The sequence below is a fragment of the Erpetoichthys calabaricus genome, chromosome 12, assembly GCF_900747795.2.
Source record: "Erpetoichthys calabaricus chromosome 12, fErpCal1.3, whole genome shotgun sequence".
Classification (NCBI taxonomy): Eukaryota; Metazoa; Chordata; class Cladistia; order Polypteriformes; family Polypteridae; genus Erpetoichthys; species Erpetoichthys calabaricus.
Genome location: NC_041405.2, coordinates 149126036 through 149369828, shown reverse-complemented (window position 1 = coordinate 149369828; position 243793 = coordinate 149126036). Strand labels below are relative to the sequence as shown.

The 243793-nt window shown below is 41.2% G+C and overlaps 4 protein-coding genes across 4 annotated transcripts; 1 reads left to right on the top strand and 3 right to left on the bottom strand.

Annotated features, from left to right (window-relative positions):
• Nucleotides 1-485: 485 nt before the first annotated feature.
• Nucleotides 486-50582, bottom strand: cib3 (calcium and integrin binding family member 3). Its single transcript, XM_028814705.2, has 6 exons — nucleotides 50286-50582; nucleotides 39803-39837; nucleotides 35800-35911; nucleotides 24860-25007; nucleotides 7591-7786; nucleotides 486-1094 (listed from the first exon to the last, which is right to left on the bottom strand). Exons 1-6 carry the CDS (start codon nucleotides 50334-50336, stop codon nucleotides 1073-1075), a joined length of 564 nt encoding a protein of 187 aa, XP_028670538.2. The 5' UTR covers nucleotides 50337-50582; the 3' UTR covers nucleotides 486-1072.
• Nucleotides 50583-70691: 20109 nt separating this feature from the next.
• tax1bp3 (Tax1 (human T-cell leukemia virus type I) binding protein 3) lies at nucleotides 70692-91067 on the top strand. Its single transcript, XM_028816550.2, has 4 exons — nucleotides 70692-70851; nucleotides 80610-80729; nucleotides 86154-86231; nucleotides 89802-91067. Exons 1-4 carry the CDS (start codon nucleotides 70813-70815, stop codon nucleotides 89937-89939), a joined length of 375 nt encoding a protein of 124 aa, XP_028672383.1. The 5' UTR covers nucleotides 70692-70812; the 3' UTR covers nucleotides 89940-91067.
• A 10082-nt stretch (nucleotides 91068-101149) lies between these two features.
• LOC127529870 (uncharacterized) lies at nucleotides 101150-165509 on the bottom strand. The gene is made up of 2 exons (XM_051935018.1): nucleotides 164129-165509; nucleotides 101150-102041 (listed from the first exon to the last, which is right to left on the bottom strand). The coding sequence occupies exon 1, from the start codon at nucleotides 165267-165269 to the stop codon at nucleotides 164163-164165; it is 1107 nt and encodes a 368-aa protein (XP_051790978.1). The 5' UTR covers nucleotides 165270-165509; the 3' UTR covers nucleotides 101150-102041; nucleotides 164129-164162.
• On the bottom strand, nucleotides 105948-154167 carry ctns (cystinosin, lysosomal cystine transporter). The gene is made up of 11 exons (XM_051935017.1): nucleotides 154132-154167; nucleotides 152354-152484; nucleotides 144436-144514; nucleotides 141699-141783; nucleotides 130247-130350; nucleotides 126838-126975; nucleotides 126661-126760; nucleotides 121371-121494; nucleotides 117424-117590; nucleotides 109741-109858; nucleotides 105948-109648 (listed from the first exon to the last, which is right to left on the bottom strand). The coding sequence occupies exons 2-11, from the start codon at nucleotides 152412-152414 to the stop codon at nucleotides 109512-109514; spliced, it is 1113 nt and encodes a 370-aa protein (XP_051790977.1). The 5' UTR covers nucleotides 152415-152484; nucleotides 154132-154167; the 3' UTR covers nucleotides 105948-109511.
• Nucleotides 165510-243793: the final 78284 nt, after the last annotated feature.

Here is a 243793-nt window from a genome sequence, read left to right as displayed (position 1 = left end):
AATATCCGTAACAGAATTAATAATATCAGCTAACGGTAGAATATATAAGAGAAGAAGGGTAGGCTCAAGGACAGAAACCTGAGGCACCCCACAAAGCAGTGAAGTACTGCCTGACGTGAACTCACCCAACATAAACTGAAAAACTCCTATCAACTAAATAGGATGAAAAACTGAGCCAGTGATACCTACAGAGTGGGATAACCGATCTAAAAGGATTTTATGGTCAACAGTATGAAAAGCTGAAGTAAGATCAAGCAATACTAACACAGAGCACCTGCCATCGCCTGCAGCCATTAGTAGTTTATTTTTAATAACAACGGCTGTGAAACCACAACAGGAACAAAAAAAACAACCTCAGAGAATCAAGATCTCGGTTTTACGTCTCATCTGAAAAAGTTTATTGAATCATCAAGACAATTTTTTGAAAAAAGAAAACCAATAAAACCATCGCCTGAACGTTTCATCTGCTGATTCCCGGTATAAGAGGAGTCCAGGCCGCCTGTAAATGAACGTTTTCTTTGATTGGTCGTCAGATTCACTTTCATATTAAACTTTTTTCACTTAGGCCAAACCTAAAGGAGACCATGCGGGTGTGAAAGATAGGCGTAGCCAGTGGGTTTGATTTCATGTTTTAACCCCCCAGAGAAGTATATCTTCTGACAGTTCCAACTGGTTGATCACAGATGGAGTTATGATTCAGGTACTTTCTCGTCGACCCTGAAATTAATTCCTGGCTGCACCACTGGTGCCAAATATCCAAGTCTCAGCTTTAAGATACAAGCAACGCCCATTTTGAAAAAGCCAATGCTGAACTTGGGGGGGCTGCTTTTAATTTTCGGTTTCTTTCTGATGCTTTAACTGCGGACACACAAATCCCTTCAACTCTGATCCTGTCACCTCCTTGTGAAGTCCCAGCATGGGCGCCCGAGATGACAGAAGAATTTGCAAGACTCGATGGTTTCAGTCACTCGCCCAGTCCCCAGGTTGATGTTCTCCAGTTAGAGCAAGTCCAACCTTGGTCTATTGATGTCATAAAGAACTTTGAAATGAGTCCATCATCGAGTTGGGAAGCTTAGATTCTGATGTGGAATGTGCTGCGTTTGAAGGGGAAGACAAAAGCAGTGCACATTAATTATTTTTAATGTAATGTCCATTTACAGCATTTATCTTTCATGTTGATCCATTCGTGGTTGAATGGCCACTTGTTACAGAGCACAGTGAAAGGCACTATACACAATAAAGATGGGGTAGACTTTTTAAAATGTTTTATGGTGCACACTCGTAAAAGCACTATTTAAAATAAGCAAATTTAAATATTAATCAATCAACTTTAATGCAATTGTCAGATTTAGTAGTATGCTATAATCAATTATACCCGATATCAACACTGTTATTGAAAGGCTTAATGCCAACCAGTCACTCATCTTCCAAACTCACTTATCCACAGCAGGATCTCAGCAAACATAGTGCATAAGTCAGGAAAGACCCCCCGGGGAAGAACGCCAGTCCATTACAGGGTGACCACTCAGAAACGCACACATCTGGGGCCCACATCTGTCCGCCAAACCTACTTGTCCTTGGACTGTAGGAGGAAACTGGAGACCACCAAAAGGAAATCCACATGGAGTTGGAGAGAACATGGAAACTCCACACAGAGATCACCCGGGACATGAACCCTGGATACTTTGTCATGAGGCAACAGCACTACGTTCTATCTATCTATCTATCTATCTATCTATCTATCTATCTATCTATCTATCTATCTATCTATCTATCTATCTATCTATCTATCTATCTATCTATCTATCTATCTATCTATCTATCTATCTATCTATCTATCTATCTATCTACGTACAACTGCGCCACCATGCCAATCAATCAGCTAAGCCTCTGTTAAAGAAGTTATAGAAAATGAATGATCAGTTAACCAGTCATCCATTTTAAGACCATCTTATTGAGTTCAGGGAATGTATGGAGATGGCGCTATGCCAGTGGCACTGAGCACAAGGTAACAACCAACCTTGAATAGGACAATAGTTATCCTAACTTGCATGTATTTAGGCCATGACAAGAAAATCCACACATGAAGGAGCCAGGAACCTGGGACCCTGGAGCAGTGAGGGGCTCACTATTGTGTCACTGTGAAGGGTTTCAATCAATCAATCGATATGCAATATACTGTCAAGGATGGCAGGGTGTGGGGTTGTTCTTCTGTCCAAGACTTGAAGGAGGCTACAGTCCTGGTGGAAGGTTAAAAGGAATTAAAAGCTGCCTGAGGAGCCGAGCTGGACAGTTGGTCCTCACTGCCTTTCAGGAGACTGAATCTGTGCTCTGGCCAGAGAAAGCCACATGTCTCTCAAATGGTTTAGAGACGACCATAACCACATACTGGTCAACTGGGCAGTGACACCTGAGACCACCCTGTAAAAGGACATCCGGCCACACAGTGAGTCAAGTGAGGCTAGAGTCGTGTGAGACCCCCTTTTATTTTACACTGGGCCTGTGTGTGTTTTTTTTTTTGTTTTGAAAATCTTGATGAGCCCTCACTTCACTTCGCGACATGCAATTTCAATGTGTCTGTACATATATATCTTTATGCTGTATCTTCTTCTTTCGGCTGCTCCAGTTAGGGGTCGCCACAGCAGATCATCATATTCCATATCTTTCCGTCCTCGTCATCTTGCTCTGTCACATCCATCACCTGCATGTCCTCTGCCACAACATCCATAAACCTTCTCTTAGGCCTTCCTCTCTTCCCCTTACCTGGCAGCTCTATCCTTAGCATCCTTCTCCCAATACTCCCAGTATCTCTCCTCTGCACATGTCCAAACCAACGCAATCTCACCTTTCTGACTTTGTCTCCCAACCATCCCACCTGAGCTGACCCTCCAATGTCCTCATTTCTAATCCTGTCCATCCTCATCACACCCAATGCAAATCTTAGCATCTTTAACTCTGCCACCTCCAGCTCTGTCTCCTGCTTTCTGGTCAGTGCCACTGTCTCCACCCCATATAACATAGCTGGTCTCACTACTGTCCTGTAGACCTTCCCTTTCACTCTTGCTGATACCCGTCTGTCACAAATCACTCCTGACACTCTTCTCCACCCATTCCACCCTGCCTGCACTCTCTTTTTCACCTCTCTTCCACAATCCCCATTACTCTGTACTGCTGATCCCAAGTATTTAAACTCATCCACCTTTGCCAACTCTACTCCCACATCCACACCATTCCACTGACCTCCCTCTCATTCACACACATGTATTCTGTCTTGGTAGTCCTACTGACCTTCATTCCTCTCCTCTCTACAGCAGTTCTCCACCTCTCCAGGGTCTCCTCAACTTGCTCCCTACTCTTGCTACAGATCACAATGTCATCAGCAAACATCATAGTCCACGGGGACTCCTGTCTAATCTCGTCTGTCAACCTGTCCATCACCATTACAAATAAGAAAGGGCTCAGAGTGGATCCCTGATGTAATCCCACCTCTACGTTGAATGCATCACTCCTACTGAGACCTCACCACTGTCACACTTCCCTCGTACATATCCTGTACAACTCTTACATACTTCTCTGCCACTCCCGACTTCCCCATACAATACCACACTCTGTCATATGCTTTCTCCAGGTCCACAAAGACACAATGCAACTCCTTCCGGCCTTCTCTAAACTTCTCCATCAACATCCTCAGAGAAAACATTTCTTGACATGAAATCATCCTGCTGCTCACTAATCATCATATATATAGTCATACATGTGAGTCTGAGGACCACCATCCGAGCTTGTCAAAGGTAAGCCATACCCCATGGCTGAAAGGATAACACAGTGGGTGACTGCGTAATATTGGCTGAGCATTCCCCTGTACAATGATATGGATACCCAAAGGGCAGCCTGGGAGTTGTGGTCCCATTGGGTTGCCCTGTCAGGCTCTGTGGGGACCACCCCGGGCAGTTGTTGGTTATTGACTACACCAGGATCAGTGTGGTCCTGCCCAGGCTGGAAGTGCTTCCTGGAGATGGTTAATTGAGCACCGGACAAACTACCGAGTCGGGTGTTAAAAGAAAGTCGCGCTGGTCCAGCAATCATTGTGCGCAAGGCAGGAACAATCCTGGACGGGGCGCCAGCTCATCACAGGGTGAATATGAGCACACATGTACAGTAGGGTCAATTTAGCATCACAAAATCACACATCCTGCATTGCCTTTGGAAGGAAACTGAAGCACACCAAGTAAACCCACCAGGAAAACATGCAAACTCCAGGAAGGGAACACCTGGGACATGACGTCCTTACTGTGAGGCAGCAGTGCTACTGCCACGCCACTGTGACCCCACATGTTTTAATGCATGCTTTAATACATTTCATCATGAAAATGATATCAAGTATTTATCGTAGAACTCAAAATGTTCAGAGAGCTGTAATATCATGGAGTTAGCGTATTTTGTGTGGTGATCGCTGACTGTGGCTTCTCTCAGTGCAAGAGGAAGTCGGTTTAAGAAGCACATTACCGCGATTACCACCTGTGTCGAGGAACACATAGCATATGAAGCATTTAAGTTATGATGGGATTTGATAAAGTCTAGTAAATTAAACATTGATTTTAAGATGAAGTTTATGATGTTCTACTTTAATGACAAAATATACCACATGATTAAAATGGAAATTTCAAGATTAAATCCAAAATGTCACCTTTAATCACGACATAAATGACAAATTTAAAGTGTAAATGTCGAGAATAAAGTCAACATTTCGACTTTAATCCCAACATAGATTTTTTTTCTTCACTGTGTCCCTATTTTTTTCTTTTCTTCTTAATGGCCCTTCCGTAACACAAGCAATGCAAGTTAATGTTAAGCGATCAGAAAACCTGTGTGCTATGTAGATTGGCCCGGTATGAGGGAGTGTGACTTGTTATGGACCTTTGCTCGATTCCAGGGTTTGTTTCTGCCTTGCAATCAATACTACTGAGGTAGCCACAGCCCAAAGGTTGTGTTAAGCAGTTGTTGGCGGATTTAAATAATAATAACTAGAAAATTTACAATTTTCAATATTTGGGGAGGCATGGTGGTGCTGAGTAAGGAGACCAGGGTTCACATCTTGAGTCTTCTCTGTATGGGCTTTGCATGTTCTCCCCGTGTCTCCCACTGTCCAAAGACATACAGCTTAAGTGACTCGACTAAATTGGCCCACGTGTGTGTGTTTGGTGTGTGTGTGTGATCGCCCTGCGGTAGACTGGCGCCCTGTCCAGTTTGTTCCTGTCTTGTAATCAATGCTGCTGGGGTAGCCTCTGGCCTCTTGCATCCCAGAAATTGTATTAAGTATGCTAAATAAATGCATATTTGGAATCAATAGTACTAACTCCAAAAATTAAAAATGATGGGCAGCCTGAACAGCAAACAGAAGTGACCAGTGGCTGCGGTTCACCACTGATGAGTGGTCTCTTGTCTCATAGCTGACCAGTACTATGCTGTGTAACAGGTAACCTTTATGTAACATTTTTATTCTATTAAGCCTTTCATTTAAATTGTCTTTTGTCTAACATTTTCATAGACTCTTCTTATCTTTAGTAAGTAAACTCTTAGCTGGCCCCTGATCTTCGGATTAAGTAGCAGGAACCTCTTTATGTAACGTAACACAGGATGATCCAACGTCCCATACTGTATATGGACTTAGTCATATTAGATTAACATGCTATCAGCTATGTGCTAACTCTGCTACAGTCTACTATAAAACTAGGCTTCCCAACCTGGGATGGGTGCCCACACCCCCAGGGGGTGCAAGACAGCATTTCAGGAGGTGCAACAAAGAGGAAGACTCTGTTGCGCTCCACAGAAATCGAGGGAGGTGTATTGTCCAACTTTATTGTGGTGCAGTTGTTGTCTTGCAGTGTGCCATCCTTTGTAGGGCATTTATTAGTTAGTGCTCCTGTTTTATGATATGAAAAGATTCGAGCATTGCGTGCGCAGTGGTCACCTGTGAATGAGCCACAGAATGGTTCTTGTGGGTTCCTTGAGTTTGTAAAGGTGAATAACTTTTTTTAAGAGAATGGAATTTATACCTTAATGATCTGCAGAAAGTAGTATTGATTTCTGTGTAAGCCCTGATTGTGAAATGTCACTGTTTTTTTGGGGTTTGATTGACATCTTTGCCAGTTAAGGGGGACTGAATTGAATGCAACACCTGCTGTTTACACTCACTCAGCCCATCTCTATTGCTAGCAGTCCATGGCAGGAGCAAAGCAAATTTTAATTGTGCTGCACATCTGTTTTTGAACTGCAGTGAAGTTATTATTGGGGGACAAAGCTTATCAACTTTGTTTTATTGTTTAGTGAGAGAGTGGCACATGTTGCTTCACAGGGGTCTACAATCCCCCAAATCCCTCGATTGTTCTCGCAGTGCTTGTGGCTTCGTGGGATACCCCAACCCCTGTATTGTCAATCACGTGTTTAAGTTTCACAGGGGAAGCATTTACAAGAGGCTGTGGTGGGCAGCTGGGTCCCATGCCTGGCCGGGACGCCCCTTCTACATATGTTCCGGGGGAGCAACCATGGGCATCTCAGTACCTCCCCCGGGATGCTTGGTGGCAGCCTCCCTGGCTGATAATGGTGCCTCAGTTTCCCATAGGGCTCCATGGGAGATGGAGTTCTACACAGCCCTGTTGGGTTCTGGGGTGGCCGCCAGGGGGTGCTGCATGGGTCCCTGAGCCGGCCTGGACAACTCCACAGCCCCGCCTGGAAGTGCAATCGGAAACAGGTGATTAAGCAACTGGAGCACTTCCGGGTGGGCTATTAAAAGGGCCAGCAACCACCACTCAGGAGCCAGAATCAGGAGGAAGAGGACAAGGTTGCCAGAGATGAGTGGTGGTGCCAAACGGGAGTGTTGTGGTTTATTTGAAGTGCTAATTTGCACTGTGTTGTGCCTGCGGGGTTCACGGGGAAGACGTGCTCCACAGGTGAAGAAAAATAAAAGTCCTTTGTGTTTTTACACGTGTCTCTGTCTGAGTCTGTGCCGGGTCGGGCGCTATACAGCGTCCAGTCTCACAAGGCTTATAAAGGACAATTGCTCAAATTACATTTCCATTTTATGCACTGAGTTTAAAGCATATTTTTTTGAGTTCAGTCTATTCACCCACTACACTGTATGCGGTTCAATTTGTGGTTCAAAAATTAAAAATTAGACTTCTTCAACTTCAAATGTGATTATTACGTTTGTAGGGGATGCAAACATAAGTCAAATATTTTCTGGTGGCACAGGGCACAGAAGAGGATGGGAACCACTGGTTTAATGGAATTGTCTAAGCAAAGATTAGTAGCATAAGACTGGTGTGAAGTGTGCGCCAAAGATGTCTTTGTTGAATAAATTTCTTACTCTCCTATATTTCTCGAGTCTACAGAACCTTGTATTAACAGAGTGTCGGAGTTTGTCAAGATTTTGCCCGGACAGCTGTCCCCTCTGCAGAGTCTACCCCCTGTTTCATGGCATGGTCCTGGCCTGAACATTACACAGATAAGAAAATGACTACAATTGCAACTTTCTTTGTCCATCAGGACATTCTGTGAAACTGAAATTGTCTTCTCCCTTTGTACTCTCACCTGAGGAAGTCTGGTGCTCGCACAATCATATGCCGGAAGTCCTCCAGAGACAGCCTGCCGTCGTTATCAAGGTCGGCCTCATCGATTACTTTGTCACACACCAGCCGCACCTCTTCGGGGGTCAGTTCATTACGGGTCAGCTTGTTCAGCGTCTTCTCCAGATCTGACTTACATATGTAGTCGTCATTATTGAAATCTGGCAGACGGAGGGAGGAGAGCAGCATTAGTCTTGACTTTAGGCAATATGGAAACCTCACAGGAGAATCTGTTTAATAGCACAAAGGTCACAAACGTCACGGTACTGCGGTCACAAATTGGTGGTGGACTGAAGTCGAGGGGTTACTCAGCAACCATATTCTTTAGCTTGTGAAGATCATCTATATATATAAAATCCCTGTGTGCGTCCAGGTGTCCGTGTGTGGGTGTCTTCTGGTGAAGTGCGCATGCGCGGGGCAGGTGCTATGCGCGATATTACTGTCAGAGAAAGTTAGAGGCGTTTTACGGAAATACAAACCAGTATTACTGCGAGAGGAAATTAAAGGTACACAATACTGTGATGCATATTACAGCCACATACAAGCCAGTATTACTGTCAGAGGAGATTAAAGGCATATTACCGACGCGCACGCCTGTATTACCGCCAGAGAAAATGAAAGGTATATTACGGACGTACAAGCCAGCGGACGTACAAGATGGTATCCTTCAATAAGGGCGCGCACAAAAAGGCGAGCCTCAAAAGGACGACCTCAATTGGGCGCGTAAATAAAGATCTGCACCTGTTGCTCTTCTTCCAGAGCCATTTGAACTAAATTATCTACGCGCCCTTATTAAATAGAGCCGTACAAGACAGTATTACTGTCACAGAAAATTGAAGACACACAATACACGGCGGCAGCCCACGAAGAACGGTCAGCTCAGCAAGTAAACATCAACAAAAGAAAGGCTGAAAGAAAGAAAAATACGACCAACAAAAAGAATGAGGTCAAAGTCCCCTGCCATTTAATATAGACTGTTCCTACTAATGTTTATGCACTACTGTTCTAGCGCCCGTTATTGTAACGGGCTAAATGACTAGTTAGGTAATAAACTTCATTTAAGGCAGCAATGAGTAATGTCAGTCCTGGAGGGCTTAGAATAAAAGAATTTATTTATGAAAATGTCAAAAGAGTAAAAAAGCAGAAAACCAAACAAGATCTAACAAAAACAGGAATCCAAAATGAACCAATCAACAGTCACCCCAACAAATGGAAAATAACCCACTTTGCCCATCTGAAGTAGCCAATACACACATACTGTATGTCACACTGCCCTCTTGTGGCTCCTGCATGCCCACACTCAATTTCAACTTACTGTTTGCACAGAGTGGGTTACTCTGTACATTCTCAGAGCATTTGTCAAATCTATATCTCCAGAGCAGCAAAATACTAAATCATACAACATTAGCATAAATGCATACCCAAATTGCAATTTAATTCTGTTTAATTACGATGAACAAATCATGGATATATAAGGGGAGAAGAGTTGAACACATTTTTGTGATAATTTTGTTTGGGTTGGCTGTACAACTTTCCCTGAGCACATATGAAAATTTGGTGTGTCTGTGGTCACAGCAGTCAATCAGTCAGTTACTCTTGTGTTTTCTAGGGGTAAACACGGCCACTCCATTCTCCATTTGTACCAAAGAAGAGCAGCGAGCAGTGATTCATTTATTTTTTCTATGAAATGAAGGTTCCCCGGGGCCAAAATTCTCATTGGGTTATCAGAACCGTCATATGGACTTGACCAATAGATTTAGGTTTAGGTTTAGGTTTCTTTATTTAGTCATGTTTACACAGGAAAACATGAAATGTGCCTTCTCAGTTGCATCTAATAACAGGTAACAGACAAAATGAAATAAAACAGACAAACAGAAATAAGAAAGGTTAAGGTAAGGCAGTTAGATAAAACATATTTATAATATGGTCATCAGTAATGGACAGGGATGGGCATCACACTACTTCATGATTAACATATGTCTGGCCATTTTTGGACTTCTCAATCCATTTGTAAAAACTGAATTTTGGCCCCTGGTGCACTTTGTTCTTCTTTTTCTTATTACAGTATCATGTAGCAGATCTGGTAGATACCTTTATCTAAGATGACTTACAGAGCAAGTTATAATACATACAAGACCGATTAGAAGGTACAAGAATCAAAAGCAACAGACAATATGATAAAAACAAGCAAGAGGGAGCCGCACTACTACTAAATGTTTATACCTGCAGCTTGACTATGACACAAATCAGCATCCATGTCAGTAAAACAGCAACTGTCCTGTAGAAGAGACTCTAAGCAGTTCCAGAATCTACATATACATATATAATATATAAAATCCAACGTCTGTCTGTCTGTATGTCTGTCCACTTTTCACGAGAGAACTTCTTAACGCAGGGGTCCTCAATCACGGTCCTGTAGGGCTGCAGTGGCTGCAGGTTTTCCTTCCAACTAATTTCCTAATTAGAAGATGACCCTTGCTGACAATGAAACTTGGGATTTAACTATTTGGTTTGTTAGTGCTTTCATTCATCCAAGTGAAATTTGAATTGCAGTTAGGAGATATAGCGGGTTGGATAATGGATGGATGGCTCCTTCCAGTTCCCCTCTCATTTATTTCTTAAACACTTTTTAACGCAGATTCTTCATGGTGCATACGCACAGGTTTAAAAGGAAACACATTATCTGGAGAGCTGCTGGTTTATTGGTTATCTGCATTTTATTATGAAATAATGCCTGGTTAAAAAAAAAAAACATGCAACAATTAAAACTTAAATGCAGCTGCTAAAAACTAAAATAGGCAATTAAAGGCGCCTTCAACACCATCCAACCTCTGCTCCTTAGGGACAAGCTGACAGAGATGGGAGTTGATTCATACCTGGTGGCATGGATCGTGGACTATCTTACAAACAGACCTCAGTATGTGCGTCTCGGGAATTGCAGATCTGACATTGTGGTCAGCAACACAGGAGCGCCGCAGGGGACTGTACTTTCTCCGGTCCTGTTCAGCCTATATACATCGGACTTCCAATATAACTCGGAGTCCTGCCACGTGCAAAAGTTCGCTGACAACACTGCTATCGTGGGCTGCATCAGGAGTGGGCAGGAGGAGGAGTATAGGAACCTAATCAAGGACTTTGTTAAATGGTGCGACTTAAACCACCTACAACTGAACACCAGCAAAACCAAGGAACTGGTGGTGGATTTTAGGAGACCCAGGCCCCTCATGGACCCCGTGATCATCAGAGGTGACTGTGTGCAGAGGGTGCAGACCTATAAATACCTAGGAGTGCAGCTGGACGATAAATTAGACTGGACTGCCAATACTGATTCTCTGTGCAAGAAAGGACAGAGCCGCCTGTACTTCCTTAGAAGACTGGCATCCTTCAACATCTGCAGTAAGATGCTGCAGATGTTCTATCAGATGGTTGTGGCGAGTGTCCTCTTCTACGCAGTGGTGTGCTGGGGAGGCAGCATTAAGAAGAAGGATGCCTCACGCCTGGACAAACTGGTGAGGAAGGCAGGCTCTATTGTTGGCATAGAGCTGGACGGTTTGACATCCGTAGCAGAGCAACGGGCACTCAGCAGGCTCCTATCAATTATGGAAAATCCACTACATCCATTAAACAGTGTCATCTCCAGACAGAGGAGCAGTTTCAGCGACAGACTGCTGTCACTGTTCTGCTCCACTGACAGACTGAGAAGATCATTCCTCCCCCAAACTATGCGACTCTTCAATTCCACCAGAGGGGGTAAACGTTGAACATTATTCAAGTTATTGTCTGTTTTTGGTTTTTTTTTTACCTGCATTTTTTATTAATCTTTAATTTAATATTTTTTGCTGCTGGAATATGTGAATTTCCCCCTGGGATTAATAAAGTATCTATCTATCTATCTATCTATCTATCTATCTATCTATCTATCTATCTATCTATCTATCTATCTATCTATCTATCTATCTATCTATCTATCTATCTATCTATCTATCTATCTATCTATCTATCTATCTAAAGGTTCAGAACTGTAATAGGCAAGATAACTAAGATTAAGCCCATTTACTTTAGTAGTAAATAAATGTGTTCTAATTAAGAAATTGTTTGAAGTGAAAACCTGCAGCCATTGCGGACCTCCAGGACTGTAATTGAGGACCTCTGATCTACAATTTAACTAACATTTTTCTTTGATGAATGAAAGTGCTAACAAATCATATAGTTAAATCCCAAGTTTCATTATCAGCAAGGACAGAGTTCTAATTAGGAAACTGGCTGGAATGAAAACCTGTAGCCACTGCGGCCCTCCAAGACTGTGTGAAGGACAGCCGGGTCCCATGCCCGGCAGGGATGCCCCTGCTGCATCTGTTCCGGGGGAGCCACCATGGGCAGCTCAGTACCTCCCCCGGGACGCTTGGTGGCAGCCTCCCTGGTGGACGATGATTCCTACAACCTGGCGCAAGGCTCCATGGGAGATGGAGTCCTCTACAGCCTGGTTGGTCGCTTGGATGGCTGCCAGGGGGAGCTGCATGGACTTTCCAGCCCAGCTGGTCGACTCGTCAGCCCCACCCGGAAGGTCAATTAGGATCAGGTAATCAAGCACCTGGAACGCTTCCGGGTGGGGTATAAAAAAAAGGCCAGCCACCACCACTCGAGAGAGCCAGAGTCGGGAGGAGGAGGACTAAGCCTGAGGAGGAGTGGTGGTGCTGAGGTGGATAGATAGAGAGTAATTGCGAGTGTATTTGGGCCTGTGGGACACTGGGAAGACGTGCCCCACGGCTGAAGAAATAATAAAAGAGTTTTTATTTAAGTACGTGCCTCTGCCTGAGTCTGTGCCGGGTCGGGAGCTATATAGCGCCTTTTACAACTGTGATTGAAGACCCCTGACTTAACGGATTTAGATTGGGTTTTTTGTCTATAATTTGTTTGAACATTCCTGTTGATTTTGCAACGTATCACAGTTTGCTTGCGGTACCGATTTATTCACGCGTATCCAACAGTGAGGCTGCGGGCCGAGGGGAGGGGGAAGCGGGTGGGGCCCTGGTGATTGGCAGAGATATCACGGCCACGTGCTTTTCTCCCCATGTGGAGGACGATCTCCCGTCAGAGCTGAACACAATCACAGTGCCAACGTTTGATGTTGGAGCGTACCCACCGTCTGCTTACCCAGAATTACATTTTTTTTTTTTAATGATTTTTAAAGTTTGTCCTGTTTCACTATTACGTGGGCAGAGCTGTGGAGAACAGCTAGTATTTAATAAAAAAGGTGTGTCATCAAAAATGAGGAAATTGGATTAAAGGTGAATAGGCAAAGGGAGTTTAGACCACAGCTTTGAAGCAACAACAGAGAAGTATTGTCCAATCTTGGTACATCTGACATCAGACAGAGACAGAACGGAGACTTATGGAGACATTGAGGAGAGACCAAAGATTGGAGACATTGAGGAGCAGAACCATTCAGAGAACTGTAGGTCAAGACAACAGCTTGCAGTGACAGGTAGCCAGTGGAGAGACCTAAGCAGTGGAGTGAAACGAGGAACAGATAAAACCAGTCAAATAGAGACATTCTAGACGAGCAGCTAAAGGAAAACCCAATGTTCTGTCAGCGAACTGGAAGATGAGCAAATACCAGGAGCTACATGTAAAAAAACAAAACAAAACAGAACAACAAAAAATATAAAGTGAAATGAAACCAAAGTCCAATCCGAGAGACAATAATCGTGGTTGAACTAGAGGGACAAAACCGAAAACATATGTGAGAAAAGAGGATAGAGAAACACTTCAGTAACTTCAGAGAGTTGGTATCCACAGATCAGCTGAGGATTTGCACTCATAGCCGTCCTTGTATCCCATTGTGTCGATTACACATGGGTCCTGACCTCAGACACCACACCCCTGGCAACGTTGGAAGCGACTTAATGATGGAAACAAACCTTTGAGGACCCAACATCACATCTAATCATGAAAGAGTTGCAAAAGTACAACCAAAAGAGAATCAGCGCCAGAACATGGAGTTGTGCTGCATAATTAGTGAGGAAGTGTTAAATTCTTAGACTATGATGAAGAAAGAAACAACAGGATTGGGGTGTTGAAGAAATATATTTGATGAATGAAAGTGTGGAGTCCTGCTGAGATTCCTGATTGTGACTGATGGTCAAAGGATGACATCTTCAAGGGCAATGCTTAGAGATATATACGAGGAAATACAAAATACAGTATCTGACTTTGAAAGGTTAAGTTTAAGGTGATGAGCATTCATCCATGATGAGATGGCAGAGACACAGCTGGAGATCTGGGCTGAAACCTGTGGGTTAGAAGTGAAAAATGAGCAAAGGATCTGTGTATCATCAACACTGAGGTGGAAGGAGAAGTAATAATATTACCTAAAGAACAAACGTAGAGAGAAATGAGAAGTGGACCCAACAATGATCCTTGAGGCACACCTGTGGAGAGTTTCTGTGGAGAAGACAAACAAGAGACGCAAAAGGATCGGTCAGAAAGGTGGGACTTGAACCGTTCCGAAGCAGAACTGCTGATCACATACTAATTGGGGGTAACGATGAGCAAGGAGTGGTAAACAGAATCAAAAGCTGATGAAAGGTCAAGAATAATAATAATAATAATACATTTTATTTATATAGCGCCTTTCCCATGCTCAGGGCACTTACAGAATATAAGAAAGAACGGCAGAGTATACAGTATATAGCATTGTACAAACCAGATAAATAAATAAAGAAGATTACGACAGTGAATTCAGAGAAAAAGCCTAACAGGCAACATAATTGATGGTCTCACACACACACACACGGGTTACATGAGCATCTTGACAGAGAAGTAAACTGAAAGAAGGGTAATAAAGTCAAGTAGAGCTAAAAGCCTTCCGGAACAGATGATGTTTGAGTTATTTTTAAAAAGATTTCATGGAGTCCACTGACCTGATTAATGTCAGTAGGTCATTCCCGAGTCTGGGCGCTATACAGCTGAAGGCCCTGCTGTCACCTATGGAGTGTAGATTAGTGAGGGGCACAACAAGATTGCCAGAATCAGAGGACCTTAGTGGGCAGACAGGCACATAGTGATGGAGAAGGTCACTGATGTAGTTTGGCGTGAGGTTATTTAAGGCTTTGTAGGTTATTAGTAGGATTTTATATTCGATTCTGTAAGACACAGAGAGCCAGTGAAGACGGAGCAGGATGAGTGTGATGTGCTCGCTGCTGCTGGTTCGAGTAAGGACTCTTGCAGCTGAGTTTTGAATAAGCTGGAGCTGTGATATAAGATTTGAAGGGGCACCTGCCAGTAGGGAATTACAATAATCGATGCGGGATGTGATAAAAGCATGAACAAGTTTTTCAGCATTAGAGAAGGAGAGGAAGGAGCGAACACGGGATATGTTACGGAGGTGAAAGTAAGAAAGTTTCTTAATGTGATTTATGTGGGTGGAATAAAAGAGGGAGGAATCAAAAATGACACCAGGACAATAAGGACATAGGAGAGGGAAGCCACTCAAGCAGATCTAAGAGAATGTGTGACGGAAAGCCGTGCAATCTCGGTAGAGTGACCCTTTTGGAACGCAAATTGGAGAGGATCTACAGTAGGAGATTGTTGTCAGAGAGATAAGAGGAGAGTTATTTGTGGAATGGCAGAAAGGAGATAGGACAGTAACTGGGTAATGGATTGAGAGAGGGTTTCTTGAGAATAGGCATCTTACGTGAGACTTCTTGACATCAATAGAAAAGATACCACAGGTTGTTGAGGGATTATAAAGAGAAGCGATGTAGGGAATCAAGAAAACAGAGGTGGACTAAAGAAGATGTGAAGGAAACCCAATGCACAGGCCGTGGGTCTTTGGGTTACAGAGCAGGTCAGAAACGTCTGAGTCGTTTACAGAGGAGGAACAGGAAAGAGTAGAACGACATAGAGGAGAGTCAGAGCATGTTTTCGGAGTCTTGAACTGTTTTTGGATGATACTGACTTTGTCCATGAAGTTGGAAGCTTCTGATCTTGTATTATCAATTGCATGTTGATCAGAGGTGCAGGTGGCAACTTCATTGTACCATAACTGTAAACTCAACCACTATAATAACAAGTAGAAGTAGTGCTGAGAATTAAGTCCTGGAAACACAGTTATGCAGAACCGTTACAGACTGGAGGCATTTTAGGATTATTCCCTGGATTAAAATTTATGTTGCATTACTTGACTGTACTGTTAAGGATAATAATTTCCTGTATTTTCTTCATAAATAATTAATATGACAACTTTCTTTGAACCATGACTAGCGCTCACCCCCGTAAAAGCCAGCTGGCCGGCCACTTTGAATGGCTGTCATCATGTTTTAATTAGAAAATATTGGGGAACTGACGAGCAGGATCGAGCCCCTGACACAATGGCCTCATAAATTATTCTTGAGCTGCCTTTCACTCGCCATTCTTTTCTTGAGGTCTCATTCAAAAGCTCGAGTATCTCCTAACTCTTTCTGGTTTTGTGCACAGGTGAGAGAAGGTGTGATGACACTCCGCATAATGCTCAGTTCATGTGGAGTCACTCAAAACTGGATGGCTGGAAGTGATGAAGTGAATTAAAAAATGGGAGAGGGGAAATAAAAATGAACTTCATGTGGTCCAAATAATTGTTATCTCTCTGAATTCATTGAGGTCACCCTTATTGTCAAAGGTTTTTAGATGTTATAATGTCATAGTCATTTGTCTGGACTTCATGTACTTACCATCACAGTCACATCTCTAGTTTTCATATGGTCACCATAACAGCTATCTGACCGAAATTCAAAAGATCATCATTATGGTAATGGGTTTGAACACTGTGAGGTCACCATAATGCCCATAGGTTTGGACATTATGATGTTACCACCTCATTTGGACATTAATGTGCTAACCATAACAGTTATATCCCTAGATTTATTTCATCATCACTGTAAGAGGCATGTACCTGGATTTCATTAGGTCAACATTATGGCTGTGGGAAGAAACTAAGTACACCATTACAGTCAAGGGTATGGACAACCTTATGGTTGTGAATTAGGAATTTATGAAGGCATCACCACAGTTGTGTGTCTAAACTTAATATGGTCACCATAACAGTCTTGTGCCTGGACTCTTTAAGATCCACATCATGGTTATGTGATGGATTTTATGAAATCACTATTGCCATCATATGTTTGGATTGCATGAAGTCACCATCACAGTCAAGAGTCTGTGCATCATGAGGTCACTATAATAATTACGGACTTAGACTTTACAAGGGCTGAAACTCAATCTGGTCTTGGGATTTCATAACTGTCAAATGTCTGTATTCCATGAGGTTACCATTATGGTTACAGATTTAAGGTCAACACCACATCTGTGTGTGTATACTGCATGTGATCACCCTCACAGTCATGTCTCTAGGTTTCATGAGGTTGCCATCACAGTCATGTGTCTGGACTCCTGGATATCACAATTATGGCAATGGTTTTGGAGTTTAAAAGGTCAGCAGCTTAATCTGGTCCCTGGATTTCATATGGTCACCATCACAATCAAATGTCTGCACTCCATGATGTCACTGTTATGGCTATGGTTTTAAATTTTATAAGGTCGGCATCTCATGTGCAGTGTCTGGAATTCATGTGGTCACCATCACGGTCAAATGCCTGCACTCCATGAGATCACTATTATGGTTATGGATTTGAGATCAGCACCACAGTTGTGTTTCTCGACTGCATATGGTCACCATCACAGTCAAGTCTCCAGAATTCATGTGGTTGCCATCTCAGTCATGTATGTGAACTTCTCTTCTTTTCTAGCATTGGTGTTTGACCTCACAAATGCTCTTTTGGCTGAATGGGCACAATTTCCCACAGATACACTTCAAAATCTGGTTGAAAGCCTTCCTAGAAGAGTGGAGGTGGTTATAAGAGGGACCAACTCCATGTTAATGTCAATGGTTTTGATATGGAATGTCCACCAAGCTTATTTAGATATGATGGTCAAGTGTCCACAGGCTTTTGGCCAAACAGTTTATTGTTATTTTTTGAATGTAAGAAATCTCAGCAGAGGAGAAAGTATGTGCTTCGCCAAAATGGGTACATGTGCCTAAAAATGGCATGTGTTTGGCACACAAAACAGTGTGAAATGCCCAGAAGATGAGATCTAACACCACTGGGTTTTGTCATATTGGGAAATGTGAGGCTTGACCCATGTAGAAATGGGAAGGGGGCTTGACTGACTACTTTCATTCATCTCTTTGTTGAACTTACTTAGTCTTGTGCTAGGTCATAGGTCTATTGTACTTATACAAACACTAAGTGACTAGTCAGCCCAGAGGTCCTTGACAGATACACTGACCCCCTGCAACATTGGGAAAACCACTGTGGAAAGAATTCTAGATATCTCGTAAATTGTTTGTCTCCAAAGGGATCACAGGAAGCACAAGGTGTTGTCCATACCCCATAAAAACTAGCAGACCGTCCATCCAGGATCAAAAGAGGGGACAGAAGATGAGAATGGACAGATGACATTGTGACACAACAGGGAGAGAAACTCTGCCTGAAGGTCATGTCACATTAGATGACCATTCCAAAGATTTTCAGTCATAGCTTTCATTTGAACAATCTAAGTGAGTCAGAGGCTGTGCGCTCCCATGAAGACCGGTTGCCTAGTGTGACATTCCCAGTGGCTCGCCCCAAAAATATCAAACAGGTCTGATGTTGTCACAGGGGTGTGCTTGTTCGCGTGTGCGAGAGCTGACAACCAGTGAATGCTCGTCCAGAAGTACAATGTACAATAAGGACAAGCGGGTGCTCTGGACGTCACAAACAGAAGGGAAGCTTGTCTGTCAGATGTCTTATGTGTTATATGCCACGACAGAATAGCAAAAAGAAAGAAAAAGGGTGTAGAGATAGTGGTTAAGCTCTCCATACCTGTTAACCTTTTGTATAGCAATGGCTCTGTCAGGCAGCACGCTATTGGCTGTTACAAAAAGGGACAAACAGGACAGTTCTGGAAAGTCTGAATGCAGTTGATAATTGTGAAACACTCAGTGATTTTTGGTTGTTTAAAGTGACACGGTCTGTCAGTGAGATCAGCAGCAGCGGTCGACGAGTCTCACATACCCAATGACTAGACACTACAGAATGTGACATCAGGCTGTAGAGAACTGTCTGGGCACTCCAATGTGGGGGGGCACGGCCACAGATACTTTTGTGGGTCACAAGAATAAACTTATTAGCCTAACCTACAACTAAAGCTTCATAAATAAATGGAATTTTTATGTTGGGTTTAAAAAGCAGGTCTTGAGTCCCAAATTGAAATTGTGCTTCTATTACGCCGTCCAGGTGTCACCCAAATCTTTACGTACACATTCAGCTTATGTGAAATGTACACACTGCACATGTCCTGTGAAACAATATCACATGGATCCTTGCACGTTTTTCCTGCTGATGCTATTCAATTTTCCAAAATTGTACAGCAGAATTTACTGTATTTTCTAAATATGGTGAAGGGCTACAGTGCAGAGGGGCTATGGCCTCATATACCATAGCATTTTCGGTTGGGATTTCGTCAACCTCCATTCAGAGACAAAAAACAATTCTTTTAACGTGTTGCATGATGCATCAAAACAGTGCAATGAGACCAAAGTGTTTGGCAGAAATCGAATCTGACTGGAATTGAAACAGAAATAAGAACAATAACTGCGGTGGGCTGGCGCCCTGCCCGGGGTTTGCGTCCTGCCTTGAGCCATGTGTTGGCTGGGATTAGCTCCAGCAGACCCTCGTGACCCTGTAGTTAGGATATAGCGGGTTGGATAATGGATGGATGGATAAGAACAATAAATGAACACAATTGGATTCAATGTGGTATTGGCTGTTTACACCAAAATCTGATCCATGTCAGATTAATGTAAAAATCGCATTCAGGTCACATCAGGGTGGTAATGTGAACACGGTCTTAGAGCACGGGTCTCCATTCTCATTCCCAGAGTGCTACTGTGGATGCAGCTTTTCATTCCAACCCTTTTCTTAATCAGTGACCAGTTTTTTGCTGCTAATTAACTTCTTTTCCCTTAATTTTAATTGACTTATTTTTTAAGATTCAGTCCTCTGAATTGCTTCATTTTTTCTTTTAAATGGCAATGTGCAAGATGGCCGGCAGCTCAGCCCAGCTGGGACGCCCCTGTAATGGAAGGATGGGGGAAGGCAGCGACTTTTGGATACTGCCTTCCCCAAAACGCTAGATGGCAACTCCCCTGGAGTTTAGCAGTGCCCCAGATTCCCAAATGGCATCCTGGGACTTGGAGTTTCAGTTTCTCAGCCCTGTTGGGTGGCGCCAGGGGTTGCTATGAAAGGACCTGGGGAGTTATGCATTCCCTTATAGCTTGGAAGTACTAGGAAGTCATGAGGATGGAAGCCTCAAAGTACTTCCGGGCTGATTAAAGACCTGAAATTCTCCATCTGACCCGGAAGTACTGGCAAGTCACGTGGGAGGAAGAACAGAAGCATTTCCGGGTCAAGGACTATTTAAAGAACTACTGAAGACCCAGCAGGTGAGCCAGAGTTGGGTGGAGGTGGACAAAGCTTGCTGGGAGGTGTGGAGGAGATATATATAGAGAAAATTATGACTATTATTATATTTACTTATGTTTATTGTGGCTGTGGTGCTTAGAGGCACTGAAAAGAAAGAAAAAGAAATTAAAAATCTTCTTAGTGTTTTTACCCTGTGTCCTGTGTGTTTGTTTGTTAGGGGTAAAGTGGCAACAGTGCCACCTAGCATCCACAGCACCCAAGCAGAAATGAGATATAATAATAATTCTTTGCATTTATATAGCACTCTTCTCACAGCACTCAGTAATTGCAGGTTAAGGGCCTTGCTCAAGGGCCCAACAGAGCAGAGTCCCTATTGGCATTTACGGGATTCGTACCGGCAACCTTTTGATTGCCAGTGCAGATCCCTAACCTTAGAGCCACCACTCCACCTATAAGAGATATGATGAAACCGAACAGATGACAAGCTAAGTTGAGACCTCGAACTCCAATCAATTTCACTCCATGCAGTTTCTTACTTGGAAGCCGATCTTGTTGTTAATTAAACCCGTTATTTAATTCCATGGTTTGTTGGTGTTCCACATTTCCAAAACTGTTGATATTCTTTTTTCTAAGACCACTGTCCAAATGCTTTATTGACCTGAGTAGACTGATATTTCTCAGTCCTTCCATTTTCTTTATTTTCAGATATTGAATGATGGACACAGGTTGCTGGCCATGTGGTGGCTCATTTTGTATCTCATGATGATTTGGCTGATAATTAAGGGGTCCAAGTCTTAAATAGCAAGTGAATTAAAATTAAGGCAAACAACTTAATCAACAGCAAGAACTGGTCACTAGTTAAGAAAAGGATTAGAATTAAAACCTGTGAAAGCCGCAGGACTGGAGCCGTAGAACCCTACCTTAGATATATATCCCCGGTACGCTGGTGTGCTGAGTACCATCTACTGCAGGGGTCACCAACTCCGGTCCTGAAGGACCACCGTGGCTGCAGGTTTTCATTCTAACCCTTTTTTTAATTGAGTGCCCTGTTTGTGCTGCTAATTAACTTCTTGTGAATTCACTGTAATTGAATTGCTTTTTTAAGATTTGTTCCCCTGAATGTCTTCATTGTTCCTCTGAATTGCTTCATTTCTTTCCTTATATGGCACCCAAACAGAAATGAAATGTGAAGTGAGTGAGCCAACAGAAGACCAACTAAGTCAGGGCCTCAAACTCCAACCAATTTCACTCCAACCAGTTGGTTAATTAGGCGCCGATTCTTGTCGTTAATTAAACCCGTTCTTTAATTCCATGGCTTGTTGCTGCTTTTATGGTGCATTAGCAGACATTTATGAAATTGTTGCTTTCTTCTTTTCTAAGAGCTCTGTTGAAATGTCTTGTGGACCTTAGCAGATCAACATTCCTTCATCGTTCTTTATTTTCAGATATTGTATGATGGACCCCAGTTGTTTTGGCTTATTTTATATCTCATTATTGTTTGGCCTCTAATTAAGGAAAAAGAAACAATTGAGAGGGTCTGGGTCTTCAAGAGCAAATCAATTAAAATGAATTCACAAGAAGTTAATTATAGGGCGGCACGGTGGCGCAGTGGGTAGCGCTGCTGCCTCGCAGTTGGGAGACCTGGGAACCCGGGTTCACTTCCCGGGCCCTCCCTGCGTGGAGTTTGCATGTTCTCCTCGTGTCTGCGTGGGTTTCCTCCGGGCGCTCTGGTTTCCTCCCACAGTCCAAAGACATGCTGGTTAGGTGGATTGGCGTTTCTAAATTGGCCCTAGTGTGTGCTTGGTGTGTTTGTGTGTGTCCTGTGGTGGGTTGGCACCCTGCCCAGGATTGATTCCTGCCTTGTGCCCTGTGTTGGCTGGGAAAATGGATGGATGGAAGAAGTTAATTAGCAGCAAAAACAGGTCACTCACTAAGGAAAGGGTTAGAATGAAAATCTGCAGCCACTGTGGCCCTCCAGGACTGGAGTTGGCGACCTCTGATCTAGTGGACAAAATATCACAGTCACATATTAAATTTTCCAACCCTCGTAATCCAATTCAGAGTCACATCTGGTTGGAACCACGTAGTCCCTTGCAGAGCCCACTCATACACCCACACACACTGGGCCAGTTTAGAATCACCAGTTAACCCAACCTGCACATCTTTGGTGAGTAGGAGAAAAAAACAGTAATCAGAGGAAAACCAAAAGTAGTGCCAAATGATAACACTGCCCTTTACTCGTCTAATCTGTCCATTTTTTGACCCCTTTGTCAAATTCAGGAATGCAGGGATCCATTGCTTATCTCAGCATTTCTCAACCTTTAAGTATTTGCAACCCGAGTTTTCATAATAATTTTAATCGCGCCACCCTAATGTTTTTTTGAAACCCTAATAAAATTTATTCCTATATTTTTTGCTGTCGATACACCGCTACAAGTTTAAAATTTTCCTACGAATAGCGAAATTACGCCACATATGGCAACATTCACGCCCCCTTTTTTGTTACTTCGCACCCCCCTTGGGGGGCTTGCCCCACAGTTTGAGAACCGCTGGCTTATCTTGTTGGCATCAGGCAAAAGTTGGACCCCAGTCCTGATACAAAGCATTCAGAACCCTTTGCTTTTTTTTACATTTTGTTAAGTTGCAGCCTTGTGCTAAAATTATTTATATTAATTTTTTCCTGCATCATACAACACTCAATACCCTAGAACGACAAGCAAAAACTGAATTATATGGATATGTGCAAATTTATTAAAAGTAAAAAAATGAATACCCCGTTGACACAAATACACAAAACCTTTGCAATGACACTTGATATCTGGGCGAGGTGCATCCCATTCTATTGACCATTGTTGAGATGTTTCTACACCTTGTTTGGAGTCCACCTGTGGTCAATTTAGTTGATTGGACTGATTAGGAAAGGCAAACAGCAGTCTGTAGAAGGTCCCACGGTGGAGCAAAAACCAACCTGTGAGGTGGAAGGAATGGCCTGCAGAGCTTAGAGACAGGATTGGGTCAAGACACAGATCTGGGGAAGGCTACAAAGAAATTTCTGCAGCACTGAAGTCTCCCAAGAGCACAGTGGCCTCCATAATTCCTAAATGGAAGTAGTTTGGTATCACCACAACTCTTCTTACAGATGGCTACCCAACCAAACTGAGCAATCCATGAAGAAAGACCATAGTAAGAGAGCTGATCCAAGAACCTGATGGTCACTCTGGCTGACCTCCAGAGAGCTTGTGAGGAAATGGAAAAAACTTCAGCCATCACTTCCACACTCTACCAAATCGGGCTTTTAACAAAAAGTGGCCAAACAAAAGCCTCTCTTCAATAATAGACACATGGAAGCCTGCTTGGAGTTTGCAAAAAGGCACCTAAAGGACTCTTAGACTATGAGAAACAAAATTCTCAGGTCTAATAAAACCAAGATGAGCATCACGTCTGGAGGAAACCAGGCACAGCTCATCACCTGCTCAAAACCATTCCAAAGGTGAAGTGTGGTGGTCACTGCATCAGGGACTGAGAGTCTAGTCAAGGTCGAGGAACAGCTAAATGAAGGAAAGAACAGAGAGAACCTCAATAAAAACCTGCTCTAGAGTGCTCTGGACCTCAGAATGGGCCAAAGGTTTACCTTTTAACAGGATGATAACCCTCAGTAAATAGAAAACACATCCCAGTGGAGGCTTAGGGACAAGTCGCCCAGCCAGGGCCCAGACTTGAACCCAATCGAACATCTCTGGATAGACCTGAAATTAGCTGCCCATTGATGGTCTCCATTTAACCTGACAGACCTTTGAGAGGATCTGCAAAGAAGAATGTCTGAAAAATCCCCAAAACCAGGAGTGTGAAGCTTGTAGTGTCAAACACCAAGAAGACTTCAGCTTCAGCTGAGTACTGAGTAAAGCGAGATTTCAGTTTTTTTATTTTAACTAAAATCTTGTTGTCACTTTGTCATAATGGAGTAGTGAGTGTTGCTTGATGAGTTAAAAAATGAATTTAAATGATTTTAACACAAGGTTGCAACATATGAAAAATGTGAAGAAAATGGAGGTCAGGTCAGGTTAGGTCAGGTCATGTAGGAAATGACCATCTATCCGCCACAGCCAAGTGTTACGTGGGCATCCCCTTGGCCTGGCCCAGACACTCGGGTCCTCAACAATGAGGATCCTGCATGTTGGATCACCCCCACTTGGTTTGCGTGGTCTGATTAATTTCTGAAGGCACTGTAAATATCCTTGCACCATTTTGCCAGCTCAATTGCTCCATCCATCATTTTGATAAGCCCACAAAATTCCAGCACAAGGTTTCCAGGCATCTAAGTGTGTATTGGCAGTGCCAAGTGCAAAGTAGAGTCTAATCTTGAATAGGATTCCAGTTCATCCCAGTGCACTCTTACAGGGAGGCTGACATGTGCTCATATTGGGGCACTTTTAAGTAAAACCATAGGACCATTTTGTCCATTAAACTTGTTTAGAAGGTTTCGAATAAATCTATCGCAGATATAACCTGCGGCTTAGACAACCAATGTCTTATCCGTTACACTACAGCTATGGGAATCTCCAGGATGTGGTGAACACTTTCACAAGTGTAAAGAGAACCTGAAATCTGTAAATCAGTAGGGAATGTGCCAGGATTTGCTCCCAGGTCTCTTGTTGTTATGGGGCAGTGGCACTAACCACAGTGCCACCCCCTTTCTTAAAGGAACTGATAGGATTTTGAACCGGTACTCACCATAAATTTTAAAAGCATAGTAAGCCTTGAGATCCCGGGGTGCCATTTCACTCAGCACTGAAAACATGTCAAGGAAGTCATCCAGGGTCATATTGCCTTCTCCGTCCTCTGAGAAGACCTCCGCTATCCTCTGCCGAAAAGGGTTGTCCTGCAATGAAATCCAAAAAGATATTCAGCATTCCAGACATGTAAAGGTGGATGCATTTCACTTTGTGCTTTGGAGGTTGGATCTTGGTATCTCTGCTTTTGTAATATCGTGGAACTCTGATCATCTGAAGCTTGGTGATTTCTCTCTATTATAAAAAATAAATCTTGGAAGGTTGGAAGGAGGCGAGACGTGATTTTCTCAGAGAGACACTTTCATGTCCCGCAAGACGAGTCTTTGTGCCAAGAGATTTAACCACGCCCGGGGCCGGAAATAAAAGACAAAGAGTAGATGGTAAAGTAGAACGTCATAAAGAATTCAAAAACGTTGGTGCGGTACACATGCAGAGCAGGTTAGAGATAATGGAAGTACGAAAATTCAAAAAGTCTCAAAAAAAGGATAGTAACGATCGCATTAACGCAAACAAACGGAAATTATTACTCTGTGAAATAATGGAACAGCGAATATATTTTTGGATTTAAACTTTAAGTCGGAGATGTGTAGATCGTATAATTCAGGAGTGTCGAACTCCAGGCCTGGAGGGCCGCAGTGGCTGCAGGTTTTCATTCTGCCCCTTTTCCTAATCAATGACCAGTTTTCACTGCTAATTAATTTCTTTTTCCTTCATTTTAATATCCCTTATTTTAAGGATTCAGTCCCCTGAATTTATTCCTTTCTTCATTAAATGGTAGCCAGAATGAAATGAAATGTGAAACAAGCTAACAGATGACCAGCTAAAGTCCAATTTCACTCCAATTAATCTTTTAGATTCTTGCTGTTAATTAAACCCGTTATTTAATTCAATGGCTTGTTGCTGCTCTCATTCTGCCACAGCAGACATTTCCAAAACTGTTAATTTTTCTAAGAACATCGTCAAAATGTTTTGATGACCGGAGCAATCAACCTTACCAAGACCATCACTTTTCTTTATTTTTAGATACTATGTTAAGGGCACAGGTAAGATGGTCATGAAGCGACTTGTTTTGTGTCTCATTATTGTTTGGCTGCTAATTAAGGAAAAGGAAACAACAAAGAGGCCTGAATCAAGTTAATTAAAACTAAGGCAAAAGATGTTAATTAGCAGCAAAAACTGGTCACTAATGAAAAAGATGGTTAGAATGAAAATCTGCAGCCACTGCGGCCCTCCAAGACTGGAGTTCGACACCTGTGGTATAATTCATGTTGCCATCAGGGAAAAAAAAGTAGTGTTTCTTCCCAATGAAGAGGTGTATCCACGAGAATTAAAAGATTTGTTGTTTGTTGAAAGTGAAATCCCGCGAGAGAAATCAATTCTCATTTGTGTGAATGCTATTGTCAGACACATTTCTTGTAGAGAGAAAGAAACGATATTCACTCACGGGCAGCTATACCTTGCATTGTCACAATGTAATTCCAAACATGGGATCAAAATTCAATGCGATATTGATGAAAAGGTAAAAGTGAAAATAGATCGAATATATGGACATAGGTGATGTGACAGAAGTGAGCCGCGTGAGATGCAGATCACGCGGCACGGCAGCAGCAGTAAGCCAGCAGCTGATCGAGCAAAGAGGAGGTCAAAAAAAACAACTGTATTTGTTTCCCATTGTATCACCGTCTAAGAGGGGTTGTCGGAGGAGCGACCGCGTCTCCTTGGGGTGCGTTCAGCCCCCCTCTTCACAACACGAGCGGCAGAGAGGTGGGGAGGGGGTGGTTTGATGAGCGAAGCCCCCTAGTCTGTTAATATTTTTAGTAAACAGACCTCAGATCTTATGAATATGTATATCCAATCTGTAAAGGGGAACAAACATGTTTTTATATCTTCTAACAGCAAAATTACTTTCATTTGGGAGCTTTGAAAATCTCAAATATCAACACAGCAGTTAGGGGGATTGGCCATATATGGCACAGGTGTTGATTCTTGGGATTCTGAGTTTTTCCATCATATTAATATTAGACCCACGGCATCACCAGCCTGATCTTTTCTAGATATTTACACGAAAATGGCTGTATTTCTTCAGACTGGATTCCTTTTATTCATTTATTTGTATTTTTTTATGCATTCATTCTGACAATCAAACACTGGTTTTGGGGTTTTTTGAGTCACTCGGTCTGATTCTGACATCCAATTGTGGTGATTCTCCTTTGTTTTGAAGGTTAATCATTTTTTGATCACCACCCACCTCTATTTTGGAGCTCCAGTTGTTAAGGCAAATGCACTCATTGTTAGGGTTGTGTCCTCAGAAGTCATGACATGACATGACAGGTTATTTTTCTTCCTGTTAAACCTGAGCATCTCTCAGGCTCAGAATTCTATGTAATAATGGTTAACCCTGAATGTCTTTCAAAATAAACCGTTAAGATCCAATGTATCTATACTAATAAAAGGCAAAGCCCTCACTGACTCACTCACTCACTGACTGACTGACTGACTGACTGACTGACTCACTCACTCACTCACTCATCACTAATTCTCCAACTTCCCGTGTAGGTGGAAGGCTGAAATTTGGCAGGCTCATTCCTTACAGCTTACTTACAAAAGTTAGGCAGGTTTCATTTCGAAATTCTACGCGTAATGGTCATAACTGGAACCTCTTTTTTGTCCATATACTGTAATGGATGAGGCGGAGTCACGTATCGCGTCATCACGCCTCCTACGTAATCACGTGAACTGAAAACAAGGAAGAGATTTACAGCACGACTCAAACGCGGGAACGAAGGTAAATGACGTTAATTGTTGAGTGTCTTTTAATACTATGTAAGCATACATATTAACACATGTGCAATTAAACATGTGCATTTACGGGGTGATTTCTCAGGCTTAAAAGCTCGCCTTTCATTAAAAAGGTAAATGCAAACTGTTTTCATTCTAAAATGCACAAACCACATTAGATTTCGGCCGTTAAATGCACAAAAATGTCGGTACACCAGATAAATAAGCGCAACATATTATCAGTTGTATTATATGCTTACAATACATATAGAAATGTGTTAATCGTTAACTAATAGTATGGGATGGTGTTTTTCGACTTAGCTACAGATGCCGATGGAGACCAGAACTGCTTTGGAAAAATATGAACGCCTTGGGGCCGATCTGGAAGAAGGTAGTACAGCGCCTTGATTTAAACGATTCCATGTCTTGGTGGGTTTGCGCAGCTTATTGTCAATATCTTTACACCTGTTTTTAAGACTTATTGACTGAAACGGGCTTTCATGAAAAAACTCAGGGCTTTGCTACAGGATACACCCTCCACAAGTTAAGGAAGTAAAAATAAAAGTATATATTTCTGTTTTATTTAAACCTTTTAAGTTTGTATGCATAGCCCCATTTGGCTGTTTTAGTTTTTTTTTTCTTTCTTCAGTAATATTTAATCTCCTTAAAGAAAGACAACATATGCATTTTACTTTTTTTTGTATCTCTTTAGTAATATTTTAGTGTAAAAGGATAACCAGTATTTAAACCTTTTATGTTACTTCATAAAGTTATTTTACACAATGTTGAAAAATTAATAAGAAAGCTACATATTTTGGCAGCTGCTGCTTTAATTTTCAATGAAATGAAAAAAAGCTCTCCAAGAGAAAACCTCAATGAAGAAGAAACAGTTTGCACTATCTAAAAAGGAGAAACCCTCATTTATAAAGGTTTGCTGCAGATGACTTAACTGAAAATAAATGAATAGTTCCTATGTGTATAATACATATTTATCTATTTGACTTATACCTTTATTCCAGCAACTTGCAACATCTGAGGTACAATTTGTTACATTACTTTTGTTTTTTGCAGCACAGGCAGGTGAAGTGACTTCCTCAGGGTCACACAGTGGTGTCAGTACCAGGATTTGAACTGACAAGCTCCGGGTTTGCTGAAATATTACTGAAGAAAGAAAAAAAACAAAAACGGGCAAATGGGGCTATGCATACAGATGTCCATCCATCCATTATCCAACCTGCTATATCCTAAATACAGGAGCCAATCCCTGCCAACACAGGGCACAAGGCAGGAAACAAACCCCGGGCAAGGTGCCAGCCCACCGCAGGGCGCACACACCCACACACACCCACACACCACGGACAATTTACAATCGCCAATGCACCTAACCTGCATGTCTTTGGACTGTGGGAGGAAACCGGAGTACCCGGAGGAAACCCAGACAGACACGGGGAGAACATTCAAACTCCACGCAGGGAAGCGAACCCGGGTCTCCTAACTGGCACCTTACACTGCGCCACCATACCGCCCGCATACAAACTTAAAAGGTTTAAATAAAACAGATATATATACCTTTATTTTTACTTCATTAACTTGTGGAGGGTGTATCCTGTAGCAAAGCCCTAAGTTTTTTCATGAAAGCCCCTTTCAGTCAATAAGCCTTAAAAACAGGTGTAAAGCTAAACTTGCAGCACCGCTATTCAATTACACTTGCCTAACGCCACTCCTAAGGGGAGATACTGTGGGATCTAGGCATCAGTCAAAGCATCAATCACAGGCCCGATTAGAAAGCGGGAAGCTGTGATTTGTCGTCTACCTCCCATGTAACAATCACAGCCCATGTTACAACGCACTATGTATGTATGTGTATATGTATATATGTATATGTGTGTGTGTATGTATGTGTGTATATGTATGCGTATATGTATATATATATGTATATATGTATATGTAGATATGTATATATATGTTGTCGCAGTAGAGGCTTTTGTCCACCTCTTGAACCCTCAGGTACCACTCCAAACACGATGTAAAAGTACAATTCTTGTTTATTGTACAATCACGTGCACAAAGCACCCTCCACTCCACACTCATAAACACAATTCTCACAATAATAAACCAATCCTCCTCGCCCAGACACTTCGCCACCCTACCTCCCAGCTCAGCTCAAATGTCTGGGCTCACCCAGAGTCCTTTTATAGCCCCCGACCCGGAAATGGTTCCTGGCCAAACCCCCAAGTCCTTATCCCTTCCGGGTCAGGGTAAACAGTCTTTCTTCAGCCCGGGAGCACATTGTTTCTTCCTGTCACGTGGTGATGACGTACTCCCGGGTTATAGGGCACGTAAGGGCCCACTAGCCCCCCTACAGTGACTCCTGGCGGCCCCCAAGGTATCCAGCAAGGCTGTGTAACAACACTACAAAGTCCTTGATGCCCTGCTGGAACTCGGGGCCCGAATATGCTGTCCGGAGGGCTCCTCCTAGCGGCCTGGGGGTGAGGGCCGGACTGGGAAGCCGGCAATCCTCCACAATGTATATATGTATATGTATATATATGTTTACATAACCTCTTTAACACACTACTTCTCCGCTGCGAAGCGCAGGTATTTTGCTAGTTGCATTAATAACCCTCAAATACAATATTCTGCTGCCATCTAATGGATGAAAAAATCATAAATATTTCTGTGCATTTTGCCACTCTATGGTAACACATCAATATTCATGAGTGGAGTGGAGCTTTCAAGCAAAACACAATGGCATGTAAATAAGAAACGCTGTAAAGTCCGTTTTAAAATAAGCTGAAACTGAACCATTAGTTGAATCAAGTGATAGCGATGTCATATCGTGAATCTGGCATCAGACCTTAACACAGACAATGAAACTGATGCATAAGGCACTGCACAAGCACACCACATTGCTTGGTGAATTCTCTGGCCTGAAGGTTCACTGTGGTGCAAGTTGATGCATGGCAAAAGGGCAAAATGATTGCGATCAAGTGGAAAAGACAAGATGTTAGCCTTCTAAGCGATATTCACAATGCAGCAACTGTCAATGTTCATGTCAGGGAACACTTCCAGCATCATTACACTGAGCACTGGAACGCCACAGGGCTGTGTGCTTAGTCCACTGCTGTCCACCCTGCTGACTCACCACGCACAACACCAACCACATCATCAAGTTTGCGGATGATACGACGGTGCTGGGACTGATAAGCAGGGATGATGAAACAGCATACAGAGATGAGGTGGAACGGCTGTCCGCATGGTGTGAAGACAACAATCTATCTCTCAATGTCGACAAGACAAAAGAGATAATCGTGGACTTCAGAAAATCACATCCTGCCCACATCCCACTCAGCATCACAGGTCTAGATGTGGAGACTGTTAGGAGTACCAAGTTCCTTGGTGTGCACATCACTAATCAAGAAAGCCCAGCAGAGACTACACTTCCTGAGGCGACTGAAGTGAGCAAGTCTTCCCCCTTCCATCCTCACCATGTTCTACAGAGACACCAGCTGCATCACTGTCTGGTATGGCAACTGCAACATATCCGACCGCAAGCACCTGCAAAGGATAGTGAAGACAGCAGAGAACATTATTGGGGTGCCTCTCCCTTCACTACAGGACATATTTTACAAACGCAGTGTCCGCAAGGCCTGCAGCATTGTGCAGGACCCCTTACACCCCTCACATGGACTTTACACACTTCTGCCATCCAAGAGAAGATACTGCAGCATCAAAGCCAGATCTGCCAGGCTGCAGGAGAGTTTTTAACCCCATGACGTCAGACTCCTCAACACCATGCTACCACCTGGGATCTTCCACACGTCCTCAACCACCTCTAGCAACAGAACTTTTATACATGCGAGCCACTGTCCTGTAAAGACAAGTGTGCAGGGAGACAAGAACTGAAAATCTCATACTGACCTTTAAGGATTTGACACTCTTGAGATCCTTCTGCTGTGAAACATTCTGACCTGTCATTGTTTACACATGTCTTAAACAACTATTAGCATACACTGATCATTTCTGTATTATCTATTATTTATTTATTATATTACATTTCTTACACATCAATATTGCTGCTACTTCTTTGTCTTGTCTTTACACAATTTCTTGTCTTGTTTGTGTTTTAATTTTAAATTTAAATTTTAACTCTATTTGTAATGTATTATTTGCACTTCATGTTGTTACACTGTGGACCCTGAGCTTCGCAATTTCTGTATACTTGTATATGGTTGAGATGACAATAAAGTTCACTTTGACTTTGACTAACACAAGGGCTGCGTCCATCGTGCGGATCAAGCACTGACATTGCACCCTCTAAAGCGCAAGCAACAGAAAAAATATTATAAGGAAAGTGTAAAAAAAAAATACACTTCTACTGTTATTGCGATCAAGTGGACAAGACAAGACGTTAGCCCCCCCTAAGCACTACATAAATTTATTGATTTCTGAAATACTGAGACAAATGATCTCAACTAGGAGAGGGAATAATACAATATCCTGGGCATTTGCCTTAAGGAATTCGTCTTGTGGACACTTCTCCCTGTGGCTGCTGGAAACGTATGTGAAGCTAACACATGTACATGCAAACAGAGTGCAGCGGGCAGGCGCAGACTACAAAATCCTTAAGTGTAACACAGTTAAGGGTTTACATGGTCAAATAGCACGGTTACTCGTGGAGAAAATCAACATCTGACCAAGAACTTGGTTTTCTCTAAGGGTTTACATAGAATAGAATTTGTTGTTCCCAACTAGCATTTCAGCCAAATTCACTCATGTTGTCTACATCTGACACTGCTGGACTTGTGAGACTGAAGAGTCAACAATTCAGATGTTCGTACGTGACTGTGTATGTTCAATTTCCGTTCAGGAGAGTGTTTTCTGGAAGTGGCTTACTTAACAATATTTTAGTCAACGGACATGCTTCTGAGCGTACAACTGGATGACTTGACATGTGGAATTATGCAATGTGAGCAACGTGAGATCGCTTCAAGGACATTTTTGATATCATTTGCTGTTTTAATGAAACAGCAGGACAAGTTTCTTTAGGTTCCCTTCAATGGAGCCATGACTGGCTTCAACTTAAAAGCCAACTGGTCATCCCTGGAGTTTCGTATGCACTTCCAATATCTGTCAAAAAACAATCGAGATGCGCATTTCGTTTCTCGCAACACCAATACCTTAAAGCGTCTAGCAACACTGTTCTTCTGTAATGGTCTTGATAGTTAAAATTCAGCACTTAACTGAGAGGAGACACGTTGGTCAACAGTAGCAATGCTTCATTTAGCTCTGGGTATAATCTCCTTTGAGCAAATGTGAGCACCAACTGTTAAACAGGACAGCATGTGAAAAGACACCAAAGCTACGTAGCACTGAATCGTCTTCTCCTGCTGCCTCAATGAAACAGCAGGACAAGTTTCTTTGGTTGGTCACCCTGGTCGCCTTTTCAGTCAGAAACTTTGTTATCTCCATACTGTATGAAACAATGAGATTATATATATTCTTTTTTGTCCATCTCTTCAAACTACAGCCACAGGGGATGCACAAACCAGTGTGTTTCTTCATGGGGAGGGTTACGTCAGGAAGGGCATCCGGTATAAAATTTTGCTAGATCAATATGCAGACAGCAATACAAATTTTCATATCGAATCGGTCGAGGCCCGGGTTAACAACGACCGCCACCAGTACTGTTAGCCAACAGGGTACTGGCGGAAGTTGGGCTAATGTTGGCCGAAGAAGGAAGAACATTAGAACACTAGAAGAGATCAGGCCATTCAGCCCAACAAAGCTCGTCAGTCTTATCCACTTATTTCTTCCAAAAAAACATCAAGTTGAGTTTTGAAAGTCCCTAAAGTCACCACACCACTTGGTCGCTTATTCCAAGTATCTATCGTTCTCTGTGTAAAGAAAAACTTCCTAATGTTTGTGCGACATTTACCCTTAAGAAGTTTCCAACTGTGTCCCCGTGTTCTTGATGAACTCATTTTAAAATAACAGTCTTGATCCACTGGACTAATTCCCTTCATAATTTTAAACACTTCAATCATGTCACCTCTTAATCTTCTTTTGCTTAAACTGTAATGGCTCAGCTCTCTTAATCTTTCCTCATAACTCATCCTCTGTAGCCCCATAATCAGCCCTGTTGCTCTTCTCTGGACCTTTTCTAGTGTTGTTATGTCCTTTTTGTAGCCTGGAGACCAAAACAGCACATAGGACTCCAGATGAGGCCTCACCAGTGTGTTATAAAGCCTGAGCAGAACCTCCTGTGACTTGTACTCCACACATCAAGGCGCTATATAACCTGACATTCTGTTAGCCTTCTTAATGGCTTCTGAACACTGTCGGGAAGTCAATAGCTTAGAGTCCACTATGACTCCTAAATCCTTCTCATAAGCTGGACTCTTGATTTTCTGACCTCCCATTGTGTATTCAAACCTAACATTTTTACTTCCTATGTGTAATTCTTTACATTTACTGACATTAAATTTCATCTGTCAGAAATTTGCCCAATCCTGTATGCTGTCCAAGTCCTTCTGTAATGATATAACGGATTCCAAATTATCTGTTAATCCACCTTTCTTGGTATCATCTGCAAACTTAACCAGCTTGTTACTTATATTCCTATCTAAATCATTTCAATTTATTAAAAATAGCAGCAGCCCCAGCACTGACCCCTGCTGGATACCACTCTTAACATCCGCCAGTTCTGATGAGGTTCCTCACACCATCATCCTCTGCTTCCTGTGTCTGAGCCAATCCTGCACCCGTCTAAAAACATCACCCTGAACTCCCACTTCTTTTAATTTGATGCCCAACCTCTCACGTGGCACCTTATCAAATGCTTTCTTAAAGTCCAGATAAATAATCTCATCTGCTCCACTTTGATCGTATCCTTTTGTTGCCTCCTCACAGAATTCCAGCACGTTAGCAAAACAGAAGAGGGGGGAGACGTGTCCAGAGGCAGAAGGACAGGAGGAAGGTAAAGAGAGTGGAACTGAGGGTTGGAACTTTGAATGTAATTAAGTAACATATTAAAGTAACATATAATAATATGTACGTAACATATAAAAGAATGTCATTTTTGGGTGGAGTATTCCTTTAAGAGTCGCCCCCACGTTATGTTATGTCATTTTCTAACCCACTTTGGCCTAAAGAAGGTTGTGTGGGGTGCTGGGGCCTATCTCAGCTAGTATAGGGCGCAAGGAAGGAAAAACCCTGAACAGGGCGTCAGCACATCGCAGGGACAAGACACACACATCAAACACACACACACAGAGCCAATCTAGTAATGCCAATCCACTTAACCTCCTTCTTTGGACTGTGGGAGGAAACCCACGCAGACATGGGGAGAACATGCAAAATCCATACATGGAGGACCCAAGATGTGAACCCTGGTCTCCTTCCTTCAAGGCAGCGGCACTACCACTGTGCCACCCACCCACACATTATGTTAAGGTATTATTATCAGTATTTGGGTTGTGGTGATCATTGTATATTATCAACTGGACACCTTTGAGGTGCTTGATCAAGCCAGAGAGGCGAGGCTGGAGGTCGCCCATTAGTGTTTGTCATTTGCTTTTGAAAATGAAGCACAGCATTTCTGCCATTCTTTTGGAGAGTGTTGCTTCTTTTCATGTCATCCACAGCCCTCCATTTGAGTATATTGAAGCTTAGCCTCAAATCCTATTTTTCTAAGTGATGCCAGTCTGGATAAACCTGAAGGCCTTTCTGAGTCCCCCACCCTGCTGTTTACAACCCACTCTATGGATGTCGATTTTGGATGCCCTGCTCTTCTCGGTCACTTGGTTCTGACCATTCTCATTTGTCAGGTCAGTCTGACAGCTGCTGAAACAGGACTAATCGGCGGACTTCAGATCTTCCATAACTAATGACTCCCATTATCCCCACGGAAAAAAGAAGCTCACAATCGAGAGCGCAGTGCCATTGTGTCTCAATTACTGCCTAATGGTCCCAATTTCTTATGATGCAGGGCTCATTCCAGTTAACAGGTATTAGCTTACTGGTAACCTCTCCAAGACTCCTGTCAATTAGTACCAGATGAATTATTGATAGGCTGGCATCAGCATCCTTGGCGGCATTTACCTTTAACTCGGGCATGCTGCCAATCAGCTCATATGGCAACTTCACATCTGGCTTACTGGTGTAGTCAAGTGGAACAAGCTGCGGTGCCAAGTCTCGGTATCTGTGGAAGAGCCTGAAATAAAAGACGTTGACTTTTATTATTTTATGGGGCTAACCCATCTAGCCAGCTAACCCAAATGTCCAAATCTTCTGCTTGTGAGCTTTTCACCTCTTCAAAATGAGATATCTTGTCACAATGACAAAAAAATGTGCAGGTGGTCTTTGGAATTGTATTAGTGTTCAACCCCACACAACTGGAACTAGGAATTGAATCCTCTTGGAACCAGCAACTGTGTCTGCCACACTCAAGGTGTCCATTGAGGTCACAGGTCACAAGTCAAGTTATTCAGCATTAATGCAAAAGGATGAAATGTCAGCTCTCGGCCGTAAAGAAAACTTATCAAGTGCTACTTTACTGCATTAGAATCCATTTTGATGGGGCAACCAGCAATGGGGCACACAGAATTCAACTGGATTTTAATTTACAGTGCATTCAGAAAGTATTGAGACCCCTTTCAATTTCTTGACACTTCATTGTATTTTAGGTTTCATTTTAAATGGATACATTTGCCCTTTTTGCCCACCTATCTACACTCAATAATTCAGAATGACAAAGTGGGCACATGTTTTCAGAAACATCTCCAAATTGATTAAAAATCAAAAACTGAAATCTCTCGATTACAGACATGTTCCCATTGCTGCAGCACTCCAAAGTCTGCTTGGATGTCTCCCAATTGGTTTAATTCTCCTTGAGATGTTTCAAGAACTTGATTGGAGGTCACCTGTGGTAAATTGAACTGACTGGATATCATTTAGAAAATCACACGTGTCCCTGTGTAATTTACACTGCATGTCAGAACAAAGTCAAGCCAGGAAGTCCAAGGAACCTCCGTGATTGAACTGTGGTGAGAGAAAGATCAGGGCAAGGGGATAAAATCATTTCTAAAGATTCAAGTGTTCCCAGAAGCTCAGTGGCCTAAGTAATTGTAAAATGGAAGAAGTCTGGGACCACCAGGATTATTCTTAGTGTTGGCCGTCTTGCGAAACTAAATAACAGAGGAGGAAGGGGTTTGGTCAGCGAGAAGAAGACCAAGAACTCAATGGTCAATCGAACAGAACTTCAGAAGTCCTCTACTGGGATGGGAAAACCTGTAAGAAGGATATCATCACTAAGGCAAAGCAGGGTGGTGGAGTCATCATGCTATGTGGGTGCTTCAAGGTGGAAGGGACAGGGAGACAGGCTACAATTGAGAGAAGGATGAATGCAGCAAAATACAGAAAAGTCGTTAAGGAAAAACCTGTACACCACCTCAGACTGGGGAGACGGTTCACCTTCCAGCATAAAAAATAAAAAAAATAAATAAAGCCAAGACAACACTGGAGTGGGTTCAGGACAGGTCTCTGGGTATCAAAGCCTAGACCCTCTCGAGCTCCGTTGGATTGGATGAGAGGCGTCAGTAAACTGTCATCTTCAGGTCTCTCCACAGATGTTCTATGGGGTTTAAGTCTAGGCTTTGATACCCAGAGACCATCTGTGGAGAGACCTGAAGATGACAGTTTACTGACGCCTCTCATCCAATCCCCATAGAACATCTGTGGAGAGACCTGAAGATGACAGTTTACTGATGCCTCTCATCCAATCCAACGGATTGCCCAAATCCAGGTGTGCAAAGCTTGTGGAGACTTACCAAGAAGACATGAAGCTGGAATTGCTTCCACAGGGGCCTCAGCAAAGTATGGAATGAAGGGTCTGAATACTTCTTGGAAGGACAAATTTCAGTTTTTGATTTTTCATAAATTTGCAAACTTTTACTAAAGCATGTTGTCACTTTGTCATTATAGGTCACAGACTGTAGAGTTATGGGGAAAATGGTGAATATATTCATTTAAAATGAGATCTCCAACACAATTAAATGTGCAAAAAAGGAAAGAAGTGTGGATACTGCAAGTCCACTGCAGCTTTTCAAATGTAACTAAAATACATTGGAAAAAGTGAAAGAAAAATTCAGCTATTATGGAGAGAATTGATTTACATGCATACTTACATTCTCAAACCTGCTTAGAGAGATAGATAGATAGATAGATAGATAGATAGATAGATAGATAGATAGATAGATAGATAGATAGATAGATAGATAGATAGATAGATAGATGTGAAAGACACTATATAATAGATAAATAGATATGAAAGGCACTATATAATAGATAGATAGATAGATAGATAGATAGATAGATAGATAGATAGATAGATAGATAGATAGATATGAAAGGCACTACTGTATTTAATAGATAGATAGATAGATAGATCAATGTGAAAGACACTATATAATAGATAGATAGATAGACAGACAGATAGATAGATAGATAGATAGATAGATAGATAGATAGATAGATAGATAGATAGATAGATAGATAGATGTGAAAGACACTATATAATAGATAGATAGATAGATAGATAGATAGATAGATAGATAGATAGATAGATAGATAGATAGATAGATAGATATGAAAGGCACTATATAATAGATAGATAGATAGATAGATAGATAGATAGATAGATAGATAGATAGATAGATAGATGTGAAAGGCACTATATAATAGATAGATAGATATGAAAGGCACTATATAATAGATAGATAGATAGATAGATAGATGTGAAAGGCACTATATAATAGATAAATAGATATGAAAGGCACTATATAATAGATAGATAGATAGATAGATATGAAAGGCACTATTTAATAGATAGATAGATAGATAGATAGATAGATAGATAGATAGATAGATAGATAGATAGATAGATAGATAGATGTGAAAGACGCTATATAATAGATAGATAGATAGATATGAAAGGCACTACTGTATTTAATAGATAGATAGATAGATAGATAGATAGATAGATAGATAGATAGATAGATAGATAGATAGATAGATAGATAGATAGATAGATAGATAGATAGATAGATAGTCACGGTAAGGTGCTATACAAGCGTCGTGTTTCTTAACTTCCTCCTTGCTCTGCCAGAACCCAAGCCAGCATGGGATGCCACACAGCCCACACACACATGACACACACATGCTGGGTCCATTTCGAGTTAGCAATGCACCAAATATGAATGTCTTTGAGGATTTGGTGGGAAAACACAGACACCTGGATTCAAACACTGCTGGATGATGGATCTGTGAAACAGCGGTGCTAATCAGTACCCTATTGATTTTACTAGAATTGCAATTGGCTTGACTGTTCCTAACCAATTAGTTTCGACTGAGACTGAGACCGAGACTGAGCACATTAGTTCGGTTCTGAACATTGCTGCTTCACTGATCCAGTGTCTTCACTTCAAACTATTTGCCCACTTGTTGCCTGTATGAAGTCTATACATATTCCCGGATTTCTCTGGTTTTCCGGTTTTACAACCAACCCACCAAAGACACACATCTTAGGTTAATTGGCAACTCTATATTGGCTCAGAGTGGGCACTCTAATGGACTGGTGCCTCATCCAGGGTTTGTTCATGAATAAATTAAAGCCCTGTTCCATCCGCCAGTGGTTAAGCGGCTCTGAGAATGTTATGTTCATTTAGAACAAATCGATTTTCTTCAAATGTTGAAATTTCCTCAGTTGTGTATAATACCACAATGGCAAACCTACTGCAGTAAGTTGAATTGACTCAATTCAGCTTTTCTGTACTGACTTGGCACCTAATCAGCACTGTCCAAAACAACAGTAAACTGCCATCAATTTGAAGCAATTCAAATATAACAAGCAATCCGAAAGTCGATCAGAATACATTTTATGATGAGTGGAATTGCATTTTAAAAATAGAAAAACTGTACTTAAATATCAGGTACAGGGGAAAAAAACAGGGAAGAATCTGTCATAATACACTGATGGCTGTGCACACATATGGCACATTATAAGCTTTAAAACAACACTACCCAGAAATGAGAAGAATTGACGTACCTTAGTATTTCTTTTCTAGTAAAAAAGGTGCAGTCCTAAAAAAAAAAATTTTTAAAATTAATTAATTTAAAAAAGACAACTTACAGAGATTATATGGGACAGCATGGCAGCAATTATCTGCATGGAGCTTCCTACAGGTTTTCTGGTTTCCTCACACATTATTATTATTATTCTTGTTCTTAACCTGACAGATGCCTTTATCCAATTAAAAACTGAACCATTGGAAAGTATGCAGTTAATAAGCAAAAGAAGCCATCATTTAAATGATTTATTGTGATTTCACATTTCATTGACTCGGTTAACTAATAACTCTTAACTGACTTTGAAGGAGTTATTGTGCCCTAATGGTGTCCCATCCAAAACTGGTTACTGCCATATGCCTTCAATGTCAGGTGTACCCAAACCCTCCATAATCTTGAACTAGAATATACAGGAATGAAAAATAAATTAATGTTTCACATGGAATCAGGAAACAAAATAACTGCGGAAAGATGCTAAAAGTGTAAAGCATTGTGTCATTAAACTCATGGGAAATTCCAAGTGAGAATGAATTTGAGATAGAATGAATACAATTGGGGCGGCACGATGGCGCAGTGGTAGCGCTGCTGCCTCGCAGTTAGAAGAACATCACAATGTGGTCAGAAGGGAGGACCCATGGTCTCTGATTTACATGCATACAAGTTGCACTGGGCACACATTTAACTGGGGCACTGGGAAAGTAAAATTCAGGGTCAATACTAAGAGTGCCAGAGAGCTGGCTGAATTGAAGCTCTCTAATGAAAACCCATGAACAGACACTTGGACTTGAACCCAGCATATGCAGGCTTAAAAAGAACAATATCCGAATTATAAAAAAAGACTTTATGCCCAATACACTCCTAACCCCACCTTACTAATCCATCCCTTACAACCCCCCCTTTTCCCACCCTTCACCCTCTATATATTGCCCTTGATTCCTGTACATCTAATCATTTTCCTCTGATGATGACACCTGACAGGTTGTTGAAAGCTTAGGAATAAAAAACTATTTTAAGATATGTGACTTATTTTCTCTCATTGTGGATCTCAATATACAGTATATATAGCATTCAGCCCCCCTGCTCACAAGGGAATTTACACATTAAATACAACAAAGCACAAAGAGAACACACACAGTAAATCATGAAAAACATTCATGAAAAACGGCAATGGATGAAATGTAATGATGAAAATAGATAGTCCAGAGATCCGCATGATGAATGGGAATGTAAAGATAGTCCTACCGCTAGTTCCTGAAATGGTGAAGATGGGTGAAAGGGTTCAGGAGCTCTCTTTTCTTTGCAGGATGGCCATGAATCCACTTACAGTCCTCATGTACACAGGCAGACAGTAGACAATCAAGACATCAACCATGAAACGAATAAATACAGGTAACCCAACAGAAGGCAGACAGACAGGAACTTGCAACAAAAATTACAAAAACTATTTTTTTTGCTTTTGGTCACCAGCCCCCTTTTTAAAAGATGTGCTGACATACTTTGACCCCAGCAACTCAAGGACCCTCAGCAGAAGACCAATCAGAGCCACTGCAGGGACTGCTGGGAGTTACAGTTTCAAATTCTATTGGCTACTTTCACCATCCCAAGCTGCGTTTTCCTCAACAGTTGCTTCCTGGTCTCTCTACAGAGCAGTATTGCAGTGATAAAAGCCATACAAATTGCGGAGGATATTTGCGGTTTCCGCTAACAATTATTAAATAAGTTCTAAGGAAAAATCCGTGAATGACTGAGGCCACGAGCTCTGAACCGCGACTTTGCAGGGGTCTACTGTATATATATATATATATATATATATATATATATATATATATATATATATATCCACCCATCTATCCATCCATTATTCGACCGGCTATATCCTAACTACAGGGTCACGGGGGTCTGCCGGAGCCAATCCCAGACAATACAGGGCGCAAGGCAGGAAACAAACCCTAGGCAGGGTGCCAGCCCACCACAATATATATATACACAGGGTGGCCCATATTTATGTATATGATTGAAAAGGCGTTATTGTCAGGAAACTACTAATGTTATTATCAAGTAACATAATAGAACATGAACATTAAGAACCTGCAGAATGATACACACTGAAGAAGAACCCAACTTTGAAAGGCATTTGCCACAAGAGCTGTGTTGGCATTGGTACGCACACTCCTGGGCCTACCTGCTCCCTTCGCTTGCAAAACAGTACCTCTGATGTCGAATTTTGCGTTTATTCTTGCAATGGTTAGCACACTAGGGCCACTGCCTCCAAACTCGACTGCTATCCTTCGTTTCATCACTGCATAGTTGTTTGTTGCGGAGTATAAATGCACACAATGTACACGCTGCTCTAGCGAATATCGATTCACTGCCATTCTGTATTCAAAAACAGCAGGGGCTGCCTGGTCCAGCACATCGTTACTCCCATTCTCAGGCTACACAGTGATGCCATTTTCGATACTTTTCGCACAGTATTTTAAATGCTACAGCCTGTGAACCGTCATATACATTAATTAATATGGGCCAACCTGTATATATATATATATATATATATATATATATATATATATATATATATATATATATATACATACAGTATATATATATATATATATATATATATATATATATATATATATATATATATATATATATATATATAGTGGTGGATTTAAAGAATAAAAAATTAAATATCATCTTAGTGCTTTTACCCTGTGTTTGTGTGTTTGCCTGTTGGGTTTAATGGGATGACAGTGACATCTAGAGTTCTTACAATATATATATATATATATATATATATATATATATATATATATATATATACATATATATATATATATATACATATATATATATATATATACATATATATATAAATACTAGGAGGCTTCGCCCCCTGCTCGCTTCGCTTGCCAACCCCGTGTTTGGTTTTCCAGATACACACTTTTAATATTTATTTTTTCTTTGAATTGTTGCTATTTCATTAGTTTCACTTTTATTTAAAAACTTCTTTAAAAACAATATTTGGAATCTTTAGAGTCCTAACATGCTGAATCTTTTAAATGAGGTCTGTGAGACATGTGTTTAATGACTTTGTACCATAATTCAGGATACAGTTAGGTCCATAAATATTTGGGCAGAGACAACTTTTGTCTAATTTTGGTTCTGTACATTACCACAATGAATTTTAAATGAAACAACTCAGATGCAGTTGAAGTGCAGACTTTCAGCTTTAATTCAGTGGGGTGAACAAAACGATTGCATAAAAATGTGAGGCAACTAAAGCATTTTATTAACACAATCCCTTCATTTCAGGGGCTCAAAAGTACTTGGACAATTGACTCAAAGGCTATTTCATGGACAGGTGTGGTCAAGTCCGTCGTTATGTTATTATCAATTAAGCAGATAAAAGGCCTGGAGTTGATTTGAGGTGTGGTGCTTGCATGTGGAAGATTTTGCTGTGAACAGACAACATGCGGTCAGAGGAGCTCTCCATGCAGGTGAAAGAAGTCATCCTTAAGCTGCGAAAACAGAAAAAACCCATCTGAGAAATTGGTACAATATTACGAGTGGCAAAATCTACAGTTTGGTACATCCTGAGAAAGAAAGCAAGCACTGGTGAACTCAGCAACGCAAAAAGACCTGGACGTCCACGGAAGACAACAGTGGTGGATGATCGCAGAATCATTTCCATGTTGAAGAGAAAGCACTTCACAACAGCCAAGCAAGTGAACAACACTCTCCAGGGGGTAGGTGTATCGATATCCAAGTCTACCATAAAGAGAAGACCGCATGAAAGTAAATACAGAGGGCGCACTGCAAGGTACAAGCTACTCATAAGCCTCAAGAATAGAAAGGCTAAATTGGACTTTGCTAAAGAACATCTAAAAAAGCCAGCACAGTTCTAGAAAAACATTCTTTGGACAGATGAAACCAAGATCAACCTCTACCAGAATGATGGCAAGAAAAATATATGAAGAAGCTCATTATCCAAAGCATACCACATCATCTGTAAAACACGGTGGAGGGAGGCAGTGTGATGGCTTGGGCGTGCATGGCTGCCAGCGGCACTGGGACACTAGTGTTTATTGATGATGTGACACAGGACAGAAGCAGCCAGGTGAATTCTGAGGTGTTTAGAGACATACTGTCTGCTCAAATCCAGCTAAATGCAGTCAAATTGATTGGGTGGCGTTTCATGATACAGATCGACAATGACCCAAAACATACAGCCAAAGCAACCCAGGAGTTTATTAAAGCAAAGAAGTAGAAAATTCTTGAATGGCCAAGTCAGTCACCTGATCTTAACCCAATTGAGCAGGCATTTCACTTGTTGAAGACTAAACTTCAGACAGAAAGGCCCACAAACAAACAGCAACTGAAAGCCGCTGCAGTAAAGGCCTGGCAGAGCATTAAAAAGGAGGAAACCCAGCATCTGGTGATGTCCAGGAGTTCAAGACTTCCAGCTGTCATTGCCAGCAAAGGGTTTTCAACCAAGTATTAGAAATGAACATTTGATTTCCAGTTATTTCATTTGTCCAATTACTTTTGAGCCCCTGAAATGAAGGGATTGTGTTAATAAAATGCTTTAGTTGCCTCACATTTTTATGCAATCGTTTTGTTCACCCCACTGAATTAAAGCTGAAAGTCTGCACTTCAACTGCATCTGAGTTGTTTCATTTAAAATTCATTGTGGTAATGTACAGAACCAAAATTAGAAAAAAGTTGTCTGTCCAAATATTTATGGACCTAACTGTAGGTTTCTCTGTTTGGAATTTCGGCACAGACAAAATGATCATCATCATCAGCAGTTAATTATTTTTTTTGCAAAGTAACCAATAAATGCATGTGAGGTAAACCTCGTTTTTGAAATTCTCTGACTTAAACTTCAAACCCTTACAGTATTTAAATACTTCTGACATATCACCTATGTCCATATATTCAATCTCCGAGTAATAATTTATCTTTTTTTGTGCTAATGTGATGTTTACTTTCTTTTTTTGACACTGTCGTTTTTTTCTGCTTTCATATTCTGTATCTTGCTCTGCATGTGTATCACGCCTACATTTGAGTCTTTTGAATTCCACTGTTTTCATTATCTCTAACCTGCTCTGCATGTGTTTGGCCCTTTTGTTTTTTAACCTCTTTATGACGTTTTACTTTGTTTTATACTCGTTGTCTTTTTTTTGTGACCTCGCTTTGTCCTGCTATTTTTTCACTTAAACCTGGCCCGTGATGATTATTTTCCCTTTTTTCGAGTAATAATTTCCTTTTGATTGTGCTAATGCGATCTTTACTATCTTTTTTTTGATACCGTAGCGACCTCCGCGTCCGGCTCAAAAAGAGAAGAAATAAAAAAAAACCAGACAGACGTAGTAAAGTCTCACAAAAGTTTTTCTTGAACAATCAAGATAAAGAACGGCAACTTCGTAACCCAAACACTCATCCAGCACCCTCTCCACCCCCTTTCCCCTTCCCGCCCCCCCCCCCCCACTTACCGCATCAATCAATACCCTGCTGTCAGTCTTCCGTGCTGTACTCCGCCTTTCCTCAATCGAACCTAGCAGTCACTCCAAAAAAAAAAAAGGCTTCAACTTGCCTGGGACGCTAAAATACTTTCGAATTTTACTGCTTTCATATTCTTTACCTTTCTCTGCATGTGTAGCGCGCCATCGTTTTTTTTTTTAAGCCTTTCGAGTTCCACTGCTTTCATAATCTCTAACCTGCTCTTCATGTGTATAGCGCCAACGTTTTTCAACATCTTTATGAAGTTCTACTTTGTCTTTTAGTTCTGAGCCCAATTGAATTTGCTTTTTTTTCAATTCCACTTGTTCCGGGATGATTATTACTTTCCTTATTTTCTGAATTTGCACCTTGATTATTCTTTTTTGCATTTTTTTCTCTCCAACGCTTGTGAGTCTTTTGTCCGTGCTGCTCTTTCTTCTTCGCTTAGTCGTCGACATTTTATCTATAACGTATTGTCCTTATACGCTTTATATGCGCTGAGAGCCCTGGATCTGTGTGTGCTCCAAGCCTTGACATGACTGAGTGTTTTGCTGCTTGTGGTCTTATTTGATATTGGTTTTAAGTAGGGCGTGTCTTGCAAGAATCTCATGTTCCACGTCCCCGCGAGATGGTCCTGGCACAAATTCACATGTTTAAGGTCCCCGTGAGACGCTCCGTGGCCATTCTCTTTTGTCTCGCGGGTCTTTTAAGTGTCTTCCGTGATCTTCACGTGAAGATCAAGTCTCATATCCCTATACTTTCTGTAGGATTTCTTTTTTATAATAGATATATATATATACAGTGGAACCTCGGTTCATGAACGTCTCGGTACACGTACAAATCGGTTTACGACCAAAAAGTTCACCAAACTTTTGCCTCGGTTCACAACCACACACTCCTCGGTATATGAACAAGCCAGTTTCCCTTTCGGTTTGTACACGTTCAGTCTCTCCCTGTGCATTTCCTGTGCAGCAAGCAAGAAAGAGAGAGCGAGAGAGCGCGACACACACACAGGCAGCGCAAGAGAGACAGAGCTGGACACATAAGGTAGGAAGGCAGTTAAAGAATGCACTGGGCTTGATTTTGTTTTCACTTCTGTTTACAGCAATCGGTTCGTAGCCTGCATTGTTGCAATGTTACTTTTCTTGGTGGTTTATTAAATTATGGATTTGTTCAAATGTTCATTTTTTTCCCCTGTGCTTAAAACTCATTAAAAAAAAGTGTTTTTAGCCAGCGGTTGGTAGCGCTATAGCGCAAACTATTGCAGTGTTAGTTTTCTCTGTTGTTCAAGGTTTTCTCAGTGTTATTCAATGTTTTTACATTTAGTTTACTATTATGCTGTGCATTCTATGGTTTAATTAACTATATTTGCTCTGAAAAAGTAAAAAAATATATATACATACAGTTCGTATGGTCTGGAATGGATTAATTGTATTTACATACAATCCTATGGGGGAAATTGCTCGGGTTACGACCAGAGTTTTGGAACAAATTATGGTCGTGAACCGAGGTTCCACTGTAATATATATATATATATGGTTGAAATAGTTTACTGTCAAATAATGCAAAGACTACGCGACACGTGTTTCGCCCTAATTCTGGGCTCATCAGGCATACACACTCTACTGCACTCCCTCTCGGGAATCGAACCTCGGACATCAGCGCCAGAGGCGATGCCCCTAACGTTGCGCCACGGCGTGTGGTTCGTTTATTTGACAGCATGTAGATCGGGATAATTACATTCACGGCATTCGTAGTCTTTGTCACAATCTGATTATATGGGTGGTTACCTAACATTCTATGATCTGCTTCTCACAACTGAGGGCACTGTGGCGGATGTTAGCAGACTTGCTGGCCAACCACAAGCGTTACCTGGTAGGTAACCACCCATATAATCAGATTGTGACACAGACTACGAATGCTGTGAATGTAATTACCCCGATCTACATGCTGTCAAATAAACGAACCACACGCCATGGCGCAACGTTAGGGGCATCGCCTCTGGCGCTGAGGTTCGATTCCCGAGAGGGGATGCAGTGAGTGTGTACGCCTGATGAGCCCAGAATTAGGGCGAAACACGTGTCGCGTACTCTTTGCATTATTTGACAGTAAACTATTTCAACCATTCTATGATCTGCTTCTCACAACTGAAGGCACTGTGGCGGATGTTAGCCGACTTGCTGACCAACCACAAGCATTACCTGGTAGGTAACCACCCATATAATCAGATTGTGACACAGACTACGAATGCCGTGAATATATATATATATATATATATATATATATATATATAAGGCGGCACGGTGGCACAGTGAGTAGCGCTGCTGCCTCGCAGTTGGGAGATCTGGGGACCTGGGTTCGCTTCCCGGGTCCTACCTGCGTGGAGTTTGCATGTTCTTCCCGTGTCTGTGTGGGTTTCCTCCGGGCGCTCCCGTTTCCTCCCACAGTCCAAAGACATGCAGGTTAGGTGGATTGGCGATTCTAAATTGGCCCTAGTGTGTGCTTGGTGTGTGGGTGTGTTTGTGTGTGTCCTGTGGTGGGTTGGCACCCTGCCCGGGATTGGTTCCTGCCTTGTGCCCTGTGTTGGCTGGGATTGGCTCCAGCAGACCCCCGTGACCCTGTGTTCGGATTCAGCGGGTTGGAAAATGGATGGCTGGATGGATATAAATATAGCATATACACTGCATATTCAGTATTTATATATATGTATATATTTGACTGAGTTTAAATACTTGGGATCAACACTACAGAGTAACGGGGATTGTGGAAGAGAGGTGAAAAAGAGAGTGCAGGCAGGGTGGAGTGTGTAGAGAAGAGTGTCAGGAGTGATTTGTGACAGACGGGTATCAGCAAGAGTGAAAGGGAAGGTCTACAGGACGGCAGTGAGACCAGCTATGTTATATGGCCTGGAGATGGTGGCACTGACCAGAAAGCAGGAGACAGAGCTGGAGGTGGCAGAGTTAAAGATGCTAAGATTTGCATTGGGTGTGACGAGGATGGACAGGATTAGAAATGAGGACATTAGAAGGTCAGCTCAGGTTGGGAGACAAAGTCAGAGAGGGGAGATTGTGTTGGTTTGGACATGTACAGAGGAGAGATACTGGGTATATTGGGAGAAGGATGCTATAGATAGAGCTGCCAGGCAAGGGGAAAAGAGGAAGGCCTAAGAGAAGATTCATGGATGTGGTGAGAGAGGACAGGAAGATATGGAAGAAGATGATCCGCTGTGGCAACCCCTAACAGAAGCAGCCAAAAGAAGAAGAAGATTCAGTATTTGTATCTGGGTTCTGTCCTTTTCAGGTTAAACCAGTTTTGTTACAATTAAAGGAAGTTTACTTACAGGTGAAAGCAGCTTTGCTGAAATTCAAATTAGCATCTTAAAGCAATAAGCAATGTCTATTATGAGTAAAGATAAGCGAAAAACCACTGCAGACAGAGTGCATTATCTGAACAGCGAAAGGCAAGACGAGAAAGAGAAAATGCAACAAAGCGTAGGAGGAGCACAAATGGCCCTGATGAAGAAGCTCACAGTAAACGTGAAACTGAAACAGACGCTCGTAATTTCAACATGCAAATGAGGCCTTGATGCCCAGAGGTGACTTGCCACCTGTTTATACAGATTTAACTTTGTTTTGTGAAGCCATCATTTTGAATGACTATTGACAAGTATCAAAGGCCAAGCTGAGATTAGTTTGGACATGGGCATCTACATATAGCTTTCTCACAAGTCAGAAAGGTGGGTGATGTGAACAGTAAGAACATTTTCTGCTTTTACGCTGTGCCTTTCATATTTATTTAACCATCCATGACATAGTGCCTTTCATATCTACCTACGACACCCACTTCATTTAATTTTTGGAACCTATCTAAGTAGTATCAGGTGGAAAGCAGGACCCAATTGTGCAGAGGATGCCAGTCCATTGTGGGGCACAAACCCACACAGAGCCAATGTAAAATCCCCCATTGATCTAATCTGCTTGTCTTTAGGATATGGGAGGAAATCACACAGAGACCCCTGGAGAACATGCAGATGACACACAGGCAGTGACTAGGCCAGTCTCTCCTATGTTAAGCCCCAATCACATATTACTGGACTTATCACAATGCAATTTTATAAAGAAATGACAAGTAATCATCCATTATCCAACCCGCTATATCCTAACTACAGGGTCATGGGGGTCTGCTGGAGCCAATCCCAGTCAACGCAGGGCGCCAGCCCATCACAGGGCACACACACACCAAGCACACACCAGGGACAATTTAGGATTGCCGATGCACCTAACCTGCATGTCTTTGGACTGTGGGAGGAAGCCCACGCAGACACGGGGAGAACATGCAAACTCCACACAGGGAGGACCCGGGAAGTGAACTCGGGTCTCCTTACTGCGAGGCAGCAGCACTACCATTGTGTCATCATGCCATTTAATCACCTTAATGTAAAAGAAGTATGAACAGTAAAGTCCAAAGAGATTTTCCTGTCAATATTTCCAAGTCCCATGTTGAACCGCATAGTTTAACATCAACAATGTGGCCTTGTGCATGCACGATTATTCTGAACAGATGACATTTTGTGTTCTTTAACTGTTATATTTGTGCATGAGAAGTACGCTATCAAAAAATGTAATTAAACCAAATATGTAACATTTCAACATGTAATTTAAAAGAGATCACTAAGCCATATGTGAACTTTTTATAAACCAAATACAACTCAAAAGCATTCCAGTTTAGGAAAGACGTCACAATGTGTGGATTTGAAAAATGAGGCAACCAGCTTGAGTCTGCCAAGTTTAAGGTCTGTTAGTATGTGCCAGTGACCTGTCGCCCGTGTGTTTGCAGAGATGCATTTCACTGGCATACTGATTAACTGACCAGGTTGGAATTTGATTTGCTGCCCCCCTCCTGTCCCGTTAAAAAACACCCTTATCCCCCCCACCAAAACCACCGCCAGTCCACTGTACCTGGTAGGCATCCAGCTGCTCCGCCGTGAACACAGTCTGCTTGTTTCCCATGTTGCCACGCCAGACCCTCCCTACTGCCAACCCCGAGGCTGTCGCACCTGCTTTATAAAACACCTCAGGGATATTTTCAGATATGAAATGCAGAAACAAAAGGCGCTCCTGACAGCAGGCAGATCAGGTGTCCACTGCCTTCCTCCGGCCTTTTCATTTCAGCATAATAATAGGAGCATTTCATCAATTCTTTGACCTGAATAGGCACCCCCTTCAGAATTAAAAAGGGGGGGGGGGGGGTAATTGGTTTGATTCAGACTCAGTGTGGGCCTGAAGAGTGCTTACTGGGATGTGACCGTCAGTCTCATTATACCGCCTTGTAGCGAGACGTTGTTACGGTTCCAGGATGTGTGCCTCATGTTTAATAGTGGAGTAAACTTACAATATAAATATATAGAACCAGTAACGACACACTGCACAATAACATGCAGTGAATACACTTGACTTATAGTTTTCCTCCTCTTTCTCTGTAGGTTTACCATTCATTTGCTCAGACATTGATGCACTTGCTGCTTCCTGAGCAGCTCCTCTTATCTCCACCCTAGCGGCCCGCTTCTTCTCTTCTTTCGCTGGCATCTTTTCAAGTTAAAACTGATTAAGTCAGTGTCTGTGTTACAATTACTTACTATGTTTTCTTTAATTTTTCACTTAAGCTGGCACTTAAGTCTTCAATCTGCCTCAAGAATGATTAAAGAAATGAAGAGGTAGGGAAAGTGACGGCGAAGGTGGAGAACGGCGCCCGTATGCATGCGCAGCACAGGCTGCCGAGAGTTGATTCTACAATAAAATGAAATAAAAATAAAAAGAGGAATAACCTTGGAGGTCAATCATCACCCCGAAAGTGGATAGTAGACATCACGTAGTCTATGTGTACCAAATTTTAGGTCAAACAGTCAAACGGTTTGCGAGCTACAGGTGATTTAAAATCCTGGACAGACAAACGGACAGCCATGGTAGCGTATTATAGAAGAAGATATTCAGTTTTACTTTATCCACTCATCCATTTTACATCTCACTTATCCAGCCCAGGGTTGTGGGGAGCTGATTCCTATCCTGGCAGCATGGCCTGAGCAAACTCTTTAACTGGTGCTGGGTCCATCAAAGCACAATGGAGTACCGGCAGTAAAAACCCATTCAGACATGAACACAACGTGCAAACTCCATAATAATAGCGACCAGGCGCAGATCTGAACCCACATGGCGGCAATGCTAACCAATGTAGTGCCCCAAGAGTAATCCAGCTTTTAAATAAAAAAATACTTTTTAAAAACCAGGCTTATATTAAGTTAAAAAGTGTACTAAAAAGTAAAAACTAAGTCTCTCATACATCACTCGTAAAATAAAAGCTTGGGCACTTTTTGAATGTTGATTGATGAAAAGCGCCCACGCTTTTATTTTACGAGTGATGTATGAGAGACTTAGTTTTTACTTTTTAGTACACTTTTTAACTTAATATAAGCCTGGTTTTTAAAAAGTTTTTTATATATATATTATTTTCAACTTTTTAGTCTTAGGTTTGTTTTAGTATAATTTTGTAATCAATATTTGAACACTTCCTTTAATATTTCTATCCGTTACTAGCGTCATCTTACATCGATCCCTCTCCCACTTGGACAGAGGCAGTGGTGCTATAAGAATTATGTTTCTAGACTTCTCTAGCGCCTTCAACACCATCCAACCTCTGCTCCTTAGGGACAAGCTGACAGAGATGAGAGTTGATTCATACCTGGTGGCATGGATCGTGGACTATCTTACAAACAGACCTCAGTATGTGCGTCATGAGAACTGCAGGTCTGACATTGTGGTCAGCAGCACAGGAGCGCCGCAGCGGACTGTACTTTCTCCGGTCCTGTTCAGCCTATATACATCGGACTTCCAATACAACTCGGAGTCCTGACACGTGCAAAAGTTCGCTGACGACACTGCTATTGTGGGCTGCATCAGGAGTGGGCAGGAGGAGGAGTATAGGAACCTAATCAAGGACTTTGTTAAATGGTGCGACTTAAACCACCTACACCTGAACACCAGCAAAACCAAGGAGCTGGTGGTGGATTTTAGGAGGCCCAGGCCTCTCATGGACCCCGTGATCATCAGAGGTGACTGTGTGCAGAGGGTGCAGACCTATAAATACCTGGGAGTGCAGCTGGATGATAAATTAGACTGGACTGCCAATACTGATGCTCTGTGTAAGAAAGGACAGAGCCGGCTATACTTCCTTAGAAGGCTGGCGTCCTTCAACATCTGCAATAAGATGCTGCAGATGTTCTATCAGATGGTTGTGGCGAGCGCCCTCTTCTATGCGGTGGTGTGCTGGGGAGGCAGCATTAAGAAGAAGGACGCCTCACGCCTGGACAAACTGGTGAGGAAGGCAGGCTCTATTGTTGGCATAGAGCTGGACAGTTTAACATCCGTGGCAGAGCGACGGGCGCTCAGCAGGCTCCTGTCAATCATGGAGAATCCACTGCATCCACTGAACAGGATCATCTCCAGACAGAGGAGCAGCTTCAGAGACAGACTGCTGTCACCGTCCTGCTCCACTAACAGACTGAGGAGATCATTCCTCCACCACACTATGCGACTCTTCAATTCCACCGGTAAATGTTAACATTATACAAAGTTATTGTCTGTTATACCTGCATTGTTATCTCTTTAATTTAATATTGTTTTTTGTATCAGGATTAATAAAGTATCTATCTATCTATCTATCTATCTATCTATCTATCTATCTATCTATCTATCTATCTATCTATCTATCTATCTATCTATCTATCTATCTATCTATCTATCTATCTATCTATCTATCTATCTATCTATCTATCTATCTATCTATCTGTGAAATCTTGAACTATTCTTCATATGAAAGTTTCATTTCTTAATTAACATGGATTCCTTGATCAATTAGTGAAACTGATTATTGATACATGTATTGTCATTGGAAGTGAGTAAGTGAGCAAAATTTCAAGTCATTTGGACAATAGGAAGTGGGTTAAATATCGATTACAAGATTTGTACCAGACAACAAACAGGTGAAGTTAATATAAGCGTGGTAAAACACACAGTGATCAAAGGTTGGGACCCAACTTTTCAAGAGCATGCCTACAAACAACAGAGCCCAACGTAAGTGTTGTAGGACTGTGATGTTTGCTGATGACATTGTGATTTGTAGCGAGAGTAGGAGCAGGTTGAGGAGACCCTGGTGAGGTTGAGATCTGCTGGCTCTGTTTATAGCCCACCTGGAAGTGCTCCAGGTGTTTGATGACCCATTTCCAGCTCCACTTCCGGGTGTGGTGGAAGAACCTCCCACGCGTGCTCAGGAACAACTACAGCACCCCCTGGCGGCACCCCCGGGTCCCAAGAGGGTTGTGGAGAACTCCATCTTCCATGGAACCATGCGGGAATCCGAGGCACCACTGCCACCCATGGGGGCTGCCATCTAGTGTCTCAGGGAAAGTATTGTTCTGTCCATACTTGCTCCCCCGGTCCCCTCAAGGAAGAGGTGTCCCGGCCGGATAAGGACCCCGGCCATCTATGACACTGTATAAATTCTCTGACTCCTCACAGCTTGTCCCAACAATCAGCAGCCATGGGCTCCTCTAAGCAGCTGCTCACAAAGCAGGAGAAAGTGAGAAGAAAATAGGAAAGTGTTTTCAGGTGGCTGTTTCCTCAGTTCATAATCAAGTCAAAGTCAGGTTGGGGAGCATGCACTGGTACAGAGCGTTGCTGCACCAACTACACGCCGAAACAACTCGGGGATCCTGGTTTGCAACCCCCCAGGCAGAGACACGGTCCAGTCCCACCCTCTGGAAATGACCCTCTATCTGCTGCAGCCAGGTGTTATGTGGTTTCCCCTTGGCCTGGTCCAGTCACTCGCATCCCCAACAATGAGGATCTTGTGATCTGGATCACCCTTGGGGAAATGTGCCACATGGCCATAAGTGCTGTAACTGACTGTCCCTCACAATGCAGGTAATGTGCCTCATTTGGGACTCCATGAGTAACACAAAGTCAAACCAGTGGTACCCAAGGATTTTCCAGAGAGACACAGTACCAAAGGATTCCAGTCTTCGTCTCAGGTCACTGGATAGCGTCCATGTCTCGCAACCATATAGCAAGACAGGAAGCATCAGGACTCTAAAGACTTGGATCTTTGTCCTTTTGCATAGATATCGGGATCACCATACACTCCTTTCCAACGACCTCATGACCCCCCATGCTCTCCCAATTTGTCTACTGACTTCATAGGAAGAGTCACCAGAAACATGAATGTCACTGCCGAGGTAAGTAAACCTCTCGATGAGGTCGACACTCTCAGACACACTGATGATGGCCATGCCCAAGAGGTCATTAAAGGCCTGGATCTTGGTTTTTACCAGGACACTTACAAGCCCAGACACTCAGACTCCTCACTCAGTTTTTCCAGACCCCCGATCAGACCCTCCATTGACTCCGCGAAGATCACAGCATTGTCAGCAAAGTCAAGATCAGTGAATTTCTCTGCACCAACAGATGCCCCACAACCACTGGACCCCAAGATCCTGCCCAACACCCAGGCCATACAAGCATTGAACAGGGTAGGAGCAAAAACAGACCCCTTACAAACCCCAGAATCAACTGGGAAAAACACAGAGGGTCTGCCTCCACTCTGCACAGCACTCAAAGTACTGGTGTAAAAGGCCGGCCATGATATCCAGCAACCGCGAGGGGATCCCACCGAACCCACAGGGCAGCTCGATCAACTGAGTCAAACGCTTTACGGAAATCGACAAAGGCTGCAAAGAAACTCTGCCGATATTCTCGTTTGCGCTCCATGGGAACCCTCAGTGCCAGGATGCGGTCGATGGTAGACTTCTTAGGCGTAAAACCAGACTGTTCCGGTCGCTGGTAGGTGAGTAAGTGGTCATAGATCCTCTTGAGGACAACCCTAACAAGGACCTTACCCGGCACTGAGAGCAGTGTTATCCCCTTGTAGTTGCCGCAATCCAGGCGATCACCCTTCCCTTTCCAGATAGGGACGACAAGTCCCGTTTACCAGTCAGTTGGGATGATGCCAGTCTCCCAAATGGAAGCAAAGATTGCTTGCAATGGCAGGAGGACAGCCTTACCACCAGCCTGGAGAAGTTCACCCCGGAGACCACAGATCCCTGCAGCCTGTCCTCCCCTCAGTTGGTTCACCACCTGTGCAATTGCAGTTAACAGGAAGCTAACAAGTTGAGGTCTGGAAGACCAAGAAAACTTTCTGAAAGAACTGCTAGTTGGACTGCTAAAAATGTAAATAAAAACCCTGTTTGACTGCAAAACAATGGCGTACGTAGCTCGAGTTCGTGACACTCGGGTTCGGGGCAGTGCTTCAGTTTGCCACCCTCCAACATATCCGAATATATTAACCGATTTAAATAGAAAACTAATATGACGTATAGGGAAAAATTAAGATAAATTTTGCATAGATTTATTCATATATAGGGAAACAGCAATAACTTTTCATATATAATTATTTATAAGCATCAACTAGACAAGAATATAGTATAGACGCACTGATAAGCCGTGTTCTAATTATTAGTTTAATATAATTATGCTGCGAAAACCAGAACCAGTGTAGTGTACAAGTCATAGGTGGGGATGTTTTCTGCGCAGAGCAAGAGCGCATTCGTATTGATAACAAAACTAAATTACAAATTGTAAATTAGTTGTTTATCTTCCTAGAAATTATTATTGGAGCAATGTTTATGTTTATTTTTGTTATTTCCTCATAAATTTCAACTGCTGTGTCTGATGCCATCACAGAAGGACAGTCTGAAAATGATTTTTGAAGCATTTGTGGATAAAAATCCGAGAATTTTGATTTTTTCATTCATGAGTGATATTTTTCCGAACCCTGCATCTTACACACGAATTGTACTGAGCCTTTTGGTCAATAATGTGACCCCTAAAAATATGCCGCCCATGGGTGGACCGCCCCCTCCGCCCGCCCCTAGCTACGCCACTGCTGCAAAAGACCTTCATGAAGTTTTAGCAGACTCTGGAGTGGTGGTCCACTGTCCTACTGCGCAGTGACACCTGAATAAATTTGACCTTCATGGTAGAGTCAGGAGAAGAAAACCTTTCCTGTGTCCTCACCACAAAATTCAGGGCCTGAATTTTGCAAATGAACATCTAAACAAGTCTGATGCATTCTGGAAACAAGTCCTGTGGCTTGATGAAGTCAAAATGGAACTTTTTGGTCCCAATGTGCAAAGGTGTGCTTGAAGAACAAAGGGGACAAAATTCCAGGAAAAGGAACGCGTCTCCAAGTATTAAGCATTGGGTGGATCAATCAGGCTTGTCTTGTCTTGTGTTGAGTTCAGTGCTGTGCATGAAGTAGTTCAAAAGAGCGCATTCACGTTTCTAAGAACGGTCAACTTAACGTAACGTCTTTGCAAGTGAAGAACTTTAATGTGAGCGAGTTCAGTTTTAGGTGGCATTTTCAATCGGGTTTAGGTCCACATTAAACGTTCTGCCTTACCCTGTAATGCAGGGGTGGAGCCGAATCCGAGTACAGTATTCGGATAAGCACAAATAGTCGATTTTTACAAATATTTATTTTGTACCAATTTTTTGCCATTTATTTTTATTCAGAAAAAATAACATAAAATCAAATCGGGACCATCTGTGACTGCCTTCTTGTGCTTAAGCTGCACCCCCGCTGACACGAGCATGAGGTGAAGCTCCACTTTCGCTTTCAGGAAAACGTTGGACTTCGCGAGGCCACTTGATATTTTTCCCCATTGGACATGCAATATGTGACGCGAATTTTGACCGGCAGTGTAAATCGGTTAGCTCACCTACATGCTGGTCCACAGTCACCGTTTGTGTCACATGGTTGGAAAAGCGGTCATTTATATGAATACTTGTATCTATTTAATTTCTTTTTTGACAGAGAGAATATTAGCATATATGGTTATAGGTGTTTGTTGCTGGGTAGAACTCAATAAAGTGTATTTAAATAAAAAAAGTCTTCATAATTATTGTATTTTATTCAAGAACACTGCAATAGCTTAAGATAAGGCATGCAAAATTGAAAAAAGTAAACTTGTGGGTCATTTATTCTCACTCCTTGAAAAATACAAAATGAACTGCACATGAACTGGTTCAAAACTGAAATGGTGAACTATGAACGTAAATTTATTCATTTTAATTTGTGTGAACTGAACTTTAAGCTATAGTTCTTGTGAGGTGTGAACTTGATTGTGTTGTGTTGTGTTACAGCCGGTGGCACAGGAAGCATGTCACTGGAAGAGGGAACAATGGATTCAAATCAATACTAGCAAATTCTGGAAGTAAACATCACACCATCTGTAAAAAGTTGAAGTTAAAAAGAGGATGGGGCCTACAAGAAGATAATGATCTGAAACACACCTCAAAATTTACAACGGAATACCTCAAGAGGCACAAGCTGACAGTTTTGCCACGGCCCTCATAGTCCCCCGACCTAAACATCATTGAAGATCTGTACAGAGATCTCAAAAGGGCAGTGCATGCAAGATGGCTCAAGAATCTTGCAGAATTAGATAGATAGATAGATAGATAGATAGATAGATAGATAGATAGATAGATAGATAGATAGATAGATAGATAGATAGATAGATAGATAGATAGATAGATAGATATTTTATTAATCCCAATGGGAAATTCACATTCTTCAGCAGCAGCATACTGATACAATAAATAATATTAAATTAAAGAATGATAATAATGCAGGTGAAAAACAGACAATAACTATGTATAATGTTAAATGTTAACGTTTACCCCCCTGGATGGAATTAAAGAGTCGCATAGTTTGGGGGAGGAACGATCTCCTCAATCTGTCAGTGGAGCAGGACGGTGACAGCAGTCTGTCGCTGAAGCTGCTCTTCTGTCTGGAGATGATACTGTTCAGTGGATGCAGTGGATTCTCCGTAATTGATAGGAGCCTGCTGAGCGTCCTTCACTCTGCCACAGATGTCAAACTGTCCAGCTCCATGCCAACAATAGAGCTTGCCTTCCTCACCAGTTTGTCCAGACGTGAGGCGTCTTTTTTCTTAATGCTGCCTCCCCAGCACACCACCGCGTAGAAGAGGGCGCTCGCCACAACTGTCTGATAGAACATCTGCAGCATCTTATTGCAGATGTTGAAGGATGCCAGCCTTCTAAGGTAGTATAGTCGGCTCTGTCCTTTCTTGCACAGCGCATCAGTATTGGCAGTCCAGTCTAATTTATCATCCAGCTGCACTCCCAGATATTTATAGGTCTGCACCATCTAGAAGCCTTTTGCAAGGACTAATGGGAGAAAAGAACTGAAAGACTCTAAAAAAAGTGTTTACAAGCTGTGATACTTGACAAAGGTGGGGGTCTTATTAAGTACTGACCATGTCGGGAGTGCAAACCTTTGCTTCAGGCCCTTTTCATTTTTTTGGTATTTTGTACCTGTGAGTGACAGAAATAAAATGTAATCTTGTTTAAAATATTAAAGAAATGTGTCCTTTTTTACTTTATGCCTTTTGGTGATCAGTTCACCTTCTTCTCTCTTAACTTTTCACATTTTAAGCAAGGGTGCCCAAACTCTTTTGCATGCCACAGTACAGTAGCACAGTAGTTTAAATGCTACAGCCTGTGAAACGTCATATACATAAATATGGGCCACCCTGTATATACAGTATATATATATATATATATATATATATACAGTATATTATATATATATGTTCACCAGTAGGGGACACAATTAATACCCAGCACAGTCACGGGTTGAAATAATGGATTTTTTTAATCCAACAAGAATCAAAATAATGAAATATAGCCCAAAAACCAAACAAACAATAAAGTTTTCTTCTCTCCTTCCACCCCTAGTTGAGTGTTACCCACTGCCTTCTGACTCTCAGAGATAAGACGTCAAGCTCCTTTTATACTGGGCCCGGAAGAGCTCCTAATGACCTGAAATGAGTTGTGGGGAACACTTCAGGATTGTTTGAGGACCAGGGTAATCCTCCCCCAACTCCATTGCCCATGAAGCCCTGCAGGTGTCCAAGCTGGGACACATTCTGCGGACCACTGCCACCTAATGTATAGGGGATAGAACTGCTCTTGGCCTCCAGCTTCTTCTTATCCATCCCCTGACACCTTCCGTCTTATCTCGAAGTCATGTCCTGTCTGTCATTTGGGGCACTCATTATATTTACACTTCCAGGTGCCTTATAAAAGGAGCAAGAGTCGGGAGGAAGAGCAACGAAGCCTGACCCAAGGAGTGAAGGAGGAGAAGGACAAGAGTAAAGGAAGAAATTTATTGTCTGTGCATTGTGCTGTGCTTGGACTGTGTTATACCCCGGGGGAACGGGGAAGGCTTTTCCTACAAGAGAAAAAGAAAATAAAAACTGGTGTGCCTTGAACTTGTGTCCTGCGCTTGTCTGAGTTGGGTTCAGCTGGCGCTGCCAGCCTGGTGGGCCACAATATATATATATATACGTATATATAAATTTGTGTTGGCTGGAATTGGCTCCAGCAGACCCCTGTGACCCTGTAGTTAGGATATAGCAGGCTGGATACTGGATGGAATGATATATATATATATATATATATACTAGCAAAATACCCGCGCTTCGCAGCGGAGAAGTAGTGTGTTAAAGAGGTTATGAAAAAGTAAAGGAAACATTTTAAAAATAACGTAACATGATTGTCAATTTAATTGTGTTGTCATTGTTATGAGTGTTGCTGTCATATATATATATATATATATATATATATATATATATATATATATAGATATATATATATATATATATATACACATATACACATATATTATATATATATACATACATATACACATATATTATATATATATATATATACATAAACACATATATTATATATATATACATAAACACATTATATATATATATATATATATACATAAACACATATATTATATATATATATATACATAAACACATTATATATATATATATATATATATATATATATATATATATATATATATATATATATATATATACTAGCAAAATACCCGCGCTTCGCAGCGGAGAAGTAGTGTGTTAAAGAGGTTATGAAAAAAAAAGGAAACAAACGACATTACCTCCTATTTTTTTTTTTACGATCTCTGAGATCTTGCTTTTTTCGGTTCAAGGCTTCATAAGCTCTTTTATGTTGTATGGTGTACTTATCCCAAACCATCATCTTTGAATGTTGCAAGACTTTCGCCTTGTATGTAGATCGGGGTAATTACATTCATTGCATTCCTAGTCTGAATCACAATGTGATTGTATGGGTGGTTACCTGGCACTGTAGGGTTGCCACCCGTCCTTTAAAATACGGAATCGTACCGTGTTTGAGAATGAAATTGCGCGTCCCGTTTTGAATCAATACTGGACGGGATTTATCCCGTATTTTTTTTATAATTTTTTTTTTAAAGCAGCGTCTCATGCAAATCATCCCACACGCATTTTATGAAGACGCCTCCTTTCCTACTTTTGATTGGGTACTACTTGATGTCATCGTTAGTTTGATTGGTCTTTTTAACTGTCCAGTGAGGAGGGCGTATCTTTTAAGTAGAGTCTGCAAAGTGTTGGCACTGAGATGTGGCGTCAGCGCCATAGTTGAAGCCCCTAACGTTGCGGTCAGCAAGTCGGCTAACATCCGCCATGTGCCGTCTTTCAGTTGCGAGAAGCAGATCATAGAATGGTTGAAACTGTTGCCCCTAACGTTGCGCCACGGCGTGTGGTTCGTTTATACCTCGTGTGTTCTCATTAAACTTTTATCTCGTGAATATGTTATTGCAATCCGCAGCGGGAGCGTTTCTATAAACTTAATTTAAAGTTACGTTTTACACCGTGCTTTGTTTCCCTTATGAACATGCTTGTATGCTTAACTCGCTCCGTTCTCAATTGTTTAATTAATTTTTTGCTCTTCGCTGTTTGCGGCTCTTCCTCCATTTCCCCCTACTTCGTTCTTTTATCTCGCGAATATGTTATTGCAATCCTTAACGGGAGCGTTTCAATAAACTGATTGAAAATAGTTTTGCATTTACCTTTTTAGTAAAAGGCGAGCTTTTAAGCCTGAGAAATCACCCCGTAAATGCACACGTTTAATTGCACATGTGTTAATATGTATGGTTACACAGTATTAAAAGACAGTCAAAAATTAACGTCATTTACCTTCGTTCCCGCGTGTGACTCGTGCTGTAAATCTCTTCCTTGTTTTTAGTTCACGTGATTACGTAGGAGGCGTGATGACGCGATACGTGACTCCGCCTCCTCCATTACAGTGTATGGACAAAAAATATGTTCCAGTTATGACCATTACGCTTTGAATTTCGAAATGAAACCTGCCTAACTTTTGTAAGTAAGCTGTAAGGAATGAGCCTGCCAAATTTCAGCCTTCCACCTACACGGGAAGTTGGAGAATTAGTGATGAGTGAGTCAGTGAGTGAGTGAGTGAGTCAGTGAGGGCTTTGCCTTTTATTAGTATAGATATATATATATATATATACAAGCTGCCCCCCGCTGCTCCGCCCATGCAGTAGTGAAACAGGACAAACTTTAAAAATCAATAATAATAATAATAATAATACATTTTATTTGTATAGTGCCTTTCCCATGCTCAAGACAGTTCACAGAGTTTAAAAGAGAACAGCAGACTACACACTATATAGCATTGTACAAACCAGATAAATAAATAAAGAAGAGTAAGATAGTAAATTCAGAGAAAAAGCCTAACAGACAACATAATTGATGGTCCAGCACACACACAGACACACGCACGCACACACACGCACACGCACACAGGTTACATGAGCACATTGACAAAGAAGGGTAATAAAGTCAAGTAGAGCTAAAAGCCTTCCTGAACAGATGAGTTTTAAGTTGTTTTTTAAAAGAATTCATGGAGTCAGCTGACCTGATTAATGTTGGTAGGTCATTCCAGAGTCTGGGCGCTATACAGCTGAAGACCCTGCTGTCACCCATGGAGTGTAGATTAGTGAGGGGCACAACAAGATTACCAGAATCAGAGGACCTTAGTGGGCGGACAGGCACATAGTGATGGAGAAGGAAACTGATTTAGTTTGGCGTGAGGTCGTTTAAGGCTTTGTATATTATTAGTAGGATTTTATATTCAATCCTGTAAGACACAGGGAGCCAGTGAAGACGGAGCAGGATGGGTGTGATGTGCTCACTGCTACCGGTCCGTGTAAGGACTCTTGCAGCTGAGTTTTGAATAAGCAGGAGCTGTGATAGAAGATTAGAAGGGGCACCTGCCAGCAGCGAGTTACAATAATCGATGCTGGATGTGATAAAAGCAGGGACAAGTTTCTCAGTGTTAGAAAAGGAGAGGAAGGAGCGAACACGGGATATGTGATGGAGGTGAAAGTAAGAAAGTTTCTTAATGTGACTTATGTGGGCAGAATAAGAGAGGGAGGAATCAAAAATGACACCAAGATTCTTTGCAGAAGAGGCAGGTCTGATGAGATCACCGCCAAGACGGACTGGGAAGGAGCTCATTTTATTAAGTTGCACTTTAGTCCCAATTTGCAGGAGTTCAGTTTTGTTGCAATTTAATTTTAAAGAGTTCTGCTCCATCCAGGTTTTAATTTCACTGAGGCAAGTTGTGAGCTGAGAAAGCTCTGATGAAGTTCCACTTTTAACATTGAAATAGAGTTGAGTATCATCTGCATAAAAATGATAACCCAGTCCATAGCTACAAATAATATGGCCAAGGGGAAGCATATAAATACAGAAGAGAAGAGGACCGAGGACAGAGCCCTGAGGGACTCCTTGTGTGACTGGCACTGAGCTGGACCTGCTGTTGCCAAGACTAACAAACTCTTGCCTATCCGTCAGATAGGACTTGAACCACTGGTGGGCAGTGCCAGAGATACCCAGCATGTTCTCCATTCTGGACAGTAGGATGTCATGTCTGACCTGAGTGTCAAATGCTGCACTGAGGTCTAATAGAATTAATATGTTGGTTTGTCCTGAGTCTGCTGCCATAAGCAGATCATTGGTTACTCGTAGCAGAGCAGTTTCACAGCTGTGCCGCGCCCTGAAACCAGACTGAAAGGGTTCCATCAGATTATTAGAGGTTAGGTAATTGGTGAGTTGGGAAGCTACAACACACTCAAGAACTTTTGACAGGAAAGGTAAGTGGGAAATAGGCCGGAAATTGTTAAGATTGTCAGCATCAATACCAGACTTTTTTAACATTGGGGTTACAGAAGCAATTTTAAAAGTGAGCGGCACAGAGCCAGTGTCAAGGGATGAGTTTATTATTGTTGTAACAGTCGGGATTATGGCATGAAGGCAGGATTTAAGAAGTGTGCTGGGGATGGGGTCCAGTACACAAGTAGTCGGCCTCATCTTACAAAGCAGGTGATTAACAAACGCAGATGTGACTGGTGAGAACTTAGAGAAGGAGCTGGATGGAGTGGGAAAACAGGGAGAGATATAAACAGATGATGTATTTATGTTAAAAAAATAGAAAAATGTAATTCTGGCCAAGCAGAAGGTAGGTACGCTCTCATGTCAAACGCTGCCGCTGTATATCTGATCGTGTTCAGCTCTGACAGGAGAGTGTCCCCTGCATGAGGAGAAAAGCACATGGCCGTGATATATCTAGCAATCAGCAGCTACCCTCTAAAACACATGTGGCTCTGATCTCTCTCTCAGAAAAACGTTAAATGTTAGTCCTTAACAATGTGTAGATGATAATGTCTGCTGAAAAAACAGGAATCGCTAGGTAAGCGGAGGCAAGGTACGCTCCAACACGTGGCGAGAGGTAGAGCGACTGAAACGGAGGCTGCCGTGTGAGTGAGGAGGGCATCGCCCCCCCTCCCCTCGGCGCACAGCCTCTCTCTCAGATTCGTGCAAATAAATCGGAACAGCAAGCGAAGTGTGATTCTTAGTGCGATGAGAGAAGCTGCAAAATCAACCAGAATGTTCAAGCAAATTACAGAAAAAGAACAGATCTAAATCCGTTAAGTGGTTCTCTCGTGAAAAGCAGACAGACATACAGACAGACAGATGTTGGATTTTATATATATAAACTTTTGGTCTAGTAAAAGCTGCAACCTGTAATGAACATACAGTGGACCCTTTACTTACGAACTCAATTCGTTCGCGAGGGCTGGTTGTAACTCAAGTTGGTTGTAAGTCAAAACTATTTTTCCCATAAGAAATAATGGAAATATCCATAATGCGTTCCGAACCTCTCACAGCAACACTTACTTAACCTTTTCATAATAAAAAAGGGTTGTATAATGTGCATAATTTACCAAAACACCAATAATTTTTCTAATGTACTAACCAAAAAGTTATAAAAAGTGTCTACCCTACCAGAAACAACAATTTCATACTGTACTCACCATTTAATTTGACATCTTTGGGCTGCAGGAAGGGAGGAGGAGGAGGAGAATGAAGTGGAAGGTGGTTATTGTTTGGAAGGAGTCTCCTTATACAAATCTTTTCTTTGTAAAATTGTCGAGATGGTGGATTTCGACATGCTGTACATATTAACGAGATCGGTCACATGAACGCCAATCTCATATTTCCACACAATTTCCTTCTTCGTTTTGATTGTGATCGCTTTCTTTACCTTCGTTACCTTCTCTTCCTTCCTTAGCAATTATCGAAAAAAATTATATAAATCACTGCACTGATCGAAATTACGTCAACAAACACATGTATCTGGGCTCCGACTGACGCTTATGAACGCTCTTGGCTGTTTGTTTACAATCACGCAAACGGATACACGTGACCGTATTCAGGTTGTAATGCAAGATGTTGGTCGTAAATCAAAACTAAAATTTTAGTCGTAAATCAAGTTGTTTGCATGTCAGGCTGGTCGTATATCAAGGGTCGACTGTATTCCCTTAAGTGTGCGCTCCCTGCTGGATGCACTCGGTTTAGTGAACAATCAGTGCTGTGGTTTACAGCTGTGCCACTAGAGGGCACACTGCCTGTTAAGTTTATACCCACCTTAATGAAAAGTCAAGTGTCTGTGTATCTGTGTGTCTATCTGGTTGCTACGTTTCTGTTATACAACAACAACAAAATCACACAAGGAATGCCTCAATGGGCTTTAACTGTTTTTTGACAGCCCCCCAGCCTTGACTCTCTAATATGACAGGAAGAACCCTCTCCCCCCAAAAAAAAACTTTTACAGAAAAATAGATGGAAGAAACCTTGGGAAGGGCAATTCAGAGAGAGACCCCCATCCAGGTAGGTTGGGTGTGCAAAGGGTGTCAAAAAGAGGGGTCAATACAATACACAAAACAGAACACAAATAATCCTGTTCACAGAGATCGATGGCCAGTCTATCATGGCCACTTCAGAAATACAACACAATGGTACAAATGACTTTGTTCTTACACAGTGCACCTCACCAGGTGCAGGCGCAGGCCTCCGCAACAACTCATCCATCCATCCATTTTCCAACCCGCTGAATCCGAACACAGGGTCACGGGGGTCTGCTGGAGCTAATCCCAGCCAACACAGGGCACAAGGCAGGAAACAATCCTGGGCAGGGTGCCAACCCACCGCAGGACACACACAAACACACCCACACACCAAGCACACACTAGGGCCAATTTAGAATCGCCAATCCACCTAACCTGCATGTCTTTGGACTGTGGGAGGAAACCGGAGCACCCGGAGGAAACCCACGCAGACACGGGGAGAACATGCAAACTCCACGCAGGGAGGACCCGGGAAGCGAACCCGGGTCCCCAGGTCTCCCAACTGCGAGGCAGCAGCGCTACCCACTGCGCCACCGTGCCACCCTCCGCAACAACTCCCAGGGCAAAATGGGAGAATAGATGATACCACTCACTAAATACAGAACTATCACGTATGAGGATACAGGTTTGTTCAAATACTTTGAAAAACAAAGTAAAAACTAATTAACTTAAATGAAAAGCAATAACGTCTGTCCATCATCTAATTGTAGAACCACAGCCAGATTGTAGACAAGGAGTCAGACAAGCAGACACAGTCAGAGTCCTGGAGACCTCGAACAACAAGCCCCTTACTGGGCTGGCCAATCTTCAGTGTCCTAATAGTAAACTCCCAAAGCTTCTCCTTAATTAGTCATGTATAAATGCTAATTGTGCCTTGTGCCCTGTGTTGGCTGGGATTGTCTCCAGCAGACCCCCGTGACCCTGGATGGATGGATGGATGGATAAATGCTAACTGGTTATTAGAAAAGCCTTTCTGCTGACACCTATTATTTTGTTCACTTGGGTTGCAAGGTCCTGGCATTCCAAAAGTTCAGTTCTGGGTTCAAACATGGCCTCAGTGAAATAGCTTTCTCAGGACATGTGTCAGTCTATTGTTTTTTTTTTTTTGTTTTTTTATAGAATGAAGGCTACTCCATGTGACAGACAAAGGTGTCTATTACTGTCTTGACAGAAGAGGGCAAAATGGATCTGATCAGGACAGAAAAACAGGGGAAGGCTGAGATGCACAACTGCGTAAGAGGAGAAGAACATCAGAATCTGTAGTTTGTAGCGGTGCTACTGGGGAATGAAACTTCAACTCCCAGCAGTCCCTGCAGTGGCTTGGATTGGTTGTCTGCTGAGGGTGCAGGGGCTGCTGAGGACTAGGAGGCTGGCGTGACATTTAAAAGGAGGCCAGTTCTACAAAGAGAAAAGTCTTTTTGTGACAGATGGGTATCAGCAAGAGTGAAAGGGAAGGTCTACAGGACGGTAGTGAGACCAGCTATGTTATATGGGCTGGAGACGGTGGCACTGACCAGAAAGCAGGAGACAGAGCTGGAGGTGGCAGAGTTAAAGATGCTAAGATTTGTATTGTGTGTGATGAGGATGGACACAATTAGAAAACAGTACATTAGAGCGTCAGCTCAGGTTGGACGGTTTGGAGACAAAGTCAGAGAGGCGAGATTGCATTGGCTTGGACATTTGCAGAGGAGAGATGCTGGGTATATTGGGAGAAGGATGCTAAGGATAGAGCTGCCAGTCAAGAGGAAGGCCTACGAGAAGGTTTATGGATGTGATGAGAAAGGACATGCAGGTGATGGGTGTAAAGGAGCAAGATGATGAGAACAGGAAGATATGGAAGAAGATGATCCGCTGTGGCAACCCCTAACGCGAGCAGCCAAAAGAAAAAGTTTCGTGTCTGGAGTTGCCTGTCTGTTTGCCTTCCCGTTTTGATGTGGATTCTCGTTTTGTCCTGGATCGTCTCCTGTTTTGGGGGTATGGAATGTCTGGTGTCTTCCTGCTGCATGAGGACTGTCTGAGGATTTGTTGTCATCCTGCGAATAAAGAAGCCCTCCTGATCTCATTCACACATCATCGTCTCATCGGGAAATACCGGTAGGACTGATCTTTACATTCATGTACAGCGTGCTGATCTCTGGACTACCTACCTCCATAATTTCATTTCATCAGTTGGCCATGGACTTCATAGTGTGTGGTTTTTGTTAGTGGTTTGTTATTGTTCAATTCGTGTTTATTGTATATCCCCATAAGTGGATCTGGGGTGGGATCATTCTAGTTGTATATATTTAATTTACTATTGTGTAAAAGATTCTTTAATTTTTCTGTTTCATTACCGGTTACTTTTTTGTCTCTGTGAGATAGTATGTGTGAGTCAGGCCAAGGCTGGGTGCGTTCCTGGGATCCCCACCTAAAAAATAAATAAATCCTCATTATATCGACGGTGTGAATCTTAGCTTGGTTTTTTAGTCCACTAGAAGTTTGAGAAACAAATGCCTTAGAGGTCCTCAGTTGACTTCTTCTTTAAATACACGATAAATACCAGTGTCATCTGCAACAGAGAAAAAGATGATTCTGGGATGCTGGCGTTAAAGTCAAAGTTGCAAAGAAAAAGGCCTATGTGAAACTGGCAAATAGGAAGGAAATGTTAAAATGGGCAAAAGAACGCAGGCATTGAACAGAAGATGACTGGAAAAGTGTATTAAGCGCAGCATCCTGGAGTCGTCTTGGCTATATTTTTATATCAAGTTACAGGTATGTGGATAATAAAATGTGTTAATGTCTATTAAAACATTAACATTTCTGGGTGACACCATACTTTCGAACGGTTGTTGGACAAAATGGTGCAGTGATAACGCTGCTGCCTTGCAGTAAGGAGACCAGGGTTAGTGCCCTGAGGTTGCCTGTGTGTACTTTGCATGTTCTCCCCGTGTCTCCATGGGTTTCCTCCCAAACTCCAAAGACATGCAGCTTAAGTGAACTGGTGACACTAAATTGGCCCTACAGGAAGTGCCTGTGTGTCAACCCTGTAAAGGTCTGGTGTCCTGCCCAGGTGTCCTGCCTAGGGATTGGTGTTCTGCCCAGGGATTGTTCCTGCCTTACACCTTATGCTTGCTGGGATAGGCTCCAGCCCCTGCAACCCTAGTCAGGACTAAGTGCTGGTTCCTTGATCATGGGAAAGGCACTATATAAATAAAATGTATTATTATTATTATTTAATGGAAGTTTAGGGTTCTTTACTGGGTGGTAGGGTTCCTCATAGAACTATTGCTTCAGATAGATAGATAGATAGATAGATAGATAGATAGATAGATAGATAGATAGATAGATAGATAGATAGATAGATACTTTATTAATCCCAAGGGGAAATTCACATACTCCAGCAGCAGCATACTGATGAAGAAACAATATTAAATTAAAGAATGATAAAAAAAAATGCAGGTAAAACAGACAATAACTTTGTATAATGTTAAAGTTTACCCCCCCCCCCCGATAGTTGAATTGAAGAGCTGCATATTGTGGGGGAGGAACAATCTCCTCAGTCTGTCAGTGGAGCAGGACAATGACTCAAGCAAAGCACCATTTCATTCTGGGAAGGGTTCTTTGCATATGAAGTGGGCAATTTGTGGTTTGAAAAACTTCCTAATATGCAGAATAATACTGAAGTCTTTAATGGGGTAGGCTACCAAGCAGGACATTATGCAGATTAAGAAAGCCAGAACATAGCCTGTGTTATTGTAAGCAGTGAGAATCCATTTTTAAATCATAACCTATTTGTATTTCACAAATTAATTACAATCTCTTCCTGGTTATTTACTGTATGGCGCCTGCTACAGGTCTAAATAAATAAAAGTTTTTTTTCTGGAACCTTCATGTGGATGGGTCTTTTGGAAACCAAAAATAGTTCCCCTATGGCATCACTCTGAAGAACAACCCTCGTACAGGGCCGTCTTAACGTATATGCACGATGGGCACTGCCCGGGGGCCCCAGGAGCATAGGGGCTCACAATGTTTCTGATTCCTATGTATTTTTCTGTCTTCCAATCAAAACAAGGGCCCCAGTGCACTACTTTGCTCAGGGGTCTGTGATGCTGTTAAGACGGCCCTGATTACCTTTATTATTAAGAGCGTGGGCTTAGAAACTGATATTTTTTATTAACTTTTAGAATAAGAATATAATTCTTTTTTCTGTTTACAAGCTGGAAGATTAAGTGATAGATAATACAGTCACATATGCTTTCCTTACTTATTAAATGTTGCGTACATAAATCTAAAGTTTAAAATGTTAAATCTTAAGTTGCATTTTTTGTATGGACATTAAAAAGCTAGAAACATCATAAGAAAAACTACAACAAAAAAATTGTGGTTGGTTCTCAGTTCTTTTCTTGAAAGTCTGTGGTGTTAATCTCTGAATCTCTCATTCATTTGTGTAACTGTTGACCCTGAATGTAAATTATTGCTTGACTTGTTTTTAATATTTGACTTCTATGTTAATAGAATATTTGTATTACTAATATATATTGAATGTTGCTACAATTTTTAAAAAGTGTCATAAGCATTGTATGCTTTTAATACGCTCCGCGAATAAAAATGTAAAGATTTTAATAAGAAGAAATATGAATAGCACGTACGGTACAAAGGTACAGTATACTGTATGTAGCACCAAGAATGTTTAAACTATAGTTTTCATTATATTTTAATATACACTTATTTTTAAAGTGAGTACTGTATTCGAATCATAGTGTTTGGCTAATTAAAGATTTATTTGTTTTCTATTGAAAGTAAAAACGGAGATTTCAAATTTAAAACAAATTAGAGAGTTCGCTTCTCGACACCCCTCAACTCGAAGTTTTTGAGACGCGCTGTTTGCGAATCTCCGTATTTGACATACACTGCCTCTGCACTCAAGAGTTTGGTAAAGTGAAATGTAAAATATATGTCGATATATAAGATCAAAGTTCACAAAAAAGAAAACAGTTACCTTTGTGTCAGGAGCCTAACAGATTTACATTAAGCTAAGAGTGCCGGCGCCACCGCCCGAGCAAGTCAGGACAATGGACCACGCCCTTCGCACTCATGAATAATTCATGAGAAGGGCTTATGAATAAACAAATCCAAGTCTTCAGGATTCCGTGAGCTAGCTTGGGCAGTGCGGCGCCGCCGTGTCCTCTGGTTGAGAAAGAGAACCGTGAAGAGGCGCGGCTCGGAGCGGACTACAGGATGGCTCATATCCCGGGACAGCCGGTCACGGCCGTAGTGGTAAGCCAGTTCGGTCGTGGCGGCATTGAGTGAGCTAGCGGACGTGTTGGTGTGTTCATTTACAGTCAGATTGTTACTTTTCACCTCGCAGGCCCCAAGGAAGCAGGGGCGTCGCCTGGAGAGGCAGTCGGATCAAACGATTAGGGAGGCCCGGCCGGTTGGCGAACGGTCTTTCATTGCTGCTTAACTTTTACTTTCTACCAAAACTTTTTTGTTCCTCTCCAACGAAGGCGATACATTCGTAATGAAAGTCTGTGGGTGGGTGTGTTGATGACTAAAACGTCATTCAAAGTTTTTAAAAGACGAAGAACGGTATGTAGAAGCTAAATACGCCGCACTAAAGGTACTAACAATTTCAAAGAACAGAAAAAAATGTCACGGAGCTGCCTGAATATGCAATTTGTTATTTATGGACGCGCAGATTTCTGCACCGCAGCGCTTCGCAGACGTGGTGTTTTCCCCCTCTGAGTCCTGTTTTGTGCAGACATATGCGCTGCGTGAATATTTAGTTTGGTTTCTTGAAGCTAGAATGTCACAATTTTAACGTGTTGTAAGTAAAGTTGTTGATCCCCACTTTGATACCAGGCTTATGTGATTTGTATGTGGAGTTTGCATATTCTTCCAGTGTTTGAACAATGGGTGTGATCCCACACAAGGCTAGGCAGTTAAATTGAGTTGCAGCCAAACCTAGTTTAGTGTGCCATTTTAACTCCCACGTTAAACTGCAGAAAGTGGCTTCAGCACCCCATGTGTATGTCCATTTCGTTACATGCTTGTACTGCACAAGGTTCATGAGGAACTGGTGCTTACTGGGTACGAAGTGCACACCAGTGTTGGTTAGGGTGCCAGTCTATCTCACGACACGTTCACACACATGCAGTCAAAGTGGGCTATTTTTTTTTTTAGAGTTTCCAGTTAACTTCAGATTTCAAACCACAATCTGAAGCTTGTAATTTGGCAGGTGGGTAGGCATTGTGGCAAAAGGTACCATAGTTTGCATCACCAGGCTAGAGATGCTGTGTTCAGTGTTTCCTCCATGTATTCTGCTGGAAATTAATGAGGTTGCAGGGTAAATGCATCTTTTTGTCAACTTCAGTAGCATTCGATCCAAATCTGACATTGTGTATCTGTGCAACATAAATGCCATGGTTGCTGTGATAGGTTCCAGGGTGCCATGGCCCTGAAGAAGTGAATGATTTGAGTTTAAGAATGTTGCTGGGATAGAAACCGGCCTGCTCACAACTTTATAATTGGACCCTGGCGTGGGGGTGAGGATTCAGTAAGTGGAAAGGGGTGAACTATGTACATAGTATGTACGCTATATTTCAATCAAATTGTCTAAATTTTAGTCCAATATATATATGAAGCCAATGTCTCATAACACAAATTCTACTTGTAGTCTGCATCCCATACGTATTTACATAAGTCAATACAGTAGTGTACGTCACACTTGCTGATCTTGTCGCCATGCCGTGTCAATTTACACGCTTGAAAATCGCTGGGTATGTCAGATTACGTGACTGAAGGCCGAGCAGCACTGTCATGCTTGCCCCTTTTTCTGGAAACCAATAGCATGCTACCTAATGGAACCAGTACTATATGAGGGGTTAACTGGTACAGCGAGTTTAGCTGCATTTTGGCCCTTTTTTTCCATCGTTGTGTAAAATGTGCAACATCAGACAGACAAGCTTCTCGTCTGTTAATTAGGTTGGATAAACTTTATTAATCCCATGGGGAAATTCTTTAGGACATCCTACCCCTGTGTTGCTTATTCCTCAATGCTGTGTTCTATGTATTGTACTTCCAGATGAGCCATCATTGGTTGTCTGTTCACATACACACCAGTATAACTTGTGGCCATTTTTATCAAGTGTCCCAGAGTATTAAAATGGTCCTAACTGGCTCAAAAATCTCAGAGTGAGGCAAATTTGGTCTCGCTGGTAATAGTAGGAGTAAAAGTGTTTTATCAAAATTTCCTAATTTTGGAAACTACTCCTAACTTCGCCAGGATTTAGGAGAGCTCATGAGCTGTCCGAACTCGCTAGGAGCTGCTAGAGATCGGCACTTATATCCTGGGAGAGGCTGAATGAGTTCATTGTTGTCTAGCGTTTCCAAAACATTCAAAGATATAGATTTGACAAAGATGGATTAACATTTATAACAAATCTTATATTTTGTCATGATTGCTCAATATACATGTAAAAGCCATGTTCTCTCAGCCAAAATGATCGTGTTGATAACATTATGTTTTTTGGCCACGGGGTAAAAAGGCAGCTTTGCAATCACAATGACTTGGGTATGTCACAATCCACCGTTTGTCAAGTATTGTGCCCCTCTTTGAAAGCTCTAGCGATTTGTGAGGTAGTAGGTAGATTTATACATTTTCCCCACCACTCCATGTGAGGTAATATTATTAAAGCCAGCTGCATCCAAGTGATCTCACAGGTTCAGCACACAGGTGGTCAGAGATGCAAACTGCATTGTAGTAGTCAGCATTTCACTCTGGGATAGATGTGTGATTGACAGCAAAATGTCAGACAGGTATGCTAAGTTCTGTATTTCGCGAACCTCTGGAACGTTCGCATTACACGTTTATAAGCCCGGGAATGTTCAAGAAGGCAGATGTAGTCTGTTGGGGCATTGGATTAATTGAGAGTCTCGCAGAAGATAAGCGGGATCACAAAGGGAGGCATGGCATACATCAGTAACAATTCAGGAATAGCTGTGACTAAAGTTTCCACTGTTTTCATTCATTCAGACACCGTTGCAAGGATAATTAGTAGAAAAATCAAATGGTTTTTACTCAAAATGCAGTATATTGGGAATTATTTGGGTAATCGCTAAATTGAAAGCCAATGGCAGCTTGGATATATGTACTGCTGGGACCTTCTAAATTGAAAGAGGCCTGTTGGATAGCATATGTTGTGGAAGAAACTTTTATCTGCAAACAAGTTAGTTACAGAATCCAGATGAGAATGCAGAACAATTGCTGATTTGTGCAAATGTCTTGGTCCATGGAGTGAAGTGTACTATTTAATTCATCTCCTTTTTCACTTATTACCATTACCTCATCCTCTTCATCACGTCATCTGACTCGTAATATGCAGAACTTTATCACCTCCTCCTCCAGTAGCTTCTGACTTGTGCCAATTCTCCCATTATTCTGAATGCCGATTCATTAAGAGGGGTGTTTAATGGATTCTCCCATTATTCTTTGCACTGCTTCATAGGAGAGGGGTGTATGGGCTTTCCCATCAGTTTATCCCCGCTTTAAAGAGGGGCGTTTGTTACTCATTTACCTCATTCTAACCTTGAGGAAAATTATGTTGGTGGCTTCTCTATGATGAAGCAGAGACCTAATGTGCTTAAGCTTTAAGTTACATTTAGTTTACCCTTGAATTACAGTCAATCCTTTTCATTATGTTTAACTAAGGGGCTTTGCTTGCCAACCTCCCCCGGCCAGTGCTACGTGCCAGCCACTTTGCGTCTCTGTCACTCACGTATGTGGATTTCACTTTCACCAAAAAACAAATCTTTTCATTCTCGCGGATACGCCTCTTCATTGGGAAGAAACACTGCTTTTCCCAGATGTCAACATGAATTAGACAATCTACAAGTCTCCGACTTAAAGTTTATATCCGAACAATATATTCAATCTCATCTTGCTGTTCTATTATTTCACCGAGTAATATTTTCCGTTTGTTTGTGTTCATGCGATCTTTAGTATTTTTTTTATTGAGACTTTCAAATTTTCGTACTTCCATTATCTCTAACCTGCTCTGCATGTGTATTGTGCCAACGTTTTTGAATTCTTTACGACGTTCTACTCTTTCTTTTATTTCCGGCTCCAGGTGTGGTTAAATCTCTTGGCACAAAGTCTCGTCTTGCGGGAAGTGAAAGTGTCTCTCTCTCTGAGAAAATCGCGTCTCGTCCCAGGCTAAAAAAGTCTCGTCTCATCCCAGGATTTTTTTATTATAATAGAGAGAGAATTCTTTCTGTTAGAGCTTTGTGTTTGTATATTATACCGTGTCTGCCAAATAATACAAAGAGTACACAACACACGTTTCGCCCTTATGGGGGCTTGTCAGGTATACTCACTTTTGCATCCACTTACAGGGATCGAACCTCGGATGACCGCGCCTGAGGCGAAACCTCTTGACGTTACGCCACAGCAGCTGCTTTACTTACTTGACAAGGTGAAGATCGGAGTATAACATTCTTAGGCCTGAGTCGCAATCTACACACTTGTAATACATTGTTAAAGATTATTATATATTAACTGAAAATCCCATATATGCAGAAGGGGGGTCATGGGTGATGTGGGCTTAAAGGAGCTCCATTCACAAATTAAATATTTTTTTGTTACTTACCACATGCAGTTTGCAGTGGTGGCTGAGAAATTTTTTTAGGTCACATTTTCATGGAGAAGTTACATGTTGAAGATTCAAACTCGGTGGAACCCTGTGGTTATCAGTTCTGGAGAACACAGACAATGTGAAAAAGTCAGGAGAAGAAAAAAAACAACCTTGCTAACTCGTATCCCACAATCCACATGTCTGTTATCCTTTGTATTGTCAAAACGTGTAAAATGTTTGTATTTTATGCTGAATTATTAACAGTTGCTTCCTGAAAACTGCATTTTGAATGTGAACAGGAGAGCTGTAATTCCCACAATGCTTTGCGTTTAACTAGTATCCACTGAACACCTCTCTGAATGAATCGACATTCAGAATAATGGGAGAATTGACACGAGTCAGAAACTATCGGAGGAGGTGATAAAGTTCTGCATTTTAATTACAATACATTTTATTTAATAGGCGCCTTTCTTAACACTCAGTCAACTTACAATGAAATTAAACAACAGTAATAAAATAAAAACAAAGAGAACGATAAATCAAAAAGCAATTCGTAACAAACAAACAAAGATAACTGGCAGTAACAGTGTATAATTCACAATTGGTATGCCAGTTTGAAAGAGGTTTTGAGGGCAGTTTTAAAATGTGTTAGTCTAGTGGACGGATACGAGAGGGAAGAGAATTCCCGAGTTGAGGAGCACTAAGAGAGACGCTCGAGCTCCTGTAGAACAGAGTTTGATGTGTGGTACAGAAAGTCGAGCTGCAGAGGAGGATCTGAGTGAGCGAGAGGAGTGTAGGTCTGTAGGAGATCAGTGAGGTTGTGGAGAGCTTTAAATATTAAGAGCGGTATTTAGTATTGTATTCGGTAGTAAACAGGGAGCCAGTGAAGTTGAGAGCGAATAGATGTAATATGTTCAGTGGATTTAGAACAGGTAACAAATGTGGCACTTGGTGCCATGGCCAACCTGCCAAGTTGTTTTGCCTGCCTAAGGAAAAGTCATCTCTGATGGAGGATCGCAGGAATCGTGGGAAAGAGGGGTCCTTTCATCGGATTGGCTGGCCCAGCACTGTTTCAGCCGTGGAATGGCCAAATGGGGGAGGCAGCTTGAAGGATGAGGTCTCCAGGACTCTACACAAATCCAAATCTTATTATGGGATATATCATCTACTGTTAAATTCTGCTCTGTACTTCTAAAATTTATATTTTTTATTTCTTACTATATTGAGAAATTGTTCTGTGTACTGTATTGTATTGTATTGACCCCCTTCTTTTGACACCCACTGCACGCCCAGCCTACCTGGAAAGGGGTCTCTCTTTGAACTGCCTTTCCCAAGGTTTCTTCTATTTTTCCCTACAAGGTTTTTTTGGGAGTTTTTCCTTGTCGTCTTAGAGAGTCAAGGCTGGGGGGCTGTCAAGAGGCAGGGCCTGTTAAAGCCCATTGCGACACTTCCTGTGTGATTTTGGGCTATACAAAAATAAACTGTATTGTATTTTATTGTATTGTAATTATCCTGGCAGCAGAATTTTGAATAAGTTGTAAGAGATGGATATGTTTTTGTGGGATGCCAGAGAGTCCGATGATCTGATGCTTAAGATGAGGTAATGGTGATAAAGTATAAAAGGAGATGAATTAAATAGTACACCTCACTCCATGGACTGGAGTATACAAGTCCTTTTGTGAAAGACCACTTGGACCCACTGCATTATGCCTATCGGAAAACAATTGCAGTAACTAAGTAGAGAATCTGAGATCCTTGGGTCACACTTGTGGGGTAGCGTCTGGAACAGATTACTAAGACATGGAGTTGAAACAGAAACTTTAACCTTTAAGACCCAGCTGGATGAGATACTGGGAGAGCTTGGCTATCGGCTAAACAAATGTATGTGTCTGATGAACTGGATGGTTTCTTCTCGTTTGTCAAGTTTCTTATATTCTAATATTGGAGGTTAAGCATTATGCTGGCCACCAGGACCCGATTTAGAATCGCCATTGTTTCTCACATGTGCACACATTGCTGCTAAAATTTGTACTTCTTTTTTTTCCCTATCGGCTATTTTGAGATGTGTAAGAAACTCGTTGTGTGTACATGTTTAATGTAATCGTGAACTAGAGCGAACAGGAGCCAGCGCCTTAGCAACCATCTGTATTTATGCACAACAGACTAGCTGTTCTGGGTGATGGTGCCTTATCTGTCTGAGAAGGTGAGAAGCGATCGAGTCATCTGCTGCCTTTGGCAGGAGGACCTACAGTTGGCAAAGTGCCCATTAATCAAAAGATGTGAATCTCTGTAACAAGCCAAATTAAATAATTACATTCGAATTTTTTTTATTTTTTTACTTTTTTTGTTACTTGTCCTAGTGTGCATGTAAACACAGAGAACTCCAGTTTCTGTATTGCATCTCGCCAAAAGAAGGGGCCTGAGTTGCCTTGAAACCTTGCATATTGTAATCTTTTTAGTTAGCCAATAAAAGGTGTCATTTTGCTTGACTTCTCGCTACATTCATAATGGCTAACACGGTACAACACCCTAGTACTACTTTATGCAGAAAAGAAAATGGTATAGAAAACAAGATGAACAGGATGTAGACATGCACTTGGAAAAACTAAGCATCCTTGTTAACTTTAAAATGTTTTATGCAATTCAGGCACAGCTGTTGTTGACCAGTTGTAAAAGACGTGTAAGTTCTAAATGGTTGGTGGTTGTGAGGCGGTCTCTGCCTTGAGGGGATATTGAAGGAATCCAGTCTGCCTGGAGTCAAACCAAAGGGTCTCAGCCTGTTCATCCATTTTCAGTACCTGTTGCATCTAAAGCCCCGACATGTTTTGCATACCATTTATAAAGTGGGTTATGAATATCCAATCGTTTGGGCACAAGGCAGAAACCAGCCTTTGGCATGGTGCCAGTTGGTCACAGGGCACACTCCTGTACACACTACACTTGAGACAATTTGGACTTGCCAGTTCAACAAATCTGCACATCTCTGGAATGTCGGCAAGAAATCTGCAAGCGAGCTCCACAAAGGCAGTGTCTGTTTCTGGTTTTGAACCCAGCACTCCGGATGCTGTGAGGTAACGGCATTAACCACTGTGCCACCTGTGTCCTGTATTGTGTTTGCAGTACTTCTCATTGGGCAGGGCACTTCGTAAACGACTACCTGTGTGTATATATACAAGAGAGAGGCTGAATGGTGGGAAAAGCTGCTGCTAATGTGGGAACGGAATTGTTGGCACTTGTCAAGTGTGTGTGTGTTTATTGTTTTTGAGGTTTACATTCTCAGTAAATCGCATAATGTTGCTCTGACATCACTAGGCGTGACCTGAACTTTAGGATGATGACAATAAACACTTGTGGGCTACCATTGACACGGCCTGAAAGATTAATGGTTGCTTTAGTGCCGGGGTTCTTAACCTGCAATGGGAATCGAGAAATGCCATGTTGGCTGCGTGTGGGCGGGACCGGTTTTGAAGAGGAGCCGCAGGCAGCGTGGAGAAGGGTTTGGAAGAGAACGAATAGCAATCGAGAAATACCGTGTCAGCTGTGTGTGGGCGGGACTGCTTTTGAACAGGATGCAGGACGAACCAGAAGAGATATATAATATGAGATGAATATTTCTGGGGAATGGGGTCCATAGCTTTCATCAGATTCTTAAAGGATTCCATGACTCAAAAAAGGTTAAGAATCCCTGCTTTAGTGACTACCTGGTACATGCTTAATATTCACATTTGCAGTTCCATTAAACTACTAAGTATGGTGTGTTTACTCTACAGACGTGGCTTGAGGTTGTGCTGAGGCAAGACGGTAAGAGTCGCCAGAGATGGGGAAACTTCAGATTACTTCCATTTGTAGGTTAAGAGAACTGGTCGATGTAAGCTGGATAATGGGAGATGAATATGGATGTAGTTCATTTTTAGTGACTGGTGGTTGATAAATGCCATACTGATCTTGGATCAGAGTTTCTTGAAGGTTTGACGGAGCCTATTTTGACAGCTGAATTTGGTGGAGCCACCTGGCCTGTGTAGGTGGATTAAAATTTTCCCCATTTCTAGTGATAGTGGAGTCATTGACTTCGGATTTCTTGTAAATGGCTTTAAAACCCTTTCTGATCCACAGCCAGAACAACCACCTCTGGTATAGTGTGTCTGCAGTTCTGAATGAAAGGCCAGTTTTTAAATAATCCATTTGGCGGTGTCAGTCTTGCTGGGCACGCAAGTGCAGCCACGGGGAGTTGATGAGGTAATTGGGGTGAGACGCACCCGCACGTGAGGGTGCGATCGTTCTCAATTGCTTAATCGGCTTCCATCCGTGTGAGATTGAGCTGTATGAGTACGGGCCGGCACAGAGAGAGAAAAGAGGTGGAAAAGAATGGAAGAGAGGAAAGGCTTGGCGAGTGAGAGTGTGGCATTGGGGCAATGTAAGGGAGTGGACGAGCCAGCCAGCTGAAAGAGAGAGGTCAGCGTGGTCAGAGGTCCCGTGTGGAGTGATGGATGGGTGCTCGAGGGATGGATAGCGCCCACTAACCATGTGTAGGAGTTGGTTTGATTGAGGTGGAGTCCTGCCTAGGGATCTGAGGGACGACTATGTGTGCGAGAAGGAAGATGGGAAGAAAACCGACCCCAATTGATCTGATGGAGGCAGCCAAGACAGGAGTCGGTAGTGAGAGGACTGCTGAAGTCTCTTCAGCTGAGAAAACCTTGGGTGAGCTGGAGAGATTGGGAAGGAGCTGTGTTTGGCTGGTGTGGCCCCAATGTCTTTGTTTTAGCCTTGTTTTAAATGTTTTGGATTTTTACCTTTTTATGGATGGATTATTAATTTATGGACACCTTGAGGCACTGCACTTTAATTGGACACTTTTTGGTTTTTAATAAAAACACTTTTGCACCTTTACACCATCCCCTTCCTCAGTGTGATTTATCTTCATTTACATTACCGATGGTGTTGGGTTGGACAGGCGCCCAATGTGGACGTGGGAGCATGGAGCAGGACCCGCACCGCTCACACCACCTTCATACTGATGATCTAGGAGAGCTGTTTTTTTTTTTTTTTGCATAATCTTGGGTGACCAATCAGGAAATGAGACGTTGTAATGAGCAGGATCCAAACGTGGAAGGGCCAGGTAATAAGCATTAGCCAATCTGAGCCCGATTAGAATCATTATTTTCAAAACTCTCCATTTTCACCCACCCACACTTCAGTGCTGAGCTGGCGGCCTTTTCAAAAAATATTTTCGGTGTTTAGAAATGCTGGAGTAGTGTGGATAAAAGGTTTTGAAGATGCTGTTCCAAAACATGCCTTAAAGTCATTAATTTTGTCATTTTTATATGGTTGTAAAAGGAATGTTGAAGAAAATGTTTTCTCATTTGCATATACAGAAGTTAACGTGTTTCATTTTTGTCTTCTTAGCAACGCATTGAAATTCATAAGTTACGCCATGGAGAAAATCTTATACTTGGATTTAGCATTGGCGGTGGAATTGATCAAGACCCAGGACAGAATCCATATACTGAAGATAAAACTGACAAGGTAAGGGTGTGCATGGACATTGCACTGTTTTAAAGGGTAGATGGATTTCATCTTCTTTGAGCAGATGGAGACCTCGTATGGTGTGGGAGAAAAAAGGCAGGAGGGGTTCTGGTGATCTGTGTGAAAGAGGAATGATATAAAAGTAAGAACACTTCAGTTTACAAGTAACATTTGGAGAATAGACTTGGGATAATTATTGGACTCCAAAAATCCAGGGGTCAGTTTTATCTACCTTCTCTTCGAGCACCCTGAACCAGTTTTTAAATACATTTTTCCCTCCTTCCACCACCACCTTCCAATGACCAGTCATGATATACCATCCCTGCTCCTACCTGTGATCAGCAGTAAGAGCTGTCCATAACTGATGACCAAGTGAGGAGACAACAGACACAGAAAAAGCCATGGAACTGGATGGAGTCAGTCCTTTAGTACACTGAGCCATGGAGTGCAGCTCTTCATCCACACCCGGAAGTGCTGCTGGAACAAGTACCTGGAGAAGTTCTGGGTGCCCTATAAAAGGAGCCAGCAGCCACTACTCAGAGAGCCAGAGTCGGGAGGAGGTGGATAAAGCTTGCCTGTGGAGGAGAAGAGATAAGAGAAGGAAGAAAAGTGCTTGGGGATTGTGTTATATTTGTGGGGAACGGGAAGACGTCTCCCACAAAGGGGGGGGAAAAAAGAAAAATAAAAACACTTGTGTGCCTTGAACTTGTGTCCTCACGCCCGTCTGTGTCGTGCCCACCTGGTGTCCCTACATTGATGGATTAAAGGCCACGAGTCCACGTGACCGTCATCATCAAGTCCTTCCATGAGAACCCTGAATACAATGAGGGCTGATCATTTATGTTAGGTAGAATGCCTAGAGGGAGGCTGGGTGGTCTCGTGGCCTGGAACCCCTGCAGATTTTATTTTTGGAGTTTTTTTTTTTTTTTTTGTTTGTTCTGTCCTCTCTGGCCATCGGACCTTACTTTTCTTCTATGTTAATTAGTGTTCTCTTATTTTAATTCTTACCTTGTCTTTTTTTTCTCTTTCTTCATTATGTAAAGCACTTTGAGCTACATTATTTGTATGAAAATGTGCTATAGAAATAAATGTTGTTGTTGTTGGCCACACTACATTTTTTTTATACCGAGTTACTTTTCAAAAAGCTCTTGCTAGTCCTCTAATGCAGGGTTTCTTAAACTTTTGTTTTTGAGCCGTAACCCAATCTTGGCCTTTTATAGTGAGTTTGAGACCCATTCCTTGTTGAATGCTTGGACGATCATCAGAGCGGGGTTCCCTTTGGAGAATTGTGGATGATCTTCAGATCGTTGTCGATTTGCTTAATCAGCACTCACTTTGGAAACCATCCGCACCCCATTACCATTAAATAGAAGAGTAACTCGCGGCCCAATGGCGGATATGTACGACCCATAGTTTAGGAAGCCCTGCTCTAATGGAACAACTCTATACATTTAGCATTTGTTTGCTCAGAGGTTGATGCGCTTGCTGCTTTGTGAGCAGCTCTTATTTTCTCCACTATAGCAGCCCTCTTCTTCCATCAGCATCTTTTGCATTAAAACTAAATTAAGTCCGTTTTTGTGTTGCAATTACTTTGTATGTTTTTCTTAATTTTTCACTTAAGCTGGCACTTAAGGCCGGGTTTATACTTCACGTGACGCATGCTGCAGCGGACGTTCCTGCTATGCAAGCATTGTAGTGTTTATACTTGCGCGCATACTTTACATAAATCTGGAGGAATCCACCAGGTGGCAGTGCAAGATATTATCACGGTGAGAACACAACACAGAGAAGCCGAACATGAATTGCCTAGAACACCCATTAAATTCTGATGACACCTTACCGCAATATCTCTAAAAAGAATGTTTAATGATTAAATCCATCAATCCAAGGATGTGTCCATTCCAGCAAGCTTTGGGCACGAGTGAGAAACAATCCCTGGATGAGGCATCAGCTCATCGCAAGGTGAATTACAAGCACACACATATAGTAGCGTCATTTTGGCGGCACCAGATCCCCAAATCTGCATATGTTTAGAAGGAAACTGGAGCACAGTGTGGAATCCAAGCAGAGAATACCAGCGACGTGACTCCCTGCGAGACAGTAGTGCTACCGCTCCACCACCGTGTCACCCCCATGTGTGCAATTATTAACAGTATTCATTATTTAAACGAAATTAACGATTTATCTGTAAAATGTAACTTACACACTTTAATGCATTTCATCATGAAAGTGATATCAAGTATAAATCTAAAGATTCTAAATGTGCAGAGAGTTAGAATATCAAACATTTAATGTGTTCTGTGTGGTGATCTATTGCTGCTTGCCGTAGCGATTTAAAAACTGTTTACGATGGTCTGCTTTAATGATGAAATGTCCACTTTAACCTCGTAGTTTACTTTGAGATTAAAGCCGAAATTTCCACTTTTAATGTTTTTTTCCTCAGTGGCTCAAATACAGTGCTGTACATTATTTCGCTGTTGTGAAGTTGCAAAAAAAAAAAAAAGACGACACAAAAGATAGTATGTGAGACTTTTAAAATGAATTGTGTCATTACAATTGGGGAATATGCGACGCTTAAATAGAAAAGCACCACGAATGCATCTGTATGTTGGCATTTTGCTTCACCACTTCGAACCATTCATCAAACATCGAAGCACACACATCGTTCCCCGTAGGATCTGCATAGAGGCTTTCCGCTATGTGTAGATAGTAAACAGACTTTTATAACACTGCGCCGCCGACTTTTTGCTGGAACTGCAACTTGCGCACGCGTCGCATTAATTTTTGATGACCTGCTCAGAGGACGCGTGAAATGAATGCTGGGAACCCGTGGCCGCCATGATGCGGGCGCGTACGCGTTCTGAGCGTGAAGTATAAACGAGCCATAAGTCTTCAATCTGCCTCAAGAATGATTTAAGTTATGAAGAGGTAGAGGAAGTGACGGCGAAGGTGGTAGGGATTGAAAACGGCGCCCATATGCATGCGCCACACAGCCGCCCTGCTGCACGCTGCCGAGAGTTGATTCTACAATAAAATCTGATAAAGAGGAATAAAAATCATCACCCTGAAAGCGGACAGTAGACGTCACATAGTATATGTGTACCAAATTTCAGGTCAATAGTTCAAACTGTTTGCGAGCTACAGGTGATTTAAAATCCTGGACAGACAAATGGATAGCCACGGTAGCGTATTACATAAGAAGATTCTGTAATCTCCAGTATGAAGAATTTTCTTATCTGTGCTGGGCTGCTAACATCACTTCAGATGGGACCAACTAAATTAGCACACAAGGTAAAAATGCAGGCTGAGTTACGGGATGTGCTCTCAACCCGCTGGAGGTCATTATGGAGGAGAGAATGAAGACAACCGAGTGCCATTATGAACAATGCTGCACATCCTTTTTCTGACACACTAACACTGGACTTTCAGTCAACAAATTATTCAGCAGATGTGTGTCAAGAAACGAGATTGGGGGGGGGGGGGGGTCTCACATTTGTTGTTGATCACTGGTATCAAAATCAGAGTTCGACAACTCAAGATTCCAATTCAGCAATAATCTGCGAAACGTCCACGGAGTATTTTGCTTTACGCAATCGCTTTAATCTCCTGCCAGATGTCGATGTCATTTTTGCCGTCGTTTGTGCCTTGCTACTCACACAAGCAACAGGGAATCGCGGTCAGACCAATGAAGCTAACTTTCCTTCTGGTAAAGAGAATCCAACTCCGACAGAATGGCGAGTTTTGTCACCGTTTACGGTTGATTACTACTGACAAAAGTCGACATCTGCCCGAGTTGTTAATGTTCACCCTGACGACCATTTAAATAAATTCCTTTTTACTGCATTCCCTCCACCCCAAGAACTTGGAACCAGACCAAAGGATAAATCAAAAACTGTAACTGGTAGAATTGACTAGATGTTAAAAGTTGCTTTGTGTCCCACCTCTTTCCTATTTACTGTGTGGTTGCCTACAGCAGGGAGAGCATGCACAATGAGGCGAAGAAAAGAGAGGCATCTTTAATAGCAACTGAAGAGCGCATGCTGTAGCCCACCACCCTCTAGCCACATAACCACAGTTCATGGACCTACCTGTCATGTAGCAGAAAATTCCAGTTGCATAGTATGGGCCGCTTGACCTTTCAGTGCTCCATGGAATACATAAAAATAGGCTGAAAATGAAATCTGCCAATTTTGGGATGCTATAATTTGTATTTTCCAAATTTTACATAAACATTCACATGTTTATAATTCATTATAAAAGAAGTTTACAAAAGTTAATGGAATTTAACATCTGTGTATAACCCCCATTTCCGTGCTGGGCATGACTGGGTTATGTGGGTCATGAGGACACCAGGCCTTGCAAGCAATTACATTAGGCTTGAGGTGAGGTCCCAATAGTCTTTGAAATTTAGTTTGTTTAAATTATAATGGTAATGGAGGTGGAAAAGTGTGCCTCCCCTTACAGCAGAGGGACCCAAGTATAACTATTTTAGAGGCACAAAGCTCCCCTTCTGTCTTCTTACAATTGAGGATGGAGAGAACAACACACACTTCCCTCTACCACTGATGAACTCTTAAGAGTGGGTGGCCTCCCCTGAATTCTTGTGTACCGCTTTTACAAAAGAGAGTTTGTCATGGTTGTGTTGGTAATCAAGCTTATTACTACTCGGTTGGTAGAGCGGCACAGTCGCACAATGGTAGTGCTGTTGCCTCACAGCAAGGAGACCAGGGGTTCACGTCCCAAGTCCTCCCCACACAGAGTTTTCACCTTCTCCCGTGTCTTTGTGGGATTTCTCCCACATTCCAAAGACACGTTTGGTGGATTGGAGATGCTAAATTGGCTCTGGCGTGTGTGTGTGAGTGCGCTGGAGTGTGATAGATAGGCTGGAGATTGCTCCTGCCTTGCACTTTATGCTTGCTGGGATAGGCTCTGGCCCCCTGTGACCCTGCTCAGGGTTAAGTGGGATTACAAAATGGTAGAATCATTAGTAGGGTGGCTTTGGTTCCAATTGCTAAATGTTTGTTTGTAGTGCTTTCTTTCATTAGAACTGACAGATTTATACTGAAATTTGACTTTTTTTTTTTTTTTTTTTTATAAGATATGATTTTTAGAATTTTTTAGGTAATTTATTTTTGCCAGGCATGTTATGAATATTTAATCTCACTTACTTGATGGCACCCTGTATTTAATGGTTACATTTATTTAGCCATTTATTTTCATAATCTGCATATTCCAGTACAAGGGAACAGCAACCCATGGTGGCAATACTGAGTGCAATTTAGGCACCAGTTTTAGCTGGCATGCGAGGCCATTACAGCTTTTAAATGTATTTAGTGCTAAACATCTGTGATATTAAATGTAATGACAGATAAGAGCTCATGGGTCATTCAAGTTAGATGTCTTGTAATTTTCTTTTTCTTTCAGGGTATTTATGTTACAAGAGTGACAGAAGGGGGACCTGCTGAGGTTGCAGGGCTCCTAGTGGGAGACAAAATAATGCAGGTAAAAATTTGGGAATCTTTTTATTGCCTTTTTTTTGTCTTATATTTAAGATACTTTGTCAAACCTCTCCTCCAGGGATCTATTCCGGAAAGCAGGATTAGTATAAAATCTAACTAAAGTAAATTGGTATTCATTGAAATTTATTTTATTTCAGAAAACCTGGATTTAGCCAAATCTGCATTTCTGGAACAGATTAAGTCATAATTACGTGATCAGGCCAAAGATGTGGATGACTCACCAAGTCCGCTTTTTTTTTTTTTTTTTAAAAGAACATTAGAACACTCTAGACGAGAGCAGGCCATTTAGTCCAACAAAGCTCGCCAGTCCTATCCACTTAATTCTTCTAAAAAAAAAAAGAACCATCAGGTCTAGGTTTGAAATCTATAATCCTACTGTCTACCACACTACTTGGTCATTTATTCCAAGTGTCTGTGGTCCTCTGTGTAAAGAGAAACTTCCTAATGTTTGTGTGAAATTTACCCTTCACAAGTTTCCAACTGTGTCCCCGTGTTCCTGATGAACTCATTTTAAAGTTACCGTCTCGATCCACTGGACTAATTCACTTCATAATTTTAAACACTTCAATCAGGTCACCTCTTAATGATCTTTTGCTTATACTGTAAAGGCTCGGCTCTTTTAATCTTTCCTCATAACTCATCCCTTGTAGACCTGAATCAGCCCTGTTGCTCTTCTCTGGACCTTTTCTAGTGGTGCTGTGTCCTTTTTTGTAGCCTGGAGACCCAAACTGCACAGAGGACTCCAGACGTGGCCTCACCAGTGAGCTATAAAGCTTCAGCTGATCCTCCTGTGACTTGTACTCCACACATCGAGGCGCTATATAACCTGACATTCTGTTAGACTTCTTAATGGCTTCTGAACACTGACTGGCATTTGATAGTGTTGAGTACACTACAATTCCCAAGGTCCTTCTCATAAGGAGGACTCTCGATTTTCAGACTGCCCATTGTGTATTCACACTTAACATTTTTACTTGTTAGGTGTAATACTTTACATTTACTGACATTAAACTTCTTCTGCCACAAATCCACCCAAGCCTGTAATGATTTACTGGATTCCAAATTATCTGCCTATACTGGGAGGTCCAGATCTAATTATGCAGATCCAGATTGTCTGGGAGACTTTGTTTTATGCGGGGACGATTCCAGTTCAGCACGAAGACTATTCTTCATGTCATCCATTCGCACACTTCTCGATAATCTGGGATTTTTCGGGTGATTTTCTATGTAATAGCGTAATGAAAATTGCATAATTAGATCTGGACCACCCTATATATATAATATATATATATATATATATAATATGCAGCAGCCCTAGCACGGACCCCTGTTGACCACCATTGTTAATATCAGCCAATTCTGATAACGTCCCTGACACTGTAACCCTCTTCTTCCTGTGTCTGAGCCAATTCTGTACCCATCTACAAACATTACCCTGACCTCCCACTTCTAACCCTAATTTGATGCCCAACTTCTTCTGTGGTACCTTATCAACTGCTTTCTGTCACTTTCTAAATGCTTCTTAGATCCGGCTCAGACTTTGCCTATTCCAGAAAGAAAGATCTGACAAAATCCAGCTCAGTTACTAGGGCAACCAATGCCCTGAAATTAACCTGCAAGTTTAACACAACTGATTTAACAATTTGAGGTTGCCATAATTAAGAAGCAGCACATCCAATCATAAGATCAAAGGGCATAAATGTTCCGACAGAAGTGCTGATCCCAGTAGCAATATTAAAGAAGCAGAAAAAGGCCGACAAATTGTTGAAAATATCGTGCCCCTGCCTGAATGAACAATCAACGCTGAAGCACACAACTTCTTTACCAAGCACTGCCCCAAGAAATGTCATCCGTCAGACCACTATCAGACAATGTGGCATGCCCAGAGGAGTGTCTCCATGAATGTTATTGCTTTACATCCGTGTCTTTAACACAGTGGAACCTCGGGTCATGACCGTAATTCATTCCAAAACTCTGGTCGTAACCCGTTTTGGTTGTGACTTGAAGTAATTTCTCCCATAGGATTGTATGTAAATACAGTTCGTACGGTCTGGAACGGATTAATTTTATGTAAATATAATTTTTTAAAAGATTTTTAAGCACAAATATAGTTAATACCATAGAATGCACAGCGTAATAGTAAACTAAATGTAAAAACATTGAATAACACTGAGAAAACCTTGAACAACAGAGAAAACTAACATTGCAAGAGTTCGCACTATAGCAGTATGAACCGCTCGCTAAAAACACTTTTTTAATGAGTTTTAAGCACAGGGAAAAAAATGAACATTTGAAAAATCCTTAATTTAATAAACAACCAAGAAAAGTAACATTGCAACAATGCATGCTACGAACCGATCGCTGTAAACAGAAGTGAAGTGGAGGTTAAAATCCAATAGGAAAAAGTCTTCATTAAATACGAGGTTAAAACAATGCTGGAATCAGTCTCTTTAAAAACAAGCCCGGCCAGCCCTCTCTCTCATGTGTGTGTGTGTGTGTGTGTGTGTGTGTGTGTGTGTGTCTCTCTCTCTCGCACTTTCGCTCACTCGCTGTACAGGGAATGCACAGGGAGAGACTGAACACATGCAGAAATCATCGGCACGCACAAACTGAAAGGGAAACTGGCTTGTTCGTATACCGAGTGTGTGGTCGTGAACAGATGCAAAAGTTTGGCTAAGTTTTTGGTCGTAACTCGATGCATACGTGTTCAGAGACGTTCGTGAACCGAGGTTCCACTGTATGTTGGTGGAGTCTTTTAAATCATGACAAGTTCAAAGTAACACATCGTGACTTTCAGCTGACACATTACTTGTGTGGTGTGCTCTTTTTCTTTTCTTTGGGTAATGCTGGCTTTCTCCACAGCACTGGAGATGCCACATGGGTTAGTGATCACAAAAGTGTGTCTTAATTTTAAAGCCATGTCTGCACACAAAATTGGAGAGGCAAACTTTCCAAGACAGAAATAATCACCATCTTCAAATAATACTCAGAATGAAAAAACGTGATGCTATAAAGGAAAAACAAATCATTAAAAAAATAATAGTCACTGAATGCAGTATCTCACATAAACAGTTTACTGGTTGGAGAAATTGGAGTTTCAGTAGTGTGTTCCATAAAGGGATGTTTAACCCTTTGCAGTCGTATTTAATTTTCAACGTCACGCTACATTAGTCGTAATTAATTATTGAAAAAATGCCAATAATTACAGCAGTTATTTTTTTCAGGCACGTAGGAATAACACAGGCCACTTTTCTCGACCAGGCGACTGTGCAAATCGGTCAGAAACTTGCAGGGCCACCAGCGGTGGCCTGACGACCTATAGCGCACTTTTTACTAAGGCCAGTTTTCTGGCCTAACGACCGCAAAGGGTTAAGTGTGTTTGGAGTGTTCTGCCCCTCTCGTATTGAGCAACTTTTTGGTAGCATCGCATTTACTTGGCACAAGCAGCTACACAACGTACTAAGCCATGGTATGAAGGTTTTACATTCATTGCAATGTTTCATGTTTTTAGGTTTCTAATTTCTGTCTTTGTATTTTTTTTTTTAATTGAAAGGTAAATGGATGGGATATGACGATGGTAACCCATGACCAGGCCAGAAAACGGCTCACAAAGAAAAACGAAGACATTGTGCGGCTACTAGTGACCCGGAAGTCTCTGCAAGATGTAGTCCGTCAATCCATGCTACAGTAAAAGAGGAAAAATCAAGTGGTTTGAGGCAAAAAGGGAACAATTTCTAGTCAATGGTGATGTGGGGTGAAGAAGTCAAAGGGATAAGTGCTAAGTAAAAAGTTAAAAACAAATATGGCAAATCTGCATTACCAGAAAAAGGGCCACATTTGAAAAATTTAATTTGGCAGATCTGTCCACCTCGTTGTAAATTACTGGTTTAACAGACCCTGGTGAAGCGTAAGCCAGTCACCTTGAAATACTTCCGCTGCCTTTTCAACCCTTTTCTAAGCCTTCTCCATTAAATTAAAACGTGACATTCCTAAGCAGACCTTTTCCACAATGCTATGCGCTAACAACTCCCCTCACCACCCTCTTGGCTATGACAATTTTTCCCATTAAAAAAAAAAATCAGTATTGTGTAATAAGTATTATGTGCCTTAACTTGATGGCAGCAAACCAACTCAATATTTGACCAAAACAAAAATCTCCTTTTTGGGTAAAGTGCAAACAAAAGCAGCATTTGGGCATTAAATACTAATGTAAGCACACCTGGGCACTCAAGTTTTTGGATACAACAGCCAGACTGGTTTTATCCAAGTATTGGGCATCCCATCCATAATCTACCTGAAGTCCAATTTTTGCCTTTTAACTTTCTTATTTACCAATAAGAATGTGGAACCAAGCATGCCTTAAATATTTATCAACGTGGGAACAGATCAGTTGGGCACCTACCTGCTTTGCCGTCACAAAGAGTTTCTGGGTCACATTTGAGCTTTGCACATCTACTGTGTAAGTCACAGTAACTTTATATTATTGTAGAACACTTGGCACATACTCTGAGTAAAGGCAACTGTACCTGTGCATTGTTAATGTATACTTAAAAAGAAAAAGATAAATTACTATGGGGGTACACAGTAATAATGGAGGCCAAAACTAAAGTGCGACTGGGTCAGTGTGGCTAAAAGACGAGCACTCGTTCGCCGCTCCGGAATGGCCTCCATGTTTTTACCAAAGTAGCAACGTCTCTCTTCTGTGCCACGCATGTCAGGAACCTTACTTGTGTTTGTACCTTTTATAAACATTGGCACCCACATAAGACATTCCAGTTTAAAAGGATGCTTTGCTGCACGATTGAAAAAATATTTTAAAGAAATGTTTAGCTTTGAAAGAAGTGTGTGGAGAAGGTAACACTATTGGAACTATCTCGATTGTATTTACATGCACGCTTGATTGCAAAGTGGGATAAAAAGCATGTAAAGTGCACCAGGGTCGCATCAGCAAGCCCCCCAGGGTGATAACAATCCTCTGTACATGTAAAACAATCCTGGCACTATCTGGATCCCATCCATTTTGTTAGATCACTTTGGCAAATTTTAAGAATGTGTTTTTTTTTTTGTTCACGACGGCTTTTAAAATCTACTGCCAGCGTTTTGTTTCCTGATCTTCTGATCAATCTGTTCGGTCTGTCCAAGACCCTCTGAATCTCAGGTCATTTTTATAATTGTGTGAAGCGATAACAGTTGATATCGAATCCCATACTCTCCGAAGAAACGCCATTCTAAAGTGATTGACTGCAAATCATTCTACCAGTACAAACGGTGTGCCTGACCTGCTGCCATTTTTCTTTTCTTTTTGTGTTAAAAGTGGACCTGATTATCGTGTTTTTATAAAAACCAATCCAAGAAGACCAAATGCCTAACGCTATAATGTTTAGGGAGTCACAATATTGATGGATATAAGAGAGCTTTATTCCTAATTCTGTTAGCCATTTCATCGTTGTGTGTTTTTGTGATATAGTTTCACACTGGAATCATTATTTAAAATAGTTGTTTGGGGGTTAGGATTTCTTACATTTTGCTGAAATTTTGTATTTTAAATCCCCTGCCATATAATATGCAATTACATAACGGCAGAGCTTTTTTTGTATCTGATATATGTATTAAATGAGTCAATGATCTGAATTGGAAGATGTTTGGCCATAACGGAGAAAACGAAGTGAAGCCAAACTTTGGGACTGACTGCCCATTATGCAGGTTTGCTTTAACTGCCCATTTGAAAATTGCCTGACGTGCCTGAACTGGTTATTTCCTTTTTCGGTGAACATCCATCAATGCTTTAGTGTAGCAGAGTCCTCATGTTTTAAATGCAGTGCCTTCACTCACATTTTACTCGGACAGTTAGTCATTCAGCCATGTTCCCATTACTGCTCCTCCAATTTTTATTCTGCTTGCGTTTTAATTTCATCTAAAAACACTGCAATAATCTGCCTTTTTATACTTTACCTACGTGTGATTAAAACACTAAGTTGTCTGCTGCAGGGGTAAAACACTTTGTATACAGTAGTGAGCAGAGACTCCTGTTTTAGCAGATTAATCAGGTTTTGTGTTTTGCTGCTACAATATTAAACATTTTCTTACGTAATTGTGCTCTGCCTCTTATTTTGTGCTTGGGGGACTAGTAGACTGGGCATATGCCAGTTATTGTCTTCAAGACAATCAAATTCTTAGTGTGCCTCACGCAATTGCACTTTGGCCTTACAAACTTCACAATGGCATTTTTGAATTTCACATTTAGCTGATGACATTTTACTCAGTGTGGTTTAAATCTGTTCATATTGCAGTAGTCAAAGTACTGGTCTGTTAACTCTGCTTTTTTCCTGTAATTTTTAGTTAGCAGTGTCAGAGGCCGTTGCGGTCATGTAATAATAATAATTCTTAGCATTTATATAGCACTTTTCTCACTACTCAAAGCGCTCAGCAATTGCAGGTTAAGGGTCTTGCTCAAGGGCCCAACAGAGCAGAGTCCCTATTGGCATTTACGGGATTCGAACCGGCAACCTTCCAATTGCCAGTGCAGACCCCTAGCCTCACAGCCACCACTCTGCACCAACAGTAGTCCGACATCCCCAGTGACTCGGACAGACAAGTTGGTGACCAGGGCCCGAACTTATCAAGTGTCTCAAAATCACTTCTAGAAATTGCACTTAAAGTCTGAGTAAAGATAAGAATTTGTCCTACCTCAGGTGAGGGCGTGAGAAGCGTTTATGAAGTGTCCTCCTCGTACTCCCAGCCACGAGTAGGAATTTGAGTTTGAGAATGAATGACATGACGATTTTATGGCAGTCCAAGCCCTAAAGTGGTACTCAAGATGATGTTTTATAGTTTCCTTGGAAATCGCAACGCTTTGTAGTTTTTCTGATATTAACGTTATTTCTTCACCATAAAGGTAATCCACCTTAATAAAAGGATGAGACTGTGCCTAATTGCTATGTCTCGGTCATTCCAGTAGATGGTGCATTACGCCTGGGGAGGCAGCATAAAGAGGAGGGACGCCTCACGCCAGGCTCTGTTGTAAGCACGGAGCTGGACAGTTTGACATCTGTGGCAGAGCGACGGCCGCTGAGCAGACTCCTGTCAATCATGGAGAATCCACTGAACAGGATCATCTCCAGACAGAGGAGCAGCTTCAGCGGCAGACTGCTGTCACCGTCCTGCTCCACTGACAGACTGAGGAGATCGTTCCTCCACCACACTCTGCGACACTTCAATTCCACGGGGGGCGCTGTGCTTTGGGTTGGGAGACGTGAACATTATACAAACTTACTGTCTGTTATACCTGCATTGTTATCACTCATTAATTTAATATTGTCTTTATCAGTATGCTGCTGCTGGAGTATGGGAATTTCCCCTTGGGATTAATAAAGAAAGTGTCTATCACAAACCTTAACACTACTTTTATGAATCCCATACCAAATGGCACATAACAGACAAGCATAGTGTGCTGTAAATGTCAACTCTGAGATCTCCATCGATCACTTAGATTTCTAGCTGTCTTCCATGGGTAGCAAAGCCAGTATACCTTTATTAAAAAGGACAACTGTCTTGTCTGGTTGCTATGTGTCTGTCATTCAAACAGAAGGTGCATCACAAACCTCAGCACTGCTTTAACAAATCCTGTACCAAATGGCATATAACAGAGGTGTGTGCATTGCATGGTGCACTTCAAATGTTAACGCTTGAGGTCTACATCAGTCACTTTGATTTCAACCTGCCTTAGACAGGTAACACTGCTAAGTAATAATCATAAAAAAAGAAGGAAAACATAAAAAGGTAGGACATTGCCCTAAGCTGCACATTATTGTTGCCACTTTGAAACAACACGAAGAATAATACTGTAATGAGACTAAGGTGGAAAGACTGACCAACACACACACACACACATACACTGCATGAGATTAAAGCCTGAAAGCAACAGATTTATTAAAAATGAATGCTCCGGGGACTGATCCTGTTTTGTACCCAGTGCTTGCTGTGATAGGCTGCAACTTCCCTGTGACCCTTCGGCTTCTTTTGGCTACTCCCTTTGGAAATCGGATCATCTTTTCCATATCTTCCTGTCCTTGTCATCTTGCTCTGTCACCCCCATCACCTGCATGTCCTCTCTCACCACATCCATAATCCTTCGCTTAGGCCTTCCTCTTACCTGGCAGCTCTCTCTTTAACATCCTTCTCCCAATATACCCAACATCTCTCCTCTGCACATGTCCAAACCAACGCAATCTGACCTCTCTGACTTTGGTCTCCCAATGAGCTGACCCTCTAATGTCCTCTAATCCTGTCCATCCTCGTCACACCCAATGCAAATCTTAACATCTCTGCCACCTCCAGCTCTGTCTCCTGTTTTTTGGTCCGTGGCACCGTCTCTAACCCATATAACATAGCTGGTCTCACTACTGTCCTGTAGACCTTCCCTGCTCAGGTTAAAATCCATCCATTTTCCAACCCGCTGAATCCAAATACAGGGTCACGGGGGTCTGCTGGAGCCAATCCCAGCCAACACAGGGCACAAGGCAGGAACCAATCCCAGGCAGGGTGCCAACCCCACCGCAGGACACGCACAAACACCCACACACCAAGCACACACTAGGGCAAATTTAGAATCGCCAATCCACCTAACCTGCATGTCTTTGGACTGTGGGAGGAAACCGGAGTGCCCGGAGGAAACCCACGCAGACACGGGGAGAACATGCAAATTCCACGCAGGGAAGCGAACCCAGGTCCCCAGGTCTCCCAACTGCGAGGCAGCAGCGCTACCCACTGTGCCACCGTGCCGCCTCAGGTTAAAATGAGTTTAGTAAATGGATGGATGATCCAGGGAAGAACTTCCAGTTGAATCGCCTTCTTGTGGTTACGGCAATAGGAAACGTCTCATAAAATAACAAGTTATAGTGAAATGCCGTGGTTTTCTGAAATCACGTTCACTCTTTCAGTGCCCCTAGTTGTCTTCTATTGTGCCAGGCCGTGCATCTCACCAGAGTCCCCCCACCTCCCCTTTATCTTCTGCAAGGCTCTATTTATCTAATGTCCTAGGAGTCTCCATCTGCATTCTTAAACTTTCCTGGACTTGTAAAGTGTAACTAGAATAGCCCAGGGGTTTGTGGATTGCAGAGCTCCCTAAACCTGTGTGGCTGATTAAAGAGTCGTGTAATGTGAAACTGATTTTAAACAACCACCTCAGGATCGAGGCACGGGCAGTAACAGGAGATTACTAGCTACTCTGCTACTGAATCATTTTTCTTTATTTTTTTTTCCTTTCTATTTTGTGTTTGATTACCATTTACAGAAAGCTATTTGCAGACTAAAAAAAAAAGAATATTAAAACTCCAAGGTGCCAGACCTTCACATGTACCAGCCAACTTCAACCAAAGTCCTGACAGAGTCCATGATAAAATAGATTAAAAAAATTATGAACAGTACTTTCTCAGTTTCACACACAAAAAGGTAAGTCAGTACTTTTAGTGCATGTAGTAATGTTAAACCAGCAGAAATACACAACGTGTAAGTGGGCCTTTTTAAAATTTGGTTACAGTTTGTCCAGCTTTTCAACACACTTTACATCCAGTGTTAGCAATTTTCGGGCACACTCACGCACCCACTTGCTTAAGAGTTGCCACTCAAGATAACAGCTAAGCATGTGGGGTGGGGGATCCTCCAAAGTTTCACAATTGGGAATAAACGGTATGAAGCTGTAACCCCGCCGGTGTGCTATCCCAGTGGCTGGAGTTTTAAAACAGGGGATTGCAGGATTTCATTCCAAGCAATCAGCAAATACATTCAAACTTATAATCAAACATATTACAGTGCCTATAAAAAGTACTCAACCCCCCCCCCCCCCCCCCCAAGGAAGTTTTCACATTTTATTGCTACACAACAGTCAATAGTGGATTTCACTTGGCTTTTCTGATATTAAGAGAGGAAAAAAAGACACTGTCAAAATGAAAACATCTCTTCAAAACCATCTAAATTAATCTATATACTGTATATTGTAAGGGCTGGTCGGCAGTTCATCCTGGCTGGGACGCCCCAGTAACGTAAGGATGAGGGAAGGCAGCTTATCAGGGACACTGCCTCCCCCAGGACGATAGATGGCAGCTTCCCTGGACTGCAGTGGTGCCCCAGATGCCTGCAGGGCACTATGGGACTTGGAGTTTGGCAGGGCGCTGGGTAACGTGGGTGCTGCCAGGTGACACTGCAGAGAGACTGGCGAGTCCCTACTGCTTACATAGCCGGGCTGAAGAAAAATACAGTTATCCATCTGACCCGGAAGTGCTGACAAGTCACATGGATGGAAGGACAGAAGCACTTCCGGGTCAAGGACTATATAAAGGACTGGTGGAGACCCAGCAAGCGAGCTGGAGTTGGGAAGTAGTAGGACAAAGCTTGCTGGGAGGAGTGGAGGAGAGACTTGTACTGATTATTGTTTTGCCTGTGTATGGTGGCAGAGGTGCTTTTGGGCATTATTTTAAAGAAGAAAGGGAATTAAAGAAATTCTTGGTGATTTTACCGTGTTCAGTGTGTCTGTCTGCTGGGTTGAAAGGGGCAACAGCAACCCCTAGCGTCTTACAATATATATATCTATCTCTCTCTCTATATTAACCATCCATCCATCCATTTTCCAACCCGCTGAATCCAAACACAGGGTCACGGAGGTCTGCTGGAGCCAATCCCAGCCAACACAGGGCACAAGGCAGGAACCAATCCCTGGCAGGGTGCCAACCCACCGCAGGACACACACAAACACACCAAGCGCACACTAGGGCCAATTTAGAATCGCCAATCCACCTAACCTGCATGTCTTTGGACTGTGGTAGGAAACCGGAGCGCCCGGAGGAAACCCACGCAGACATGGGGAGAACATGCAAACTCCACGCATGGGAAGCGAACCCAGGTCCCCCAACTGCGAGGCAGCAGCGCTACCCACTGCGCCACCCTCTCTCTCTCATTATATATATATATATATATATATATATATATATATATATATATTTTGTGATGGACGACCGGCTATGGACTCCGGTCACCACCCCCAGGCCGCTAGGAGGAGCCCTCCGGACAGCATGATGGTGCCCCGACTTCCAGCAGGGCCTCATGGACTTTGTAGTTTATACACACAGCCCTGCTGGATACCTTGGGGGCCACCGGGAGTCGCTGTAGGGGGGCTAGTGGGCTCTTGCGTGCCCTATAACCCGGGAGTGCGTTACAGTCACGTGACTGGAGGAAGTGACGTGCTCCCGGGATGAAGAAGAGGACTGTTTGCCCTGACCCAGAAGGAAAACGGACTTGTGGGTTTGGCCAGGAACCACTTCCAGGTCAGGGGCTATAAAAGGATTGTGGGAAGCCCAGAACACTGAGCTGAGCTTGGAGGTAGGGTGGCAAAGTGTCTGGGCGAGGAGGTATTGGTTTTGAGAGAAGAGTTTATTGTTTATGAGTGTGGAGTGGAGGGTGCTTGGTGCACAGTATAATTATAATAAAAACATTAGTTATACTTTTACCTGGTGTCTAGAGTGGTACCTGAGTGTTCAAGAGGTGGCTCCACGCCTTAACTGCTACAATATATATATATATATATATATATATATATATATATATATATATATATATATATATATATATACACACACACACACACACTGCCTGGCCAAAAAAAAAGTTGCCACCAAAAAAAAAAGGTCACACACTCTAATATTTCGTTGGACCGCCTTTAGCTTTGATTACGGCACACATTCGCTGTGGCATTGTTTCGATAAGCTTTGAAATGTCACAAGATTTAGTTCCATCCAGTGTTGCATTAATTTTTCACCAAGATCTTGCATGATGGGTGCATCACTTATCTGCCTCTCTTCTTACCCTGATGCGCCCATCACTATGGAACAGGGTAAATCTGGACTAATCAGACCACATGACGTTCTTCCATTGCTCCAGAGTCCAATCTTTATGCTCCCTAGCAAATTGAAGCCTTTTTTTCCGGTTTGCCTCACTGATTAGTGGTTTTCCTACGGCTACACGGCTGTTCAGTCCCAATTCTTTGAGTTCCCTTCGCATTGTGTGTGTGGAGATGCTCTTACTTTCAGTATTAAACATAGACCTGAGTTCTACTGTTGTTTTTCTTCAATTTGATTTCACCAAACGTTTAAGTGATTGCCGATCACGATCATTCAGGATTTTTTTCCGGCCACATTTCTTCCTCGAAGACGATGGGTCCCCACTATCCTTCTAGTTTTTAATAATGCGTTAGACAGTTCTTAACCCAATTTTAGTAGTTTCTGCAATCTCCTTAGATGTTTTCTCTGCTTGATGCATGCCAATGATTTGACCCTTCTCAAACAGACTAACATCTTTTCCACGACCACGAGATGTGTCTTTCGACATAGTTGTTTAAGAAATGAGAAGCAACAAATTGCGCCAGTTGGGGTTAAATAACTTGTTGCCAGCTGAAAGATAATTGCCCATGCAGTAATTATCCAATAGGAGGCTCGTACCTATTTGCTTAGTTAAATCTAGGTGGTGACTTTTTTTTTGGCCAGGCAGTGTGTGTATATATATATATATATATATATATATATATATATATATATATATATATATACATACATATATATATATATATATACATACATATATATTCATTGCATTCGTAGACTGAGTCTCGACGACCTGAATTGTGTGGGTGGTTACCTACCAGGTAGCACTTGTGGTTGGTCTGCCAGGTCGTCCAGTCTCAGTCTACGAATGCAATGAATGTAATTACTCCGGACCTACAGGCTGCCAAATAAACGAACCGCACGCCGTGGCGCAGCATAAAGGGGCTTCGTCTCTGATGCTGACGTCCGAAGTTCGATTCCCCGAGAGGGGAGCAGTAGAGTGTGTATGCCTGATGAGCCCAAATGAGGGTGAAACATGTGTCGCGTACTCTTTGTTTTATTTCACAGAATAGCCAAGCAAAATGACACCTTTTATTGGCTAACTAAAAAGATTACAATATGCAAGGTTTCAAGGCAACTCAGGCCCCTTCTTCAGGCAAGATGTAAAGAAGGGGCCTGAATTGCCTCGAAACCTTGCATATTGTAATCTTTTTAGTTAGCCAATAAAAGGTGTCATTTTGCTTGGCTTTTCTCTACATTCATAATGGCTAACACGGTACAACACCCTAGTAAAACTATGCAACACACACACACATACACATATTGTATATATATATATATATATATATATATATATATATATACACACACACATACATATAAATCCAGTGTCTGTCTGTTCTCTTTTCACAAGAGAACTACTTAACAGATTTAGATTGTTTTATTATCTATAATTTGCTTTAACATTCCGGTTGATTTTGCGACTTCTCTCATTACGCTAAGTATTGTAGTTCGCTTGCGGTGCCGATTTATTTGCGCAAATCCAAGAGAGAGGGGCTTCGGACCGAGGCCCTCCTTACTCACATACCAGCCTCCATTCAAGTCGCTCTACCTCTCGTGTTGGAGTGTACCTCGCCTCCGCTTAGTTAGCAATACCTGTTTGTTCAGCAGACATTATCATCGAGCAGACCTACCTTCCGCGTGGCCAGAATTACATTTTTTTTAATGATTTATAAAGTTTGTCCTGTTTTACTACTATATGGGCAGAGCCCCGGGGGACAGCTAGTTACAAATATTAAGTAATGGATTGCATAAGTATATTAATAGGATACCCCTAAGACATCACTGGTGCAGTCAGTTGGTTTTAAAAATCATAGAATTAGTTCAATGATGGGGTCTATAAATTCACCTGAATGTGGAAGGGCCAACTTTCGGTGAGTATGGTGGCCTAACCTTAAAGACAAAATGAACACTCCAAGCATCTCTGCAAAAAGGGGATGGAGACAAGAAAATAACCAAGTCAACCAAATATCTAGTTAAACCGATCATGGAGAGAGTATGGCAGAGATGTAAATCTGCTAGAGCAGGCTGTTAAAAACTGAGTGATCGTGCAAGAAGATGATGAGCGAGGGGAGGCCACCAAGAAGCATATGAGAACACTGAGGAAGTCAAGCTAAAGTGACTTAACACTGGGGAGACGGTGCAGACAACAACTGCCAGGGTGCTTCACCAGTCACAGCTTTATGGGAGAGTGGCAAAACAAGAAAAACACACAGGACGTCTTGGCAGAAGGCACATGGTAGACTTTGGAAGAAGGTTCTGAGGAGACCAAAATTGAGTTTTTGGCCATCAGATTAAACACCACGTTTGAACATTGCACATTATCAAATACACACCATCCCCAATTGGAGCTGGAGATAGAGGTGGCAGCATCAGGCTGTGGGGACGCTTCTCTATGGCAGGCCCTGGAAATGCTTGAGAAGAAAATGAGTGCGGCAAAATATGGGGACATCCTGGATGAAAACTTGATGTAGTCTTTGGAAAAAAAACCAAAAACTTGGTGACTTGGGAGAAGATGTTTACAGGCAAGACAAAGATGCCAAGCATGAAGCCAAAGCTACACAGGAATGGCTTCAAACCAACAATGTTATCATTGTGTTGTGGCCAAGTCGGAGTGCAGATTTCAATCCAACTGAGAAACTGTGGCTGTGCGCTCACGGCCACCACGACTGAGTGGAGTAGTTTAGCAAAGAAGAATTGGAGGGGGGAGGGGTTTGTATGTCAGCGTCCAGATATGCCAAGCTAAGAGAAAACACACAGACTCGAGGCTGTCATGGCTGCCCGAGGTACGTACATCTAACTAAATACGGACTTATGCAGTCAATTATTTTGCGTTTTATATTTGTAATTAATTTACAGCACGTCACTTAGATCTGTTTTCACTTTGAGTCTTTTTCAGTGTCAAAAAAGGTAAACGAAATCCACTGGGATTCAATGTTGTATAACAAGAAAATGTGAAACCTTTAAAGGGGGTGAATACTTTCTATAGGCACTGTATTGCTAAACTGTAGTCCACGTTAATCCTACTCTCAAACAGAAACTAGTAACATGAACGTTGTCCTTCCCATAAAATATTGGTGTAAATGTTACAGTTTCTAGGATTGCTGGACAAAACAAAAAGAAGACAATAAACGTTAACCGTGAAGCTTTACTGAATACAAGACTTGATAGCATTTATCTCGGATTCTGATTTAGCGGAGATCAATGCCTGCTGTGTTGTGGCTCCCAATTTCTGGATTTCAAAGCCGAACAGCTTTGGGTGCTTCTATAGTGCAAGGGCATTAACACACATCACACACTAACCCTAACCCTCATGGCAGTTGTCGAGGGTATTCTTATAAATGCAGGGGTCTTGTTCAAAAAGCGGACGCCAAAAAGCAGACGCCATCTTGTTCAAAAAGCGGATGCCACATTTGGTTCTTTGACAGGATACATGGTTGGAATTCAGCAAAATTAATTTGGAGACGGTTGTGTATTTCCTGTACGGTTGGAGTAGGCAGTATACTACATTCAAGTTCTGTAACAAAGATTTTGGAATGGGCAGTGTGACAGTAACTGACTGGAAAAATTTTGTTCGAGAAATTTGTGCGTATTCCTTACTGCAGAATCCAAAACTTATAGGCGGAGATGGTTTAACAGTAGAAATTGATGAAAGTGTCTTTTCACGACGGAAGTCTAATACAGGCCGCATGTATCCAGAACAATGGGTTTTTGGAGGTATTTGGCGAGAGACCAGGGAGTGTTTTATATACACTGTGCCCGATAGAACAGCAGGTACGTTATTGAATGTTATTAAAGAATGTATCTGTCCAGGGATGTTAATAATATCTGACTGTTGGGCAAGTTATAACAGAATTCCTCATCTTGAAGGCTATAATTTCACGCATTTGACTGTAAATCACTCGGAGAATTTTCGAGATCCAGCTACTGGGGCGCATACTAATACTGTTGAAGGACTGTGGGCCCTTGCAAAAACGAAGAAACAAGGTAGAATGTGGGACGTCAAGGGCCCTTCTAGATTCATATCTGTGTGAATTTATGTGGCGCCAATGATATGCTGGAAAGGACTTATTTGAGCAAATAATGCTAGAAATTACTAGGTTTATTCCTTTGTAATGTAGTTTAAGATTATTTGTGTACTAGTACTAAAATATAGAGAATTCCAACAAAAACCAAGTGGCGTCTGCTTTTTGAACAAGACCCAAATGTAGTTGACATCACAAGTTTACATCCACTTCGGGTGAATTCTTTAAAACTCACTTTATAAACCCTCCACAAATTTTATACTAACTGTGACGATGTGGGTTTGCTACATGCTGCCATCTTCTGTACGGGAGCCCTTAACCCGACACCATCGGTAATGTTACCGATGAGCTAGACAGTGAGGCAATAACAGTGGAGCAAGGAGATGGTGTATAAAAGTACAAAGTGCTTTTATTTAAAACAATCAAAAACAATGTCCAAATTAAATAAAGTGCAGTGCCTTCCAAAAAGTCTTCATTCTTAAATAAATAATCCATTAAAACAAATGTGAAAACGTGGAGGTTAAAATATAGAAAAAGTCTTCTAAAAACAACAAGGTTAAAACCATGCAGAAAGCAGTCCTTTTTTTAAAAAAACAACAACTAGCCCGGTGTCTCCTTTCCTCTGGCGGCTCCCCTGATTCACCCGTTTTGGCCCTACAACAGGAGAGTCACCCTCTTAGCAGCTGGCCTTCTCTCCGCTCGACCGGTCCAGAGGCCTCTCGATTCCTGGTTTCGGTCGCGCACGAGACTTGGTTTCCTTGATGACCAGGATGCTCACATCAAGGACTTCATCCACCAAGCCTCCCGACTCCCGCTGCCTGCCCGGCCTTACACGGCCAGTCGTCTTTCTTCACTGGTCACTCCCACTACATGATCACTCAGCGGGAGCGACCACTACTACTACTCCCGGGTGTCGGCCCAACACCCAGGCTTCCCGTACAGCTGCTCGCTCGCGCTCTCTCTCTCGCACCGGCTTTCTCCTACAACCTGTTTCTTCTCTCTCTCTCCTTTCTTTTTTCTTTTTCATCTTTCCTCCTCTAGCTGACTCGCGCTTCTATATATCGAGAGGGCATAGCAGCAGCGGCAAATTAGCAGCCCCAGGAACAATCACGGATGCGGGCGGTCTCTCACCTGTGCACTTAGGTGAGAAACGCCCACACCGCAAAGCGCCCTGAGAACTGCTGCAGCCACACAACCACCACGTCCCCTCGCTGAGCTGCGAGCGCGGTGATTATTTAATTTAAACTGGCCTTTGATGGGAGCTGGGGACCCGCTATACCACACTAACAAACTATAAATTTGGCATATCTTTTAAGACGTCTACTCCAGTGTTTCCCAAATCTCGGTCCTGGGGTCCCACTGTGGCTGCAGGTTTTTGTTCCCACCGGATTCCTAATCACTGCCAACACCTGATCACGCTGATCTCATTTAATTAGCTGGGGTTATTTTTCTTTTATTCTACATTCAGAAACGCACAGCAGCATCATTTTTACATTTACAAGATATCTAGAAATATTTCTGCTTGTACTATAGATTTAAATGCTTAACTCTTTTGTTGATTTCATTATATTTTGTCCTCTCCCTGTGTAGTTTCCCCCCTTTGTTGTACCTTATTAGTAACAATTAAAAATGAGCAGAGCAGACACCCAGGCCAGGGGTGGGCAGCGTCGCTCCTGGGGGGCTGCAGATTTTTGTTCCAACCCAGTTTCTTAATGAAAAGTAATTATTGCTGATGAAGCACTTATTGCTTAAATAATTTGATGCTTCATTTTAGTGGTCCCGCTTGTTAAGGTTCCCCACCCTTAATTGCTTATTTCACTCTTAAACAGCTGCACTCACTGTTTTAATGGCTTCTTATTAGCAATACATCCATCCATCCATCTTCCAACCCGCTGAATCCGAACACAGGGACACGGGGGTCTGCTGGAGCCAATCCCAGCCAACACAGGGCACAAGGGAGGAACCAATCCCGGGCAGGGTGCCAACCCACCACAGGACACACACACACACACACCCACACACCAAGCACACACTAGGTCCAATGTAGAATCGCCAATCCACCTAACCAGCATGTCTTTGGACTGTGGGAGGAAACCGGAGCGCCCGGAGGAAACCCACGCAGACACGGGGAGAACATGCAAACTCCACGCAGGGAGGACCCAGGAAGCGAACCCAGGTCCCCAGATCACCCAACTGCGAGGTAGCAGCGCTACCCACTGCGCCACCGTGCCGCCTTAGCAATACATTGCAAATGATAAAGCAGCCAGCAGTTCTCCATCAAACTTGTTTCCATTTACACTTGTGTGTTCATCATGCATCGTTTGATTTAATAAAACACTTAAATGTGACAGACTGAAAATGATCAGTTTTACGTTTCAAATCAGTCAGTCAGTCATTATCCAACCCGCTATATCCTAACACAGAGTCACGGGGGTCTGCTGAAGCACAGGGCGCAAGGCAGGAACAAACCCCGGGCAGGGCGCCAGCTCACCACAGGGCACACACACCAAGCACACGCTAGGGCAGGGGTGGGCAAAGTCATTCCTGGAGGGCCGCAGTGGCTGCAGGTTTTTGTTCCAACCCAGTTGCTTAATAAGAAGCACTTATTGCTCAAGTAACACTTCTGCTTCACTTTAGTTGTCTCAGTCGTTAAGATTTTGAACCCTTTTTGCTTATTTTAGTCTTAAACAGCTGTATTCTTGGTTTTTAATGGCTCCTTATTAGCAATATGATGCAAATAACAAAAGAAACCAGCATTTCTCCTTTTAGCTTGTTACCATTTACACCTCTGTGTATTTATCGTGCACTATTTGGTTTAATTAAATACTTGGAAGGAAAGTGAAGAGAAAAAAGTGAAAGATTGAGTCCATTTTAGACTTCAAATCATTTGGATGATATCCTTAGAAAGGGAAAAAAATCTAGGATATGAGAATGGCCTGACATGGCAGAGTTAAAGCACTAACAAGCCAGAAAATTTAATTATTGGCAAGGATTATTTTCTAATTAAGCAACTGGGTTGGAGCAAAAACCTGCAGCCACTGCGGCCCTCCAGGACTGACTTTGCCCACCCCTGCACTAGGGACAATTTAGGATCGGGCTTCAAATCATTTGGATGATATCCTTGGAAAGGAAAAAAAAAATCTACAAAATAAGAACCTAACATTGTAGACAAACAAGCCATCAAATTAAATAAGGTTTGAGACTGGCAAGGATTGGTTTCTAATGAACCGATTGGGTTGGAAATAAAAAACCTGCAGCCACAGCGGCCCTCCATGACCGATGCTGCCCACCCCTGACCCAGTCAAACAACACTGAATCATGAAAGACTGCAACTACTCGACCGTCAGACGCACTAATTGGTAAATAATGGGTTAATTAAACAATTGGAACACCTCGAAAAGTAGAATGAAAATCAAAATGAAAATATGGTTAAAAAGAAAAAAATACATTATTCCTATAGATAGATAGATAGATAGATAGATAGATAGATAGATACTTAACTGCTTGGTACATTTTATTTATTTATATTTTTACCAAACTTAGTTTTCTATTTTCTATATTTTTCCCAAAATACAGAACTTGGGAAATAACACATCACTTAATTAGCCCAGGAGTCCAATTAAAAACAGAAGCTGCTTAGAACAAAAACCTGCAGCCACAGGGGGTCCCCAGGACCGAGTTTGGGAAGCAGTGGTCTTCTCTGTGCGGGGCAGAAGTCATTTTTTCCAACAATGTTCACAGACCTCAGAGTATTTCACTTTTTACTGACTGTGTCACAGTTCCAGTGACTCACAAGTTTACATACACTTTGTTAACTGTGCCTATAAACAGCTTGGAAAATTCCAGAAAAAGATATCAAGCCTTTAGGCCAGGGGTTCTCCAACTCTGGTCCTGGAGGGCCGCAGTGGCTGCAGGTTTCCATTCTAACCCTTTTCTTAATTAGTGCACTGTTTTTGCTGCTAATTAACTTCTTTTAAATTAATTTTAATTGACATTTTTTAACTCTTTGAGGGCTGAATATTTTTTCCAAAAAACGCAGTTTTCTGAAAAGCACCCAAAGCAAGGGTCTCACCCATAAATCAACATAAAATATCAGTTGTTGGGTACTGTAGCTGCCAGTTCAGAGTCTTGTGGTGTGAGCCGCTTACTGGCGGCATTGATGGCTGGCAGCCAGGCTGTCTTTGCATGATGGGGGTGAGGTTGGCAGCAGCAGTCGCGGTCGTAGTGCTACACAATCTGGTGTGTACTTCATGTCACCAACACAAATGTGTTCGGCACCACGATTAGCTGGAGACTGATCAGCTGATGCTGGTACCTTGCTTTTGTTTTTGATATTGATCTCCAGATCACTTACATCAAAATTGGAGTCCAATTCAGTGAAATTGTACAAAACATCATCCACGGAATATTTTGCTTTGTGCATTCGATTCGATCTCTCGCCAGATATCGATGCCATTCTTGCCGTTGTTTGCACTTCACTACTCCCACAAGCACAGGGAATCTTGGTCAAACAAACGAAGCTAACTTTTCTTCTAGCAAAGACATCCATCCATCCATTTTCCAACCTGCTGAATCCGAACACAGGGTCACGGGGGTCTGCTGGAGCCAATCCCAGCCAACACAGGGCACGAGGCAGGAACCAATCCCAGGGAGGGTGCCAACCCACCGCAGGACACACACACACACACACCAAGCACACACTATGGCCAATTTAGAATCGCCAATCCACCTAACTTGCATGTCTTTGGACTGTGGGAGGAAACCGGAGCACCCTGAGGAAACCCATGCATACACGGGGAGAACATGCAAACTCCACGCAGGGAGGACGCGGGAAGCAAACCCAGGTCTCCTTACTGCGAGGCAGCAGCGCTACCACTGCGCCACCGTGAAGCCCTCTAGCAAAGACAGTCGAACTAAAACATGACGGCGAGTTCTGTCACCATTTGCAGTTGCTTACTGCTCTCAACCCCTCCCTGCTGACAAAAAGTCAACATCCGCCCTGAACGAGTAAAGATTTGTTTCCCTGAATTTCTTCATTGTTCTTCTGAATTGCTTCATTTCTTTCCTTAAATGGCACTCAACCAGAAATGAAATGTGAAGTGAGTGAGCCAACAGAAGACCAGCTAAGTCAGGGCTTCAAACTCCAACCAGTTGCTTAATCAGGCTCTGATTTTCGTTGTTAATTAAACCCGTTCTGTAATTCCATGGCTTGTTGCTGCTCTCGTTGTGCAATAGCAGACATTTCTGAAATTATTAATTTTCTCTTTTCTAAGAGCTTTGGGGACTTGAGCAGATCAATACTCCTGAGACCTTCACCTTTCTTTATTTTCAGATATTGTATGATGGTCACAGTTTGCTGGTCATGGTTTGGTTCATTTTGTATCTCATTATTGTTTGCCAGCTAATTAAGGAAAAAGAAACAATTAAGGAGTCTGAGTATTCAAGAGCAAGCCAATTAAAATGAATTCAAAAGAAGTTAATTAGCAGCAAAAACAGGTCACTCATTAAGTAAAGGGTCAGAATGAAAACCTGCAGCCACAGCGGCCCTCCAGGACCGAACTTTAGGCAATCAGACATTTAGCTTCTGAGCTAGCCAATGGGCCTAACTTGAGTCAATATGTGGATGGATGTTAAGGCCTACCATCAAACTCATTGCTTGACATAAAAGGGGGAAAACAAATCAGCCGAGACCTCAGAAAAAAAAAAAAGAAGTTGTAGACCTCCACAAATCTGGTTCATCCTTGGGAACAATTTCCAAGCGCCTGAAGGTTTCACGTTTATCTATACAAACAATAATTTACAAGTATAAACACAATGGGACCAGACAGGTATCATAGCGCTCAGCAAGGTGACACTCTCTGTCTCCTAGACAAGAACGGACTTTGGGTCAAAAAGTGCAAATCAGTGCCAGAACAACAGCAAAGGACCCTGTGAAGATGCTGGAGGACACAGGTAGATAAGTCTCGATATCCACAGTAAAATGAGTCTGATATTGACATAACCTGAAAGGCTGCTCAGCAAGGAGGAAGCCACTGCTCCAAAGCATCCATGAAAAAGCCAGACTGCAGTTTGCAGTGGCACACGGGGACAAAGATCTTACCTTCTAGAGAAATGTCCTCTGGTCTGATGAATCCACTGTTTGGCCATAATGATTATGGTTATGATTTGGAGGAAAAAGGGTGAGGTTTACAAACTGAAGAACACCATCTCAACTGTCAAGCATGGGGGTGGGAGCATCGTGTTGTGGGGGTCCTTTGCTGCAGGAGGGACTGGAGCACTTCATAAAATAGATGGCATCGTGAGGAAGGAAAATGATGGAGATATACTGCAGCAAGATCTCAAGAGCTTGGCAAGGAAGTTAAAGCTCAGTGACAAATGACAATTCCAAATGGACAAGGACCCCAAGCAGACCTCCAAAATTGAGCCAAAATGTCTCGAGGGCAGCAAAGTCAAGGTATTGCAGTGGCCATCACAAAGCCCTGACCTCAATCCAATTAAATTGAAACAGCGTGTGCGAGCAACGAGGCCTACAGACCTGTCCCAGTTACACCAGCTCTGTCTGGAGGAATGGGACAAAAATCCAGCAACTTATTGTAAGAAGCTTGTGGAAGGTGACTGAAAATGTTTGGTTCAAGTTAAACAATTTAAAGGTGACGCTACCAAATATGAACAAAGTGTACGGAAAACTTGTGAGCCACTGGAACTGTGATCTGGTCAATAAAAAGTAAAATACTCAGAGGTCTGTGAACATTGTTGTTGAACTTCTGCCCTGTGCAACCGATGCCTTAAAACGATCTGCAACATTTATAGCTTGTTAGTATAAAATCTGTGAAGGGTTATAAAGTGTGTTTTAAGAAGTGTATGAAAACATCTGACTTCAACTGTATTTTATAATCTTGTTTAAGCCTCATAGAGGCAAAACCTTTATGATTGTGTGCTACCGAACAACAATGTACTTTTAAGTTCTGTATTGCTATTGTTTTATATGCATTGTATTTACTTCATTTTTTAACTTATTTATATTAACTTTAAAAAAATTCAGCAAGAGGACAATATTTTAAACAACGGACTGTACAAGTAATTTACAAAAACAGTTGTCATTACTAAATAGAGGATTTACAAAATGTGGCAGCTCTGGTGTATAAATCATCCGTTAGATGTACAGTACATTAACAAACCAAGGAATACCTGCTTGTTTAACTTAGCTGAAGGCACAATATGGCACAAGGGAATGACAATACGCCATTGTAGTACAGCTGACTAGCCCTTCAGTGACCGTTTACTTTGAACTCTCTGCTCTCCCGTCGGCTATTCTATATGTTGGTATTCCATGTGTGCCTGCTTGTAGAGACAGTAGTGCTGAACAATGAAGATGATGTCAAAAATGATGCTGAAGACACCTAAGCCAAACTTTGTTGGGTCTCCAAAAATCAGTGTCCACTCATCTGGAACATGAAATGTGCAACAGAGAAATAGTGTTACATTATGATTTCAAAAACTTCATTTTACAAAGACTAACACTGTTGCGTCTGCTCACCATTGTTATAAGACTGTAGAAACATCTGCAAAAGGCTGAATAGGCCCCCCGTGAAATCCAGCAGGACATTGCCGATGCTCCAGCCCATAGTACTTCTTCTTCTATAGTTCATGTAGGCCTGGAACACAAGAATAATTAATCATTTATTTGAGGGTATGTCTATCCTAGGGATACTATGTGATCATTCCCAGAGAAGACAGCAAATAGAGGACTAAGGATACCCTACTGCAGGGGTCTCCAACACGTCGTATGCGAGCTACTGGTAGCTCGCAACCCCTTTCCAAGTAGCTCGCCAAATGGTTAATGAATCCTACATAAAACCTGATTAGTCAAATTAGTGGTGGGCGATCTTTCCGAAAAATCATATCACGATCCTTTTAACACAAAATCACGATCCACAATCTGAATTGCAATCTATCTTTTCAATGTGGCATACACTTAAGAGAATATCCGGACTCAAACTCATCAAGTAAATAACACTTTATTTTAAATATCAAACAAAGTTGAATTCAATTCTTCTCTCGTTCACTAGCTAAGCGGAGTTAAGGAGGCCCCCCAGAACCCCTGACCCCGCGGCCCGCTGCGTGGATCTCGGATACGCGCCATTAAATCGGTACTGCAAATGAACTATGATACATAGCAAAATGAGAGAAGCCACAAAATCAATCAGAATGTTCAAGCAAATTATAGAAAAAAAAACGATCTAAATCTGTGAAGTAGTTAAAAGTGGACGGACAGAGAGACACATAGAAATTGGATTTTATATATTATATATTAGTAAACCTTCAAAATGATGTGCAGTTAAAGTCTCAACAGCATTCTCAGTATTTCTGGAGCTTAGTAGAGCCACATAGCTATAAGAATCTTCACCAAGCAGCTCTGAAAATGTCTCCTTTGTTTGGGTCTCCATACCTCTGTGAGTCTGACGTGAATGTCATGAAGTCAAAGTTCAGAACAAGACTGACAGACGAACATTTAAATGACTCCATCAGAGTGAACCTCAGTGGCTCCACTCCACCAGACACCTCAGTGCCAGTCATCTGACTAACTAAACAACACGTCACACATGTGACTGGACTTGTGAGTAAAGTGACACAGTGACATGTGACAAAATGACGAAGAAGTCAGATCTGCGTATTTGGAATTGCATTGTTTTGTTTTGACAGCATTCATGTTTTAATTCAGTAGTGTGAGATACACTAGAAAATGCATACAGACATACAAAATGCACTTGCAGGTGAACTAAATATTTTTTGTGATGTTTTAATTCAAAATGTGAGTTGTGGACACCAACATTGGGTCTGCTGCTCTTTTCAATCTCCATGCTTCCATTAGGTCAGATTATGTCAAATTACAAGGAGTGGTGGCTATGAGGTTCTGAAGGATCTGAAGGTTGCAGGTTTGAATCACATAAATGCCAAAAGTGACTCTACTTCGTTGGACCCTTGAGCAAGGCCCTTAACCTGCAATTGCTCTGTTCTGGGTATGACGTTAATGTAGGCCCTCCAACCTGCAGGGAAAAACCTGGGGATTGGTGGCAGAATTGGCACTCCAGCGACCATAAAAAACCTCACACTGTTCCACTCCATCTGAAGGTGTTGGGTCCTAATCTGGGATCCTGAGTTGGCTTGTCATGTGGTGGGTGCAGCAATGCGCTGTATCATTATTTTAATATATGGATTTTCATAGCTACATTTTAGTTGTATTATTAATAGACAATATGGGGATAGAATTATCATATTCTTCAGTGAGCCACAATCTGAACTATTCCCCACTATAATTAATAATAATTCTTTACATTTATATAGCGCTTTTCTCACTACTCAAAGTGCTCTCCACACAGGGAGGACCCGGGAGGCGAACCCACAATCTACTTACTGCAAGGCAGCAGCACTACCACTGTGCCACCTGTGAGGATGGCTATTTTCTGCTGTCCTTTCTGGCTCTTCTATGGTGGCATCATGCAGCTCCCTGAGATGATGGAATGAAGGCGGGTGATCTCAGCTGTCCAAAAGACCAACTTCATCAAATTCTATCATGTGAAGCATGAAAACCAAGAGGAACATTTTTGTTAGGTAGAATGCCCACTGGGGGCTGTCAGACTTTGGCCTTGGAACCCCTGCACATTTTTTTTTCCTCCAGCCTGACTTTTTCCAGCCTGAGTTTTTTTGTTTTGTTTTTACTGTCCTCCTGGTCATTTGATCTTATCTTGTCTTGTTGTTACTTGATAGATAGATAGATAGATAGATAGATAGATAGATAGATAGATAGATAGATAGATACTTTATTAATAAATTTATTGCCTAATCTTGTTTTTCTTTTCTTGTAACTTTCTTTTTGTCATATTGTAAAGCACTTTGAGCTACATTGTTGTATGAAAATGTGCTACAGAAATAAATGTTGTTGTACTCTGAACCCACCATTGATTGTAACTAAATTCAACTTTCAGTAAAACTTTTTTCTTAGTCACTTAAAAAAAAAAAGTGCTTGAGCCATTTACAACTCTTCATCTTAAAATTTGCTTGAAGTTATGTCATGGTGTCTTCTCTTTGAGTTAACTCTTAAGTCTTTCTCGGTATGAGAAGTAATGGCTTGTGTACTAACCTGTTCTTGAAGATTAGAATTGTGTCTCTGGTCCTGGCAAATGTTGGATATTTACTGCAGTTTTTTTCTACATGCTGGTAAAATCCAACACAATAAGAAAAATTTCAGACAGAAATTTCTTGGTTGAAGGTGACAATAACTTCAATGAGCTGGCTTAAATCATGACACTGCCATGTAGTTCTTCCCACTAAGAATCTCAACTTAATTCCTTAACATACTGACAATGAAACAAGCACTGCACAGCAGGGCATCTGGTGCCAACAAAATGTAGAGCAGATGTGTGAGCAGAGTATCAGTTTTATAACAAAACAATGGTTAATGACATTGTCAGTAGTGTAATTTGTAAGAAGGGCTGGCTGGAAGTATTATCTTATACAGTACTAGCCAACCCGCGGCGTAACATACGCCGCATAATTATTTATTGATGGGTGAACACTTCCTGAACGACACCAGTTGTCCAAATGGGGTGGGTTTGAGGATACGACTGAGTGAATAAAAGGATGTAACTCTGGAGAGAGGAACATACAATTTTCCGTGACTGAAGACTGGTTTTGGCAGATACAGGCATATTGTTTTGAAAGTTTGTCCCTGTGCCTTATTAATTGTCATTGTAAAGGCCAATCTCACAGGAAATTGTCTGCGTGTAAAAGTAAAAGGCCAATTTGAATCTGATGGGGTCAGGGATATCCGGGGAATAAGGACAGTTTGTGAGGTAGGAGCTGCGATAGTTTTATACTCCAGTACATTGTGGTGAATGCTGGTAACAGTCTGTCTGGTGCCATCACAGAGACTTCTTGCTGGCATGAGGTTTCTGAGAAGCATGACGACTGAACCTATTTTAATTCTGAGTTTATGCGGAGGCATGCCAGTGGGAGTAAGACTGTTAAGAAATTCTTCGGGGAATGAAACTTGATCTGTGGGATCGTCTGTGACGATGGAGGCAATGCTGGTGAAATTTACTTCGTCGATAGGGATAAGTTTCAGTACTTGTTCATTACGGTGTAGCGAGTCTTCGTTGGTGACGCTTAATATAGTTCACGTACAGAGTTGTTCCGGAGTCACAGTTGAGAAACACTTTTTTAATGAGTTTTAAGCACAGGGAAAAAATGAACATTTGAAACATCCGTAATGTAATAAACCACCAAGAAAAGTAACATTGCAACAATGCACACTACGAACCAATCGCTGTAAACAGAAGTGAAAACAAAATCAAGCCTGGTGCATTCTTTAACTGCCTTCTCTGCCTTATGCGTCCAGCCCCCTCTCTCTCGTGCATGTGTGTGTGTGTGCGTGTGTCTCTCTCTCGCGCACCTGTTGTGTGTGTGTGTCTCTCTCTTACGCATGTGTGTGTGTGTCGCTCTCGCTCACTGCACAGGGAATGCACAAGGAGAGACTGAACACGTGCGGAAATCATCGGCGCGCACGGCTGCTTAGTGAATTACTGTTGGTGGGCGGGGCTCTGTGAGTTGGCGGGTGTGGCTCTGTCTTGCTTGCCATGGACGGTTTCTGAGAAGAATGACGACTGAACCTATTTTAATTTTGAGTTTATGCAGAGGCATGCCAGAGGGAGTAAGACTGTTAAGAAATTCTTCGGGGAATGAAACTTGATCTGCGGGATCGTCTGTGACGATGGAGGCAATGCTGGTGAAAGTTACTTCATCGGTAGGGATAAGTTTCAGTACTCGTTCATTACGGTGTAGTGAGTCTTCGTTGGCGACGTTTAATATAGCTCGAGTACCGAGTTGTTCCGGAGTCACAGTTGAGAAGTCGATGTCGCCATATAGTTGTTGAACAGGATCAGAAATAAAAGGAAAACAATGTGAAGGTAATGGACGTGGGAGGAGTGTTAGAGTTGGCGGGCGGGGCTCTGTCGTTCGTATCCCATGACACGGGTGGAGGGTTAGAGTTGGCGGGCGGGGCTCTGTCTTGCGTGCGTGTGTATCCCATGGTCGGGCGACTTGGTGGATTATATATAGAAAAGCAGCCGGAACCGAAAAGAACAATGAAAAGTCAGAATGGCTCAGAGGTGCATGTGGACTGTAGCAGAGATGAAAGCGACTAAGGCGGTGTTTGGTGACGTGCTACATGCCTCGAGAGCGAGGGTGGACTCGGGAGGAGGGTTAGAGTTGGCGGGCGGGGCTCTGTCGTGCGTATCCCTTGACGTGGGAGGAGGGTTAGAGTTGGTGGGCGGGGCTCTGTCGTGCGTATCCCATGGTCTTAGAGTTGGTGGGCGGGGCTCTGTGAGTTGGCGGGCATGGCTCTGTCGTGCATATCCCATTACGCGGGAGGAGGGTTAGAGTTGGCGGGCGGGGCTCTGTGAGTTGGCGGGCGTGGCTCTGTCGTGCATATCCCATGGTCTCTGTCTTGCGTGCCATGGTCGGCTGCTTAGTGAATTGTTGGTGGGCGGGGCTCTGTGAGTTGGCGGCCGTGGCTCTGTCTTGCGTGCGTTTTGCTTGCCATGGGCTTAGTGAATTATAAATATATATAGATACATATAAAAGGAGACTGTAACAATGTTGTGGTCTTGTATGTATGTTATCATCCAGTTGAAGCTTAGTAACCACATGGGGGCGCCAGAGAGCCGTAGACAGAGAAAAACAGTCCACAACAGTGTGGTGCATGAACTAGTTCAAAAGAGTGTGTTCATTGAAGAAATTCATGTTTCTAAGAACGGTGAACTTAACATAATGTATTTGCAAGTGAAGAACTTGAACGTGAGCGAGTTCAGTTTTAGGTGACATTCTGGATCTGGTTTAGGTCCACATTAAACGTTTTGCCTTACCCTGTAATGTATATGGAGCCAAATCCAAATACGGTATTCAGATATGCACAAATAGTGGATTTTTACGAATATTTATTTCATACGAATTTTTGCCATTTATTCGTATTCAGAAAAAGTAACGGAAAATCAACCAGGCACCGTCTGTGTCTGTCTGCTTGTGCTTAAGCTGCACCCCCACTGACACGAGCAGGTGGTGAAGCTCCGTTTTAGCTTTTAGTTAACCGTTGTACTTCGTGAGGGCACTTTATATTTTTCACTGTTGGAAATACAATATGTGACGTGAATTTTGACTGGCAGCGTAATCGGTTAGTTCACCTACACGTTGGTGCCACAGTCACCATTTGTGTCACACGGTTGGAAACAGAGTGGTCATTTATATGAATACTTGCATCTACTTAATTTCTTTTTTGACCGGGAGGATATTAGCATATATGGTTATACATGTTTGTTGCTGGGTATAACTCAAAGTGTATTTAAATAAAAAAGTCTTCATAATTATTGTATTTTACAATTGATAAAAGTAAACTCATGGGTCATTTATTCTCACTCCTAAAAAAATAGAAAATGAACTGAACATGAACTGGTTCAAAATTGAAATGGTGAACTATGAATGTGAATTTATTCATTTTAATCTGTGTGAACTGAACTTAGAGCTAGTTCTTGTGAGGTGTGAACGTATACAACACTGGTCCACAATATAAGAATATACAATAAAGAGTATTTATTTCACAAAGCACCTTCCAATGAACACCTCTCCAACAATTAGCCACAATCTTATATTTAAAGCAGACTATAAGAGTCTTACTGTCTTGTATATATGTTATCATCCAGTCGATGCTCATAACGTTTCTGGTGTGCTCTGTAAAAGCAACCGACAGTCTTATCATGTAAAATCCAAAGTATTATTTGTCAGTCAGTCTGTCAGTCATCGTCCAACCTGCTATATCCTAACACAGGGTCACAGGGCTCTGCTGGAGCCAATCCCAGCCAACACAGGGCGCAAGGCAGGAACAAATCCCTGGCAGGGTGCCTGCAGGGCAAACACCAAGCACACACACCCACACACCAAACACTCACTAGGGACAATTTAGGACTGCCAATGCACCTAACCTGCATGTCTTTTGGACCGTGAGAGAAAACCGGAGCACCCGGAGGAAACCCCCGCAGACACGGGGAGAACATCTCCTTACTGTGAGGCAGCAGCGCTACCACTGTGCCACCCGTATTATTTGTTTGTCGTTTAATATTTGTTTTTGTTAACTATATTTTCATCTTGCATTATTCTTATTGTAACAATGTTGTAGTGGTAATAGAATTAAATCAACCTAATAATAATTTGGTTTTTTTTTTGTCGTCAAAAATTCTGCATGTAAAAACCTTTAACTACACCACAAAACAAATATTAACCTGTCAAGTTGTGTTTTTTTAATTATATTTTTCTCAAACAATTTAAAAAAAAAAAAACAATTTTATTTTCCTCCCGGGCAACGCCGGGTATTTCAGCTAGTAATCCATAACGGCTGCTTCATGTCAATGACAGTAATGCACAAGTGCAGGTAGGCGACTATGTGTCTCTCTGAGGCACGTGGTTTACATAGTCACTAGAAACATGGCCTGTGGCATATGTGATCTACAAGTCAATGCCTGTTTTGATAGTGAAATGTTAGAAAAACTCTCCGGCAGAAATGTTCAAGGAAGGGCAGCCCTCCTCCTGCCTAAAGCATTTGAGAAAAGTGCCAAATTTTAGTACTTGCTTCCTAGTATATTAATCAATCGATTGCGGTGTTAACTTTCATTAAAATGGAAATAGTAGGCAAGTTTGAAAGGAAGTACAGCCAAAAAAAAAATAATTCTCTGATTTCAAAAACACAATTTTATTTTTGAATAAATTCAAAAATACAAGGAGGAATTTCAAAAAAAAAAAAAAAAAAAAAAAAAAAAAAAAAAAAGAGGATAACTGTGGGCAACATGCAGAATATAATTTGGCGGAGTGAATGATACAATGACAACCAAACTGTGTATTTTTTTTTAATTGCAAAAATTAATGAATCCTATTTTATTCCACTTTCTGTGACAGTGTTTTCTTCTAAGTTAGAGAATTTACTCTCAAAACACATTTTCTCCAATTCTACAGTCCCATAATGCACCTGGTTATAAAATCTGGCCGTAAGCAAAAAAAATAAATATCACTTAACCATTTAAATAAAAGGATATGTTAAAAAGGAGTATGACATGAACATACAGCACAATATTTGAAAAGAAATATCACCCAGTTGGATAACTGCAGTTATACTTACCTGAGGAATGTACTTTACCAGCGTGACCCCCAGTTTAATGTAGGAGAAGTAGTACAGGTAATCCAACCACGTGATGGTCCCAGCAATGGCCACAAACATGGAGAAGAAGGCAAAGGCCCATGCAATCACCAGCAATCCAATGGCTATCTTGGACACCTTCTGATTACCTCTCTGCACCAAACAAACAGATTTCCTGCTGAGCAATATGATTGTTTTTTAATGCCACTTCTTTACATGTATTTATTCAGCACCCATTTTTATGAGAAGCAACTTAGCAAATTGTAAGTGGTTTAATGGAGACTGAGTGCCCGAGATTACACAGACAACCTTAAAGGGTCCTGAACCAGTCCTCACCTCTAGGATAGACTGTCTAATAAGAGCAAGGTGACAGAACATTTAAAAATATGGCATCCAAAATACCCATTTACAATGAAACAGTCAAAGCCCTTTAAAGACCTGCAATTAATGAAACAGGTTTTAATTTTCATTGTTTAGCAAACCCGGAATCAGCATGGAGTGTCTGCTCCAGTTATACTGATAAAGCTAGGGTGGTTACTGAAGCAATGACACCAGTGACAGATTAATAATTATATTTTTTGATTTTTTAAAAGCTAAACAATTTTCCAGCAAGCCTGATGACTTCCTAATTATATCACACAGAAATAAACTCTGCCCACATTTCATTTCTTATTCCAGTGGTGACCCCACCAGGGTTTTCCAAATTTCTGCTCAACACACCAGCACTTGCAGAACAGGCTTGTAGTGATGTTTATGAATCACAGACTTCAAGCTGTCATTACATGTAAAGGATATGCAACAAATTAGTAAATACTGTATAACTGATTTAATATGCCTGTCACTGCTGTGTGCAAAACATTATGGTGCCCTGTTAGTGAAGAGAAAGTGTTGTTATTTTTACATGGTGTGACGGAAATGTCTGCAAATACCCTTAAATGAATGGCCACCATGTGTACTTTAATCACGATGTCTGAATTGTTTAATTTTAAACTGTGGAGCAGAGGGGTAAATCAAGGAAAAAATAGGGCTTTGTCCCAAACATTATTGAGGGCACTGTAAATAGAACCCAACAATACAGTTGTGGTGAGCGCCCTCTTCTACGCGGTGGTGTGCTGGCGAGGCAGCATTAAGAAGAAAGACGCCTCACGCCTGGACAAACTGGTGAGGAAGGCAGGCTCTATTGTTGGCATGGAGCTGGACAGTTTAACATCCGTGGCAGAGCAACGGGTGCTGAGCAGACTCCTATCAATTATGGAGAATCCACTGCATCCACTAAACAGTGTCATCTCCAGACAGAGGAGCAGCTTCAGCGACAGACTGCTGTCACTGTCCTGCTCCACTGTCAGACTGAGGAGATCGTTCCTCCCCCACACTATGCGACTCTTCAATTCCACCCGGGGGGTAAACGTTAACTTTATAAAAAGTTATTGTCTGTTTTTACCTGCATTATTATCAATCTTTAATTTAATATTGTTTTTTGTATCAGTATGCTGCTGCTGGAGAATGTGAATTTCCCCTTGGGATTAATAAAGTATCTATCTATCTATCTATCTATCTATCTATCTATCTATCTATCTATCTATCTATCTATCTATCTATCTATCTATCTATCTATCTATCTATCTATCTATCTATCTATCTATCTATCGATATCCAACTTAGTTAAGACTTGCGGAAGTTTTTACAAATCTCTTTGATGTTGGATCAAATGGGATACAAGTTAATTTGCATTTCTTCATCCAGCATTTGAATGTTTTTATAGAGCACTGATTTTTCTGTTGCTATGGCTTCAAAGTCAAAATTTTTAACATCCTTTTCAATTTCAGCAGTGGTTGTTTAGCCACCTCATCCTAAACACATTCATCACACAGTTAGTGTTTTATGTGGCCTCCTCATTTGACACCCAATGCTTAAAACAAAGAGGTAATGAAAGAAAAACATTTTGGTCATCTGTATAACATTTTTGCTGTAACCAGAAGTCCTGTATGTTATTCATTGACTGTCGAACGGTTCCTGTCAACAGCACTCAACTAGAGTCCAGTGCTACGAAGTACCTAATTAGGTCCGGCGATACCAATCAGTGCTCCACCGGCTGTGTACTATAAAAAGGAAGAAAAAGTAACAAATGACTGCATTTAACATATAAGATTAATCATTATCTGGTCGAGTCCTGCATGCCTAATATGTAGTCACCAGCTGTTTTTTTTTTTTTAAATGTATTTGACCAATCACGATTTATGTCTGTTTTTTTGTATGTGAACTGTGTGTCATTCTACTTTCTGTTTGGTTATGCATGTTGACAATCCTATTTTTATTGAAGAGCCATGTTTTCAAGTGTCACGTTTTCACCTGTATGAATCAAATGTAGGCAAACAGCAAGCAAACAAGTGAAAATATTGATAACTAGCCGTCTGACACGGCTCTGCCTGCGTAGTAGTGAAACAGGACAGGGAGGAGGGCCCTGCCAGGCTCCCCACTCCTGACGTCATGCTTCTCACTCCCCTCGGCCTGCAACCTCTGCCTTGGATTAGTGCAAATATATTGCTCCTGCAAGCAAACTCTGATTCTTAGCGCGATGAAAGAAGTCGCAAAATCAACCAGAATGTTGAAGCAAATTATAGAAAAAACCCGATCTTAATCTGTGAAGTAGTTCTCTCTTGAAAAGCAGACAGATATACAGACATTGGTAAATAAAACTGTACGACCAAACCTAATTTTGCTATATATTGCCTTTGATTCTTGTAAGTCTAATCATTATCCTCTGATGACGGCTCCTGGCAGGAGCTGAAAGCTCAGGAATAAAAACTACTTTATGATACGTGATTCATTCTCTCCTTTTGTGGATCTCCAACTACAAATATGCAAACCGTATCATAAACCTTCGCTTCTATATATATTTCCTGGCTCAAGAATACTGGATATGCAAAATATCCAAAATATTTAAGATATGCTCAGATATATTATAAAATATATTTATGTCAGCTTATAATGTGAAAAGCACCTACTGTGGTTGTCATGTCGGTCTGTATAAACAAATCTTAGCTTTTAATGGACAAGGTTTGTTGAAATTTGGCACACTAACTGTTCAAAGAAATTTGTCTGCGGAGTTGCATTTTTTTTTTTTATAGAAATAATCGCAAATAAGCATGCGGTTTACATTTTTGAAATTTCAAAATCGCCCATTGAAACACACTGATGAATTTTAAAACTCATCTCTCATAACACAGAGAAACATTCTGTGAAGTTTTAACTGCAGATTAGTTTACCATTTCAAATTTACCATGAGAGAGGTTATTTCCACATGTATATTTTTTAAACAGTATTTTCCTCTTTTACCCTTCTGACAGCCGCTTCTCACGGCAAATTAGATTCTGATGGCAAAACAGTCAGACTGAGCGACATGTTAGCCGTAGTAGGTGTTTTCCGTATTATAAGCTAATTGCAACATAAAACGTATATTTTTGCGGTGGGTTGGCACCCTGCCCAGGATTGTTTCCTGCCTTGTGCCCTGTGTTGGCTGGGATTGGCTCCAGCAGACCCCCGTGACCCTGTGTTCGGATTCAGCGGGTTAGAAAATGGATGGATGGATGGAACGTATATTTTCTAATGTATCTGAACATAGCTTACATATTTTGGATGTTGTATATCCAGTATTCTTGTGCCAGAAGAGCATTTGCTTTATATTTCTTAATATTAATATTTTCACTTTTTTTGGCTTGTGGTTTGCCTGCATTTGAGAAGGGGTGTACAAAAAAACAGAATGAAAAAAAAAGTACACTATTCTCGTGATTTTAATGTGCATTCCAGATTAGCAGGTTGTCTAAGCTAAAAAGTAGAGTTACGGGAGTTACAGAGAAATCTTGTTAAACTTGTCAGACACACTGCCGGCATTTCAAGTCAAGGACACAAAGGCCCTTTGGTAGGGAAACTTGCCTCATAGATACACGCTTGAAGGATGATAACCAAAACCAAGGTAACTGCATGAAGGCTGAAGAAAACGTCATTGGCTGCCACAGGATTCACACCATTTGGATACTTTTTCAGAAATTCCTCCTATTTGTATAGGATACATAATCAAAAATTAGAAACTGTTTACCAAAATAATAAATTATTAGCAATACAAAAGGAAATGAAGCAAAGGAAGGTAATGAAGCAAAGGAAGGAAGGAAGGAAGGAAGGAAGGAAGGAAGGAAGGAAGGAAGGAAGGAAGGAAGGAAGGAAGGAAAACAAGAGAAGGTCCCTTTTACCTTTAGTAGTAAATCAAGTGTTCATTTTATCACGGTGCTCTCTCTATTTTAGGACTCCAGCAACTTAAGGTATGTAGTTTGATACAAAACATGCAAAAATATTAAAGCAGGAAAATTATAAAGTAGGTTTCAAAAATAATTGTCAGCCAGTGGGGGAAAAAAAACTTGGAATGGTACGAGAGACGTTTAAAAGGTTTCGTTGGAAACGGTGAAGGCGGGAGTAGTAGTAATTGGTTGTGTCCGAGAGTGTCATGTGACTAGTTCTGTCTGGCAAAGCAGGCTTCCCTTGCAATTTATTATTTGAGTTGTCACCCTGTGCTGAAGATGGCAGAGAAATTTATAAATTGCACCAAAGAGACACAGCACAATTTGTGCTCAATATGGGGATAAAGTTCTCTCTCGTTGAGTCGTCTGTGAGTGGATTGAAATGTCTGAAAATGGCCGTACTAGTTTGACGGACGCAGAGCGCTCTGGATGTTCAGCTACAGCCATGATCACGAGGAATGAAGAAAGAACCCTGATGTAAAAGCAGCGGTGCTTCAGTGGCTATGCGCTCAACCAAAAACATTTTTTGCTGATGGCATTAAAAAGTTGGTACGACGCTGGGAAAATTGTATTGCAAAGGAAGGTGACTATGCAGAAAAGTGATGTCATTTGTTTCTGAAATTCTTAATAGAGTTAAAAAAAAGTGAGGAAACTTTTTGAACGTCCCTCATATATTGTGGGCTCTTTTGTTAGTCTTCATTAACATCTTAGCTGCCGACTTCTGAAACCAGCAGGAGATGAGTAACAGCAGAACTGGACAGAATGAAATAAAAGGAAATTACAGTAATTCCTTTTTTAAAAAAAATCATAGTCACATTTTAAATATATTAAAATTCAGAGCAAAAACATTAATGAAAGGGGCAAACTCTGCCACGTGTGGCCTAAACTGATGTGGCAGTGTGCCGTTTTGCATGCTGCTGAAGTGAAAAAACGTATCCATTTTAGATCTCAAAAATAAAAAAAAATTCGGACATGAGTGTCAGCAGGCTTTGTGCCCTTGGAACCAAGTTTCCCAAACTATTCTATAACATTTCAGTAATTATTTACAGCTCTGATGTGGATCTTTCTTATCATAAAATAGGTCATTATGATAGCAACTGATGAGAAGAATTTATAATTCATTGCAGAATTACAGTATTTACCATAATTCTCAAGATATTATCAAACATTAATTTGAGGGTTTCTCTAGAGTGCCTCTTTCTCTTGCACGATTTGGTTCAAAAACTAATCACCACATTGTCACGCAGGCTTAAGTTTCGAGTATGGTGTTTTTCCGTTCAGCCGTTTTAGCTCTAGACTGTCCTTAAGAAACTGACAAACGAAACACACTAATCAACAGACATAAATCTTTTTCCTAAAACGTCAAGATCTGTCGAAAACCGAAGATCGAAATTTTTGAAGAATCTAAAGTTTTCTCTCCTCCCCCATAGACAATAGGTTATGGTGGGGGAGGGCGCAAAGTAAAAATGAGACGAAAACTTATTATCATCACCCAGTTCGTAGGTTATTAAAGTAAGAGTAAATTTTATTTGTGAATTTCTCTTATGAAATATAAATACTTGCAAACTGGGGGTTTCCTAAAATGACAGCTAGGCAAATTATTACTTTATACACATGCAAATAAATACACATTAGAGTTTGTTTTACGACAGACAACCATGAAGAACATTTTAATTATTACTCTATTATACTAGGAAACACCCAGATCTCCGGACTCTTCAAGATCAAGGTTCCAGCCCTAGCAGTTTATGAGTACAAGCGATTTGCCACGCTGTATGTAACTGATATGCAGTGAAAGCCACCGATGTAATTCTTCTTCTTTCTATCATGTAATCAGCTTCTGCAATTTGCCTCATGCTCAGCAGATCTTGCTGGTCTTTATTTTTCCTCCTGCCATGTAACCTTCTCAATCAGGTTGCTTTTGCAGTCTACCATAAGAGTGATACGTACTCGGATAACTTCTCAGAGGTTGCCGTTGAGCACATGTTTTGCTTCACCAGCATGTATCACATCATAAGCTTTTGATTATGACTAAGATTAAGATTCTAGCCCAGGTGGTTCATGAGAAATTGTGTGACTGACAGACATAACCCTTAGCATTATATAGTATATATATATTTATATAGATATAGATAATATAATTTTAAAAAGGGGTTACATGACACTAGCTTTCTCATGACAGCTTGGATGATGTGAATCATTCAGAAAAACAGATTCAGTGTTGTTGTTTATAGTTTTAAGAACATTAGAACATTCTAGACGAGAACAGGCCATTCAGCCCAACAAAGCTTGCGAGTCCTATCCACTTATTTCTTCCAAAAAACATCAAGTTGAGTTTTGAAAGTCCCTAAAGTCCTACTGTCTACCACACTTATACTGTCGCTTATTCCAAGTGTCTATTGTTCTTTCTGTTAAGAAAAACTTCCTAATGTTTGTACGAAATTTACCTTAACAAGTTTCCAACTGTGTTGTTGATGAACTCATTTTAAAATAACAGTCTTAATCCACTGGACTAATACCCTTCATAATTATAAACACTACAGTCATGTCACCTCTTAACATTCTTTTGCTTAAACTGGATAGATAGATAGATAGATAGATAGATAGATAGATAGATAGATAGATAGATAGATAGATAGATAGATAGATAGATAGATAGATAGATAGATAGATAGATAGATAGATAGATAGATAGATAGATAGATAGATAGATAGATAGATAGATAGATAGATAGATAGATAGATAGATAGATAGATAGATAGATAGATAGATAGATAGATAGAGTGAAAGGCACTATATGATAGATAGATAGATAGATAGATAGATAGATAGATAGATAGATAGATAGATAGATAGATAGATAGATAGATAGATAGATAGATAGATAGATAGATAGATAGATAGATAGATAGATAGATAGATAGATAGATAAACTTTATTAATCCCAAGGGCTCAGCTCTTTTAATCTTTCCTCATAACTCATCCCCTGTAGCCCTGGACTCAGCCCTGTTGCTCTTCTCTGGACCTTTTCTAGTGCTGCTGTGTCCTTTTTCTAGCCTGGAGACCCAAACTGCAAGCAGGACTCCAGATGAGGCTTCACCAGTGTGTTATAAAGCTTGAGCTGAACCTCCTGTGACTTGTACTCCACACATCAAGGCGCTATATAACCTGACATTCTGTTATCCTTCTTAATGGCTTCTGAACACTGTCTGGCAGTCGATAGCTTAGAGTCCACTACGACTCCTAAATTCTTCTCAATAGGTGTTCTCTCAATTTTCTGACTGCCCATTGTGTATTCAAACCTCATGTTTTTACTATCTACATACATTTAATTCTTTACATTTACTGACATTAAATTTCATCTGCCACAAATCTGCCCAAGCCTGTATGCTGTCCAAGTCCTTCTGTAATGATATAACAGATTCAAAATGATCTGCTAATCCACCTATCTTGGTATCAAACTGCAAACTTAACCAGCTTGTTACTTATATTCCTATATAAATCATTTATATATATTAAAAATAGCAGCGGGCCTATCACTGACCCCTGCTGGACACCACTCTTAAGATCACCCAAATCTGATGAGGTTTCTCGCACCATCACCCTCTGCTTCCTGTGTCTGAGCCAATTCTGCACCCGTCTAAAAACATCACCCTGAACTCCCACTTCTTTTAACTTGATGCCCAAACTCTCATGTGGCACCTTATCAAATGCTTTCTGAAAGTCAAGATGAATAATCTCATCTGCTCCATTTTGACCGTATTCTTGTATTGATTCCTCATACTGTAGAATTCCAGCATGTTAGTAAAACACGACCTCCCTCTTCTGACCCCATGCTGACTGTTCAGTTAAACTCCTGTCCTTGCCAGGTGTTGCTCAATCTTATCCTTAATAATTCCTTCCATAAATTTTCCTGTGATGCATGTTAAGCTTACTGGCCTATAGTTGCGTGGATCTGTCCTGTCACCCTTTTTATATAATGGGATGATATTTGCCATTCTCTAGTCCTTCAGAATCTCTCCAGTGTGCAGTGACTTCCTAAAAATATGTGTCAAGGGTTTATATCTGTACTCACTAGCCACCTTAAGAACTCGAGGATAAATATTATCTGGTCCTGGTAATTTGTTTTGTTTGATTTCAGCTTAAGACAAGACAAGAGTTGTTTGCTCATTGAAACAATTCAAAGATGTAAAAAAAAACAACAACAACAAAAAAAAAGCACCCTATGATCTTATCACCTTTGTATTGCAATCTTTTGGTCTCCCTTGACTTTGCTGATTGGACTCTTAAGAAATGTAATCACAATGATTGCTTTAATCTTGAATTTATTGATGTTGAGACATTGCTGGTTGGCACACTTATGAATCATTCAAACATTTTTTTCCCCTGAATATCACTTTGGTTGCACCGTGGGACTATGAGATATGTAACAAAGATGTGGTCCTTCATATGCTTTTATTAAATCCACTAGGTTCATCTATACTCATGCTGGTTATGACCCCTTTAATGTTGGTAAGGAATAGGATAAGAATAATGACATACCCACCACTCACTCACTCTGATCTCACTATGAGAACACTCTCTATATTTAAAGTAACAATAGGATTTCTTTCAGGTTTTAATGATCTAACATGGTGCTTCATGTGCTTTGCATTAACTTTCAGGAGATGAAAATATTTATGATGGCATATTTCACTCCAGTATGCAAGTGTAAACAAAATGTCTGAATCTAGGAAACACTATACTAATTTTATTGCAAAATTACTGATAAATGAACATGCATCTATCACCAAAAAAATGAAGAATAGTTATAGCATTTTCACTTTAAGTGACTAAATATTTCAATGTTGTAGATCCCTCTTAGCCGAGAGAACTTTTCAGGAGTCAATGTAATGAACTTCAACCACAAAAAATTAAAATGCTTACCTTAATATAGTCAACCCAGAAAAGACCAACATTAAAGACACTGTAAGCAATAAAGCCAGTGAGGTTTAAGGCCACATAGTCCAAATTCAAGCCAACCACACTACAATGAAAAAGAGGAAAAAATTAGGTTAGGATCTAATAGGCATATAAGCAAGCACACAAGAGGACTTATTTTACCTTTTTCTTTTCCAGTTTTCATACACTTGAGGGTAGAATGACACCGACCAGGCCACAAAGTAAATCCAGCCAATTACTTGATTGATAATAGAAAGGACTGAACTGTGCACCACCAAAAATCGAAGCCTGGCACTAGGGCTGAAATAAAAAAAAATCTTATAACTTTCAGTGCAAATATTCCAATACTTTCTCAACCTAACGATTAAAGCAAAAATTTTCCCTGAGAGTATCTGACATAACCTAAAAATAGAATAATTATTTTATCCTCCACAAAGGAAAAAATTTGGATATGTCAAATAATAAACTGGGGTAAATTTCTTAGCAGATCTGTTTACCTGTGAACCAGGGTCTCTCTTTACTTACTTAAAAATGAAGGCATGAGGTCCCACTGCTCAAAGTACACCTGAAGTTATTCACAACTTCTGATGGGCCTCTCAGATATAAACTTGCTTTCTCTTTGAAATGCTGAATAGAATTTTCTTCTGGATGGATTTTAAAAACACCCTAAATAGTTTTCAATGGTAATAATACCCGCTTACATATTAGGATTACCAGTTTTAGTATTATGAATATCTTTAAATTATTTTTTCCAAGTCCAGTTTTGCAGTTTAGGTTCACATGGGGCCGTAGCTGATTCTAGCAACAACATACAGTATATAATACAGGAAGCATCACTGGATTTCAGACTATCATTGAGAACATTCTTTACAAACACTCTTCATATCCCTCTATTATGAAAAAAACTAGGGAGAAGAGATGTGATCTTCTCAGAAGACACTTAGACGTCCCGTGACACAAAAGGACAGCTGTTGTACAGGCTTTTAAATGATCGACGCGCAGCGCGACAAGCAGAACACGCAGCAGCAAGTTATCAGATGATCCGACTGCATCTACCTTAGCGTGCGTTCAGCACCCCCTCTCACCCCTCCACTTCACAAGGCAAGTGACAGAGACACGAAGTGGCAAAAGGACAGCTGTTGTTCAGGCTGTTAAATGATCGACATGCAGCGCGCAGCAAGCAGAACATGCAGCTCGCCACCAGCTGATCCGACCATTAAGCCCCCCTTCACAACGTGAGCAGCATAATACATCCCGTGAGAAAGAGATTTAACCACACCTGGAGCTGGAAATAAAGGACAAAGAGTAGATGACAAAGTAGAACGTCGTAAAGAATTCAAAAATGTTGCGTGGTACACACGCACAGCAGGTTAGAGATAATGGAAGTACGAAAATTCCAAAGTCTCAAAAAAGGATAGTAAAGATCGCATTAGCACAAACAAACGGAAATTATTACTCAGTGAAATAACAGAACAGCGAAAAAAGATCGAATATATCGTTCAGATTTAAACTTTAAGTTGGAAACCTGTAGATCGTTTAATTTGTGTTGCCAGCGAGAATTAAAAGATTCCAAAAATGTTGGCGCGGTATGAAGTCCCGTGAGACGGAGACTTTTAACATGAGATTCTATCAAGTCACGCCCTACTTACAACTATTTTCAAACAAGACCACAGTCATTTAACCACAGTTGTGTGAATGCTTTTGTCAGACACACTTCCTGCGCTCTCCGTTCTTATAAATTTTATCAGGACAATAATTTTATATGTTCCAAATGACACGTCAACAACTAAGTGAAGAAGAAAGAGCATGGACAAACATTTGAGAAAGTCGTTTTATTTATTATTATTATTATTTATTATTATTAAGAAACAATATTCACTCACAGGCAGTTATACGTTGCGTTGTCATGATGCAAGTCCAAACACGGAATAAAAATTCAATACGATCTTGAAGAAAAGTTAATTCCAAATATTATTTTTACAAAAGTTTTAAATTAAAAGTGAAAATAATGCATATGTAACAATTCCCATGAAAATAAAAATCTCTTTAAATTGTTTATCTGGTAAACCAAACCCGGGGGTGGGCGAGCAAAGCGAGCAGGGGGCAGAGACTCCTAGTTAAATATATATATTATATTATATATGTATAATGTATATATATATATATATATATATATATATATATATATATATATATATATATATATATATATATATATATGCAGCTGGAGATCCACGAAGGAAGAAAAAAACGAATCACGTATATATATATGCAGCTGGAGATCCACGAAGGAAGAAAAAAACGAATCACGTATCATAAAGTAGTTTCTTTTATTCCTGAGCTTTCAACCCCTATCAGGGGTCTTCATCAGAGGAAGTAGCGAAGTAGCGAGGGATTACTGTATTTGTGTTTGCTGCATTAAGTGCTTGTGGGACTGTGTTGGGCCTGTGGGACACGGGGAAGGCATGCCCCACGGCTGAAGAGAAATAAAGAAAGTTTGTTTATGTTACACGTGCCTTTGCATCGGTCTGTGACGGGTTTGGCGCAATATAGCACCGTATTACAATATAGGTTTACATGGGGTTGGCTACTACCATATTGCCATGCTGCCAGGATAGGCTCCAGCCCCTTTAACCATGAAATTAAATTTAACAGGCTGAAGAAGAATGAATGGAGTTTTAATATACTGGTTTATTCAGAAAGTAGTTTTACTCCTTCAATGTTTTCAGATTTTATTATGCTGCAGGCTTGTACTAACATCATTTTAATTAATTGTTTCCCTCATTAAGGAGCACTTGATACCCCAGAATGACAGGATTTTAGAAATTTTTGCCAACTTCTTTAAAAAAAAAAAAAGTAATAATAATCTCACATTGACACAAGTATTCATATGTTTTACTCAGTACTTCATTGAAGCACCTCTGTCAGTGATTTACCACCTGGAATCTTCTTGGGTATGACGTGAAAGGCTTTACACACCTGGATTTGCAGATATTTGCCATTTTTCTCTGCATATCTTTTCATGCTCTGTCAGGTTGGCTAGAGATCAGTGGCAGACAGCCGTTATCGGATTCCTCCAGAAATGTTCAATTGGGTTCAAGTTTTGGCTCTGGCTGGGCTTCTCAAGGACATTCAGAGAGTCGTCCCTTAAGTCACTCCTATGTTGTCTTTGCTTTGTGCTTAGGGTTACTATCCTGTTGGAAGGTGGACTTTCAGCCCAATTTGAATTCCAGAGCACTCTGGAGCAGGTTTTCATTAAGGATAAACAGATGCTACAGATCTTTCATATTTCTGTTAAATCTAGGGTTGGTTGCTATCTTGTGGTACACATTCTATAGTTGCCTGTACCAGATAAACAATATGGATTTTTATTATTACTTAAAACATGGCCAGTTTTACCACGTGAATTCTGATGCTCCTACAATCCAAGTCACAATTATACTGTAAAATTGAAAACAAAAAAGGCTTGCTGCCATGTTTAAAGAGCTGTGTGTACCAGATAACTCTGTGCTAGTAGTATGCCTATTTTCTGACACAATAAAAAGAAAAGGTAGAACACAGCCTTGCATACCTGGACACATTGGTGTTATTGCAGTCAAGATATGTAGTGACTTGACCGATATCTACAGCCAAAACTTCAAAGTCAACAGAAACAGCTTTGGGTAGCAGTGTCACCTGTAATAAGAGAACATTGAATTAGGTGTTTGTTGGTTGGGACTTGAAATTGAAGCCAAGCTAGAAACCACATAGCTGTCAAGTTGCTTTGGCAAGATCAGTTTTTCTAAATGGTTTAATATTACGCGTGAGGAGTTCTTGTAGTGAGTATCCTGAACTGGGCTTCAGAGTGACTTATTTTGAGAGAGAAAAAAAAGTCAATTCAATAAGTAAATAAAAGCAATGGCTAATAGCAGGAGAGAACATCTAGTGAAGGGAACCTCAAGGTTGCCTTTTGGAGTTACAGTTTACCACGAACAGCAGCACAGCAGTAGATATTTTAGAGAACAAGTATTAAATACCAAAAAGCATGGTCAGACTGAATCTAAAAATGGTCCAGATTTATTCTATAATCTTCTTTCATTATAAACCACACTGTACAGCAGTCTGACTATTTATCAGTAATTTACGATTCTCTCTTGGTTGTAATTTAGTTATGAACATACCTATACATTTAAAAGGTAAAGCCCTCACTGACTCATCACTAATTCTCCCACTTTCCATATAGGTGGGAAGCTGAAATTTCGCATGCTCATTCCTTGCAGTGTACTTACAAAAGTTAGGGATGTTTCATGTCTTATTGCAACACCCAAGGGGGAGGGGGGAATGGGTGTACACCCTAAACTGTATATATAGATAGGGGAAAACCATCCTCACAATTTCTGCGACTTCGAATATACGTAAGAAGCCCAAATTTCCAATGCTCATCTTTTACACTGTACTTACAAACATTAAGTATGTTTCATTTCGCGCCGTGCCCTGTAACTAACTTTCGAAAATAATGTCTTCTTTTTGGCAGTTCTCAAAATTATGCTGTAAGGAACTTTCAGAACTGACCTCTCCTTTTGGCGGTTTCATTCCTTATTTCTATTAACAGAGGATTTATTTCACGGCAGAGACGCACAAGGGCCGTCCCCGGTCCCCCTTCATTTTTCCAGACGGCCATAACATGACATGGAAGAGCCTCAGTTATGTTTTGGGGTTCATTTGCTGTGTCTGACACAGAGTGCCTTGAGTCTGCACAGGCAAATATGAAATTTCATGAATTATCAAGACATTCTGGAGCAAAACGTACTGCCCAGTATCAATAAGTTCTGTCTTAGTCTCATGGTCATGGACCTTCCAACAGGATAATGAGCCAAAACAGATGGCTAAAAGTAGCCAAGAATGGCAAAGAACAAAACATTGGACTATTCTGAAGTGACTTTCTAGGAGCCCTGATTTTGAATCCTATTGAACAAATATGGAAAAAATGAAACATGCAGTCTGGAGAAGACCCCCTTCAAACTAGATATAGCTGGAGCAGTTTGTTCAGGTAGAGTGGGCCGAACTGCCTGTGGACAGGTGCAGAAATCTCATTGCAAAGTACAGTACTAGTTGGCAGTGATTGCCTCTATAGGTTGTGCAACAAAATATCAGGTTAAGGATAGGGTTCCATCACTTTTATCTGTGTCATTTTCATTTGTTTAATCATTTGAAATATTCTGTGGAGACAAAACTCTAAAGCAAAGTCTGGTCTTGTTAAATATAGAATAAAAATGATGGGTGCCAATTACATTTTTTCAGTTTCAAGTTATTTTAGAGACAATTGTGGGATTTTATTTTTTTGTGGAGGAGGTACCAACAAATTTGTCCATGTCTGTAACTGGCAGTCAATAGTATCAAATTTTAGTGCCAAGATTCAGGAATGTGACAGGCAGTCTCTTCTTCAGTATTGCTTAATCATCAGTGTTATTTATGTTTGAATTTTCAGCTTGTGTCATTGACAAGCTATTTGGATTTCTATTTGCATGTTTAGTACAAGCCATTCTTTTAAACAAATAGCACTTTGATCCACTCATGCGGATCACTCCCTGAAAAGAGGTGTGCAATGAGCAGAGAAGACTCAAATAATAACAGCAGCACAACTAGATAGTTAGCAGTGCAGCCACCAGATCAGTACTGTCTGTGCCGACTGTGAACACTCACCCCCTGCCATGTTCACACGGGTATTTCTCTGGGTAATCCTTTTTACTTTCTCATATACGAAGTACAGGGAAAGTATTGTAATCATCCAAAAATCTGATTCGAGATTTTGATGAATCTCAATGTTTTAGACCTCCCTGTGTCCGAAAATATCATTTTTGAAATTATGTCCGTCTGTGTGTGTGTGAACACAATAACCTGAATACACTTTCACTTAGATCAACCAAATTTTGCATATAAAGTATTAGGTACAAAATGTAGATTTCTATCAACTTTTGGGCTATTTCCACAAACCGGAACTGGTACTTTTTTATTCATGCAGCCGCAGAGTCCAATTTATTCAACTTTCCATCCATCCATCCATTTTCTAACCCGCTGAATCCGAACACAGGGTCACGGGGGTCTGCTGGAGCCAATCCCAGCCAACACAGGGCGCAAGGCAGTAACCAATCCCGGGCAGGTCGCCAACCCACCCTAGGACACACACACACCAAGTACACACTGGGGACAATTTAGAATCGTCAATCCACCTAACCTGCATGTCTCTGGATTGTGGGAGGAAATTTACGCAGACACGGGGAGAACATGCAAACTCCACGCAGGGAGGACCCGGGAAGCAAACCTGGGTCTCCTTACTGTGAGGCAGCAGCGCTACCACTGTGCCACCCCTTTATAATAATTGCTCAATATATTATTCATTTGTTGTTGATGGTTATTTAATGTATACTAGCCAACCCGCGGCTTAGCATACGCCGCATAATTATGTATTGATGGGTGAACACTTCCTGAACGACACAGTTGTCCAAATGGGGTGGGTTTGTGGATACCACTGTGAGTGAATGAAAAGATGGACCTCTGGACAGAGCAACATACAATTGTCTGTGACTGAAAGCGGGATCGTCTGTGTCGATGGAGGCCACGCTGGTGAAAGTTACTTCGTCGGTAGGGATAAGTTTCAGCACTTGTTCATTAAGGTGTAGCGAGTCTTCGTTGTTGACGCTTAATATAGCTTGTGTACTGAGTTGTTCCGGACTCACAGTTGAGAAACACTTTTTTAATGTCTTTTAAGCACATGGAAAAAAATGAACATGTGAAACATCCGTAATGTAATAAGCCACCAAGAAAAGTAACACTGCAATAATGCACGCTACGACCCGATCCCTGTAAACAGAAGTGAAAACAAAATCGAGCCCGGTGCATTCTTTATCTGCCTTCTGTGCCTTGTAGCACAGTGGTAGTGTTGCTGCTTTGCACTAAGGAGACTGTGGAAGATTTTGTGTTTGCTTCCCAGTTCCTCCCTGTGTGGATAGCGCTTTGAATACTGAAAACACCGGTATATCAATGTAATGAAGTATTATTATTCTTATGCGCCCAGCGCTCTCTCTTGCGCGCACGCACCTACCTGTATGTATGTATGTATGTATGTGTGTATGTGTGTGTGTGTCGCTCTCTCTCTCTCTCTCTCTCTCCTGTATCTGTATGTGTGTGTGTGTGTGTGTGTGGGCGTGGAAGTGTGGCTGAAACGGTTTCCAGGTGGAGTCGTGCTGCGGGCATTTCTCCCCTGTGCAGTGTGCGAGTGAGTGAGGAGAGAGAGGAAGCCGGTACATTAGAGTGAGCGAGAGCAGGCTTGAAAGCAATATGTTCCTGTGGTATAGCGGGTCCATAGCTCCCCTTCAAAAGGCCATTTTTAATCAGGCGACTGACAGTAGTGGAGTCAGGCACAGAGAAGGTCAGCTGCTGAGAGAGCGTCTCGACTGTTGCAGGGCCTGCATCGGTGAAGCAGGTGAGACGCTAATGAAACAGAGGCACAGGGCTTATTGGTTTTGAAAGTTGTGTTTTAACCTCAGTTTTAAAGGATTGTTTTAAGGATCCCATGGGATACCCCTCACAAACTGTTTTACACACTGCATACAGCGATTCACATCCGCGAGAAACATGCCTCTATGAACAGTCAACATGGCTCAGAGGTGCATGTGGACTCTAGCACAGACAAACATAAATGATGCCATGTTTTCTGAGGCGTCGTGTCCGAGTTGGTGGGCGTGGCTCCGTCCTGCGTGCGCCATGGGTGTCTTACTTGTTGGTGGCTTAGTGAATTATATATATAGATAATATAAAAATATAATCATTCTCATGTGGTTTACTCCTCAAATATCCATTCCCATATCCGAGTACAATATATGAGAAAGTCTAGGGGAGACCACTCCCAATTTTTCCACTTACATCCCATAGATGAGCAGGTTATGTTAAATAGCTTATCTAAATTAGCATGACATGAGTGAGTAATGGGTATTTGTAAGAGTATGCCTTCCAGTGTTCTGGCACCATACTCAGGAATGATTCCTGCCATGCATTTAATAACATAGGCAAAGGCTTCAGTCACCTGTGACTCTGAATGGATGAGTTGGTATGGAAAAATGAATGGAAGGATAATTTTCAGCATTTTAATTAACACAATGCAAAAGGAGGTCACTTAACAGGTTGATTAACTAATTTAGTGACACTGTGCATTAAATACTTAGTTACTTACTTGAGGCCAGTTGAGTTTGTTTATGAGTGTCCCTAAATGGATATAAATGCTCGACATGCTTCATATAAAAGCTTTCATCTGGTTAAAGTTCATGCTCAAGTTTAATGTCACACATACAGATTGCTGTGAAATTCTTAAGTCACATGCAGTATATAAATCAAATATAAAATTAGCAGCGTAATTATTTACATGTGAGCTATTTAGAACTACAACTAGAATAACAGGCAAAGAGCAAAGCAAGGTAAGGTAAAAAGTATGCTTGGCATAAATGCCCTTTTCCCAAATTGATGATCGGGAAATTAACCCAATGATCATCGATTATTACCCGCCAATGCACCACACAGCCAGCGCATCAATGCTGTAACAGCTGTGCTTTACAATATTATGCACATTGTCTGTGACATAAATAGGATGTCCGCTTGCTGTTTACCTTACATCCTTGTCTCAAATATAGGGGTTGGTGGGACTCCATCCCAGAATCTAAATGAATGGTATGTGCTGTCGCCATCACATAATCACCAGCAGCAGGAGGACTGCTCACATCTGCAGGGAGAGGAATACCCTCTGCCTTCTCAAGCTCTAAGAGCACAATAGCCTTCGGCTCTTCCTACAAGATAATCTTTGCCATGTACTGTATGGAGCAGTAGAGCACCTTCCTTATATTCTGATGTGAATTCTAATACCATTTTTTTTTTGTTTTTTTAACATTTTATTGATTTTATTAAAATCAAATAGCATTCAATACAAGCAACTCAAGTTTAACAAAACTAGGTTCGAAACAAATCAACCAACACCCATGAGAAAGAGAGCTAGGCCAGCAGAGTAAAACTTTAAGAATAGTAAAAATATGTAAATAAATAACTGAATAAAAATAAATAGAATAAAAAAAAGAGGGGACAGAATCCGCTTCCTCAATTTAAATGCTTATTCTAAAATGTTACTGATCAGACCCTGCCAGGTTTTGAAAAAGTTTTGTACAGATCCTCTAAGTGAGAATTAGATTTTTTCCAATTTCATATAGTAGGTAACATCAGTTACCCACTAACCTAACAAAGGTGGGTTAGGATTCTTCCAGTTGAGCAAGACAAGTCTATGTGCCAAGACTGAAGCAAAGGCAATTACAGTAATCCCTCCTCCATCGCGGGGGTTGCGTTCCAGAGCCACCCGCGAAATAAGAAAATCCGCGAAGTAGAAACCATATGTTTATATGGTTATTTTTATATTGTCATGCTTGGGTCACAGATTTGCGCAGAAACACAGGAGGTTGTAGAGAGACAGGAACGTTATTCAAACACTGCAAACAAACATTTGTCTCTTTTTCAAAAGTGCTCCATGACAAGACAGAGATGACAGTTCCGTCTCACAATTAAAAGAATGCAAACATATCTTCCTCTTCAAAGGAGTGCGCGTCAGGAGCAGATGTCAGAAAAAGAGAGGAAAGCAAACAAATCAATAGGGCTGTTTGGCTTTTAAGTATGTGAAGCACCGGCGGCACAAAGCTGTTGAAGGCGGCAGCTCACACCCCCTCCGTCAGGAGCAGAGAGAGAGAGACAGAGAAAAACAAACAATCAAAAATCAATACGTGCCCTTCGAGCTTTTAAGTATCCGAAGCACCGTGCAGCATGTCGCTTCACGAAGCAGCTGCACAGAAGGTAGCAACGTGAAGATAATCTTTCAGCATTTTTAGACGAGCGTCCGTATCGTCTAGGTGTGCGAACAGCCCCCCTGCTCACACCCCCTACGTCAGGATCAGAGAAAGTCAGCGCAAGAGAGAGAGAGAGAAAAGTAAGTTGGGTAACTTCTCAGCCATCTGCCAATAGCGTCCCTTGTATGAAATCAACTGGGCAAACCAACTGAGGAAGCATGTACCAGAAATTAAAAGACCCATTGTCCGCAGAAATCCGCGAACCAGCAAAAAATCCGCGATATATATTTAAATATGCTTACATATAAAATCCGCGATAGAGTGAAGCTGCGAAAGGCGAAGCGCGATATAGCGAGGGATTACTGTACAGTTTGTTTGTCCTTCTCCACTTTAAGCCCACCATGTTTTTGAAAAGTGGGCTGTCTAGTATGCTAAGTGGCTGCTTGTTTCCCACTAAGAAATCTGTGACAGATTTTATTAGTTTCCCCCCAATGAGCGCTTGTCTCATTGTTGGATGAATCTATGGCATTTGTTAAAGTGTGCAATGAGATTGGTAAGGTGCCTCAGTCTTGCATGCAGCTTTAGTTTTGTTGCTAAACTGGCCGTGTGTCCATCCATCCATCTATCCATCCTCTTCCGCTTATCTGAGGTCGGGTCGTGGGGGCAGCAGCTTGAGCAGAGATACCCAGACTTCCCTCTCCTCTGCCACTTCTTCTAGCTCTTCCGGGAGAATCCCGAGGTGTTCCCAGGCCAGCAGGGAGACATAGTCCCTCCAGCGTGTCCTGGGTCTTCCCCGGTTGGACGTGCCCAGAACACCTCACCAGGGAGGCGTCCAGGAGGCATCCTGATCAGATGCTCAAGCCACCTCATCTGACTCCTCTCGATGCGGAGGAGCAGCGGCTCTACTCTGAGCCCCTCCCAGATGACTGAACTCCTCACCCTATCTTTAAGGGAAAGCCCAGACACCCTGCAGAGGAAACTCATTTCAGCCACTTGTATTCTTGTTCTTCGGTCACTACCCATAGCTCATGACCATAGATGAGGGTAGGAACATAGATTGACTGGTAAATTGAGAGCTTTGCCTTACAGCTCAGCTCCTTTTTCACCACGACAGACGGATGAAGAGCCTGCATCACTGCGGACGCCGCACCGATCTGTCTGTCGATCTCACACTCCATTCTTCCCTCACTCGTGTGTGTTCACATAAAATCCAAAGAAGTATCAAACATCACTTTTTTTTTTTACCTGCCCCTAAAAGTGTTTAATGTCTTTATTAAGAAGGAATGATGACAAAGTCAACGGCCAATTTGGTCTAAGTGTTGTAACATATATAAAATATTAAACTGTCACACTAAATTGGCAGGCAGTGTGGCATAGTGGTCAAGGCGCTGGACTTCAAACTCTGAGGCTATGGGTTCAAATCCCTTTAATGACACTTTGTAATCGTGAGGTGATCACTTCACCTGCCTGTGCTCCAAATGAAAAAAAAAGAATGTATTGCATCACAAATGTGGTAATAACCTTGGATAAAAGCATCAACCAAATAAGTAAAATGTAATGCAATGTCTTAAGTCCATCCATCCATTATCCAACCCGCTATATCCTAACTACAGGGTCACGGGGGGTCTGCTGGAGCCAATCCCAGCCAACACAGGGCGCAAAGCAGGAAACAAACCCCGGGCAGGGCGCCAGCCCACCACAGGACAAATGTCTTAAGTGTAGTGGTTAAAAAGTATCATTCATAACTTCATTGAATTTTCTTCTTCTTCTTTCGGCTGCTCCTGTTAGGGGTTGCCACAGTGGATCATCTTTTTCCATATCATAGCTTCATTGAATATTTCATGTAAAAGATGAGAGTAACATGCACACAAGTTTTCATATTGCATCATGTAGTAGTATACTTTGAATGGAATTAGCCAAAATGGAAATGAGAAAAACTAAACATAAAACAATATAAATTGCATTGCAAAATTTCAAATGCATGGCAGATCAAGGATGAGGTGCAAGTATGGATGTCTGTTAAAAGGGCAGAGTTTGTTACTAAAATTGCTAATAATCGGACCTACAACAATACCATACAAGACTGGCCACATATGATCCTGTTTCACTGCTTCCTTTTATCAAAACCTAAATGCTGTTTGTCCATAGAACAAATTTCACAAAGTAAAGTGTAGTGAGAAGTCAAGCAAAATGACACCTTTCATTGATTAACTAAAAAGATTACAATATGCGAACTTTCGAGGCAACTCAGGCCCCTTTTTCAGGCAAGATGTAAATATGGTTAAAATCGAGACAAGAGTTTTATGGCCAGATATGAGGATTGTTTGCATCCCTCAGACTGACCCAGACCACCGGATTACACATCCACATTCTATGGAAAAACGCATCAGAAACTTCAAAAGACTCTTGACTAGACATTGCTTTCCGCTCTTGCTAAATGAATCTTAGCCTGAAGAGGTCTATTATTTTTTTACATCCAAGATGTCTCACTTAAAAATTTTTCCAATGCTGTCTCAGTCCTGGTGTCTATATAAACGCAGGGAACTCCAGTTTCTGTGGCAGGAGAAAGTGTAGTTAGGCAGCATAGGATGGTGGTCTGTACGATGACATTGGAGATCAAGATGAGGAAGAGAGTGAGGGCAGAGCCAAGGATCAAATGGTGGAAGTTGAAAATGGAAGACTGCAAGGCTGTGTTTAGGGAGGAGGTGAGACAGGCACTGGGTGGCAGTGAAGAGTTAGCAGACAGCTGGGAAACTACAGCAGATGTAGTAAGGGTGACAGCAAGAAGGGTGCTTGGTGTGACATCTGGAAAGAGGAAGGAGGAAAAGGAAACCTGGTGGTGGAATGAGGAAATACAGGAGAGTATACAGCGGAAGAGGATGGCAAAGAAGAAGTGGGATAGTCAGAGAGATGCAGAAAGTAGATAAGAGTACAAGGAGATAAGGCACAAGGTGAAGAGAGAGGTGGTGAAGGATAAAGAAAAGACGTATGATGAGTTGTATGAGAGGTTGAACACCAAGGAGGGAGAAAAGGACCGGTGGGCTAGACAGAGGGACTGAGCTGGGAAAGATGTGCAGCAGGTTAGGGTGACAAAGGATAAACATGGAAATATACTCACAAGCGAGGAGAGTGTGTTGAGCAGATGGAAAGAGTACTTTGAGAGGCTGATTAAAGAAGAGAACGAGAGAGAGAAGAGGTTAGATGATGTGGAGATAGTGAATCAGGAAGTGCAACGGATTAGCAAGGAGGAAGTAAGGACAGCTATAAAGAGGATGAAGAATGGAAAGGGCGTTGGTCCAGATGACATACCTGTGGAAGCATGGTGGTGTTTAGGAGAGATGGTAGTGGAGTTTTTAACCAGATTGTTTAATGGAATCTTGGAAAGTGAGAGGATGCCTGAGGAGTGGAGAAGAAGTGTACTGGTGCCGATATTTAAGAATAAGGGGGTTGTGCAGGACGGAAAGTGAGAGGATGCCTGAGGAGTGGAGAAGTGTACTGGTGCCGATATTTAAGAATAAGGGGGATGTGCAGGACGGAAAGTGAGAGGATGCCTGAGGAGTGGAGAAGAAGTGTAATGGTGCCGATATTTAAGAATAAGGGGGATGTGCAGGACTGCAGTAACTACAGGGGAATAAAATTGATGAGCCACAGCATGAAGTTATGGGAAAGAGTAGTGGAAGCACAGTTAAGAAGTGAGGTGATGATTAGTGAGCAGCAGTATGGTTTTATGCCAAGAAAGAGCACCACAGATGCAATGTTTGCTCTGAGGATGTTGATGGAGAAGTTTACAGAAGGCCAGAAGGAGTTGCATTGCGTCTTTGTGGACCTGGAGAAAGCATATGACAGGGTGACAAGAGAGGAGCTGTGGAAGTCGGGAGTGGCAGAGAAGTATGTAAGAGTTGTACAGGATATGTACGAGGGAAGTGTGACAGTGGTGAGGTATGCGGTAGGAGTGACGGATGCATTCAAGGTGGAGGTGGGATTACATCAAGGATCGGCTCTGAGCCCTTTCTTATTTGCAATGGTGATGGACAGGTTGACAGACGAGATTAGACAGGAGTCCCTGTGGACTATGATGTTTGCTGATGACATTGTGATCTGTAGCGATAGTAGGGAGCAGGTTGTGGAGACCCTGGAGAAGTAGAGATATGTTCTAGAGAGGAGAGAAATGAAGGTCCGTAGGAAGAAGACAGAATACATGTGTGTGAATGAGAGGGAGGTCAGTGGAATGGTGAGGATGCAGGGAGTAGAGCTGGTGAAGGTGGATGAGTTTAAATATTTGGGATCAACAGTACAGAGTAATGGGGATTGTGGAAGAGACGTGAAAAAGAGAGTGTCGGTAGAGTGGAATGGGCAGAGAAGAGTGTCAGGAGTGATTTGTGACAGACGGGTATCAGCAAGAGTGAAAGGGAAGGTCTACAGGATGGTAGTGAGACCAGCTGTGTTATATGGGTTGGAGACGGTGGCACTGACCAGAAAGCAGGAGACAGAGCTGGAGGTAGCAGAGGTAAAGGTGCTAAGATTTGCACTGAATGTGACGAGGATGGATAGGATTAGAAATGAAGACATTAGAGGGTCAGCTCAAGCTGGACGGTTGGGAGACAAAGTCAGAGAGGCGAGATTGCGTTGGTTTGGACATGTGCAGAAGAGAGATGCTGGGTATATTGGGAGAAGGATGCTAAGGATAGAGCTGCCAGGCAAGAGAAAAAGAGGAAGGCCTAAGAGAAGGTTTATGGATGTGGTGAGAGAGGACAAGCAGGTGATGGGTGTAACAGAGCAAGACACAGAGGACAGAAAGATATGGAAGAAGATGATCCACTGTGGCAACCCCTAACGGGAGCAACCGAAAGATGAAGAAGAAGAAGAACTCCAGTTTCTGTATTACATCTTGCCTGAAGAAGGGGCCGAAGTTGCCTCAAAAGCTGACATATTGTAATCTTTCTAGTTAGCCAATAAAAAGTGTCAATTTGCTTTACTTCTCACTACATTCATAATAGTTAACACACTACAACATCCTAGTACTACAAAGTAAATTGCAAATTGTTTAAGAATATATATGACCATTGTTTGCTTGTTTACATTACAATATTAGAAAGCAAAATATAAGGAATGCTCAACGAGAGGAAGGTACCATTTCAAGGAAAATATTTTTGTGCTTTAAACACCTACCTGAGCAGGCAGTTTCACAATGCTGGTGTTCTTTGAAGAAAAGGTGACACTTAATGTGATCACTGTTGTCACACTGACTGGTACACTGTGGGAGCATTGGAAAGACAAACAATAACGCAAGGTCAGAAAAGAAGAAAGAGTGTTACACACACAATATATTTTAACCTATCAGATATATGAATAAATAACAGTCCAAAGTGGCCTGCAAATGATGGAAAACCTCCAATTATTTTAAATACAAAAGTTGCATTTCTGTGTAAGATTTTGTATTCCGTAAAATTCATCAAACCTCTAGCTTGATTTTAATTTATTAAATAACAGAAGACAACTGATAAAGCAGTTTCTCTCTGCCTTTCTATGTGACTCCAAAATGACTGTAAAAATTGATCATCCTCAATCTGTGATTTACCAGCACCACTCCCAGACACCATGCAACCAGTGGCCAACTACAGATATTAAAATGCAAGAAAGACAGAATATACTCATGAATGCAAGCATTCTCTTTGATAGCTGCACATTTGTAAGACCTGAGTTGTGTAGAATGTGAGTAAAGACTCAGAAATCCAGGGGCCTCACATATAAATGGTGCGTACGCACAGAAAGGTTGCGTAAGAACGTTTCCACGTTCAAATCGCGATGTATAAAACCTACACTTGGTGTAAAGCCACATACTTTTCCATGATACCTCATACCCTGTCGTACGCAAGTTCTCCGCTCGGTTTTGCAGACTGGCGGCACCCAGCGTCAAAGCACTGCTACTGTTCCTGTGTGGTTACCCTTTCTTAGATCCACATCCACGACGGCGGCTTTATCAAATACACTGAAATTAACCGCATATCGTTCATAAATTTAATGCATCTGATTGTAATTAACCTGTAACAATATAATGGTCCACAGAATGGTCAAACTATTCTAAATACCATAACTGCTTTAGCGTTGTTACTCTCACTGCACCTTCTTCTTCTTCTGTCAGCTGCTCCCATTAGGTGTTGCCACAGCAGGTCATCTTTTTCCATATTACTCGCACTGCACCACTCGGAGTATTTCTATCACTGTATCACAGATCTACTGCGATTGGAAAGAGAATTATCAGTATACAGCATCAAGCACTCGCTGCCTCAGCCATTCACTATTTGAACTGCTCTCATCCGACCAACGCTTCACAGCCGTTCCTGTTCGGACCTCGCGGTTCACAAACCGTTTCATCCCAAGAACTATGCGCGCACTCAATCAGTCCATCAAGTGCTCCTTGTAGAACTGTTTGTACATGCAAGTTACCGTGAGGTAATTGTACTTATGATACAGTTATAATACTGCACAGCCTGAGCCAGTTTATAAAACGCGTATTTACATACGATGACGATATCATTTTAAAGATGAAATGCAGCAAAATATGTTGATTATATTATACAGATAAAACTTTAACTACACGGTGCCACAGTGCTAGCGAGCTTCAGCTTCGTTTACAGTTTGTTCCTGCCTCACGCTGTATTCATGCTGTGGCTGGCGCAACACTGGAAGGATAGATGGATAGAATAATTAAACATTACGAAGATATTTCGATGTTCCTTAAAAGGTTTGAAGAATCGGCGTTCTAAGCTCACAGATCGCTTAACGTCTATTACAGAGCTGATTGTGTGGCGATTGGGTATTTGGAGAAAGAAAAGTAAGGACAGGAATTGGGGGTTAGTACGTTTGAAAAAGACAGTACTTCTGTAATAAAGCATTTCATTGAAGGTCGCACATGGCGCAGCAAGCATCTTGCTGTAAGACATGAACAATCACTGCGCCACCATGTTCCCATGTTTAATAACATGCTTTAAACTCATATCATCATGAAAATGAAATCACTTATACTTCTCAGTATTTTAATTATTCAGAGAGCTGTAATATTACGAATGTAATGGATTCTGTGTTCTGTCGGAGGAAGAGCACGTAGTGATTCAGGCACATAGAGCACATATAAGATCAAATACACAACAAAGCATTTAACATGCTACTTTAGTTACGAAGGGATTTGAGAAACTAGTAAATTAAACGATTTTAAGATGAAGTTTATGATGTTCTACATTAATGACAAAATAAACTATGTGATTAAAGTGGAAATTTCGAGATTACAGTTGACATTTCGTGCTTCCCCCCCCCCCCCCCCCACTGTGTGCCTTTTTTTTTCCACTGTACCCTAATAAGCTTTCATATGACACTCAGACGGTGGGCTACGAGACGCCTTCTCACGCCGACTTTGATATGTGACAACTTTTTTACTTCGGGCACTGTGCGACTTTGTGAACTTGAGCTTTCGAGTTTCTCCGACAATGTCGCTCGATCAACTTCCTTTTGTTGCTTATATAACTGTTTAAACCAACAAATAGTACGTTTTTCTTTGCCTCCATTTGGTATTCGCTGAAATTATTCTATTTTTCCTCGTACTTTTGCTATTGCCTTTTCACAGAACGCTGGGCTTAAGGGCTATTTATATTGATTTGCATATTCAAAGAGGTGTAATTCTGGGAGGAGTTGGGACGGGACAGCAAGCGCGTGCACGTGCATTTATTTCCACGTTGAGCGGGATTTATGTAGCGGAAGAACGCGGAAGTTGGCGAACGCACAGATTCCTGCATCTAGATTTTTCTGTGCATAAGAACATTTCGGCTTTTGTGCTTACATCATGTTATAGTGTGAATTCTATGCATGGTGTTAAGCATGAGGCCCCAGGAGTTTATTATCTTTTGCTTACCTTGGCTGGATAGTTATATTCTGTGAACTACCATTTTGTAAGGTTACAACAGCAGGAGCCAAAAGAGTGACACTTGCTTCTGAAACAAATAAATACAAAAGAAAGCAAGATGAATGAAGTAAAAAAAAAAAATACAATATTTGCAACGGAACAATATTTTCAGCCTGTCAAACTTTTAAAAAGATAATTTTCTAAGCCTCCTTATTCCAATTAGGAGCTGCATGGTTGTTGGAACCTATAGTATGGAAACAAGGCAGGCAGCAAGGCAGTCTCATACTGACTACTGCTTGATTACACCTAATGTACGCTCTTTGAATATCTTATATGGTGTTGGTGATATGATCATTATTGTCATGTGTACCGAGTACTGCAAAATTCTTAACTTGCATGTACTAAGCTCTTTATACTACTGATAACAGTCTGGGTGAGACATGTAAATAAGATGTTCATTGTGTAGTGTGCAGATAGTAATAAGCTTGAACCCTAGATGGAGCACCAGCCCATTGCAGGGCACAGGCACTTATATACCAACATTAACACCGGGCCAATTTAGAGCCACCAAACAACTTAACCTGCACGGCTTAGGCATATGGAAGGAAAACTACTTGCAGATGGCCCTCCATATCTACAGGGGTTGGATTCCAGAATCCCCCGCAGATACGAAAATCTGCAGATGCTCAAGTCCCTTATCCCTCTATATATAAAACCCAACATCTGTCTATCTGTGCATCTGCTTTTCATGACAGAACTACTTAACTGATTTAGATCGGGTTTTTTTTGTTTTCTGTGTTATGAAAGATGAATTCATCAGTGTTTTTCAATGGACTATTTTGAAATTTCAAAAATGTAAACCGTGTGCCTATTGGCGATATTTCTAAAAAAAATGCAACTGCGCAGACAAATTTCTTTGAACAATTAGTGTGCCAAATTTCAACAAACTTGGTCCACTAAAAGCCTAGTTTTGTTTATATAGACCGACATGACCACCACAATAGGTGCTTTCCACATTATAAGCTAACTGCACCATAAAAAATATAATTTATAGTATATATGAACATATCTTAAATATTTTGGATATTTTGCATATCCAGTATACTTGAGCCAGGAGTGCATTTGCTTTATATTTCATATCTATCTATATATATCTATATCTATTGTGACAGATAGGGGGCACTATCGCTCCCTTGAACCCTCGGATCAGACGCCAGACACCAGATAAAAGTCCAATATGAATTTTTATTGGTACAATACAGTGCATCAAGCACCCTCCACTCCACAATACTCATAAATAAACACAATACACTAATCAATAATCAATCCTCCACTCTCAGACGCGTTGCCACCCTTCCTCCCGACTCAGCTCGCCCATCTGGGATCTCTCTCAGTACTTTATAGTCCTTGACCCGGAAGTGCTTCTGTCCATGTGACTTTCCAGCACTTCCGGGTCAGGTGAAAACGCTACTTCTTCATCCCGGAAGTACGTCATTTCCTCTGTCGCTGTGATTAAGACGTACTTCCGGGTTATAGGGAAAATACAAGTTCCTGCTCCTTCCTGCAGTGTCCCCTGGAGGCCCCTATGGTATCCAGCAGGGCTGTGATGTAAAACTCCACTGTCCATGATGCCCTGCTGGAACTCAGGGCACCTCTATGTTGCAAGAAGGGCTCCACCGGCGGCCTGGGGGTATTGGCCGGGATGAACGGCCGGCCATATCCCACACTAATATATATATATATATATATATATATATATATATATATATATATATATATATATATATATACACACACACATATCTATATCTCTCTCTCTCTATATATATATTATACAGTGGAACCTCTAGATACGAGTTTAATTCGTTCCAGCACTGAGCTTGTATAGCGAATTTCTCGTATCTAGAACAAACGTCCCCATTGAAAATAATGGAAATCCAGTTAATCCGTTCCGCATCCCAAATATATTAACATAAAAATCAATTTTCCTAACAAATAACACTGATAAATTATATATACTGTAGTCTACCTTTAATAAATAACATTGGTAAATAATATAACTGATTATTAAAAGAATCAAAACAGGTGTCCAAAGTGCAGTAGAGCATTCAATAAATCTTTAAATAAATAATCCTTAAAACAGTTGTGAAGTGGAGGTTTAAAATACACAAGAATAACAATCCTTTAACACGAGGTTAAAACGTCAACAGGAAGCAGTCTTCAAAAAACAGATGACAATCCCCGGTGCTTCTTCTCTGTTAGCGTCTCACCTGCTTCTCCCATGCGGGCTCTGCAACAGGCGAGACACTTAATGCAGCTGACCTTCTCTACACCGTCCTGCTTCAGCTGTTTGGCTCGCCTGTTCAGCTACACGCGATCCTGTACTCGCTCGCTCTCTCGCACCGACTTCCTACTGCTGCGGATTCCTGCCTCCTCCTGCAACCTCCGTTCTCTCTCTTCTCCTCTCTTTTCTTTTACTTCTTCTCCCCCTTAACCGGCTCGCGCTTCTCTATATATGCGGGGAAGACATGGCAGCTGCTAGGGTTACCACTTTTAATACAAAAAAATAAGGGACGCATACGTATTGATTCAAAACGGGACGCGCAATTTCATTCTCAAATACGGGACGATTCCGTATTTTAAAGGACGGGTGGCAACCCTGCCCAGCCCATCAGCCACAGGACAAATCATGGATGTGGGCAGTTTCCCACCTGTGCACTTAGGTGAGAAACGCAGACACCGCAGATCGCCCTGAGGCTCGCTACAGCTACCACGCCCCCTCCCTAAGCCGCGAGCTATACCCACAGCCTGGCTCGTGGCTCGTTATGTGAGCCAATGCTCGTATTTAGATCTGAATTTTTCGCTCATACTTTCCTCGTATTTTGAATTTCTCGTATACAGAGGTGATCGTATCTCGAGGTTCCACTGTATATATATATATATATATATATATATATATATATATATATATATATACATACACACATCTATATCTTAATATACATAAAATATCCAACGTCTGTCTGTCCGTCTGCTTTTCACAAGAGAACTACTTAATGGATTTCGACTGGTTTTTTTTTCTATAATTTGCTTGAACATTCCGGTTGATTTTGTGACTTCTCTCATTGCGCTAAGTATCATAGTTCACTTGCAGGATTGATTTATTTGAGTTAATCTGAGACAGAGGCTGCGGGCGGAGGGGTGGGGGAAGTGTGACGTCAGTGTTCCCGAGGGTAATCCATCTTGCAGGTTCGTCGTTGTTGACGACCTGAGTGGCTAGACCAGACCAAGAGGACACCTACGAAACACCTGGCTGTAGCAGATAGAGGCTCATTTCCTGAGGGTTGGACTGGACTGTGTGTTTGCCTGGGGGGTTGCCAACCAGGATCTTGAGCTGCTTCATCATGTGGCGAGTGTGGCAACGCGCTGTACCACTGCAGGCTCTCCAACCTGACCTGACATAAGGACGGGAGTGTGTGTGTTTGTGTATGTATGTGCATGTTTGTGCATACACACTACACAGATAAATGTGTTCACTTCCATTTGCACATCTCCTTTATAACCGCACTATTCTGCAACTGTTTATAATGTATGTTGTTTACTTATGTTATTTGTATGTGATGTTGTTTTCTGTAAAAAGAAGCTCCAAAGCTATCACGTTAACTTCCTGTACATTAAATAAAAATATACATTTAAGTAATACAAAAACATTTGATTCTGATTCAGATAATTGCCAGTAATATTTCTTTGGACAGTTGTTTTATTTTAACAACTCAATGACTGTAATTTTAGAACAGCTCTAAAGCCAAATCACAATAACACATTGGGATCTAGAAAATAAAAAATGTCTGTATCCCTAAAGTATAATTTCTGCTTTGTTAGTTTATTCTTTGGATGGTAGTGTAATGGTTACCATGCCTGTCTTTCTTCTAAGATATCCGGGTTTGATTCCCACCCATTAACTTTTTCTTTAATCAAGGATTTCCCCGACTACTTTTTTATGAAGTGGGGCCGTATTTTCACCAAAGCTATTTGGGGTTCTTTGCTGCTAAAAGAAAATGAAAAATATTGCACATAAACACACCTTCCAATACTAACAGTAGTTGTGTACTAAATGTAACAGGTTTAAGTGTAAAAAAGTTTGGTATTATATAACAACTACAGCAAAAGCTTGGTAAGCTTTACCGGTAGTTAGTCAAGCTCTTTCCCAGAATGTCTGGGGCTCTGCCAAGGTTGCCCTGTCACCAATTCTTTCTTTTCATGAGCAGAATATCTAAGCACAACCAAGGAGCGAATGGTGTTCAGTTTGATTAGGTGCCCTCAAGGAGCACATCTCTGCTTTTTGCATCTGATGTGGTCCTGTTTGCTTCATTAGGTTGTGACCTCAGACACACACTTGGGAGGTTTGCAGTGGCCGGGAAGTCTGAGGTTATGGTCCTCAGCTGGAACAGGGTAAAGTGCCTTCATCACGGTGGGGATGAGGTGCTGCCTCAAGCGGATGAGTTTAAGTATCTTGGGGCCTTGTTCATGAGTGAGGGGGGAAAAAGGGAGAAGGACATGGACAGGCTGATCACAGCAGCGTCTGCAGTCATGTGGACACTTTAACAGTTCAGTACTGGTGAAGAGAGACCTGAACACAATGGAAAAACTCTTGATTTTCCAGTCAATCTGTATTCTTGCCCTCAACTATGGCTACAAGCTTTAGCTAGTGACCAAAATAACTAGACCATGGATACAAGTGTCAGATATGAGCTTCCTCACAGGGTATCTGGGCTCTACCTTAGAGATATGGTGAGTAGCTCATAGTACTCATAGCCCTACTCCTCCACATCAAAATGACCCAGTTGAGGTGGTTTGCAGATTTTGTTTTTCCCCTGAAGATTTTTTTTTTCTCGCCCATCTGGTGGTTTTTTTTTTTGGTGTTTTTTTCTGTCCTTCTGGACATCTGACCTTACTTTATTCTTTGTGTGAGAAATCAAGTAAAAGAACACCTAAAAAAGATTACAATATGCAAGTTTTCGAGGCAACTCAGGCCCCTTCTTCAGGCGAGATGTACAGTAATACAGAAACTGGAGTTCCCTGTGTTTATATACACACTAGGACAAGTAACAACATTGGAAAACCTTTAAGTGAGACATCTTAAAATGTACAAAATTAATAGACCTAAGGCTAAGATTCATTAAGCATGACAGAAGAACAATGTATACTCAAGATCTTTGGATAAGATAACTGTCCAACAAAGTCTTTTGAAGTTTATGAGTTTTTTCAATACAATGTGGGTCTGTAAAACACCCTAGTATTACTTGTATTGCCTAATTTTATTTCTGTTTCATATAAACTTTTCTTTCTTCGTCTTGTAAAGCACTTTGAGCGACACCATTTGTATGAAAACATGCTTTTGAAATAAATGCCGTTGTTGTTTTTGTTTGGGGCATCTGATTAGGATGCCTCCTCAGATGCCTCCCTTGGGAGGTGTTTCATGCATGTATAACCAGAAGTAGACCTCAGGGCAGACTCAGGACATACTGGAGAGATTAGATCTTTCAGTTGGTCTAGGAACGCCTCAGTATCCCCCCTGGGGGAGTTCAAAGACTTGGCAGGGAAAAGGGGCACCTGGGCATCTTTGCTCAGACCGCTGCCTCCATGACCCAGACCCAGATAAGCAGCAGAAAACAGATGGATGGAATAGATAACTTGTAACTATAACTATTTTTTTTACCTTTCCACTGTCTAATCCAGGCAATGCCAGGTAACTCAGCTAGTACAGTGATCCCTCGTTATATCACGCTTCGACTTTCACGGCTTCACTCTATCGCGATTTTTTCTCATACACGCTTACGCTCACTATGCGTGCGTTTTCTGGGAACCTTTATCTAAGCCCCACGATGGCTCCTAAACGTGCTGCTTTTTCTAAGCCTTCTGACAATGAAACTAAGCGCCGCTGGAAGATGCTTACCATCCAGGAGAAGGTGAAACTCTTAGATATGATGAAAGATGGCAATACCCTACAAAAGCCTCCTCACGCATATGAAAAGACAGCGCCAACAACTGCCTATCAAGATGTTCTTCAGCCGCGCACCCAGACACCCACTGCCTACTCCTAGTACTCCTTCAGCGGAAGAAGACAACGACGCACCTGCTGAAGATACTGCACCACCTTGTCACGCTTGGGTCACAGATATGCACAGAGACACAGGAGGTTGTAGAAAAAAAAGAACTTTATTCAAAGCACTGCAAACAAACATTTGTCTCTTTTCAAAAGTTTAAACGTGCTCCATGACAAGTCAGAGATGACAGTTCTGCCAGGAGCAGAGAATGTCTGAGAGACAGAGAAACAAAACAACCAATTCCAAAGCTGAGAGGTGCTGCACAATACTTTTAAGTAAGCAGAGTACCGTGTGAGAGGTTTATCGCGCGTTATAGCTCAAGTAAGAAGGGTAAGGAGCAATGTGAAGGTAGACTGTCAGCTGTTTCAGGGGTTTTCCCAGGGGCGTCTGTGTCCTCTGAGGGTACGATCAGCGCTCCAGCTTACAACCTGAAGACTCTCCTACTGAGCTTGTGCCTTCATAGGTTAGTGGTTGTGTGTAAGAACTGTGTGTGTGTAATTAAATGTACAGTACAATAATAATAATAATAATAATATATTTGTAACGTCTAATATGTCTTATTTTCTTTTATTTTGTCTAATATATTGGGTAATACGAGTGTAATGGTGACTAAAGGGTGTTATTTCATGTCTAGAGGGCTCTAATAATGTTAAAAAATGTATTTAGAAGGTCGTAAACAGGTTTTCTATACTCTAACTGCGAAAATATTTGATTTATAAATAAAGAATCCTACTTCGCGAAAATTCATTTATTAACAGATTAACCGTGATAAACGAGGGTTCACTGTACTTAAAAAAAATTAAATCAATAATTTACTTTCATTAAGCTCATTACTAATTTTTGTGTACTAGCCTGTAATGGTTGCATACTGTGCATTTTTTCTTGATCTTTTCCTGCCAACAACACTTCCAATTCTGAACTGATGTGAACTGATGTCTGCAGACTTATAAGTGCCTGGGAGTGCAGCTGGATGATAAACTGGACTGGACTGCCAATACTGATGGTCTGTGCAAGAGAGGACAGAGCCGATTATACTTCCTTAGAAGGCTGGCGTCCTTCAACATCTGCAATAAGATGCTGCAGATGTTCTATCAGACGGTTGTGGCGAGCGCCCTCTTCTACGCGGTGGTGTGCTGGGGAGGCAGCATTAAGAAGAGGGACGCCTCACGCCTGGACAAACTGCTGAGGAAGGCAGGCTCTATTGTAGGCATGGAGCTGGACAGTTTGACATCCGTGGCAGAGCAACGGGTGCTGAGCAGACTCCTGTCAATCATGGAGAATCTACTGCATCCACTAAACAGTATCATCTCCAGACAGAGGAGCAGCTTCAGAGACAGACTGCTGTCACCGTCCTGCTCCACTGACAGACTGAGGAGATCGTTCCTCCACCACACTATGCGACTTTTCAGTTCCACTAAGGGGGGTAAACGTTAACATTATACAAATTATTGTCTGTTATACCTGCATTGTTATCACTCTTTAATTTAATATTGTTTTTTTTAATCAATATGCTGCTGCTGGAGTATGTGAATTTCCCCTTGGGATTAATAAAGTATCTATCTATCTATTCTTATTTAACAGCTGCCAGATAGAAACACAGAAGTGTAACCAACTACAGTAGCATTGGCTTGTATACCAAGTTGCTTTGTAATTAGGTGAGCGCCAAATCTAAAGTTGTAAACTAGCACAATATACTGGTTTTTAAAATGCCACTAGCATGCAGTGCTGATAAGATGAGGTCTACATTACCTTGCTTAGTTAACATAGCCCAGCGGTTAACTGGTGGAATGTGTAATTAGAATTTGCAGAAGCTCTCTCACCTTCAACAGCAAATAATGTGCAGAAGAAGCTCAAAAGTGGCAGCATCTGGCACGGTGTCATCTTCCTTAAAACACCAGTTTGTAACTTCTAAAAACAAAGTGGAAACATAACTCCTTCAGAAAATGATTATCTAAAAGAAGAAAAGAGGGAAAAAAAACTGATGAATATGCACACAAAATTGTAGAAGTGAACGTTTCACCTCTGACAAGTAAAAATGAATCAGATCCAAATCGACAAGCAGACATGGTATATAAATAAAGAAGTACGATTTCAAGGGTAAATTGTCTGTCAGCTGGAAACAAACTGTCAAGTGGGACGGGGTGAAGAGGCATGGTGCGATAGGCTACTCAAATGCCACTCTTGGCATGAGACCACACATTAAAACAGCTAAACATATTCACTCAGTGACCTGAACGGTAAGCTAGTCAGCAAAATAAAAACGAAAAAACACCTGAGTCAGCAACACTGCAAAAAAAAAAAAATCACAAAGACCTTAGGACAAACTGCCCTGGACAGGAATTTAAAAATAAAGTATATAATGCATATGTTAGCACACATTTTTTTTTTTGACCTTTTTCATTTGATATACTTTGCTAATTCCTGAGGGGTCAGAGTGCAGGGACAGCCATAGTTCAGCACCCCTAGAGTAATTTTCAAGTTAAGTGCCTTGCTCAACTGCCCAACGGAATAGGCTCCCTTCTGGCAGTAACATGATTTGAACCGGCAACCTTTCATATACCAAAACAGATCCTTAGCCACAGTGTCACCATTCACATCATTATTCTTCTTCTTTCGGCTGCTCCCGTTAAGGGTCACCACAGCGGATTATCTTCTTCCATATCTTTCTGTCCTCTGTATTTTGTTCTGTTACACCCATCACCTGCATGTCCTCTCTCACCACATCCAGAAACCTTCTCTTAGGCCTTCCTCTCTTCCCCTTACCTGGCAGCTCTATCCTTAGCATCCTTCTCCCAATATACCCAGCCTCTCTCCTCTGCACATGTCCAAACCAACACTATCTCGCCTCTCTGACTTTGTCTCCCAACCTGAGCTGACCCTCTAATGTCCTCATTTCTAATCCTGTCCATCCTCGTCACACCCAATGCAAATCTTAGCATCTTTAACTGTGCCACCTCCAGCTCTGTCTCCTGCTTTCTGGTCAGTGCCACCGTCTCCAAACCATATAACATAACTGGTCTCACGACCGTCCTGTAGACCTTCCCTTTCATACACACCATTAATTGTGTGAAATAACGGTCCTCCATTTGTTTTTTGGCTCGGTTTAGTGTTTCCTTATAAAATAAATGTCTTTTGGAGTAACTTGCCATTGAAGTAGTCAAATTTTTGCCCAGTTATAGCAAAATCATCATCATTCCCTAGCCTATCCCGTAAGCCCAGGAGTGGATGCTAGTCCATCGCAGACTCTTCCTACTCACCTCCACACAATTTTTTTATTAAAACAGATGAGGAATTACGTCGTGACAGTGAGATCATACAAACTCCACGCTCAAATTTCCGGGTGAAAGATTCGAACTCCAAGTATCGGGTGTATGAAGCAGCAGCGGAAACCATAGCGCTGCATGCCGCACTCGACTATCAAAAACTGAGGTTAAAATGAGTTACTGTAGAATTCCCGTTAGCTGAAAATGTTGCCTAACTAATTAAGGCATCGTTGTGACAAATAGTAACAGGTAAATTAAAGACGGCGAATAAAAATAACTTATTTATCAATAAAAAAATGAAATTTATAAACAGATGTACAAATCACAACGCTTACCAGCTTGCAGTTTCACTATTCACTTCAACTTTTTTAACCTGCTTCCTGGTTTGTGATGGAAGGCATTCACGTGATGCAAATCATCCGCTTCTCCGCGGGCGGGTTTAGGGCTGGTGGCCACGCCTCAATAAAAGTAGTAACCAATAGAAACACAAAAAAGGACCTCGGAATTACTGACGTTTGATTTTTCCAATCAATAAAGAGCCAGGCTCATGCTGCTGTTGTAGTACCTGAGTTGACAAGTTCATTATTGGACTTTCGCGGTAGCTGGCGCGTGAAACCCACGAGGTTAAGTGTGTTCCGCGAAAACGTATCGTTAGAAGGAGGCGGTACTTCAGCTTTTTTATATTCAGAAAAGGAGACTCGTCGAATATGTGCTACGATTTTTAAATAGCTTTTGTATATTTTACCGACATTCTAATATCACAAATCTGAGGAAAGTCTGTTACATTAAATGTATTATGTATTTTGTATCAGAACAGTAAGTTTTAATATTTCCCTTGTATCTGCCAAAGTTATGAGCTGATCTTAAACATTAAGAGCTCATGGGGGAAATTTAGTTGACTTAGCAGTTAATTGTCATAAGGCAGGAGCCAGTCCGGGATGTGTCGCCACTCGCCACTCCATATTATGTTAAAGCTACTTTCTGAACACCTGTTTATTACCAAAGACTTTCTGCTTCTTTAGTAGCACTCATTAATTAATGTGCCTAATTAAAGGAACAGAGGATGTTGGAGACACCACACAGTGGTTAGGATTTGTTTTCCATTTAATAATTACACAGGTATACATTCTAAAAAATATTTCAAATGCTTCATGTGTTTCGTTATATTTTTGGGTACTGAATTAAAAAACGAAAAACATTTTTCCCATCATGTAACATTATTTTCCACAAAAGACACTTATTAGCTGTCAGTTATAGGTTTTTGATTTCGCACTATAGTTAAATAATTAATTATTACTGTCTATTCGCTTACGCAGTCAGTCATTTTCCAACCCGCTATATCCTAACACAGGGTCACGGGGTCTGCTGCAGCCAATCCCAGCCATCACAGGGCGCAAGACAGGAACAGACCCTGGGCAGGGCGTCAGCCCACTGCAGGACACACACATACAGTACACCAAGCACACATCCATTATCCAACCCGCTATATCCTAACTACAGGGTCACGGGGGTGTGCTGGAGCCAATCCCAGCCAACACAGGGCGCAAGGCAGGAAACAAACCCCGGGCAGGGCGTCAGCCCACCACAGGGCACACACACACACACACCAAGCACACACTAGGGACAATTTTGGATCGCCAATGTCCCTGAAACATTTATCTAGGTATATTATAGAATAGTTTTTTTAAGTATCTCTTGCTTGTCCATTGATTATGTATATGTTGCTCCAATGTCCCGGTAAAAGTTATTTCATGCTTCTATATGCTGCAACAGCTCATTCCCAACCACTTAAGTCCTTGCATATGTCTCTGCAGCCCAGAGCTTCAAGTGGGTAGAGTTGACTCCATTGAGAGGAAACTAATATATGTATAAAAAAATACTTTTTAAAAACCACGCTTATAGATAGATAGATAGATAGATAGATAGATAGATAGATAGATAGATAGATAGATAGATAGATAGATAGATAGATATTACGTTAAAAAGTGTACCAAAAAGTAAAAATAAGTCTCTCATACATCACTCGTAAAATAAAAGGTGGGTGCTTTTGCTAAGATTTTAAGAAGTGTTTTTTGAATGTTGATTGATGAAAAGTGCCCATGCTTTTATTTTACAAGTGATGTATGAGAGACTTATTTTTTACTTTTAAGTACACTTTTTAATTTAATATAAGCGTGGTTTTTAAAAAGTATTTTTTATACATATATTATTTTCAACTTTTTAGTCTTGGGTTTGTTTTAGTATAATTTTGTAATCAATATTTTAACACTTACTTTAATATTTCAATCCATTACTAGCGCCATCTATTGGTGAAATCCTTAACTATTCGTCATATGAAAATTTAATTTCTTAATTAACATGGATTAATTGAGCAATTAGTGAAACTGGTTATTGATTCATGTATTGTCATCGGAAGTGAGTAAATGTGCAAAATGTCAAGTCATTTGGACAATAGGAAGTGGGTTAAATATCGATTACAAGATTTGTACCAGATAACAAACAGGTGAAGTTAAAATAAGCGTGGTAATAATACAATAAAATAAAAAGGTGTGTGTTTCATGTTTCTAAACCAATCCAACGCTTCATGAAGCAGGAGTGGTGATTTTGAACTGCCAAGATCTGAGGTGCTCTCGTTAACCTGCTCCGATATAAACAGTAAGCTTCTCTTTCAGAGGTTAAATTTCTGTACTTACCTCTAACCCGGAGGTTCTGTTTGAGGACTCACGATATTTGCTGTTAGACATGTTTGTTGCTGAACTGTTTGATGCCCTTTGTTTGTGTCTTTTCTATAAAACATTCCAGTGCTGGATTAACCATAATGGAAAATAAGCACGTGCTTAAGGACATCATGGGAAGGGGAGCGCCACAGAAATTTTCCACTGCCAGATTTACTATGGACCATATGGTGTAAAACTGCAAATAGTGCAGCTGGACCAGGTACACAAAAAGGGGCTCCCATATAAGTGTGGCACCAAAATCTTTTTAAGTGCTTAGTGCCACTAAAGGTCTTAATCCGGCCCTGCAACATACAGAAACATGGCACTGTACAAGAAGGGCCCGAGCAGACTGGACTTGCTAAGGAGACTCGGGTCTTTTGATGTGCACAGCAAGCTGCTGGAAATTTTCTACTGGTCCATGTTAGCCAGTGTGGTGTTCTGCACTGAAATCTCCTAGGGAGGCAATCTGAGCTCAAGAGAAGTACAATGCCTGAACAAATGTATCAGGAAAGAAATGCTCCATCACAGGACAAACCCTGCACACACTGGAAGATGTGGTGGAAAAGAAGATGGTGGCAAAATGGGATGCCACCCGGAAAAATCCCCTCCATGAGGCGCTCTCTGATGCACTTCTAGCCACAGTCTCATTCCACTATTTTTTTTTTTTGTTTGTTATTTTGCCTTATACAATTTCTTGTATTAAGAATTTGTTAGATTTCATATACCCCTTGGGGTCAACGCACAGGGTCAGTCATTGTACAGCGCCCCTGGAGCAATTACAGGTTAAGGGTCTTGCTCAAGGGCCCAGCAGAGTAGGATCTCTTTTTGCAGTGACAGGGATTTGAACCGGCAACCTTCTGGATACCAGCGCAGATCCTTAGCCTCAGAGCCACCACCTCCACACTATGGTGTGCTAAGAAGTTCCTTGGGGTCTTTTCTGCCCTCTGCTATCAGGCAATTCAATGCTTCCACTCGAGGTACAGGCTAAGTTTATTTTTATTGATTGATTGATTGATTGGCTGTATTATCTGTTCTTTGAGTCTGTATCCTTTTTATGTCTCTGTTGCTGTATGCATTGAATTTCAACAAAGGATTTAGTGAAAAGTCAAGCAAAATGACACCTTTTATCGGCTAACTAAAAAGATTACAATATGCAAGCTTCCGAGGCAACTCAGGCCCCTTCTTCAGGCAAGATGTAATCAATTACATTTTCAATACTTTTGTTGAAAGTCCTTTCCAGTCAATGACTGCCTGAAGTCTGAACCCCTGGCCGTCTCCAAGTGTTGGGTTTCCACCCCAGTGTTGCTTTGCCAGGCCTTTACTGCTGCTGTCTTCAGGTGCTGCTTGTTCATTGGACTTTCTGCCTTCGGTTTTGTCTTCATAAGTGAAATGCATGGCCAGTTGGGTTGAGGTTAGTTGATTGACTTGGCCGTTGATGAATATTCCACTACTTTGTGTTGTAAAGCACTTGGTTTGCTGTCACAGTAAGTTTTAGATGATTATCCATCTGTATTGTGAAGCATCATCCTGTCAGTTTTGCAGTATTTGTCTGAATCTGAACAGACAGTAGAGCCCCCCACCCCCACCCTCAGACACTTCAGAATTCATCCCGCTACTTCTGTCAGCAGTCACATCATCAATAAACACCAGTGACCGACTTCCATTGCCAGTCACGTATGATCAGGCCATAACACGGCCTCCGCCATGTTTCACAAATGATGTGGTAGGCTGCAGATCATGAGCTGTTCCTTCTCTTCTCCATACTCTTCTCTATCCATCATTATGGTACATGTTGATCTTAATTTCATTTGTCCAAAGAAAGCTATTCCAAAATGTCACTGTTTTCTTTTTAAATATCTTCTGATATAGTGTAATCTGTGCTTCCTATGCTTGAGGTTTACCAGTGGTTTGCACCTTGTGGTAAACCCTCTGTCTTTGCTTTCATGAAATCTTCTCTTGATTGTAGACTTTGGCAATGACAGGCCCGCCACCCAGAGAGTGGTCTTGATTTGGCTAAATGTCGTTAAAGGGGGTTATACGTCGCCAAGGAAAGAATTCCGTGATCATCCAGCACAGTTGTCTTCCGTGGTTGTCCAGACCTCCTAGAGTTGCTGAGCTCACCAGTGTGTTCCTTCTCTTTAAGAATGTACCAGATGGTTGATGTGACCACTCCTGGTGTTTCTGCTGTCTCTCTGATGGGTTTGTTTGGTTTCCTCAGCCTAATGATGGCCTGCTTTTACTTGCATGGACAACTCTTTGGACCTCATATTGACAGTTCACAGTGAAAGCTTCCAAATGCAAATTCCACACTTGGAATTAACTCCAGACCTTCTACGTGCTTAAAAGATAATGAAATAATGAGGGACCTGTGCCCCCCTGGCTATGGAACAGCTTATCAGTCAAATGTCCAAATACTTTTCAGCCTCTGTAAATGAGGGGACCATGTATAAAATGGCTGTCATTCCTAAATGACTCATATGATATTTCTGTTAAACCCTTTAAATTAATGCTGAAAGACTACTCTTCAATCATGGAATGATTTCTTCATTTAAAATCCATTGTGGTGTCATACAGAGCCAAAATTATGAAAATGGTGTCACTGTGCACATATGCAATGACTTAACTGTATATATACATATATATATATATATACTGTATATATGCACAGTATACATATATATGTACTATATATATATTTATATATATATATATCTCTATTATAAAAAAAATCTTGGAAGGGAGACTAGGGAGACGAGATGTGATCTTCTCGAAAGACAATTTGAGACTAGGGAGACGAGACGTGATTTTCTTGGAAGACGATTTGACGTCTCGCGTGAGACACTTTAACGTCACGTGAGACATGGCAGTGAGACAACATTTAAAACAAGTTCATGGACATCTAACCAAGCAGTTGTTGGAATGCTTTTGGCAGACACACTTCATGTGCTCCCAGCTCTTAAAACAACGACAAGTGACAAGCAGAACACGAAGGTCGCCAGCAGCAGCAAGCCAGCAGATGATCCGACTGCTTCTCCTTAGCATGCGTTCAGCCAAACACCCCCTTCACAACACAAGCGGCAGAGACGCGAAGCGGCAAAAGGACAGCTGCTGTACATGCTTTTAAATGATAGACGCGCAGCGCGACAAGCAGAACATGCAGCTCGCCAGCAGCAGCAACAAGCCAGCAGCTGATCCAACTGCTTCTCCTTAGGGTGCATTCGGCCCCCACTTCACAACGTGAACAGCGTTATACGTCCTGCGAGAAAGAAATTTAACCACGCCCGGGGCCAGAAATAAAGGACAAGTACAGTATTGTTTTTACAAAAGTTTTAAAGTAAAAGTGAAAATAATGGATATGTAACAACTCCCATGAAAATAACATTCTCTTTAAATTGTATATCCGGTAAAACCAAACCCAGGGGTGGGCGAGAGAAGCGAGCAGGGGGCAGAACCCCCTAGTCTTATATATAAATGTCTATGTGTGGAAGTGCGTGTGTTTGTCTGTCCGGCCTGCAAATGTGAAGCTACAGCATAAAACTCAAAGAGCCAACAAGGCGGTCCCAAGTTAACGAGTCAGAAGAAGAAAGAAGTACAAGGCTACAGCATGAAGCCGAAAGAAAGCAACTCTGTCACCAAAGTGAAACTGCCGAGGAAAGACAAACGAGAGCAAAACTCGCTTAGCTGCTGATAGACAAGGGGGGCGAGCACGTCTGCAAAGCGAAACCGGCGACTGTGCATTTCAAGTTTTTTTCTGATGATTTCAGTACTTTCTAGAAGCCTAGGCTTTCTACAGCATGGGCTTACACAGCTAGTATATATATATATATATATATATATATATATATATATATATATATATATATATATATATATATATATATATATATGTATACATTTATATATACGTACATATACAAATACATATATATATATATACAAATGCATATATATATACATATATATATATATATATATATATATATACTAGCTGTGTAAGCCCATGCTCTAAAAAGCCTAGGCTCCTAGAAAGTATACTGTGGAACCTGCAAGTAACTTGGTTTACGAGTGTTTTGCAAGACGAGCAAAAATCTTTAATAAATTTTGACTTGAAGTACAAGTAGTACGTATACGCTTTGTCTGCTGAGTGTCATGTGATCACAACTGGGCCAATGGTTCTTCTCTTTCTCTCTCGCTGCAGGATTGTGGGCAATCGTCTCCTATTCTCTGTCTGAGTCGGCGTGCCTCACTCATATAGTCAACATCCGTACGAGCATATACTGTTTACTACAGCATTGTGTGTGTGTATGTGTGTGTGCTGTCCCTGTCTTGCACCCTAAAACACAAAGCTGAGTCTCAGTACTTTAGCAACACCAGCTTTATTCAGCTTGAAACAGCAACAGCGCAGTTATTTATACACAGACACAGCAGTCAGGCAGGGCCCTGCACATTTATAACGTTCCTTGTTCCTTGTATCACCCATCGACGGTAGGCGCTTATAGCATGTCCACGATCTTTTCGGATTTGCTTTTACGGCGAACTGTGATTGCTTTGGGACGCTCTTCCGCGTGTCGTCCCATTGGGTGCAATCCCACAAGAGTTTAGAAACTCACTCACACCAGCCATGATTCTTTTCAAAGGTTAATTTGTTTTATGTATTTTTACTTTATATCTTGTATTAATCATTTTTATATGAACAGTTTTGGGTTGTGGAACAAATCATCTGAGTTTCCATTATTTCTTATGGGGAAATTCACTTTGATATATGAGTGCTTTGGACTACGAGCACGTTTCCGGAACAAATTATGCCCACAAAACCGAGGTTCCACTGTATATATATATATATAAACTGCTCAAAAAATTAAAGGAGCACTTTGAAAACACATCAGATGTCTATCTCTACTGCTCTGGACTAGTATCCATGACTGGTATGATGTGTTAAGAATGAAAGGATGGAAATGAAAATGATCAACCAACAGAGGGCTGAATTCAAAGACACCTCGAAAATCAATTGATTTGTCTTTAATTTGTTTGGTTATAAATTGATCTATTTGTATGGAATGATTCCAATAAAAATTAATAAAATAAAAAAAAAAAAAAAAAGAAAATCAAAGTGAAAAAAATGATGCGGCAGGCAGGCAGGTGAGTCCATTTTGCCAAAAATTTCAATGCAGCAACTTCAAATCGTACTCAGTAGTTTGTATGGCCCCCACGTGCTTGTATACATTCCTGACAATGTCGGGGGGACATGCTCCTAATAAGACGATGGATGGTGTCCTGGAGGATCTCCTCCCAGATCTGGACCAGGGTATCACTAAGTTCCTGGACAGTCTGAGGTGCAACTTGGTGGCATCGGATGAACCCAAACATAATGTCCCACCCAGAGGTGTTGCGTTGTGCTACAATATGTACACGTGACAATAAACATAAAATTGTTGTTCTACTTTGACAGAAATCCAACTCAACTTAGCTCTGAGGCTAAGGATCTGTGGTGGTATCCAGAAGGTTGCCGGTCCGAATCCCCGTCACTGCCAGAAGAGATCCTACTCTGCTGGGCCCTTGAGCAAGACCCTTAACCTGTAATTGCTCCAGGGGTGCTGTACAATGGCTGACCCTGCGCTCCGACCCCAAGGGGTTTGCGAAAACTAACAAATTCCTAATACAAGAAATTGTGTAAAGCAAAATAAAGAACAAACAAAAAAAAAAAAAGATATCCCATCAGGAAGTCAAATTGGTGTCCAAGGAGTCTGAAACCCAACTTGTCTGTTAAATACTGTTTAATAAGGTAAGTCAGATAAAAAGACTGTTTTGCATTATGTTGTTAATGTACAGGCATGTAAAGTGCCTAACTCTGATTTGAATATGGCTACTGTTTTGTTTTACTCTTTTACCTTCCAGAGAAACAATTAGTTAATATCATTCTTCCATGCCATTTTCCAACTCACATAATCATATCTGGGACAAACCAGTCTAGCAGTCACAGCAGTAGTATTGGCGTGAGTACAGAGTGAAGTCACATCCAACTCCATGACAAACAAGAATGTATTAAAAACTCAAGGTATTTGATAGAAAACACAAATCAGCCCGGGGTGGCGATACTATGAAACTAATGAAGCTTAAGCTTCAGGGCCCCAGAAGCAACTTATCCACATTGCTTATAAACTTTTTGCATGTCTACTGTATAAGAAGGGATTTAAAAAAAATAATAATAGTTGTGGAATAATACTCCTCCCAGGCAGCTTTGTCCTCCTCCTCCCGACTCTGGCGCCTCAAGTACTGGCTGCAGGCTCTTATAGCCCACAGGAAGTTCTTCAGGTGATAATTAACCTGCTTCAAGCTTCAGTTCCTGGTGTGGCTGCATTCCAGCCCACAATGGCTTGTTAAGCCGTACAGCTCCACCCAGTGGAGGCCACAGAGCCCAAAAGAGCTGAGCCCTGAAGTTACACGCTTGTGGCCCTGATGTGACCCAGGAGGGCTGCCACCACGCGTTCCGGGGGATGTAGTGTGCATCCCATGGCTGCTCCCCCAGACCCAGTGTCAGAGGGGCATCCTGGCCGGGCATGGGTCTCGGCCATCCGCCACGTAGTGTAATTCAATACAAAGTAATAGTTGATATAAAAATTAAAAAGATTATTAAAGTATCATATAGGCTTGCCATACATGAAAAAATGTTCAAATCAGGGATATTTTATTCTAAAAATATCTCTCTATTATATTAAAAACGTTTACCGTCGTGTCCACGATATTCAGCCTTGTCATCTCCACACTTTAGTCTTGCCATCACTCTGATCAGGTTCAACGTTGACCTGTCTGTCCATAAGGCCATTTTGCAGAATTCTGCAGGATCATTTAAGTATTTTTTGGCAAACTGTAATCTGGCTGCTTTGTCTTGGTAGAGTATTATATTGCTCTACTTTTCCCTTTTGTATTATTAATATGTTGCCTTTGTCAGAATGCCTCTAATCTCACAGACGTACCACTGTTTATAAGGTATTATAGTAGATAACTTCCCCTTCTACATGTATAACCTCAGGCAATTAGGTGTAGTAAAAGACAAGCAGGAGTTAAGTTACACTTTAAATAAAGTATTATTGATAATATTAATAAATAATAACAATATGCAATGTACATTTGAAGATTGGCAACCATACAACCTGATAAATGGTGATGTGTAGTTTCAGGTGGCACACAGACATATTAGTTACTTACAATGTCTCTAGTTAAGTCATCATTTGTGGTCAGCTTTCTTCAGAACAGGCCGCATGCCTGTCTCAATATGGCTGCCAAGCTGTGCTCTTCATTGTGTTGTCCTTTTCAGCTCATGGTGTGTGAGATGCTCCTTCATCATTTGGTAAGAGAGAGAGAGAGAGTGAGGGAGTGAGCAAATTAATAGGTTTTCTGTCCAACCCCTAGAGCCAATAGGATGTCATGGTACTTAAAGGTTTCTTCTTCTTCTGCTTTCGGCTGCTCCTGTTAGGGGTCGCCACAGCAGATCATCTTCTTCCATATCTTTCTGTCCTCGTCATCTTGAATAGGCTCCCTTCTGGCAGTAACATGATTTGAACCGGCAACCTTTCATATACCAAAACAGATCCTTAGCCACAGTGTCACCATACACATCATTGTTCTTCTTCTTCTTTCGGCTGCTCCCGTTAAGGGTCACCACAGCGGATCATCTTCTTCCATATCTTTCTGTCCTCTGTATTTTGTTCTGTTACCCCCATCACCTGCATGTCCTCTCTCACCACATCCATAAATCTTCTCTTAGGCCTTCCTCTTTTTCTCTTGCCTGGCAGCTCTATCCTTAGCATCTTTCTCCCAATATACCCAGCATCTCTCCTCTGCACATGTCCAAACCAGCTCAGTCTCACCTCTCTGACTTTGTCTCCCAACCGTCCAACCTGAGCTGACCCTCTAATGTCCTCATTTTTAATCCTATCCATCCTCGTCACACTCAGTGCAAATCTTATCATCTTTAACTCTGCCACCTCCAGCTCTGTCTCCTGCTTTCTGGTCAGTGCCACTGTCTCCAACCCACATAACATAGCTGGCCTCACTACCGTCCTGTAGACCTTCCCTTTCACTCTTGCTGATACCCGTCTGTCACAAATCATTCCTGACACTCTTCTCCACCCATTCCACCCTGCCTGCACTCTCTTTTTCACCTCTCTTCCACAACCCCCATTACTCTGTACTGTTGATCCCAAGTATTTAAACTCATCCACCTTCACCAACTCTACTCCCTGCATCCTCACCATTCCGCTGACCTCCCTCTCATTTACACACATGAATTCTGTCTTGTTCCTACTGACCTTCATTCCTCTCCTCTCTAGAGCAGTTCTCCACCTCTCCAGGGTCTCCTCAACCTGATCCCTACTATCACTATAGATCACAATGTCATCAGCGAACATCATCCATGTGGACTCCTGTCTAATCTCATCTGTCAACCTGTCCATCACCATTGCAAATAAGAAAGGGCTCAGAGCCGATCCCTGATGTAATCCCACCTCCATCTTGAATGCATCCATCACTCCTACCGCAGACCTCATCACTGTCACACTTCCCTCGTACATATCCTGTACAACTCTTAAGTACTTCTCTGCCACTCCCGACTTCCTCATAAAATACGATAGCTCCTCTCGAGGCACCCTGTCATCCAGGTCCACAAAGACGCAATGCAACTCCTTCTGGCCTTCTCTAAACTTCTCCATCAACATCCTCAGAGCAAACATCGCATCTGTGGTGCTTTTTCTTGGCATGAAACCATACTGCTGCCCCCCTAATCATCACCTCACTTCTTAACCTAGCTTCCACTACTCTTTCCCATACCTTCATGCTTTGGCTCATCAATTTTATCCCCCTGTAGTTACTACAGTTCTGCACATCCCCCTTATTCTTAAATATCGGCACCAGTACACTTCTTCTCCACTCCTCAGGCATCCTCTCACTTTCCAAGATTCTATTAAACAATCTGGTTAAAAACTCCACTGCCATCTCTCCTAAACACCTCTATGCTTCCATAAGTATGTCATTTGGACCAACGGTTTTTCCATTCTTCATCCTTTCCATAGCTGTCCTTACTTCCTCTCTTGCTAATCCGTTGAACTTCCTGATTCACTATCTCTACATCATCCAACCTCTTCTCTCTCTCGTTCTCTTCATTCATCAGCCTCTCAAAGTACTCTGTCCATCTCCTTAGCACACCCTCCTCGCTTGTGAGTACGTTTCCTTCTTTATCCTTTATCACCCTAACCTGCTGCACATCTTTCCCAGCTCAGTCCCTCTGTCTAGCCCACCGGTCCTTTTCTCCCTCCTTAGTGTCCAACCTCTCACACAACTCATCATACGCCTTTTCTTTAGCCTTCGCCACCTCCCTCTTCACCTTGCGCCTTATCTCCTTGTACTCTTGTCTACTTTCTGCATCTCTCTGACTATCCCACTTCTTCTTTGCCATCCTCTTCCTCTGTATACTCTCCTGTATTTCCTCATTCCACCACCAGGTTTCCTTTTCCTCCTTCCTCTTTCCAGATGTCACGCCAAGCACCCTTCTTGCTGTCACCCTTACTACATCTGCTGTAGTTTCCCAGCTGTCTGGTAATTCTTCACTACCACCCAGTGCCTGTCTCACCTCCTCCCTAAACTCAACCTTGCAGTCTTCCTTTTTCAACTTCCACAATTTGATCCTTGGCTCTGCCCTCACTCTCTTCCTCTTCTTGATCTCCAATGTCATCCTACAGACCAACATCCTTTGCTGCTTAACTACACTTTCCCCTTCCACCACTTTGCAGTCTTCAATCTCCTTCAGATCAACTCTTTTGCATTCTGTGTGCATCTTCCTCCACTCTTATACGTAACCCTCTTCTTAAAATACGTGTTCACCACAGCCATGTCCATCCTTTTGGCAAAATCCACTTTCCTCTGACCTTCTTCATTTCTCTCCTTGACACCATACCTACCCATCACCTTCTTGTCTCCTGTGTTTCCTTCACCAACATGCCCATTGAAATCCGCTCCAATCAACACTTTCTGTCCTTTGGGTACACTGTCCATCACTTCATCCATCTCACTCCAAAAATCTTCTTTCTCACCCATTGCACACCCAACTTGCGTGGCATATGCACTAACAACATTCATCATCACACCTCTAATGTCCAGCTTCAATAATCATTACTCTGCCTGACGCTCTTTTCACCTCCAGATCACTCTTGACATACTGTTCCTTCAGAATAACTCCTACCCCATTTCTTCTCCCATTAATGCCATGATAGAACAATTTAAATCCACCTCTGATCCACCTGGCCTTACTCCCCTTCCATTTAGTCTCTTGCACGCACAATATATCAACCTTCCTTCTCTCCATCATATCTGCTAACTCTCTCCCCTTACCAGTCATACTGCCAACATTCAAAGTTCCTACCCTCAGTTCCACTCTCTTTACCTTCCTCCGCTCCTCCTGCCTCCAGACACGTCTCCTGTCTCTTTTTCTCCTCTTTCTTCTTTGGCCAACAGTAGCCCAATTTCCGCCAGCACCCTGTTGGCTAACAGTACTGGTGGCGGTCGTTGTTAACTCGGGGATCAACTGATCCGGTATGGAAATTTGTATTGTTGTCTGCATATTGATTTGGCAAAAGTTTATACCGGATGCCCTTCCTGACGTAACTCTCCCCATTTATCCAGGTTTGGGACAGGCACGAAGAAACACACTGGTTTGTGCATCCCCTGTGGCTGGGTTGTGGTACTTAAAGGTTCTGATACAAGCCAATTCCAAACAGCCATACTTCAGATGAATGGGGGAATAGAACACCTTCACACCTGCCACCCCCCTAAACCATATGTTAAGGTACAGCTTGGCAGTTAGGCAGCCTGGCTTTCCTGTGGGGGGGTTGAGAGACTTCAGAGAAACACTCGCCAAGCTGGTTTGAGGCACTTCCCCCAAAGCCTGTCGTCCAATTCAAAGGGACTCAGTCCTGCTGGGGTTGTAAACATGAATGCTTCTCACTAATGTAACACTAATATTATATTGCTTTGCCTAAGTTACAAATAAAGAGATACAAAATATTTATCAAAACTTATATGCAAATTATATGTAATTAAAATAAAACCTTCCAGAATTTGAACCCGGGACTGTGCTGGTGTGTTCGTGTTGGGGTTTGGGGCTCACTGACACCCCTGGTTTTATCAAAGAGGCGTTGATGTAATTTAATTTTTTTATTTACTTTTTTTACGTTTTACTTTTCTACTTCTACTTTTTTTTACTTTTACTTTGTACTACATTTTATTACTCATTGGTGTTTAAAACAGACAGTTGTAGTGAAATACTCAAGTAACTGATTTTCTCTCTGTAATAACTAAGGACCAAACTGCCTTCCTCCCATGCCCCACATACTCTTCTATATACCACCTCTTTAAATACAATCACTTTCTCTAACGGGGCAGGGGGCACCCTGATGCCCTTTGAGCTGCTCAGCCACAAGATAGTTGACAGCCAGTGCCTGCCCCCGGGGGTTGGCAAGTGAAGTGAGCCCCCTCGTTCAATATAAAATGATTATAAAAATTTAAAAAGCATAACATTTATGACAGAACATATCTTAGTAAGTCTGAAGTAAACCACCTAAAAATACATTGTGCCCAGCATAATTTTTTGACAAAACAATTTATCTGTGTGATGTGAATTGAATAACCCTGTGTGACAGACTCTCACTCTGTCCTAGGATAGACAAATACTGGCAGGACAGGCTACAGCCTCCTGACACCAGGAATTGAAATGAAGTGGGTGTGAGAATGGCAGGGAATGGCTAACTGAATCTAACACTAGATGGCAGAACATCACAATAAATGATGTTTTATTTCACAAAGTGCAAGGAAATGCAAATACAACTCTTGGTTGTTTTCCTTTCATTCAATCTGAATGGAGTCTGCTGCCTTCTGGGTTTCTGTCGTGTATTTTTGACTTTTTTATAGGCAGTGTCATCAAGAGGTTAAGGAACTGATCTCTAAACCACAAGGGTGTCAGGTTCAGTCTCCACTTCTGACTCACCGTCCAACCTTAGCAAGTCACGTAACGTGTTCTACCTGTAAAAATACGACTAGGAACAGCTACAAAGCACCTTGAAATGTTGTTTGCCATAGAGAGGTGCTATACAGGTTAGTTGATTGAGTTTATATTCAAAAAATATTATTCTTTGCTGAACAGACTTTTAAGTAATACACATGAGAGAATGATAGATAGATAGATAGATAGATAGATAGATAGATAGATAGATAGATAGATAGATAGATAGATAGATAGATAGATAGATAGATAGATAGATAGATAGATAGATAGATAGATAGATAGATAGGAAAGGAACTATAGATAGATAGGTAGATAGATAGAAATGAAAGGCACTATATAATAGATAGATAGATGAGAAAGGTGCTATGTGATAGATAGATAGATAGATAGATAGATAGATAGATAGATAGATAGATAGATAGATAGATAGATAGATAGATAGATAGATAGATAGATAGATGTGAAAGGCACTATATGATAGATAGATAGATAGATAGATAGATAGATAGATAGATAGATAGATAGATAGATAGATAGATAGATAGATAGATAGATAGAAATGAAAGGCACTATATAATAGATAGATAGATGAGAAAGGTGCTATGTGATAGATAGATAGATAGATAGATAGATAGATAGATAGATAGATAGATAGATAGATAGATAGATGTGAAAGACACTATATGATAGATAGATAGATAGATAGATAGATAGATAGATAGATAGATAGATAGATAGATAGATAGATAGATAGATAGATAGATGTGAAAGACACTATATGATAGATAGATAGATAGATAGATAGATAGATAGATAGATAGATAGATAGATAGATATGAAAGGCACTATATAATAAGTAGATTTGAAACACATTATGTAATGATAGATAGATAGATAGATAGATAGATAGATAGATAGATAGATAGATAGATAGATAGATAGATAGATAGATGTGAAAGGCACTATATAATAGATAAATAGATAGATAGATAGATAGATAGATAGATAGATAGATAGATAGATAGATAGATAGATAGATAGATAGATAGATAGATAGATAGAAATGAAAGGCACTATATAATAGATAGATAGATGAGAAAGGTGCTATGTGATAGATAGATAGATAGATAGATAGATAGATAGATAGATAGATAGATAGATAGATAGATAGATAGATAGATAGAAATGAAAGGCACTGTATAATAGATAGATAGATGAGAAAGGTGCTATGTGATAGATAGATAGATAGATAGATAGATAGATAGATAGATAGATAGATAGATAGATAGATAGATAGATAGATAGATAGATAGATGTGAAAGACACTATATGATAGATAGATAGATAGATAGATAGATAGATAGATAGATAGATAGATAGATAGATAGATAGATAGATAGATAGATAGATAGATAGATAGATAGATAGATATGAAAGGCACTATATAATAAGTAGATTTGAAACACATTATGTAATGATAGATAGATAGATAGATAGATAGATAGATAGATAGATAGATAGATAGATAGATAGATAGATAGATGTGAAAGGCACTATATGATAGATAGATAGATAGATAGATAGATAGATAGATAGATAGATAGATAGATAGATAGATAGATAGATAGATAGATAGGAAAGGTACTATAGATAGATAGGTAGATAGATAGAAATGAAAGGCACTATATAATAGATAGATAGATGAGAAAGGTGCTATGTGATAGATAGATAGATAGATAGATAGATAGATAGATAGATAGATAGATAGATAGATAGATAGATAGATAGATAGATATGAAAGGCACTATATAATAAGTAGATTTGAAACACATTATGTAATGATAGATAGATAGATAGATAGATAGATAGATAGATAGATAGATAGATAGATAGATAGATATGAAAGACACTATATAATTGATAGATAGATAGATAGATAGATAGATAGATAGATAGATAGATAGATAGATAGATAGATAGATAGATAGGAAAGGCACTATAGATAGATAGGTAGATAGATAGAAATGAAAGGCACTATATAATAGATAGATAGATGAGAAAGGTGCGATATGATAGATAGATAGATAGATAGATAGATAGATAGATAGATAGATAGATAGATAGATAGATAGATAGATAGATAGATAGATAGAAATGAAAGGCACTATATAATAGATAGATAGATAGATAGATAGATAGATAGATAGATAGATAGATAGATAGATAGATAGATAGATAGATAGATAGATAGATAGATAGGAAAGGCACTATAGATAGATAGATAGATAGATAGATAGATAGATAGATAGATAGATAGATAGATAGATAGATAGATAGATAGATAGATAGATAGATGTGAAAGGCACTATATGATAGATAGATAGATAGATAGATAGATAGATAGATAGATAGATAGATAGATAGATAGAATTGTATTTTGTTCCCAAGGGGAAATTTGACTTTTCACAGAACTAAATACATAAATAAAAATAAATAGATACACAAATATACACATATAATATCACATGAACACCAACCAGAATGACTAAAACCTCTGACTTGTTACAGTGATATTTTCATAACGAAAACGAGAACTAGAACTAAAAATATTGTTTTTCATTTTACAAGCATGAAAACTGAAATAAAGGCAAACAGAGAAACTAAAAATCAATAAAAATAAAAATTAATGATTTGTGAATGAACTAAAATGAGAATGAAGATTGAGTAAAAAAAAAAAAAAAAAAAAAAAAAAAACCGGCAATAGCATTTTCGTTCAGTCCGGTTCAGTTATGTTGCGCTGTTCACTGTTTGTTGAGCACATTTGGGTGGTGCCAGTAATAAAAATGACATGTGTATGTCCTCCAAATTTTAGAAAATGCCATAACTTAAATTTGTAAGTTGCCATGGATAAAGATATCATATTATGCAAATATACAAAAACAATAATAATAAATTGTCGGTTTTTAAAGGGTCTTTTCCATGTGGTGCCCATGCCTACAATCAAAATACTAATAAAGCTTCAAAATGTTAAAATAAAGCAGTTTATGTATCCAAAATGATGATGCAGAACAGACTTTAAAGGCTTTGATTTCATCATAAGTGGGTTCATCTTATTTTTCAAACATCCTCTTTGTGATAAGACAAACCTACAGTGTACGTATTTAGGATCTGGAAGAGTAAGAATGAGGCAAAAATGTTTATTGATGGATTCAGAAGAGTTAATTCCATATATGACATTTAAGCTTTCTTATAATGGATCAAATTAAAACAAAAATGGCAGATTTGTTTTACCCTTTAATAAGATCTTTCAGTCAACTGTGTTTAAGTGAACACCAAATTGATCATCTTAGGGGAAAAGAAAACTATTGCTTTGTTGTTTACATAAATTTGCAGACCCTTTAGTTGAAGTGGTCTCAGTTTGCTTATATTTCCAGGACAGATACAGTGCATCCGGAAAGTATTCACAGCACATCACCTTTTCCACATTTTGTTATGTTACAGCCTTATTCCAAAATGGATTAAATTCATTTTTTTCCTCAGAATTCTACACACAACATCCCATAATGACAACGTGAAAAAAGTTTACTTGAGGTTTTTTCAAATTTATTAAAAATAAAAAAATTAAGAAAGCACATGTACATAAGTATTCACAGCCTTTGCCTCGAAGCTCCAAATTGAGCTCAGGTGCCTCCTGTTTCCCCTGATCACCTTTGAGATGTTTCTGCAGCTTCATTGGAGTCCACCTGTGGTAAATTCAGTTGACTGGACATGATTTGGAAAGGCACACACCTGTCTATATAAGGTCCCACAGTTGACAGTTCATGTCAGAGCACAAACCAAGCATGAAGTCAAAGGAATTGTCTGTAGACCTCCGAGACAGGATTGTCTCGAGGCACAAATCTGGGGAAGGTTACAGAAAAATTTCTGCTGCTTTGAAGGTCCCAATGAGCACAGTGGCCTCCATCATCCGTAAGTGGAAGAAGTTCAAAACCACCAGGACTCTTCCTAGAGCTGGCCGGCCATCTAAACTGAGGGATCAGGGGAGAAGGGCCTTAGTCAGGGAGGTGACCAAGAACCCGATGGTCACTCTGTCAGAGCTCCAGAGGTCCTCTGTGGAGAGAGGAGAACCTTCCAGAAGGACAACCATCTCTGCAGCAATCCACCAATCAGGCCTGTATGGTAGAGTGGCCAGACGGAAGCCACTCCTTAGTAAAAGGCACATGGCAGCCCGCCTGGAGTTTGCCAAAAGGCACCTGAAGGACTCTCAGACCATGAGAAAGAAAATTCTCTGGTCTGATGAGACAAAGATTGAACTCTTTGGTGTGAATGCCAGGCGTCACATTTGGAGGAAACCAGGCACCGCTCATCACCAGGCCAATACCATCCCTACAGTGAAACATGGTGGTGGCAGCATCATGCTGTGGGGATGTTTTTCAGCGGCAGGGACTGGGAGACTAGTCAGGATAAAGGGAAAGATGACTGCAGCAATGTACAGAGACATCCTGGATGAAAACCTGCTCCAGAGCGCTCTTGACCTCAGACTGGGGTGACAGTTCATCTTTCAGCAGGACAACGACCCTAAGCACACAGCCAAGATATCAAAGGAGTGTCTTCAGGACAACTCTGTGAATGTCCTTGAGTGGCCCAGCCAGAGCCCAGACTTGAATCTGATTGAACATCTCTGGAGAGATCTTAAAATGGCTGTGCACCGATGCTTCCCATCCAACCTGATGGAGCTTGAGAGGTGCTGCAAAGAGGAATGGGCGAAACTGGCCAAGGAGAGGTGTGCCAAGCTTGTGGCATCACATTCAAAAAGACTTGAGGCTGTAATTGCTGCCAAAGGTGCATTGAGAAAGTATTGAGCAAAGGCTGTGAATACTTATGGACATGGGATTTCTCATTTTTTTTATTTTTAATAAATTTGCAAAAACCTCAAGTAAACTTTTTTCACATTGTCATTATGGGGTGTTGTGTGCAGAATTCTGAGGAAAAAAATGAATTTAATCCATTTTGGAATAAGGCTGTAACATAACAAAATGTAGAAAAAGTGATGCGCTGGGAATACTTTCCGGATGCACTGTATGTCTGGGGTGGTCACTGTCAGCTTAACACACTGGAATTTGGCTTTTTTATCCCAGTAGTACTCTGAGGTTAAGGATCTGCGTTGGTATCTGGAAGGTTGTCAGTTCAAATCTTGTTACTGCCAGAAGAGATCCTACTCCACTGAGGTCTTTAGCAAGGTCTTTAACCTGAAAATTGCTCCAGGGGTACTGTACAATGGCTGACCCTGTGCTCTGGCCCCTAAAAGTCATGCAAAAAGACAATTTCCCCATATCTCTCTATTATATAAAAAAATCTTGGAAGGAGATGAGATGTGACTTTCTCAGAGAGACACTTTCACGTCCCGCGAGACGAGATTTTGTGCCAAGATATTTAACCACGCCCGGGGCCGGAAATAAAAGACAAAGAGTAGATGACAAAGCAGAACGTCGTAAAGATAAACGTTGGCGAGATACACATGCAGAGCAGGTTAGAGATAATGGAAGTACTAAAATTCTAAAGTCTCAAGAAAATGAGAGGAAAGATCGCATTAGCACAAACAAATGGAAATTATTACTCTGTGAAAAAACGGAACACCGAAAAGAGATCGAATATATTGTTCAGACTGAAACTTAAAGTCGGAGAGTTGTAGATTGTCTAATTGCTATCAGGGAAAAGTAGTGTTTCTTCCCAATGAAGAGGCATATCTGCGAGAATGAAAAGATTTTTTGCTTAGTGAAGTGAATCCCGCAAGAGAAAATTTCAAGCCCTGCGAGACAAGACTTTATGCAAAGAGATTTGGAAAAGTCCTGCCCACATCGAAAACATTTACAGCCACACACACAGTTCAGTCATCTCTCATTGGTGTGAATGCTATTGTCAGACACAGTTCATATAGAGAGAAAGAAACCGATATTCACTCACGGGCAGTTATATGTTGCGTTGTCACGATGTAATTCCAAACATGGAATCAAAGTTCAATACGATATTGACAAAAAGGTAAAAGCGAAAAGAGATTGAGTATATGGACATAGGTGATATGACAGAAGTATGTAGATATTGTTTAGCTTTAAACTTTAAGTCGGAGACTTGTAGATCGTCTAATTCGTGTTGCCATCAGGGAAAAGTAGTGCTGCTTCCCAATGAAGAGGCGTATCCGCAAGAATTAAAAGATTTGTTGTTTGGTGAAAGTTGAATCCACATACGCTGTCACGCTTGGATCCTAGAGTTGCACAGAAACACAGGAGATTTTAGAGACAGACACTATTCAAACACTTCCGACAAACATAAGTTTCTTTCAAGAGTGAATCGAGCTCCACGTGTAGTCAGAGGGGACAGTTCCATCTCTCAATTAAAAGAATTGAAAATCTTCCTCTTCATAGGGGCACGCCTCAGGAGCGGGACCCCTAACAGGAGTAGAGGATATCTGGGGGAGAAGAGAGACAAGGCAGTGAGACAAAAGGACAGCTGCTGTACAGGCTTTTAAATGTTCGAAGTACCGTGAGAGATATAGATCACATGGCACAGCAGCAGCAGCAATCCAGCAGCTGATCAAGCAAAGAGGAGGTAAAAAAACTGTATTTGTTTCCCATTGTATCACCGTTTAAAAGGGGGATTCGGAGGAGCGACTGCATCTTCTTGGGGTGCGTTCAGCCCCCCTCTTCACAATGTGAGTGGTAGAGAAGTGGCTGGCGTGTAGCGCAGGCACTGGGGTGGGTTGGTGAGCAAAGCAAGCAGAGGGCAAAGCCCCCTAGTGGATTAATAAATGATATCAAATCAAAAATCAAAATCAGTCTGCTTTGCAGAATTGTCCTGGTCATAAGGTAAAATACAGTAATCCCTCCTCCATCGCGGGGGTTGCGTTCCAGACCCCCCCGCGAAATAAGAAAATCCGAGAAGTAGAAACCATATGCTTATATGGTTATTTTTATATTGTCATGCTTGGGTCACAGATTTTCGCAGAAACACAGGAGGTTGTAGAGAGACAGGAACGTTATTCAAACACTGCAAACAAACATTTGTCTCTTTTTCAAAAGTTTAAACTGTGCTCCATGACAAGACAGAGATGACAGTTCCGTCTCACAATTAAAAGAATGCAAACATATCTTCCTCTTCAAAGGAGTGCGCGTCAGGAGCACAGAATGTCAGAAAGGGAGAGAAAGCATACAAATCAATAGGGCTGTTTGGCTTTTAAGTATGCGAAGCACCGCCGGTACAAAGCTGTTGAAGGCGGCAGCTCACACCCCCTCCGTCAGGAGCAGAGAGAGAGAGAGAGAGAAAAACAAACAATCGAAAATCAATATGTGCCCTTCGTGCTTTTAAGTATGCGAAGCACCGTGCAGCATGTCGCTTCATGAAGCAGCTGCACAGAAGGTAGCAACATGAAGATAATCTTTCAGCATTTTTAGACGAGTGTCCGTATCGTCTAGGTGTGCGAACAGCCCCCCTGCTCAATCCCCCTACGTCAGGATCAGAAAAAGTCAGCGCAAGAGAGAAAGAGAAAAGTAAGTTGGGTAGCTTCTCAGCCATCTGCCAATAGCGTCCCTTGTATGAAATCAACTGGGCAAACCAACTGAGGAAGCATGTACCAGAAATTAAAAGACCCATTGTCCGCAGAAATCCGTGAACCAGCAAAAAATCCGCGATATATATTTAAATATGCTTACATATAAAATCCGCGATAGAGTGAAGCCGCGAAAGGCGAAGCGCAATACAGCGAGGGATTACTGTATTGTCACATAGACATGTTCAGAGTGCAGTGACATTTTTACTTGTGCATATATGCTAAACAACAAGCTCCAAGTTTAAGATTAACTGTGAGATGGTCGCCAGTGTGCAGACCTCTTTATGTGGGTCCTTAGATTTTCGTTTTATAGGATTGTGCTCTGGGTTCTGATTAAGCCATTCCAGACTTTTGATCTCCTTTATTTCTTCACACATTCCTTGTTTGATGTAGCTGTGTGTTAGGGTGTTTCATTTTCTAAGGCAAAAAATAAAATGTAAAATATTTGCAGGCTCTGCTTACACCCCGAGTCTCAGTGATATAAAAGATATATATGCCAAATTTCAAGAAGACTGGATAATATTTAGAGGTTGCACACTTTGATCAGTTTTGTAAAAGTAGGCAAAAAATACGATTTTTCAATGTTAATTACTTTTATTGGGAAAACTAGAAATCACAAACTTAAAATAATATTAAAACTAGACACTAAGATTAATAGGTAGTATGCAAAACATGTGTTATATTAATCAACTTTCAACGATGCAATCCCTTATTTTGTTCGCTTGGTGACGACTTTTCTGTGATGCTTGACTACCCTCAACAAGAATTGTTTCTGTTGTTCGTCCCTGACCGATTCGTTAAACTTTTTTATCAGAGCAATTCCTCTTTCTGCGGTATCATTGACCACCTTAAGAGCGTTCACATGGCTTCTAACAGAATCACTGCAGTATTCTGTCATGTCGTGGATCCCAAACAATTCAAAGAATGTCTTTGTTTTGTTAGTAATGAAATGGCTCAGGTCTTTACCTTCAAAAACTAGGGTTTTTACCCTCTAATCGTTTCATTTCCTTTTTCTTTGCAGGTTTGGTTTCTAAATTTATTAGTCATATTTTTCTTTTCAGCCTGAGTAATACGTTTGTCCAAAAAAGCCAATCCTACGTTTGTTTCTGACAGATACCAAAGGTGTCTCTTAGCAACTGTGAGAGCACTTTTTTTGACGTCTGCATCTGGGTAAGTGCTCAGAAGCTGTAGCATATCCAAATCATTCTTTGAAGCCCATCGACTTACAATTGCCTCGTACCAAAAGCGAACATATATGAAGCTGACAAAATGTGCAACCCGTTTCATTCCTTTCAATTCTCTTTTGGTTCCAATTTTAAAGTTCAATTACCTGCAACAGATGAAAGAAATACATGAGAAGCCCATTAGTACAAAGCACTTCAATATTAGAAATTTCACTAGTTTGAAATAAAAGTGATCAATGTGTGCAACCCCTAAATATTATCCAATCTTCTTGAAATTTGGCATATATATCTTTTACATCGGGCGGCATGGTGGCGCAGTGGGTAGCGCTGCTGCCTCGCAGTTGGGAGACCTGGGGACCTGGGTTCGCTTCCCGGGTCCTCCCTGCGTGGAGTTTGTATGTTCTCCCCGTGTCTGCGTGGGTTTTCTCCGGGCGCTCCGGTTTCCTCCCACAGTCCAAAGACATGCAGGTTAGGTGGATTGGTGATTCTAAATTGGCCCTAGTGTGTGCTTGGTGTGTGGGTGTGTTTGTGTGTGTCCTGTGGTGGGTTGGCACCCTGTCTGGGATTGGTTCCTGCCTTGTGCCCTGTGTTGGCTGGGATTGGCTCCAGCAGACCCCCGTGACCCTATGTTCGGATTCAGCAGGTTGGAAAATGGATGGATGGATGGATCTTTTACATCACTGAGACTTGGGGCGTAAGCAAAGTCATATGAAAATCACATCTTTGGAAAAATGAAACACCCTAAAGTGTGTATATTTTTTATTTTAACCAACACGTCTCAAATCCCATTCATTTACAACTCAGATACACTACTTCAGTTCAGCACTTCCTCCCACCTTCCTTCTTTATCTCTAACCTCAGACAATTACACAAAATGAAAGAACAGGCAGAAGAAAGACCTGCACATTTAACTAGGTATTATAAGTAATGCATTGTATTATAACTAGTGCCATACAAGCAAATAGAATGTGCGTTTTATTACTACAAATGTTTGTGATGCACCATCTGTTGGAATGACAGAGACAGCACCCGACAGACACATGTCTACCTAGACCAGGGGTCTGCAACCTTCACTATGAAAAGAGCCATTTTGCCCCCCCTTCCTCCAAAGAAAAATAGTCTGGAGCCGCAAAACATAACACAGCTTATAAACTTTTAAAAGTTTTAATCTTTTTTTAGATTTTACATGTTACAACCACGGAATACAACAAACAGAAGTGCAGTGTGCATGTGTAGGCCTACTTTGAAATAAATTAAACTGAACTATGCAGGCCTATTTGGGTCCTTCGCTATACCTGTGTAAAATTAAAATAAAAACTAGCCCACTTTAATATAAATAAAACATTTAGCTGTAGCTTAGCAGCTTTAAAAAAGTAAACATTAAATTCCATTTCAGTGTGCTGAATCAACTGAAGCACCTGAACATACAAAAAAACCTACATCAGCTCCGGGTCCGAAATGAATGTGTTTTTTTTCTGAAAAATAATAGCATATTAAATGCTATTGTTCTCACCTGTTTAATGTGACTTCTGTTCCTGAAGTTCGCTGCTGATCATCTCTATGTCGGGGCTGTACAATGTGACTTTGACCTTCACACAGGACTGCAGGCTCTCATGTGTGAGGCGGGAGCGATATTTGGACTTTATGAAGTTCATGCTTGAGAAAACTTGCTCACTTAAGTATGTTGAGCCAAAGATGGACAGGACTCCAAATGCATATTTTTTCATGTTCATATACGTTTCGGGAATGGCACTCCATGTGTCGAAAACAAATTTGTCGGGTTTGGGGAGGTTTTCAATATCACTCCATTTGTGCTCTTTAGCGAGAGTAGCCTTCTGACGGGCGACTTCTTCAAGATCCGCTGTCAGGCATTTGAACTTGGACACCCATTAATCTTTATCTACTATGTCGTCCAGTTCAATTTCTAGATCGGGCTTACTTACTCCTGTGAATGCGGATGTGTTCAGCAGGGATGGGTCGACGTCCAGGGGTGTGACAGGGAAGGAGAGAGTGTTTTTTTCCTTTCTGAACTCACTGAATCTTTCTCTAAATGCAGCTTGCATTTTCGGAACAATTTCCCGTTTGTTTTTAAAGTCGGAGAATAGATGCTCTGATATTTTTATGAACGATTCTTTCATGTATTCTCCGTCTGTGAACGGCTTACCCCTCCTTACGATCTCTTGAGCTGCCACAAAACTAGCGGCTGTAGTTGATTGTGGAGAAGTGATCCACTTTTTGAAAGTGTGTTTGCTCTGTTCAGTTTTCCGTTGCAGTTCCGAAATTGCTCTCTTTCGCTTATCTTTTCGCTTATTTTCAGTGAATGCTGAGAGCTTGTTTTGAAAATGTCTTTCAACGTTACATTTTTTGTTGTTCGATAATTTATCGCCACATATTAAGCACACCGGTAAGCCAGCGTCGTTGGCGGTGAAGGCAAATGCTTCTGTCCACGCAGAATTAAACTCTCTAAATTAGATGTTAAAATGTATAACAGTAGTAGTCGTAAATAAACATATATATAAATACAACTTAAATTAAGAAATTGCCATTATTCATTTTCATGTTTTTTTTTTTTTGTCAAGGCCAAAGGGAGCCACTACAAGGAGGCTGAAGAGCTGCATGTGGCTCCAGAGCCGCGGGTTGCCGACCCCTGACCTAGACCCTTGACTTTTATTAAGGCGGATGTAGATCACATATGTCACCTCAAGCCTAGTAAGCTTATATTTTATTCCTTGACTCAGGTGGTTTTATTTAATGTGGTGGCCCTGACAAAGATAATGGAAGACAGTGAAGACCATCGTGAAGTAGTGGACGGCATAAAGTATAGTCCTACCAACATCTAACAAGGCAATCACAATGTGGACATTAAAATCAAAATTAAAATATAGTGTTCTTATACCACTTCTGTTTGAATCTCTTCCAAAAAATAAAAATATGTATATATATATATATATATATATATATATATATATATATATATATATTTTCCTTGCAATTGTATGTGCAATGAACCTCAGCTGTTCCCCTCATCCTGCATTCTTCTCTGTGTGCTTTGACAGCTTCAAACGGTCCTGGCAAGGTAAAAAGGCGCCTCTACTTTTTAGCTAAACTCACGCAGTGCAAACATAAGAGACATTTTACAGACATTATACTGGTGCCAGACACGTTATTAATATTCCGAAATTTAACCAAATTACATAATTATTATATACACAATATGTGAAAATAAGGAAGCTGAAACGAGAGGAGACCATTCAGTCCGTCAAGTAGCTAATAGCTAAGCTGCCCCATCGTCTCATCCAGATTCTTCTTAAAGGTTGCCAAGGTTCCTGCCTCAACTCCACGTCTCTGTAGTTTGTTCCAGAGTCCCACAGCTCTTTAAGGAAAAAAGTCCTTCCTGGCTTCAGTCACTCTTTGCCCCTCAGGGCCACCGTACTTAGGCCTAAGGATGGTGCTGGATGTGCTTTATTGATATCTTTAAAGATGAGTTCCCCACGCCGTCTCCTCTGCTCAGACTAAACAGGTTTACTTCTCTGAGTCTGTCACAGTAGGACACGTCCTCAAGCTCTGCGATGCACTTGTTTGTTCTCCTCTGTACAGTTTCAAGTGCTGCTCTGTCTTTCTTGGACTGCGGTGACCAGTACTGCACACAACACTACAGATGTGGTCTCACTAGTGCAGTGTATAGTTTGAGCCTAACACCCCTTGACTTAAATTCAACAGTTTTTATGATATAACCTAACATTTTATTTGCCCTTTTAATTGCTTCTGTGTAGAGCTGCCAGGGAAGAGGAAAAGAGGAAGGCCTAAGCGAAGGTTTATGGATGTTGTGAGAGAAGACATGCAGGTGATGGGTGTGACAGAACAAAAAGTAGAGGACAGAAAGTTATGGAAGAAGATGATCCGCTGTGGCAACCCTTAATGGGAGCAGCCGAAAGAAGAAGAAGAAGAATTGCTTCTGTGTATCGCTGAGTCGATGAGAATGTTGTGTCAGCGTAGACCCCTAAATCCTTTTCAAAGGTTGCTTCCTGTAGCTCAGTGTCTCCCATCTTGTATTTATAATTGATGTTCCTTTTGCGCTCATAGATAGATAGATAGATAGATAGATAGATAGATAGATAGATAGATAGATAGATAGATAGATAGATAGATAGATAGATAGATAGATAGATAGATAGATAGATAGATAGATAGATAGATAGATAGATAGATAGATAGATACTTTATTAATCCCAATGGGAAATTCACATTCTCCAGCAGCAGCATAATGATACAATAAATAATATTAAATTAAAGAATGATAATAATGCAGGTGAAAAACAGACAATAACTATGTATAATGTTAAATGTTAACGTTTATCGCCCCGGGTGGAATTAAAGAGTCGCATAGTTTTGGGGAGGAACGATCTCCTCAATCTGTCAGTGGAGCAGGACGGTGACAGCAGTCTGTCACTGAAGCTGCTCCTCTGTCTGGAGATGATACTATTAAGTGGATGCAGTGGATTCTCCATAATTGATAGGAGCCTGCTGAGCACCCGTCGCTCTGCCACAGATGTCAAGCTGTCCAGCTCCATGCCAACAATAGAGCCTGCCTTCCTCACCAGTTTGTCCAGGCGTGAGGCGTCTTTCCTCTTAATGCTGCCTCCCCAGCACACCACCGCGTAGAAGAGGGCGCTCGCCACAACCGTCTGATAGAACATCTGCAGCATCTTATTGCAGATGTTGAAGGACGCCTACCTTCTAAGGAAGTATGTAGCGCTCATGTAGCGCTTTGCACTTTTCTCATTAAACTCCAGTTTCTAGGTGTTCTGAAGCTCGTCCAGGTCTTCTTGCTGCCTACTCATTGTCTGCCATCCCTCCAATTTTAGTGTCATCTACCAATTTCATAAAGTTTACTAACTATACCAGAATCAATGTCATTAACATAAATCAGAAAAAGTTATGGACTAAGGACAAACCCCTGAGGAACTCCACTGAAGACCTCACTCCATTCACCTCTTATCTGTACTCTTTGTTTCCTGCTAATTAACCAACTAGAGATCCAGCTTTGTAGGAGACCTCAGTGCCATCTTAACAGCATCATAGGGTACTGAGGCCCCTGTTTTGATAGCAAAACAGAAACATACATGGGCATCAGAAACATCGTGGGCCCCTATGCTCCTGAGGCCCCTGGCCAGTGCCCAGTATTCCCATACGTTAAGACGGCCCCTGATCCTATTGAATGAATGAATTCATTATGTGATGGGGTCTGCTCCTGGTGTATATGTCTTACTGGCTCTTTAATTCTCAGATGACAAATCTTGTCCTTGTTGGTTGTCTCATTGTTTTTGATTGGCCTTTTGATGGCGGTGTCATCAACAAAGGTAATGAATGGGGTTGTGGCTATGCCTGGCTGCATAGTTAAAGCAGGAATCTCCACACACTATCTTGTGGGGTGCATAGGGTTACCGACATTGAGAGTCCATGTGAAGGAAAAGATGCTGCCATTCTGCAGCAATCAGTTTTCATGGTAGAGCACTGGTAAGTGCTGACCTGTCGTCTATAAAGAGAACTTTGGCACAGCTCTTTTTGTCTTCCAGGTGTATCAGAATGGCGTGAAGTGTGAAGGATATGGCAGCCTCTATGTAAGGTTTGTAACGATATTCAAATTAAAGGTGTTTTAAACATCTAGACCAGTGCTTCTTCAACTGTTTTTGTTATTTTCATGACCCAATTTTGCCCTTTTTGTGTCTTTGAAACCCAGGGTTGCTCCTTGGAGAATTGCTGCTAAAAGTCATCCCGGGTAAGGGGAGATGCTTGAAGTATCATTGCCGACAGTCATCCCAGGGAGGGGTTCCCCCTTTGGAGAATCACTTCTGAAGCACATCATAGCAGTGCAATGACGCTTGGTTAAACTACTTGCGGCAACCCATTGGAAGACCCTACACCAGGCCCGGAGTGCCACAGTGGCTGCAGCTTTTCATTCCTAATCGGTGACCCGTTTTCACTGCTAATTAACTCCTTTTCCCTTCATTTTAATAGCCCTGTTTTTAAGGATTCAGTCCTCTGAATTGATTCTTTTCTTTATTAAATGACAGCCAAACAGAAATGAGACATGAAAAGAGCCAGCAGATGACCCGCTAAATTGGGGCTTCAAACTCCAACCAATTTCACTCCAACCCGTTTCTTAATGAGAAGCGATTCTTGCTGTTAATTAAACCCGTTATTTAATTCCACAGCTTGTCGCTGTTCTCATTCCACGATCCTTCTAAGCCTCAGTCTTTTTGCCTTGTCAGTGTCAGGACAATCGAGAAGGAGTATTGTTGACAAACTATTATGATGTACGAACTGATCATTTACAGCTACCAAACTGGACTCCTGTGCTTCTGTATGACTACTGGTATCTAATGAGTATGGTGGTGGGGTCAGGCCCCACTCTGTTCTCAGCCCAAAGTGCTTTTCAGTGCACGTAGAGCGGTAAACATAGTACAAAGCAGTCAAGTGTTTAACTGTGACTTTAGAAAGGTGGTGGTGGGGGGGGGGGGTGTTTTGGGGCAAAAACATAATGTATGCCATTTGGTCCTGCTGACTCTGCACTCACACTGCAGGCACTTGGAATGTTTGGTAGAAAATCTGTGTTAGTTGGTGAAGCATTCACTAGGGGGCAGCGTTACTGCAATAATCTCTGGCCTTAAGTACATTACAGGAGAAGCTCTGATTGCTGCAGACGTTCAGATAACAGCCACCCCCCCATAGACCAACACCTTTATTACTTACTTTATTGAGTGTTTTGTCCAGAGGCACAGGAAAATGTTTTTAAGGAGCATGTTCTGCCACCATAAAGAACATTTCTGACGTCATTACATTTTGTTTATTAATAGTGGGTGTGTTTTGAAGAATTAGACTTGGCATCATGTACATTAATTATGTATGACACACTGTGCATATGAATCATATGCTTAGAACTGATTAAAGTGTCCTGTTCTATACAACTCCTCAGAGAGAAAGAGAATGCACTATGAGATGATGGAGAAAGAACATTGCAATATACAGTATATATATATACTGTATATATATACATTATATATATATATATATATATATATATATATATATATATACAATTAGGATACATATACTTCATTCATCACATTGGTTGCATTTTATGCAACTTCTAGCAACATCAAAAAATGATGTGAATTTAAAAATATTACACTCACAAAAAGCATCGCAAACTCCTTGGCATTAAAATTGATTCATTTCTTGAGCTTCTGTAAAGTTTAATTTCTACCTGGGGTCAAATAAAGTATCTAACTGTTATAAACATCTTTTCATATCTATGTTTAATATAGTGCCTTTCATATCTATCTATCTATCTATCTATCTATCTATCTATCTATCTATCTATCTATCTATCTATCTATCTATCTATCTATCTTTTATATAGAGCCTTTCAAATCTATCTATCTATCTATCTATCTATCTATCTATCTATCTATCTATCTATCTATCTATCTATCTATCTATCATATAGTGCCTTTATGTCTATCTATCTATTATATAGTGCCTTTCACATCTATCTATTATATACAGCCTTTCACATCTATCTATCTATCTATCTATCTATCTATCTATCTATCTATCTATCTATCTATCTATCTATTATATAGTGCCTTTCACATCTATCTATCTATCTATCTATCTATCTATCTATCTATCTATCTATCTATCTATCTATCTATATATCTATCTATCTATCATATAGTGCCTTTATGTCTATCTATCTATTATATAGTGCCTTTCACATCTATCTATTATATACAGCCTTTCACATCTATCTATCTATCTATCTATCTATCTATCTATCTATCTATCTATCTATCTATCTATCTATCTATCTATCTATCTATCTATCTTTTATATAGAGCCTTTCAAATCTATCTATCTATCTATCTATCTATCTATCTATCTATCTATCTATCTATCTATCTATCTATCTATCTATCTATCTATCTATCTATCATATAGTGCCTTTATGTCTATCTATCTATTATATAGTGCCTTTCACATCTATCTATTATATACAGCCTTTCACATCTATCTATCTATCTATCTATCTATCTATCTATCTATCTATCTATCTATCTATCTATCTATCTATCTATCTATCTATCTATTATATAGTGCCTTTCACATCTATCTATCTATCTATCTATCTATCTATCTATCTATCTATCTATCTATCTATCTATCTATCTATCTATCTATCATATAGTGCCTTTATGTCTATCTATCTATTATATAGTGCCTTTCACATCTATCTATTATATACAGCCTTTCACATCTATCTATCTATCTATCTATCTATCTATCTATCTATCTATCTATCTATCTATCTATCTATCTATCTATCTATCTATCTATTATATAGTGCCTTTCATATCTATCTATCTATCTATCTATCTATCTATCTATCTATCTATCTATCTATCTATCTATCTATCTATCTATCTATAATATAGTGCCTTTCATATCTATCTATCCACCTATAATATAGTGCCTTTCATATCTATCTATCTATCTATCTATCTATCTATCTATCTATCTATCTATCTATCTATCTATCTATCTATCTATTATATAGTGCCTTTCATATCTATCTATCCACCTATTATATAGTGCCTTTCACATCTATCTATCTATCTATCTATCTATCTATCTATCTATCTATCTATCTATCTATCTATCTATCTATCTATCTATAATATGGTGCCTTTCATATCTATCTATCCACCTATAATATAGTGCCTTTCATATCTATCTATCTATCTATCTATCTATCTATCTATCTATCTATCTATCTATCTATCTATCTATCTATTATATAGTGCCTTTCATATCTATCTATCCACCTATTATATAGTGCCTTTCACATCTATCTATCTATCTATCTATCTATCTATCTATCTATCTATCTATCTATCTATCTATCTATCTATCTATCTATCTATCTATCTATCTATCTATCTATCTATCTATCTATCTATCTATCTATCAAATGGATGTGTTGTACGCAGCAGCAGAAAGCAGAATGAAGCAGAAATCAACGTACAAATGTCCTTGGATGGCCACAGACATGCCATCCTCCTGCCTGACGTGCCTCCATTTGTCATTTTCTTTAATGACTCAGTCCTTTTCATCAGTGGTGCTGATATTATTTTGATATTATTTCAGTGTTATTTTTTGAGATATCTAGTATTATTACAGGCCTTACTATGTTTGGTCCCCTGCAACCCTGAAGTTAATTAAGAGGTTTTGATGATTGATTGGTTAGACAATTAAACTTATACATCACACTGATATACATTTTAGCCATTTTTGGCTCTCCAAAGAGTCTGATGTTCCCAGACGGCCGTGACTGGCTTGTTATTAGCAAACACTCGAAACAGAGCACTCTCCTCTGTCACCGGTACCAGTTGTCAGTGGTTTTATGTCATGTGAGAATAATTTTTTCTTGTCTTTAGAATGTAATTCATCATAGGCCTAAGGTGCTGTGGCCTCCAATAGGGGGCGCTCAGAATCCACCTCCCCGTTTAATCAAGCCTGTGAGATTTTTTTCCTTATGTCTTGTTTTCCAGGTCTGCAGAATCAAACAAAATATTTCGGCTTGAATCAGAATATGAATACCAGGAGCACGAAGAGAGATGTTTAGAATCAGGAGAACAACTAAAGTGCTACATGTGGGCAAAAGGAACCTCAGTTACAAATACAGGGTCGGAGACTCTGTCCTAGAGGAATCAGCCTCTGAGAAGGATTTAGGGGTTCATGTTGACACAATGTTCTCAACGTCTAAGCAATGTGCAGAAGCAATTAAATGGATAAACAAAATGTTAGCCTATATGGTAAAAATCGAGGAATGTTATGCTTAGACAATACGTATAACACACAAATAAAACACATCTGGAGTGTTGGGTTCACCACACTATGAAAAAGCCACAGCAGCACTTGAAGGTGTACACAGGAGAGCAGCCAATGGCATCCCAGGACTTGAGGACGTGTCCTACTGGGACAGACTGAGAAAATGAAACCTCTTCAGTCTTGAGCTGAGGAGACTGCTTGGGGACCTCATGGAGGACCTCACGATTCTCAAAAGCGTTGAAAACGTAGATCAGCATTCTTTCAAACTACATGTCGTGTTACGTACTGTGAAAGTTAATTTTTACTGATAAATATGATTGTCGCAGATTGATTATATATTGGATTATATTGAATAACTATCCTTGTTATCTGGTACTGCACTTTTAGATCGCATTTTAATGAAAGCCTCCTGATCTGTGACGTAGTCCCGCTGTTACTTCTCTGCAAGGACAAGTATTGATAAGAAAACAGGTGCAATGTAGTGTAGCAGAATCCTGACTCCAAGGGTCATGTTTAAAAGTAACTAGCAAGGACAGGAGAAATGAAGGTTGAACCTTCCACGGGAGCTGCTGATTCAGTTTTACCCAGCAGTCATTGAGTCTCTCTGTTCTCAGCTCCTCCATAACAGGGTGGTTCGGATCAGTGACTAAACAGGACAAAAACAGGCCACACTGAATAATCGGGTCTGCCGAAAATATCATTGGTGCCAGTCTGCCCACCTTTACAGGACCTGAAACTGGCTAGGAAAATCATTACTGACCCCTCACATGCAGGCCACAACCTTTTTGAACATTTTCCATTAGCCAGGCATTACAGATTGCCGTATATTCTCGTTGATAAGTCGGGCTTGATTTTACCGTATAATTTCCGGTATTTTATAATGTCAGTCGTATAAGTTGTATGTGGAAAGCTCATGCTATTGGTCCAAGAGATTACGATATGCTAATGCGCACCTGAGAGAGTAAGCACAGAGCACACGGCCTTTTTCTTGCATATTCCATAAACTCTTTGCTTCATTGTGGTAGAAATACGAGGAAGTTTAATATTTTATTAGTGTAAGCAGTTTGAAACGGCAGTCATCGATTAAAGAAAGTATTTTTGTGAAATTGAATGAAGATTATATAGGTAAAGCAAAGATGCCTAATGAACATTTTGTTTTCAGTATTTCATTGTTGATTAGCACATACAAATTAAGAAATGTACTGTATTCTATATGTGACAGTCTTAATCCTAAAGGCCTAATAAGGTACATACCATATATATTCAGGACTTGATTTTACCGTATAATTTCCAGTATTTTATAATGTCAGTCGTATAAGTCGTATGCGGAAAACTCACGCTATTGGTCCAAGAGATTACGATATGCTAACGCCCACCTGAGAGAGTAACCACAGAGCACACGGTCTTTTCTTTCTATGTTTTGTGCCTACGTGACCACACGGTAATACCCGAACTATTCCAAAGCGATTATTGTACTGTTTTGTGTTTTTTTGTATCTCACACCCTCATACACCTTCATCGTAAGAACATCCCTTATCTACGATGAAGCATTCGATCAGAAGAAAATATGAAGCTGGTTTTAAATTAAAAGTCGTTGAAGTGGTGAAAGAAATTGGTAACTGCGCTGCTACAACAAAATTCGACGTGTCTGAGAAACTGATGTGAGATTGGAGGAGGCAAGAAAATGTACAAAAAAAATTTAAGTGTCGCATTTTTGAACGGGCGTATAAGTCAGGGTCTGATTTTATGATCGATTTTTCAGGTTTCAAGACCCGACTTATATGTGAGAATATACGGTAATATATGCCAAAACAAAAAGTTATAAGAACAGTTTTTTCCCCACAGGCCATCGAGCTTTTTTTTTTTTTCAGTGTTTATTTCAGCTTTTCTTGCACTGGGTTGCAGTCTGCACTTTATATATTTTGTCACACACGTGCGCATGGGAGGCAGCTAGAAGGACCAAAAGAACGTAATTTCACGCCAGGCCAAGGGGTAGCAGGGGTGCAGTAAACCTTTCTCTTTTATCTCTGCAGATCAGACACAGGAAATTCTGCCTGATTCTGACGACGCCACTTCTAGTTCTGGATCCTGATGACATCACATCCACCGACCTGCTTTGAAAGCCAAACAACCTCCACTTGTATTCAGTTCTGTCTTGGACTCAATTTTGTACACAACTCTGCTTCACATTTGCCTTTTGAAGCCAGGAATTAAGTATACCAGTGGCTGCCCCAAACCTTTTTTTCATGTGTCAAGGCTCTTAATTTCACAATATTTATATATATGGTATATATATATATACAGTCATATGAAAAAGTTTGGGAACCCCTACTCAGCCTGCACAATAATTGACTCTACTTTCAACAAAAAAGATAACAGTGGTCTATTTCTCATTTCCTAGGAACATCTGAGTACTGGGGTGTAATCCAAACAAAGATTTTTAGTGACGCAGTATTTAGTTGTATGAAATTAAATCAAATGTGAAAAACTGGCTGTGCAAAAATGTGGGTCCCCTTGTCATTGTGCTGATTTGAATGCCTGTCACTGCTCAATGCTGATTACTTGCAACACCAAATTGGATGGATGAGCTCATTAAGCCTTGAACTTCATAGACAGGTGTGTCCAGTCATAAGATATAAAGGTATTTAAGGTGGTCAATTACAAGTTGTGCTTCCTTCCCTTTGACTCTCCTCTGAAGAGTGACAGCATGGGATCCTCAAAGCAACTCTCAAAAGATCTGAAAACAAAGATTGTTGAGTCTCGTGGTTTAGGGGAAGGCTACAAAAAGCCATCTCAGAGGTTTAAACTGTCAGTTTCAATTGTAAGGAATGGAATCAGGAAATGGAAGGCCACAGGCACAGTTGCTGTTAAACCCAGCAGGTCTGGCATATGAACAGGCAGGATTGTGAGAATGGTGACAGACAACCCACAGATCACCTCCAAAGACCTGCAAGAACATCTTGCTGCAGATGGTGTATCTGTACATCGTTCTACAATTCAGCGCAATTTGCACAAAGAACATCTGTATGGCAGGGTGATGAGAAAGAAGCCCTTTCTGCACTCACGCCACAAACAGAGTCGCTTGTTGTATGCCAATGCTCATTTAGACAAGCCAGATTCATTTTGGAACAAAGTGCTTTGGACTGATGAGACACAAATGGAGTTATTTGGTCAGAACAAAAGCACTTTGCATGGCAGAAGAAGAACACTGCATTCCAAAAAAAACACCTGCTACCTACTGTCAGATTTGGTGGAGGTTCCATCATGCTGTGGGGCTGTGTGGCTAGTTCAGGGACTGGGGCTCTTGTTAAAGTCAAGAGTCGGATGAATTCAACTCAATATCAACAAATTCTTCAGGATAATGTTCAAGCATCAGTCACAAAGTTGAAGTTACGCAGGGGTTGGATATTCCAACAAGACAATGACCCAAAACACAGTTCGAAATCTACAAAGGCATTCATGCAGATGGAGAAGTACAATGTTCTGGAATGGCCGTCACGGTCCCCTGACTTGAAGATCATTGAAAATCTATGGGATGATTTGAAGCAGGCTGTCCATGCTCAGCAGCCATCACATTGAACTGAACTGGAGAGACTTTGTATGAAGAATGGTCAACAATACCTCCATCCAAAATCCAGACACTCATCAGAGGTTATAGGAGGACAGCGTCTAGAGGCTGTTAGATTAGCAAAAGGAGGATCAACTAAGTATTGATGTCATATCTCTGTTGGGGTGTCCACATTTCTGCACTTGTCTAATTTTGTTATGATGCATATTGCATATTTTCTGTTAATCCAATAAACTTAATGTCACTGCTGAAATCCTACTGTTTCCATAAGGCATGTCAGATATTAAAAGGAAGTTGCTACTTTGAAAGCTCAGCCAATGAGAAACAAAAATCCAAACTTTTTCATATGACTGTATTCTAATTTATTGAGATGCACCTGCTGTATATGTATTTACATTCTCTGTCTTTTATTTATCTGTCAGGTGTGTGACTAACTATTGTGTGTATGTTGATTATACTGTAATTGGAGAGTCAAATTTCTTGTGTGCGTGCATACTTGGCCAATAAATCTGATTCTGATTCTAATCGCTCACTTCTGTAATTGACAAGTGTATTTAAGAAGTGTTTCCAGCATCTGTAAGTCAGTTGTAGACTTTCCATGTACTGGGTGACTCCACGTACTTGTCAATAAAGTTATTCTTCTCATCCTGGACTGGCTTTGTGATTTCACTTTGACGGTAAACAAGCACGCCAGCAGAAGTTAAGGCCTAAAACCAGGAAGCACTTCTTTCCTCAAAGAGTTGTTGATGTCTGGAAAAAAACTAACAAGACATGGAGTTGAAGAAGAAACTTTGATGACCTTGATGAATGGAGCTGCAGGTGGCAGCTACAACTTTGGACCCTTCTACGCTAAAACACACTTTATGGAACAAATGCTTTATTGATGCCGAGGGGAAATTTTCTTGGTCCAGTAGCATCATAGGATGCAAACGATCACATAAATAAACCCCTGGGCTGTAATGTCAGTGTAATGCCTAGTGCCCCTAAATATCTATTGTCTGGAAGCCATCTTGTAAATTATAACTAGCAAGTCCAGAGATAAGCATTTGCAATTGGTAGCTGCGGGCCCCCAGTAGTGCTTCCTAACACACAATTGTGAGATGACTTTGTGACTGAAGGAGTCTTCGTGAAGTGGATGGCCAGTGTTACTCGTGATGTCCTCTAGTTCTGTTTTTGAGCCACTGTCTCCATTGAGGATAGGATTCGTTCTGGTTCAGGAACCTTCTACTTGTGTATGGTGCTATAATTACATATAAACAGCCTGAGTGTAATTTTTCAGTTCAGTGGGACTGCAGTTAGTTTCTATTCACCAGTAAAGCATTACCCTCCTGTGGTTCTGAAAGTGATTTCCATACCAATGGGGATGTAAGCATACTGGAACATGGACTTTCAGCCATCTTGCTTATAATACAGTGCATTATTAGAAGAGTAACAGTCTGGTTATTACAAAGTTGATGGCTTATTTTGTGTGTTTGTGAAGGACAACTATCTGGAACTCCATCCATCCATCCATTTTCCAACCCGCTGAATCCGAACACAGGGTCACGGGGATCTGCTGGAGCCAATCCCAGCCAACACAGGGCACAAGGCAGGGAACCAATCCTGGGCAGGGTGCCAACCCACCGCAGGACACACACAAACACACCCACACACCAAGCACACACTAGGGCCAATTTAGAATCGCCAATCCACCTAACCTGCATGTCTTTGGACTGTGGGAGGAAACCGGAGCGCCCGGAGGAAACCCACGCAGACACGGGGAGAACATGCAAACTCCACGCAGGGAGGACCCGGGAAGCGAACCCAGGTCCCCAGGTCTCCCAACTGCGAGGCAGCAGCGCTACCCACTGCGCCACCGTGCCGCCCCCTATCTGGAACTAATCAAGTGATTTTGATCATTCCGATTGCACTAAATGGAGAAAAAAAGTCGAGCTTTGCGTTGGTGCAGCTCTTAATTTTAAACCACGGGAAGGAAATTTATGAGGTTTTCTGAAATTCAATCTGCTTCTGGTGGCACTTGCGGTTAGCTTTGATGCCTCAAAGCTCCAGAGCCCTGAGCTAGGCATGACTTCTTTGGAGTTTGAGCATTGGTGTTGGTTGGTATGTTGGTGTTTCTTGGGGTACTCAGGCTTTCCACCCGTTTCCCAAAATTAATTTACACCCCTAAACTGAGCCACATGAGTGAGTGGGTGTACCCTGCACCAAATGCTGCTAGGATAGTCTTCATTTACACACAACCCATATAACTTATAAATACCTGGGGGCCCATCTAAGCTGAACTGGTGAGACACCACAGATCTGCTATAGAAAATGGGGTCAGAACAGGCACCTCATTATAGAAAGTGTAAGTTTTTTCTAGTACAGACAGGGAAACATTTGTTGGTGTCCCTTCACAAAAAAAGAAGAACCCATAATTGTCTATGAAATAACTTGAAACTGACAAACATGGCACCCATCATTGCTTATTTCATATACTGTATATAAAGTATATATTTTTTTCATTTTATTGATTTTATTAAAATCAAATAACTTCTTTTTCTTCTTTCAGCTGCTCCTGTTAGGGGTTGCCACAGTGGATCATCTTCTTCCATATCTTCCTGTCCTCGTCATCTTGTTCTGTCACACTCATCACCTGCATGTCCTCCCTCACCACATCCATAAACCTTCTCTTAGGCCTTCCTCTTCTCCTCTTACCTGGCAGCTCTATCCTTAACATCCTTCTCCCAATATACCCAGCATCTCTCCTCTGCACAAGTCCAAACCAAAGCAATCTCCCCTCTCTGACTTTGTCTCCCAACCTGAGCTGACCCTCTAATGTCCTCATTTCTAATCTCGTCCATCCTCATCACACCCAATGCAAACCTTAGCATCTTTAACTTTGCCACCTCCAGTTCTGTCTCCTGCTTTCTGGTCAGTGCCACCATCTCCAGGCCATATAACATAGCTGGTCTCTCTACCGTCCTGTAGACCTTCCCTTTCATATTCTTGCTGATACCCGTCTGTCGCAAATTACTCCTGACACTCTCCTCCACCCATTCCACCCTGCCTGCACTCTCTTTTTCACCTCTCTTCCACAATCCCCATTACTCTGTACTGTTGATCCCAAGTATTTAAACTCATCCACCTTCGCCAACTCTACACCTTACATCCTCACCATTCCACTGACCTCCCTCTCATTCACACACATGTATTCTGTCTTCTTTCTACTGACCTTCATTCCTCTCCTCTCATATCTTCAACTCTCCAGGGTCTCCTCAACCTGCTCCCTACTATTGCTACAGATCACAATGTCATCAGCAAACATCACAGTCCACGGGGACTCCTGTCTAATCTCGTCTGTCAACCTGTCCATCACCATTGCAAATAGGAAAGTGCTCAGAGCCAATCCCTGATGTAATCCTACCTCTGCCACTCCTACTGCATACCTACCCACAGTCACACTTCCCTTGTACATTGTCACGCACAAGCGTCTAGGGGGCCGCGGAAAGACCCAATGAGCAGCATACAACAGTCTGCCAGGGGATGGAGACGGGGCACTAACCTTTCTTTTCTTATTCCCACAGAAAGCCAGACGCAGCGCCGCCTTAAACGCTCTCAAGATGCCATGTAATCCACCCGTAACCACTTCCGCATTTCCAACCCTTCCTCTGACCTGAACTGATGACATCACCTACCCATAAAACACCTCGGTTCCTCCCAGCATTCCAGTCACCAGTTTCCGGACCCACCTTATTTAAGTTCCCCTCTGCGAAGGGATGATGTTCTTGGTTGGACGCATGTTTGCGAGAATAATTAATTTGATTTATAGTTTTGACAGTATACGGGGCCGGAAACCCCAACCCTTTATGCGTGTCTTGACTTTTATTTACAACATATCCTGTACCACTCTTACGTACTTCTCTGCCACTCCCAACTTCCTCATACAATACCACAGCTCCTCTCAGTCACCCTGTCATATACCTTCTCTAGGTCCACAAAGATGCAATCCAACTCCTTTTGGCTTTCTCTAAACTTCTCCATTAACACCCTCAGAGACAAACATCACATCTGTGGTCCTCTTTCTTGGCATGTAACCATCCTGCTGCTCACTAATCATCACCTCACTTCTTAACCGAGCTTATTAAAATCAAATAATATTCCATACAAATAACTGAAGTTTTAGAAAGAAAAAAAAAGGTGCGAAACAAATCAACCCCCATCCCTGAGAAAGAGAACTAAGCCAGCAGACTAAAACTTTAAGCTAGTAAAAATAGGTAAATAGATAAATTAATAAATGAATAAAGATAAATTGAGTAATAGAGACATTCTAAAATGTTATTGATTAGATCCTGCCAGGTTTTGAAAAAATTTTGTACAGATGTGTGAATTTGATTTTTTCCAGTTTCAAATAGTATACAGTATAACATTTCATATTTAACACAAATCTGAATTTTCTTTAGAGTTCTGATTCAACAAAATATTACAAATAATAACACAAATGAAATATGGCATGAACAAAAATGATGAGACCCTTAACCTAACATTTTGTTGCACAACTTATAGAGTTTTCAATCACTGTAGACAAACGATTCCTGGAGCTCTCCATGAGACTTCTGCGCCTACTCATCATGAGAAAACTGCTCCAGCTGTGACAGATTTGAAGGGGGTCTTCTCCAGACTGCACGTTTCAGTTTTTTTCATAGATGTTCAAGTGGATTCAAATCAGGGCTCCTAGAAGGCCACTTCACAATAAGTCCAATGTTGTGTTCTTGGCCATTCTTAGGGCCTTTTAGTTGTGTGTTTATCCTATTGGAGGGTCCATGACCTGCAACTGAGACAGAGCTTTCTGACACTCGGCAGGATGTTTCACTCCAGAATGTCTTGATAGTCTTGAGATTTCATTATTCTGCACACAGACTCAAGGCATCCTGTGCCAGATGCAGCAAAGCAGCTCCAGAACATAACTGAGCCTCCTCCATGTTTTGCAGTAGGTATGGTTGTCTTTTCTTTGAAAGTTCCATTTTCTTACCTGTGGACATGTGGCTGATGGGACTTGCCAAAAAAGCTCCAGTTGGGTCTCATCTGTCCAAAGGACATTCTCCCAGAAGCATTGTGGCTTTTCAATATGCATTTTAGCAAATTGCCATCTGGCATTTTTATGTTTTACTTTCAACAGTGGAGTCCTCCTGAGTCTTCTTCCATTGAGCCCAAAGTCACTCAAAAAGCGACGGATGGTGTTATCAGACACTGATGGCCCTTGACTTTGGAGATCAGCTCATATTTCTTTTCGTCTGCCATTCTCACTATCCTTCTGCCCATTCTGGGGTTGATTTTCTGGGGAGATTGGCTGCAGCCCCATGGACTTTAAACTTCTTGATAATATTTGCTACTGTTGTCACATGAACATCAAGCTGCTTGGAGATGGTGGTCTTCCAGCCTTAGCCTTTCCTATGTTTGTCTATCATTTTCTTTCTGATATCTTCACACAACTGTCTCCTTTGCTTTCTCTGGTCCATGCTCAATGTGGGACGAATGATGACACCAAACACCAGAGTGATGACTTTTCTCCATTTAAATTGGCCGAATAACTGATTGCACGATTGGAGACACGGGTGTAACACGAATGTAAGAAAACAGCGAGTTTGAAAAATCCCTCATATCCAATTTTTGAAGATCTTTTCTAGGGGTCCTAACAAATATGTGCAGGCCATTTAAGAATCTCTTTATAGAATAAACAACACTTGATCTCTTGTAGCACTTGCTTAGTTTGACATACTAAAGGCATGCAGGTACACAGGGGGCAATGACTTTTCATGTCATCACTTTTTAGGAGGAGCAGACAGCTTTCCCAATGAACTGTGAGGGGGCCAACTAATTTGTCCACGTCTGTATTTGGCACACAGCTGGATATTTTTTAACACTCACTAATGGCCAGTGTTCTCTTCTAAGCTGTTGGCTGCTGGGTGACAGCAGATACCTGAATAAACTGGGAGGATTCCAGGACTGATGGAGGCAGCAATAGAAAAAAGGATGTAAAAGCCATTTAGATTAGTTAGGTTATGTTAAATTGATAGAAGTATTTTAATAGTTATATTCAAATGTTGTCTATACATTAGTATGTAGTTAATGGAAGGTTCTATTAGAACCCCTACAATTGAATATTCTAATTACTGTCTGTCATTCTGAATGAAGACGAGTTCAGTCAATGATCTGCCTGGCAGTTGGTAAAGCATGGAGGGCAGACAGTTTCATGCCATCCTAAACGTATTAAACATATTGAATGTACTGACTGTACATGGAAGTTCGCCATAGAAAAGTGTGATACGAATCCAAGAAAACAGCAAGTTTGTAAAATCCCTCCAATCCAATCATTGAGGATCTTTTCTAAAGGTCCCACCAAATGTGTCCGGACCATTTTAGAATCTCTTTGCAGAATAAGCAACACTTCATCTCTCGTCACACTTGCTTTGCTTGACTCCATGACATATGAAAGGCATGTACACAGTACCTAGGGGGACAATCACTTTCAGGAGGGGCAGACGGCACTTTCTCAATGAACTGGAATTTTCATTCTAGCCACCAGGGAGGGGGGACAAACCAGCCCAACTTGGTATCGGTCCCAAACCAGGAAAAATAGAGAGTTTTAATGTCAGGAAGGGCATGTAAGGGCTCGTGTATACTTCACGCTCAGAACGCGTATGCTCATGCATCATGGCTGCCACGCATTTGCAGTGTTCATTGGACGTGTCCTCAGAAATTTAATTCTAAAATAGCAAGAATAAGAGCAGCTCACTTCTCAAACGGACCCATCCGGTGTCGAACCCTTGATGTTTTGATTGCCAGTCAACAGTTAATACCGTTGTGCCACCGAAGCGGTCATAGCAAATGCATGTCAATGTCGCACCCTAATGCGGGTTCTTTTTCTTCAGTTATATTCTTGAATAGAAGCGCACTTGTTCTTTTATATTTGTACCTTTTGTGAAAAGTGTTTATTTGATATTTGGACTTCAGGCTTCACACATTATATACTTCATTTCTACATTTTGTCAATTATTACTAAAACAGGAAAAACGTTTCTGTTTTAACGATGTGTTTACATAGATCGTTGTAGACACGGAACACACATGAAATGCATGTGTTTCAAATAATGATATAGTATTTATAAAAGGTGTAATTTTGCTTGACTTCTCACTTTATACAACACTAAGCATCTGACACGCAGGTAAACAGACTTGAGCTGAGAAAACTGTGCAGGGTGGGGGGATGTGATAGTAGGCTGCTTGCTGCTTATCAACACATTCGCAGGACAAAAGACGCTGATGGAGAGGTGCGAATCAATTTAAGGTGGGACAGATCTACAAGTTTTTTCGCAGGCTCTGGTAATTCTAGTGTTAAGTGTGTTGGATCAGTGGTAGCCCAAGATGGAGAATTAAATGCTGAGATAACAAAGAGAGTGCAGTGTGGATGGAACAATTGGAAGAAGGTGTCAGGAGTATTGTGTGATCAAAGAATGAAGGCGAAGGTTAAAGGTCAGGTTTTTAAGACAGTGGTAAGACCAGCAGTGATGTATGGAGTTGAGACATTGGCAGTGAAGGGAGTACAGGAGAAGAAGTTGGATGTGGCAGAAATGAGAATGTGGAGATGAATGTGTGGAGTTACAAAAAAAGGACAGAATAAGAAAAAAGGCAATCAGAGGTACAACAAAAGTGGGAGAGATATCTAAGAAAGTGCAGGAAATGAGCTGAAGTGGTGTGGAAATGTGGTGAGGAGAAACAATGAAGATGTGGGCAAAATACAATACAATACAATACAATACAATACAATACAATACAATACAATACAATACAATACAATACAATACAATACAATACAATACAATTTATTTTTTGTATAGCCCAAAATCACACAAGTGCTGCAATGGGCTTTAACAGGCCCTGCCTCTTGAAAGCCCCCCAGCCTTGACTCTCTAAGAAGACAAGAAAAGAATGATGGGAATGGAAGTCCAAGAGAAAAGAGAGAAAGGGAGACCAAAGCGGAGGTGGATGGATAAAGTAATGGAAGACCTGACGGAAAAGGGCTTGACTGGTGAGGTGGTGCAGGACTGCGGTGTATGGAGAAGATCGATCAAGCACATCCAACACATATAAAAGTGTGTTACACACTTGCACTTGGGAGGCAGTCCAAGGGTTCATTTTGGGGCACTGAGATGCAAGACCAGAAGCTGGTGTTGAGTATTAATGTCTCTTCTCCTCTTTCTAGAGAACCTCCAAGGAAAAGACCACCTAAAACAATCACTTCCACCTGATCCCAAACTCACTTCTGGCCCCCACTGATGACATCACTACTGGCACGGTCAATTAAACGATTGACGTGTACAACTTAATCTTCAAGTGTAGTGTTGTTGAGGTGGAGTGGTGGCTCTGAGACTAGGGATCTGTGCCAGCAATTGGAAGGTTGCTGGTTCGAATCCCATAAACAGCAGAAGTGACTCTACTCCATTGGACCCTTGAGCAAGGCCCTTAACCTGCAATTGCTCTGTCCTGGATTTGACATTTATCTGCATCCAGCCCTGCAAGTAGGTCCTCCAATTCACAGGGAAAACTTAGGGGTTGGTGGCAGGACTGGCACTCCAGCCACTGTAAATAACCTCACACTGTTCCAGTGTGGTGCTGAGGTGTCACCCGCTCCACTTGGGTCCCAATCCATGTGGGTCGTTTTGTGGTGGGTGCAGCAATGTGCTTTCAGTACATGTTCCTGACCTCTGTGTTAGTGTTGTGATTTCTGCCAAATGCTCACTGCTTTACCAAGACGTGCCAAGGACATAATCCTCGACAGTTCCATTTCATGCTATGCAGATAGGTGAATTTGTCGACTTCTTCAAGAGGAGTTTGTCTCCCAGCAAATGGATGGGTGCTGGTGTTGGTTCCTTTTCTCATTATTTTGGTTTTTTCACCACTCACAACCAAAGCCAATGGTGCAGCCCAGTTGACAAGGTCGCTAGCCATTGTTTGCATCATCACATCATCCACAGTTAGCTGTGCAATGCAATCGGCAAAGTCGAGGTCAGTCGGCTGTACTTGCCCGCCTCACTGGATACCAAATTTTGACCTATCCATTGCTCTATTTAGTATATAGTCCATAACAATAATAAACAAGAAGGGTGAAAGGATGCAACCTTGTTTGACTCCAGTGAATATTCTGAAGAATCTGGTGTAGCCTCTGGGGGTTTTGATGCAGCAACCTGAGTCTGCATACATTGCTTGGAATAGGTTTGTAAACTTTTATGGAATACCGCAGTGTTTTAGTATTCTCCACATACCTGGCCTATGAATGCTGTTGAAGGCCTTGTAGCAAATCAATAAAGTTGATATGCATGTTGTGATAATAATCAAGCCTTGCCACGTAAAAAGGTTTTGGGTCAGCCTCTCGTAAAATTGGCAAATGGCTGAAAATTTGAAGATCTTTACAGACAAGAATCCAAAACGGAACTGAGGTTATGGTACAGATGAGGAGGTTTTAAAGTAAGAAGGGGGGAAATGATGTCATCTGGGGTTGGAACTGGAAGTGACATCATCTGGAGTTGGAACCAGAATGACGTCATCTGTGGTGGAACTGGAAGTGACATCATCTGGAGTTGGAACCAGAATGACGTCATCTGTGGTGGAACTGGAAGTGACATCATCTGGAGTTGGAACCAGAATGACGTCATCTGTGGTGGAACTGGAAGTGACATCATCTGGAGTTGGAACCAGAAGTGACGTCATCTGTGGAGGAACTGGAAGTGACATCATCTGGAGTTGGAACCAGAATGACGTCATCTGTGGTGGAACTGGAAGTGACATCATCTGGAGTTGGAACCAGAAGTGACGTCATCTGAGGTGGAAATGGAAGTGCCGTCATAGGGCCCATGGGGAATTTCACGCATTTGGTTTGCGGGGAAGAAAGAGAAAGGATCAGTGCATTCTGCCACCCCCTGGTCTGACTGGGAATGACCTTCTCTTGAGCCCTTTAGCTGCCTCCCATGCGCATGTGGGTGACAATGTATCTCTGGTATGCTAGACTTTGCTCAAGGGCATCTCGTAAAGTAAGAATTTTCTCACTGCACGATCGACTTTGTCCGAAGCCAGACTAGTCTAACTCTTATGATCTATTTGTCAGGTGTTAGAAGATGAATAGACGGATGTTCTTCTTCACAGCAGTTTGAGAAATCTGCAGGCCTGTCCAGTTAAACCTACTTGCACCACCGCCTCCTCATCTGTGGCGCATACAACTACTCTTTAGGATGAAGGCCTACCCTTTAATAAAACGTTTTTTGGTTTACTAAGTATTGGATTTTTATTTTTCATTGGGCTTTAAGAGTTGCCAAGATATTGCATTTTTTTACTCAGAGACTTTTTTAACGTCAGATATATCAAGCAAATACGTCTTTTCATCTGTCTAAACGTGCCTGTTGTACTTCGACCACTCATTTCAGATTAATAACTTCAAAGCTCGTCGAGCTATGTTGGTTGAACTTGCCAATTTTGTTATGACAAGTGAAACCTGACTTGTGAAGTATCCATGGTGCTTGTCTGTCAACTGTCACAGCTGCCGTCCATATGTTTAGATAGCGGCTCCAAAAATCCATGGAAGTGAAACCTCAAAAGTTGGTACTTGTGTCATCATACTTTTAAAAATGGAATATGACCCTTAATACGTACCCCGCTTTGGGGCCCCCGTAGAGTTGGAAATGGCCTATCATTGTGAAGCCCTAGGTTTCAAAACAAATCTTGTACGTGTGGTGATGTGCTCACTGTGGCTACTGCACTAACTGATTTTTTTTTTTTTTTACCAACAGACGTATAAAAAAGACACAGCACAGGAGATAAAGGAACAAATTCAATTTAAAAAAAAATGTAACAAGCATGCCATTGTTAGGCCGGATCATCCTACGCCATTGAGTCTGCTGTTTGCCCTCATGCAACTTAATTAAACTAATCTTTGGATCACGCTATACAAACACTGATTCAATTTTGTTGTTTTATGGCACAAGCCCCTGCACTGGGAAACTCTGAGCCAAGATGGTAAGATTGAAAAAAAAAATTACAAAATATGCAATATTCCACCTATTTGATAAACATGCTCAAGTATGTGTCAGGTAAGAGGTGTAGATTTCAAACTGACATGGTGCTTTGTATTCAGTCAAATTGTGGGATACAGATCTCTGTACGGTATACAGTAGTCCCTCCATATCCACAGAAGATACATTCCATGCTCCCCTGTGGAAAAGTGAAATCCTCGGATAATACTGAACCCTATATATATGTTACGGCCAAAACCCAAAAGCAGGTAAAGCGGGAAGTGTCCGGCCAAATCAGAAAAATGGCCAATGTCTCTGTAAATTGACCAGCCAATGTCCGATCTTTTCCTCGATTTCGGGATTTGGTAAGCCAGTTTGCGAAATGGCATGGGGCGATCGGCCAAAGTCGGAAGAAAAAAGGCACGCGCAGCGATTTGTTGTGCACTTAGTAGTGCAATTGCATCGCCGGTCAGTGATTGGGAAGACGCGGCGGTTCGTAGTGATTTTTTCTTCTGTGCCTACAGAGTGAGCAGTTTCTCGTGCGGAACGGAAAAGTCACTTCTGAATCTGCATCTGAAAGTTTGTAAGCACCTTGAGTGGACAGTCTTACATCAGCACATCGGATTTTGGCCTTAGAGTTCTCGCCACTTCACGAAATGGCCTCCAAAGTAGCATATGAACTGGTCATTTCTAGTAATTTGGACTTTGGCCACACCTCACGGCCAAAATGCGAAACGGCCGACCATTTTGGGAATTGGCCGAACTTCGTGTTTTGGCCGTAACATATATGTATATATACCGCATATACTCATGTATAAGTCGGGTCTTGAAACCCGGAAAAATTGATCATAAAATCAGACCCTGACTTATAAGCCCATTTAATAATGTGACACTTAAATTATTTTTTTTAACATCTTCTTGCTTCCTACAATCTCGCACCAGTTTCCCAGACACATTGAATTTTGTTGCAGCAGCGCAGTTACCAATTTCTTTCGCCACTTCAATGACTTTTCATTTAAAACCAGCTTCATATTTTCTTCTGATCGAATGCTCCATCGTATATGAGGGATGCTCTCACAATAAAGGTGTATGAGGGTGTGAGATACAAAAAACACAAAACAGAGCAAACGTCACTTTGGAATAGTTCAGGTATTACCGTGTGGTCATGTAAGCACAATACATAGAAAAAAAAAGGCCGTGTGCTCCATGGTTACTCTCTCAGATTGGCGTTAGCATATCGTAATTTCTTGGACCAATAGCGAGTTTTCTGCATTCGACTAATACGGCCGACATTATAAAATACCAAAAATTACACGGTAAAATCAAGCCTGACTTATCCGTGGGAGAATTTAAATGCGAGTAAAAGCAGGCTTAGAAAGTGGTATGGTATGGTGCACACACACGTACACATGCATACAGTATCACACCTTGAAAGAGTCAAAACAATAGATGTGTCAGTTCTAACAACATGTGCTCAAACTTATAGGAAGCAGTCGTTCTAATTCTCCCGACAGTAACGAGTTAAACTCACATGTCCCGAGGACGTATTTTTGTAGTGTTCATTTTGATCATCATCTGTCCCTCTGGTGCTCCCGTGACTGCTTTACCAGTGATGACGTGTTGCACATGTCTGCACAATCCACTCGCTGCCTTCTCACAGACATGCCCACCTTGTGATTTAAACTGAGGAGACTCGACTCCTTCAATCTGTCCTCATAGACCACAGTCCTGGATTCACTCTGAACTTTCTCAATTACTGTTGTGTCTTTTTCGTAATGCGTTGGCATTATTTAGGTGGTTGGGAAGAAACTATGTGGACTGACAGCTCCAAACAGCATAAAAGAAAAATTTTCAATTAAAAATAATAATTTACAAAATTAGCCCCCTATAATAATAATAATAATAATAAAATAATAATAATATTAATAATAATAATACATTTTATTTATATAGCGGCTTTCCCATGCTCAAGGCTCTTCACAGAGTTTAAGAAAGAACGGCAGGGTATACAGTATATAGCATTGTACTAAACCAGATAAATAAATAAAGAAGAGTAAGACAGTAAATTCAGAGAAATAGCCTAACAGACAACATATTTATTGGTCTACAACACACACACACACACACACACACGCACACACACACACACACACACACACACACACACACAGAGCTTACATGAGCATCTTGACATAGAAGGGTAATAAAGTCAAGTAGAGTTAAAAGCCTTCCTGAACAGATGAGTTTTGAGTTGTTTTTTAAAACAATTCATGGAGTCAGCTGACCTGATTAATGTCGGTAGGTCATTCCCGAGTCTGGGCGCTATACAGCTGAAGGCCCTGCAGTCACCCATGGAGTGTAGATTAGTGAGGGGCACAACAAGATTACCAGAATCAGAGGACCTTAGTGGGCGGACAGGCACATAGTGATGGAGAAGGTCACTGATGTAGTTAGGCGCGAGGTCGTTTAAGGATTTGTAGGTTATTAGTAGGATTTTATATTCAATCTGCCTACAGAACAGGTGTGGCACCTGTGCACATATCTACACGACAGATCAGGTAGTTATACCACATTGCCAGCAGGAGCATAAAATAAAGGGTCCGTTCACATGCAAATCTGCTAATGTGGTCTACCTAATCATGAGCATAAGGTGCCCCAACACTGGACTGTATGCAGGGGAAACTGCACCAGTGAATGAACTCACACAGATTTCATATTAAATCAGAACAGTGTTGATCTTCCGGTGGCAGCACACTTTAACAGTAATGGCCACAGCATAAAGGATCTGAGGGTCACTGTGCTTATGGGTAATTTCAAGACCAAACAGGAGCGGAGAGAATGGGAATACAAACTTATACTTAAATTTAACACTCTACAAAATGGTCTGAATAGAGAGAAAAGTTTTATGACCAGATATGTGGACTAACAGACTGAGTGACCAGCTGACTACATCAGAGGCCTATCTTACAGACAATGCACTTCAAAAAAACAACCTTACAGGACTTTCTCTAGTGATGGTTATCTTATCTCTACATTTTATTAGTTCAGTGTTCTCTTCTTTTAGGGTTAAGTCATCTAAGGTGTATTCATTTTGCTAACATTTGAAGTACTAGGGTGTTGTACCGTGTTAGCCATTTTGAATGTAGAGAAAAGCCAAGCAAAATGACCCCTTTTATTGGCTAACTAAAAAGATTACAATATGCAAGCTTTCGAGGCAACTCAGGCCCCTTCTTCAGGTGAGATGTAACATTTGAACAAAAAGGTTGTTAAGATGAAAGAAAAAAATCACTTTGCTGTCCCAATATAAGCTGAGTATTTTTCAGTTTCTTTGTTACACCTTGCCTGATGAAGGGGCCTTAGCTGCCTCGAAAGCTTGCATATTGTAATCTATTTAGTTAGCCAATAAAAGGTGTCATTTCACCCTATTTTCTCCTATTTTCAATCCTGTAAGACACAGGGAGCCAGCGAAGGCGCAGCAGGATGGGTGTTATGTGCTCGCTGCTGCTGGTTCAAGTAAGGACTCTTGCAGCCGAGTTTTGAATAAGCTGGAGCTGTGATAGAAGATTAGAACACCTGCCAGTAGGGAATTACAATAATCGATGCGGGATGTGATAAAAGCATGGAGAAGTTTCTCAGCATTAGAAAAGGAGAGGAAGGAGCGAACACGGGATATGTTACGGAGGTGAAAGTAAGAAAGTTTCTTAATGTGATTTATGTGGGTGGAATAAGAGAGGGAGGAATCAAAAATGACACCAAGATTCTTTGCAGTAGAGGCAGGTCTGATGAGATCACCGCCAAGACTGACTGGGAAGGAGCTCATTTTATTAAGTTGCATTTTAGTCCCAATTTGCAGGAGTTCAGTTTTATTGCAATTTAACTTTAAAGAGTTCTGCTCCATCCAGGTTTTAATTTCACTGAGGCAAGTTGTGAGCTGAGAAAGCTCTGATGAAGTTCCACTTTTAACATTGAAATAGAGTTGAGTATCATCTGCATAAAAATGATAACCCAGTCCATAGCTACAGATAATATGGCCAAGGGGAAGCATGTAAATACAGAAAAGCAGAGGACCGAGGACAGAGCCTTGAGGGACTCCTTGTGTGACTGGCACTGAGCTGGATCTGCTGTTGCCAAGACTAACAAACTCCTGCCTATCAGTCAGATAGGACTTGAACCACTGGAGGGCAGTGCCAGAGATACCCAGCATGTTCTCCATTCTGGACAGTCAAATGTCATGTCTGACCGGAGTGTCAAATGCTGCACTGAGGTCTAACAGAATTAATATGCTGGTTTGTCCAGAGTCTGCTGCCATAAGCAGATCATTGGTTACCCGTAGCAGAGCAGTTTCACAGCTGTGCTGTGCCCTGAAACCAGACTGAAAGGGTTCCATCAAATTATTAGAAGTTAAGTAGTATAATAACCAAGAGTCTTAAATAACACAAAAGAATTCACCCAGAAGGCAAAACCTGAAACATCATTAATCTAAAATAGTAAATATAAAAAATAAAAGTCACTGAGTCTCCAACCACCTTCCAAAAAAACCAAAGTTCCAAGAATGATTTCTTTAATTATAAAGAAAAGACCCCAAGGTAACAATAATTCTTAGATAAACCATAAGGTACATTCTCGAAAACACACAGAGAGCCAATCTCCAAACATTTGCCAAAATCTAACAGAAACATTCCGGGAAAACTTACAGCAGAAACTGGGAACTCACAGTGAAGGAAAAGCAGGTCAAAGTGGAAACCAAATTCCCCAAATTCCCCAGCAGCAACTGGGGCAGCAACTGTCGTCTCAAATCTTAAATGCCCTTTTGCTGAAGCACATACTCACAAATAGTAAACTGACAGCATGAGGATCAGATGAAAATAGCAAAGTAAATAGAAAGGAGAGCGAAACAAGAAACGGGGTTGAATGTGGCTACTCTGTCGCATCTTCAGGAGTCTCTGGAGCAAACTACCAATTCCTGAAGATGAAGCAGAAACCTTGACATCCTTTAAGAAGCACCTGGATGAGATATGGTGACAGCTTAGCGAGCAGCTAAACGAATGTGCTTGATGTGACTGAATGGTCTCCTTTAGTTTGTTAAATTTCTTACATTCTCATGTTCTTATGTTGCTTAATGTCGATCACATTGGCCTTTTCTATAAGTCACTTTGTGTTGTATGTCTGCTAAGTGAATGAATGGGAATGGAAATGGAAGATCACTGAGCAGAAGACGGTGATGGAACAAAACATTCAAGCAAAGCTTTAAATCCACGACCTGTCGTAGCAAAATGTCTGAGTCTTCAAAGAATGCACTCGGCCTGCAAACGTCTGTCTCTGCCATTAAAATGCACTTTGACGCCCTCTGGTGGGCAACCTTCAACCGACCCTCTGCCCCGTGTTGCTAATCTGACTCACTTAAAATAAAAATGGCCATCTTCTGGCTCCTTTAAAAGCTACAGCTGCCCGCATTGTTGGCTGCCAATCACCCAGCTCCTCCATCTGATGGTGAATTTGTCTTTTGAGTGTGGGGGGCCCCTTGACTCCAATGAGGATTCATTTTTTTAAACACAATTTGGCAGTATTTTGTGCAAGGCATCAATCTTTATTTGAGATGTTTGCATCTAGCTTGTCACGCACATGGAAGGTCCCCAGTTTCACCGTGTATGAAAGCTTTCTGCCTTTTTTATCTTGAGCTGCTCGGTCTTGTACGGTTCTTGCAATAATACTTGCTGTGTAAGGTGCTATATAATTAAAGGCTAATTACTTGTATAGCGCAGCCCCTCAGTCCATAGCAGAGCTACTGCACGTACTTGAGCCCTCCTTGGCCTAAAAGGTCAGAGAACCCCAACTTCTTCCATAACTTCTTACCCCTGAGTGATGTAGGCAGGAGACTCCATTAGACTCCAGTTGGACACAGCTACTGCATGCTATTATCACAGAAGCACAGAGACGACTTTCTCCGCTGCAACACAGGAGCGCCGCAGGGGACTGTACTTCCTCCGGTTCTGTTCAGCCTATATACATCGGACTTCCAATATAACTCAGAGTCCTGCCCCGTGCAAAAGTTTGCTGACGACACTGCAATCGTGGGCTGCATCAGGAGTGGGCAGGAGGAGGAGTATAGGACTTTGTTAAATGGTGCGACTCAAACCACCTACACCTGAACACCAGCAAAACCAATTTTAGGAGGCCCAGACCCCTCACGGATCCTGTGATCATCAGAGGTGACTGTGTGCAAAGCAATGCTAGTGTTTGAGATGTGCCATCTGTTAGAATGACAAACAGATATATCTCTGTCATGTCATTCGGTATGGGATTTACTAAAGCAGCGTTAATGGATGTGATGTGCCATCTGTTGGAATCCCAAATGCAATGCAAACATTTCTGTCATGCCATTTGGTATGGGATTCGGAAAAGCAGGGCTAATGTTTGTGAGGTGCAACCTCTTGGCATAACAATTGCAATGCATATGTCTCTGTTTTATGCCATTTGGTATGGAATTTTGAAAAAGCAGTGTTAATGTTTGTGATGCACCATCTGTTGGAATTACAAATGCAATGCATATGTCTCAGTTTTATGCAATTTGGTATAGGATTCATAAAAGCAGTGTTAATGTTTCTAATGCATCATCTGTGGGAATGAAAAATGCAAAGCATACATTTCTGTCTTATGCCATTTGGTATGGGATTTGAAAAAGCAGTGTTAATGTTTGTGAGGTGCCACCCATTGAAATAAATATGGCAATGTATATGTTTCTGATGTGCCATCTGTTGAAATCCCAAATGCAATGCAAACATTTCTGTCATGCCATTTGGTATGGGATTCGGAAAAGCAGGGCTAATGTTTGTGAGGTGCAACCTCTTGGCATAACAATTGCAATGCATATGTCTCTGTTTTATGCCATTTGGTATGGAATTTTGAAAAAGCAGTGTTAATGTTTGTGATGCACCATCTGTTGGAATTAAAATGCAATGCATATGTCTCACATTTATGAAATTTGGTATAGGATTCATAAAAGCAGTGTTAATGTTTCTGATGCATCATTTGTGAAAATGAAAAATGCAAAGCATCTCTCTTTTATGCCATTTGCTGTGGGATTTGATAAAACAGTGCTAATGTTTGTGAGACGCTACCTATTAGAATAAAATTGCAATGTATACACCCCTGTTTTATGCCATTTGATATCAGATTTAGAAAAGCAGTGTTAATGTTACTGTTGTGCCATCTGTTGAAATGAAAATGCATACAGTATGTCTCTGTTTTATGCCATTTGGTATGGGATTCAGAAAAGCAGTATTATTGTTTGGAATGACAGAGACATAGGTGAATATCAGAAAGGCATTTATGTAAAGATTTGGATAAACAGAAGTAAACAGAATAAATTAAACAAGACCTCCTGAAAGAGAAGAAAGTATAATAGGTGGTCTGGAGATTTACGCAAAAAGATGCTTCATTTTAAAGATGCAGAGTAATGCAGTGAGCTGACTGATCTCTCGCTTTTATGATTAATTCAATTTGTATTCAATTCAAGTTTATCAGTCTTTATTTTACAGAGCTCTTTTCTGGATGAACACCTTTAGAAATGTTTTACTAAGAAAATGCAACAGAAAATAACTCAAATCAGTAAAGTAACTGCCTGGGATCAAACTGGGGCCATTTTGTGTGCGTGGCAAGCATGATAACAACTGCATACAGATAATACAAATAAAGATTGATGTCATTGATGACATGGTGCCAAGTGGTCTTAACAAGTAATTAAATAAACACTGCAGTTGAGGACCCAACCATCAATATGAGCAGCTGGTGCACCACTGAGAGCAGCTGGGTATTTGGCAGCGGACATTCTGTGCAAATACAACTGATAAACCTACTTAGATTGATATTCAGAACTTTACAGACTTTTTATGTAAGCAAAAATGGAAATTTCCCCCTTTATATTTTAAGGTCTGGCTGGCTCACCTTAAGATAGAAACGCAGAGCAGTGCAGAACACTGATGCGAAACTAAGATATTTTAATTTATAACAAGTGAATGTCTGGTCAGTGACATGCTTTATGTTCGCTTTATTCATTCATTCATTGTGCAGTCCCCCAGGGGTCACAGATTCAGTGTCTTGGGTTCAAATCCTGTGCCTGGTCATCTGGGTAGAGTTTCCATGCTTTCTTCATATCTGCCTGGGTTCTTAGATAGATAGATAGATAGATAGATAGATAGATAGATAGATAGATAGATAGATAGATAGATAGATAGATAGATAGATAGATAGATAGATAGATAGATAGATAGATAGATAGATAGATACTTTATTAATCCCAAGGGGAAATTCACATCTCTAAGAAAAGAAAGGGTTTTTGCTGACAACATAATAATGGAAAGCAAGTAGGAGAGCAACAGTCTGCTGTGTCCAAATACTGTAAATAAGAGTCTCGGGACAGCTAGACTGACAGAAAGTGCCAATGGCACATGGGACAGAATCTTGATGAATGTACAAAGGAAAAAATGTGTGCCGCTACAATGAGCAGCTCCTTCCACATCTGACAGCTGCTGTGGGGAAAAGTGACAAAAAACAACGACAGGGAAAAGGGCTCGTTGCACATTAAAATGGTGTGTGTGCTAAGCTTTGTGCCTTGTGATGAGATGCTTTTAGAAGAGCTTGTCAACACCCGCCATCCAGATGCAGAAGAGTCCAAGTCAAGACGCTGCAGCACTCCACACCAGCATATGAATGGGCCCTGCTACTGGACGTTTAGCCATGAACTGCACATCATGTGGCACCATAAACTGTACAACATGGGCGTCCTTTTATTTACATAGTGCAGTGGTTTTTCTCCATTTGTAAGCAGTCATTCTCCTCATGTTATATGTTTTGTTTAGACACGTTATTTTGAAAAGAAATACACTAAACACTGTTCATGAGAGGCATATTTATCATAATTCAAATTATATGTGTACTTTATGTCTAAGGAAGGAAATATTACCAAGATACACACATTTGCCACCATGAGATTGATCTTCATGCTTTGTCATCATTAAGTATGACTAATACTATAAACACTCTTAACGTTTCATATTCTCTATTTATGGGTGTCTGGATGTATCTATACTATGTCTTTAGCCAAGTTTTCTTACCTTTTAGCTTTCTTTTCTTTTAGACACTGCTGTGTTGTTGCTTATTGGTATAATAAAATAATATTTATAAATTTATAGAGCTTCTATAAAAAGGCAATGAAAGTGCTTTCTATCTATCTATCTATCTATCTATCTATCTATCTATCTATCTATCTATCTATCTATCTATCTATCTATCTATCTATCTATCTATCTATCTATCTATCTATCTATCTATCTATTATATAGTGCCTTTTCAATATCTATCTATCTATCTATCTATCTATCTATCTATCTATCTATCTATCTATCTATCTATCTATCTATCTATCTATCTATCTATCTATTATATAGTGCCTTTTCAATATCTATCTATCTATCTATCTATCTATCTATCTATCTATCTATCTATCTATCTATCTATCTATCTATCTATTATATAGTGCCTTTTCAATATCTATCTATCTATCTATCTATCTATCTATCTATCTATCTATCTATCTATCTATCTATCTATCTATCTATCTATCTATCTATCTATTATATAGTGCCTTTTCAATATCTATCTATCTATCTATCTATCTATCTATCTATCTATCTATCTATCTATCTATCTATCTATCTATCTATCTATCTATCTATCTATCTATCTATTATATAGTGCCTTTTCAATATCTATCTATCTATCTATCTATCTATCTATCTATCTATCTATCTATCTATCTATCTATCTATCTATCTATCTATCTATCTATCTATCTATCTATCTATCTATCCTGTACACATATATACACATATGTGTATAATGAAGAATTCATGAGACGTGGGTGCATGCGTTTGGGGTCTCAGGCCAGATACTCTTGTTAACTAACAGAAAATAGCCTAATTAGAAGAGCAACAATAATGATAAGAGAAGAAAAGCAGAATCAAGGCACTGATTAGAACAAAGAAAAAGTTAATTAAGAGCTCCGTCTCCAATTGCAGCAGGTCTATAAGTGTAGGTCAAGTCAGAACCTGGAAGGGGTGGGGTTTACATGCCAAACTGGGGCGGGGCTATGCGTTGTTTCCTAAGGTTTGATTGGAACTGCTGTGGAAACAGGAGATACAGTTAGCAACACTGCATCCTCTTGCACTGGGACAGTCTTGGTGGGCATACTTGGACCAGGGGGTCCCAGTGCACACATGCAGGACTATAAATATGTTGAAATGGATGGACTGGTGTCCATAATGCCAGCCAACATAATGAATGATAGAGAAGGGATGAACAACAGAACTGGCATCCCAGCACCCATGAAAGAGAATCACATGCCCAGTTTTGAACCCAAGATGTAGACGTGTCTAGTGGGCACAACATATACAGTACTTATTATTGGCTCAACTGGAGTTTAAGTTTGTCTGGTGAAATGGCTCTGGAGGTTGTTGGAGACATCGGCTGACTGTGCATCCACGTGCGGTTCAGCCAATTGCTTCATTAGAGATCAAGGAGGGTCTGTAATCAGTACACCTGCATCAATGTCAGCTAAAAAGGACCATGGGGACATGGGGAACCAAAGGCAGAGCAACGAAGTGGGAGCTAGTGTGGTGGTGAGAAGACAGGCAGCCGGTGGCCCCATGAGGAACGGCACTCCAAAGGTTGGACCCTGCTTCGTTGATCTGCCTTGAGGAGTGAGGACGATCGTGAAGTCCTTCTAGAGATCTGTTAGATACCAGGTAGGGCATAATAGAAGATGGATATCTGGCTGTAAGTGCCACAGCAGACATTGACAAAATGTGTCACGATGAGAGTTGGAGAAAGGGACAGCAGCTACCTGTGTCTCCACCAGCTGAAAAGACCCAATGGGGTGAACTGGGGAAAAAAAGACACACTGGGTTGGAAGGAAAGGGAAGGAAACCTGACGTCAGTATGGTGTTAGACTTGGCTCTTCAACTTATTGATTATTTGCTTGAAGGGGGTTTAGGTAGGCATGGTGCATCAGCTCCAGAGGCTGATGGGGAGATTGGCTGACTGTGCATCCATGTGGCCATCCCCTCGGCCCGCTGCGTCTCTCCCGGATTCACTCAGACTTTGATTCTTAGCGCAATGAGAGAAGTCGCAAGATCAAACGGAATGTTCAAGCAAATTATAGAAAAAAAACCCGATCTAAATCCGTTAAGTAGTTCTCTCGTGAAAAGCTGACAGACATACAGACAGACAGATGTTGGATTTTATATATATAGAAAGATAAGACTGAAATGATTAAACACTTGAAAAATGGACAGCTTCTAGTACAAGACATGAACCAAAACACACTTTGAAATCAACAATAAAGTACCTTAAGGAACACAAGGGGAAGGATTTGGAATGACCCTCTGTGGGAAGATCTGTGACAGCCCAAGAACATCTCATAGCTGTAAGGCATCTGCATGGAAGAATGGGGAACAAATGTCCAAAAGAAGAATTCAGAGACTCATAGTCGGCTGCAAATTGTTCTTGATTAAGTTTCCAGTTAATCCAAAATGCTGCTGCAAGAATTATTACAAGAACAAGAAAATACAAACACAGTTTAGGGCAGATTTCAAAATCTTCCTTTTAACATATAAAGCATTTAATGGCCGAGGTCCAGCTTACTTGTCTGAACATATCATGACTTACAAACCTGAGCACACATTAAGATCTCAAGATGTTGGTCTGCTTCTGATTCCAAGGATTAATAAAATAACAGTGGGAGGTCGAGCTTTTAGTTACAGGACCCCTAAACTGTGGAATGGTCTGCCTGCTAATATAAGAGATGCCCCTTCTGTCTCTTCTTTGAAATCCCAGCTGAAGACTCAACTTCAGTTTAGCACACCCTGACTAGAGCTGCTGATTAACTGTACAGACTACATCTCTGTTGTTAGTCATTCGCACTAAAATATAAGTGATATGATAGTTAGAATTTGTTACTAACCCTCACTTATTCTGTTTCTTTTCTCGGTACTCAAATGCGGCACTTGGTGCCCACGGCCCACCTGCCTGCCTCAGGTAAAGTCATCTCTGATGGAGGATTGCAGGAATCATCAGGTAGAGGGGTCCTTTCATCGGATTGGCTGGGCCAGCGCTGACTCAGTTGTGTAATGGCCAATTGGGGGAGGCAGCTTGATGTTCGAGGTCTCCAGGACTCTAAACAAATCCAAATCGCATTATGTGATATCATCTACTATTAAATTTTGCTCTGTACTCGTGATATTCTTATTGCACTATTTTATTGTATTGTGGATTATTTGTGTTCTGTATATTGTATTGTGTTGTATTGTATTGATCCCCTTCTTTTTGACACCCACTGCACGCCCAACCTACCTGGAAAGGGGTCTCTCTTTGAACTGCCTTTCCCCAGGTTTCTTCTGGGTTTTTTTTGGGAGTTTTTCCTTGTCTCCTTAGAGAGTCAAGGCTTGGGGGCTATCAAAAGGCAGGGCCCATTAAAGCCCATTGCCTCATTTCTTGTGCGATTTTGGGCTACACAAAAATAAGTTGGGCTCTTGTTCAAAAAGTGGACACCAAAAGCAGATGCCACTTGTTTTTAAGATTAGGCACCCTTACACTATTTTAAGATTAGACACCTTCTCTAAATTTTTAAGATTAGGGACCCTTGTGTACCTGGCTTTACCCTCACGAACCTTAAGTTCAGGGTTTGTAGTAGGGGTAGACCAGTCTAAAACAAACAACAAGAAGCAGATGGTGTCCGCTTTTTGAACAAGACCCATAAATTGTATTGTAAAAGGAAAATGTTTGCGAGCTGTGCTTTTTGCCATTGGATGTGTTACCAAGGACTGATTTAGTAGGCCATCCAAACTTTTGCAAATGCCACATTACTGCCAGATGCCTCCGACACCATGGAATACCAAGAGAACCATTAAGAGAAGGAAGGATTATGCCAAAGTTTTAGCCGGAGCACAGGAACACTTATGGAAGGCGCTAAGCGTGAAAAGCACACGGCCCACCGAGGGCCTCTGAGTCTCCAAACTCAGCCTCTACCAAAGCGTGCTGAGCAAGCAAAAGATTAGTGATCTCTACGGGATGCTGGGCCTCTTCTGAATTATTTTGCATTCTGTAGGGAAAAGCAGCCATTTCGAGCCTTTCTCTGACATAACCCAGATCCAATGTAGGCTCCCACGATGAAAATATATATTTTTCCTTCTCAGTTCCTAAATATGATTTTAATTAATCCACTTGCTGGCTGTAATGCCGGATACGTATAGTGTTACATAATGAGGCCAGCGTGTGTTTTTGTTGCTTTTTTTTTTTTTTTTCAGCTTGCTCCGCACTGTTTTTTTTTTTTTGTCTTTTATCATAGGCTTTGTCACAAAAGTGCAGAAAGTAAAATTACACCGGACTGTGAAAAAGAAGTGCTATGGTGTCAGTGATAAACAATGGCCGTAGACTGACTGACTACGGCTTTGTGTGTTTTAATGCCTCACACGTGTCTTGATGGAGGATCGCATTTCGCAAAATCTTTCACTTTGTCATTTTTTTAACATTTCGCATAATACAAAGGCACACAGTCCCCTTCTCAGCTAAGAAAGACAAAATGAGTATTGCTGGGGCACTGAAAATTTTCAAAAAATGAGAAAATTACGCAGATAGGTCAGTCGATCTCGAAATGCTCGGAGTAAAATCAGAATGAGCAGATTAACGGCCAGGCTGATATTTAAACATGATGCTTTACATATGCCTTTAGTACACTAAACCTCAAAACACACAAACATTCAAATCAAAACGCAAATGGGCAAAAGGTTAATTCAGAACAGGAAAAACATGAAGTGGTGCAAACCAAAAAAGCACCCAAGGGTCCAAGCTTAGCTTCTTACAGGAGCCCTAAATGTGGCAGTCATCTGGGGCCTCTCTGATAAAAATTGTGTGGATTCGAATATGAAAATACGTGCACACGAAAACAACAGGAAAATAGATAGATAGATAGATAGATAGATAGATAGATAGATAGATAGATAGATAGATAGATAGATAGATAGATAGATAGATAGATAGATAGATAGATAGATAGATAGATAGATAGATAGATACTTTATTAATCCCAAGGGGAAATTCACAAAATGAAAATGTAAATGTGTGTATTATCGCAAAGTTTGTCAGACTTACCAGGAATTTATATTGGGTTCATCTACTCTCGCCCTTGAAGATGAACACACACACACACACACATACACATACAGTTAGGTCCATAAATATTTGGACAGAGACAACTTTTTTCTAATTTTGGTTCCGTACATTACCACAATGAATTTTAGATGAAACAACTCAGATGCAGCTGAAGTGCAGACTTTCAGCTTTAATTCAGTGGGGTGAACAAAACGATTGCATAAAAATGTGAGACAACTAAAGCATTTTTTGTAACACAATCCCCTCATTTCTGGGGCTCAAAAGTAATTGGACAATTGACTCAAAAGCTATTTCATGGGCAGGTGTGTGCAAGTCCGTCATTATGTCATTATCAATTAAGTAGATAAAAGGCCTGGAGTTGATTTGAGGTGTGGTGCTTGAATGTGGAAGATTTTGCTGTGAACAGACAACATGCGGTCAGAGGAGCTCTCCATGCAGGTGAAAGAAGCCATCCTTAAGCTGCGAAAACAGAAAAAAACCATCCGAGAAATTGCTACAATATTACGAGTGGCAAAATCTACAGTTTGGTACAACCTGAAAAAGAAAGCAAGCACTGGTGAACTCAGCAACGCAAAAAGACCTGGACGTCCACGAAAGACAACAGTGGTGGATGATCGCAGAATCATTTCCATGGTGAAGAGAAACTCCTTCACAACAGCCAACCAAGTGAACAACACTCTCCAGAGGGTCGGCGTATCGATATCCAAGTCTACCATAAAGAGAAGACTACATGAAAGTAAATACAGAGGGTGTCCTCACAGGTGGCGCAGTGGTAGTGCTGCTGCTTTGCAGTAAGGAGACTGTAGAAGATTGTGGGTTCGTTTCCCGGTTCCTCCCTGTGTGGATAGCGCTTTGAGTACTGAGAAAAGTGCTATATAAATGTAATGAATTATTATTATTATTATAAGGTGCAAGCCACTCATAAGCCTCAAGAATAGAAAGGCTAGATTGGACTTTGCTAAAGAACATCTAAAAAAGCCAGCACAGTTCTGGAAAAACATTCTTTGGACAGATGAAACCAAGATCAACCTCTACCAGAATGATGGCAAGAAAAAAGTATGGAGAAGGCGTGGAACAGCTCATTATCCAAAGTATAGCACATCATCTGTAAAACACGGTGGAGGCAGCGTGATGGCTTGGGCGTGCATGGCTGCCAGTGGCACTGGGACACTCGTGTTATTGATGATGTGACACAGGACAGAAGCAGCCAGGTGAATTCTGAGGTGTTCAGAGACATACTGTCTGCTCAAATCCAGCTAAATACAGCAGTCAAATTGATTGGGTGGCGTTTCATGATACAGATGGACAATGACCCAAAACATACAGCCAAAGCAACCCAGGAGTTTATTAAAGCAAAGCATGGGAAATTCTTGAATGGCCAAGTCAGTCACCTGATCTTAACCCAATTGAGCAGGCATTTCAGTTGTTGAAGACTAAACTTCAGACAGAAAGGCCCACAAACAAACAGCAACTGAAAGCCGCTGCAGTAAAGGCCTGGCAGAGCATTAAAAAGGAGGAAACCCAGCATCTGGTCATGTCCAGGAGTTCAAGACTTCAGGCTGTCATTGTCAGCAAAGGGTTTTCAACCAAGTATTAGAAATGAACATTTGATTTCCAGTTATTTCATTTGTCCAATTACTTTTGAGCCCCTGAAATGAAGGGATTGTGTTAATAAAATGCTTTAGCTGCCTCACATTTTTATGCAATCGTTTTGTTCACCCCACTGAATTAAAGCTGAAAGTCTGCACTTCAGCTGCATCTGAGTTGTTTCATTTAAAATTCATTAATAATAATAATAATAATAATAATAATTCATTACATTTATATAGCCATTTTCTCATTGTGGTAATGTACAGAACCAAAATTAGAAAAAAGTTGTCTCTGTCCAAATATTTATGGACCTAACTGTATATACACATAGCGATCCTATCCAGACAAAGTCTCGCCACTACACAATATTCTGCATAAGATTCTCTATACAGGGGACTTTGTTACCAGTATGGTGACTAACAAACATGAGGGAGTCATCGCGCCACACACAAAAGCTCACCTCTTTTGGTTTTATGTTAATTCACAAACCAAACCCTGTCTCACTTTTTAGCACTGTTGTTCTAATTCTTGGGGAGTGAAAACTGTACAACACTGTACAACAAATGCTTTAGTATGCATGCTGTTTAGTTTTCCTTTCAGCTAGTTACAAGCCTCTCGGTCGAGATGTTTTCAGTATACATTTGTGAGGTACGCTTCACCTCTTGTTAAGTAGTTTCTTCATTAAGTGCCTACACATCTAATTTGATTAATTTATGATTACTGTTTCTATTGTTCATTTTAGGTCAACTGATTGATGATGGATCTACTATTATGAGTAACTGGCCTTATACAATATGTAGTATAATGGTTCTGGTTTGTGGTGTTTAATGTATATCTTTTCACTTTTTTAGGGTTTTATTATATATTTTTAAGTTCAGTATTGGAAGTTCTTCCTTGAAATGCGTCTGCCAGACCTACACTTGAAACGGTCACAAATCCAGTGACACTTCACTCAGTTTCTCCTGATGCTGTGCCTGGTTAGGCTTCATGAAATTTTTTACAAGGACTGTTGTATAAATCTAGGACTGATTGGTGTATTTAATGGGCTCACGCTGTTTTTTCCTGTTCTTTCTATTTTTACTTTCTTGTGTACATACTATAGAGAAAGTATAGAGATTGTGAAAAAATTCAACTTCGAGATTTTGATGGAACCTGGGTTCGCTTCCCGGGTCCTCCCTGCGTGGAGTTTGCATGTTCTCCCCGTGTCTGTGTGGGTTTCCTCCGGGCGCTCCGGTTTCCTCCCACAGTCCAAAGACATGCAAGTTAGGTGGATTGGCGATTCTAAATTGACCCTAGTGTGTGCTGGGTGTGTGGGTGTGTTTGTGTGTATCCTGCGGTGGGTTGGCCCCCTGCCCAGGATTGGTTCCTGCCTTGTGCCCTGTGTTGGCTGGGATTGGCTCCAGCAGACCCCCGTGACCCTGTGTTCGGATTCAGCGGGTTGGAAAATGGATGGATGGATGGATAATAGTAATATAATTATAATAAGTATAATAAATATAATATATTATAGCAGGGGTAGGCAACGTCGGTCCTGGAGTGCCACAGTATGTGCAGGTTTTTGTTCCAACCCAGTTCCTTAACGAGAACTCAATTATTGCTGATGAAGCACATATTGCTTAAGTGACATTTTAATGCTTCATTTTAGTGGTCTCGCTTGTTAAGGTTCTCCAAACTTAATTGCTTATTTCAATCTTAAACTGCTGCATTCAGTGTTTTAATTGCTCCTTATTAGCAATAAGATGTAAAACAGGGGTAGGCAATGTCGGTCCTGGTGAGCCGCAGTGGCTACAGGTTTTCATTCAACCCAATTGCTTAATTAGAAACCAATCATTGCCAATCTCAGCCCTTATTTAATTTTATGGCTTGTTAGTCTGTGCAATGTAAGGCTTTTATATCGTAGATTTTTTTCCTTTCCAAGGATATCATCCAAATGATTTGAAGCCTAAAACAGATCATTTTCAGTCTGTCACATTTTTCTATTAAGTGTTTTATTAAATCAAACCGTGCATGATGAACACACACAGATGTAATTGGAAAAAAGCTAGCTGGAGAACTGCTGGCTGCTTTGTCTTTTATATCTTATTGCTAATAAGGAGCAATTAAAACACTGAATGCAGCAGTTTAAGATTGAAATAAGCAATTAAGGTTGGAGAACCTTAACAAGCGAGACCACTAAAATGAAGCATTAAAATGTCACTTAAGCAATATGTGCTTCATCAGCAATAATTGAGTTCTCGTTAAGGAACTGGGTTGGAACAAAAACCTGCACATACTGTGGCACTCCAGGACCGACGTTGCCTACCCCTGTATTATAATACGTTATAATTACAGATACTGCAGATGATTCAAATTTTGTATAGATATTTATTATGATAAAAAGAAAACAGATATGAAATTTGAAAAAAATTACTCAACCGGAAGTAGTATTTTATTTAAATAGCCATCCAAATTTTAGAAATATAAATGTGTACTCAAAATTAAAAACTGTATTCAATATAACACATACTCTTTCAATAACTATTATTAATTTTATTTTAATCTATACATCATGAGTTTAACAATAACGTATAAACATTTAACATGCCATGTAAATATAAAGATGGGAACAGTAAGCCGCTACGTCCCCGTCGTGTTCCTGATAATACATTTAATTTTATGATTTGTTTTTTTATTTCTGCCATCATTATCATAATTAAATGTAGTTTTACCTACAGCAATTTATTGCAACAAATATTATATACTGTAATATTAACATTTTTTCTATGTTTTTAGGTGACTAAAAATCTTTTTACTTTGCATAGTAATGCATATGTAATCATGAAAAAATTCCACCACTGTTTTCAGCCTCTCTAAGTGCGAAAATATCATTTTAATATAAAGCGTGATTATAAATAGAGAAAAATCATTGTGTATCAATATTATTAAATAGTTGTGTTAGAAACAAAGAGATATGACATTTGAGAAATATTGTGCAACTGGAAGTGGTTCTGATGACCTTTATCCTCCATCTCAGTATAAGAGAAAGAAATTTATTTCTGTTGTTATAATCACATTGTTTCTATTTTCTGATTATTTTTTTTCATTTTTTATACATTTCATAGATATTTTACTTTGTATTTTTTGGTTCTTGTTTTTGGACACCTATAACACTATATTGTTTCTTTATTGGGTCTGTAGTGTTTGGTTGTAAGACACGTGAGATAATTAAAAGTGGGTACTATATCAGTTCTTGGGAACACTTTACATTTATATATATATATATATATATATATATATATATATATATATATATATATATATATATATATATATATATATATATATATATAATATTGATTGTGAATTTATTGTACTGACCCCAGCCACTGAGCCACAATGTTTGCCAGTCACGTCTTGGATGAATGTCACCAGTTATGGTTTACAAAAGCAGTTCCATTCTCACTAGGTGCCCTTCTTGCAATATGAGCACAGTCAAGTGTCCTGATTACGTTAGGAGAACATTAGAACACTAGAACACTCTAGACGAGAACAGGCCATTCAGCCCAACAAAGCTCGCCAGTCCTGTCCACTTATTTCTTCCAAAAAAACATCAAGTCGAGTTTTGAAAGTCCCTAAAGTCTTATTGTCTACCACACTACTTGGTCGCTTATTCCAAGTGTCTATCGTTCTTTGTGCAAAGAAAAACTTCCTAATGTTTGTGCAAAATTTACCTTTCACAAGTTTCCAACTGTGTCTCTGTGTTCTTGATGAACTCATTTTAAAATCACCATCTCAATCCACTGGACTGATTCCTTTCATCATTTTAAACACTGCAATCAGGTCTCCTCTTAATCTTCTTTTGCTTAAACTGTAAAGGCTCAGCTCTTTTAATCTTTCCTCATAACTCATCCCCTGTTGCCCTGGAATCAGCCCTGATGCTCTTCTCTGGACCTTTTCTAGTGCTGTTATGTCCTTTTTGTAGCCTGGAGACCAAAACTGCACACAGGACTTCAGATGAGGCCTCACCAGTGTGTTATAAAGCTTGAGAAGAACCTCCTGTGACTTGTACTCCACACATCAAGGCGCTATATAACCTGACATTCTGTTAGCCTTCTTAATGGCTTCTGAACACTGTCGGGAAGTCGATAGCTTAGAGTCCACTATGACTTCTAAATCCTTCTCATAAAGTGTTCTCTCGATTTTCCGACCGCCCATTGTGTATTCAAACCTAACATTTTTACTTCTTACGTGTAATACTGACATTTACTGACATTAAATTTCATCTGCCACAAATCTGCCCAAGCCTGTATGCTATCCAAGTACTTCTGTGATGATATAATGGATTCCAAATTATCTACTAATCCACCTATCTTGGTATCATCTGCAAACTTAACCAGCTTGTTACTTATATTCCTATCTAAATCATTTATATTTATTAAAAATAGCATCGGCCCTACCACTGACCCCTGCTGGTCAGCACTCTTAACATCACCCAATTCTGATGAGGTTCCTCACACCATCACCCTCTGCTTCCTGTGTCTGAGCCAATTCTGCACCCATCTAAAAACATCACCCTGAACTCCCACTTCTTTTAATTTGATGCCCACTCTCTCATGTGGCACCTTATCAAATGCTTTCTGAAAGTCCAGATAAATAATATCATCTGCTCCACTTTGATCGTATCCTTTTGTTGCCTCCTCACAGAATTAGTAAAACACGACCTCCCTCTTCTGACCCCCATGCTGACTGTTCCTAATAATTCCTGTTCTTGCCAGGTGTTGCTCAATCTTATCCTTAATAATTCCTTCCATTAATTTTCCTGTGATGCATGTTAAGCTTACTGGCTTATAGTTGCTTGGATCTTCCCTGTCACCCTTTTTATATACTGGGATGATATTTGCCATTTTCCAGTCCTTCAGAATCTCTCCAGTGTGCAGTGACTTCCTAAAAATATGTGTCAAGGGTTTATATCTCTACTCACTAGCCTCCTTAAGAACTCGAGGATAAACTGGAACATGGAAGCCAATTGACTTTTTGATTAGCAAAACCATGCTATGTTTTATGTATATACACCCACATCATATGCAACTGGATGTAGTGCCTTGATAGTCGGGTAATGGCTTTCAGCACAGCAGGTATGATTGAATGAAGCTGATCTGATCTGTCAGCCGGTTCTCTGAGAAGTGACAACAGGTAGCCAATACAAACTGATGAAAAGTCAAAAATGTTCTTCCATGCAAATACACAGCATTAGCCCTCTTAAAAGGGAGCTAAAATAAAATCTGTGCATCAAGTTAATCACTTCTGAGGTGTAATGTGTTTGTCACATTCTGATAATGACTCCGAGGTGTGAATTATACTTGTGAGTCTTCATTTAGCTGGTTTGACTCAAATGTTGCGTATACATGAGTCAGAATAAACGCAAGCTTTTGTGTCAAGTTTTCTTTTATAAACTCCTGATGCTTGCGTGGGAAGTTGCGTACGCACATTTTGGGCCTTTTTTTGCGCGTACGGAAGCTTTATAAATGAGACTGTTGCATTTTGAAACAGAATCTTAATTTTTCCTAGCAGAGGTTTTAGGCTACATTGACACTACAGTGGAACCTCGAGATACGATCACCTCTGTATACGAGAAATTCAAAATACGAGGAAAGTATGAGCGAAAAATTCAGATCTAAATACGAGCATTGGCTCGCGTAACGAGCCACGAGCCAGGCTGTGGATATAGCTCGCGGCTTAGCGAGGGGGCGTGGTAGCTGTAGCGAGCCGCAGGGCGATCTGCGGTGTCTGCGTTTCTCACCTAAGTGCACAGGTGGGAAACTGCCCACATCCATGATTGTTCCTGTGGCTGATGGGCTGGGCAGGGTTGCCACCCGTCCTTTAAAATACGGAATCGTCCCGTATTTGAGAATGAAATTGCGCGTCCCGTTTTGAATCAATACGTATGCGTCCCTTATTTTTTTGTATTAAAAGTGGTAACCCTAGCAGCTGCCATGTCTTCCCCGCATATATAGAGAAGCGCGAGCCGGTTAAGGGGGAGAAGAAGTAAAAGAAAAGAGAGGAGAGAGAACTGAGGTTGCAGGAGGAGGCAGGAATCCGCAGCAGTAGGAAGTCGGTGCGAGAGAGCGAGCGAGTACAGGCTCGCGTGTAGCTGAACAGGCGAGCCAAACAGCTGAAGCAGGACGGTGTAGAGAAGGTCAGCTGCATTAAGTGTCTCGCCTGTTGCAGAGCCCGCATGGGAGAAGCAGGTGAGACGCTAACAGAGAAGAAGCACCGGGGATTGTCATCTGTTTTTTTGAAGACTGCTTCCTGTTGACGTTTTAACCTCGTGTTAAAGGATTGTTATTCTTATGTACTTTAAACCTCCACTTCACAACTGTTTTAAGGATTATTTATTTAAAGATTTATTGAATGCTCTACTGCACTTTGGACACCTGTTTTGATTCTTTTAATAATCAGTTATATTATTTACCAGTGTTATTTATTAAAGGTAGACTACAGTATATATAATTTATCAGTGTTATTTGTTAGGAAAATTGATTTTTATGTTAATATATTTGGGATGCGGAACGGATTAACTGGATTTACATTATTTTCAATGGGGACGTTTGTTCTAGATACGAGAAATTCGCTATACAAGCTCAGTGCTGGAACGAATTAAACTCGTATCTAGAGGTTCCACTGTACTATGTTTTAGTTTAGGCATTAGTCTCTGTTTTCACCTTTCATTAACACTACCTTGACGTTTTGAATTCTCCAGAAAACACCGAGTCAGCACTGCAGTGAGGACGAGTGAAAACGGAGTGTTTTGATAAACGATGGCTCCAGTTGTACTCTGATTGGTTTGTGCCTGTGAGGTGGCCTTTCCCTGATTGGATCCTGCTCATTACAATGTTTCATTCCCTAATTGGTCATCCTTCCTGGAAGAAAATCATATTCCAGCATGACAGATATAGAGGAGTTCCTTTTCATGATGTTTGCTGAATTACTTATCAGTTTGTGTTGTGAAGTGCAAATTAGGGATAGGAGAACCACAGTAAAGTGTGAGTGCCAGCCGGTTTATTGCCTGTGACCAAAACAAAGAACAAAAAAACACCTGCCTTTTCAGCCTCAGTGTCTTCTCTAAACTATCAGCTCTCTCAAGCAGGACTGGGTAGGGGAGCTCCGTCATACAGGACTGTATTCCTTAGACTGAGACGCCATCTTCCGGGAGCCCTTGAATTTATGCCGTCCCACCCAGAAGAGGCGTGGTTTAGTTGAGCGGGAGCGTGGACGAGGTTCTCTGATTGGATGGCTTCTCAGAGCTAAAGAGGAGAAAAGAGATGGTACTGTTAGTGTTGGTGCCCCCTCTTGTCCCGGTGGATTATTGCATACCTCATCTGAACCTGGAAGGTGATCCTCAGGTTTGTTTTGTATTGTTTGAATGCTGCATACATGCGCAAATAATTTTCGGGTTTGCTACAGTCCAGCAAAATGACACCTTTTATTACTTAACCTGTAATGGAGCACTGCACGATAACGTGCAGTGAATCCACTTGACTTGACCATTCCTAGTTTTCATCCGCTTTCTCTGTACGTTTAGCATTTGTTTGCTCAGATGTTGATGCACTTGCTGCTTCCTGAGCAGCTGTTCTTTTCTCCACCCTAGCGGCCCGCTTCTTCTCTTCTTCCATCGGCATCTTTTCGCATTAAAACTGATTAAGTCAGTGTTTGTGTTGCAATTACTTAATACGTTTTCTTTAATTTTTCACTTGAGCTGGTACTTAAGTCTTCAATCTGCCTCAAGAATGATTTAAGATATGAAGAGGTAGGGGAAGGTGGTAGGGATGAGAATGACGCCCGTACACATGCGCCGCACGGCCACCATGCTGGCCGCTGCCGAGAGTTGATTCTACAGTAAGTAAAATAAAAATAAAAAGAGGAATAACCTTGGAGGTCAATCATCACCCTGAAAGCGAATAGTAGGTGTCACATAGTATATGTGTACCAAATTTCAGGTCAATAGGTGAAATGGTTTGCGAGCTTCAGGTGATTTAAAATCCTGGACAGACAAATGGACAGCCACGCTAGCGTATTATAGAAGAAGATAAAAAGTGTAATTTTGCTTGACTTCTCACTAAATTCATGATGGCTAACACGGAACAACACCCTAGTACTACAGTTTTATGATAAATCCTGTGGCCAGTGGCGTAACTATCCCATCAACGATTTTCCACCGATGTGCACTTGCCCAGTGTAGGTGTGTTGTGATGTAAGATTTTGCATATAACTTGATAAATATTTTGTATGTCTTTATTTGTAATTTAGGCAAAGCAATGTAATTTAGTGTTACATTAGTGAGAAGCATTCATGTTTACCCCCACCAGGAATGGGTCTCTTTGAATTTTACGACAGAGGTGGGGGAGGATGTGCCTTAAACCAGTTTGGCGAGTGTTTCTCTGCTAAAGTCTTTCAACCCCCGTAAGAAAGCCAGGATGCTTAACAAATGGTCTTGGGAGGTGGCAGGTGTTAAGATGTTCTATTCCCCCATTGGTCTGAAGTATGGCTATGTGGAATTGGCTTCTATCAGAAACCTTTAAGTACCATGATGTCCTATTGGCTCTAGGGGTTGGACAGAGAATCTATAAATCTGCTTGCTCAACCACATTCTCTCTCTCTTACTAACCTGTGATGAAGAAGACAACACAATGAAGAGCACAGCTTGGCAGCCATATTGACCAGGCTTGCAGCCTGTTCTGAAGAAAGCTGAGCACCAATGATGCCTTAACTGGAGACATTTTAAATAACTACAAGTCTGTGTGCCGCCTGAAACTACACATCACCATTTAATCAGGTTGTATGGTTGCCAATATTCAAATGTTGTTATTATTTATGAATATTATGAATAATACATTATTTTATGTGTATCTTAACTCCTGCTTGTCTTTTTACTACACCTAATTGCCTATAGATATAGAAGGGACGGTGGGGATAAGTTATCTACTATAATATCTTATAAACAGTGGTAAGTCTGTGGGATTTGAGGCGTTCTGACAAAGGCTACATCTTAACTCTTTTAGGGCTAATTTTTTTTTTGTTTCTTTTCTCCCAGGGCTGAATATTTTTCCAAAAACTAACTTTTTTTTAAAAAAAGAACACAAAGCAATTGAAATCAACAAAAAATATTTACTTTTGACAAATGTTACTGTCTTGCATGTTGTATGAGCCTGCATACTCTATGATTTCACATACAGTACATATCACATACATTTTACACAGCAAAGTCCTGCAAAGCCTGATCTCGCTCAAAGTAGCCAATTTCAGTCATTGCCACATTGCACTGCTTACAATATGTGTTGCTTTGGTGCCTACTTTTCAATTGTCTGTTGCTGCACTTTCTCACATATATTGTTAGTGTGTACTGTAGAGAGACAAGTCACCCGTTTGCCATCGTGCCATGCCACTGCCACCAACTTTTCTGAATAAAACTTTGCAGCATCACGTACCTATCATCACGCTGCATAACCTGTCCAAAGCCACCAGGGGACAAAGCACGTTTGGACCAATGCTCCCTGAAGTTATATCACCAGTTCTGTCCCATCTCTATTTGTAATGCCACAGCGCGCTTCTTCTCGTCTTTTGTTGTGGGTTTCCACTTTGAAAATCGAGAATGCGATACAAGCGCAGTCCACGATTCAAAAAATTTCTCTGCCTACCTGTTTGTCTCGTCTGACAGTAGCTGAAAAGCAGCATCAGGAGAGAGCAGCCTGAAGTAGTTCAGCAGCTGGTGATCTGTTGTGTCCAACAGCAAGCCATGCCGTCTTGTGAAGTCCGGTAGCCCACGGATCAATGTCTGTGTATTCCTCCCACGCGAACCTTGTCGTAGATGCATCGGCTGCACGAATGCGTTCAGCTGGCAGCGGATCAGCTGGTGCGGCATCGGCTGGTGTCCGATCAGCTAATGCCGGCTTCTCACTCTCTTGTTCGATCTCCTGATCACTGTCAATAAAATCCGATTCTGAAAAATCAGAGTCCGACTCCGTGATAATGCGCAAAACATTGTCTGCCGAGTGTTTTCTTTTCTGCACTCGCTTCACTCCCTTGTGACATGTCGATGCCATCTTGCCATTGTTTACATTATGCAACTCACGCACACGCAAGGATTAGTTGCCGAGTCAACGAGTCTAGCATTCCTCCAAGCACAGAGGGAATGCCTGTGACGTGACAGTGAGTTTTGTCGCCCTCTATCCCTGGATTTTGACTTTTGCCAACATTCACCCTCAACCCCTTCTGTCGACAAAAGTCGACATCCGCCCTAAAAGAGTTAATAATACAAAGGGGAAAGTAGAGCAACATATTACTCTACCATGACAAAACAAGGTGAATGGCTATGTCATATGCATTTGTGGTTGTTTTAGTGTGGACGGAGATCCTTTTTGTTTAAAAATGCCATTTATAAATAAAAACCTAGTAGCGTGGGCATAGCCTCAGAAAGCCAGAGTCCATCTATAGTAGCTACAGGCACAAAGCAGACACCTGCACCATTTAGGGTGCCAAATCATCGCTGGGCACACTCAACCTCAGTGTGCCAGATATGTGTGGACTGCTGGAGGAAACTCGAGTCTTTAGAGGAAATCCATAAGAGCACACGGAGGAAATTCAAATTTTACACAGAAGGTGCCCCAGTTTGAAAGTAACACATGAGGCTGTACTGCCATCCAAGTATGAGGCACTGAAACAGATGCAGTATCGCGCATTCACTGTGACTAGATATGGACGATGTTGTAGCGGCCTACCAATGAAATGAGATCACTTTATCTAAAAATATCACTACAAAGGGATTTCAGAGTTCTAAATGATTGTTAACGTTTCTCTGATCTCTCTTGCCAGTAAAGGAATACAGAAAATCAGTTAAGAAAGGCTGCAGACATGTGTGCACTTCGAAATGCCAGATGTGCAATTTGGATCCGCCGGCGGAAGAGGAACATGCCATGGGATTGCCAGCGCTTATTGGATAATGGAGGGCGTCCTCGTTTTCATATTTCATACAAACGCATTTGATTATAATGTAATCTAACATTGCCAAACCTGCTTAGTCCAGTTCATGGTTGAGGGGGCTTTGATTAGGCTTTTTTTACAATACAAGAAAATGGAAAGGTGTTATATTTCATGTGATCTGCCTTTGAAGACCCAACACTGAAACAGCACTGAACCTGGGGCTCTGCATGGCTCTTTGTAAAGACGGTACAAGGCAAAAGAAGCAGGCCTGTTGTGAAGCTCTATCGACATTAAGATGAAGCTAAAGTGATGGTGGGCCCTACCAGTACAGAGATACTGCAGGCTAAGGGCACTGGCAGTGATCCTCCAGCTCAAGTGGGGCACCATGGCTTTACTTTTCTGTACTTTGAGATTCAGCTTCACTGTACCAATTACACATGTCGTTGTTACATTTCCTAGCCATTGTGGTCACCAAAGTGGTCTTTCTTCAGTACAGAGGATTCAAAAAGTCCTTCCCTTTCTGCAAACTTTAGAAGTTGTTTAATTTTTACCGCCTATGCAAATGGCATTTTGTTTTGGTGATGGGTGCCGTCATTTTGCGTTATCCATTTTCATGGGGATTTTCCCATGATGCATTGCTTGCAGCGTCATTGGCCAAAACAGTCACTGATTGGACCAACCCTAGCGATTTACTCCCCTTGAATTTCTGATTATTGAGTGTCCCGGATAAACTAATTGTCACTTTTTGAAACTGCAGACTGCCTCTAGAGTTTTAACATTTTACTGAAACGGACTATGATAAACTATACAGGACGTAACTAATTTACAGAGTCATTCACAGGACTTTTGAAAGCAACTTGTCTAATTACATCTGCAGTCTTTCTTCTTTTTAAATCAATAATTGTACATTCTGTTTTCTTGTAATCAATTTACCAATCGTTTATAACTTTAATGTATGGTGCTTTTAGTTTAAAATGGTCTGACAGTTTACAACGTAAAAGAAACAACAAGCGATTGCACGGATAAGGACGAGGATCAAAAGTTTTGGGCAGAGCCATCCATCGTCAGGAAAGCTAGCCAATCATATGTGTTGTGAAAGAATTAATCAAGAGAACCACTGTAAAGGGTTGGGGAATCCCCCCGTATGCAGCCGAAAGCAAACTTTGCGAGTCACAAAAGAGTAGTCACAAAAGACTGAGCCAAAATCTTGACTGCTATCAAAATGAAAGCTTGGCTTTATATTGGAGGAAAACAGGAAGGGGTGGGATCTCAGGTCTGGAGGAAGGCGTGACGGAGAGGTGGAAGTAGGTGGAGTCTTAATTGGCATTTCCTACTGGTGGTCTGTGGAAGAGGGAAAAAAGGTGTTAGTGCTGTTCATCAACCCACGGCTCTGTACCTTACTCCCAGTGAAACCCTTAGACTGCCTCCCAAGTGCACGTGTGTGACAGTGTAGAATTTTGCATGGTCCAGAATCCCACGTGTACCTTTGACATAAATGTGATCCCGTCCAGGGATCAGAGAGTGGTGACTGGAAGAAGCAACGTCAGTGAATGAGACACGTCAGAAACAGAAAGAGCCGATTTCATGTGAACGTCGGACAGCGTAACTCATTCATCACGCCAACTGACAAATCAAAATGTCACCCAGAACCACATTGTTGATTTTCAGTAAGCTTTCTAAGACCATAAAGTATACTGTGCTTTGAGATCTTCTATTTATATTTTCTGGTATTTTTTTGTTATATTGTGGGTTGTATTACTAATTTTTAATTCAATTGTTTTCATTATTTGAAATGACTGGACACTCGTTTTAGGGGTTTTCTTCCATTGTGCCATTTATTTTTTGAGTCTACAAACAGTTATGGAGTTATATTTTTTTGGTCCGTTGTGATCACCATTTTAAGTTCCTACAAATCACTGCCAGTGTTTCTAACTCGTCGGTAGGTCTGTGTCCCGTGTCGTCAGATGCGCGGCCTCAGAGGTTGTGACCGTTTGGTTGAAGGGTTGGCCGTAGGCGCCCTGACTTATCCGATCTGTGGATTCAAAACTCTACCAGACCTTTCACTAAATTCATGCTTTGTCTTTTGACCACAATGTTTGCCACGCACTCCAGGTTAGATGTACAGTAGTTTCGCTTGATCTCCTGGCGTTGACCCTTTTCTGTTTGACTGCACATTTCCTGGTTGCTCAATCCTGTTAGAGTGCTGAGAGCACATCTTTTTTCCACTGGCATTATGTTACTTTAACTCTTTCAGGGCAGATGTCAACTTTTGCCGAAATTCAGGAGTAGAGGATGGTAATCAGCCATAAACGGTGACAAAACTCGCTGTTATATTTTAGTTTAGTTTAGCTCTTTGTTAGAAGGAAAGTTAGCTTCGTTGATTTGACCTCGATTACCTGCTGTCACACATGTGCGCATGGGAGGCAGCCAAAATGGCTTGAGTGACGGCAGTTCTGAGGCATGCCGGGATGTGGCAGAGTGCACTGACTCTTTTTCTCTCTTTCCTGTAGACCATTCCCGGGAGATTCCATCTGGCTCTCTTGATGTCACTTCCGGGACCGAGCCAATGGAAGGAGACCTTACCGGCTCCGGCCCCTGTGATGTCACGTCCGGGTTCGAACCAATGGCTAAAGAACATGGGCCCGATCCTTATGACCTCACTTCCTGTCTACCCCTTTAAAAGCCTGCCCCTTTTCCCTACTTCCTCAGTCTTGTTTTGGACTCAGTTGTATGCACATGAGTGCTGTATATTTGATAAAAAAACGACTTTGCAGCCAGTATACCACATTATACGGGTGGCTTCCCCAAACCTTTATCTGAGTATGTCTCGTTATTGTGACACTGCATATGCGTGAGTAGTGAAGAGCAAACAACCCCTTAAATGGCATCGACATCTGGCGAGAGACCAAATGGAACGCACAAAGCAAAATACTCCATGGACGACAATTTGCGTATTATCGCTGAATTGGACTCTGACTCGTCGGACTCCGATTTTGATGCAAGTGATCTGAAGATGGAGACTGAAAACATAAGTGAGGTACCAGCTTCAGCTGATCGGTCCCCAGCCGATCGTGCTGCTGACCATGCTTGTGTGGCTGATGTGCCCACGGCAATATTCACCTGGGGAGGAGTGCCACTTACGATGACAAGAGGTACAAACCAGATTGTGTCACACTGCCACTCGAAGACAGGCCAGGCAGCCGACCCTCCACACATTCCTACCGACCACCGAGCTGTCCCTACACAGCCACCCGAGACACTGAACAGAAGCCGACAGCAGCCACAGCAACAGATGTTTTATGTTGATTTACATGTGAAACCTTTGCTTTGTGTGCTTTTCAGAAAACAGAGTTGCCTGCAAAAAATATTCAGCCCTCAAAGAGTTAATAAATACCCTGATACTTTTAAATGTCTATACAGTTGCATCTCAATAAATTAGAATATCATTGAAAAGTTAATTTATTTCAGTATTTCAACTCAAAAAGCGAAACTTGTATATTATATACATTCACTAGCCATCCTTCGCGTAGTAGTGAAACAGGACAGTGAGGAGGGCCCCGTCCAGCTCTCTACTCCTGACGTCACTCTTCCTCCTTCCCTAGGCCTGCACCCTCTGTCTCAGATTAGCGTGAATATATCGCTCCTGCAAGCGAACTCTGATTCTTAGCGCAATGAGAGAAGTCACAAAATCAACCGGAATGTTCAAGCAAATTATAGAAAAAAAAGAAGTAAATCCGTTAAGTAGTTCTCTCGTTCGCTAACTAAGTGGAGTTAAGGTTACGCCTCGAGGCAGACGCGTGAGTGAGGATGGCTCCGCCCCCCTCCCTGCAGCCCAAGGAGTCTCTCTCGGATTCACACTAATAACTCGGTACCGCAAGCGAACTATGATACTTAGCGCGATGAGAAAGTCGCAAAATCAACCGGAATGTTCAAGCAAATTATAGAAAAAAACCTGATCTAAATCCGTGAAGTAGTTCTGTTGTGAGAAGCGGACAGACAGACAAACGGGTCTAAAAAACTAGAAGAAATTTTGTGCTTGGACCACGAAATTTTTAAAAACGTTTCTTAGCGAGCACCTATGGGTCAAGGGTAACCTACATTCCAAATTTCAACCCCCAAGTCCTCAGTGGTGTTTGGCTTTTTATATATATATATAGATTGCTCAGAGAGTGATATATTTCAAGGGTTTATTTCTTTTCATTTTGCTGATTATGGCTTACAGCTAATGAAAACTCAAAATTCAGTATCTCAGAAAATTAGAATATTGTGAAAAAGTTCAATATTGTAGACTCCTGGTGTGACACTCCACTCAGCTAATTAACCCAAAACACCTGCAAAGGTGTCCTGAGCCTTGAAATGGTCCCTCCGTCTGGTTCAGTAGGCCACACAAGGAGAGGAAGCCACAAAAGGTCATTGCTAAAGAAGCTGGCTGTTGACAGAGTGCTGTATCCAAGCATACAAATGGAAAGTTGAGTGGAAGGAAAAAATGTGGCAGCAGAAAAAGGTGATGAAGCAACAGAGATAAGCGCAGCCTTGAGATTACTGTGACACACAGCCCATTCAAGAATTTGGGGGAGATTCCCAAGGAGTGGACTGTGGCTGGAGTCAGTGCTTCAAGAGCCACCACACACAGATGTATCCTGGACATGGGCTACAACTGTCACAGCATTCCTTGTGTCGAGCAACTCCTGAACCAGAGACAACATCAGAAGTGTCTTACCTTGGCTAAGGAGAAAACGGACTGGACTGTTGCTCAATGGTCCAAAGTCCTCTTTTCAGTTGAAAGTCAATTTTGCATTTCATTTAGAAATCAAGGTCCCAGAGTCTGGAGGAAGAGTGGAGAGGCACAGAATCCAAGTTGCTTGAGGTCCAGTGTGACGTTTCCACAGTCAGTGATGATTTGGGGAGCCATGTGATCTGCTGGTGTTGGTCCACTGTGTTTTATCAAGAACAAAGTCAGGAAATTTTAGAGCACTTCATGCTTCCATCCGCTGACAAGCTTTATGGAGATGCTGATTTCAATTTTCCAGCAAGACTTGGCACCTGCCCACACTGCCAAAAGTACTGATACCTAGTTTATTGACAATACAATACAATACAATTTATTTTTGTATAGCCCAAAATCACACAAGAAGTGCCACAATGGGCTTTAACAGGCCCTGCCTCTTGACAGCCCCCCAGCCTTGACTCTCTAAGAAGACATGGAAAAACTCCCAAAAAAAAAAAAAAAAACCTTGTAGGGAAAAATGGAAGAAACCTTGGGAAAGGCAGTTCAAAGAGAGACCCCTTTCCAGGTAGGTTGAGCATGCAGCGGGTGTCAAAAGAAGGGGGTCAACAGATAGATAGATAGATAGATAGATAGATAGATAGATAGATAGATAGATAGATAGATAGATAGATAGATAGATAGATAGATAGATAGATTGATACTTTATTAATCCCAAGGGGAAATTCACATTCTCCGGCAGCAGCATACTGATACAAAAAAAAACAATATTAAATATTAAATTAAAGATTGAAATACAATACAATACACAGAACAGAACAAATCCTTAATACAGTATAAAAATAAAAATTTTAGAAGTACGGAGCAGAATTTAACAGTAGATAATATCACATAAGAAGATTTGGATATATTTAGAGTCCTGGAGACCTCATCCATCAAGCTGCCTCCCCCATTTGGCCATTCCATGCGCTGGGCCAGCCAATCCGATGAAAGGACCCCTCCTTCCCACGATTCCTGCAATCCTCCATCAGGGATGACTTTACCTTACAACAACAACAACAACAACATTTATTTATATAGCACATTTTCATACAAAAAAGTAGCTCAAAGTGCTTTACATAATGAAGAAAATAAAAATAAAAGACAAAGTAAGAAATTAAAATAAGACAACATTAGTTAACATAGAATAAGAGTAAGGTCTGATGGCCAAGGAAGACAGAAAAAACAAAAATAAAGTCCAGATGGCTGGAGAAAAAAAAAACAACAGGTGAGCAGTGGCACCAAGTGCCACATTTGAGTACCGAGAAGAGAAACAGAATAGGTGAGGGTTAATAACAAATTCTAACTATCATGTTACTTATATTTTAGTGCTAATGACTAACAACAGAGATGCAGTCTGTACAGTTAATCAGCAGCTCTAGTCAGGGTGTGCTAAACTGAAGTTGTGAGTCTTCAGCCAGGATTTAAAAGCTGAGACCGAGGGGGCATCTCTTATAGTAGCAGGCAGACCAGTCAACAGTTTAGGGGCCCTGTAACTAAAAGCTCGACCTCCCATTGTTATTTTAGTAATCCTTGGAATCACAAGCAGACCGGCATCTTGAGATCTTAATGTGCGCTCTGGTTTGTAAGTCATGATAAGTTCAGATAAGTAAGCCGGACCTTGGCCATTTAATGCTTTATATGTTAAAAGGAGGATTTTGAAATCTGCCCTAAACTTAACTGGGAGCCAGTGTAAAGATTTAAGAACTGCAGTGATGTGTTCGTATTTTCTTGTTCTTGTAATAATTCTTGCAGCAGCATTTTGGATTAACTGGAGGCTGTATAGAGAACAGTTTGAACATCCAAATATTGACCATGGTATCACTGTGCTTGATTGGCCAACAAACTCACCAGACCTAAACCCCATAGAGAATCTACTGGGTATTGTCAAGAGGAAGATGAGAGACACCAGAGCCAACAATGCATTCGATTTGAAGGCCTCCATTAAAGCATCCTGGGCTTCCATAACACCTCAGCAGTGCCACAGGCTGATCACCTCCATGGCACGCCGCATTGATGCAGTAATTCATACAAAAGGAGCCCTGACCAAGTATTGAGTGTGTACATTAACATACTTTTCAGTAGGCCATCTCTGTGTTAAAAATCTTTTTTTTGTTTATTGGTCTTATGTAATATTCTAATTTTCTGAGATACCGAATTTTGAGTTTTCATTACTTGTAAGCCATAATCAGCAAAATGAAAAGAAATAAATGCTTGAAATATATCAGTCTGTGCGTAATGAATCTATATAATATACAAGTTTCAGTTTTTGAATTGGATTCCTGAAATAAATTAACTTTTCGATGATATTCTACTTTATTGAGATGCACCTGAAAATAAAGCACCTTAACACAGAAAAGAAGGTTTGGGGTAGCCTTCCGTATACTTGAGTCAGGCTGCAAAGTTGAAGAAACAGTAGTAGAGTATTGTACAGAATGAATTCAAAATGGAACTGATCACCAGTGGAGGTTGTCTTGCATTTAAAGCGGGCCACCGGAAGTGACGTCTGCAGGGCCGGAACCAGAAGTGATGACATCAGACACAGGCAGAATTTCCCGTGTTTGGTCTGCAGGGATAACGGAAAAAGGGTTACTGCACCCTGCCACCCCCTGACCTGGCGTGGAATTACTGTCTTTTGGTCCTTCTAGCTGCCTCCCATGTGCACGTGTGTGACAACATCCAGAATGATTGAAGTAATCATGTACATATTAGGGAACCTGGTATGGGGGAGATGGCCATTTGGTCTGACCTGCAGGGTTATCAAAGCTGAGGGATGCACCCCAGTAGGAAGAACATTGCAATTGAAGTTAGACACTGTTGGTTGGTAAGTAGCATATAACCAAAAGCTGCATGTGCCTTCATGTGTCTTGGGGGCAGCCATATTCATTAATTGGAGTTAGAACCATAACAAGACTGGGCTTGAGGCCCTCAAAAGGCTTTTACTGTCCAGGCCAGGCCTCCTATGCCTACCTAGAAAAGGCTGCACCCCAATGGGCTTAATCCCAGATCTACTGGTCTGCCTCAGGCCTTGCCAGGCCCAAAAGGGCTTTACAATTCATTACAACTTATTTCTTGTATAGCAAACTTCACTGAGTGCAGGCGCAGAGCACTGTGAACAATTCTCAGTTAGGTGATACTAATTACTAAATGTAGAATCACTCTTTAATGAATATTGTTTTTATCAGTATGCTGCTGCTGGATTATGTGAATTTCCCCTTGGGGATTAATAAAGTATCTATCTATCTATCTATCTATCTATCTATCTATCTATCTATCTATCTATCTATCTATCTATCTATCTATCTATCTATCTATCTATCTATCTATCTATCTATCATATAAATGCAGATCTATTGAAACGCACAAAGAACAAGATAGGAACTGATTAAGCATAAAAGGAAACAAACAATATCTGTGCATTTAAGCCTCAAAAATGTCCCAATATATAAAAATGCCTTCCAAGTGAAAGAAAATATAAAAACCTTTAGAGTGTAGAGAGTAATCCACAAAATAGTCTTTCTAAGTTAAAATATGAATTAATAAATAAAAAGCAACATAGTAATGCTCCAATAGCAAACAATAAGGCAACAAAGGCCATAAAACAAAAGGAGTTGTGCAACAGGTAGTCTCTGTGGAGCCGTTTTAATAAATAGATAATTAATTGGCCGGCTTGATCTCTGAGGGTGTGCGTGCTCACGCAGCTTCAGAAGGGCCGAGGGTGCGGTCTGCTTCTGTTAAACTGGTGTGTATGTGGCACCAAATCTTAATCCCCGATAAGACGGATGAAGCAGACCAGAATTAATGTAGAATGACTTAATTAACCTCTGAATGTTGCAAAGGAAGGATTCCTTGCAATGGCTTTGTAGAGCTAAATATTTATTGGCAGATAAATGTGCATGTGGTTTCTGGAACAGAGTGCTAAAAAAAAGGTAATACAGTAGAACCTCTGGTCACAAACGTTTCCAAACACATACAAATCAGGTTACGATCAAAAAGTTTGCCAAGATTTTGCATCTGTTCACGACCAAATGCTCTGGTGGTGAACAAAAACACTGGCGGCCAGTTTCCCTATGCGTGTTCATACGCCCCAATGATTTCCCGTTCTCCATTTCCCATTTTCTTTTTGTTTGCGTATACAGGGCCTAACAAAGCAGCTGATGTTGCAAAAGGAGTTCTAATGTTAACCAAGCAGAGTCCTCAAGTTCTGGAAGAGGTGGAAAAACTGTTGCTAGTGCGGTTGAACGAGAAGCAACTTGCAGGGGATAGCGTAAGCGAGGCGATCATAGGAGAGAAAGACAGGAAGATTCATGGCGATTTGCTGAAAAAAAATCCTTCTTCGAGTGGTGAAGGTGAGGAATTTAAAGCCAGTAGAGGATGGTGTGAAAAGCTTTGCAAGAGAAGTGGCATTTAATTTTTTTTCCATGTGCTTAACACTCATAAAAAAAAGTGTTTACAGCGAGTGGTTTGTAAGGGTCTAACGCAAACTCTTACAATGTTTGTTTTCTCTGTTGTTCAAGGTTTTCTCAGTGTTATTCAGTGTTTTTACATTTAGTTTACTATTACACTGTGCATTCTATGGTATAATTAACTATTTTTGTGCTTAAAAAAATAAATATTTACATACAGTTTGTATGGTCTGGAACGGATTAATTGAATTTACATGCAATCTTATGTGGAAATTAAGTTTTGGAACGAATTATGGTTGTGACCAGATTTACCACTGTACCCAAAAAGGTCAGTAGAAGGCGGCAGAAATTAACAGAGCACTATGATGGGTCGTCATTGTCAAAGGCACCAAATAAAAATGACCAAATCTGTTGGCACTGCACAGACTTGAATGAATGACTGCTTAAACAGCCATTACCAAATCTGTTTTCTAGAAGCTCTTATATATTGTGTGGTTTCTAAACTCTTTTGCGACTTCCCCCAATGGGACAACACACTAAAGAACGTCCCGAAGTGCGATCGCCACGTCTGTGGAAGACAGCTTATCCATTGTCAGGGCAACTGCAGGCCCGCAGCGCTGGAGCGGCTCCGATCACGGTCGCGCTATAAGCTCAGTTGTCAATGGGTGGTACAAGGAACATTGTAAATGCAGGGACAGGATTACTTGGCCACGTCCCTGCCTGACTGCTGTGTCTGTGTATAGGACAGTGGCAGATCTCGCTACAATAAATTACCGTGCAGTTCCTGTTTCAAGCTGAGTAAAGCTGGTTTTGCTAAAGTACTGAGACTCAGCCTCATGCTTTGGGATGCAAGACAGCGACTCACACGTCGCAATATTAATAAAGAAACAGCATTTCTGAGTGTACTCTATACAGTTTTAAACGTTAAACTGAACACACTTTGACATAAAGGGTTGCCTGAACACATTAGTAAAACATCGTTAAGAGCTTTGTCATTACTTGCAGAAAAAATGTTATATTTTTAATAAAATTAACAACAAAGTTATATAACTTACATCAAACGGACATACACAAAGTCAACAACCAATTGAACAAAAGCAACAATGTGCAGACTCCTGGAAGCACAGCATTCTGCGTATCAGATACAGAAATAACACGGTCGCGTGTGAGCGTGATGATGCAACAGACAGCATACTCAGACTCTTGTACAGCTTCGATTGCTCAATCTGCGCTGCACCCTCCAGATGCATATACAGGGAAAGTCAGCACTAGAAAAGTAAAAAAGACGAAGGGAGAAAGAAGAGACGACAGACGGATCAGTGAGAGAGGGAAGGGTAACATGAGAGAGGTTAAAGAATGGACAAAAGGAAGAGACGAAGATGGAGAGAGTGCCCGTGCTGGACTGAGTGAGGCAGGTGATTGGGTGGGAGTCTCGGGGCTGTAGGAGCTGGGGGATGTGGAAGGGTTGCTCCTGTTGAGTGTTTGCCTGGGAGTAGAAGCGGCCCAATATGTGGTGTTCCCGCGGACACCAAGGGACTGGCGGCGGAAGCCGTGGATTTATTTATTGCAACTTTTTGCCTTGACCTTCACTCTGGTTTTATGGATTATATATTGAAGATCAGCGCAGCACTATTTATTTGGGCACTGTTGTTGAATTGTCTTAATAAAAGCACTTTGGCACCTTTATGCACCTACCCCTTGGTATGTATATGTGTTTGTCCTCATCCGTTGGCTCATCCCTCGAGTACGTTTGAGTGGCTCACCGGAAGGACCCAGCAGCGTGGGGCCAAGCCACACCGTCACAGCCTCGATGAAGCCAGACGTGTATTATATACATCTGGAGACAACCGTGAGTAAATTGTACTTAAAAGTGGGTGGGAACAATTAGACGGCTCACAGAGTGTCACATTTCTAAACCAATCCAATGCTTCATGAAGTGTGGCGCTCAAAGTAGGGGCGGGGATTTTGAAGTGCAAAGATCAGAGGTGCTGTCATTAATCTGCTCCGACGTACAGCAAGCTTCTGATTACGATGAACCATCTACAGTCAAAGTCTCCTATTAGAAATATCAATGAGTGGCGCACGTGCAGAGAGTTCACATTACACATTTTAAAAATAAACATAACCTAAAGAAAGGGAAAGACTTTTCTGTAGCATCCTGTTATACAATGACATTTGATGACATCAATGGATGAGTGGTAAATGTGAGCGATGTGTTGTCACAAGTGCTGTGTGTGCTCTCTGTTGTCTCTGCTCTTCATGACCAAACTGTCAGACATAGGACTTCCATACTCCACCTGCCTTTGGATCAAGGACTTCCTGAGTGATCGCACTCAGAGGGTTAGAGTGGGCCCCTACTTCTTCACACTCATCAGCCTCAGCACTGGCTCTCCACAGGGCTGTGTGCTGAGCCCCCTGCTCTATACCCTCTACACGCATGATTGCATTCCTGCTCACCACAGTAACACAATTGTTAAGTTCGCTGACGATACCACGGTAGTAGGGCTCATCTCTGGGGGGGATGAGTCTACCTACAGGGATGAGGTGGAGCGGCTGACAACGTGGTGTAGGAATAACATCTTGCTCCTAAATACACCCAAGACCAAGGAGCTCATCATGGACTTCAGGAAGAAGGCAGACAACATCCAGCCACTCATCATCAACGGGGACTGTGTGGAGAGGGTCTCAGACTTCCGCTTCTTGGGAGTCACCATTAGGGAGGACTTGACCTGGGGAACACACACTGTTGAGGTAGTGAAGAAGGCCCTAAAAGAGACTCTACTTCCTGAGGGTGATCAGGAAGAACAACATCCCTGAGAAATTGCTGGTGTCCTTTTACCGCTGCACAGTAGAGAGTATCCTGGCCTACTGTCTCTGTGTGTGGTTCTCCAGCTGCACAGTAGCACAGAGGAAAGAGCTCCACAGGGTCATTAAGGTTGCCCAGCGGATAGTCGGCTGTCCTCTCCCCTCACTAGAAGAACTACATAGTTCCCGTTGTCTCAGGAACGTCAAAAAAATTTTTCAGGACCCATCACACCCAGGACATGCATTGTTTGAACTTCTGCCTTCAGGCAGACGTTTCAGATCCATAAAGACTAAGACAAATAGTCTGAGAAACAATTTCTATCCTTCAACCATCACCATGCTGAATGCTGCTAAGTGGTCAATCTGACCGAGTGCACCTTCATGTTTACAATACAATACACTCTCATGCTTACGATACAGCTTGTGGACTATGGCCAGCCGTTCATCCCGGCCAATACCCCCACGCCGCTAGATGGAGCCCTTCTGGCAGCATGGAGGTACCCCGAATTCCAGCAGGGCATCATGGATATTGGAGTTTTCCTTCACAGCCCTGCTGGATATCATGGGGCCGCAAGGGGACACTGCAGGGAGGTTCAGAGACTTGTATTTGCCCTATAACCTGGAAGTGCGTCCTGATCACAGGGACAGAGGAAATGACGTGCTTCCGGGATGAAAAGAAGAGCTTTTGATCTGACCCGGAAGTGCTAGGAAGTCACATGGACTGAGGGTTCAGCAGCACTTCCGGGTCAAGGACTATAAAGGACTCTGGGAAATCCCAGACGGACGAGTCGAGTTGGAAGGAAGCGTGACTGAGCTGCTGGGAGTGGAGGATTGATTGATTATTGTGTTTATTGAATTGTTTATTGGAATAGTGGAGGTGGTGGTGCTTTTGTGCACTGTATAATTATAATAAAACCATTTATTGGACTTTTATCTGGTGTCTGGCGTCTGATCTGAGGGTTCAAGGGGACGACAGCGCCCCCTATCTGTCACACAGTGCTTATGGTATTTCAGTCATTAATATGGCCGACTACACCACCTGTTTCAATTTTCCTTTGGTATTGATGGTTGGGTCACATTTGTCATTAATTTAGACCAGAAATCTTTTTTCACTTCGACATTAAAGAGTCTTTTTCTGTTCTTCAGTGCCAAAAAAGACAAATTAAATCCCAGACAAACGAGCTGAGTTGGGAGGCAGGGTGGCTAAGCGTCTGGGAGTGGAGGATTGTTTATTGGGTATTGTTTATTGGAGATTTGTGGAGTGGTGGTGCTTTGTGCACATTTATTATTATAATAAATAACATTTTGGACTTTTATCTGGTGTCTGCCGTATTGTCCGAGGGTTCAAGGGAGCGAGAGCACCCCCTATCTGACACAAGCTCAAAGTCAACATTGGCTAAGGGACAAGTGCAATATGACGTATGTATGAATGGATAATTTTAGTTTTAACTTGAGTAATTGTGTTTTGTTTTTATTTTATTTTTGCATTGGAAAATTGCACCTAAAGTTTGTTGTACAATGTCTCATTGCTACAATGACAATGAAGATTTAGATTTTTGATTTTTAGTGTTACGACGATAGCATAGAAGTTGATTTGAGTTCGAAAGAATTGGCAGCTATGCTTGTGAAAATATGAACTGCAAAACAGGCCTCTGAAGTAAACAAAAGGACTGCCGTTAAGAGAGCAGATAACAAAGAGCCACAGGAGATGCGGATTTCGGTACTCAAAACACCTGAATCAGCAAATCCACCTAAAAACACCAGCAAAACCACAAATGAGGCCACATAACATCCACCTACCGACTGTGCGTCTAAACGAATAACTAGAGAAATTTAAGATGACTGTCTAATTGGAAAAGTAAATATGTCATGACAGAATAGTTGCATTGTTTTACCATGCTGTATATCCACAGACTACAATGCTTTTCTAGACTCTATTTGTTGTTATTATGCCATATAGTGATCAGGTCAGATCAGGTCAGGTTGGGGAGCCTGCACTGGTACAACGCGTTGTCGCACCACCAGACGACGAAACAGCTCAGGATGCCGGTTTGCAACTCCCTGACAGACACGTGGTCCTGTCCCACCCTCCGGAAATGACCCTCTATCTGCCACAGCCAGTAATTATATAACATGGGCGTCCCTTTGGCCTGGTATAGCTACTCAGGTCCACAGCAATGAGGATGACCCTCGGGGAATTGCGCCACTTGGCCATAGTGCCATAACTGACGCTCCTTCACAATGCAGGTAATGTGCCTCATTTGGGACTCCATGAGCAACACAAAGTCAAACCAGCCGTACCCAAGGATTCTCCGAAGAGACACAGCACTAAAGGAGTCCTGTCTTCATCTCAGGTTTTATAGAGATGCAATAGTTAAAATGAGAGAAAGATATCATAGCAGACAGAGCTACTTCTCAGATGTATGGGGCCCAGTAGCTGTGGTGGTCTATGTGTGTGTGCATGTGTGTGTCTGTCTCCACTGTCATTGCACTCATTGCAATGTGCAAATGAAATACTAAGCTTCAGTTACCTTGTGCTACTGATCTCCAGAATGGATAACAGCCATTTTAACCTTTTATTTTCTTTCAGTCTTCTATTCTGAATATTTTCCTCCCTTCCTGATACCCACACGATGGTTTAAAATACACAAACTGGAGGAACTGGGAGGCGGCTGTTTTAGGAAGGAGCCCTTTTGGTGTAGCCATTGCAATGCAGGATTTTGTTCACTACACACTTTTTAGTAGGGTGTCCCCAGACATGTATTCTCATTTGAGAATCACATCTGGTCCAGCGAGATGACTCATCAGGAAATCCAATAGCTAACAAGTCCCAATACACAAATCCAACAAAAAAAAAAAAATCCAGAAAACAGAGCAGAACAAAAAAAAAATCAAATTCAAACTGGAAATACAATACTCACTGTAACTCCAACAGACTTGAAGGCACCACGTCTGAGCTTTCCTTTAATGTTGACCTAAGTAAGTAGCCTGGAAGAGGGCGCAGGAGTGATGACATCAGGGTGGATCCGCCTCCTGGGGCTCCACCCACAAAGAATGTGGAACATAAGTACACTTAAAGTGACACTACAAAATTATAGACATACCATAAAATACACAACAATAAAGCACATTACAAATGAGAAACAACAAAAAACGTCAATAAAATACATAAACACATATAATCCCATAACAC

Excerpts from the sequence above, each read along its gene's own strand:
- tax1bp3 (XM_028816550.2), top strand. The coding sequence starts at position 70,813 with ATGGCTCATATCCCGGGACAGCCGGTCACGGCCGTAGTG. Across the intron at positions 70,852-80,609 it reads AGCCGGTCACGGCCGTAGTG|CAACGCATTGAAATTCATAA; the intron begins GTAAGCCAGTTC and ends TTGTCTTCTTAG. Across the intron at positions 80,730-86,153 it reads CTGAAGATAAAACTGACAAG|GGTATTTATGTTACAAGAGT; the intron begins GTAAGGGTGTGC and ends TTTTTCTTTCAG.
- LOC127529870 (XM_051935018.1), bottom strand. The coding sequence starts at position 165,269 with ATGCCAAGAAAAAGCACCACAGATGCGATGTTTGCTCTGAGGATGTTG.
- ctns (XM_051935017.1), bottom strand. The coding sequence starts at position 152,414 with ATGACACCGTGCCAGATGCTGCCACTTTTGAGCTTCTTCTGCACATTA. Across the intron at positions 141,784-144,435 it reads AATATAACTATCCAGCCAAG|TGTACCAGTCAGTGTGACAA; the intron begins GTAAGCAAAAGA and ends ATGCTCCCACAG. Across the intron at positions 130,351-141,698 it reads TTGTGAAACTGCCTGCTCAG|GTGACACTGCTACCCAAAGC; the intron begins GTAGGTGTTTAA and ends CTCTTATTACAG.
- cib3 (XM_028814705.2), bottom strand. The coding sequence starts at position 50,336 with ATGGGAAACAAGCAGACTGTGTTCACGGCGGAGCAGCTGGATGCCTAC. Across the intron at positions 39,838-50,285 it reads AGCAGCTGGATGCCTACCAG|GACTGCACCTTTTTTACTAG; the intron begins GTACAGTGGACT and ends TTTTTTTTTTAG. Across the intron at positions 25,008-35,799 it reads GCAGCATGCCCGAGTTAAAG|GACAACCCTTTTCGGCAGAG; the intron begins GTAAATGCCGCC and ends ATTTCATTGCAG.